At 45.3% G+C, this 286349-nt stretch overlaps 7 protein-coding genes across 7 annotated transcripts; 2 read left to right on the plus strand and 5 right to left on the minus strand.

The window, feature by feature from the left end:
- Positions 1-10562: 10562 nt before the first annotated feature.
- On the minus strand, positions 10563-36953 carry DYNC1LI2 (dynein cytoplasmic 1 light intermediate chain 2). The gene is made up of 13 exons (XM_058813827.1): positions 36819-36953; positions 36113-36186; positions 35603-35719; positions 29486-29716; positions 23215-23381; positions 22761-22854; positions 22021-22156; positions 21593-21704; positions 20857-20916; positions 20087-20128; positions 19555-19672; positions 18482-18598; positions 10563-13550 (listed from the first exon to the last, which is right to left on the minus strand). Exons 1-13 carry the CDS (start codon positions 36911-36913, stop codon positions 13444-13446), a joined length of 1470 nt encoding a protein of 489 aa, XP_058669810.1. The 5' UTR covers positions 36914-36953; the 3' UTR covers positions 10563-13443.
- A 2945-nt stretch (positions 36954-39898) lies between these two features.
- Positions 39899-56478, minus strand: TERB1 (telomere repeat binding bouquet formation protein 1). The gene is made up of 20 exons (XM_058813806.1): positions 56445-56478; positions 55396-55506; positions 55087-55215; positions 54518-54649; positions 54012-54072; positions 53801-53916; positions 53535-53657; positions 52860-53012; positions 51685-51816; positions 50158-50283; positions 49031-49188; positions 47956-48311; positions 46374-46435; positions 45289-45381; positions 43782-43952; positions 42645-42725; positions 41582-41698; positions 41082-41194; positions 40289-40554; positions 39899-39908 (listed from the first exon to the last, which is right to left on the minus strand). The coding sequence occupies exons 1-20, from the start codon at positions 56476-56478 to the stop codon at positions 39899-39901; spliced, it is 2544 nt and encodes an 847-aa protein (XP_058669789.1).
- A 582-nt stretch (positions 56479-57060) lies between these two features.
- LOC131563691 (hydrocephalus-inducing protein-like) lies at positions 57061-127544 on the minus strand. Its single transcript, XM_058813807.1, is given in 68 exon segments — positions 57061-57298; positions 61419-61770; positions 62353-62444; positions 62956-63116; positions 64292-64513; positions 64868-65010; positions 65355-65603; positions 66194-66302; positions 66857-67049; positions 67996-68147; positions 68734-68960; positions 69365-69569; positions 70181-70253; positions 70572-70810; positions 71021-71189; positions 71659-71758; positions 72298-72397; positions 73095-73293; positions 73450-73622; positions 73727-73886; positions 75115-75234; positions 75454-75636; positions 75802-75998; positions 76497-76577; positions 77067-77724; positions 78669-78759; positions 79080-79097; positions 79247-79451; positions 79751-79879; positions 80293-80417; positions 81508-81660; positions 81960-82127; positions 82170-82253; positions 82588-82699; positions 82932-83186; positions 84251-84403; positions 84772-84954; positions 85042-85163; positions 85803-85939; positions 86888-87021; positions 87738-87943; positions 88462-88639; positions 91276-91404; positions 92261-92470; positions 93161-93346; positions 93738-93903; positions 95413-95729; positions 96220-96360; positions 97618-97761; positions 98387-98639; positions 99793-100031; positions 101741-101893; positions 102776-102940; positions 103389-103524; positions 104763-104863; positions 105682-105914; positions 107735-107802; positions 109685-109908; positions 111068-111186; positions 112332-112431; positions 113425-113611; positions 116446-116650; positions 117956-118074; positions 121542-121741; positions 123161-123295; positions 125090-125209; positions 127209-127328; positions 127509-127544. Coding segments are annotated over 68 exon segments (11454 nt in total).
- A 6623-nt stretch (positions 127545-134167) lies between these two features.
- Positions 134168-147319, minus strand: NAE1 (NEDD8 activating enzyme E1 subunit 1). Its single transcript, XM_058813468.1, has 20 exons — positions 147263-147319; positions 145322-145425; positions 145170-145230; positions 144251-144281; positions 143562-143633; positions 143185-143264; positions 142557-142666; positions 142131-142240; positions 141481-141543; positions 141184-141247; positions 140048-140139; positions 138755-138814; positions 138534-138667; positions 138304-138379; positions 138021-138060; positions 136568-136654; positions 135608-135700; positions 135081-135195; positions 134956-135005; positions 134168-134407 (listed from the first exon to the last, which is right to left on the minus strand). The coding sequence occupies exons 1-20, from the start codon at positions 147316-147318 to the stop codon at positions 134298-134300; spliced, it is 1608 nt and encodes a 535-aa protein (XP_058669451.1). The 5' UTR covers position 147319; the 3' UTR covers positions 134168-134297.
- Positions 147320-153600: 6281 nt separating this feature from the next.
- CA7 (carbonic anhydrase 7) lies at positions 153601-163194 on the plus strand. The gene is made up of 7 exons (XM_058813525.1): positions 153601-153643; positions 155639-155836; positions 158571-158689; positions 159651-159746; positions 159987-160049; positions 161050-161205; positions 161479-163194. The coding sequence occupies exons 1-7, from the start codon at positions 153604-153606 to the stop codon at positions 161599-161601; spliced, it is 795 nt and encodes a 264-aa protein (XP_058669508.1). The 5' UTR covers positions 153601-153603; the 3' UTR covers positions 161602-163194.
- A 5805-nt stretch (positions 163195-168999) lies between these two features.
- PDP2 (pyruvate dehydrogenase phosphatase catalytic subunit 2) lies at positions 169000-173982 on the plus strand. Its single transcript, XM_058813499.1, has 2 exons — positions 169000-169090; positions 171887-173982. The coding sequence occupies exon 2, from the start codon at positions 171942-171944 to the stop codon at positions 173544-173546; it is 1605 nt and encodes a 534-aa protein (XP_058669482.1). The 5' UTR covers positions 169000-169090; positions 171887-171941; the 3' UTR covers positions 173547-173982.
- A 99940-nt stretch (positions 173983-273922) lies between these two features.
- Positions 273923-278195, minus strand: RRAD (RRAD, Ras related glycolysis inhibitor and calcium channel regulator). The gene is made up of 5 exons (XM_058813627.1): positions 278055-278195; positions 277338-277675; positions 277141-277214; positions 276419-276623; positions 273923-274859 (listed from the first exon to the last, which is right to left on the minus strand). The coding sequence occupies exons 2-5, from the start codon at positions 277669-277671 to the stop codon at positions 274582-274584; spliced, it is 891 nt and encodes a 296-aa protein (XP_058669610.1). The 5' UTR covers positions 277672-277675; positions 278055-278195; the 3' UTR covers positions 273923-274581.
- Between the last annotated feature and the right edge of the window lie 8154 nt (positions 278196-286349).

Genomic DNA, 286349 nt, shown 5'->3' on the forward strand with positions numbered 1-286349 from the left:
CGTGCAGGGTGCGCGGAGCGGAGCTGCCCTGTCCCGATGCGGAGCCGTGCCCCGGCCGGGGGCGCGCAGCTCTGAGCGCCGCAGCCCGCCCCGCCACTCGGGGGCGTGCTCCCGGCTCCGCTGTCCTGGTTCTGATCCTAATGCTGGTCCCGATCCCGGTTCTGGTCCTGGTACCGATCCGATCCCGGTCCTGATCCTGGTCCCGGTCCCGGCAGAGCAGCCCAGCTCCGAGCGGCGCTGCCGCAGCCGCTCCTCCCCCTGCGCGGAGCGGAAAGGGCGGGCAGGGCCCGCCCCGGAGGGCGCGCAGCCGGGCGGTGCCTGCGCCGCGCCCGCCCCGCGGGGAGGGCCGCGCACCTGCCCCGGGCACCGCGCCCGCCCCGCCCGGCCCGCGGCCGCTCGGCTTTGTGCGGCCGCTGCTGGCTCCGAGGTGCGCTCACGGCCCCAGCTCGGCCCCCGCGGGCCGGGCTCGGAGCAGGCTCCGGGCTCCGGGACCTGCCCCGGGCTCACGGCCGAGCCCCTGCTCTGACACTGCGCCCGAGCGGCTCCGGCAGCGGAAACCTCCGCGCCGTTCTTCCACCAGTGTTGTCTTTCGAAACAGTGACGTTTTCCAAGGTAGCCTTGACTGGCTCTGAATCAGGTTTTGAGGGTGCTTTTCCTTGTGCTATGTCACGACAAATAAGGACAAATTGCAACATAACCCGGCAAGTCCAGGTGAGGGAAATGCAGCTGAGTTATTTTTTTAAACACAGCCCTACTGCTGTGTACCACGGTGCGGTTCAGTTGTTCCGTGTCGCATCCTGTGATCTGCCTTGGATATCAGCCAGGCTCTGATAGAGCCGTGCTCCTTTTCTTGTCACTGATAGTTTACACTGTCACCTGTTCCACATTACAGGACTTTAACACATTACAATTCTAGCATCTTCCTCTGGCCTCCAAGAGTCTAACTGCTGCAGTTCTTCCGTTTTCCACGAATACTGTGAATTATCCACCTGGGGATTTCCTTTTCAGTTACCTGCGTGTCTACACACAGGTGGACACACAGGTAACTACTCATGTGTCCCTTTCAGTTCCCTTGAAACTCCTTTGTTCCCTCTTTTCATAGGTTCTACCGTGTACACGTGATTTTTAATTTCAAGATATTTTTCTTCTTTCGTTTGGCCTCTGGATAAACACCTCCAAAGAAGGAGGGGCAAGGAGAGAGAGCCAGGGGAAGAGTCAGGGGTTTGTTCACCACTAACAGTCACAGTTTGGTTAAGTGGAGCTGCAGCTGACTGTGCAAAGTCCTCCCACAGCTTCTCTGCTACACCCTGAGCAGCAGGGTAAGGCCGTATTCTCAAGCAAGGTGAAGAGTTGGGAGATGTGTAAAACAAAGTCATTGCCCTTTGGTGAAGGGTGAGCATCAGGGAAACAAAAAAATAAGAAAACATGAGTAAAGCATGGAGAAACCCGAGGATAACTCTTGCTTAGGTCACATGAACCTGGCCTAACAATAGGAAATCATGAAAGGGGAAAATCCCACTGTGGCACAGGGCTGGACTAATAGGTGTTTACAGTCTCTTATCTCAGTTCTTGTATAACTCTAGGGAGTTATAGAAATTACAACTCTCACAATATGTGGTTGTCATTTAGAGCATCTCTGGATTGCAACTGAAGGCTCCATGGGTGTTTCAGAACACAAGTTATGCATATTTACCTGAAGAAACATTTAACCTTTATTTTGAAGGACTGCTGTTGCAGTTCTGGAAAACTGTCCTGAGCAAAGGAAGGAAAACATTTCTGAAACATCCAGTGAGTATTATTTTGGTCAGTCTTTTGCAATTCTAATCAAAACACATCCGTGTGTTGAAAGAGAATCTAAAGGTGTGTTGAAGAAGGACAAAGGGGGAAGATGGTTGAGTGGTTTAGCAAAAGGTGAGGTGGTAGGAGATCTTTACTCTGGCTGTTTGCTTAGTTCCTCCAGCACACCCTTCTGCAAACTTGTTAATAACTTCCTTCTCCCCTGGCGTGGAGAACACAAAGTGTAAATGTATTTAAGTCATGAGAGCAGTTTGGGGGTGCTGGGAGGTGCAGACACACCAAACCTGTCTGGTTTTGGGCAGCCAGTTTCAGGGGCAGGGAGAGCACAGCGAGAGAGCTCTGCTCCAGCAAGGTGTTCTGGGGCAAGAGGAGGGCTGGTCCCGGAGTGTGAGTGTCCCAGGGCAGCTCCCGAGTGTCTGTCCCAGCTCCCGAGTGTCTGTCCCAGCCCCTGAGTGTCTGTCCCAGCTCCCAGGGCAGCTCCCGAGTGTCTGTCCCAGCCCCTGGGAGTCCCAGCTCCCAGGGCACAGCCCTGCCAGGAGAGCCCACACCCAGCCCAGGCTGTGCTCGGATCCCTGGCGTGCTCCTGGATGGGTGGGTGGGTGGGCTGGACTGACTTGGCAAGGCTGGCTGAGGCTGCTGCCAGCATTTAACAAAGGAATCCTTTACACACATTCTTGCCTGATACGGCACCTTTTCAGCTCTGCAGCACGGGAAGGAAAAAAAAAAGTCTGCGTTTAATATGTAAATAGAAGGAGTGATCCAGGAAAAAGGTCACTGCATTCATCCCCGCGGATCAGATCGCTCTCAGATAACTTTGGCTCTGTGACTTTCCAGCACAGCCTGCCATTCCATTGTGTGCCTGCTCAGGGGACCAGGAAAATGGGGAACTGGGTCACTCCTCAGCACTCAAGACATCACCATAGTATCGAGCTAATCACATCAGGGATTTAATCACTTCACATCCAGCTAAAATGGGACTGAAGAGTGAAAACAAGGAAGAAGCAGCACTGAGGGAAAAACCAAGTATACTCTTCATAGACAGTGTAATTAAATGATCTGATTGTTACAGAACAGTTGGGTCAGCTTTGACAGAATTAAAAACTCCCCATCAGAAAGAATCTCCATGACACTGGTCATAAATTAAAACCAGCTGGTGAGTTAGGTGCAAAAAGCAGTTGAAAGAGAATCTTAAATATTCTCAGTGAACAAACTGAACAAAGAGACCTTCATCTCTCAACCTTAATCTAAGCTGTTCCTACAACCTCACATAAACTTGTGAACCAATTTTGGGTTCTTTTCATTAAGCACATTTAAGTGCTATTTCCAAGATTAAAACTGTGATTCTATTCCAGTAGAATATAATTTTAAAACCAGATTTTAAAGTGCATGTATGTAGTTTAAACACACTTAAAAGTATTTTAATGCTCAAACATAAAATTTTGTAGATCTGAATGGTGCTTGTTAGGAATGGTGCTTTAACGCTGTCAAGAGTGTAAAAGGCATTAGAATCCTAACAGGAAAGTTACATCTGTGCAAGTACCTGAAAAGAGCTGAGAGGTTCTTTAAGAAAAGGCTCCGGTATTTCCACGTGATCTACCAAGGGGAAGGAGCACTGGTATGCTGCCAAATTCCAGGAGAGCTGAGCAGTGATTAGAGTTTAACTTTGGCATCAGACAGGAGGCTTTTTTCCCCCCTTGAAATTCTCAACGTAAAAAGTGCTGAAGCTTTTTCTCAGCTTTTCAGTTGGGGAAAAGAAAAAAGCCAAGGCCCACCCTCAAAAGCTAATAAAGGACTTGCTTTAGGAAAACATCTGGTAGCCTTGAGTGCCTCAGTGCAGGGAATTGTGCATTTTCCCAGTGTGGGAGTGTGGTGTGCACACTGGTTCTGAAGCCATGAGCTGCATGGGAGGTGGACAAATAATTTTGCTGAGTCAGAAGTAGGAATTAATAGAGGAAGAAGAAGCTGTGAGTTCTGACAGATTTTAAGCAGAAGAAAGACTGTCTGGGATGTTGGGGAGTCATGAGGTCAGTTCTCTGCAATGCTGCTGAGCAGTGTGGCAATCCCGTGTCACCACAGCTGGCACTGCAGCCCCCCAGCAGGACACCACGAGCAAAGGCACCTCAGGAACAGTGAGGAGACCTGGGTTCCACAGCTGGGAGTCAAAAACCTGTCCTAGAGCTGAGGAAAGGGTCAGAGCACAGCCCTGCCAGCTGAGGAAAGTTCAGAGAGAAGCAGAGAGGACAACAGAAAGAATCTGAGATGAAGGGCAGCCTCTAAAAGCTTCTTGCAAGTTCCACTGGCTGAAAACGCCGTGCCCATTTGGCCAGGCTCTCCTGGGCACACACCACAGCACAGGGAGGGACTCCTGGGCTTTCCATCTGGTCAAAAAACTGCAGCTTCAGTAGCCAAAATGTGGTGAGTCCTACTCCTCTCCTCAGCTACAACATCAGTCAGTGCAGACTTTCACCACCTCCACCTGGATTCCAGCCCTGAGGCCTTGGAAAACAAACAGAGCAGCCCTGGAGCCCCCAGGCTTCAGGTGACAGTCCCCAGCGCCAGGGATGGCACCAGCTCCCACAGCTGGGAGCAGAGGCAGCTGAAGTCCCCACAGGACCCTGCCAAGGAGCTGTACTGGATTAAGGGGACAGGTAAAAGTGTCACTGCTGAAACTTCACCATCACTATCAGGAAACAGGGTTTCCCTTTCAAAATCAAACAAACAAACAAACCTCCCCCCTCCCAGAAACAAAACCAAGAAATGCAATGCTGCCAAAGGGATCCGTGAGACCCTTACCTTGCAGACAGGAACACGACTTCATGTGCTTTTAACAATGAGCCATTCACAGAACCATTTTATTATTTTTTTTTACTCCAGGATTAGGGACTGACATCTCATTCTGTCTCATCTACTGGGCCAGTTTGGTAGTGAATGAGGAAATCACTGGCTCCTTTCACCTCCAAACACTTCTAAGGGCATCTGCAATCTGCAAGTGCCAGAGAGGGGTTACTGTGCAGCCACAGCTGGGCTAAAGGGCAGCAGACATTCTACAGAGCAGAAGGTGAAATGAATTTCTATAAAAAAGAGAAGCAAAATACCAGATTCTTAAGAAAAGTGCCAGCAGACCTTTAATGGTGCTGGGAACCAGCCAAGACTGTGAGTTACATTTCTTTTGAAAGAATCCTGTATAATGAAGCACACTGAAAAAATATGCAGAGAGACTGACAGCAGTGTTTATTTTATTCATGGCACTACATTTATCCAGGGAACCGAGGGGAAAAAAAGCCCTGAACTGAGAAAAAGGTGGTGGTCTGGTGGTCTTCCAATAACACCATAAAACCACACAGACCTAGAGCAGAAGTCCAGAAAACTCTTGTTTCCTCTGCATGGACATGGGGATGGCTTCCTCTGCAACATCAGTAGTTTCATAGCAAGTGATGGAGCAGGCAGGGTACAGCAGACCTTGGAGAGAAGGAGCTGGGGTTTATTTTTTGAGGAGGTGGGAAGCTGAAGGGGAGGATGAAAAAATGGTATAAACCATGTTTTATAAGAAAAGTTTTAAAGGTCCCTTAGCAGGCTTAAAAAAAAAGATGAAGTACACTCACTACATTCTTTCTTTCCACGGACGGAACGGGCCAGCGAAAACAACTGACCTCAACTGTCTGAATCCTGTGTGCGTTGTTATGCAACAACCCAGCCAGTCCCTGCACTTCTCCTGGGGAACTGCACATGGTGGAGAAGTTCATTCTTTAATTACCCTTCTGAATGTTTTACTTTCAGCTAACCTGCAGCTGACTGCTAACATCAGCAACCATAACAGCAGTTCAAAGAATACTCCCTTTTGCAACAGCACCTAATTTCTCCATAAACTCTGTATTCAGCTCATCTGGCTCATTCCCTCACTAAGTATTTCTTTGGTTACATGGGTCTTCTACATGGAAGGGAAAGTTTTGGCTTTTTGGCTTTTTTTTTCAACAGGAAAAATAATTTCAAGTCTTCCAGGGCAGGCATATGGCCCCAGCTCTCCACAGCTGTACACAGAGGAACGAATAAATCCTGATTCCTTGCAGGCTTGTCTGCTCTTCCCACCTTCCCCACCTCACCCCTCCCAGCGAGGCCACTGCCCCAGGGCCTCCCCAGGGTCCCCTTGCACAGGAGCTGCTTGGCTCCTATTTCTGCCCTCCAACTCCTGCTGGAGCAGAAGGAAGCCAGCGCTGCGCTGGTTCTGTGTGTGCAGACCACAGATCTTTGTTTGGCTGGGCTCGCCTAGGAACCAGCCAAACTTCCTTGGCAATCCCTGCCTGAAGCAGAGGAAATCTTTGGATTTATCGTCTCCACCAAGCCCTTAATTTTCATGCAACTGGGATTAAGTCAGCTGTCTGCGAGATCTTTCTTGTCACTGAGACTGGCCAAAAGATTTAAGTTATTTTTGAGGAGGGGATAGAACAGGACAGAGAACAAATGCAAAAGCAGTGGAAACCATGCTAAAAATATTTGAAATATGACAGCATTCTCTTAATAGTTGTGTTGTACTTCTGTTCAGCTGAAAGGTGATTTGGGAGAGATTTTGACAGGATTTTGCTGTTTGAAGTATTTCAGATCCTGCCAGTTTCTCAGCATTGCAAGATCCTGGTAAAAACATCCCAATTCAGCCAGCTAAGCACAGCTAATTAGTCACCTACTGACAATCCAGGGTTGTCCTGCGGCATATGTGCTCTTCCCAGGAAAACAAACCTGGAAGTAATAATTCAGGTTCACAGCATAAACAAATGCCAGTATTAATTTAGTAGTCCCCATCTCTTGCACAGATCAAGGGCAGATGTTCCATTGCTTGTTTCCAAACCAGCCCATCACCACAGGAGCTCCCAACTCTTACCAAAGCTTGAGCCCAGCTGTGATGGTCAGGCTCCATCACTGAGTGAGAAAGAGCCACTTGTGGGCTTGGTTGGAGTGCCCAGAGCTGTCCCTCCAGGACTTCTGCCTTCGTTTTGCCTTCAAGAGATTCTCTGTGCAGTCAGTGACTGGTCTTTAATGAAATGGAATTCTCTTCTACTTCTCCCTCTCTGCCTGTAGGCACAGTAACTGAACTCTTTCAGAACATCAGAAAATTTGGAACATCTTCACTTTCTAATAATCTGCAGAGTATAATCAGTATACCAAGTCCTTTGTGGGTAATCATTTTCCTCCTCTGCAAAGGAGAGGTTTTAATTTGGTGCCCTCAGGGCACAGCACTGTCCTGCAGTCCCTCTCACTGAGGCCATGGACAACACACAGAGTGGATCTGATCTCAGCAGCCCTCTCCATCCATCCATCCATCCATCCATCCATCCATCCATCCATCCATCCATCCATCCATCCATCCATCCATCCATCCATCCATCCATCCCCCAGGGGTCTCACTCCCTCTGTTCTGTCAATGAAGTCCATTCCACTCCCTCTCTAAAAGGCAAGTCCTTGGCTTTTGGAATGCTGTCAGACTGGTCAGGTGAGTGCCAGAGATCTACAATGGCATTTTCCTTTCCTCAACTTGAATATTTCACTACACATGCTTGCAGTAGTTGCAACTCCATTTCTGGCATGTTTTGATGGATTGTTTTGGGCAAGCCTATTGTAAATCAAAGGTGACTTTGACAAAGGGGAGAGAGAATGATGCATCTGACTCCATCATCAGAAGGCTGAAGAATTATTTATTATACTATATAATGTACATTTCATCTAAACTGAATCTGCCCTGCACTCACCCTAGCTCACAACTGCTCACCCTGCCCTCATCTCTGATTCTCTCCTGACTGTCCCATGACACTCCCACACACACACACCTGGCCCTGACACCCTCACTGTGGGTAACCCATCTCCATATTGCATTCTGCTTTAGCACAGCACAGGCACAGCAAGCCAGACAAGAATTGTGTTTTCCCTCTTCTCTGCTTGTCTCACTGTTCAGAAGGCATGGGAATACCACACAAGCCTAAGTTAAAGATCACATTTTTATGTCATAAAGCTACACTGCATGTTACATACAAAACATTTGTACTGAAAACTCAGACACTTTTCAAAGGCAGCTTGTGCAAGCTAATTCAGCTTTCTTGTGGACAGATAAAACTCTTGGCTTTCAGAGCAGGACTCTGCTATTTCAGCTTTTGTTCTGAAAGAAACAAATCTGTCAAACCAGTGTCAATTTAGTCAACTTGAAATTAAAAGGAGAACAGCGTAACCCATATTAAAATTCATAAAACTTAATGGAATCGCTTTTCTTTGGGAAAAAATCATCAGCTCACTCTTTGGAAGATACTTGGATATCAAAACAAAAATAATCTGCCTAACAGGAATTACTGAGGGAAGCTGACAAACAGTGCCTTTGCCTTTTGCCTTTGTAGACATATCCAGCATTGTCACCTTCAGGCATCAATCCCACGCCTGCCACCTCCCAGGCTTGGAATATTTCAGCTCCAGAAACATTCATCAAAACATAATTAAGTGTCAGGGAACGGGGAGTGAGGGATCTTTTCCTTCAGATAAAGTGTTACTACTCATAGTGTTGGTTCTGCTGCACAAAGTCTGCTACCAAAGGCAACAAAGAAAATGAATTGCTTCCCTTGGTTCTGACATAATCTCACAGACCTCCTGCATGTAATTACTAATGTGCTTCCCATAAAGCCCTGCAGGAACTCACAGCTGGGGGCTCTGACTCCTGGAACCAACCAGGGATTATACAGCCCTTTCAGAGAGTGACAGTGCTCCAGATCCACTGCCAGGTCACAGCGCTGGCATCAGGCACTGCTGGCCACAGTGACACTGCCTGTGCTCCTGGGCACTGCTGCTGCTGTGCTGCTGATGCTGCACCATGGCCGTGCTGCTGATGCTGCAAGCCTTTTTATTCTTTTAAGACAACCAAAGCAGAATTAGGTGCCCTACCCTTCAGGTTTTTGGAGACATGCCTGATTTGGAAGCATTGTAACAGTATATTTATATTACCGCTTGTCAAGAAATTCATTGGAAAAAATTCCTTGAGCTTTTTTCTAAACATTTGAATTTCACTGAGGTACCTGTGGAAGCAGACATCACTTCCTTTCACTCTTCCAGAGAGCAGAAATCCCACTCAATTCCAGCCTGTGCTCACCTGCAGCCTGCAGTGCCCATTCCATGGAGCTGCTGATAAACCACTTACAGGGAGTGCAGGAATCTCACAGGAGCCAGTGGTGTCCCAGAGCAGCAGCTCAGACTGTTGGCTTTTGTGATTATTTGTGCTTGTTGTCTCCACACAATCTGAGTGGGTCAGTGAAGAAGAAATTCATTATTACAAAGGCATTCCAGCATGTCAGGCTGGAATTTTAATGCCAATTCCTTGAAGGGAAACTGAATTCCAGCAAAAGAGTGCCTTTGGGAATTAAACTATATCTACCCTATGAATACATTATTTATTTTTAAATGAAAAAGACCATATAACAGACAAGTTTGGGTTTGGTACCAAACAGTCCATTCAGCTCTAAACACAGACCCAGACAAGCAGAGTCTCCTTCAGGTCATCTGTAACAACCTTTTAACCCCCAGCTTCTCCTATGGAGGTATTAGAACTGCAATGATTCAGAAATTCACTCTTCTGTTCAAGCAGAGGCTCTTACCCGAGCAGTTCATTCTCTAACAAAGCCCTGCCACACCTGAAAAGCCAGAGAGTTAATGCCACCATTTGGAACAGCACAGGCAGTGAATGACCCCTAAGAGCAGCTTAGAAAGCTTAAATCAGCCTTCAGAGCAGCCTTAAGAATGACTCTTCTGCACCAAAGCCTTATTATCCCAATTTTTTTCCCCTAACTTAAGGACATTTTGCTTTGAAAAAAAATGAATTATAGTTGAAGAGCAGCAAAGTAAATGTAGGAGTTATAAGTTCTTCCACTTCCATCCACTGTCACCATCTTTCCAAAGTCACTTTCAACTTCACCTCATCTGATGATGAAGTCTTCACTTGGTTTTCTCCCAGACTAATAGAATAGAATTCTCTTCATATACTCAAAACATATTTTCTAAAGCCCATCTTTAAGGGTTAAAATTGATTATTCACATTAATGACCTAATGAAAACATTATGGCAATTCTGAAATGATAATTGTTTCATGGCCTCATAAGGATTCCCTTCTGGAGAAATTATATTCCAGAAAGCCAAAGCTTAGCTGATTTATATTTCAGAGGCAGGGTGACTCAACAAACATTCCTACTTAGAGCTTCAATCTGTGCAGGGGAACAGAGGCATCCAGTTGATATGAAATGAAACAAACGATGAAAACAAGCAGCAGATTCCTAATTAAATGCCCACTTCTTCTGTGCTTACTGGGAAGTTCTTCTTACACCCAGCCAAGTGAGAACACTTGACTATTGGCAGAGAAGAGGGATTTTCAACACTCCAGCAATTCACTCCTTAAACTTCCCATAGCCTGGATTTGCATTCTGCTAATTCAGGATCAGTGCTGTGCTTGGGAACACTATTCCACAAAATACATCTGAAGCTGCTGAAGCACACAGTTGTCTCCCCAGCCCAATGAAAAACATTACTTTGGACTAAAGCAGTTGTGCCGTGAGCTGTCCCAAGCACAGCTCTGCTCCACTGGCACAGGACACAGCTCCCAGCTCCAGAGGACTGCACTGGCAGCTGTCACTAACCCAGGGACACAGCTCACAGCCAACCTGCTCCTCCTGCTCACAGAGCTCACCCACACCCTGCTCCCACACAAACAGTGCCAGGAGGGCATCTCCCAGACAAAAGCACAGCAGAAAGCAGTCTGGATTCATGTTTATTGAAGCCAGTAATTAAAGACGTCCTCATTTTGCCAGCACTAGAAAGCAAGGTTCCACATGACTGCATACTGCACCTGGTTAAAGCCATACAAGTGGACTAAGTTTTGTTTCATACATTTGCAGTCCTAATTGTAAGTTGGAAGAAAAACCAATAAACTTAGTATACAGGACAGTGAACTTTCATTTACAGCATGTATATTGTTAAGTTCACGATGTACAGAGCAGTCACTTTCAACGTAGTTAAATTAAATAAAATATGAAATTCTGTTCAGTTTAAACAGTTTGTTTTTTTTTTAATGCCAATAAAAAAAGTGCAAACTTAAAATCAAGCAGCATAACCACAGCATTTTTATGGAGGGCCAATCTTTAAAGTTTTCTATTTGCTTCAAGTTGAATGCTTTCATTTTTTGTTTTCTTAGTTTAAACATGAACAGTAGATGCAGTCACTATAATGCATATAAATATAGGCATATAATAGTTTAAACAGTCTACCATACAAGTGTATCTGCAAATAAAATGAAGTTTCACTTGAAAATGTAAAGGCTGTTTGCATTTGGCCTTTGGTTCCAATGCTTGAAGACACCAGAATAACAACTGTGCAGCTCACCAAAGCCAGCAGACTTTGGCACCCACAGGATGCTACATTACTTACACCTCTCTTCAGTAAACTAGGAGCATTCACTTGCAATTAGAAACTGGAAATCTGTCCCTGTTTTGTCTTTCTTCAAAGCTGGTAAGTTATGACACAGTAACAGTTTTGATCAGTTTTAGTATACTCAACATTTTTATACATATGGAAAATACTTCCCATTGTAAGTTTTAGCCATATTGCTAGAAAAGTGCTTATCAGGTTAGATGACAAAAAAAGGCAGCTTCAGACTGAGGTTTTCAAACCATGCCATTACAATCACACACTAGTTTTCCTGTCCAATTTTTGATGGTTTAGTCTCCAATCTCACTTCTCAGTGTCAGAAGGACAGTGTGTAATTACCTCTGGTGTGGTAACTTGCAACTGGCACCCATTACACCAGAAAGTGCATCCACGTCACCATCAGCCAGCCACAGTCTTAGTCTAACTGTTATCTAGACAACTGTATAACTTCAGGTCATACCATTTCTTAAAAAAGTAAAAAAAAAAAAAAAAAAACAAAAACCAAACAAAAAATAGAGTATTTTCAACAAAAAAACTGGCACAAGTAACATACTCATGATAATGTTTGTCAAAGAGGCAAGTAAATACTCTTAGCTTTCTAGATGTCTAGACAGACTCACACGAACAGCTTCTTGCTGTAACATAGGAGTTGAGGTTAACACCCAGCACTGTGTTAGTGGTCAGTCTAATTCTGTATCTTAAAGTAACAATATATATTAGGGAAGTTATATCCAGACATCAGATTTAGTACAACAAGTTCATATTAATAAAAAGTAAACTCTGTATAATTCAAATTGTGGTTTTTCCCTTCAGCGTTAAGAGCACAGAATATGCTTGGTATTTTTAATTTCTGGTAGTGTGTCCATGTAAAACAAGCATACTGTGTATAAAATCAAAGTGCCATTTCAGTAACCACTGCAGCTGTGTTTGTTGGTACAGAATGAGGGTTTATGTGACCATGGACAGGGCTCCCTTAGAGCAACGGGGACAACCACAACCAATCTTTTCAAATGAAATGCTACATGAAAGAAAACACAAAACAACTTCAGGATGTCCATCGTGTACACATTCATACTTTTTAGGTTACCTTCAGAATTGGAGTTGGCTGCACCTGCAGCAGATGTGGTTGGAACTAGGGCCTTGAAAGTTTTTTTTAAAAACCTCCATAGGTGTAAGGCAGGAATCCATTTTAGCTTGGTAGCTAATATTTAGTTACAAAAAAGTAAGAAAGAAAAATACTGAGAGTGTTCTGTAGCACATTTCATTATGGGAAAATGATCCGTCACCCACCATTCTTCATAGGCCAGCCTCTTGGCATAAAAAAGGCAGAAGCTATCAGAAAACAGGAGTTAAAATTAAATACAAATTGCCAAACTACTGTTTTTCAAATAAAACCAAACAGTGACTGTTTGTACTACAGTGCACAATAAGTTCAAGCACCTTCTAAAGACACATCACATACTGTGCCAGGCACTTGGAGCTAAACAAGTTTAGTTTCTCCCTTTGTCAGCTACACCAGAAAGGGCATCCACACTCTTAAGACTTCTTTAAAAACTAAAACAAGATTTATAACAAGAATAAATTCCCATGGTTCTTAGTGTTTGGCCTGGAATTCTCCAATGTAAAGTAGTCTTTTAAAAACAGTGACTATTTACCCCCTGTGAAACACAGGATTTGACAACATTGCTCCTCTCCAGTCAATCCAACATTCTGGTTTCTCGCTGTCCCAAATCCGTTTCCCCTTTCAGGGCTCCATTCCCCACCTTGGCTTCTTTCCCCCAGTTAATGCTGTTCCACCACCACCAAGAATATAAAATGCATTGCAAACATACAAGTAGCCAATTCCAGAAACTCTGAAAGAGGGTTTCAGTTCTCTTCCTTGCCTCGTGTGCAGTCAGTAGTACTTTTAAGAGAATTCTCCATTTTGCTTCTCTGTGTTCTTCACAACAGGAAATGCAGCTGCACCTGCTTTACCTCCAAACCAAAAGAATTGCCCTATATAAACTCTAAATGGTTATCTTATACAGAGGGATTTTATATGCAAACTTCCTGAATGTGCACTTTTTACTGGGACAAGGCAATGATGTAGTAAGCTCATTTCCCCTGCCCCGAGAAAACTGATAGCATCTGCCATAGCAGAAAATTCCTGGTCTTATCAGATCACTATACATAGTTATTTGGTCATTTACATCTGCATTGTTCTGCCCATCAAGCCTCGTTCTCTGTTGGAGGAGAGTTTGTTGTTACCATGGGGTCAGGCTTGCGAGTGATCCTGTCCAGCTCCTCCTGAGCATTTGCCAAAACTGTCTTTTGTCCTGGAGAGAAAAAGAACACAAAGTAATTGAGTTTCAATGAAATGTTTTAACCAAGAAGCACAAGTGTTCAATAAATCACCTTTAGATGACAATATATTATTTGTTTCTCATTATTTTGCCACTTTCCCAAGGCCACAGAGCCTGGCACAATGCAGGGTATTTTTTGTGTAAAGACTGATACTCAGGTTTGATTCACTTTAAAGAGATGAAAAGCTGAACTACACAGCAGGAAAAAGCACAACACTACCAGTGATATGTTTATAGCAACTAACATTTAAAAATAACTATATTATTTCTTCCATAAAAATCAACCATACACAATTCTACTATTGGCATTGATAGCAAGGACTTTATTTAAACCCAACTTTTAATCACAAGGTATGTAGGACACTTGCTAAAAAAAAAATCCCATTTATTTGGTTGCACTTGTACCTACTGCATTTGAATATGAAATAAGTAACAGGAAGAACTCTGATATCTGCAGACAACACTTCCCTTCAAAAGCGGACAAGAATTGCATACTCATGTAATATCTCCAAGCAGGCATTTCAAAGCACTTCTTCAATTGGAACCAGACACACTGAAGTATTTCATGGGAAGGCATATCTTACATTTCTATATTAGACTCAAAACTTTTTAACAATTCCCTAATTGAACCATCAGCTTACTTCAGTGTTCCTGAAAATTATAAACCCACAGACAAATTCATCACCAAAATTGGAACAATATATCCTAATGCATGGAGCATACAACCATTTAAGATTAAAAAGCTATATTTTTAGACAAAAAGTAGATTATATAACCATGTACAGCTCCCTTACATAGCCAAAGAATTTAACAAGCATCTGTTTTCCAGCTCAAATGTGTGTGAAATATTAGGTGGATTTTTTCCAGGGTACATGCTGAAAACATTAAGAAGGCAAGATTTGACTGGTAGAGATTCAAGTGTTTTTTTTCCAAAGTACAAAGACATAACCAAGTTAAAAGGTTACCTTTAATCACTAGAAAGGTTTCATAAGCCACAGTACTCTACACAGTATCTACTCAAAGTTGGAGTATTTGAGCAAAATTTAGGAGTTAGTACATTAATTAATGCACTGTAACAGAACTTAAAATACAAAACACTTCATGTGTAGACTAATGGCACCTGGGAGTTTAAAAAGCCTAAACCCTAAAACAATAAAGCCACACAAAATCCTCACTTAAACAAGAGCAGATCTAAACAAAAGCCAGGACTTTGTTTTTTATGCTGGATAAACTGGCTCCTTAGGGCTCCAAAATAACCCCAAGCTGTGTCCTGCAAATACCTCATGTGGACAGGAAAAACTCTCCCAGTGCAGAGGAACATACTCCCCTTTCCTACCACAGGGAGCACCTTCCAAAGGAGGAGAAATACAGGGAGCAGTTTTTAAGAAAATAAGAGTTTCCCCTCAACTATGAATGAGAGTGACACTTGCTTTCAGTTTCCCTATAAATTTCAAGGAGTGATGGCCTCATTCAGGGAGATGTGTTCTGGACAATTACATGCCCCCAGTTCTGTACAATTCTCCTTGCTAGAACAGAGTGAGAGCAGGGAACCTGAGTTCTTTATCCTCTGTACAGGAATAGAGAGGGAAGGCAGCCTTAGAATTTGCAAGAATCTTCTTGTGAATATAAATGAAATAACTGTGGGGCTATAGAAGTTCATATGTAGAAAAATAAACCACCACAGAAATAACCAATTGAAGTTTTTTGAAACATCACGGTCTAGGCATCAAAGAGTCCAGAAACAAAGGCAAACAAGAAGCATGGCACAGCAGGAAAAATGGACATGACACTGCCCAGAAGAGAGGTTTTTCTCGGGTAAGAACTGTCACAGTAGAAACCAATCCATCAATGAGGCTGACCAGTATTGCTGAGACCCACATTGTCACTTATGCTGGGACAGAATCTCAACATTTCAACCCCAGGCTATTCCTAGCTGTGAGAGAAACAGATGGTCTCTTTAAAGCTAAATATTTTTGTCATCAACCTTCTGAAAACGTCAGGCTCTTTAAACAGTTTAGACATTTGAAATGCTTACAAAGATAATTTTAGCACATTTACTCGCACAGAGGATGCTGCTGGAAATAATGCTTTCCCCGAGATGTTCTGATGTGCTGCTCACCTCTTCCACAAAGGAACAGGTCATCTCTTCTGCTCTCACCAGCACAGGTACCTCACAAACCCAACAAGAGGGAGCATGAGGAGCCCTTCCCTTCTCAGCACAGTTTAATCTTACACTGGTTCACACAAAGTGTGAGCACAGCAGGTGACAGGAACAGGCACCTTCTCCTGGGAGTGGAAGCCAACTGCTCTGTTCCCAAAGCCAGGAAAGGAATAGGAGGAAAGGAAAAACTCAATGTAGCCAAGAAAAGCCAACCTTGAGATCATTCATGAGAAGCACTTCCACCCAAGACAGAGAACTGCTGCAGCAGGCACTGCAGCAAGGGAGATCTGCAGAGCTCAGTACAATGTCCTGATACTGATATCCTGATACCCTGACCATTGTGTTCAGGACAAGAATAAGCCAATGATGGGAACTAATGAAGAAACTAGTGAGGAAAACAGAGCTCACCTCTAGCAGGAGACCAAAACTTGTCTAATTTAGTCTATCAAAATCAAAGTTAAGGAAGGGTGTATGATTGCTCTGTCTACATGTTTCAGGACAGAAATTATCTATTCCAATTAGAAGCTAATGCTGGCATAAGGAAAAAAAAAAAAAAAAAAAAAAAGGCTTGTTATCTTTGAAAGTCCTGGAAGGCATAGAGTGTTCTAGAAGACTCAGAGTACAGCCCATTACAGACTAGTTTAGCAGTTTTCCCAGAAAATGCAGTTGTGTTCTGGGTGCTCAGAACAGCCTACAAGCCCAACAACCAACAGGGTCTGTCCAGACAGGTTCTGCCAAGCCACTCACATTTCTGTGAAAGGATAACAGGTCCTGTGCAGAAGGGAGAAGTGGTTGATATCACATCTCACATCACCTTCACAGAAATAAACTTTTTTAAAAAAGCCTTGATATTTCAGAGAAAATTAATGGATTTTAATTCATAAAATTACACATTAATTATCCATAGCACTGGCCAGTACTTTTATTCAGCAATCTACTGTGTCTGGTGTTGAAGAGAGCAGGTATGTAGGAAAGTGTGCCTGAAGAGACAACAATCAATTTGGAAAGACAGGATTGGGGAAAAAGTTATTTACATAAATTACCAAAGCAATGCATGATGATAGAATGGAAAGCAATGATTAAGCAAACACACAAGCTTTTGAGACATTGAATTTGATACAGACTAGAAACCCTCCTTCCAGGAGGCACAGAATGTATTAAACTGGCTGAATTGTTCTAGCAGCCCACACACAAGTCACAGGCAAAGGGGAGCAGCTTTCAAACCCAAACACTGCTGCAAACACAAAGAGGCAACACTGAGCTCCACTGCCACCCTAACAAGACCAAAAGTGCTGGGATTCACAAAGACTGGGCAAAGGAAAAAAGTAACTGAGAAATTAGTACTGGAATAGGCTTCCTGGAAAGGTGACATTACAGCTTTTATTTCTGAGTTTGATTTTTATTCACTAGCCAGGTACTCCCCAACTGACTTGGCTTCAGGTAGAAAGCATGGATGAAATAACACCTAAAAATAATTCCAGTTCTATTTCTACCGAATTTATTTTGATTTTGTGAGTAAAACATGAGGCTGCATTTGATGAAGCAGTGGACATCTTTTGGTGTTTAACTGAAGAGGGCATTCTGGATTATGAAAGAATTAGTTCAGCGTTTTTATAACATGGAAACAATATTATTATGGAAATAATATATAATACAAATCCCTTTTGTTATCTTCATCATAATTAAATTTAATAAAGACAAAATTACAGGATTCATCATGCTGAAACAAAACCCATAAAAATCACACCTGACTTGCTCTCAGTCCAATCTTAGGCATTTTTGAACTTTTATAACACGAAATGTCATATATAAATCTTCCCAGTTAAAAAGAAGATTTAAAATACCCAAACTCCAACTGCCCTGGCTCTCTGACTGACAGAACCATCAGTGTGGCTGGGAGCAGATATGTCTCATTTCCAGTTCAGAAAGCCTTATCTTCCCCTCTCAGCTGTGGTTTGAGGAACTGTGGGTTTGGCATCACCATTAACACCCAAAGATTGCACAAGCTTGGGATCTATCCCAAGGAAGCAGTGTATCTATCAATAATTTAATAGTAAAAGAATTCTGGAAGGAAAGCTCCTGAACATTCAGTGTGATGGGAATGCCAGTATTGAACAGAAACAGTCAAAGAATCAAAGCAGTAAATTCCATCTGTCAGGTGGACAATGTATTTTGCACCACCAAGGTCTAGGTAGGTACCAACCACTCTGACAGGTTTCTTTCATTTTCACTGAACTGCTGCATTATTTATCAGCAAGGCTCTCCCACAGTGCAGTCACAGCACACACATTTGTCAGTGTTACCAGCTGTGCTGGATTGCAATAAAATTCTAAATAATTAATGAGTGAACAACTTCAAGCTGTCACAAACAGTGATTCATTCCACCTTGAACTCTGGGGAGATTTCAATTGTTTCACTGCTAACTCCAGCCCAAACCCAAAGAACTGCATCTCCTTTGCAACAGCAAAGCATCAAGAAAAGAAAGGAAGGAATTCTGAAGTTGAAAAATAAATCAGCACTCTCAGCATAGGATCAAGACTCAAATGTCACTGAAATCCAAGCAGTGCAACTTCACTAAAAATAAACAGAATTTAACAGAAGCCCTGGAGGTGTGATGCAGCAGTAGTTTAGTTCTTTTAAAGACATTTTGTACTGTCATCTGTCAAGGTCTGTCACTTTCCTGACCAGTGTCAGAGACACACCCAGGGGCCAAGGAGCCAAATAAACTATTAAAAACAATTACCTGATTTCTTGGCTGTGCTTTGCACTCCTCCAGCACCAGGACTTCCAGGAGAGCCAGTCTTTTTGCTCAAGAGACTGTTAAAGAAACTAGCCAAGACACCTTCACTTGCAGCATTATCTAAAGACAAAAAACAAATATCAATTACACAGCACACTGAGAGGTGGTAAATTATAACCTATTTTCACAGAGATACAAATCTCTTGTCAATCAGGCAAATAAACCTCAGCTCTGAGAAAATCTGTCCTTTGTTCAGTTTGAATACCCCAGTCCTTTGCATACCTTAGTACAGGCAGAGATGGCTGAATGCACATTCCTGCTTTTCTGGAATGATGGGAGGTGTAATGAAATTTTAATCTAAATATTTGTACATTTAAAAGCTTTTAATAAATGTAAAAGCCAAGAGCAAGATTATTAAGTACAGACATTAAATTCAAAGACTAATAAGCCCATTAACAACTTGCACATATGTTCTAATACAGCCTTTCATGCCACACTTGGCAATTCAGCAATGAGACAGGATCCATGAAGGGCATTTCACCCCCTGGAAGTGAAGCACGGCCCTACAGTGCACAAGAAAAAACAACACTGGCCCTGCAGACCTTCTGAATGCCCAGAGGGTAAAGAAGCCCCTCAATACCACAGAGCTGCATGTCAGGGAAAGATCTCATCTCCAAGTGACTCCGTCTGCTACAGCAGATGACATTGACAAATGACCCAGTGGAACAGGGTTTGCTGTGGATTCCAGAATAAGTGGTATGAAGTATAAAATTGTTCATAGTTTAGAGCAGTCTCCACCCTAATAATCCACCTGATTCGTAATAAATGTATCGAGGCAATTTAAGGAAATTAGGATGCATTCAACCTCTGTCTGACTGCTTGCCACTAACAGAACTCTAGTCCAAGTCACACAAATGACCAGAAAAGAAAAAAACAATCCAAAGTTATGTCATAAATGCATTTCTGTTATTAAACTACCTGTACAATTAGTGAATAAGTACCCAAATCTTTCTACAGAATAGGATTCATGTTAAGGGAAATAACACATGATAGAACAGTAAAATGCTCATTCATACTTTTAATATTTGGATCTGGTTTCTTAACTGATGTGATTGGTGAGGCACTGGGTACATTGGTGGGACCAGCTCTGCCTTGAGTCCTTGGGGATCCTGCAGGGCCTCTTGCAGGAGATTCCTTAAAAAGTCCAAATCACACACATCAGAAAAGAATTTCAAAGTATTAGTTACATTAAGCAAGCTTAACATCACAGACTTTTTCAGCCTTTCTACTGACACTGTAGTGATGCACACTGGAGAAAGAAAACAAACAAGCACCCAAGACATCAGTTATTTTGGGAAATGTGCCACTACTACAGGAAAGGCTGAATCATGGCAGGAAATGTTCAGTTCAATAATCCAATGTTTCCACAGTGAATTCATAAGCAACATTTTAAAATATTGCCTCATTATTTATTTCCTTTCTGCAGTTTGCAGAGATTATGTAGGTTACATTTAAATATAAAAAATGGATCTCTGCAGGTTAGAATCATTCCCTTTTTCCCTCCAAGGAAACAAAACACCTCCTACTCTTTTCCTTGGATCTACTTACTGATGCTCTTGTAGGCGTTGCTGGCTGTTTGGCAAGGAATGACTGCAAAAACAACACATTAGCACATTAAATAGATTTCAAAGAATACAGAGGAATAAAATACAGTGAAGCTGAGTAACCATAAGTTTACTTGATCTTTTTCCTGATATTTACAGGATTCCTCTTTGATATTTCCATACTTCTCCACTCTGCCTCTAGAGGACTGACTGCAAGGAGTAAATAAGCTTTGGGCCTTTGTTTCACACAGTCAGCCAGAACTCAAAGCCAAAATCACAGACACCCCAATCTGTAACCTCCAGGACATTTATAATCCTGGATAGGGACCTATTGCTATATGTTTTAAACTATAGAGTAATAAAGAAAATAGCAAGTTACAGCATAGCCAAATTTGACACATGAAAGTCTTTCAAACCTTTGGCTGTAAGGAAACTGCAAAGCTCAGATGTTAGGTTTTAAAAGTATTTCTATTTCCCAGATCAATACAACTGTGTGGTGAAACACAAAGTCTCTTCTTCCTCTTCTCCTTTGACATGTACATTCTTTCTGTTTTCAGCGTATCTTCCCTTCAACTTGCTAAGTTAAGTGACCACATTTCCTACTTGCATTTGTTAGAATAAAGTCTTACTTCACAATTACATCTGAATTTGCAAAGCTGAGAAACAGTTACCTGGTGATTTAAATGAGAAATGAAAAACTAAAGGCAACAACAGGGGAGAAATTAAAGTGAAATCTTACATAGTAAGGACTTATTTTCACTCTTCCATTCTTACCTGCTGCTTCATAAGAAATACTTGCTCATCTTCTGCTGCCAGCTCTTTATCATGGACTAGCTGTTGAACAAAACATTTTGTTGTTATAAGTAAAAACTGAAATTACTGTAACTGGCTTTTATGCTTTGGTGATCAAAAGGGGGGAGAGAGAGGCAAATCTTTAAGACTACTGTTCACTAGTTTTTTTAATTGTTCTTCCACATTTAAAATAATAGTACCATTAAAGAAGTTGCCATTAAAAAATACTGTAAAATAAAAAACATTGGAGTAGATGAACAGTGATGCCAGCACTGTCCTACAGAGATGAGCACTTGGTAAGTAGCCACATTCCTCTTTTTAAGTTTGGATATTGATCTCATCAGCATCTCTTCAGTGAGCTGACAGGATCTTGCTTTTGTCTTTGCATGGCAACATCAAAGGCACGTGAGTACAAATGGAAATGTCCTACAAGAGAATTCTGCATTTTCTGGGTGTGTTTTTGCCCCATGCATGCAAAAATGGTAAATGTAAAAATAGCTATTCCTGGACTGCCTTTCATTCAATAAGGTGAATGGTTTCTGGGTTGCTTGCAGTATTTTAAATAACTAATAAATGAAAGCCTGACATTTCACATATTTAGATTTTAAAAAAAAGTTACATTTATATTTGGAGTTCTTCAATATTAATAGTCCTTAGCAGCCATTCGAGCAAACTCTACTTATTTGTTGGGATACAGAAAGAAAGAACCCCTTTTTACCTTTCTTACAGGAGGTTTTACAATGAAGTCCTCATATGCATCTTCTGGTTTTACTGTTGTGAAGTTTTCATGTAAAATGGCAATTTTCTTCTCATTGTCCCAACCAGCAGGTCTGTAAAGAGAATAAGAATTTACCTTTTCTGCAGCTTCTACAGAGAACATTTATTTACTGCCCTCTACTTAAACAAGGCAATTTTCTTACAGATCAGCCCTATTACTCAGCTAAATTCCAAGGATACAAAAACAGGAATAGTATAGTCTGAGTCAATAATATGCACTAAGTTGCTGTTTAAATTTGGGATTCTACAAGACTTGCATAGTAAGTTTTTGAACAACATACCATTTAATTTACTTTCATATCCATATTACATGCAGTGCAGTGCTAAATAAAACCCCCTTGGCACAATGCTGCTTGTCCAGTGACTCACATAAAAACTGCATCCTTCTCTACCACTAAGGCAGGCGTGGTAAACTGGAAACCGTAGGTTTTATGTACAATGTACTTATACAACAGGTCAAGGTTCTTCTCCTCCTTAACTGATGTATAAATCAAGGCAGCCCCATCTGGGCTTCTGGTTAAGGAAAATTAGGTAATATACAGTTTCTAAATTACAAAAACAATTTCAAAACAGGAATTAATAGATTTATAGTTACTAACTAGGCAAAACTAGAGGCATTTAGTATACAGGGGTGAAGGGGATATAACAGGGCAAGGCTCGTGGCACTTTTCAGTGACATACACAGAAATTATCCATCCTCCCAGGCTTACATGGAAACTGTGTCCTACTTCACTTGGAACAAGTCAAAAGCTTAATACACACATGAGATCTCAGGCTTACATGGAAATTGCAATTTCTGAGGGGAAAACCAAGGAAAAACACTTCACAAAATGTAAGGCAAACCCTTTGTAAAAGAACAAAAGGTCCAAGTCCCATGCGCAACTTAAAAACTATAAAGTATTTTATACATGTGTCAACATTTTCAAAAAAACAAACTATATACATTACCTAAGGTTAGGTATGTGTAGCATATACCCTAACCAATAACTAAATACCAATAGCAATCTTGCAGAGCAATTTCTTGGATGAATGTTATGTGCAATTGAACATGAAAACATCTCTTGTTGCCTGCAGATTAGAGGCAATCTCCTCAGCACAGAACAGGATACACTGTAAGCAGAATCTGCGGATGTGTGACTGAATGAAGTCAAAGTGTTCTTCCCTGTAGTCGTGCTCCTTCTCCAGGACACTCACTGCATCACACTGGGAGAGGCAGGAAAACAAAGCAGAAAAACTCAGGCATTTAACCCCAGCACACCTTCCTTAATCTTACACACTCCCATCACATTTACTTTGAGTCTCTGGTTCTAAAATAGCACTGTTAAATCAAACACTAAAGTAATTAACATATAATTGATAAAGTTATTACTATTTCATCCAAATAAAAATTGATGTCAATGGCAGAAGCTCACTTGTAGAACAAATCCTCCACTGTTAATCCAGAATTCAAGCTCACTTGTAGAACAAATCCCTCCACTGTTAATCCAGAATTAATTCTGCCTGTCTGCAGAAGGCATGCCTTTCACAGAGAAGCAATGAAAGCCAAGAGAAGCAGAGCCTCACCTTAGTGCACACCACGAGCACGGGAATGCCCAGGTTGTGAGTCAGCACATTGTCTCCGAGGGGAAGGGACACGTGTTCGTCCTCCTGGCCAGAGGAGGGGCCTCTCCTCTGTGGTGATCCTTGGTAACCTTCTTCAGGTTCTACATACTCCTGAAACTCCTTGATAACTATTAAAAGAGAGAGATTCTTAGGCTGCAACAAAGGAGCTAGCTCTTTTTAAACCATAATTAATCTACAACTAACTAGAAATCTCAAGGGTTTTTTATTTTAAATTTTTATACTACATGAGAACTGAATGCAAGTTAAGCCTCGTTGCCCTTTCCAACAGCACAATACTCCTCCACCAAAACTTACAGGAAGCTAAATCGAGTAGGATCTGGAGTCATTATGAATAATCACAATTATTTGCAAAAACACGTGTTCCTGAATATTTCATTATAGGGCAGTTGACAAGAGGAAACAAATGTGGTTTTATAGCAACACAGCCTATACCCTGCAATTTATACCTATTGTGGAAGAAAGCATGGTGAAAACATAAATGTACACAGAAAACACCAACCTGAAACAGCCACTTTTCCTTACGAACAATTACTTTAGTTCCTGTTACTCTACATTTCTGTTGCAGGCATCCAGTGCTAGAAATATAAAACCTATCTGCATAAACACAGATAGTTTTTATATTTCAAGAGCATCTGCAGGCTACCTGAAGAGACTCAGCTGCATTCTGGAAAACTACAGTGGGGTCCAGAGGAAACTTGATGCTTTCTATGTATTAGTATTTTAATTGTATTGCAACAGTATTTACGGCAATAGTATTAAGGTCATTTTGGAAATGCTCTGTGAACTCGCACATGCCTTATCAAATATGGGCTGCAATCCACACTTTAATGTCTTTTATTGAAGACCAAAGCCACAGACCAGCTAAATCTGTGTCTTGGATGTGGCTGCTCCAGGCACTCACTGTCCCGAGGCCCTGGGCTCTCCTCCTCCTCACTCAGCCATAAGGAACCCTCAGGAAAGAGCCAAGCAAACTCCATGATCTGCTCCCACAAGGGCTCCTCCATTTCAGAAACAGTGGGAGCAGAGTGACTGGAGGGGCAGTCAGGAAAACTCCTTAGAAAAGCCACCAGTGTCCAGCCCAGCCACACAGGGAGGCTGCTCAGAACACCCCCTGTACCAGGGAAGGACCTGCAATGAGCCTCTTGAGCTTTAGGAAGTGGCAAAACCTCAGGGAAGCTTCTTAAACAAGCCTTGCAAAAAGAAGTCATGGTACCTTTCAAAACAGGAACCACTCCTGCAATGGCATGGGTGCATGGAAGGAAGAACAAATCAGAAAACTCTTCTGTTTAAAGCTGCACAATCTACAATGCTTAGCTGAAATATAAAATTGTGTGATTCTTGTGGAAGAGAAGTCCATTCCAGAGAAAAGCCTAAAAACCTCAAACTAAATACAGACCATAAAACTTCCAATCACCAATTCAATTTATGCCAGGGTGCAAGGAAATACAAATGAAATGAAATGCAGTTCCTTTTAACATGGGGAGACAGTGCCTTCTTGTGGAGGAGAAACAGCAGTGCTCCAAAGGATGCTGTCTTCAGGACTGTTTTAGTCAGCTACTGCAAATCAAAATTCCATCATACATTCTGCACATTCCACATGTTTATTATCTCACCAGAAGCATTTAACTAGCAAGGAAGTTTTCTGAAGTGCCACTTTCCTTTATTAGCTTTCCCATTACTATTTACTTTTGAGGTCAAGTGTATTACAGCAGTTCAGATGAGTCTCTCTGACTTAATCAAACAGAAAAGATTATTTGACAATACAGCTCTCAATTTACCACAGCATTATAATCAGACAGGATTCCTTTCCTGGGTTTTGTTCATATCAAAGCAAAATAATTTTTTCTTTACTGAGCATAAACCCCTTCATATTTGGGGAAAAAAGAACTCTCCCAAAAAGAGGAACAGTCAACAACATGAGAAAACACAAGATGCTCTAAGAATTTTAGAAATTTAAGTAATAGCAAATGCAACATGGATATTTCAGAAGTCTGATGGTTTCATCCTCATGAATTTCTGCTGAATGGGAATGAAGAGCATAATCCCAGAGAGCCACAGCTCCCATTCCCCCCTCTCCCCAGGAGTCAGCAGGACCCAGCAGCAGCACCAAGGCCATGCCTCACACAGGAGGGAGAACACCCTTCCACAGCCTTCCTGTGGAGCTGAGCTCTGTGTGGATTCCAGGGATGCACCTGGCCTGGCATTAACCCCTGCCAGACGTGGAGCAATGGGACACAACACTGGGGCCAACAACTGCTGGGTTAACAGAAGGCACCAGGCAGAGCAAGAAGCTCTGACTGCAGCAGCCTGAGCACACAGACACCCCCTGAACTCAGGAGCAAGTGGGAGCTCCTGACAGAATGAGGCTCCTCAGCCCTGCTCCAGGCTTCCACTCAACCCCTGTTCCCTTCTGAATTTAGTCCTAAGAAATCCAAGTGAACCTGAACCCCAGGCACTGTCGGATGCCCCGATGAACAAACTGCACTGTCACAAAGTAACAAAGCAGCTCACTGCATTAAAACTTTCTTTGACACACAGCAATTACATACTTTTTCTTACCTCCCACAGCTATGTCTCATTTGAGCTCTGTTATCAGGTTTTTAATGGATATAAAGTTGTGCATCCATACAGCTCATAACATCTTTTATTTTTCCTTTTTTTCCAATGAGCTATGAATATTAGCTCCTCCCCATAGTTCTAATTGAGGAATCATCTTCTATATGGTATGGAAAACAACTATTTTCTTTATTAAGAAATAGTGAAAATTACTTTAGTTTAAGGTTTTTCAACAGGAAACACCCTTAAGATGATGCACATAAAATAGGAAGCCAGAAAAACAACAGTTCCTCTGGAAATCTGTAAAATTCTGCCACCCATCACTAAGGTGGAGTACTCAGAATGGCCTATTATGTTAATAAAATTCTCACCAGGTGATGATGTGCCATTGAAATCCCACCTCCACTACAGAGTGCTCATTTATCTACCAAACTTGTGGCTCTTTAGAGTTTTGCATTGAACACAGGAAATGAAAGCAAGGTCCCAGCAAACTTTTGTTGCTGATTTTCACACAAGGCACTGCAAGGTAACTCCACCAAAAACTGCTGCATCACCCAGGACATGCAATGACTGGAAGCACCACTGAGACAGCAATCCACAATTATTAGGTTTGCTTGTTCCAGCAACAGTAATCTGCTCAGGCTTGGAGTGCTCTTAAACTGCAATGTGGAAATGCAGGCAAACACTCCAACCTAATGGATAAATCCCAAAGGCCCTGAACAGCAAAATGAGAAAAAGGAAGAATGTTTTTCTGAGAAAATCATTCCATATTTACAGTCTTCAAAGTTTCACAAACACTTTTAGGTTTTTTTTGTGCCCTATCTTTACTGATCATTAAAAATTTTAGTCTTGTGAAAAGAATTCCTAGGCAAAAGATACCTGGATAAACTATTTTTAAAAAAATCTTTTAGCTTAAGAAATCTTTCAGCTCTATGTCAATTTAGAAAAGCAAAAAGGTAGACAATCTAAAACTAATTCAGTTGAATGGGACAGTGCACAGTTTGCAACAACATGTTATTTTCTTTCAATTCTTTAGCTTCAAACACCCCAGAGGTCACTGGTGTAATTGTAATTTGACCAGTAAACCTCCTTTCTGCAGTTCTTGATTGCTGACAGCCACCTTATCTACTCTGCTATCTTAAAAAGGGAGGCAACATCCCCGAAATAATTACTCAAATATGTGTTATTCAAAGAATGAATTATCACAATTGAGCCTGAATTAAATGGACATAGCTGACATTATGTACCTGAGTCCACATTAGCCAAGCTATTAGCAAGGAATAGAAGGAGCTCAGTGATGGAGTGAGTGCAGGCAGGCAATGCCCTGGGTACATTCCCAAGAAGGCAGCCTTGGCCTCCACGTGGGTCCTGCTGCCCACTCTGGAAGCTCTTTAACTCCAAAGGGAAGTTTTTCACCCAGCCAGGCAAGCCAAGAGTCAGAATCCCAGCCAGCAAACACAGGAGCAAGGGCTGGTGCAGAAAGGCCTCCCAAACGCTGCCAGCAGAGACAAGCAGCCCAAAGCCCAACTGCACTGACAAGGGTGAGCTAACAAAGGCATCTCTGCAAACTCTGAGCACCTGAGCAATGCAGAAGGAACAACCTTGCAGCACTTCCAGCCAGTGGGGCAGGACTGGGCAGTGTTTCCCAGGGGTTCCTGGTGCTGAGTGTGACAGCCAGGGAAAGCACTGGGGCCATTCAGCTGGGGATGGAGGAGCAGGAGTAAGGGAATACTCTGCTAGAGAAGTCAGGTGGTCTTATGCTGCAGGGGGCTTAAATTTAGCACATCCCATCACTCTGCACTCCATTTCTATGTTTCAACTGCCCTCATGTGAACTTTATTATCCTGGTTTTCACATATTTGGGCTGTTGCAAGCCAGTGACTTCATTTTCTACGTGGCAGCCTATCCCAGGAGGCACAGGCAGCAGCATTTCAGCAAGGAGAGCTTTGCTGTGCAGCTTCAGGATGGGCAGCAGTGCCAAGGCAGTCACCAGGCACGTGTGCAGTACCCTGACACAGTTACCACGGGCCTTTCCTCAGGAGGGGGTGCTAAGAGAATTACAGGACATGGTGGCCAAAGTTCTGAGCACAGAGCTGGCCCCAGGGACAGTCTGCAAGAAGCCAGAGATGTGTCCAGGTGACACAAGGGTCCAGCACAAGGCCTGAGAACAGGAGGTGGAAATTTGAAGACATCAAGGCCCTGTGTGGCACAGCTGAGCCAGGGGATGGCACTGGAGCCAGGCATGGGGGAACTCAGCCCCTCTCCCATCTCCTCTTCCCTTGGCTCCAGGAGAGCTCAGGACAAACCAGGAGTTTCTATGATACTTTAGAATTCTCTGTCCAAGATACCACTATTAGAAAGCCTTTTAAGTCCCTCAGACAGGGTCCTCAAGCTTTGCCATGGCTCCTTCACAGAGTGCACTCTGAAGGGAAGGCTGAAAAGCTTCTCTTTCCAAAAGGAAAATTTAAGTGCACAAACTCGCCCTTTATTTGGATTGCCATAACATTTGCAGTGTCTCACAAATGTGCAAATTGGGTTAAGTGCTGGATTTTGATACTAGAACTACCTTTCCATTTCCCATTCCAAAAAATCTCTGACACACTTTTTTTTTCCCCTAAAAACTCTCATATTTTATTTTTTGTTTAAATGTAACCTGATGATCAAACTTGGGTGGTTTCAATCATTAAGTCTAAACTGCAGCTGGTATGCTGTAGGCACAAGGCTTCAGGGAACACAATATTTAACATTCAGAAAGGATTATCAGCTATACAAATACACCTGAGTGGTCACAGGTCAAACAGATCACACTGCTCCCTGTGGTAGCTCAGGAACCTGCCAGACCATATTTGCAAGGGTTCCACACTCCAGCAGAGAGAGCTACCAGGAGCAAAAGCAGCTAGCACAAAGGATCAGTCTGAATCCACTTCACCTAAAAGAACTGGAAATTGCTAAGGTCTTTTCCACTAAAGACATTTATTTTGGAGTAATTCAATATGAAAACAGAAAAAAAAAATCTCAAGAAACATTCAATGCTACTTTAGGAAAGCACTGCAGGATCCAATACTGCAACAATGACTGCCTGCCAGTGCTAGATTCCATCCTGCCATGGATATGCCAGGAAAGAAGGTTAATTTATACAACATTCCTAAAGTCACAGGGTAGGAATGGCTGAAGTGAGACACAATTAGCTGCACCAGGTTCACAGAAACCAGAACCAGTTCTGAGCCACCAGAAAATCAAGGGCAGAGAGACTTTCTGTAAGACAAGCACAGTATGGGAATGGGACCTGGCTGAGGTATCACAGCAAAGCAGACAGCTCACTTCATCACTGAATTTTGTCACCATCTTTTAAAAACTGAATCTGGAATTTTATTGAGTTATTTTTTTAAATTGCCCTTTTAAAAAATCAAATTATCAAAATTTCATTATTGCCCACGATCTAGACCAATAATTCACCTGATGTTTTGTCAGCACAGCAAAACTGCAAGAGCTGTTTTAAAGCCTAACACAGTATATTTGAATTAGTGTTGCAATCACAACTTAGGAGTAATTTTTATCCAACCCATTCTCAAAACACTGGCCCAAAGAAATCCATCAAATGTTGTGAGAGCTAATTAAAAAACCAACAGCAATGCATGGATGCACAAAGACTTACACTTCTGCTCCATGTGCCTCATCTCTTCTGGAGGAATTTTCATCTTATCAATGTGTTCTTGCAAGACACTGGCCCATTTCTGTAAAGACTCCATAACAGTCCAAGGTCTAGACATATCTGCAACAAAGACCACGATGGTGTCTTGCAGGGATTCAGCAGAAACAGCAAACTTCAGCAGCCCTTTGTGGTACAAGTCTCCATCCAGGATCCAGACGTTGCAGCGAGTGTGATCTGAAAGGAAAAGGCACAGTTGGAAGGCAGCAGATGCCAGGGCTGGCTTTGCCAGCCTGGGAATGACCAGGTGTGTGATCTGAAAGGAAAAGGCACAGTTGGAAGGCAGCAGATGCCAGGGCTGGCTTTGCCAGCCTGGGAATGACCAGGTGGGAGCATCAGTGTTCAGCAGAAGGAGCAGACCCAGCTACCAGCACACTTTGCCTGCTTATTTATGACAGGTTGCTGTGTAAATGCCTATATTAGTCAGAAATGCTTTCATTTCTGGATTCAGAACATTTTCCTTAAAAAAATAATTTCTGTGCTTGAGCTTTTACTCAGGACAGCTGTCAGGACAGTTTTTAATCGCTGCACGACATTCCTGCATTAGAAACAAGCCCAGTGAACCCAGAAGCCAGGGGATGTGTGTGTAAGGCCCAGAGGGGTGGCCCTGCCCTGCCCAGCCCAGCAGGGGATGAACGCTGCCCTCAGTGTCTCCCACACACATAAGCTGGTTTCACACACTCAAGAAACTTCCCAGCAGAAATAAGCTGCACACAAGATAGCAGCAATAAGCAGCTTAAGTTTCTAGCACAGGAGTGGGAGGAGCAAATAGAGGATGAACTCCCCACCTCCCCAACAAGGTTGTGCCACCTGCTCTTAACTCACACTGACTTAACACCAGCTCCTTCTGCAGGCTCCTGACCAAATGGGCACTGGGGAAATGACCTGGTATTGCAGCTTGTGTGTTTCTTGCACAAGTGTTTTTGATAGTGGCAGGATGCTTCTTTGGAATGCAAGGCAGAGTAGAGGGGGATCAGCTGGGTCAGACAGCTGGCATTTTACCCCAAAACTGAGCTCCTGGCAGGAGTATAAGAACTGAAAAAGAAGCTTCCTCCACAAATGATCTATCAGGTAGCATGAACAACCAATTCTTCCAAATTAAAAAAAAAATAGAAAAAAAAAAAAAAAAAGAGAGAAGGAGAGAGGGAACATTATCCTCAGAACTTCCTGCTGAAGAGGAACAACTTCATTGTTTCTATCTTCTAGATTCTTCTTAGTACCCCCCCCTAAGTATTCTCTATTTCACTACAGCTATCCAGAGGGATCAGTGAGTCTCTCTTGCACTGCATACACAATATGTCACTTCTGAAACACAGAGATCTGCAAACCAGCCACTGCAGAACCCAGATTTTCAAAGCAGCTACTGAGCTCCATAATTACCCTGCCTCACTGTACTTCTGTGTCCTGAATCTTTCAGCTTCACAAAATAAATCCAGTTACTATGGCTATCAGAACTTTATTCTGGGAAGGAATCCACCCCTCTTGACTGCAGAAAAAGACAAAAGCTTGGCTAAGAAATCTGGAGGAAGAAAAGATGACAGATATATACATCCTACCTGTTTAATCAGGCCTTGGACAAAATTACTGAGCAGCCCAGTTTCAGACACCTCATCGAGGTTCTGTATGTGGCTGTCTGTGTTTAGCATTTGTTGTAAGTTCTGTTGGGCTGTCCTAAGACATTCCACCATCAGCCATCACACAAACAGGCCAGCAGCCACATTGTGAACTTACAGCTCCTCTCACTGCCAGCTGCACCCCTCCATTCACTCCACAGTGATCAGTGAGGGTAAGCCCTGTGGAGCTCAGAAATGCACAAATGAAATATCTGTGTAGGACTCTCTGCATCCCAGAAACATCCTGTGTACATCCCTAAAGCAGCAGCCTCCCAGTAAATAACAACCCCGTGAGTTTTCTATGAGCTAAGGGTTATTAATAGACAGGGACTGTGTGTATGTACAACTGTCTCCTTGGAGCATGAAGGAAAGTTTTGAAAACCTAATGCAAATCTATCCATACTTTATGCAAGTTTACAGCTTTCTGCAGTGCTGATGGATTCTCCTGTGGGGAATACTCTGCAGAAAAGACTTTAACACCTTGGCAAGTTAGAAAAATTAATAATATCCAAATTCATTGCTTCTAATTCTTGTTTTAAAGCCAATATCTAAGGTTAAAATTGTTTTGTTTGCTAAGCTCCTTTGTTCCCCTTAAGGATTTAATTTTTGCTTAACATGTGGAATGCAGACTGGAACTAGAATACAGGTGGAACTACCACTCACAGTCAATCTGCTAGGAAGCCTTGCACTCACATCAAAATGTACTCTAGCAAAAAAAAATGTAACATTGTATGTAAAGGAAAGGTTTTGCTCCTTTCCAACAGGACAGAGGAATGTCTTGCGATTCACATTTGCTAAAACATTAAACATAAAAATACAGCACTGGGTGCTCATAATTTGGCAAGGACCTGGTGATAAATTCAGCTTTGTCAGCACCACATCAAGCTCGTACTTAGTCATGAATGTTAACTGTGCCCTTCTCACTGGCCATGACACAACATACAAAAACAGAGCAAACAATTCCCAGGTCCTGTTGGAAAAGCAGGAGCAACTTATCACAGGCTATTACAAAAGCTGCTAAAATCACATCTCTAAATCCTGTCAATATTCCATTGGCCCTTTAGTCCTGAAAAAGATTTTCCAGCTTTGATGAATTTTATTGCACATGGTTGATTCTGTGAACTGCAACTACATCTGCATCTACTCAAAAGATATCAGTGGCAATTACATATCCCTTGCTCAAGCTGTGAAGAGAAGCAAAAAAGGAGAAAACTTTCAAGAAAACTATTTCTAAAAAAGACTATTTTTCTCATTAGAAACTAGTGCAGCAGCAAGACTTGGCTCAATCTGGAACAACCAGTTCAGCTGGAATATGCATATGATACGGCTGAAGCCAGTCCAAACCTGAGGCAAAACCCAAGACTGCTTTGTTTTGTTACAAGCAAGAGTGCAAGCCCAGAATGGCTCCTCTTCCCTGCACAGTGGGCACGGGTGCATCTGCAGCCTGGCAGGTGAGAAATGTCCCTGTGGTGCTCGTGGTGCTCCAGCTGACACAGAGCACAGAGCAGGCCATGCAGTCTGGCTCCCTGTTCTGCTCTACATCCCCCCTGTAACTCTGCCCTGCAGGGGCCTCTGAAACTCTGGAAACAGATCCTTTAGGAAAATTGTGCACAGCTTCCCTTCTACCTCCTATGAATTCAGAGTCTCAGTCCTCAAAAGCAGACTAACCAGTAGAGACAAAAACCATCTGTTCATCATAAAGACAGGCAAAAAACTGAAATTTGCCACACTCCCTGAGAAATTCCACTAATGGAGGACTCTGGGGCTCAGCTCCAGGATCAGTTAATGTTCACAGCTAAGGTTGCAGGCAGTGCTATAAATGCTTTCATCAGATGAACCACAGTGCCATGTATGCAGGAGCAGCCATATGCTCTAAGGATAATGCAGCTGGGGATTTAGGAGAATCCTCTCTCCCCCAGGATTGCTTCTCAGGTCCCTCCAAACCTCTTCCTGAGCAAATGCCTTGGCCTAGGCAGCATTTGGGATAGTGATAAAATATAACTTTAAAATAAAAAGGTATCTTTTTAGATACCTCTTTATTTTAAAGGAAAGAGACTTTTCAGACAGAGATTCAGTAGCAGACTTGGAATCTCAGTATCCTGAGCCCTGTATCCTCAGTATTCTCAGTATCCTGGGAAGCAAAGCCCACATGTCACACTGAGCAGTGACACCTGGCACAGCTGGAGCAGCTGGACAGAGCACTGTGCACATGTGCCTCCAGCTGCCAAGAAACCAGCAGGGGACATGGAAATCCACCCAGTCCCTGGGCACCTCTGTGAGCCACAGGGGGCCTGCAAGGCAGAGATACTTCCTGCACTTTCCTACAAACCAAAAAGAACAATTTAATTGCTGAGCTGATCTTAAGGATGAAAGTAACACTAAACTAAGATTGCATCCAGCAATCCAGAAATATTCTACTTTAGATGTAGGAGCAGCCAGGTTCAAACATCCCTTCAAGAGGAATGGGGAGGGGAGACCACAGCATAGAAACAACACAGATTTTCCCTACGCTTTCCTTGGGGAAGTGGGAAGTAGATAATTAATGACTCAGCATTATGAGGAAAATATTTCTCCTGAAGACTAAGAGAGCAAATAAATCTTCTATCACCTGGGAAAGAAGCTGAGATCATCTCACTCCACTGCAGAGTTTCAGTTACCAGTGTTGACCTGGAACCCCTGGAAATCCTTGTGATCTCATCTTGGCTAGGTTGGAGTCTAACAAAAAGCAGAGACCCTCGGAACCACCCATCTGCTCCTGAGCTCCTGAATGCATACTCTGAGGTTCTTTATGGCTCCCAGAATTGTGGGTCAATTATAAAGCCTTTGTTCCCCAACCTGGACATGAGCATACACTCATCTGAAGCACACAGAGAGTTTAAAAACCAAATCCAAACCTGTCCTAGAGAAGAAAGAGCGTTATCTCTGCCTGCTGGGAGGTCCTGACCCACTTTGCTATTTATTTTGCTTGTGGATGACACTAATGAGACAGAAAGGAAAAAGGCATGTATTATTAGCTCCTAACACACCCATTAGAGGATGCATGCAGACCTGAATTGGCCAGCTGAGCCTGTAGTCAGTCAAAAAGATCTCTTTTTTCCCTGCTAGTGCTGCCTGAGTTCTTACGACAGGCCTCTCCTAATCACTTCAAATACTTATCACTTTCAGCCACTCAGGAATAGCCCCAAAATACTTCCAGTGTAGGAATACACTTGAGGTTTGATAGATAACACCAGGGAAAATAGCACAGCAAACATTTTTCTGCTTGTAACAGCATCTTCTTTGAAGCTGCAAGAGGCCTGATGACATAGGCTGTCTCAGCCCTCCTAATCATAGGGGCTTTTTCCACCCTGAAGTGTTTATGCAGAACTAAAGCAGATTTTGCATGGTGGAAAAGCACTTACAGCCAGAACCTGAAGAAGCACTTAAAATGACAGCCCAAAAGATTTTTAGGAACTGCAAGGAGGCCCCTGGAAGATATGGCAATGTACTCATCCTTTCATTGTGCCTAACAGTATCCAAAGGGAGCTTCCTGCCACGTGAGTGCAGGCCCCATCTCCATAACAACCAGTCACATATGGCACTTAATCACTCCTGCAACCCTTCAGTGCATCTCCAGTTTCAAAATACCATTACAGGATCTTCCTACTTGTTCCCAGGAACGGGGATGAACCACCACCACTGCTTCCCTCTCCTGAGCTCTGAAGGAAGTCATGAATTGTAAGACTTACATTCCCCATTTTTAAAGACAATCCAACCCAAGGAGGCCTAGCAGCTTGCCCAAAATGAGATCAGGAGAAGCACATTTAGGAGCAAAGATAAAGAACTCACTCCCCATCTCCTCCTGTCCCCAGCCTTCTCAAAAACATGAGTAATCTGATCATGAGGCCTGCTTTTAAATGGTCCCTTGGCATAATCTCCCTCCATACAGCAGAGAGACAAGAGATCAGCAGCAGCAACAAAAAGACAAGGGGCAAAGAGCAAAGAGATCAGCTCCAGCTTGAGAAAAGTAAACGCTTATTCTGACTTTAAGCTCTGTTCTTCACTCAGCCAACTAGAGCAAAACATCTGTTAGCTAACCAAAATCCCACACACAGCCCCTGTGAGAAACACCCTGCGCCCAGAAATCCACGCAGAGCATGAAGTTCTCAGGGATGTATCTCTGCCTTTCTCTAGTCACACAGTAGCCACAGCAACGCCACTGCAGCTGCTACAAAGTCACCACCAGGCAAGGGATCCCCCCTAGGCCAGCAGGGATCCCCGGAGCTGCCCTGCCCCAGGCAGGCACTGTAAAACCTTTCCCTCCACACAAACGGACACAGCTCCAGAACTCCCAGCACCACCAGCTGAACCAGCCACCGGGGCGTAGCCCAGAACACACTCATCAAAGCACAATTATTAAAACAGCATGGCAGCCACTTAATTAAAGAGATTGCACTTGAAACAAACTTACCATCTCTATCTTCGTCGTGAATGTTCAAATACAAGTATTCCAGTCCTCTTCCTTTCTTGCCATGCTCTGCTCCCTGTATTTTAGCCATGAGTGTGGTTTTGCCTGAACCATCATCACCTGCCAGTAAGTTTGTAGAGGAAAAAAAGACACCTTCAGACTTCACAGAAAAGATTTTTTCACAACTTGCTTAATTAATGAGAAGCATCCTTGTACACTTCTGAATCACAGTTATTTGCTGTTCTCCTTCAAGTGTTTCAGCTAAATCCAGTGGCTTATACCAGAACAATAAGAATGAAGAACTATCTTATCCTCTATTATTACTTAAAACAGGCTATAAAACTAACAGTGGAAATCAAAGAGAAAGCAGATCTATAAGCACAAGACAAGACCATAAATCAAATTACATAACCCAACTGTAACGACCCCATGTGCCAGTTTGCAACAATCGGCGTTTGAAAATACACTTTGTTCCTATAAATAAAAAAGCAACAAACCAACACCCAAACTTACCAAAAACAAGGATATTCTTTCCCGACGGCAATTTAGATCTGGAGCGTGTGGAGACTTCGCTGAGGATGGAGGACCTGGGGAAGCAGCAGCAGAGCGGCGGCGTTAGCGCGGCCCGGAGCGGTGACAGCACCATGAGCTCAGCACATCCGCACCCAGCGCCGGCACATGCGGGCTGGGCACGGCGGGGCTGTCACAGCCACAGCCACAGCCGCGCTCTGCAGCACCACAAGTGTGCCACCTTCCACACAGAGCCTTCATGATTGCTAAACCAGGGACGGGGACATTTAAAGTTCTCCTCCCTTGCAAGAGGCCGCAATACTGCAGAACATTACTTTGCAACTAACTCTCATCACAATCGATTGCTGTATTCGATATACGGCCTTCTGCCACGATAGGTATTTTTGAAAGCGTTCTTTAGAAATAAACACACGAGATCGCCTTTGCCGGAGCCGGCCCCGCGGCCGTCCCGCAGAGCCGCGGTCCCGGGCCCCGCTGCCCCCTCTGCGTCACCCCCGTACTCCCGTCCCTGGGCCCGCGGCGTTCCCGTCACGCACGCCCGGGCCCCCCCGGCGCTATCCCCGGGCCCCGCCGCCGCCCGCGGGACCCAAGCGCGGCCCCGACCGGCCGAGAGCCCGCGCTCCGCTTCAGCCTAGCGGAGCCCGGGCTCACCCAGCCGCGCAGGCTCCGGGCGGCCGCGGGCGCTCACCAGAGGTTCTGCCCCTCGTCCTCCTCGCCGGGCAGCTCGGCCCCGCCGGGCCCGTCCGGCCCCAGCAGCTTCTTCTCCGCCAGCACCGGCGCCATCTTGGAGCCGCCACAAAGAGTGACTTCACCGGGCCGCGAGGACCCCGCCCCGCCCCGCCCGCCCGCGCGCGCCGCCGGCCCCCGCGCCCCGCGGCCGCCCCGCCGGCCCCGCGCGCGCCGCGCCCGCCCCGCGATCAGGCGGTGCCCGGGCAGCCCCGGCCGCGGCCCGCCCTGCGCGCGCCGGCCTGGGACCGCCAGCGCCCCCTGCTGCCCGCGGAGCGGCACCGCTCGGGAACCGCTCCGGAACCGCCTCCCGCACCCGGCACCGCTCCGAAACCTCCTCCCGCACCCAGCACCGCTCCGGCACCGCTCGGGAACCGCCTCCCGCACCCGGCACCGCTCGGGAACCGCTCCGGAACCGCCTCCCGCACCCGGCACCGCTCGGGAACCGCTCCGGAACCGCCTCCCGCACCCGGCACCGCTCGGGAACCGCTCCGGAACCGCCTCCCGCACCCGGCACCGCTCTGAAACCTCCTCCCGCACCCAGCACCGCTCCGGCACCGCTCGGGAACCGCCTCCCGCACCCGGCACCGCTCGGGAACCATTCGGGAACCGCCTCCCGCACCCAGCACCGCTCCGGAACCGCCTCCCGCACCCGGCACCGCTCGGGAACCGCTCGGGAACCGCCTCCCGCACCCAGCACCGCTCCGGAACCTCCTCCCGCACCCAGCACCGCTCCGGAACCGCTCGGGAACCGCCTCCCGCACCCGGCACCGCTCGGGAACCATTCGGGAACCTCCTCCCGCACCTGGCACCGCTCCGCAACCTCCTCCCGCATCCGGCACCGCTCGGGAACCGCTCCGGAACCTCCTCCCGCACCCGGTACCTGCTCAGGTACCTCCTCCCGCACCCGGCACCGCTCCGGAACCTGCTCCCGCACTCGGCACCGCTCGGGAGCCATTCGGGAACCTCCTCCCGCAGCTGGCACCGCTCTGAAACCTCCTCCCGCACCCGGCACCGCTCAGGAACTGCTCAGGTACCTCCTCCCGCACCCCGGCACGGCTCGGGAACCGCTCGGGAACCGCCTCCCGCACCCGGCACCGCTCCGGAGCCTCCTCTTATATCCCGGGTACCTTACCTGGCGCTTGCTCAGGTACCTTCTCCTGATCCTCGTTCCTGCCCTGGTCCCTCTCCACAGCTACGGTCCCCACCCTGCCGCGCCCCCGCCAGTGCAGCCGCGGTGCCGGCAGTGCCGGGGCAGATCTGGATGAGCACACCGTGTAAATTGTTGCTGATTGATCAAGCTGTCATTACCACCCCATCCTCACACCCCTAACACCCTCTGTTTGACCAACAGAACCAGGAGAGCATGTCAGGGTTTTCACAAATGGACTTTCCTCGATGGTTTGTCAGTAATTCTAGCTTTTCAAAGTGCTGGAATACTGCCCTGGGTGGCCCAACCGGCCTAAAAGTGACATCAACTATTCTCATGCAATTTTGGTTTTGTGGTGCCTGTTACATGTGGATTTCCAAGCACTTGTGCAGGAAAATTAAACTGATCAAAACTGTGCAGTCAGTCCAAAGGAGAGCAAAAGACTGACTTGCACAAATTCACACCTCAGGTGTTGACTGTTCCTGGTCCATGACTTCCCTTTCAGATCCCACCAGAATGTTCCAGTGATGTGGCTCCAGCCCCTGCCTTCTGAGAGGAGGTAAAACACGAGCAGAGGTTGCCCAAAAAGGCAGCAGGAATTCCTTCCTTGAAAAGCCTCAGAACTTCACAAAGCACTGAACAACTTGAATAACTTTGACCTCAGTCCTGCTCCAAAGAGAGGAGACCAAAGGCTCCACAGGGCCTTTCCAACCTGAACTTTACCTAAGGTGAGGTAAATGGTCAGTATTGCAACATTCTCACCTTGTGGCAAGTAAAGATTCACACCTTACACATTTTAGCCACTTGAGACATATTTCAGATCTTGACAATGTGGATACTGATACACATTCAGTGAAAGGATGAAGTCACATATTGTCTGGACTAGGCTGGTGTCCCAGGGAAAACACCTGGAGTGTGTGAGGGACCTCAGTGTCCTCCTTGGGGACACTCCACCTCAGGAGCCCTTCTGGCTCCCACTCTGCCAACAGTTCCACTGATACTCAACCCTGCTACTGGCAACAGCTCCACTCAGAGACATCTTTTATAGGTGTTTCAATATTTTAATAATGAAACCCCCAAATTACAACAGCTGAAAAGACTGGAAGGCATATTTACTGCATCACTGGCATCATCTTTATTGCAAGTCTCTCAGGTTTTGGTTACCTTGCCTGTTTTCAAGCATTTAAGCCACATCATAGTGAAAACCTAGTGCTAATACAATAACTAAACCTTTTCCATAATAAAATAACTATTGATTCATCCTTCCTTTACCAGAACAAGTAAAAAATACAACTGAAATACTAAGGCTATCACTGAAAAAGCGAGTTACCAAGGCTTTCAGTAAAGCTTCCTATAAAAAATGTGTAATTAGCAGAAATCCTGGTTCTGCTCACTTATTTGAAAAATACACCAGAAAACAGTCCAATTATAAAGAGAAGCCAAATTCTACCAGTACCTGCTCAGTCCAACAGTGAGTACAGAATTTCTGCAGCAGTGAAAGATTTGTCTCCTCTGTGCAGCAGTGTTTAACCACAAATTCAGTGTTTTCTGTCAGAGACCTTTTTCTGCACATGCAGCATATTCAACACGTGACAAAATATTCCACCTGCTTTAAACATTTTACTAATTAAGAGGAAACAGATTCAGACACAACAACATTAACAGCACTTCCAGACATGAAGTATTCATTTTAGCAATATATCCTTTTCTTACAAATAGCATAGAGCAAGCGACAAAAAGTTAACTCAAAAATTGCACAATCAAATACTCAAGAAGCTTAAGTTCCAAATTAATGTAATTTTTACCAATAGAGATTTTGTTGTCTACGATAGCATTACTTAAATAAACTGTCAAGTTATAGTAAATTAAAACTACAATGCATAACAATTCTGTCAGTTGTCACTGAAAAACAGGAGTCCAAGCCAACCTAAATTCTCCAAGGGCCTGAGTTGTTCTGGTAATACCTCACTGTTACAAAGGCTGTTCTTGAACATTCTGCAACAAAGCACTTACAGATGATGTTACTGATGTCCTTTGTGGGCTTTTTTCATCTATAAAATGGAGATAAAAGAGAAAATATCAAGATAAATGTTGCCCCAAACCACTGCACAATTACAGACCAGCTATCCATAGACAAAGGCTTGTCATTTAATTGCTCCCATGGTCTCCAAAGCACAGGAGCAATGCTCCCTGTGTGAGGGATGCATGGATTTATCACTGGGAAACTGCTGCAGAGGCTCTCACAGACCAGCATCACAACAGAGGCTGGGCAGAGAGGAGACCAATTTCCTGATAATTGGAAGCATTTGCCATCAGTAGAAAATTCAGTGCTGAGTACCTGCACCTGTAACCTGTAGTATTTCTTGGAAAGGTCAACGCTTGTCCGGCCTTTCTGGAAAGGGTAAGACCACAAAATCAAATTCCAGTGGTTGCCCATCTTCTGGACGCCTTTCAAAAGGCAGTTGATTTCTTCAGTTGTGAAATCTTTTCGGACTCTTCTCTTGTTCAAAGGTCTCGTGCTCATGGCCAGGGAATACATTTCATTGCCCTGCAAATAATTATTTTGGTGTTATTAAGAATGATGTAAATGTACATGCTATTTTGCACGTTGAACTAACATATTACTGGCAATTCAACATTTAACAGTTGTACAGAAATGGTCCCACTGGCAAGGGAACAATGCTTCTCCAAGGTTTCTTCACTGTCACTACTTACTAAAATACAGTATTTTTCTGGGATCTTCATTTCTGTTGTGCCTACATAGTTTATTCTTTTAGCAGGTTTATTCCTTTAGGTTTCTGTTACTTCCATACTGTGCAAATCTTCATCAATACAGGAAAAATCAGACCTTCAGATCCACCGTTCTGAAAGTATGTCAGCTGAAAAATGCTGAACTCAATTCAAGGCTAAATCAGTGTGACTGGAGTAGAATCAACACAGGAATATTACTTTAACAAGGTTCATTTTGCTACTAGGCTACTGTTAAAGGTGACTAAAAAAGAAACTACGCAATTCCTACTTTTATTTGGCCATTTATAAACATGTCAGTGCATGATTAGGCTGTGCATAACTAACCTCATCTTTGTCAAGTGAATGTGTGCAATTTTCTTTTAAATGCTGACATTTCTGGCTGCACATCTCTTTGACTCTCTGTCTCTTCTGGTTAGCATCCTGGGATTTTTGTAAAGCTACAAAATTGTGAACAAGGAGGCCACTTAGTCACGTTAAGCTAACTAAAATCTACTGAAAAACTGGATATAAAACTGTAAAGGAGCATTTATTCTAATTAATCTGAATATGTAAATGTTGCTTTGTTAATACTACCTCATTCTCCTTAGATCTTTTTCTCATAATCCACATTAAGACATAGGGACTATTGATAAACCAGAAGCAAATAATAATATTATTGATGTTCAAGTTGATTTCTGTGAGAGAAAGTGTAACAGTTTATTTAAATTTACAGCCATTTATCTCCAATAGCAAGGACAGGTACTTCTCTCAATGCCCTGACCTAAACCCAAATACTGATCTTTCAGATGTGCATATCAGAGAATTCACTTTCTGATAATACTCACAGTTTTCATAAGCAGGTGTCAAGTTATAGTTGCTAGTCCACCTAGTAGTATTCCTACTATATTCATCTCTCTTTGAAGTATTAGATTTATCTTTTCTATTTGGAGTCAAAAGAATGCCTTAAAAAATAAACAATAAAACATTACACACCTTTATGAGAAAAAACCCAAATCATAAAACAGAGGTTATGTTTTAGGAATTAAAATTTAAGCGAGAGTTATTTTTTGAGCTATACCACTAATCTGGTCTTGGAAGAACGACTGGAAAATTCAGTTTACTTCAGCTTACAGGAAATGTGTACTTGCTAAAGATAATACATTGTTCTAATGGGCTTTCAAGATGAAATACAGTTGCTTTGGTTGTTTTTTTTTGTTTTAAAATTCCTTTGTGGTTTTCATAACACCAATTACTCAATTACTGAATCTGATGGGGAAAAATATAAACAAATTTTAAAATCAACCTACTAGCTTTTACTGGGCATAAATTAAATAAAATAACCATGTGAACAAGGCTTTTGACAATACGAGTACTAAAAATAAATTTTTGGTGGGAATTTCAAAATTCAAATTTCAATTCTCATTTCAAAGAATTCATTCTTAAGGATTCCCCTTGTAGCTGAGTATCACAAGCCCCAAGTCCTTAGCAGAGCTCCCAGCAGGAACTGGAATGAATCTAGTGGAATAACATGTTTGGAACTGCATAAGGAGTGGTGCTGAATCCAGGTTCAGGCAGCTAAGCTCTGCTCTGAGCCTGACTAAACCTCTCCATTTTAGAAAACAATGCCACAAAAAACTGAGGAATAGCAAATGCCATGGAAGTAACCCAGACAGGATTCAAAACAGGATCAATACAGCAAGTGCCTGATAACTTTGCAGGGAAATAATGTGCATTACACAATTTCATTATTATAGAGTATGCATCTTCTGGCCTAATAATATACAGATTGTTCTCAGAATCTAGAGGGGGAAAAAAAATTTCTATTCACAGTCTCCCATTATAAAGTTCTGCAAAAGAATTAATAGACAGTAAGGGCTTTTCAAACTAGTTTCTGAACCAAGCCCTTACTTTGGAAATGATCCTTCTTGCTCCTAAAAGTTGGTATTTCTTTATGCAGCCTGTCTTTCTCTACTGAGGCCAGCGGCATTTCTGGAAAATATAAGATGAACACCAGTACAAATGCCAATAAGTAATAACTGTTTAATTTTCAGAATTCATTCTTTAAACCAGAAAAAATAGAGGATGCGCTTCTATTTAATTCATTAAGATCTCTAAGTATCCTAGACTCATAAGTGCATCAGGAATGGTGTGGCCAGCAGGAGCAGGGAGATCATCCTTCCCCTGTGCTCAGCACTGCTGAGGCCTCACCTCAACTGCTGTGTCCAGTCTGGGCCCTCAGCTTGGGAAGGACCTTGGGACACTCGAGAGCATCCAGAGGAGGCAACGAGGCTGGAGAGGGGCTGGGAACACAAATCCTGTGAGGAACCCCTGAGGGAGCTGGGGGTGCTCAGCCTGGGGAAGAGGAGACTCAGGGGTGCCTGTATCACTCTCTACAGATCCCTGAAAGGATAGTTGTGGTCAGGTGGGGTTGGTCTCTGCTCCCAGGCAACAACTGACCGAACCAGAGGACACGGTCTCAAGCTGCACCAAGGGAAATTTAGGTTGGATATTAAGGAAGGTTTTTCACAGAATGAATGATAAAGTTCTGGAATGGTCTACCTGGGGAGGTGGTGAGTCACCATCCCTGGATGCATTTAAAACAAGGCTGGATGTGGCACTCAGTGCCATGGTTTAGTTGAGGTGTTGGGGCATGGGTTGGACTCGATGACCTTAAAGGTCTCTTCCAACCCAGTCATTCTGTGATGCTGTGAATACTGAATGAAATTACTTTGGTGTGATGTCATACATTTACTCACACATATTTCAACTTAACACATTCCTTTCTCTTAGGACTTGACTAATTCTGGCAAATGTGAGAGTCTTATGAAAGCCTATAATGAGCATCTGTCACCATGGCAAGAAACACACAAAGTCCTTCAAAACAGGAGTGGCCAGTTCTGATCTCACTTGGTACAAATCACTGTAAATCAAATTCAATGAGTGAGTTTCAAACAGCAAGACAATCAGAAATAAATAAACAAAAGTTCAGAGCTGTAAATGCCATTCTAAAGCAATGGTTCCAAGTACTGAACATAAACTCCATACTCTGGTGAGTTGCAGATCTGTTGCTGTTTCCAGCAGCCACCCTGCGGAGCTCCCCTCGGTATCTTTCTTCTGCCTCCAGGATAACTCTGTGGTGCTCACACCTATGCAGGCATCTGTGCAACATCGTGGTGAAGGTTTTGCTGTTCAGGGACAGTCCTCCTGCTGTACAACCTGGGAAAAACAGGATATTGCAGAAATAGCAATCACGGCTTCTAAAGGAGCCACCACAAAGTTCAGGGTTTTATTTTGCTCACTAGGATCAATTTGACTTCAGGTTTTCCATACTCATGGTGCTTTTATGTGCCTTCTTGAAATACTATGTACTTGTTCTCTTAGAAAAAAAATGGTTTCAACATTTTATGGGACTAAGTTATACTGCACTTCCACTCCAGAAGTACTGAGTGGGGCACAGATCCTCTACAGAACTACAAATATTGGTGGGATGGGAAGACACAGGCCTCAGTTCCATTTGCACATTTATCCAGGAGCCAAAATATATATATTATGTGCCATATATTTTTTTAAACTTTGTGTTGTAACAGGCATGAATGGTCTCACAGGAAGCCTTGCTGTTCATTTTTGAGGACATTCCCTAGGGTAATTTATGCTTTAAGATATCCTTGGATGCTCTCATGGATGCCCTCATACATCAGCTGAAGGAGAACTTGTGTGAGGAATCACAGGAAGGGCACAAGTCCATATTTGTAACATTCTGCCTTAAGATAAAGCAGTGCTAAAGCTCAGCTTGAATTTAGTTTGACAACTCGGATAAAAACAATGTTCAAACGTGGGTTATGGGCTGCTTTAGGGGTTCTTTTGTTTTCTGTGGGTTTTTGTTCTGTTGAGGGTTTTTAAATAAAGGAACATTGGCTTGATTACAAAATCCACTCACAAATCCAGAGTACCACCAGCATTCTCATGACCTACTGATGGAGCAGGCTGAGGAATCAGAGCTTGGGGTAACAGAGGGCTGGAGCTGTGGATTACCATGAAACAGCAGTGAGGGAGAGAGAGGGGCTGCAGAACACTGAGGAGGTTTAGCAGGCAAAGAAATGAGGGAAATGAGCAGGGCTACGTGTTCTTCCTTCCTGTCTGAAGGCAGAGAAAGGAGCAAAACACCTGCTCAAGTATTCTTCTAATTATTCTTCTAATTAATTCAAGTTACTGTATGTTCTGTTTGTCAGCAAACCCACATTATTACATGGACTGAAACTGCAATTTGTCAGTTTCATTTCAATATTTATCTTTTATATTGGAGGTAGAAAAAAAGAAGGGAAAGGGGAAAGGGGAAAGGAAAAAGGAAAAAGGAAAGGGAAAGGGAAAGGGGAAAGGGCAAAGGGGAAAGGGAAGGGGGAAAGGGAAAGGGGAAGGGAAAGGCTTTGTTATTACATATCAGGTAATAGAAAAGATGTGTTACAATTTCTGTCAAGACAATCCACTTACTGCACTGCTGACTCTTTAAGGCTTTTTATGTACACTGGAAAGAAAGATCTAAGATAATACTTACCCAAACACCTTAAATCTGCAATTTTATGGGATGAAGATACAGCTGAAGTACTTTTGACTCTCTCAGTTTTCTCTGAGCAGAATGAATGTTGACCTAAATGAGGGAGGAAAAAAGTCACTAAGGAATATAATCCATCTTTTGCCACGGTAATCATGCATCAGCGCAACTACATCCAACTGCATTTTCTATTTGTAGATTATTAAAGTATAACTAATAGAACAGCAGAAATCCAAATGAAATTGCTCAAGTTAAATGCCTCACATTGACATTTCTGTAATTCCAGAATAACCATATTCAATTAAATGTTTTTTCATTACTCTCCCAAAGGATATTACCTCAACTTGTAGACAGCAAATGAGCCCAGTAAACCCATATTCCTTAACCAAGTGCTATAAACTTTATTTTTGTTTGGAATCAAGTGCTGAAAAATGTAATGTATTGGAATAATACATATTCTCAGTTTAAACAGGTGTAACCTGGAGATCAGCTGGATGCCTGTAAAGCTCCCATTCTGGCAAACTCTAATCTAAGGAATACTTAACAATTTTATAAATTAACAGGAAAGTAAACAATGAATAAAGATTTGATTGAACTGATCCCAGTTCTGAAATAAATGTATCAGGCCAGGATTAATGCAAATCTGGAAAACTCTTCTCTTAAACACATGTTCATCATGTAGGAACAGCATCAGGCAAAAGTCACTCTCACAGGCAGGTTCTATCCCAGCCTTACAGGCACAGCACCAAACCTCCATTTTCTGTTAGTGGCTTTCACTGGTCATTACAGATTAAACACTAAACTTAATCTCTGATACATTCATTTGTACAATTAAAATCAGTTTAAAAAAACAAAGCTAAAATACGATTTAGAAGAAAAGTAGGATAAATATTCTCCTGATAAAATTGTGTACAATATAAAATTCCAACACTATGCAAACCCATTGAAGGATATTACACATAAGGCACCTCTGTGATCTAATGTTACATAACAAGTGATAAAAAGTAGTGATAAATGTACACAAAACTAATTAAAATTTCATTAAGAACAAAATCAGCTCAGAAAGGAATATGTGTAGCTATTTGTACCTGATGTGCATGTCTGTTTCATATTTTTAACAGTCTCTGCTGGTTGTTTAAATAACTGTTCACTGGGAAGATCAAAATGTAAACAAATTAAAACCAGTAGACCAATAAAAACAATGTACGTTTACCTGCAAATGAATACACACATTCCAAGGGCACAACAAAAAAACATATTAAATATATAAAAGAGAAAACTCTAAAAAAATTATTCTAATTATCCCAAGTTACTGGACTTATGGCACCCAGCATGTAAGCAGTGCATGTTAAAACCTGTTTCCCAGAGATCTGTGCCTGGCATTCTGTGCAGTCTGTCCAGCAGGGAGTGCAGAGCTGTCACTGGTTTCCTGCGTAATTTGCAATTCAGATTCACATAAAGATTACCAAGTGTACATAAAGCTCTCACAGAGTCTTCAGAATACTGTACCCTTCACCATTTGCAGCACTCTAAAAGGCAATTGGTTTTCTTCTTTTCTTAGATTAATTAACTTCTGTGCAACCAACACACTGCTATGATACCCTGATGGAGCATTTTTGTGTCCCTGACTCCCTCTGAAAGCCACAGGAGCAAGAAGCCTGATCCATGGTCACCTTCCAGTAACTCCTGTGTTCACACAAACACATATTCAAAACGAGATTTTTTAAAAATTAATATTTTAAGAATTTTGTGCATCAGAGCCCAGAACAACAACTAAAGCAGCTGTGAAATTACGCTAACCAGTAGCAAGGCAAAATTTACCTGAACGTACCATGGAAAATATCCAGGCTCTTGGTGATTTCTGTGCTAGTTGCAAAGTAACAATATCAGCAAACTGCACAGAGCAAGGTGCAGCCAGACACACAAAAAAAGCACAAGAAAAATGTGGAACTCAAAAAGTCCAAAACAAAACATACCACCCTCAAAATGTAGTTTTGCTTATACTTTTCCATTGACTGTCTTGAGGAATATTCCAGATATAAACTCAAGAGAATGGAATCTGTATTTATCATTGCAAGTTAGCTATCAATAATTTTGGGGTTATCAATAGGAAAGATAAACACAAGCAGCAAAAGAAAATTAGCATCTCTGTGAGAGCAATGAGCAAGAGAACAGTTCCAAATAGGGCTGTTCCACCACTGGAACATAAGGGGAGAACAGCAGAGGTGCAGAAACTTTTCCCCCTACTTTGCAGACACTCCAGTTTAGTATTTTTCCAAGCAGTTCTCTACCTGTTGTTTCCCTAGTAAATGCACACTATAGAAACCATTGTAGTTTTGTCCAAACCAACAGCTGACATCTTGATCTGTTACACCAGTGAGAATTTTAGGGCAAAAGCCATGGATGATTTTCAGCACTATGCTGAAGGCATTCAAATGTGCCCTAAAAGAGGCACTCTGTCCAACACCAGCACTCAGAGAGCAGCAGCTTTACAATGACTGTAATCTTTGATCTGTGACCTCAAAAACAATCTCTGATGGGCCACCAAAGGGCTACATCTTCCACTAGGAAAAACACCCATAGTTAGTTACAGGTAATTAAAACACCTGTCAATCTGGAATGACTAAAGAAAAGCAACTTAGTATTTCTGCTTAGGTGTAAAATTCTCACCCTGCCTGAAGATCAGACCGACTTTTTCCACAAGCAGTTTTCCCATTTAAATTGTGACTTTGAGGCACACTGTCTGTTTGCAGCTCAGTGACTGAACATGGAATGTTCCTCTGTTCAATTTGCCTGGTAGAAGCTGCATCCATAGTGTTCACTGTTTCATTTTTTTGTGGAGCAGAAGTTAGAGATGGAGCAAGAACCTGATTATTCAACTTTGAGGTCAACTGTGGACAACAGACGACTTTCTGTGTTCCTTCTGCGTACTTCTTTGGATCAACAGGTTTCACTTCGTGGGATTTTAATGCTTCAGAACTGGCTACTGAAGATTCATCTACAAATATTTCTCCTTGCACTCTTTCCTGTATTGAAAAGTACTGATTAGTGACTATGTGAGCTCCATAAAAATGTTAAATAAATCCAGTGCCAGGATTAACTACATAGTCTAACTCTGACAGTTCAGCAAATTCCAGAAAACCCTCTGACTGAGCTGAGAGCCAGCAAGACAGCAATGCCACTGAATATGTTGAGGGGGTACTTCCTAAATGCTAATTTCAGGCTGAAGCAAGGAATTGGCTACTAAGGTACTGCTAGAAAGTAAGAGGCATCTAAATAACTCATAAACTTGCTGTTCCAAACCCACAGATACATAGCAGCTTTAGAGCACATGGAGAAAATGAAACAACTTTATCTCAGCCTATGTTTGCATTCTCCTTTATCATCTATCCCACCACAGCCATACAACCCTGAGCATTTCATGCATGCAAATATTAAAATTATAGGTTTGAATGTCCAGCAATTAAAAATTATTTCAACTTCTTTTTCTATCTCATAGAAAATCTGGGGTTACAATAAACAAGAGCACTTCATACAATACAGATGCCTCCATTCTCTGCACACCTGTAACTCAGTCTGATCTACAATATTGATAAAAGCTGCAGGCTGTAGTTTCACACAAATCCAATGTTTTTTCCTGGGTTTTTTGCTCACATGGAAATTATCTTAAGGATTTACTTTCACTTTCTCCTTAAACTCTGGAAAGGTGTGATTAGTTTTATACTATTTTGGTAAACAGACCAACCTCATTGTGCTGTTTTTCAATTGAGTTTATTCTGTGTAAAATTTCTTTTGCTTTCTTCCAGTAGTCTTGCAGACATCTATTTCTGACTTGCACATCCAATTCTTCTGCATTGTTCACATTTAATGAGTTATCATATAATTTCAGAGACAACTGTTCAGCTTTATAAAATATAAAACAAGATTAATATTTCAAATTTTATCAAGTAACATTTTGAAAGTATTTATTATATTTAGTACGCTGAGGGACAGCCCCAATAATTTAATGCAAAATAACAATTTTTATAAAACTTAAATTTATACATAAATGTTAACACACTTGAAATATACACTGCAGTTACAAGAGGTGAACTTGCAATTATAGCTCCTATAAACAGTTTTCACAGTGATGCTGTGAAAAAAAAAAAAAAAAAGCTTTTTCATTGAATTAACTCTGGCTTCTTCACCAGTATGAATTTCTGCTTTTTTAAAAAACAACTCCATATTAATGGACACTACAAATCTCCACACCTCCTCAATCTTACACAAACCTCTCAGTTGTGCTTGCAGCACAGAAATGTAGATACCTGTTTGTTTTTTCCTAATTGGCAACTGCACACCTTCCACGCTCTAGAGATTACAGGACAAGGTCTCCCTGTTTCATGGGAGGGATTGTACAGATAAGTAATAAAAAAACTGAGAGGGGGGACCTAAAAATACATCCTATTTTAGAAAAAAAAAGATCAAGATTTCTTAATATTAGAAATTAATGTAGACACAGTGATTTTGGGCTTGATTATCTCATGGTTTATTCTCTCCCTCTAGTGGTACGTCCCCAGGAAGAGAGTATCCACTGGGTGTTAAATGACAGTGTTTGTATTTTCCACACAATTTATAGATGGGAAAACTTTAAGAACTGGCCCTACATGGAGAGGTTTCACAAATGCATTTTTGCAACACTGTTGGAATTTTTACTTCTCTTTTTTCTGCCTAAGTCAGTTCTTGATGACAAAAAAGCAACTTTCTGTGCAGAAAACAAACATCTTTTGGAGTACACAGAATTACAAAGCTGCTGCAGTTAAAATCACTTGGGGAATAACACAGAGATGGAAACAATCACTCTCATTTTTAAAGCAGTAACAGCAAGCTTACTCATTTGTTTGCAGTTCTGCAGCACAAAAGTAGCAGCTTTGATGAGTTCCTCGTCCTGAGATTCTGTCAATACCTGAATCATAAGTGGCAGACCATTGTTCTGAAGCAGCTCACACTGGTTCTCTTCTAGAACAGGACATGGTAAAGGAAAGCTTTGGTTTCAGCCCCACACACCTCAACCTTACAATAATTTTAGGGGCCAATACTGGCAGCTCTCTGCAAGTTTCTGTAGAAAGAGAGATTTGCATCCCAGACCCGAGCCTGCTGCAGGGACAGCAGGAGTTAACATCCCACAGGATGATTTGACCAGAACTCAGATTGCTGTAAGAAAACTGAAGGATAACTGAGACAAATTATACCATGGAGTTCCAAGCTCATTTAATTGTGGCCTAAAACATTTGAATAATGACTCCTGTACTTCTTCTCTTCCATTACCTGCTCTTGGAGTAGATATGTGACATTTCTGTGAGGCCTGAGATGAGGAAATATCAAAATCTCAATGTTTATAATGAGCAAAATCAAATTAGTAGTTTAATCCTGGTCTAGCCAATCTGTTCCTCCTCATTTATTATATAATTAGCTGAATTTTTATTGTGATCTCATTCGCATATGTATTCATGTAATTGATAACTTGCTAAACATAGTTCTTTCTTCTTTAAACTCAATTAAAAAAAGAAATAAAAAAAATTTAACATTTTTATTTTGACAGGGTTGACATTTTAAGAAAAACCTTTTTTCTGTTGAAACAATTGTTCAATAATTTTTAAATAATTTTTTGATTCAAAAGACATTTTCCATTAAGTCTTGTTTCACTAATTCTTAATGAAAAAATGTCTGTTAAAACAAATTTATGACCGATTGAGCTAATTATTGAACATGTCATTGGCACTCAGAGGATGAAAATCAACTAGGATTTTTGAACATAAGGCCTTCATCTTGTTTATCTAAACATACATGAGAAAAAAAAGAAGTACAAATGAATTTCCCTTTCTCTTTGCTTGCACTACCACAAAACACCAACTGAAGTGCTGTATTTGTACCAGATATGCTTGGACAAGCCCTGAGGAACATGACAAAAACATTTCAGGGCTACCTGCTGCTTCTGTGTCCTGAAACCAATGCACTTCCATGGCTTTTACAAATAGCACTGGCCTTGTAAGCAGTGGACAGAAGCTGTATGTGCCAAGGACCGTGAAAAAGAGAGCTCAAGAGAACTCATTTGCTGTGTCTGCATTGTAGTAGCTTCCAGCTCTGGATTAATTATTCCCTGTGACACCTAAGCCCAGCTCTGAATTCTTGCATATTTAGTCTACTTTTTTAAAGCTACTAAAGACACTTGCTGCTTACATGCTTTAAAATTTAACAATGGAATAATTTAGAAAACTTTTTGTCCAAATACTGACATAGTATTATTTAACAGAACTCTCTCTCATGCCCCAGCCTTGATGAAGTGACACCACTGGGGGAGTCAGGAGATGAGAATTTAGGAGAAGCTGACAGACAGTGAAAAAAAAAAGCAAATCTTACCACAAACTTCAGTGCAGTGTCCAATTGTTAGAATAATACTGATTTTTTCTCCTGTGCTCAGTGTCTCGTTGGACAGCAGCTTCAGCAGCTCTGACACAGTGTGATACTTTGCCAAGACAACACCCATGGCAGCTGTTTGTTAAAATAATTGGAAGGAAAATAAACGAGATCATGAGTGTACAGGAATTGAACTCTACAAACCCCTCAAAGCCTTGGGCTGCTCAGCCCTGCCCTGCTCCACGTGGAACAGCTCAGATTGCCCCATGCCTCCTGTGCTGCTCCCAAATGCAGCCCTGCCCGTCCTCCCAGCCTGTGCTCCATGGAGGTGAGGCAGAAGATCTGATGGATGAGGGCTTTGCACTGTGCAGCTTTTGCAGATCCCTGCTGAGTTTCTCCTTTATCAGCTCCAGCATGGAGCCAGAGAGAGTTGAATAAAACAACAGAGTATCTGCCATAAAAGAGCAGGGGGCAAGCCCTTCCTGGCACTGGCAACACCCCTGCTGGTCCATCCACGCTGAGGCCTGGTGCTGTCACACCCAACTGATCTGAAACTACCCTCACAACTAGTGCAGGATGATGCTTTTAAACTTTTGGGAACTTCCATTTGAAGCTCTTATGGCAGAAGTGGGAGATACACCAACCATGGCCACAGCACAGGTTGATCAGCATCACAGGTTTATGCAAACCTTCTGTGGAAAACACCAAACCTCATCAGCAGAGCAGTACCCAGCCAGCAAACCAGAGCAGAGTGTGCTGTGCAGAAACACCACATTGGTTCAGCTCCACCTCTGAATGATTAAAGCTTCCTTAAGCTACACTATTTATTATTCAGGCACAGGCCTAACTCCAGGATCCATGACTGGTCAAACCCAGGCCCAGAGCTCAGCTTTACTTACCCAGCACAGGCTGTAGCATCTTATTTTTAATTTTTAATTTTCAGTTGAGTTTAAATTTCACTGTATTTATTTTAGCAACAATGGGACAGTAATCCACCTCAGATGAACTGAATCACTCCCCACTTACACCTCTGAGTTTTAAAAAACACTGCAACATCCACTGGGATGTGTACAACTTAACTGCCTTTAAGCATTCATTTCTGCAACTTTACCACCAGCACAAGACTTTAAAAATTGCATTTTAAAATTACTATAGATAACAAATGTCTTTCCACTCACAGTTATTAGCAATACAGGCATCCAGAGTCTTTGTTACTACCACGGCAAGTTTCATGCTGGAGTGACTCAAACAAGAATCATGCATAAGCTCAAGGAGAACTTTGGCTAATGTATCCAATCCTCCAATAGAAGCAAAATACTTCTGCACATATGCTTGGTGGAAAAAACAAAAAATGTGATTTAAGCGACAGAGTTTGCAAATTATTTTAGCATTTCACTGAGTAAGTCCATTAGAGTTTTTCTGTGCATGTGTTAGTCATTACATTTCTTATACAACAGAAGCTGGATATACATTATTCTCATAAAGAAATGCAGTGACTGCATATAAAATAGTTACAGGAAAACATGACCCTAGTATGTGCACACAAATGGCAGACATCATGCCCGAGTTCTACCAATCAGTCATGTAATAAGGACTTTAATTTAGACACACTTTTAATCAGAACAGCTCCAAACAGTTTTACTGACCCTAGGAAATGTCACCAGACTGTGGCTATCTGTGGACATGAGCACAGCATAGTGTAAGTAAAGATGTGGAATACAGTGGTCAAAGTCGGAAGAACAGCAAATGACTTTGTTAGAGATAAATTGACAAGAAAGAAAAAATCATTTAGCTCTCTAATTAAACTTCCTTTTATCAAATGCAAAACTGTGTAAAGCTTGAGCTGCACTTACAGTTATTTGCAACAGTGAGACCAAGAAATGAACAAATGGGACGAACTATCTCAGGCTCTGTGCAACTCTCCAGCCACTCTTTGGCATGGGGAAAAACTGAACAGCAAATGTTTTGGTTATCTTCTGCAAAAGTAAAAACAAATTACCCCAAATCAAAACACAATCATTGAAATCAACTTCAGCTGAACAGGAAAAATGAAACCAAAGTGTTACCGATTTGGAGAATATCTCTGAACTTCCTCCACAATTTTCAGAGCAACACGTACCGTTCTGGGGGTTGTTGACACAGGCACAGAGAGTGCTGCACACTGAGCACCAGAGCTGATAGCAGGGATCAGAGTTTTCATCTGACACATTCTTCTCAGACGTGGAGAGAGTTGTTCTGTTCAAGACAATGCAAGCAAGTCCCAAATAGTCAAGGAAACACAGCTGCTAACCAGTCCATTATCTGTCTGTTTGAATTGCAACCCTGTTTACCTGAACAACTGCAGCAGCAGGCTGATGCAGCCTGTGTCTCTGACACAGGTTTGCCCATTTTCTAAAAGAGAACACACACAAGACTCCAGAGACAAATGCAATTGCAGACAAAATCTTAACAGCAAGTTTAATTTACATACATACATTCCCTTTCCCAAGCACATATCCTCCCCAGAAGGAAATACAAAATCATATCAACATGTTGGTAAATAACCTTTCTATTCCTTCTATTCTAGTCTCTCTTTCTAGACACTCTCAGAAACTATGGGTTTCCATTTGCAAACTGTATTTTTAGAACTAAACCACGTTCTGCTGTTTAAGAAAATCCCAGTAAACAATGACATACTTTGACAATTCAGGTTCAGTTACATGCAAACATTCATCTTTATAAATTAACTTCACCAAAACATTGCTTATTGGCTGTGCCAAATTTTGGACTGCAGATTGGCAAATAGAAAAGGAATGTTGTTGTAACACAGAGGAAAAAAACCCATTTTTTTACTTACTATTATTTGACACCAGAGCTAAGATGACATAAACAGACATTCTTTTCAAGTTCACACCAGAATCCTTTTTAATTAAAAATAAAATGAGGTCTTCAAACAGTGCAGAAGTACACAAAGTCTGTTGACAATACACTGGAAACAGAAAGTGAAAACCATTAAGTGCTAAAGTAAGCCACTCATCATCCTAAATTATTAAGTCTCAGTTGTGGCCAGTACTTGGAGAGCAGAGACAGGGCAGGACTATGCAGTGCCTGAGGGCTTCCCCCTGGCAGTGAGTTCTACACCAAGCTTTGGAACAATCCAGGAGCCATTGAACACTTGCTGCTGAGGGAGAGGGGAGTGCAGGTGTCTGCAAACTCAAAGACACTCTGTGTGCACAGGGGAGCAAGGCATTGACCAAACCCAGGCGTGGACAGGGCAACTGGGGCACCCTCACTGCCCCTGCTCCAGCTGACAAGCTTTTAGTTTCATTTTGTGAGACCAAAAGAAAATGGAGACAAAGCAGGAGCACAGGTAATGACAGGGGGCCATAGCACGCTCAGAAATACAAACAATATTATTTTTATTACCATTACTCTCTATAATAATCCCCAATGTAAATAAAGCTGCTTCCTTTACGATGCAATGAGCACTGGACTTGGCAAGGTCATTTATAAACATCAAACCACCAATTTCTCGCAAGTATTCGCTCGCTTCACCTACAAGAGGAAAAAAGAGCAGAAACTTTTGCTTTTGTTTCTCTGCAAAATGAAAGGCTTCTAAGATTCTCCGACACCTCAAGCCTTATGTCCTCTAGACATTTTTACAGTGCCCACCAGTTCTTGGCATATTTGGTGATCATAAATGACTGCATTGGTTTAAGGAAAAGCCTTTCTTACTGTTTTGCTGGCAAATGGAATAGATAGTGATCAAAGCCTCCTTCTGAGACAGAGGGCAGTCCATCTGATATTTAAGGCATTCAAGCAGTAAGTTCAAATCTGTTTTCATATCTAGGAGCAAACACAAAAAACTTCATTAAAATTGTTATATTTTCTAGATATTAATCTAATATAACCTGTCCAAAATGTAGTATGTACATGCATTTTAAAACGGGGGGAAAAGTGAGCCAAAATGGAACCACACCACTTCTATTCAGCCACAAACAACAAACCTAGAAATATTTCTGTCCATAGTTTGTTATCTGAGCATGATTTCCTTTGCAGAGTAACAGCCTCCTTGTAATATTTCTGGCCTTTAATTACTAGTAATTCTTAGTAAGTCTGATGTAAACTACTAAATATTAAATTCACAACTGCAAGGTGCGTTAAGTGTAAATAATACAGAGCCCTTAAAGTATTCAGAGTGCAAATAAAATTCAGAGTGCAGTTGAAAATCTCTGGAGTAGTAAGGAAAGAGCCCAAGAGCACAAGGCTGCTGTGTGGTACTGAGTTACAGGAGACAGAAACCATGCAGCACAGCAGCACAGCCCTCAGTCAGGTGCTTGGAGATGTAACAGAAAATATTCTCTGCCTCCTACATACAACCCTGGGTGGGTAAAACAGACTTGGAAAATCTGCTTCTTAGTCTTTGGGCTATCATTAAAAGACTGACTTGGTAATTATTTCTAACAGTGACAGAAGGTATTGTTTACTGTAAACCCTTACAAGGTTTGAAGGTTCTTAAAGAAGGTAAAATACAATAAAAATGTGGATAAATATTAGCAAATAAAAAAAAAAAGTGACTTTGTGGTGGTGTGTCTTACTCTGAGTGTAGGTTTGGCATTGGATGTACCCTTTGCATATCCAATACAGTATCCAAAATTTGGCAACTAGGAAAAAGCACATTTTCCCAACTGCTCACCACCCCCCAACACGCCTATCACTAAAGTCTGCTAAAACTTTGTAAAACTGATGCAGATTATAATGATAAATTATATTAGATATCTTACCACACTGACTTATCTGCACCTTTTGAGTGTTCATTTTTGTTTTATCTCTGTTCTTGTTCTACAACAGCAAGGAAAAAGTGTTTTCAGTTCTGTTCAGATTAGCAGCGTTTATAATATATGCAGTATAAATTACATCATTTTTCTAAAATGCACTTTTCCCAATTTTCTGCTTTTACTCTGTCATCTCTCACACACAGTTTAATGTATTCCTGTATGGCAAAGTTTTCCTTTGGAAATGATGTTGTAGTGCGTTTTTAAGTTTCTCTTGTGTTCCCCCATTTTATGTATCATTCTCCTGTTGTCCTTGTAAAATGGTTCTTCCCTCCCCAGTTTTCCCGCCACAGCTCTCCTGACAGTTATGTTACTGTGGTTACCCCTGCCCCCTTCAGTTGTCAATAGTTCAAGTTATGTAACTTCCCCTCCCTTATTTTACCATCTAAGTAAGCTTTTCCTCCTCCCTGGGCTCAGTCAATCAGCCCCCACTCCTCCCAGCTTTCGAGAACCTTCTTCTCTTTGGGGGATGCAATTGGCTGGGGTCCCGGGGCTCCTCTCTAACCTTGTGTTTATTGGATATGTTTGCATGTCAGTTATGTTGTGCATCTCCCTATATGTTTTCCTATTTGCTAGCGGGGTTTCCCTCCTTTCTCCGCCCCTTGCCTTTAAAACCTCGCCTCTCCCCTTGCTCGAGGCCATTTTGCTGGTCGTTGCCCTCCCTCTGTTGGTCCCTGCCATCCTTCAATAAACCGACGTCAGCCCCCAGCAAGTGGTCGCTCCCTTTCTTCGTCTCGTCCAGCGTGTATAATCCAGTCCGCGATCCGGCCCAGCCCGAGGCCGCGATGCCAGGGGGGGCTGGCCTCAGATGCAGCGGAGGCGTCGGCAGTTTCCCCTCTAGCTAGCCGGACTTTGAGCCGCATACGCGTTCGCGCAAAATACAGTATTTTATAATAGCTCTGCATTTGTAACTACCAGGTTATCTTTGGAGAGTGGACAAAGGCTCAAAGCAGAATCATTGTCATCTTAATGAAAACAGCCAGCCCTGCTTTCTCTTGGGAGTTACTAATTGCCGCCATTCCTTTGCTGCTTCCCTTAGAGAGTGAGAATTGAGAGACTTCAATTCCCTGCAGCCTTTCAGAAGTGATAACAGACGTGCATTTCATTTTCCTACAAATCCAACCCTGCCACAACAAGAAAAAGCTTGCCAGCCTTCCTCACCTCTTTTTGTCCTGCTGCCACCACTCTGCCAGCCTAAGAAAAAACAAAACCCGCCCAAACAAAAGGAAGGCTGCAAAAATGAGTTCACTCTGGAGCTAACTGCTTTTCAGAAAAGTTTAATTTAATACATGTTTATACAATTACACAATGTAGGAAGCACAAGGGGTTTAAAACTGTATGTATACAAGGGCACATCTTGACTTTTTCCTGGATCTTTTGCAACCTACAGAAGGTACACAAAATAGTGTTTATAAGCCGGTTTACATTAATTAGATGCAAACAGCTCACCTCAGTTGTTGCATCACAGAGCAAGGTGGAAAGACAAGCAACTAGATTTATCTCAACAAACAGCTGGCAAGTGTTGCATATGAAACTTCTCCATCAGTTATGGCAAACAACCCAGTAACATTGCTTCAAACCTCAGAAACCACTCCTGGGGAGAAGCGCAGATCTGTCAGTGCGTGTGCTCAGCAGCACTAGAGCACATGGCTGGCATGGCCAGCAGAGCAGCCAGCCTGGGCAGGACTTATCCTTCGAAACCAGGGACCAAACCCAGAGGGGACAAGTGCGCCTTGTTGGCCTCCTGTGGAAACCAAAGCCCAGAGCAGCAGCTAAAGGCCGTGAGGACGCTGCGCTGTGGAACAGGACTTGGGGCTGTCCTGGCCTATTTCAGCTCCCTCCTCCCTCAGATGAGCCCTGCGTGATTTACAGCTCATTATCACAGCTCCACTCTGAAGCCTTAGTAAGCACTCCAGATCAGCCCAAATATAAAAGCGAAAGAACATAAGAAAGAGGGGAGGGGGATGAAAGGCAACAGTCTACTGATGAAACAGCAGCTGCGTTCTTGAGTGGGAAGGTTAGGGAGTCTCGAGGGGGAAAATGGAGCACGGCTCGAGTACCTGTGGTCCAGTGGCGCGGGTGGCTCCGGGCAAGCCCCGAGGCGAGGCGGGTGCCCGCTGCCGAGCGCGGCCCGGCTGAGGATGGGATCTGCGGGCTTGAGGGGTGGGATCGCCGGACTGAGGGATGGGATGGGGTGGGATCGTCGGGCTGAAGGACAGCGGAGGCCCCGCCGGCCTGAGGGCTGCGATCTCGCGGAGCTGAGGGCAGAGCCCGGCCCGGCCCCTCAGGAGCCGCCGCAGCCGCAGCGCCGCCCGAGCCCCTCAGGCGCAGCCGCCCCTGGACTCGGGACAGCCCTGAGCCTTCCCCTCAGCCGGGCGGGAAGCGCTTGGAGTTGTAGAACCGGCAGGGGTGAAAGAGATCTTTAAGACCATCAGTTCAACGTCAGGCCAGCACTGACACTGCAAACGCTAAACCACTAAACCATTTCCCAGGGTCAGATCCAGAGGCCTCTTTAACAACTCCAGGGATGGCAACTCCACCCCCTCTCTGGCCAACCTATTCCCAGGCCTGAACTCCTGAACAGTGAAAATTTTTTTTCTAAAATCTAACCTGAATTTCCTCTCAATGTGAGGCTACTTCCTCTGGTTCTTAGTGCATAGCTAATAGCTGAGTTTATTAGAAATGCATTCTTTTATACACCATTCTGATAGAGGTGGACCTGATTGGTCTTTTAATCAACACCTTGTCACACCATCTGCTAATGAAGAAGACACCCTTTGGTAAACCTCTTATGAAAAAACAACTCTTCAAAGCACCAGCTGTAATTGCCTGCAATAATTTCTGAGATGGAAGTCATTAGTTTCAGCTCTACCTTCCCAGATTAGGTAACCCAAGTAATATTTCATTGGGAGAAATTCCTATGTCCTTTCTTGGAGCAGTTCTGATCCGTAATAATGCTGATCTGGTTTCAATCATTAATTTGGTAATACGGTTCTTAAGGATAGCATTCATTCTCTCCACACATCCAGAGCTTTGAGGGTGCCACGGGGTATGGAATTTCCAATTTATGTCTAATACAACACATAGAACGTAAAATTTTTGAAGTAAAGTGTGTTCCCTTACCTGAGTCCATTCTTTCAGGTTATTGCATATCTGGGAATGATTTGTTCTAATAGCATCTTAGCCACTTTGGAGGTAGTTGCAGTTGAGATAGGAAAGGCTCCCAGTGGGTGAGGTGATCAACTGTTCCAAGAAGATATTTCCATCTCTGTATTTTGGGGAACTCAGTCTAATGTATTTGCATATTTTGAAAGGGTCTAAGGGCTAGAGCTCTTCCCTCACTAGGGTGTTTTCTCATCACTTATTTCTCTTTGAACAACTTCAACATTGTCCAGTCACTATTTGGCTACTGCAGAGACTCCCTCACAGCAATAAGTTCTTCAGAATTGATCATACAGTGCTTGAGCTCTCCAGTGCATTCCTTGGTGTAGCTTAATTTCAATTACTGTAGCAATTGTTTTATTCATTATTTGCCTCCCTTTCCTGCCAGCTGTGACTGGAACTACAGCAAAGGGAAAGTGCCTGCAGCCAAAGGAAGGCTGTGGTTGGGTATCTGCTTCTGTTTTCTGTTTGTTGTTGCTGCCAGTGTTGTTGTTTGTTTGCCTTGCCGTACATACTGGCAAAGAACTTCTCCCATATCTTTGCCTGAAAGCCCCTTAATTTCAAAGTTATAATAATTTGGAGAGGAGGAGGTCACATTTTCCATTCCAGAGAGGTCCCGCAGACACCTGTCTTTCCAACCAAGACAAGCTGACGGTTAGCCATGTATTAACAATTGTTTATTAACAATTAATTGTTGAAAATGAATTATTATCAATCTAATAAACAGTTATGTAGGTGATTAAAGGTTGGCTAGAGGTCTTCACTGGAGCTCGGAAGGGTAGCTGCAGAGGTCTCTGGTGAAGGGGGGGAGACCAGCAGCAGCAGAAGGCACGATGTTGCTGCCTCCTGCAGGAGCTCCAGCTGACACAAATGCTGTCCCTCAGGTGCTGGTTTCCAGGGCGCCTGATCCTTGGCTCCCTGGCCTTTCTCCGTCTGCCCTACCAAGAATCTTCTGCTCCAAGGCTCTGCCTTTCACAGTCACCTGCCTCATCTTCTCAGTTGGATTCAGGTTAGAAATTCTAGGAAGAAGGGGACTGGTATTAGCCAGACAAACATTCCCAGCCAGTTGCTCTGCAACTCGCACAGCAAGTTGCACAGTGTTGCATCCTCTGTGCAAGCAGCATGCAGCAAATGAAACAAGCTGTGTGGAGGCTGCAGAGGTGCAAGGGCAGGACCATGACCTGTTAAGTGCCTGGGGACCAACTACAGCACACAGGGTTCAGGCAGAGAAGCAGGCCTTGCTTGTCTCAAAAGGAAGCAGAGCTAGGGACTTGCTGGTTCCTGGATCTCCCAGATTTTGCAACCTTCCAGCAGTGTGATGTTCCATACAGTGTCGTTTCCCAGTGTCTCCCTCCCAAGGCCAGATGATGATCTTTCTGTGCTCCTGTGGGTGTTTGTGCCACCTCTCTGGGGCTGCCTGACTCCATGCCCTCCTCCCCATCCCAGTCAGAGGGACTGAAAGCAGGGTGTTGGGGGATGAACCAGGCTCTGCTTGGTGGTGCCCAGCATTAGGACAAGAAGCAATGGGCAGAACCTGAACAGGGAATCCCATCTGAACCTGAGGAAGAACTTCTTTCCTGTGCAGGTGCCAGGTTGCCCAGAGAGGGTGTGGAGTGTCCCTCACTGGAATTATTGCAGAGCCCTCTGGACACAACCCTGTGCCATGTGGGACCAGATGACCTACTGGGGTCCTTTCCACCCTGTGATCACCCAGTGATAGCCATCAGAAACATGAGTTGGCAAGGGCTGGTTGTTTCTCACCTGCACAGCAGGGTGGTCTGGAACATCCCCGCGCACTTTGGGGAGAACTGCACTTGAAAGGCCTGCTTCTGGCCAGGAGTGATGATGCCGTGGTAGGGCTTGATGGAGAACAGTGGCAGGTCATAGATGGCATCTGGGAAGATTTCCAGGGCGGAACCAACGCGCTTTGAGTTGCGCAGCTTCTTGGGATGGTCCTGCTCCTCGAACTGCTGCCTCTTGGAATCCTGCAGGTGCTTGGCCAGCCGCTGCAGCAGCCGCAGCTCAAAAGCCTGAGTTTCCTGGTCCTGCTGCCACCCAAAACGATGCAGCAGGTTTCTGCAACGCCTTAAAGTTTCAGAGGAGAGGAAATTACCTGCAGAGAGGAGGAGGACACCTTTCAAAGACAAAATCCTGTGCTCCCAGCAGCTCTGCCTCCTGATGCAGGTAGGTGGAAAAGAGCTGGGATGCACTTGGAGCATCTCTGGCCAAGTACTTTTAGCAGGAAATGGGGCGTCTGGGACAGGGTCTCTGCCTGAAGCACACACTCCTGTGCCAAAGCAGGAGAGTTGCTTTTAGACAGTGACTTTGCATTTGCCCTGGAGTGAGGAACTGCACACAGACAGTGGCTACAGGTCAGCTCACTTGTGACACCATTGTGTTTCCCAGTCTCAGACTTCTCAAGGAGTCTGAGATGTCCCCGATGTCCCCCTTCCCAGTCCTGACCCAGCACGTGGCTCTCCCCAGAGGCTGGCTCAGCTCCTTTGCAGACCGGAAGTGGCAGAGCGAGAACAGAAGGGGATGAACGGCAGATAGCGGCAAAAACTCTCCAGCTGCAGCTGGGAAGATGCTGATGAAAGTGGATGTGTGGAGAAGGATGAAAAAGCAATTCATGTTTTGGAGTGAAGTGGCAGGGTCTTCTCCCCAGGCTCTCAGCTACCAAGTGAAATGCCCTTACGTGCCAGAGCAGTCCTCATCGCTGCTTCACTATCTCCAGCTTCCTCCCAGAAGTATTCCAGGGCTATCTTCCCTGTGTTGCATAGCCTGAAACTGAAAAGCAAGAAGGAGGAATAACAAAAAATTTCCAATAAATATAAAGCAAATAGTACAGTAAGATTGTCTGATGGCCTCCTGGTACCACTTTCTGCTGAAGAGAACCTTCTTCCCCAGGCAGCCCTGCCATGCTCAGACTGCTGTCCTGGGTGGCCCAAAACAGTATTTCCAAGTGTGGATGTTTAAGAGGAAAGGGCCAACATGGTGCCCAGGACATTGAAGCCAAGGGGCTTACTCTGGACTTTAGGTCTTGGTTTGATTGCAAACTTATTTTTGAGCAGATGAGGACAGGTGACATGCAGTGAGAGCAAACCCATGGCTGCTCTCAGCAGAAAGGTCTGGCAGCCCTGAGGCTCTCCTGACCACCATCTCCTGCTTGGCCTTGTGTGCACGCAAAGGGGCCTGTGCTGGTTGGGGCTGGGGCAGAGTTGTGGCAAGCAGGCACTGGGCCAGCCCTGGGCAAAGGCAGCTCCCGCTCACAGGGCCCTGCCTGGCCTCCAGCACTCACAAGGCTGTCCTTGTCTGGAAGGGCAAGGTATCCTTGAACTCAACCACGGTTGTGCTCAGTTTGAACTGGGCGTGGGCAACAACAGCACTGAGGTACACCTCAGCCTCCTGGCTGCTCTCCTCCACCACAGTGTGAGCTGGTTCCAGGACTGGCTCAACCACCTGCAAACAGAGGAGGGAGAAATCACTGAGCAGAGCCCAGAAGGTCAGGCTGAGAAGGGAATCTTCTGGCCTCCAAGATCAGCCTCACAGCGGGACTAGAAAGGACCATTGACTTTTACTTCCCTGGAAAGATGACAAAATTAGGACTGCTCTGTCTACGGTAGTTGTTTCTACCCACTGATCCAAGCAGTCACTACCACAGCTGTTAATATCCCCATGGATAGCTGTGTTCCAGTCCCTGTCCTTCAACCTTGTTGTAGAGGGACTGGCTTTTTTCCTGTCCCCTGTAAATCCAGCAGGTCGCAAAATTAGGGTTAAGTTCTCCTGCTGGAGCTTTGTGGATGGAGAACCTCAAGACTGAAGAGTTCTAGAAAGCACCTTTTCCTTCTTGTCTTAGGAGAAAGTGCTCTCCAGATGTCATGTCCGGAGCAACAGCCACACTGCTGGGAGCTGAGCATCGGCATTTTGGGATGTGAAAGATCTCATTGGAAAAGTCTCCAACTGCAGATGTTCTGATAGAAAAGAGGATGTTTTTTAGAGGCCTTAAAATGGTCCAGAAACTCAGAAAGAACCTTCGCCCAAGATGAGTGTGTTTGGCAATAATGACAATAAAAGCAAGAGTCTCTGGAGATGATCCTTCTCTGGACTCCTCCATAGAGTCATGCAGTGCCTGGGTTACTTCGTGATGAGATACCCCACACAATACAGAGACTATAACCAAATTCTCTGGTATCCATGCAGACAAAACTTGGAGCTCACCAGCATATGCAGGAGAAGTATATTTCTCTCCACTTTAAAAGAAGAGACAGAGTGCAGCAGACTTAACTCCTTGTTGGTGAAAAGGCACCAAATGAGATGAAGAGATTTCTAACACCATAAAATGGGATAAAATTATAAAACATTGTCTCCCATTCAACATGGGCTGCAACACTTGTGCTTGTGGCACAGACTGATAGTTTGTGTGTGGCTAAAGGTCTCTTGTCCAAAGGCTTCCCCCTCTTGTGTGAGTGCATCCAGTCACTGTGCATCCACCTCTCCCCTGGAATGCACTGTTGCTGAGCCTCGTGGCTGTGCAGTGTCAGAGGAAGCAGGAGCTGCACAGCCAGCAGTGATGCTGTTATGGTGGTTCTTTTAGTAAAAGCTGGGTTGCCTTTTTTTGCCCTTTTGCTTCTTACCTTCTCTTTTTTAGGCCACCTGGCTGCTGGGTCTTTCCACGTGGTATCCTTCAACGTCACAGTGCGCATTTGGTCGTCCCAGTCTAGAACCTTCCTTCGTGGCTGCTCAAAGTTGATCTTGGTCACCTTACATTTCACAAGGTGCCTTCTGAAGGTGACTGGGACATCTGATCTCAAGATCACTGTGATGCCCTTGGCACAGCCAGGATGGAGGTGTCCCACCTAGGGAGAATCAGGGAAACAGTCAAGACTTCCAAACTGGAAGCACTGCCAAGGGCAGGACTGACAGCAAAAGCAACTGATGTGGTGAACAGCTGTGCCAGAAATCTGCATCTCAGAGTGGATTTATGTGAAATTTGACAGACAAAAGTAAGAACAAAAGGTGCCACCTCCCAAAATATGAAGTCTTGTCTGCAAGGCTGGCAGCCTTGGCCCAGCCAAGCCAGGGACTGCATCTCCTACATGGCACTGGAACCGGGATATCAGTGGCATGTGAGGACTCCCTGCCCTGCCTGCTCTTGGGAGCACCAGGGCAGGGCCTGAGCAATGGGGAGAGGCAGAGCAGTGCATGCTCACCTTGGGGGAGAACTGGAATGGGGCGTCTGCATCCCACTCAAAGCGCATGGACTGCGTAAGGGTGCGGTTGGTGATGGTGAAGGTCCTGCGGCAGCGCTTCCCGACAGGACAGTGCCCAAACTCGATGTGGTTCACTCTGACAGCTGTTGTGGAGGAGAGCAAGGCATGTCAGCATGCAGGGAGCTCCACCTGCCCCCCTCAGGTGCACAGACACCTGCACGTTCAATGCTTCCTTGCTCCAAGCCTTCCTCCCTCTGGAGGGAGTTCCCCAGGCAGTTCCCCATCCCACCACTTCCAGGGAAACACCCTGACACATCCTTAAGCCACCAACGTGCAGCACAGCACACACTGCTCTGCATGCATGGCTGCCACGCCCACAAGCCACCAAGTCCCGCGGGTGACAGCCCAGGCCTGGCTAGAGGGAGGACACACGTGATCAGACATTGTCCTCCTCCTTGCTCCACCTTGGCAGCCTCTCCTCTCTTACCATCAATGATGTCTTTCCTCAGACTGCTCTTGGCATTCCTCTCCTGGGTGTCTTCCTTTAATCCATCGAGGGTGAATTCGTCATTGTGGCCTTCACCCACCAGCTCAACCAGGGTCATGCAGATGTCCCCCACTACCAGAGCAATCTTCCCTTCCACACGTTGAGCCAGGGTGGGTTTGAAAATGACCTTAAACTGTGCCGATTGCCCATGACGCAGAAGGATGAAAGTCTGCTTTGGGGGCTTGGTCTCTGCACAGCAATGAAATCAGAGTTAAGTGATACAGCTGTACAGAGGAAATATTTCCATAGGATAAATGAGGAATAAGAGTTTGAAACCAGCTGCCTTCTAAGCACAGGTTCTACCCACAGTGGTTCCAGACCCTCTTGCTATGTTCACAAGCCTGCCACCCCCAGACACAGCACCACTTAAGCAGCTTAACCTCAGGCTGATGCCCAGCCCTCATTCCACCTGCTTCCAGCCAGCTCCAGCCATATGCAAAGCTCAGCCAAAGAGTGCTTTTGGCTTCTGCCTGCTGGTTGTGTGCTCAAGGGCTGTGTCTGTTCAGGCTGGTACCTTTCCACATGCAGCAAATACCTCAGAGGGCCCACTGAGGTAGTGACAGTCTCCCACAACTCAACCCAGCCTGTCTAGAAGAACTGAACAACTTCCTACAACTTGCTAGGAGGAGACCCTGCGAAACGTCCCCAGGAAAAGCCTGGGGGACAGAGAGCCCAAAGAATGAAACTAACATCTGGCTGCTGCTCAGAGAAGCCAAGAGCAGGGCTCTTTTTCCGTTTTCCCTCTGTGCATGATCACACTGCATGGTTAAGGAATTTACCGTTTCTGACGGAGTCCTCTTCCATATCTCCAGTGAGGACTGTCTTGAATGTGAAGGCCCTGCCTTTCAAGGAGAACGCTCCGTGCTCATCCTCCATCTGTAACATAAACTGAGAAAAGAGAAGCCAGAGCACAGTGATGCTGGTGTGAGTACAGGATGGCACAGGGACTGACACCACAGTGCTGCTGGTCCCACATGGCAGCCTGGCACCTCTCCCACTACAAAACAGCACCGAGCACAAAAGTGAAGTCAAACCAGCTGAGAAGAAAGGGCGTTCAGAGGCATCTGGATAGAGCCGACACAGAACCAAACAGGACAGAAAGTAAGGGGCAGAATGTAATTAAACCCCAACTAAGTTTCCCTCAAATGTAGTAAACTGGGATCAAATACAATCTAATGGAACTGGGAAACCACACATGTCCATGAGAACAAAAGGTCACCTGAGAGATGGGGGAAAATACTCCACCACCTTTCTTGTGTTCAATTAAAGAAAAAAGACTGGATGGAAAATTTTCAAAAACTCTCTTTTTGGAGAACAGATGTCAGTCACTTGCTTAAAAAGAATTTCTGACACCTCTTCCCAGGTCTGCCATGTTTTTTGGGACCCTTCAGCTGTGCCACAAGCACTTGTTCCCAAACCTTCCTTGAGCAGGTCCTCCTCACCTTGACAGGTTTGGTGCCACTGTTACGGAGGACCAGGGGGAGCATCTCTGAATGCTCCAGCTGGAGCCTCTTGAAGCGCAGCACGGCCGTTCCCCTCTTGCTGCGAGCATTTGGGCGCACAACCGTCACCGGCAGCTCCTGCCCCTTCCCACTGATGGTGAAGGTCAGGATTTGGGGTTGAATTTCCACAGAGCTGCAGGAGAGGTGCAGAAACAATTTCAGCTGGCACTAACCCGTTTCTCACTGGGCAAGTGAAGCACCAAGGGCCACCCACAGTGTTTTCCCTGCCTGGTGGTCCTGGTGCTGCTGGGGGGCTTCCACAACACAGCCCCCCACCGGCCTCTTCCCAATCCACTCAGGGCCATTCACTAGAGGAATCTGCTCCAAAGAGCCAGAGCCTTCCACAATAGCAGTTAAAAACAATTTCACTTAATTCAATCATGCAGTGCAGCAGGTAAATAAGGAGGCACCAGATGAGATATGGCAAATCCCCTGTCTGCAGTGAGATGAGACTTAACGCAACAAGCAAAAGCACAGCACAAAAGCAATACAAAAGCAACAAGGCAAAAATAAATCATCGTCACCATCAGCAAAGATCATTTCCAAGAACAGTAAAAAAGCAATTCCTTATTAGCAGTTAGGCTTGTCTTGTTGTGATTCAGCCACTAAATTGCTGAGGAAGGACAGGTCAAAGCCCCAGTTCACAGGTCCCAGGGCAGAGGAACTGCGTTCCTCTTTCATACCAGCTCCAATCAATCACATAAAAAAGCTTAATGAATGCAAGTGAGTCACAGAGGATCACTTAATTTTACAGGAAAAAGAGGAAAATGTGACTACTGACTTACTGGCACAGAAACTGCTTCATCTAAAACTTTGTCCATGGAAACGCCCAGGTCAGCTGCAGCACATCTCAGTAACTTCAAATTGACTACCTAATATTTCCTTGTCTTGATAGTTCTTCATACAGAATAAACTATCAGCCTCATTTTTCTACTCTAAGAGTTACTCCCAGATCATCTCATGCCAAATACTCTGCCTAAGGCTACTGAAAGCATTAGAGCTAACAAGAGGCCTGTTCCTTCCCAGTGGAGAGGCAGCTGTCAGTGAGGCCTCCCCCAATATTTCACAGGGTCAGTTACCCTTTGGGGATGACAAGGGAAGCCTTGAAGGTGCAGTCGTAGCTCTGCTTGTCTGGCGGGGTGAAGGTCACCGTAGCAATGGCAGAGGATGAGCCACGAATGGACATCTTGACAGGATCCAGATTGAAAATATTGTTGATAGGGATTTGTTCCTTGGGGGAACCCAGAGAGCAGTGTTAGGAGAAAACACCTTTCAACATGACACAGTTTTAGTCATAAATGCATTACTGAGAACAGCCCCAGACATTGTGTCTTCCTTCCTCCTTCCCTGGGCAGGCTCTCTCCCTCCCAGGGAATGCTGACCTTGTGCTAAAGCATTGTGTGTTTGGAGCACTGGCAGCTGCCCCAGCCTATATGGGAGATGGGCACTGCATGAAAGCCCCTGTAAACAACTTAGAACTGGCCTTCAAAGAGAAGGAAAAGCCAGGGAGCCTGAGGAAATGCTCTGCTTTGAGCCCTGGCATGTCAGCTCATGACAGCCCCTCTCTGCGTATGCTTCCAGGAGAGGTTCAGAAGGATTCACTTCTCCCACTGAAGACCCAGAGGTGTGAGCCAAAACCTTGCCCAAGACACACAGAATTCCACACAACTGTTCCCTGGCTCTGCTGCTCTCCCCTGCAGTTTGACCTGCACTGAGCTACACTAGTCTGGGCCACAGGAAGCAATGCACCTGGAGAACAAAAGAGGCTCTCACCCAGCCCTTAGAGGGCAACCACCACCTTGGCCTCCTGCTCTTACCTCTCCAGGCAGGATGGAGAGGGCCACGTCACATGGCAGACGGCCTGCATTGCAAATTCTGAAATGGGCTTCTGCCTCCTGCCCAACCAGAATCTTGTTGAAAACGAATCTGTTCTCATCTCTGACAAACAGGCCCATGCCTTCCAGCGACTGCAGCTTGTACTCAAGGTCGGCGCTGCTGCAGATCGGGTAGTCCTTGAAGACTGACGTGACATCCTGAACGAGTGCTGTGGACAGACCAGAGGGATGAGCACAGAGAAGCCTCCCTGAGCAGAGGGATGAGCACGGAGGGGCCTCCCTTATGAATTTGTCTAGACCCTGCTGGCCTCTCAGAAGCCTTGATAAGCCCTTTCTGCCTGGGTGATTGCTAAACCCAGCCTTGGGTGCGGGAGCTGGCTGTGAGGATGGAACTCAGTCAACCTCAGTCTTAGAGAGCATTGCTTTCCTTTTATCCTCCCATGCATCCCTCTCAGCCTGGGAGGGATGAGTGAAGTGGTGGACTTGAAGAGGGCTGGAACCTCTGAGGATTTTAAGGTGGGACACCAGGGCTAGCATGCCTCTCTATCCAAGCAGCAAGTTTAGGTGCTGATCAGCAGCAGGTGTGACCAAGGGCACTGTGGGCAGTAGGTACCTGGGAGGCAGGACTCGACAATCAGGGTGAAGGGAATGCCCAGGGGGTTGTCCTTGGGGTCTCTGCCCATGATGTCGATGTAGAGCTGCTGCTCACATGTCCCCTCCTGCCCTGCGAGGCACTCCACTTTGATCACCTGCAGGCCACACGGACGGATGGAGCCACAGCAGGGGGACACCGTGAACGCGCCAAGATTGAGGTGACTCTGCAGAAAGAGTTCCAGAGGAGGCTGATGGCTAACAGCTGTGCCTTGAGCCCCCCAGCAAAGAGTATGTCCTGCCGTGGCCTCCAGCTGGGCCCAAACACCCAGTCACAGGGCAGGGAAGGATGACTTCATGGCCCAATGGCAGCCCCAGGCTGGGAGCAACAAGCCAAGAGGAGCTGCAAGCCTGTGCCAAGTGGCAGAGAGAAAGGAGTTTGAATCTAAAGAATGAAGGTGGTAGCTTTGAACCTCCAGAGGTAACACCAGAGGGCCGAAATAGCTCTGAGAAATGATAGGAGAGAGGTAGGGGACTGGGAAGAAGAAAAAGTGATGTTGTCTGAGCTCTGTGGACTGGGAGTTCAGTGGGGGATGTTTTTGCTTTTGAGGTGTTCACAGACATATGCTGGCTAGCAGCTACCAAACACAGGACCTGCTCCCCTCTGTTGACCCCACAACTCCAGGTCAGAGCCAGACTACAGGACTGTCAGTGGGACTGAGCAGATACTGGTCTTGCAGACCACGTCCCACCCTGTGGCGATGAGCCCCAGCCTGGGCACAGCAGCATCTTCTCACATCCCCTGCAGCAGCACTGCTGGGCAGCAGGAGTCACCCACCGGTGTTGAGAAGCTTGATTCCTTTTCTGTCGAGCGCTTTGTAGCTGATGGAGCAGATTTCCTTTGCTTTGAACTGAGGGGAGAAAGCAGAGGTATCTGTCATGCTGAGCTCCTGTGCCTCAAAGGCCAAAGCTGGCCTTCCTCCTCACAGAGGAAAGCCTTCCTGCTCCTTATGGCTCGCAGAGAGCAGCCAGCAGCTCCCATTGCTGGACTGAGCAGCTCTATCACCAGCTTTGTGCTACACATGGGGATACTGAGGTGTGTTTTTGCTCCCTGTCCCCAAGCCAGGGATGCAAATGGACGATAGCCCAGGTCTCCTGGCTGCCTGCCACATACCAGCTGTGGAGTGCTGCCTCTTCAGACAGGAAGGGTGGTGCAGGGCTTCTCATACCTTTTGCTTTCCAACGCACATGCAAGCTTGGGTGTTTGGCGGATGCAGAATGTGAAATTGGCCATGCCTATGTTCTTCAGCACAACACTCCGGGTCTTCCTGGTGCCCACGATCATGGCTCCGAAGTCGGTGGGCGAGGCAGGCACAATGCTGTACTTGCTGTACTCCGCTTCGGCCGACACCCTCACTGGGATGTTGGCAACAGCCGGGCGTCCTCGACCTGGGCTGGCATCTGCCACCTGTGTCCACAGGAAGGGCTTGGTAAACAATAAAGAGGCCAGCCAGATTCTCAGCTCCACTTAAGAAGCCTCGCAAATGGTGTGGAAAGACTTTGTTTGTGTATGTAGGAGAGAGGATTCTCCAGTTAAAGGCCTCCTTCCATTAGACATCTAGCTTGTTTACGCTCCCAAAACACCGTGTGATAACACAGCCTGGCCCAGGAGGCTCACCTGGCAGTACAGGATGGGATTGTTCTTGAGGACCATTTCACTGGTGGGGTGGAAGAGCATCTCAACCTTCTCACCAGGCCGGGATGCAATCAGCACGCCTGACTGAGGCTCAACAGTGAAGTGGGATGCCAAGTCTTGCATCTTGGGACCTGCACCCTTCAGCGTGAAACTGGGGAGAAAGGGAAGGAATGGAGATCTCTGCAGTTAAAAGTACAGGTGCCACCAGCACAGCCAGGACTTTGCATAGGACCAGAAAAAAAAGGGAGAGTCCAGTTCTGGGAATCCTGGATCTTGACAGAGAGTGCAGACAATCACAAGATTACTGCAAGAAACCTTGAGACTGAAATTTTTCATTCACTCCTTTACAGAGTCTCAGAAAGAGAAAGGAGGTGACCACCAAAACAAGGCAATGAATCTCAGCATTTCAGTGGCTGAAATTTCTGGGGCTCTCCTTTGGGCTCCAGCTGAGCTGTGAAGAACTGCTGGTTTGTGGCTGAATTCTCTGGTAAAACAATTGAGATCAGAGAGCCCAAGTTTTGTATTTACCATGAGGTAGCCAGCATGGAAACAGGCTCTAGCCATTGACAGAGGGAGAATGAAGGTCTGGGAAATGCTCACTACCAGGCAGCTGGACTCACCTGTACTCAATGTTGTATAGCCCTTTGTTCTGTAGACTCAGGACTTTCTTCACTTTATCCAGGACATTAATGGTTCCAAATTCCAAGCTTCCATCTGCACCTGCAGAAAACCCACAGAGTGAGGTCAAACATGGTATTTGTGAGCTGCTGCAGAATGCACCAAGTCACAAGAAACATGGAGGTCTCGGCACAAAACCCTTTTCAGCAAGATCCCATTCTTGAAAGTGTTTTCCAGCTACTTGTCTGCCCTTTCTCTTCTTACTCAAAATATCTGCAGGCTTAGTAGCTAAAGAGTTCGCCTTCCATTTCCTCGCTCCCAAGCACAAATCCAATTACTTTAAATGCTGTGCTGAGTCTGTGGGCATTGCCAACTGCCTGTTTACGTCACTGTTGTTTCAAAGCCCCCAAATCCAATCTGCACATGAAACTGCACACTTCAGTTCAGAGGGGAGAGACTTAAGGCTGTCAGAGTCCTGACAATGCTTTATTCCACGCAGCTTGCAGAGTATGTGCTTTAGGTATCCATGCCTTCCTTGCATGCTGTCCCATCCCATCCCATCCCATCAAGTGCTTTGGCTGCCCACCTCCCAAGGTAATGCAGTGCACCTGGACTGCTTTGTTTGGGAGGCATCCACTGACCTTCAGGCATGTCAATGCTCAGAGAAACTTCATAGACCTCTGCAGAGATTTTGATGTTTTCAGCCTGAAAATTCCCCAGGATGTTTTCTGTATCTGAAACCTGAGGCAGCAAGAAACAAACACTGTTCAGATTATTCTTTTGGTAGACAGCCTGAAAGTCCTTGTCTCTGCTGGCTGCTTCCCCTATGACCTTCCTGGCTTCACAAACGTTGGTGGACTCCCAAGCTTTGCTAACCTGTTCCTCTCAGGGGCTGCCCCAGTGGGATTCTGCTGCAGTAAAAACCCTATCAGCCCAACTCTGCACTCCTGCAGCAGGGAATGCTGCTGCTAAAGCATCCTTGAGAGGCACAGGGGTGTAAGAACAACCACAAAAAGTGTGAGGTGTCTCAGAGCAGGTGGCATTGACAACCCTCTCCAATCACCTTGCACCCTGTCTGAAATGCAGCCCCTAAACCATGGGGAACAAAATCCCAGGGGGAGAGTTTGTTGCACTATGCAAGGGCTTCAGACAAAGCCCAGGAGGAACGTAGAGATCACGCTACAGTCCGTACAACCAGACAACAGCCTTCAGCCATTCACAGGGACAGGGTGGTTGTGCTACAGGCTCAGGATGCAGTGTCTGCTTATCTGGGGGGATGTGGATGCACTACATGGTCTGGCAAATGCTGTGCAGAGGCAGAAGTTGGGGTCACAGCACCCTCATGTCTGGCAGGTGCAGTTCTTCGTGACTCTGTCCCTAGGAGCACATGGCTGCTCACTGTGCCCTGCTCTGCCAGGCAGAGCACAGTCCCTCTCACCTCTAGTCGCAGGATCTTCTCAATGCTGCCAATGTGCTCAGCCTTGAAATGCACTGTCACTTGAAACTCTGAGTGGGGATCAAGGATGCCATTATCTTGTGACAAGGAGAAGTCCTCAACAAGGCCACCCAGCCCACGGAGCTGCCAGGCCATGGGCAGTAGGGTGTTGTTTTTCAGGACCAAGGTCCTGCTGTCAGCCCTGCAGAGACGGGAAGGCACTTGGTATCAGCTGCTGGATGGTCACACCAGCCTCGCCACTGAACGCAACTTGGAGCAGCTCCATCCATGCCCCGGAAACCAGAGTCAAACGTTTTCTCTTTGTCACAAGTCTTGGAGTGCTTGTGGGATCACTGACCTGTGCAGAAGCAGCTTGTCAAAAGACAGCTGCAGGGGGCTGACCTCCAGCTTCATGTCCACCCCATGGCAGCACAGGCTGAAGACCACTGGCTCCGGGTTCTTCCTAATGCTGCAGATGAGCTTGTCTTCCAGGAAGCCAGGGGAGGTGGGGTATGCCCAAATGGTCAGCTCCTGGACATGGCCCCACAGAAGAAATCAAAGGAGCTCTGAGTGTGAGCAGGAGGAGCAGCCCCTGGGCACTTCAGCAGTGCCTGCTCTACCTGCCCTTCTCCTACCTTCGTCTCCTTTGGTTTCAGGGTCATGCGGCGAGGGTCCGCAACGAAGGTCCTTGTTTTCCAATCTTTCTCAAAGGAGAAGTGGACCTCTATGACCATGGGGGAGTTGTTGAGGATGGTTAGCTTCTCTGAGTTGCCGGGACAGTTCTGGGCCTCATACCTGTCCACAAAAGGGGAAAAGGCTGCAGAGGAGACTGTTGCCCTTGCCACACACCGAGGAGAGCACCGTGTGCACCCAAGGAAGCACTGCTGGGAGACCCTGCTCTAACAGACAAGTGAGGGAAATGGATCCCAGTCAGAGGCATGGCAAGGATCCTTGCCGTAGTTTATGCCTAACCCCTGGACTTGGTGCCTCCACCACAGAAGCCTGATGATGCTCAGGCCACTTTGAGAGTTTTTAATACAACATAAATTCAAGGGTGCCTAGAAAAATAACAGTACACCAGGCACATGGGTTCCTTCCCCTTCTTTCTTGGGGTGCCTTCCCTGCAGTGTATAAAGAAAGGCTTTTGGAAACAGAGTTTAGCTAATCTTTTTCATAAAAGTCATGCAACTGCTTTGGATTTCATGAATAGCTCAAAGTCTGAGAAAGAAATATGAAGCATCAATTCCCAAGAGGAATGTAAAGAGATAACAAATTACCCTTCTCTCGTGTGTGGAAATGACTTTGGAGTGAAAGGGTTAAAGAGTCAAACAGAAATCCCAAACCATCCATCAACCTGGCTAAAGATCGTCTGGTTTTTTAAACTATTTTAATTTCATTTCCTTGAGTTGTCAAAATAGACCTAACCCTCCAGAGTTCCTATGGGGACAAGAACTTAAACGCTATTAAAAAAACTAGTGACAGTAAAAGTAGAAATACACAATAGCTTCAATGACCATGTGCTTAGGCAGATTTTATCCAGCAGTGAGCATGCCATGTCATTACAGGAAAATGTGATTCCTGCTGTATGTTCCCCTCAACATCCATTTGCAGGTCAATAATAAAATTTTGTTATAATTGCAGATGAACAAAAGTTTTACAAAACCATCTACAGAATAATTGCTTGATCAGGCTACCTGCAGAGCTCAAAGCACTTCAAAAACCACCATAAAGTTCATTTCTTAAGGGGTGAAGCTGAGATGTAGGGGGGGACAGAAGTTACCGTCCAACACCTTTGGACTGGCGGCAGCACGCGGCTCTGGCCACCAAGGCAGCCACTGGGTAGGCAGAGCAGCTCCTCTCCAAGGCTCATTTGCCTCTTATCTGTTCAAGTTCCCATCTGTGGTCCTTCAAGCCCATGTCTCTCCCAGGACTCTGCCAGGGACTGCCCTGGATTGTGCAACCAGGAGAGCATGTCTCTCCAGGCATGTCCAGAAAAGTACAAGGCCCAGCAGGGAGCACATACCACTCTCTTGACTTCCCACACAGCAGCGGTCCAAAGTGGAATTGCTTTGTGCTCTCAACATATTCTTTGAAGATGACTTCATCCTCCTCCATGGTCTCCCTCCAGTGTGGAAACACCAGCCTGGGCAGAGAAAGTGGGGAAGGAGGAGCTATGAGATGCTCCAAGTAGGAAATGTCATCAGAAAGCCATAACCCTTCCTGGTGGCTGAGGTACCATCTGCCTTCCCAGCTCCCAGCACAGGAAGAGGGGCTGGGCAGCCTCAGGCAGAACAATCTCCCCGGCCCTGGCTGTGAGTTCAGGGCAGCTGTGCTGTGGGAGGCTGCTGGGGCCCAGCCTTACCGTGGGTTCTGGATGATGCTGGGGTACAGGCCGGTGACACTGCAGGGCAGCTCGTACTGGCGCTTTGACAGCACGATCTCAAACTTCATTGTCTGCTCAAACTTCCCTGGCTTTTTGGTGAAGAAGTTGACCTTCAGTTCCACCTGACCTTGGGCAGGCACTTTCCACCGGTACTGTTTCAGCCTGGCAATTAAAGAGGAGGCTTCAGACATTGCTGAGGAGCAAATGAAGCAAGGAGGGTGCACTCACCATCCCCCAGCACTGGGTTGCTGTGGAGCTGGGGACAATGGACTTTGTTTGGCAAGAGGACCAAGAAGCAGAAGCATCACCTCCTCCTTTGTGGCTCACCTGAGGAATGCTGCAGGGGTTGAGGCTCTTTCCAGCACTTTCGAAGGACTTTGGGATCTTGTTACAGAGGAATCCTGGGAGCTTTCTGTTCTCTGTGTGGAGATCTGGTTCTCCTTTGCAGACCTGACACTGCTGACCACTTTACCCCTCTTTGGCTGCCTCTCAGCAGAACTGCCCTTTGCATCTGGGGCCTTTGCCTAAGGGGAGAGAGAAAAGGGAGGCAGAGGTGAGGCCTGAGACATCCCCATCCTGGAGAGTAAAATGAGGGTTTGTTCACCAATGGAAGAGAGAATAAATACATAAGTCCACCTGCCCATGGGCTTGGTTTTCCTTATTGGTGCTTGTTTTGCCTAGGATGCCCCTTCTTAATGCAAGACCCTCTCCTCAAAGGAAGTTGATGGTTTTAAGTTATTTTTTTCCTTCTTGTCTTACAGAACTGCTCTGTTTCCAGCAGAGTCCCATCCCTGGCAGAAAGGAGACCTGCAGACATGGGGCCTCCCATCACATCTTCACAACCTCTCCACAATGATTCCTTTCCATCCAACCTGTCCCCCATGCCCCATCCAGCCTGGTCCCTACCCTGGCACCTTCAGTGCCAGCACCACTGGAGCACCGACCAGATTGTCTCCCACGGCTGCACCTCCTGGTGCCACGGTGGTGAAGGGCTCCACACACTCTGCAGAGCCCAGCCTCACCTCTGGGTACTCGACTGTGGAGAGCGCAGCACCAGGGGCAAGGGGAGGGCCGTCAGGATGCAGTCCCAGATGTTTCAGCAGCTAAACAGAAGAGAAAATTCTGTTGATACCTCTGTCACCTTCATCCTCACAACTCCTTCTCTAAAGGCACTGAGCTTTTGGCAATGGGGTTTTTGACTTATAGGAAGTACAAGTGCTTTGCTATGCCCAGTGGGGTGAGCAGGCTCCAGAACAGATGCAAGAGCTACAAGCCGGAGCGGGAGAGAAACCTCTCCTGAGTGACTCAGCTGAAGAAAACAATGGCCATGAGCTGCCCTGTCCTGGGGCCGTTTATAATGATTTCTGGGCTGGGAGACTGAACAGATGGGACACTTGTACACAGAGCACTCCCGCTTTCTGCCCATCTGAGGGATGGTGATAACTTCCCCATTCACATAGATGCTACAGAGGCATTGTGGAACATCATCAGGGGTCTGGACAAGGCTTGTGACATTACCAGCTGGGGAGGACACAATGCTCCAGGGCCCACAACCACAGCAAGCTCAAGATCTGAGCCTTGCAGGGTTTTACCTGGTCTTCTGTTGGCAGCTTCCCATCCCTCAGGATCTCCCCAATCATGGCCTTCGGATCTGTGACCTGGATGTCCAAGCACGGCACCCCGACATGCTTGTCTCTGACTGCCCCTTCTGCAACTTTGCTTTGTGTCCTCAGCTGAGATGACTGAAGACTCCTTTGGCCTTCATGTTTTGGTTTAGGCTGCTTCTTCACCTTCTCCTGAGGCTTACTGGTCTTCCAGCCTTTGTTTCCACCTGCAGGCTGGAACTTTTTTCCCTTCTGGATCACGGGTAACTGCACGGTACCCTGAACCCTGTCCCAGTAGGAGAAAACCTGTGCCATGTCCTGCTGTGATGACTCATAGATCTGAAACCTCAGGACCAAGATCTCAGCTGGGTCCTTGGGGACTTTGGTTTTCCCCTTCCCAGAGGCTTTAGTTCCCCTCTTCTGTGGGGCTTTGGTTCCCCTCTTCTGTGGGGCTTTGGGTGCCCCCTTCTCTGGGACTTTGGTTTCCTTTTTCTCTGGAGCTTTGATTTCATTCTCTGGTTTTGCAGGCTGCTTCCCGAAGGAGACTTTCTTTTCCTTCTTCGGCTTCTCTTCCTCCTTCTGCCTCTCTTCCTGCTCTAAGGCTTTTGCCTCCTCCTCAAGCTTTTGAGCTGGCTGCTTCAGCTCCCTTCAGCAAACAAAGAAGAAAACATCACTGAGAGTCCCCACCAGAAGCTTGGGCTCACCAGTCCTGGCTGGCCCTGCACTTCATTCCTTGACCCTGAGGCCATGGCAGAATTCATTTCTGTGGATTTTCCTCAACCCACAGAGGCTGGGAACATCCCAAGTGAGGGCATTGGTGGAAGGGCACCTCCAGGACCAGCCAAACCTAAGCCTTGCCATTGTAAGGCCTCAACTGTACCACTTCCCTCTTAAGGCACAGCCAGACACCTCCAGCCCCTGCCAAAGGCTGATCCACCAGCTCTTTGTGCTGATGCCTGAAAAAGCTCTTTGTCTCTTGACTTCCCAGTTTAAAGCAGAGCACAGATTGCTGACATCTGCTTATCTCTCCTACAATTCTCACTCAGCTCATTCAGACCCCTTCTCTGTGGGCACAGCCTGCTCCTTAATGAGAATAATCCTATCAGTCAGAAAGCAGAGTCTGCAGGAACTCTTCTCCTGCAAGACAGGCTCTTGTCAGCCAGGTTTCCTGCTGGAACCCAGCTGTGACCAAGCAAACTGTCTGACCAAGTGCTATCTGCCATAGAAACAATTTGAAGCAGCTTCATCTGTCTCCTCTCCATGGAACCAACTTCAGCCTGGGCTGAAAGGAGTCCTGAGCTTGCTTTAAGCAGCCTCCACTCCCAGCTCCACACTTTTCCTGTGAGTCCTGAGCTGGGCTGCCTTGCTGGAGCAGAGCTTCTCCTGTGCTTGCCTCCTGCTGCAGCTGAAGGGGAGCCTAAAGGACATGAGCTTTTCTGGGTGCTGTCCCACCATAAGGAGAACCAGGAGCTAAGAGACTGGCCACCCATCTGGCCTTTGATATCAAATACTTCTGAGCTCAAAGTCCTTGGAGCAGGGAAACCCTCCAGGGACAAAACCCTGAGCAGTAACCCATGAGGGCTTACTCACCCCTGCGTCTCTGTTCTCTTCCTTTCCTGTAATATTTTATCCACTTTTGCTTTCTTCTCCTCAGGGAGGGCATCATGCTCATCCTCATCCACTTGCAAGATGTGCAAGAGAAACAATGAGTGACTGCAAGCACAGCTGGGTGCTCTATGTCAGCTGCAAGGATTCACAGCTTTTCCCCACCCAGCCTATCATCCCAGGAGATATTGGGGAGCTCATATCCCTGCTCCAAAATTCAGACAATCCCCCAAACTATGGCTGAGCAGAGAGTTCCTGGGCTTTGCCTGGCTTAAGTGCACCAAGGCTGTGGACAGTCGTTTGTCACTGAGCTACAGCAGCTGGCTCTTGTGCCCAAGATTTAATGTTAGAGATTAACATTAAATCTAACATCTCTAACATCTGAGGTCTTTAAACCTCAGACCTCCTGCAACTCTGAGATGAGTGCTAGTTACACTGAGGCAGAAGGTAAAAAGATTAATAAAAACATTTCTCACAAGCTCTGCTGAAAATCCAGATACACAGGGATAAGGTTGAGGCTTGAGATAAGGTTGAGAAAGAAGATTTGAGAGAAGATATCTCACCTTCCTTCTCTCTTTGAGCTTCCTTCTTCTTTCTTTCAGCTTTGTTCTTGGCTTTCCAAGAAGCATAATCCTGCTGCAGGTTCACCACATAGATATGATGACAGTTCTTGACAGCTCTGAGTACACAGAGCAGAGAAGATTCCAGGCTGCTTGCAAAGAGGCTCTCCAAGCCATCAAAGATCACTCCCTTGTAGCAGTCTTTACGCTGCAAATAAAGGGAAGAGTAAGTCAGCCATTGCACGCAGGGGCCTCACAGCTGGACAGTGATCCCAGATGTCCCAGGGCACCAGCTATCCTTGTTCCAAGGGCAGTAGCTAAGAGCAGCTGGGACCTGTCCTTAGGCTCTGCCAACTAAGGGCAGCTGCAGCTTCCCCCAGGGTTCCCTGCACACGTCCAGGATCCTCGAGCAGCATGTACAGAGCTGCTCCTCCTCCTCCTCTCTGAGTCGTACCTCAGTGCCTTCTCTCCGGAGCAGGAATTCTCCTTTTCCCCCACCCCACACACCTGCAGCCTCTCACTGAGGATGTCCACCAGCAGCTCCTCGGGCAGCACACAGCTCAAGCAGTTCAGCTCTTCCCCACGACTGCTGATGATGCTCAGCTGCTGGGGCGCAGGAGCAGTGGAAACTGTGAACTGCAATGGGAACAGAAACCAACAGCCCTGAACAACTCCCACTGCTGGGCTTGGAGCTGGGGTTCCTCACTAGTGGAGACTAGAACAGACTAGCAGTGCAGGCTGGGGGCTCCAGGGGAAGGTCCTGGAGGGCCCATCCCTTGGCCAGCAGAGACCTGAGCTTGCAAGCCCCAGTGCAGCCTCCCAGCACTTTGCTCACTGCCTGCAGCCACGCTAGCCAGGACTGCACTTTGCCAGCAAACCACTGAGAGCCAGTGGAGCTGTCTGCCACAGCACATTCCCAGCCCAAGTATGGCACAATGGACCCACGTGCCAGGCCCTGGCTGGCACAGAGCCTCCACTGTAAGCACTCCCTGCTCTTCTCAAAGACAATGTAAAGATCCCAGGCATCAACCAGGGCAGACCATGTTTACCTTGGTGCCCTTCACGTTGGCTGGCTCCTTCTTTTGTGCTGGAAGGTTCTTGCCTTTGGCATACTTCTTGTAGATGTTTTCCTCAGCGGCTTCTTTATTCTTGCTCTGAGCAGTGAGCTTTTTACCTGCACAGGGGACAGACGGTTCAGGGGGGCTTTGTAAAGCAAGTAGGCACCTTTCACTGCAATGGGCACAACCTTGGGCCCTGGAAGGAACATGGCACTTGTTCCCCATTCTGCTGGGCACTGGCAGCACTGTTTCCCAGAAGCAGCTCCTTCCCTGCTTCTCTTACCAGCATGCCATACTTGATTTTAAAGCCAGCGCTATGTCCCTCCTAACAACTGTGCACGCAGGTGACGCTGCTCACACAGCAGTTCCCCTGCAGATCAAGCCAGAGATTTGTCCTCCAGGAGCATTGTTTCCATACACTGCACCCATCCTGCATTCTCATGTGGAGACCTGCAGCCTGCCCCACTTGCATCATTTGTCTCCACTGAAGCTAAATCTTCCTTGTGGGAAAACCCCAGCTTCTTCTTCTTCCTTCCACCAGCTCCCAATCCAGCCAGGTTCAAAACTGAACAATGCAAAACTTCCCCCTGCACCGAGCCAGGTCTGGCCTCACCCTGCAGAGCTCAGGGCACCAACTGCCCAGGAAGTTTCATAAATGTCTCCAGTCTCAGAACAGCCCAACGAGCTGTGTAACCTGACAGTGGCCATAGGTAACTCTCTGGAGAAAAGAGCTCATCTGGAGCATGTCTCTCATTGGAAATTCCTCTAGGAGGCTGTCCTTCCCTTCCTCTCGTTTGCGAGGTTACACGCATAGTCAGTTCTCTTGTGCTCAATGAGCCGCTTCAGAAGGCTTTTTCCTTGTTCAGGTGGGCAGCAGTTCTGCTTGCTGCCCATGAGGAGCAAGCTCAATTCAGCTTTGAGGAAATATAAAATATTTTGGAAAGAGACAGATGTGCTTCAACACCCCTAGAAAAATGAATATGTTCCAAGAATAGCAGAAAAAGGGGCTATAAAAGAACCCCTGACTGAGCCCTTAAAATTTTTTTTTTTTTTTAAAGAAGCCAGAGACGCACTTCAGCCACATTCCCTAAGAGACACAAGGACTGAAAAACTGCTGCTCTGAGTAAGCAGAAGTGGACAGTCGTGGTGGGTTTCTCAAGCACTGTCTCTAGCATTTTTCCTTACCAGCATCACCTTTGTGTTTACCTTTTTGCTCCAGGGCAGCCTGGGTGCAGAGCAGCCGGGCACGGAGCCCCGCTGAGCTCTGGTTGTTGGCCATGGCCTCTTTCACCACGGTGTCAATGGACATGTGAGCAGCACCATAATACTGACACAGGCCTGCTGCTATCTCTGTCTTTCCTGAGAGAGAGAGGAGGACTGCTTGGTGACACTGGCACAGGAGGCACTACAGGGACAGGCCCTGGAAAATTCTCCAACGAGATTTAAAGGTTTAAAGGACAGTGGGAAAGCAAGTGTCCCTCCAGGGGAGGCCATGAGGGAGGCAGCTGCAGCATGGATACAAACTCTGAATTCTAGAGCCAAGTGGATCATCTTCACCTCCCGTTCAGCTGAGGACTTGCCTTAAGCACCGTGGCCCACAAGGATGTGTTCCCCCTGCTCGTCCCTCTCCCTGCAGCCCTGGGCTGCAGCTCACGTACCTGCCCGGGGCGGCCCATGGACGATGACAACAATCCCTCGGTGGGGCTGCGCCTCGCGCCTCCACGAGGACGGGGCAGTGCCCGGGTGGTGCAGGACAGCCCGAGAGAAAGGAATCCCAGCCACCTTCGCCACGGACTCAGGATGGAATGTGATAGCTCTGTGACGTGCTGCAGTGCAAAACCAGGGGGAAAAGTCAGCTTCCTGCCTACCTTTGATCCTCACCATCCTCCCCATCTCCTCAGATCCCAGGAAAGGAGACTTGGTGAAAGCAACATGAGCTTGTTCTTTTGTTGCTAGGAAGGTGCAAATATAAAAGAGCCAGTGATATTAGACCTGTCTGAAGAACTCATCCAATCCTAGTCTTTGTGGCTAAGGGACACAAGGGAATATCCTGATTATTTCCCCAGTCTATGGCAGGTGCTTGCTTTGGCTAAACCCAGGATTGGAAGAGGATGCCACAGCCCTTCAGCCAAGAGCTCCTCCACCAAGCTGGGGAACAGGCAGCTGCTAAAAGCATGGGCTTTCCCTGGAGAGCAAGGCGACAGAGAGTTCAGGGTGTATGGGCTGGACTCTCTGCTGTGACCACAGGCAAAACAGACACCACCAAACCCTCACTGTTTTTCTGACCTGCCGCTGCCTTGCCCATGGCCTTGGCCTCAGCCTCAGCCCTGGCCTTGAGCTCTGCCTTCAGCCACTTCTGTGCTTCATGATCCTCAGACTCCTCTGCCATCCGCAGGATCTGTGCACGTAGGGAAGAGAAACCATCCACAAGATTCCTTTTCTTGCCTTTCATCACGCAGACTCAACAAACCTATTGTCTGTCTCCTCCCTTCCTCCCAACAACACAAACTATTTAGTTTAGGTCCTCCCACAGCATGTCAGCACACCTGGCTTTGCCCTGGGGATTGTCTCTATCTCCCTGGCACAAGCCTGGGAATGCTGGAGTGCTGTGGAGCTCGGGCAGCATGTACATGGACCTGCCTTCTCACCTTCTTCTCAAGGTACTGCTCATCAAAATCCAGGGCGTAAAACTCAATGGGGAAGTTGCATGGGTTCTTCACCACCACTGTGGCCTCCATCCCATCACTGTCCACCAGCATCCATCCCATCTCTAGTTCTGGGGGGCTGAACTCCAACCGTGGCTCCAGACCTTGTCCTGAGAGGTACAGCTTGAAGTGATTGCTGCTCCCAAAAATGTTAAGCTCCAGCTCATTACTGTAAGACCTCTGTAAAGAGAAAAGTGCAGGAAACCCATCAATGAAGTCTCAGATGACAGGACCCCAAATACAATGCTTGCCCCAAGGCTGGGGTGTTATCAGTGTCTCCAAGGTAAATGGAAACCAGATATTTACTTATGCTAGGGAGTACAGCATCTGTAGTAGTCTGGGTCTGAGTAACTGGGATGAATGCTGGTGTGCACTGTAACTGGGTATTTGGGAATCAGATGGATGTACAGTGGACTGTCAGACATTTTCACCTAGTCATGCAGGAGTGCAATACTTATGGGAAGGGCCCTCAGGGTTACAGTGTCCAGACACAGTCCTGGCACTGCTGCATCAGGCAAACACCAGCTCCAGGAGAGGCAAATGAGCTCTTGCTGGCCAGAAATAAGGGTCATCTTCTCTGCTTAGTGTTTGGCTCTGGTCCAAGCCAGACACAAGATGGTTACATTTCTTGAGCAATTAAAAGATCCCTGGGAGTGTGTGTGGGCACAGAAGCACTTGTGTCCATGCTGGTACACACTGCCACTTTCCAAGACCCAGCAGCCACAGGCAAACCACTTTTGGGAATGCTCCATCCTTTAAAAGTTGACTCCCCAGCTGCATGGGAATGTGCAGGCAGGCCAGAGCCCCAGGGACTGCTGGCAGCACCCCACTACAGGTGACCGTCCTGCCGTGCCCAGGAAGGTGGGTGGTGGCTGTTTGGTCTCTCAGTCCTGCAGCAGGATGAGCCATTCCAGGATTATCCTCTGTGAGTGGGCAGCTGCTCTGCACTGAGTGTCACAGCTGCAAATACAGCCAGGCAAGGGGCAGGCTGAGGGGAGTTGGGCACATCCCCCCCATGTGCCAAGAGGCAGCCTCAGAGCCCTGGTGCTCTCTGTGCAAGCTCCCTGTGGGCATTTCGAAGCACATCTCACAGGAGTGCTCTGTGGGGTGAACTGAGCCACGCTGAGTACGGGGTTTGCAGAAGGCTCCCTGTGAAGGCAGAGCTCCTACCACACTCTCTGCACCAGGCCCTCATTTCCAGATAGCCCTGACAGGCCTCCTGGGCTGACACCCGCCAATCTCACCTCCTCCTTGGGTGTAAATTTGATTTTCAGATTCTGGCACCTTCCTGGATCAAGGGTTCCTTTGGAGGGCTTCACTTCAAAGGGGCAGGGCTCATACTCCAGCGCCTGCTGCTTCTGACGAACGGCTGGTGTCATGTATTTGCAGTGATTGGTCTGGGCACAGAAACCAATTATGTGAGGTCTCCTCATGCTCTGAGACACTGACACGGTGCTGAGAGCACCCACAGCCAAACCAAGTGTGGACCCCATAGCCTACAGCAGGAGGGAAAACCTCACCCAGGGCAGGCAGAGAGGGAACTACTGTCCTCAGAGGAGGAGGAGGAATGGGTGAAGATTGCAGAAAAGCAAAGCATCTGCTAATGGAACAGGTCCAGGCAAACCAGCCTTGATCTAGACCCTCAGAAGCTTCCTCAAACACACTGTTGACCCAAGTGCTCAGGCAGCCACAGGAGCAGAAAGGGCAAGAGTCACAAAGAAAACCCAACCAAGAAGTTTCGTGTTCAATGTTGCCTGGGCTTTACCTTCTGAACAGGCTTGATGGACCATTTGCAGGGTACTCGGAACCAGTTGTAGAGGTGGACTGTCTCAACCTTGTACTGCCCAACAACGACAGCAGAGTAGTGCACAATGTTCTTGGAAAGTTCGATTGACAGCTCAGACACGGTGGCATGAAGATGGATGTTATATGTGGGGCCTTTTGTCACCTGGAGAAGGACAGAGAATTCAGCGGAGGGTGCAGGTGACATCTGCTGCTGTGCCCAGCCTGCTGCCTGCCCCAAGAGCTGTGGTACCTCTATGGGCAGCACCACATCCACGTCACCCCGTGGCCGCCGGGCACTTTCAAAGCGCACATCAAATGTCTTGATGTAGCTGTGGGGCAGGCCCTCCACCGTGTCCAGGTCCACGCTGAAACCTTGAAGAGATGAACACAAAGCAGCTGAGATACACCAGAAATACAAAATGTGTCATAAGCACATTTAGGCCTTACAGGTGTCCTGGCTGAGAGGTCTGGCAAAAGCACCATGCTCTGCTGTGACCTGGACAAAAACTTCAGAGTGCACCTGAACACCCTTCAGACACAGCGAGCCACTGTGTGATGGAAGGGCAGCCTTGCCTCAAGGTCTCTTTTGGAAACCTCTTTTGATCCACCAGAGGATCTCACAGGCTGCTTCCTCAATAAAGGCTGAATACAAGTCCTGCGATAGTGTGAACTTCAAACAAAGCACTTCAAAAACACAGCAGACCCCACTGGTTGGCAAAGTAAGCCCATAGAGTGCCCAAAGAAACTCGATGCCCATGGGAGCCAAGGGTGGAAGATGCTGAGAGGTGACCAGGGTGATGGTCACCATTGGCCCCTGCACTGAAGCGTTAGGGCAGTCACAGGCAGGCCAGGTCCCTGGGCATGGCTGGCCAGGAGAGTTCTGCCTCTAAAGCTCTCAGCAGAGGCACTGAGAAGAAAAAGCTCAGAAACCTCCCCAGGTTCAATGGCTTAAGCTAATCTGTCTGAGACACCTCCTCCAAGCCCATAGGAAGTGTCTCCAGCACTGCTTACCTGTGTTCTCCAGGACAGATACATGGATCTGGAAGGACACTGGGATCTGCCCATGGTTGGTGATCTCCAGAGTGCTTCTCTCAGTGAAACCCTTACGGACAGTGCCCATGTCCAGGACATACTCGGGCAGCTCAACTCTGCAAGGAAGATTAAGGACAGTCCTTAAACCACAGCCTGGCTACACAACCAAGTGGATGGAGGATACAAATACAGTGGCTATTTCTTTATTCACTGCTGTCAAAACTCAGCTCAAGCCCATGAAACCCATGGCCTGACCACCTGGCAATGACTTTGAGAAGTCAGGAGGAGTGCAGCTCCTAGGTTTTTTCAGCTACTAATGGTACCTGAAAATAAGTTTAAAATGGACACTGGCCACAGCTCCTCTGCCATGAAAACCCAGTGTAAGTGAGTATACTAGGTCTCCACCAATCTCAATGAAACTGCTTAGCCTGGTGTACAGCCTGAGCCTGAAATTGCTTTGGGGCCTAGTAACAAGATTTGCCTGCACAGGAAATCTTCATTGCTCTGCAACCAGACCACACGATCTGTTCTGCAGAGCATCTTCTTCCTGAATTGAAGCTCCCGTGCTTGTGCTGCATCATGATGGTGCAAAGGGATGGACCAAGTCACCTAGATAAGCCCTGCCACCCCACCAGGGTTCAAGCCATCTGATGTTGGGTTTTAAAGGGTTTGCTGACACGTGAAGCTCCCTTCTCCTTTTGTTTAGTGGCTCTGTTGGTTGGAAGCAAGACCTCAGCTGGGAGTTGTCTCTTTCAGAGCTAGGCAGCAGGGACAGAATCTATGCTGTCTGGAAGGGCTAGAAGGTCTGCACTGGGTCCCCCAGCTCTAGGGACAGAACCCCACACCTGTGGGGAGCTGAGCAGTGCAAAGCTCAGCGTGGTGCTGGGGAAGGGAGGACACTCCGCTGCTCACATGCAGCGTGTCACAGCCACCAGGACCAGACCCCTTCTGGAGTCCAGGCTGTTCCCAGCTCTGCAGACACAGGGAGCTCTCAGGAGAAGGGGACATGGCTGGGTGTTCCCACCCAGGGGCACCTGGAGATGGGGATGGGAGTCCCTACTCACTTGACAAGGCTCTGGCACAGCTCCTTGTCAGGGAAGCTGCTCGTCGGGGGTAGGGACATGAACTGTTCCTGCAGCTCCACAGCAGCCTTCGCTACCAGGTTCCTCACCATGTTTAACTGCAACTGAGTGTTTGTCTGAGGAAAGGGAAGACAGGGGCTATTTAGCAAAGGTCCTTCCCATGGTTTACACCTGAGAAAGGATCCCAGCCCACTCTTGTTGGGAGGGGGTGTGGGGTCCTCCTGTCGGGCTGCTCAGTGCCTGTGACACCTCCTGCTCTCTTAGCCAGGACCTCATCTCCAGGGAAGTAACTCCAGCATCTTTGCCTGCCCAGACACTGTTAGCAAAGATGATCTGGCCAGGCAGACAGACAAGCCAGGAACCTTCCAGAGCTCCAGATACTTGCCTGCCCCCAGCCTGTACCAAGGCAGCTTGGACAAAAACTGTCTTGAAAGGGGGACCAAGCTGGTGCCTATTGGAGATGAGCCCTGCCAGCACAGCCCCTGGGCACAATCAGGCAGCTGCTGTTAAGATCTGTAAATCTGGCAGGGCTTGGGCTGGGACCAACAAACTCCCCAGCAATGATCTGCATCTCCTTCAAAGCACCATCAACTCCATCCCTGGAGCATGGCCTTCAGGATCTCTCCCTGGGGTAGGCAGGAAGCTGGTGCAGCCCCAGAGGAGACCATGACCAGCGTGGCAGCCCTAGGGGCAATGCTGAGGTGACACATGGTTCTAAGTGGGCAGGGAGGTCCCGGGTGCCATCAGGGCAGCAGGAGCTGCTGTGGGCTGCAAAGGGCTCAGGTGACATGGGGAGGTGGCCTGTGCCAAACGGGGCTGCAGCTGTTCTTACTGCAGTGCCAGAGGCAATCACGCTGGGCTGCAGGTCCCGAGTCTTCGGAATCAGACTCTTTGGAGTCTGAGCTTCTGCGGTCTGAGACTTCAAGGTCTCAGTCTTCAGGCTCTGAGTCTTCTTCCGAGCACCTGATTTACTCTTCTGACTGTGTTGTTGCAGCGGTTTTACGGGCTGTGTCAGAGGCTTCTCATGTGTTTCATCTCCTGAAGGAAGAAAACATCCACAAAGAGAAGTGTGAGCAAAGTGCTAGTCCCACTGAAGCTGGGAAGTCCCTACTTCACAACACTGGTTTCTTCCAGAAAGAAATCCCTCAAGCCATCTAAGGAAAGTGGATGCTGCTGCTCCTCTCTGAATTCTCATGTTCGCTCCCACCCACCTCCCTTGCCACTGAGGAGCAGCTCATCCCCTGCAATGTCACACAAACCCAACCCTGCCACAAGCCCTGCCAGCCTCTCTTACAGCTTTCCCAAGCCTTTCATTCTAGCCATCATCCTTCAGGACCCTGCCAGATGAGCTGGCAGGCTCTGCAGGTTGGTTCCTGGGACAAAGCCCACATGGGATGCTCTGCTCAAGACTCATGAAGCAACCAGGGGGCTTGAGTTGGTCTGGGAGTCCTGCAACCCTCCAGGCTTGGTGGAGGTTGGGATGAGCTGCCCTATGGGCCTATGGTAGGGAACAAAACCAGAGGGGTCCTTCCTGGGGGCAGACAGACAGTGCCCACCTTTGATGTTCCAGGGCAGGTTCAAAGTGATCATGGGAAAGGATGCTTCTCCTTTCAGGCAGATCTTTTCTGGTTCCAGGTCACCCACTTTAAGATGGTAAGTCCTGCTGAAGGCTCCTGGTAATCCTGGCATGTAAGAGAATTCCAGCACTTGCTTCTCGCCAGGTGCAATGGAGCCCTGCATGGACAGGAGAGGAGGGAGGGAATGCATCAGAGTGTTTGATGGGGATGGCTCAGGGGACAGACAGGCTGAGCAGACAGGTTCTCATCTAGAAGAAACCATCAGATCACATCACCTTAGTGATAAACATATTACAGTATTGGCTTTCACAACTGTTAGAGTAAATACTATGTGTTTTATAATGTTGACTTTTGTAAAAGAAGTTTTGCTGAAGTTTAGAGTTCTTTTAATGCAAATGTTGTGTTGTGATACCAATGTTGGTGAAGAGTTGTTGTAGTATTAACACTTAACCAATGAAGGAATGGAAACCTGTTGAATGTGTAAAAAAGTTAACAAATGACCAGGACTAGGACAACTGCACATACTCCAAAAAGATGAGACGGAGGAGGAACTATGTTAAATTATCTCAATATGTATAAGCATTTGTAGATATGGCTGATGCAATACCCAGGGTATATCAGGGCTGTTGCTGTGCTGACTGGTCTGTGCCTCTGGCTAAGCACCCAAGCCAAGCACCTAGTGCTGTTACTTCTGCTTTGTTGACTTTGTCCCCTTTGTCTCTTACTAAATTTTCTTTAAATTTTAACTGAGGAGTGGCCTTCATTTTTCACACCTTCTACCTTCCTTGTGCCCAAAGAGTCGAGCCTCTGACCCCGGGGTGCAGTGTGTCCTCCCCAGGGCTCATAAGGCTGCAGCCCCAGCACAGCTCTGCTGCTGATGGGGTTTGCCCTCTGCCAGCAAGCGCCTGCCTCGTCAAAAAAAAGGCTCTTGTGTTGCCGCTGTGGAAGGGAAATGCCTGCACTGAGCAGGGCCAGCAGCTCCTCTCATCCCTTGCAGGAGGCAGCCATGAAGAAATGGGAAAGCCAATCGGCTTCCTCTTCCCACTGCAAGGAGGGACAAAGGCAGGAGTGCTGCTTCGGCTCAAAGACATCCATCCAGACAGGACTGAGAAGCTTGGACAGTGGTGGGATGCTGCAGATTTTTCTCCAGCTCTTCCAGCCCCGCTGCTCCCTGGCCCCCTCACTGCCCCACAAAGGCGCTGCACAGCAACAAAGCTGGAAGAGGCAGGGAGCAGCAAGGCTACTAAGGGATATGTGATCACACAGCCTGGGTAAGGTGACCCTCAGAAACGCTCCAGTGCCAGCACAGCCTGAGATCTCAGCCGTCGGGGTCCCCAGAGTGACTGTGAGCAACCAATTAAATTTTAAGTTATGCCACAACATATGTTATAAATCCACTTTCTGACATGGGGTGAAAAATTACTATAGAGGCTGTAGACGTGCTGGGAGCCTTAACACATCGCACGCGTAAAGGAGGTCGTTAGGAGAAAATGCAGACAGGCTCTGTGTCTGGGGGGCTGCAAGAGATTTCCCCCTTGGAGGCAAGCAGACCCCGAAGCCCGGGAAAATTTTGCCCGTCTGACCAACAGTCTTCCTAAAAGGGCTGAGTTACGGGAGGAATCTTAGCATATACAAGCAGTTAACACGGCCAGGTTTTCCCCGCCATTTTTGTTTTTTGTTGGGCTTAGATCACCCGGAGGGTCCGGCTCCCTGCAGAGCCACTTCTTCCCTGTCTGTCTACGCTGCTGTTGCCTCTTCCCCGCTCGCCACGGCAACCCAGTGCTCCTCTGCTTCCCCGAGGGAGCAGCCGCCGTGTCCCGAAGGGACAAACCGCGGCTGCTGAGCCCCGTCCGGCCCGGCCGCAGCCCGCGGGACAGCCAGCCCTGCTGCCGGCCATGGAGCCGGGCCCGGTGCCGGCCATGGAGCCGGGCCCTGCTGCCCGCCCATGGAGCCGGGCCCTGCTGCCGGCCATGGAGCCGGGCCCTGCTGCCGGCGAATCCAGCCCGGCCCCGCTGCCGCCCGATCCAGCCCGGCCCCGCTGCCGGCCCATGGAGCCGGGCCCCGCTGCCCGCCCATGGAGCCCGGCCCGGTGCCGCCCGATGGAGCCGGGCCCCGCTGCCGGCAGATCCAGCCCGGCCCCGCTGCCGGCGAATCCAGCCCGGCCCCGCTGCCGGCCCATGGAGCCGGGCCCCGCTGCCGGCAGATCCAGCCCGGCCCCGCTGCCGCCCGATCCAGCCCCTCACGCCGCGGCGGGCACGCACGCTGGTACGGTTGGCAGCACTTGCTCCATCTGCCGAGCAGGACCCGACACAGCGCCTCAGGGCTCTAGCAGTGACGCTCTGTCCCCGTCCTCTCTTTGCTCTGTCCGGTTCTTATTTTCTCTCTCACTCTTTTCTGTCCCCTTCTGGTCGGGACCATACCCTTTCTTTATCAAGAAACAGTTTTCAGATATAAGGCTGCGTTTGCGCCTTATTTTCATCCCAGAAATCCATCAAAAAGAATTCTCCTCTACTCCCCTTATAGCAGGACAGACAGCGACCAACACACCTGTGCCTCCCGCCGGTGTCGCCTCTGACAGCAGAGCCACCCACCAGCCAAGGCCATTGGGAAGTCTATCAGGTGAGCACTTGTTTGACCTTCTCTGCCCCCGGCAGAAATGGATTACAGCTCTGTCTCTCTCATGGCTGGGTTTGGGGTTTTCCCCTCCGACTTCCCCCGCCCCAGCTTTTTTCCTTTTAAAATTCTCCTGGGCTACCTGACACAGGGCTGGGCTCAGTCACTTGTGCTACTTACAGTGGTGGGGTTGACCAGAAACACACCAGGCAGACGCTGGTCTGCAGGGCTAGGGTTTAGCACCCAGTTGAATTTCATCTTGCCGGTGTTCTCCAGGGTGACATTGCTGTGATGAATTTCATTAAACAGCTGGAGAGAAGGCACAAGAGAGGGAAGTTACAGACCCAGGCCTGCTGCTGGGAATCCCCTTCCTCTCTCCTGGGTTTGAAAGCAGACACATCATGGGAGCAGGGACCAGGGAGGAGACAGGGGCACTTGGGAACCGGGGAACCCCCAGGCACAGGGCACCTGCACAGCACCAGGGAGCTCTGGCAGCACACAGAGCTGTGGTAACAACCACGTGAGGGCCAGGAATGAATGAACCAGGGGACACAGGCCCTCCTCTGCCCTCTGAGGGGTCACCAACAGCCAGGAGAAACAGAGACAGCACTGAGGCATTCCAGAAGAAAAGGCACCTGCATGCAAGTATTGGCAAGCGACATGGATGCAACAAGGGAGTCACCCAGGGCAACACAGACAGGGCCAGCAGTTGGAAATATCTGTGGGCTTTCAATTGAAAAAGAGTGAAGTGGGGATTATTCTGGGACATTCTCTCCAAATATAGTGACTGAAAGCCTAACTTTTTCCCTTGATTATTGTGTGGATTAAGCAAGAGCTTTAGACAAGAGCATCTCCTTGGAGGTCAGGCTTTAGGAGTGGACCAGCAGAGGGATGTCTCAGGGACACACCCCTCAGAGCATCCCCACTGGGCCCCTGCCTGCCCCAGGAGGCAGTGTTAGGTACCCTGAAAAAGAGGCATTCCCAGCATTGTGGAGAGGGTTGGAGATGGCCATTTTAAAGCAGCTTGGATGCCAGATGTGTCCCTCAAAGGTTGGACTTCCAAGCCCCAGAGCCAACAAAGGGGCTGGGAAGGGCAGGGAGCCCTGGAGCGAGGTGGGCAGGAAGCCACCAAGGCAAGGAGCTGTGGCAGGGATGTGTGTGGTACCTGAGAGCCACAGTAGGTCTCCCGGGGGCTCACGGAGTAGCTGATGCATGAGGCCTCCCCAGTCAGCATCACCTCGTAGGTGGGGCCTCCCTCCACGTGGCACAGCGCCGTGACATAGGAGATGGTGTTGAAATGGCTACAGAAGGTGAAGGAGACCTGCTGGCTCTCTCCTGGCTGCAGCACACCTGACAGTGGCAGGATACTGAAAACCTGAAGGACAGGAGAGATTGAGGTGTTGCGCATGGAAATGGATGCAAAGAGCATCTTGGAGCAAAGTGCAGCTGTACCTGGAGGGGCCTATTCCACAAACACTGCCAGAATCACCCTCATCTCATCCTGCATCCATGCCATTGACCAGTGCAGGGACCATGGGGAAAATCTTCTCCCATACTCACAGATCAATGCATTAATTAATACACTAAATTAAAGTAAATGTCTCCTGGCAGTAGAAATTCTCTCTGATGCACAACTTGTCTTTAAAAAGCATTTCTTACTGCTTTTAGCAAAGGTGGACACTCAGAGTGAGAGCTCTTGGAGCTCAGGGAGTCAGAGAAGAGCTCCAGCCCAGCTCATCTGACTCCTGAGGCCTTTCCCCTTTCTCTCTGATGTATATGGTGCGTTCTCAAGGTGCCTCAGCAAAAGCTCCTGCAAAAATTTCCTATGAGATGAGGTCTAGGGGGAGCAGTGCCCTCCATAGGTGCTGCACAGCATCCTTGGGCAGCCCTACAAGGTGTCCTGCACGGTCTCTCCAACTACCAGCTGCTCCAGCAGCACTTTGTGATGGGCCTGCAGGGATGGGAGGCCCCTCTGTGGCCAATGCTGAGGGCCCCCAGTGGCACTGGGAGCTGCAGCCCTGCTTGCCACACTGACAGTGTGCAAGTGAGACAGATTCCCTCTTACCTCCTCCGTGGCCACGGGAGTGTGCAGTACATCCCTGGGGGGCATGGTTCCCACCAACTCTAGTGGGCTGTAATACCGTGGCACCTGAAAGACAAGCCATTTTCTATGCTGGGAGGAAGAGACAGCTACTTTGCAAAGTCCCACTTTGTAAGACAGCTTCAGGGCCAGCAGTGCAATAGCAGCTCTCTAGTGAAAGCAGGGACCTGGAAACAGGGAGTCTGGCTGGGTTGGGAAGAGGCTCCATGGAGATCAGGATCATCCCAGCTTGTCTGGGAGGGAAGCTGGAGGTGTTACCATGATGATGCAGAGAAAAGCGTCATCTTACATTGGGAAGGAAACAAGGCAAAAAATCCCACACTCAACACAGATCTGTAGGATCTGAGCCAGCTTCTCCAAGGAAAACTCTCCTATTTCTCCCTCCCCCTCAGCCCATGTCCAGCCACTGGCCCTGCTGCCCAGCCCACTGTCAGGGCACAGCACAGCAGGGCAGCAAAAAGAGAGGTCAGCAGCACAAGCATGACCTGGTGCTGGCAGGCTGGGGAGGCAACACAAGCACTAGGTGTACAAGAAAATCTACCTCTGCTACTGAAGAGTGGGCAGAATCCTGCGATTCTTGCAGGGCTGTGGCTGTCTCCTGCACACTTCTAAACCTGAGGCGTCTCCTGAGAGATGACGCGGAAGGCAAACTGGTTCTCCTCTCCTTGGGTGGTCGGGGTCTGAATTTAGCTGAGCTAAGCTCGTATCTGGAATATAACATAACTATGAACAGGGAGCTGCAGTGGGAGGGAGGGAGGGACAGCTGCACGAGCAGTTCCTGGCCAGGATGCAGCCCCTGGGTGGGTGCTGGCTCGTTGGACTGAGAAATGGTTTGATCCAGCCCTTCCCAATCCAGGCTGGGGCAGGTCTGTTCTAAAGGCAGCCCAGGGATGGCACTGAGGTGCTGCAGCAGCTGCAACTGCTCGCATTGAGCAATTACAGAGGACAGGCATTTACACCTGGTGGGGATGCAAAAAGCACAGTGGGAGTGGAAAAGACAGAAAAGGTAGCAAAAAGGTGAGATTTGAGGCACCAAGGGGTAGAGCCGGCCACTGATGAGCCAGCACAGCCCCCACCCCCAGTGCCCAACACCAGAAACTGCAGCTCTACCTGGGGGACTTGGTTGACATTTTCCAACACTCCCAGGTGACTCAGGTCACATCCCCCACTTTTAATTGAATCAGGTGCTCAGGGTAACTCTGCTTGTTTCTAATGCCACGTGAGGGACACAGTCAAACCGTGCCTGCCTGTCACCCTGCTGAGCTGCAAGTGCTCCCCACAGTCAAACATGACCTGGGTGCTCCATTCCCAGACAAGGGCCTGTAATGACCTGCTCCCCAAAGAATCACTGCCTTCAGCTTTGTAGCTTGTTATCTAAGGCTAGGTTTAATTTCTGGATGAGGTGCTCTCTCATTATAACCCTCAAGAGATCCCTAATCATCTATTCCACTGTCTTTAGTTTTAATGAATGGTTTGAGGCAACTTCCCAGGACCATGGTGCCCAGAGAATGACATTTTTCACTCTAAAGTAGAAACTCTCTGGAAGGCAGGGATAGGAGATGATGTGACGAACGAGTCCTGCTGCCAAGCACTACAGAACCCATAAGGGAAATGTTGCAGTGAGGAGAAATCAAAATGAGTAACAAGTGTCACAAAAAAAAGGAGTGAAGAATCGAAGATGTCCACTGAAAGCTGACCCCTGGGAAAGAAATCATCCTGGCAGTAAAGGAGTTGTCTCAGAAAAGAAGGAAAGGGAAGGCTGTTCAGCTGGCTGTTCAGCATCAGCCCAGGCACTAAGTAGCTCTTTGGCTGGTGTTGGGACCTTCTGGGCATCCTCCAGCACAGTGCCAGGGAGGAAGGCAAGGAGCAGAGAGCAGCTCCTGCAGAGAGGACCCATCCCAAAGCAGAGGGGCCAGAAAGGCCTCCAGCAGCACTGTGGGAGCTGGGACTGGGAGCCTTTCATCAAGGTGGACATGGTCTCAGGCCACAGAGGTCTGAGAAAGCAGCTTTCACCCCAGCTTTCCTTCCCAGGGGAAACCACTCGGGGGGCTATGCAGCATCAAACTGGTGGAAAACCTATTCCCTGAGCACCCAGCCTGAGCACAGCTGGTCGGTGTTATTTGCACCAGAAAAAGTCAGAAGTACTTTGTTCTTTGCCAAGTACAAACAGGACACCAGCAAGAAGAGCTTCAAGGAGAGGGCAAAGGTGCACATACCTCAACCTGTAAACCTGGCTCTTGGAATGGAATGACCAGTGGTACTGGACGGGCAGTGGGCTGCAGTTGGTTATCTTCAGAGAACGCACTTCTTCAGTGCCAGCCACAATGCAGCCAAACTCCAGGGATCTGGACTGCATTTGGAGATTTGGGAAGTGCACTTCTCCCCGAAGGATGATACGCTCCACAAGAGGATGGCCCCTGACCATGTCTATCTTCAGAAGCTTCTCTGTTTTCCAGCTCTTAAAATCCAGTTTATAAGCTGGGTCGAATGCGATGTAGAGATGGCAGGTCTCCCCTACACCCACTCTCACAGGCTGCAAGGAGATGAGCAGTAATTAATCACCTGTGGGATGATGTCCCAAGGTCTGACAGCAGCAAACAGTAAATGCTCAAAGTGAGCCCAGCATGGGCTCCTCAGTTCATGGTTCATCTCTCTACAGCAGGGGTCTGACTGCAGGCACCACAGTCCAGTCCAGGATCCCTCAGGCTCCCGTTGCTGTGCTCAGCCCCAATCCAAGGGGGTGGCTGCTGGAGAGCTGGCATGCTTTCCAGGAGACACCTCTACTGCATGGCTTGCCCAGACCCAGCTGCCTGCTCCCTTCTCCCTGTGCCTTATTAAAGCCAGGATGGATCTTCTCAATTCAGATACTATTTTGATTCTTTCAGCAGCTCTGCTGATGCAGCTCAGGCCAGCCCACTGCTGATGCTACAGAATAAACTTCTTGACTCAAGGAGCTCCCAAGAGAAAGGCACCACAACATCCCTCCTCTCCAGACCCCACTGGAGGAGTCCAGGGCTGCTCACCTGGCCATCTGGGAGGGGCTGCTTCTCCTTATCACAGACCTGGAACGGCTGCTCCAAGCCCAGCATAAGGTCCAGTGGCAGCAGGCAGGTGTTTTTTATAGCCAAAGGCTGGTACTGCAGCCTCAGGACATCACTGGGTTTCTATGGAAACAGGAGAGAAGGAAAACCAGCCTCAACTAGCCATAGACGTCCTTCTCCTTCTGCTGCATCTCACATTCTTCAGCCCAGAAGTGCATACATCTCTATTTACCCTTTCTATTTGTTTCTACCCTTCCAGGAGGTTTTTCCTGACAGCAGATGCTTTTCATGTTTAGAAACCACAGCATCATCTGGGGAACAGGGAAACACACCCATGTACAGATGAGGGAATAGGCTCCTGAGAGGAGGTGGCTGCTTGAACAAGATCTAAAGCAGAAAGTGAATCCAGGCCATTCATCTCCAGTTTTGTCTTTCTGTTGGGCAAAACAGCACTAGAGGATCTTCACTCACAGACAGTCATTTCTCACAACCTTATTGGCTCTAGCAGCCTCACAAAAGCCCGGGCTCTTCCTTCCTGTCTGTGCATTGTGCTGGGCTTCCTGCGTGGTTCAGAGAAACCAGAGGCTTTGGGAAGCTGGTTCTGGAGGTACTGGTATCAAACAGGTGCTGTGCCATAGTATGCCATAAATCAGTTTGTGTGTGTGGCATTGAGCAGAACCCAGGCAGAATCAGGGAGAGTTGAAAAGCTCCTAAATTACATCTGAACTGCCTGTTCCAGGGGGGGATTCTGTACTTCAGTGGAAGCCTGGGAAACCAGAGGAGAGGCCTGAAACTACAGAAACCAAAGGATGAAAGATCTTCTCTTTTTTAGACAACTTGCAGGAGAGGGAAAGGTGATGCTGGAGTTGGGATCCAGAGACTAAAGGGCACCTGCTCTGCCTCAGTGTCATCACTGCAGTTGCAGGATGCCTGGGGGTCCTTTGAAGACTTAGGGAAATGCACAGAGCTGTACTATATAACTATACCATAAAGCATTCATGCCAATAGCAGAGAAGGCAAAGAGACATAGAAGGTGATGGGTTTTTCCTTGTCAGCCTGAGGAATTCACAGGAATCTCCATTTTTCCCAGCTTCCCTACAGTATCGGTGCACAGACATCACCATGCCTTGGAGCATCCTCCAAAACCTCTCTTTACAGTGAGCAGAGAAATTGGCATTTCTCTGGAAGTGGCCATGATCCCCCTTGGCAGTGCAGATGTAACTGCAGTTTTACTTTGGGGAAATTAAATACCAGTCTCATCCCTAAAAGCATCTTCACTCACTTTACAGAGTGCCTCAGGAAGGGTAAAGAGGGGCTTTAACCCAAGCACACACCCCCCTCAGCCATGCTGTTAAATGCCAGCATGCAATCCAGACTTACCTTGGTCACCTGGAAAGAGAAGTGTCTGGCTGACAATTCTATAGAAGGGTGAATAAATTTGCAGGTAATGACTGTCTCCATTATCTTCTCAGTCCTGCTGGTTGCCATACTGACAGCTTCACACATCACATAATCCTGCACCTCCTGCGTGCAAGAGTCACTTGTCACCAGTGGGTGGTGGCAGAGCATCCAGCAAATGCCCTCCACTGGCTCAGCACCCACCACCCACCACAGGCTCTATAATTGCCACAGAGTTATGGTCACTGCCCCCTTTTCTTCCAGTGATGCAGCTTATTTATTTTGTGCTCAATTGTCGGTAACACTGCACCCCAATACCCACAAAAGGCACTTGTGAGATAACTCCCTCCCTTCACAAGGCTTTTGTTTTACTCCATGCTTACCCCAGATAAATCACTTGGCACTTGTTTAATTCACTTTCTTTTTGGGCTTTTAGACTAAGTGTAACTTATTTCTCTGCCCTTCTTTTCTGACTCAGCATGCAGCACTGTTTGCCCAAAAAGAGCAATATTTCCTTCCACTGCTGCTTTGGGATCAGCACTGGGTTTTGGTAGCTGTGGAATCACAATAAAGCCTTAGCTGGTCTGATGGTGGCCAGCAAGGAAAGCAACTGGTGCTGCCACAGAAACATGTGGTCTTACATCAGCTTCTTAAAGGCCTCTGGTCAGTTCCCCAGGGAAATGTGAAGGGAACAAGCCCAGGGGAGGGGATCTGATGGTGGCCCAGGCTCAGCCCACGGTGGGGACCTCACCTGTGCGATGCTGGAGAAGCCTCGCAGCACCATGTCCTCAGACCGGCCTGGCTGCAGGTCCATCGACAGTGGCTCCAGCCCAAACAAAGGCTCGGCACGTTTGGGGCTCTGGGAATCATCCTTGGGGCTGCTGAGGGCTGAGACACTCTGGCCCTCCTGCTCAGATGGGCTGTAGCATTCCACACTCCAGAAGAGCCGATGGAAATGGTGGCCCCTGTTTGTTACTTTGAACTGACGAATACAGGGCACCAGGCTGGAATAGAAGGCAGGATGGAAAATAGTATGGGAGTTGCTTTTTCCCTGGTCATCAGATTGCTCCCAGTGAGCAACCTGAGGTGTTAATTGCTTGGAGACTGTCTACATTTCCAGTTCCTAATGTGGACCGGAAATAGTGTCTGATAAGGTGCCCTTTTGACATCGTTATTTCAAAGGGAAATATGTTTATAATGGTAATGTAACATTTGCCAGGTGAGGCTAACAGGAGGTGGTGTTTTCCTCCAAGATGTTTGTTCTGGGTTGATTCATACTGTTACTGTCTTTTGTAATAATCTGTGCCTGAAACTGTTACTGAATCTTTGAGATCCTGCACTGGGGGACATTGTGTGGGGGGGTATGATTGCAGACATTTCTAAAAGCCAGCTTGGAGGCAGTTTCTGGATGATCCCAGCAAGCTGGTAAAAAGTGTCTGCCTGCTCCAGGAGAGGACACCAGGGGTGCAGAGCCTCTCTCATTCGTAGTAGCTTTGGTTTTGCACTGCTAGCCAAACTTGTAGAAACTTCATTTTGCATTAGAAACTGTTTGGAAGTGAACTTTGCAAACTCTGCTGGCAGTGAAAAATCGAGTGAGGTGCTGGGCAGAGCAGGGCAGCAGCAGAGCCCACGAACAGCACGAGGAAGCGGCGGCAGCAGCCGTGCGGACCCCACACAAACCAGAGTTTCCATCTGCCTCTGGAACTGCTCTGTGCGCTCCTGCCTTGCCCGTGGGGGTTGTCACCCTCCTGTCTCTTTGTTCCCAGGGCCCCTGCTTGCCATTTTGGAAGGGAAGGGTGTGATGCCATCTTCCCTTGGTCCCTCAGCCACATGGAGGGACTGCCTCATCTGGACACCATTTCAGGAACCTTTTGTTCTGGGGGAGCCTGTGAGATCATTACTTGGTCAAGTGAGGACATCAATGTATCAGAGCTAAAGACAATTCAATGGCAATTTAGCAACTGGTTTCCCTGTCAGTGGCTTTTGAGGGTGTCTAACAACTCTCAACTGGCCATCACATGCTTCTAAAAGAATCTCTGCCTTCAGGGAAGGAGTCAGGGCTTTCAACACTGAAGAAGACCTTGCCTGAAGGACTACAGCAAAACTGCTCCTTGTTGAGACAGGAGGAGGAGAGGTGCGAGTGGAGAGATCTCCTACCTGAATTGGTATCCCAGGTTGAGCTCTGGGCTGAATGGCTTGTCTATGACAATTGTGGTGCCAGTGCCCAAAGCCACCAGCCCGAAGGCGGTGCTAAGGCTGCTCCCAATGAACACCCGGACAGGGACAGAGAAAAGCCCCCTGTCATCCAGGGTTGCTGTGACAGTCACAGGCACCTCACCCCCAGCAGGGATCACTCCTTCGCTGGGTTCAACGGTACAGCAGTGGCGTTTGCGAACCTGTAAGACAAGCACAATATGCATTTAGGAAACCATCCTGGTCTCTTGTGGGCCACAAGAGAAGAAAGACTAAAGAGAGGATGATAAAAATTATAAAGGTTTAAAATCCCTAAAATACAGTATTGGACAACAGCAGAGTTCATACAACCTGTATTTTCCCTTCCTTTTAGGGACTCACCCAATTAACCCCGTTTTCCCCAACCCAAGGGACCATTATCCTCAGGAGAGTGTTCCTTCCCCAGTCTTTCTCTGCAGTGCGGGCCAAGGAAAGCTGCTTTCTCTCTCCTGGCCTCTCACAAAGGCTCAAGGCCAGAGGAAGTCAGGACTGCTCAAATCCCACTGCAGAAACCACATGGCTGGAGGACACTGCTGAGAGCCTGAAGAGTATCTCTGCAAAACCAGTTGTGCAAAACCCCAACACCAAACTATTCTTCCCCAAGGAGCCATCAGTGCTTCTCAACATCCCCTAAAGGACTGAAGCCCTCACTTCCCACTGATCATCAGCTGTAGAGAGGTGCCCCAGTGCCCTCTGCTTTGGAAAAGTCACCTCTAAATGCTTCTAGCAGAGCAGGAAAGTAGGAAGCAGAAAGAAAACTGGATGCATGTGCTCTGTGGGCATGGCCCACTCTTCCCAAGAACTCTTGTCATCTTGTTTCTCATGGACTTCACGGACTGAGCAAGAGAGCTGGAAGCTGCCCAAAGGAGGGGGAAAGGCCTTGCACCAGCACAGCTGTACAGACACAGCTCTGCAGGTCCAGCCCTGGTATGAGCACGTGAAACCCAACCTTTACACACCATGAGCACCCAGCCAAGGTGCACTGCTCCCTGCAGAGGCTGAAAGCAGAACTCCATCGTGGAAACAGCTGGAAAAGCATCCAGAGGAAAATTCACACCCCTCCTCCTTGGCCCAGGAGGCTGTGGCTGGACTCTCCCACATGGCCTGATGCTTTACCCACAGACCAAACAAGTCCATAGCATCAGGTTTTATCCAGCTCCACAAGTTCAACACACCCAGCATGAAGAAGAACAAACCTCAAGCCCCTCACAGATCTCCCCCTCCAGCAGACATCCCAGCCAGCCCCAGGCCCAGCCTACAAGCCCTTCCTGGCTGCACCAGCCCTGCTCCCCCTGCCAGGGGAGCAGCCCCAGCTCCTTCTGCCCTCTGCAGCCCCCACACATTAAACAGCCTTTCTCTGCAGCTGCTCCCCAAAGATGCTCTTCAATAGCACAGAGATCACAGGCTGGGGGGGTTCACAACCTCCCCACACTTGTCTTTGTGTGGACAGCCCAGATGGCTTGACCCACAGGAGCCTCCACATGAGCAGTTTGGCACAAAGCAACTGTAGGTGGACAAGGAAACCATTGGGAAATCCATGCTGTGGGGAGCAAAGGCCCACAGGTTTCTCTTGAGCACAGAGCTCCAAAAATGTGATCACGCAAAGCTAAAGACCTTCCATAAAATTAAGGGAGAACTTGTCAACACAATCCAGATTAATTTCTGCTCCAACATCTCTGCACCTGATTTCACTGAGGGGTGCCCCAGCTAAAAACACTCCAGAGCCAGGTTCTTCTTGCCTTGCTCAGATGGAATATTGGAGTATCTTGCCTCCTCTCACACAGGGCAATATGGAAATCTTGCATATAAAAACCAAGTCATGGCTGCTACTGGCCAGTCCATTTCCCTGGAAAACAGCCCCACAGATACTTACAACCTCCATCCTGAAGTCTGTAGGGACATGACCTTTGTTGAAGAGGGTAAGACTTCGTGAAGTAGGCTGTAGTGCTGGGATCTTGCCAAACTCTATCAGCCTGGGACTTGGGTAGATTTGTGCCAGCTGTCCAGTGCTCCGTAATTCTGGTCTCTGTTCCAGGAAGCAGGCAAGAAAGATTAAAAAAAAAAACAAAACAAACCATAATAGGAAAACCTAAAAAAGCTTAAACAGCTCAACTGCACTTGAGTTGTTTCTTTAGGGAATGCTTCCACTTTCCAGCTGAAATGCTGGGCTTTTAGGAAAAAAAAAAGAAAATATTCACCTCCAAATTAAAAAGGATTAAGGTATGAGAAACTTTCCAACCACAAATTATTGGCCCAAAGGTAAAAGCTTTGCAAGGAATTTCTAGTTAAGACCAGGCTGAGAGTTAAACAATTAGTTATTGTGGTGGGGAGAAACCCTCCTCTTTAAGGGAAGCAGCCTGATAGTAGAAAGCAGCTGTTTTGTCAGACTTCAGCTTGCACTGCCTGTCCTGGCACAGCTTGCACTGCCTGTCCCTCCTGTTCACTGATTTACATGCAGTGCCACAATGGCCCAGGTTCAGATGTTTGGTGCCACCCAGGGAATTTGGCATCATCATTTCAATCTGTTTTAGTATAAATTTACATCCCTCTCCAACCACTCTTCAAATGCCAGCTTTCCTTTCTTTAAGAGAAGGCTCAAGGTTCCCAGAAGTCTTCTGACATCCTCTTTTGTGCTCAGAGAGATGACAAGACATTTTAAAACAGATGTTTCCAAAATTAATAGCATTAAAGATTAATTAACTAAAATAATCTTTGATTCCAGCTTAGATGAACTACCTTCTGTGTCAGACACTGAGGCCACCACCTGTGAGGCACGGGCCGTTTGTGCCCCCATCCCTCCTGTCCTTCTCCCCAGCAGCCTGTGCCTGTTTTCCCCAGCAGAGTCCCTGTCCCTGTGCACCCTGCCAGGAGCAGCTGCACACAGGCTCACACCTCCCCTTGCCCTCACCAGGGGGTTTCTCTCATCCCCGAACACGCCGATGAGAATGTCGGTGCGATGCTTGTCCAGTGTTTGGACTTCGATTATAACTGGGACCTCGGCAAAGCTGTGAGGCTGGACAATCCCACAGGGCTTGGGGCTGCTGTAGAGCACAGGAGAGTCCTCCTTGCATTCCTGGAAGGGACAGAATGAAATGCAGCTTCAGAGGGACCTCTGAAGAAACCTTAAACTCCTGAACATCCACTGCAACAGCAACGTACACACATGTTTAAAAATCCCCAGAACAAAGGTCAAAGACAGAAACAAGATGCAAGAATTGCAGGCTTAGCATTCTCAGGGGGTCCTGCAAGGAGGGTGCCAGCACAGGCGTTGGTGTCTGTGGATGCAGCAGCTTTCAACAACTCTCTAAGATCTCTCACAAGAAAACACCCTGAAGACTAGACCAGAACATCAACTGTTTCCTCAGGAGGTTGAACAGGATCCTAAAGTTTACATTCAGGATCCTGTTCTCAGCAGATCTTTAAGACTGAATAGAAACCAGAAAGGCTTTATCCAAACCCTTTTTTCCCCTAATAATCTCCTCAATAATATTTGAGAGGAGGAAGTGGATGTGATGCCAAACCTGGGGAATAAGCCCGTAGCAGCCAGGAAAGTCGGTGTCATTTGCAATGAGGAACTTCCTCTCGTATGGCACATTCAGGTGGCACTCATCGTACAGCAGGATTTCAGGGTACACTCTCAGCTCAGGAACGAGACACCTGGGCAAACAGATGACCCCAGGGGAATCAGAGATACTGAGAGAAGGTAGAACGTTTACCCCCAAAGATTGTGAAATGGAGCATAACACTTGTCACTATCAAATAGATATTTAACAGCCCTACAGTGATAAATTGCCTTCTATCTCTTCCCACTCCCACATGTCTTGTCAAGGAGGGGCAAACCCTGAGAGGCAGCACCCAGAGGCTGCCAAGTGCCCCAGGCAGAGCACTTTGCCCCACAGCTGCCTCAGCCCCTCCTTTACCCAAGAAGGCTTGCAAGGACTCCTGCAACAGTGCCAGTGACCCACGAGCTCTGGGGGAGCCTTCCCAACAAGGATCAGTGCTCCCTAAGGCTCAAGGAACACACAGCTCCAGGGTCTCAGTAAAACTGACTCCCTTCTCTGCCATGGTGCTGTTGCCCTGCCTGAGAACTCAGCTCTTTGCCCCAGCCCTGGAGGGCACGAGACAGCAGCTGCCCCACAGAGGGGCTGATCAGCCCCTGCCAGGCCCTGCAGCTCCCTGGCTCCTTCACTGCACAGCTCCAGGCACTGCCTGGCCCCAGCTCCACCTGCTGTACACAGTGGCAGCCCAGGCACTGCCTGGATGGCTCTGCCTGGCACAGGGAACAGCACCAGGGAGCTGCATCCCTCTGGGCATCACACTGACACCCACAGCAGCACAGCAGCATGGAATTCTGCTGCAGCAACAACGACTTTTGGTTTAAGTCTGAGAACGTTAAAGCTCAAAATAGGAAGCACAGGGAAGGAGAAAAACTGGAACTGACCTGCCCCATCAAGGGCTGCTTTCCCCTCATAAGATCTTGCACTCACCACTGTTTCTGTGAGCCACTTTCCCTTGTCATGTGCTGTCATTAACAGAACCAGACCCTGACTCTCAGCAGCTGCTTGGTGTGGCCCAAACCAGTGCAAGGTGCTCACAACCAGCACAACTCCACCTCTTGCAGGAAGGAGAGAAGGCCCTTGGGAAATTTATTCTACCCCAAGGAACAAACCCCAGGCCAATAAAAATATCATTCCTGATCCCTTTAGAAAAAGGCTCAGGACCGTGCTGGGCTATGAGCAGGGGTGCTTTTCACCACAGGCTGCTGACCAAGCACTGCTGTTCTCATGTCCAGCTGGCACAACATGAGGGCATTCAGCAGCACTTCTCCTAGGGAGCTGCAGCCAGCACAGCCTGGGCAAGGCAGTGCCTGGGGGAGGCCAGGCAAGGGCTGGTACCTGGCTGTGATGACCAGTGCTGTCACTCCCTTGCCAAAACCCTCCAGGTCCACCAGCATTCTCCGGTAGAAATCCATCACGCTGTTGGAACACAGGGTCACCTGGTGCAAGAGAAAAGTAGTCAATTCTTCCTTACAAAAGCTCATTACCCACGTGTAATATCCTCCAGTTCTTGTTTCATGGTAAAGAAAGGGCAGATTTTGCCTTAATTCTTCTGCTGGTCCATGTTAAAGCAGAGTCTCAGAGTAACAAAAGCCTTCTGGCAAGATCAGATCTGGTAAACACACCTTGCTATCAGGGCATAAGTCTACATTAACCTACATTAAAACATTAGACTAAAGCTTTATGCACCACTGTATTCAAATTAAGGGGCCAATTTTTCATCTGACTAGGATGACATAAACAGAGGAAATCTGCTGACTTGAACAGAATGAGTTCAGCTTTACAGTAGGAAGCTGAGGGTAAAGTGTGGCCCAGCAGGTGCTGGGCAGTTCATGGCTGCAGTTTTTTTGTCTCCACTGGAGATTCCTGCAGTGAACACAAATCATCTGCTCCCCAGGAGGGGGGAAATGAGACCAAGAAAAAAAGCTCACTGCTTGATACAATGACATCTCTCTAACAGCCACCTTCTGCCCTTATCCTTGCTCTGGCCACTTGTAATCAAATAAATTGCTCTCAAAAACACAAGAATGGCTTCAAGCCTTGACCATAAGGTCTGTGAGCTCAGCATATGATTCTGGAAAGCAAACAGTGCTCCCTGAGGAACATCCCGACTAAGCCTGCCAGCAGAGGCCTCCCAGCAGTGCAGATCTCTCCGTGCCAGGATGCTCCAAGCTGGCACCAGAGCTAAAGCCCTCCCACCCTGCAGTGCAGCTCCAGCCCTGGTGCTGCAGCGGCTGTGGCTGGGCTCTTGCCGTACCTCGATGTCCCGGTGTCCCTGGGGGAGGATGGTGCCTTGGCTGGGATTGATGGTGAACTCCTTGGGCTCCAGATAGAAATGAATTCCGTTCCTCCAGGATGGGTCACCTTCTCTGCGTATCTGATCCACGCTGTCCACAGCCGGCTGCGTGCCATCGTCCGACATGCGGAGCTGGAACGTCACGGGCACCGGGGAGCTGTTGGTGAGGCGGCAGCGCTGCGTGTAGGGAAAGCCTGGGCAAGGACACAAATATCCATTCAGGCACCCAGCAGGCCATGATCCTGGGGGAATATCATGGCAGGATCAAAGTGGGATTGGAGTTGAGCTCTTTATGATCTGAACTACAGCTCACCCAGAAGCCGCGTGAGGAATTAATCGTCACTTAGCTCCCTTTGACACAGATTCCAGACTGCAGCCTTGAAAATGCCCACTCCTAGCCCTGCTGAACACTGCAAGCTTGTCTCTTTGTGATGGGAAGGAGCTCCCTCACCTGCCCCAAACCAGCACCAGTTCTCTCTCAGTGATGAGTGTGCACCCAGACCCAGCATTTACTCTGAGAATTCAAGCTGTAAAATTCCCTGTCAAGTCTGCCAACACTCTCAGTTTTCAAGATATATAAACAGTGAGTTGTCCTTGAGAAGAAGCTACAGCAAAAAAAGTGAGGATAGAATCAGGAACTAGAACATGATGCATTTAATGCAGCTTGTCTCTGCAGGACCCTTAAGGCATCTCTTGGTTTGGGCCAAACAGACTGAGCATGTGACAGCTCAGAGCCCGCTCAGCTGGGGGCACAGCCGAGCCTTGCTTTGAGATTAGCAATTAAGAACCAGGTCCCACCTCAGCCCACAAACAGGGACATCACAGCCATGATGCTCACTGAGAGTGCTGCCTGCAAGGGTTTACCCCACTTTGGCTCTGAGATTTGCTTTCCATCCTGCAAAGCCAGAGATACAGCCACTCATGGTGGGGATGTCCTGCAGAGCGCGCAGAGCAGCCACAGCCTGCTCTGCACTGCACATCTGGCTGGGCTGGCCAGCTCTGTGGGGAGGAGACTTCTCCCCAGGCCTGCTCACCAAGAGCATCTGGGACACAGATGGGGAGAAAAAACAACTGCAGGTGCAGCCGAGAGCTTCTCTGTGCCCATCCAAGTGACCACTGCCAGCTCCAGCAGGGACTCGGCAGGGAGGCAAGGGAGGCGCAAAAAGGACAAACACAGATGTCAAAACCTCAAATGAGACTGAGGCCAGCACATGCAGACAACAGTCAACAGTTGAAAAGAAGCAAAGACAAAACAGCTGCCTTCAGCTGAAGAGACTTCAGGAATGAAATCAGATTAAGTAGGGTGAATCTCCTGTTTCAGAACCATATTTCCATCTGTTGCCTTTCTTCTTCCATTTATTCAAAAGGCATCCTAACAAGTGCCTCAGTGGTGATGCAGGGTGGGGAAGAAGCAGCTCAGGAAAGGCAATGAGTTTTCTTTAAAAGTTCACGAACTTCATTAATATGGGTTTAGGCTTCATAGTGAATATTCCCCTTGGTCTGGGAAGAGGGACAGGAGTTTTGGGGTGGGCTTTTCTGAGATCCCCGCAGCTCCTCCTGCCTTTGAACACAACTATGCCAAAGGGGAAAAACACTACTTGGTGGGTTGGAAACTTCTGTTATTGTGTTCTTGTTTGTGCTGTCTTGATATATTCTAGTAAAGAACTGTTATTCCTTTTCCCATGTTTTTTTTGCCTGGAAGCTCTGTAGTTTCAAAAATATAATAATTTGAAAGGGAGGGGGTTCTCTTTCCATTCTAGGAAGATTCCCCTTCCTTGGCAGACATCTGTCTTTTAAAGCAGGACAGAGACACCAGAAAATACTGACTTTCCATTCCTTGCTTCTACTGGATCTCACAATGGCAAAAGGCTACCTGAGGCACCAGCAGCCCTGGAGGTCACAGCCTGAAGAGGCTGCTGTGGCAGAACATGAGTGACAGATGCTTTTATGTCCAAGGGCTCCATTTTGGAAGGCACAGATCCCTGACGCTGTGTCCGGCCCAGGGAACACTCACCAAAGGAGATCTCACCGAAGTTGATCTCATCGACATCGAACTCTAAGCTTGGCACGGTGACGCTGCCCCTGGAGGACAGAGCAGGCAATGGCTCGGTTAAAGGCATTGCAAAGGTGCGGCTGTCGTGGCTCAGGGGCACAAAACCTGGGCTCAGGGCACCCTGGGTTTCCAACCAACACAGCCCCGTGTGCTCAGCACAGGGCCCTGGGCACAGGAGGCAGCTCAAGCCAAGGGGCAGCAGCCAACAGCCCCTGATGGGCAGGCAGGAGAGGCCCCAGGATGCTGGTGATCCCATGAAGGACCCTGAACACACACCCCAACTTGGCTCTGTGCCTCAGTTTCCCCATCTGAAATGGCATGGACATCAAGGTGTCCCCACAAACTTCTGTAAGCAGCCCTTCCAGCCACAGCTTCCCTGCTTTGCTCCTTCTGAGCTGCAACTGCTGTTCCCATGGAGGAGCTTTCTCAGGAGAGTTTGACCCACACAATCATTACAGACAGTTTTGAGACATGAAGCCAGGGGAGCCCCAAACATCCTCTGAAAAGAGCAGCAACAGTTCTACACAATGGACAGATCAATCCTAGAGGCAAGGACCAGCTTGTCAGCAGTGCACCAGCTGGCACAGCCAAGAGCAAGAGCTTCAACAACCAAACAAGGCTGTCCTGAATCTAGCACAGCACCTCACCTGTCCTTGAACTCAGCAGACACACTCCAAAAGCCACCAACATCCACTGAAATCAGCACTTGAAGCTGCACAACACTCATGAGTTTATTTCATGTATCGATGCCAATCAATGCCCACTCTGCCTTTTGGTTCAAAATCAAGGAGCAGTGAACTGTGCCTTGTGTTGTACTCACAGGACTGCCCCTGGCTCTGCTCTGCACATCTCAGCAAGAGACACCTGCCCCTGCTCAAGGAGAAAGCTGCTTATGCACAAACACCCCATGACCACTTTGGGGAAAGGACAGAGAAGAATCAATTATTTGATGGTGAAAGGTTCCCTCTTGATTTCCAAACTAAAAAAGCAGCACCTTTCCTCCAAAAGCAAAGCCAGCATCATTGTTTCTCCACTATGGGCAGACCTACTCACCACTTTTCTCTTGCTAAGTAATAACTTTCTTGTTCTTTTTAATCCATTTCCCTTATCTCATTGGTATAATCCAGTTTTCATTTCTTTACTGCCTTGAGCCAGTGCCTCCCAAGAGCAGCAGCCCAGCTCCAAAGCTGCAGAGCAGCCAGCATCAGCTCTCCTGCTTCCACTCCATTATCCTGCAGCACATGGCTCAGGCTGGCAGGGACAAGGCCTCACGCTGCTGTGGTGCTGAGCACTGAGCTCTGCCTCCCCTATGATCCGCCCTTCTCCCTGTGGCTGGGCCAGGATTGTCTCTTGCCATGGCACCAGCCCACGGGATGGTGCCCAAGTCCTTGGCACAGTTCCTGACTCCCACATCAGCGCTTTGCTGGCTGTGCAAAGGAGGCACCAGAGCCCTCTGGGCACAGGAGCCGGGGGCACAGCTTGTGCCCCACAGCATGGCCATGAGAGGTGAGCTGAGGCTGCTGCTGCCCATCTGGCAGGGATTATTCACAGGAGTTTTTACAAACACTGCTGCTGCTGCAGAATCAGCCAGGCTGGCCCATCTGCAAAGCCCTGGGGGCCTTGCTGGGTGTTCAGGTGGGACATCCCAGAGCAGCTGCTGCCCAAAGCTGATCCATCCCACTGCCTGCCATGGCCCAAGGCACAGGGAGATCCCTGCAGGGACGAGTCATTCCAGCTCCCAGCTACCACACAGGGCAGCAGGCAGCCTCACACTAAGGTAATGCTAGCATCAAAGCAGAGATTCAGACCTCAGGATACACCTTTTTTCTCTGCTCCACCCCAGAATGAGGTAGGTGGGGGATGTCCCAGAGACAGCCACAGATGTGCCCACCCAGCTCCCAGGGTCCTTACTTGATGGTCAGGATGGCAGGCATAGGAGATCCAGCCACACTGAACTGGAACTCCTCCTCAAAGCTCCCCAGCACGGTGGCACTGAAGGCGATCTGAATAGTCTGGTTCCCACCTGCTGCAATGATCCCCTCCTCAGGCTCAAACTTGAAGCAGGAGCCCACGTTGGTGGTTGAAGGGATATAGATGAAGGGAGCATCAAGAGCTCCTGTGTTAATCAGTTCCACCTGCAGAAGCAAGAAAGCAAAATGGAAATCCATGTGGAACCTTCCTTTCTTGTGAGTTATTGTCTAATGATGCAATGAACACCCAGAAAAGGCAGAAGATGCTTTGTGCTGCTGAATGGCACAAGTCCAAAGATACAACAGGACAACTTCTGCCTTTGGGTTTTCATGCAGAGCAGTGGCAACTCCACAGAACTGCAGTCACCCTGGGCTTATCCCATGGACACAGAGCAGTGCCCCTCTGCTCAGCAGCACCAAGCGCATTGAGAGCTGGCGCTGAGAGCAACGTGGGCTGATTGCAGCTGCCTAGGGAATCACCCCAGAGCTGCTGCTGCCCCAGTGAGCACAGCTCCAACAGCACCATCTGCTCATTCACCTTTTCGCAGACCATGAAAACAATACCTTGAGAATGAGGCATCAGCATCAAAACATAGAGACAGCACCATCTTTTGGTAAGAAAACTCAGGGTGTCTTTCCCTTCCACAGCCACACTTTTGAAAGTGTCTGGCATGATGTAGAGCCTCATTTTCTACATCTTTCAGTTGCTCTCCTTGATTTATTTTTTTTTTTCTGGAGGGAGAGGTAAATAGGTAGAAAACTCCTTTGCTTTATTCCCAGGAGCACTTTTCTCTTTCTCGGGTCAGAGATGCACCGAGGCCAAAGTGTGGTGAGGGACTGGTCAGCAAGGAAAAGAACTCCCAAGCCTTTAGCAAGGGCCAGCACTGAGCCAGGAGGCTGGATGGCTTTCCTGTGACTTCCAGGAATAGGCAGGGACACTTGACTGGAAGCTGTTTGCAGTGGGCTGAAGCCCAAGGCAGCCAGTTTGTTGCAGCTGCTTCTGCAGAGCCCAGTGCAAAGGGGCCTTGTGTCTGGCACTGCCACAAAAGCCTCTGAACATGCAGCTTTTTGAGGCAGTGTTGGTTCATGTGCCAAGGGGTTGTTTTGCAGGAAGCCTCCCAGCTGATCCCTAAGGAAGGCTGCCCAAAAGCAGGGACTGGGGCTTCAGGAACAACAGACACACCTTTGTGACCCCTCAGATTTGAGCAGTACAACAAATATTTCCCTGCTCACAAGTGCCCAGGTTGCCAGGAATTCCACAGCTGCACCAGGCTTGCTGCTGCCTCAGGAGCCATCAGGATCCATCCCAAGCCCTGCTGCTCACCTCATGGATGTGGGAAGAGTTGACAAAAACATTCCCAATGTTCAGTGTATGAGAGCTGAATTCGACCAAGGGTCCTTGGCCTTCCCCTCTGAGGCGCAGGGGCAGCCTGCTCTCACGGCCTGGGGAGAGATGTCCATTGCAGTACAATCATTCCCTCTGCTCCACTGCATTTTCCAGGCTGGATGCAACCAGCTCCTGATGCTGCAGGAGAAGATATGCACCCTTCTCTTCCCTCAGGAGACATCCCTTGGGGCTGACTTTTAATTTCTAACCCATTCCTCAGGCTGCTTTCCAATTTAAACCAGCAGTCTGCTGAGTTTAAAACATCTCTGATGTCCTGTAGTGACAGGCCAAGGAGTAATGGGTAGAAATTGAAAGAAATTTAGGTTAGATATTAGGGAAGAAATTTTTTACTATGGGGTGGTGAGGCACTGGGGCAGATTCCCCAAGGGTGAGGCTCCAACCCTGAAAGTGTTCAAAGCCACGCTGGATGGGGCTTGGAGCTACCTGATCTAGTGGGAAGGGACTAGATGATCTTTAAGGTCCATTCCATCCTGAACATGCTAGAATTCTGTGGTTTCTTTCCCATGCACTTAGAGGAACTCTGAAATCCATTCAGGGAAGGCACAAAGCTTATTAAGAGCAAATTGCCAGGCAGCAATTGCCAAACTACCTGGCCCAGTAGCACACAACTTCATTGCCAAAGTCCTCAATTTCTGACACTCAGCACTGTGTTCTATTTCCACAGACTGTGAGCTGCAAGGTGACAATTCCCACACAGGGACAGAAGCAGGTGCTGGCCAAGGGTGCTCCTTCTACAACCACCCTGGGCTCAGTGGGGCTCAGCCATGTCTGGGCACTGGGAGGTGATCCAGGCTCAGGGAGCACATTTATAATTCAGCTCCTGCTGCCTGATGATGAATCCATGTCAAATGGAGCCATCCTGGAGGTGTCTAGAGGGGCTTAGTGCTTGTTCACTGAAGCTGTTCTGCTCTGTAGCTCTTTGGCCTTTGAGGAAATGCTGGCAAAGCCATGGCATGAAAACTTCTCCCTGCACTGCCTGGGTTGCTCTGGGATTGGTAACCCAGACACGGCTGTTCTGAGCCCTGGCCCAGCACGGGAGACTCCCTGGGAGCTGCAGGGCCAGTGGGGATGTGCCAGCACTGCCCTGCTGACCAGGGACTCTTCCCAGCACTTCCATGGGAGCCCAGGCTGGCACCATGGCTTCACTGTGGGTGAGAGAAGCAGAGGGAAGGAGCTGTACCTGAGATGCTGAGGTAAGCCATACTTTGGTACCCCAGTACGTCCAGGGGTTTAAAGGTCACTCTGATTCCGGCCGAACAATGCGGCCCGATTTCTCCCTCCTACAACAGAAAGACAGCAAAACATTTCTCTTCAAACTTTGTGTTTCTTGTTCTCAACCACAGTCCTGTAAGCCTTGATTTAGAGCATCAATGATGAGTGAACAACACAAGGAGCCCAAGGAAACACTCCAAACCCAGCTTAACATAGTGCTGGAAGCTCTCAGTGCTCAGCTGATCAGCTCCCACTCCCCACAATATTCCTGCTGCTCTGACACAAGCTCTTGGTCCCATCATGCTGCTGTCAGCTACAGTGGGATGCAACTGCCACTGTGCACTTGGCCTCAGATGGGCCATAGGAGTAACCAAGAAGAGATGATGATCCCCTTCCTTGGAAATAAAAATATTAGTTTAATCTGTTTTGAAAGAAAGCAGAGGTTGGCATTATTCTAGGGTTTACTCCAAGATAAGAAGAGATTTTGCACTGTGCAGACAGCAGGCATTCATCATCTCTCCCAATGCCAGTACTCAGAATCAGGGCTCTGGTTGATGGGAGCATGTGGCAGTTTGCTTGCATCACCAGAAAAGGAAAAGGTTTTCTGTCCCTGTGTGCAGGACAACTCCAAAGGCCCATTTCAACCTTCCACCCTGGTGTCCAGGCTCACAGATGACGCTGGAAGGGACACTCAGAAATAGTGCAAGGCATGGTTACAGGAGGGGATTGGCATTTCTGTCATTAACATTGGGCTGAATTTGGCCTCCTTTTGCCAGGGAACCATTGCAAGCTTCAGGTCAGTGTGTGAGCTGGCAGTGCTCCAACAGCCTCTGCTGAGCCCCACGTGTGGGGGGAGCCCCTGCCTACAAGAACTGCTCCCTGGGACACTGACAGGACACGTAGGCAGGGCCTTGAGCTCCAGCCTGGCAGCAGAGCTGGGCTTTGTCAGGCTCCCAGCCCTGCCCGGAGTCTGCAGGGCACAAATGCTTTGAGCAGGGAGCTCTGCAGCCGCTCCAGAAAGGAGGAGGAGGAGGAAAATGGGGTTCTCACCTATCACTTACCATTGGCTCAATGAAAAAAATGTCATCGGAGAACATCATGGAGTCTTCTTGCACCTCTGCCATCTTCTCCTGGGCCATGCTGGTCAGGAGAGCAGCACCGTCTTCATCTTTCTCCTCCTCTGATTTTTTCTCCTCTGTGAATTTTTCCAGCCTCACCTGGCTCGGTGAGTGCAGCAAACTGCGCCGCCTGCAGCCCCAGGGAGAGACAAGGCCAGCAGATGGTTTCATGAGCCACAGATTTGCCGAGAGAAGTGTGAGTGCAGGAGAGAAAGCACTTGGGGAGGAGCAGCAGCAGCTCCCCAGCAAGGGCTGACCCCAAGCCATGGGAGTCCCAGATGGATCAGAGGACAACTTGTTCACTGGCACAAGGTAGTTTTACTCCACACTTGCAAGCTCGGGAGAGCTTTCCAAAGCCAGAAGCCCTCAAGAGAACCTCCTGGCTCAAAGCCTCTGCCAAAACTGAGGGAGAATCCACCGACCACCTCAGCTGGCTTTTCCTACCACTGAGCTACTTGGGGAAAGCAGATAAAAGATCAGGGAGCAGGACTTCCCTGGGAAGGGGAGATGAAGCTGGCTTGCAGCTACATGTTACCAGCATCACTCTTTGTTTCTTTCATTTTGGACCTGCCCCGTTCCCTACTCTGCCTTTCACAAGAGCATCCCAGAGCACTTCCACAGGAAATTGATGAATTCAGGCACCACATCCCTTCAGTGACATTCAAGGCTTACATTCAAGGCTTTATATGCATGAAAACAGAGGCTCTGAGAGGGGAAGGGACTTTGTTGTGCAGGAGGGCGACAGCAAACTCCTGGAGTTTCATGATCCAGAGCTTCTTGGGTCCCATCCCAGTGCATGGTAGTAGAATGTCCTGAAAGGGAAAGGATCCTGCACTATCTCCTCTCATAAAAAGTCCTCTTTGCTCTGAGATCTCAAAAGCTTCTCTGGCAGCAGGACAGTGGCCTTGGAGCTAAAACTATTCCTGTGACTGGAAGTAAGGAAGAACAACATGTCCTGGTGACAGTCTAGGAAACAAAGTGGCATAAAACCAGATGCAATTGGAAGAAACCCCACAAAAGCAAAACCAAGTTGAAGTTTACTTTGGGGAAACGTAGTTGCTTCTGAGGGGAAAGTGGATCACCTGGGGTCCAGGCTGAGGCAGGCAAGTGGGAAAAAATGGAAATAAACAGCCCAGGGAAGTAGCCAGAGAAGGTCATGGGATTTTCTTTTACCACACAGAGCTTGTATGGAAGTCAAACACAGTGTAAGGAGATAGAGAACAGTGGCAAGCCAAGAAGCCCAGGGCACTGAAGGACCCTCTCACCAGCCATTCAAGCGGGCAAGGGTCGATCTCCTGGTCCTTTGCAGGCAATTTAAAATGGCTCTGGGGAGTGTGAGTGACCTGGCCCGCAGCACACAGGGGCTTGCCACGGCACTTTTGGCCCAGCAGTTTTGGCCCAGCAGTTTTTCAGTTTTTGCTTGGCTGAGCAGAAAGGGTGCAGTGACTCACTCTCCTTGTGTAGTGGGTTGTGTCTATTTGCTGGTTGTGAGATGCAAGCCTTTTTTTTTTTCTTTCTTTCTTGTTTCTGCTTTTTTATTTCCCTAGCAATGGTTTACAAATGATGAAAAGCCCTTGCTGCTGCTGCTGCCAGCAGGAGTGCACTAACTCAAACAGAACCCTTAGAAAGGACAAAGCTGCCCAGGCCCCTGGCTGCAGGGAGGGTCTGGCCTGGTGCTAAGATCAGAGGTTAGTGCAAAAGACACCTGTGTGTGGAGTCAGCAGGTGAATGATCTGCTCTGTCCTGTAGCAGAGCTTAAGGAAGAAGTGGAAAGGCTGAGGAGCATTAGGGAGAGTGAAAAATAAATAAACTGGTGGAGTTACACCCGTCCAACCCTGAGAGAAGCTCAGCAGGAACCAGAGGAGCCCTGCCCATCTTGTGAGCAGGCAGAAGGAGGAGACCTAAGAGACAGTGGGGAATGGAAATGGGTCTCTGCAGGAGAGGTAATAAAATTCTGTCCTGACCCCCATCACCCACCCAGGTGCCCTGACAGAACAGGTATGAGGCCCTGCCTCCAGAGGGTCAGGCAGATGACACTAAGGAACAAATTCTGTCTGGAGAGTCTCCCAGTTGCACTTGGTCTGTCAGACAGATCACAGCCTCAAGTATTAACAAGAAGGGGGGTGGTAGTAGGTGACTCCCTTCTAAGGGGAACTGAGGGCCCTGTACATTGACCAGATCCATTCCACAGGGAAGCTACCTCCCTGGAGGTAGGTGCTACCTCCCTGGAGTCCAGGTACTGGATATCACCAGGAGATCCCCTAATGATAAATTAGGGAATTTAGTTCCCTAAATGAACTTGATCTGTTCACCACTGTCTGGGGTACAGTGACCGTGAAATAATTGAGTTCTCAATATTTGGTGAAATGAGGAGGGGCATCAACAAAACTTCCACTGTGGACTCCTGGAGGGCAGACTTTGGCCTGTTCAAGAGACTGATTTGGAGAATGCCTTGGCAAACAGCCCTTAAATACAAAGGGGTCCAGGAAGAATGGAGATACTTCAAGAAAGAAGTCTTCAAGACACAGGAACAAACTGTCTCTGTGTGCTGAAAGACAAGCTGATGGAGAAAACAACCAGCCTGGATGGGCAAGGAGCTCTTGAAGGAACTAAGGGAAAAAAAAGAGGGTGTGTCACCTTTGGAAAGAGGGGCTAGCAACTCAGGAACTGTTTAAGGATGTTGGTCATGTAGGAAAAAGATTAGAGAGGCAAAAGCCCAATTAGAACTTGAGGAAATCCAGTCATTGCAGCCAACCTTTCCTTCCAAAAATGCCATCCTTGGTTGGAGTATAAATGGAACTGGAATGCTGAGTGCTGAGCTCCTGAAGCACAGGGTGACACACCCCACTGCCAGGCATGGTTTACTTGGCCTAAACCATTCAAAAGCACCAACACCCCCTGAGGCCACACATCAGTTTCAGTCCTGGGCCATATATCTCACTGAAATGTATCTTTCAAACCAACCTCCTCTTCACTTCATTCTCACGTTCCTCAGTAGGAAAGGCCTTCCACTGGAAGTGGGCTGTGATGTTACTCCTGTTTTCAATGAACAGGGTTCTGTGGGTAGATGTGGTGATGTAGGTGGTGTCAACGTGCACGATATTTGTGCTCAGCCCAACGTTGACATCTACAGCTTCTCCACAGAGCTTTGTGTGGATTCTTTCTTCACCTGGAACAAAGCAAAGGAGAGTCTTTGCTCAGCTCACTGGCTGATGGAAGCACAAGGAACAGAGCAAACCACAGGGCACAGAAGAAGGTGTCCCAGCTTTTAGTTGCATTAGCAGTTCTGTGCATCAGTCCGTTTATCACATCCTGACAGCTCTGTGTGTGTAGAGCGTGGGGATGTCCTGGGCAGCTCCTTAAACACCTTATTTCTGAGAGTGTTTGTGGAGATTTGGCCCCAAGGTGACAGGATGGACAGGGAGATTGGTCCATGTGCTCTGGTGACCCACTCAGATCACCAGGATTTCTGATTTCTGCATCCAAGTCCTTCAGGTGACAGGGCTGAGGAGCCCTGCTCAGTCCTGCCTTGCCCAGGCTCTCCCCGGGCATCCCAGGAGACTCCTGTCTCTCCTGATCCCTTGGATCCCTTCTTGCTGACCAGCAAATATGCCTGGGGGCAGGTGGGCAGCAAAAGGAGGCCCAGAGGAACAAATGAAGTGACAGCCCACAGCAGGAGGGGACACAGGTGAGGAAACACAGCCAGCCTGGCTCTGCAATATGACAAACCACTACAAACTGAACACCATGAAAATGATCATCATTTCCTGTCCAAACCCACAGCCACATCAGTCTTGAAATATTTTATATTGCTGTGATTTCAAAAACCAAGCTGGAGCATTTCAAATTAAATAAAAAAGGGACAAAGGAATGATTAATAAGTACAGAGCAGCTTCTTTATGAAGACTGAATGGGATTCCTCAGTCTAGAAATCAAATGGGAGATAGATGTGAGAGGTCTGCAACTGCATGAACGACCTGGGAAATGGGGATGAGGAAGACTTTGTCTTGACTTGTCACCAACCAGGAACTCGAGGGCCTGAAAATGTTATTAGGCAGAAACTACATTTATGTGTAGAGGGCAACATAGAAAAAGGGTCTGTGACAAGCCAATGGAGAAGCAGCATATGGGACAGAGGTGTGCAAGAATTCCATTGCTTTGGAGAGTCTGATGGAGACCTCACACCTCTCATACAGCACTGCCCAGGAATAAAATAAAACTTCACCCAGGCACAGCCCCATGGTAGTGGAGAATTAGGGTTCCTCCTCCCTCCACTCAGCAACTCCCAGCAAAATAGGAGTCCAAAAATCCCCTGTTAGAGGGGGTTTTATCAAGTCCCCAAACACCAAGGAGTTCTCAGTTTTTTTGGGGGTAAATCTGGAACAGGGAGGAACCTCTAGAGGGAATGCAGGGGATGGACAGCAGGGAGCCATGGTGGACAACTGTCCTGTGCCCTGCAGGGTCCAGCACTCACCTGTGCTGCAACTCAGGAGGCTGCAATGGACACCCGTGGTCAGCGGGTGAAATGTCACTGTCACCTGCAGGGTTTCACCAGCGCCCAGAGTTCCTGAGGTCGGCACCACGGAGAAAGGACTGCAACACAGAGACAGGGGTCAGGCCTGGGGACACCTGGCCATGAGATTCCTGCTGCACTGCAGCTCCCTGCAGCTCCCTTGGCCAAGCAGGGAGCAAACCAAGCACAGGCAGCAGAAGGCAGAACAGACAGGGTCAGAAACAGCCACTGAGCCACTGCTGAGAAGATCCAGCCCTCACAAGACCCTGGGGGTAAAATGGCCTCAGCTCCCCCATACTCTGCATCCAGCTCTCTGCAATGAGCCTCAAGGCTCCCACTGCCAGCAATCCCATCAGAGAATGGTTTGTGAAGAGCACAGAGAGGGTTCAGAGCTATCTGCATGCACAACTTGACACTTACTGCCTAAGGAATTCCTCTTTTCCTGCTGCCTATAAACCACATCTCAAGAGATGCAAATGTTAGGGCACTACCTATCCTGTGATATTACAGCCTAGGAATCAGACAGGGAGAAGGAACTTTTCCTTGAAGATTGAGGAATAATTACTGTTGAATTTGTAGTGTAGTTCTTTGGTTTATTTTACCTTGAAAACATGCTGATTTAGCCTAAAACGGGCACATTTTATCAGCATTTCAATGAAAGCTGCTCTAAGAAAAGGAGCAGTCAAAACTCTAAAAGAGTACAAATAGAGTGCAGATTGTGGGAGGACGGATTGTAAGAGAATAGAGATAGTGCAGGAGGCAATCTCACCCCTGAGGATTTGCAGCTGTACTAATTACCAAAGAGTAGGAACAGCCTTGCCCTCAATAGGTCACCACTGTGTCCAGTAAGGATGGTGCAATAAGGATGGGTGTTATAAAAGAGTGGATTAGCTGGTGCAGAGGAGAGTTGGAGTTTTTCAGCTGTGCTATGAAGAGTAAGGGTCAGGTGGTTGTGCTAGGGACAGCAAGGGTTAGTATGTGCTGTGAGGGACAGGAAGGAGGAGGAAAGAGGAAAGGAGTCAGTGTTGCGAGGAGCTGCCTGTGAGAACTCCCAGAGAGAAGGTAGGAAAGTTTTGCAGTGGGATGATAAACTGACAGTGAGAGTCAGCTCCCATCCACCATCCACTGGTGCCAAGCACCAACACCACCAGCAGATTAGAGCAATACAGTGGCATGGAAACAAGACCCAAAAGGAGGATGCCATTTACAGTCTGAAGGGTCCAATCCCAGCTAAATGAAGCACCAATAGCAGGAGCACATCAAGGAGGTTTCTTTGTATTTACCAGCAATGCAGTCTGGAGCTGTGGCTTGTCATGCAGGCTGGTAATGTTTGCTTGGCCCAGCAGAGAAACTCTGTTCAACATGTTGGAAATGTTAATGCAAATGTGTTGGTGCACTTTGGATTTAACAGGAGCAATCAGGATTGGTCACCAGATAAAGAGCTTTTGCCTGACAAGCACAAGACTCCGTGCTTTGATGCTCAGGGACAGCTCAGGGGAAATGTGCTTCTGCCCAGCAGCTGCTGGGCTTTGTGCACTTCTACAGCCATGGCCTTGGTGCTTTGCTGCTGGTCAATCTGTCACTTAAAAGTGTGTTCTGGGGACTTTGGTGATGAATGCATCACACCCAAAAACAAAGAGAACATCTGGCAAGCTGAACTTTATTCATGTCAGTAGTGACAGCTGATGAACTTGCTTCAGGTTCTGCTCATTCAGGACCTCTTGCTGTAATTATGGGCTGACCTGTTCCCATTGCCACTGGTGAGAACATCACTGCTGGCTGATGGAGAAGCCTTGGGCCAGCAATGTTCATGTGCTGGACGTGAGACTTTGGAGGGAGGGGAGGAAAGACAAGGCCCCAGCAGCCCCAGAGCCAGATCAGTGCTCGTGCTCCTGCATCTGCCCCGGGGCTGATGCCAGCACTGCTGCAGCTCTGCTGGGGCTGGGGGATCAGGGCCTGCTGGGGGCAAGGCACAGCATTCTGTTCTTAGTCTTTGGCCAGAAATTTCATCAGAACAGAGAAGCTGCCAGTTAGGGAATCCCTGGCCAGGCTTCAGCACTACCTTCCATTCCATTCCCTTCCCACTCCTGCCCCATCTTACATGCTCCTGCCTTCAGGTGGCAGGATGGGAATAACATTCCAGGGATGACTTCAGGGCTTGCCTGAGAAAGAAGGTGTCTTCTTCTTTTCAAATTATCAGGAGAAGAGGATCCAGCCAAGTTCAGGACTCAGCTGTCAGGACTGAAAAACTGACTCCAATTCAGCCCCTGCATCTCCTCCGTCCCTGGGCTGTACCCACCAGACTCCTCTGTTCCTGCTGTAGCAGTCATCTCTCACACACACCTGGCTCCCCAAGACCCAAGGACACAAGCTCTACTCCTCTGAATTTCAGCCAGCATCACTAAGCTGTTCCCTGAGCCCACAGATAGAAGAGCTGTGAAGGAGACATCCCTGACACTGTAATAACCAAATGAAAACCACTGCTGAGAGATAGGGCTGGCAAGCTAAATTTTGGCCTTTTATCTGTTAATTGTGAGCTGTTCCTTAAGACACTTCTCATCCTCTTAGATCCATCCTCTCATTGAATCACTACTGCACCTGACAGGCAGAAAAGATAAGGTATGGAGGGGGTTTTAATAGGTTGTTTTCACCCGCTTTTTAACTAGGTCCATTGGTATGTTTGTTTACTTGTGTGGCATCTAAAGACAGGTCCAGATCTCCCAACGGCACCTTGCAACCCCCAGACACTGCTCTTGCTTTGAGCAGTGTGTCTGCTCAGATGATTTCCAGAGGTCCCCTCCAGCAAAAGTTATTCTATACTTTTACCTTCTAAATGAGCCCAATTGCTTTTCACATATTCACTAAATGTCTCCTATTTCCTATAGACCTGTGCATGTCCCTATAGGCATGTGGTATATGGAGAGGCATCACAAGAGCTCAACCTTCATCAAAGTTCCCAATGAAGAATGCATGATCTTTTGGCAAACATTTAACACAAAACAAAAAGAAAAAACAGCAGAAACACAGGAACTTCGGAGTATTTAAAAAGAAATCTCAATGGAAGGGGCACAACCTTATTGAGAGATTTAAATAATCTTTTGAAATTTTAAACTGTCTTTCAAAGGTTCATCATGGAACAGAAGAGGTGACTGATGCCCTCAGCTGATAAGGGTAATCAGATCAGCTTTAAGTAACAGGAACTGCACTGGCTGCCTGCAGCACAGCTCATGTTGGGCATCTCATGAGAGGACCACTGGAAAGCCACGTGCTTGTGTCCTCCCAGAGAATGGGTCTATTTGGCTGACAGTAGTGAGCAGGCATTTCAGAAGCTGCTTGTGCTCAGGAGGGTGCAAGCCAGCTACTAACATGTTCCAGCACCCTCCAGGAAATTTGGGACAGAGAAAGCCCAAAGGCCACTGAAAGTAAGAGCAGATGCCATCCATGCTGCTCCCTTTCCAGCCAGGCTGCAGGGCAGCAGCTGCAATGCTCTTTCCCAACTCTGCTCCCACCCAAAGGTGTTTGCACAGGGACAGATGAGCTGCCTCACCTCTGGGTGCTCAGCTGGTACCGAGCTTTCAGGTTACCGACATTGCGCACCAGCAGAGTCTGCTGGGTGCCGACCTTGACTGGACACTTGGAGAAGTCCAGATGGGCAGGGAAGTCCAGCACAGCTCGGGCAGCAATGGCCTCAATTGGCACAACGATCCTTTCCCTTGCAGTGACGCAGACGAACTCGTGGGAATAATCCTGCAGGAAAAGAAACTGGCTCAGCACAGGACATTTAGTGCCATCCCCATGGCAGAAGAAAAACCATTTCTATAACCCTTCAAGGGCATCAATTTACCTATCCCACTATAAAATGAACACTAAGTTCTACTAATATGTCACATTTTAAAGACACAAGTGCACTTTGTCTCTGTGGCATTAAGCTCTTGTGTCACTTGGGTCATACGGAGAACTACCCTAGGTCACCATAATTTTTACTCTAAATTTTAATAATGTTAAATAGTTCCTAAGTCCCTTCTAAGGAACATGGAGCTGGGGAACACAGGACATTGCTCTTTAGGTTTCTATATTCCCACTGTCTGAGAATAGGACAAAGTGTTCAAGCAGCAAAAGGAAGATGAGAAAACAGCTGCACCCAAAGACATCCTGCACCTCTGGCCTGGTGCAGAAATATCAGTTGGCTCAAAACTCCCCTCTAACTTTGCCTGTCCAACCAAGTCAGGAGAAGAACAGTGCTAAGAGGTAGCAGGATGCTGTTGGAAAGGGCCTCTCTTTGTTTCCCTGCAAGGCTTCCTCCCTTCCATGCCATGCCCTCAACCCTTCTGTATGAACAAGCCTCCAGATCAGAACATGAACCCTCCAGATCCCTGCACTGAGATCAGACTTGCCAGGGCCTCAGCACTGCTGTGCAAACCTCCCCACAAAAGCACCTTTGGCACGGAATGGGTGCCAGCTGACAGAGCAAGCACAGGGACAGGCATGAAGACAGAGCCCCAGCAGTGTCACTGCCACGGGCTCTGGGCTCACAGCTCTGCCTGCAGCTTGTACCTGCCCTACACCAGCTCCTTCAGGCAGGTGTCCAAGTGCCCTGCAGCTCAGCAACCTCCTGCTGACCAAGGGCACCCAGGGCCCAGTGTGCCTGTGCCAGGCCGGGCTCACGGGCACAGCACATCCTCTGCCCTGGCCCTGCAGCTGTGCCATGCTCACTTGTGCTCTGGGACAGCACAGCTGACAGGCTGCACAACAGAGGGGGTGAAAAAGCACCGGCTGTGCTCCAGCCCAGGGGCAGGCAGGGAAGCTGTTGGCAGTCCAGGAAGGAGGAAAGCTCTCTGACCTCTTTGTTCCTCTGGTGTTTTCCATCAGAATGAAACCCCTTCCACTGGACCTAGAGATGGCCCAACATCTATCAACAGCCCTCTGTCATTTTCATCCTGTTTCCCGTGCATCTTCCCTTGGCAATGCTCAGCAGTGTGCAGGGAGGGCAAGCAGAGCCTGTCAGGCCTGGCTGCAGTGCCTGCCAGCAGTGCCAAGGTGTGACTGGCTGCAGGCTGCCTGCCCACGCCTGGAGCCCAGCTCACAGCATGCAATGGGCTGGAGCCAGAGTGCAGGGAAAACAATGGCTGTGGAGATCATTGTGTGCTTTGGCTCCTCCAGCCTCACCTTGCTCTCGTCAGGGGTAAAGCGGACGCGCACAGGGACAGAGGCGCCCGGCAGCACGACACGGTATGCGTTGTTGGAGCTCACCAGCTGGAAGTAAGGTGAGCTCTCCATGGAGACCTTCACCACCTGAGGAAACTGCAGCAAAGACAGGAAATGATGACTTGGCCACTTGTGGAAACAGGACGAGAGGAAACCTGTCCGTGCCCTGGTGACATCCCTCCTTGGCGCCTTTCCCAAAGCACTTCCAGCTGAGCAGGCACAGGCACATCATTCACAAGGCTGAACTTGAATCCCTTCTCTCTGGCTCCAGCATTTTGGCCAGGGGCAGTAGGGCAGTGCCTGCTGGGAAGGAAGGGCTGAGCAGGGCAGCACCAGCAGGATGGAGACACAGCACCTGAACCAAGTCACCTGCATGTTCAACAAGGCCAAAAAACCTGCTGGCTTCTGCCTGCACACAGCCATGAAGTGGTCATGTTCCAGAGGGGGAATGTGCTACCTAAAAGCAAACCAGCACATTGCTGTGGGGGAAGGGAGAAATTCCCTTCCAGCAGATCAGGTTTGGGTAGGGACCTTCTGGGGACAGAGTCAGGCAGGCAGACCAGCAAGACAGGAGACCAAACACTGTGGCCTTACTGGGAATAAAAGCAAACCTGAAAAGCAAAAGAAGGAATGAACACAGCAAGATAATCCCCAAAACAAGGAGATGACAAAGAGAATTTAAATGGGCAGTAAAGCAGCAAGGAGGAATCATAAAACCATGACAGCAATCAGCTTGCCAACAGTGACAGAAACACAGACAGGCTGTGCCTATTGACTCTGGGCTTCAAAGGCATTTTCTGCCTGGAGAAACAGGACCAGCACTGACTGACAGTGTGGTTCCAGTATGAAAAGCCAATCTTGGCTCTCCAGGGCTTCCTGCTGCCTGTGCAGGCAAGCTGGGCTGCTGGGCATTCCTGCCTGCAGCCAGCAGGCCAGGTTCTGCCCTGTGGGGTTCATAGACACAGCACACATGCATTTTCTAGCTCACTGATATCGTCAACCCCTGAGCACCAAAATGCTCTCCAAAAGTCTAAACCAGATGATTTGGACTCCCTCTTGTCTCCTCCCACCACCCCACTCTTGGCACGAGCCTCACTTGAGAAAATGTTTCTCTGACTGAAATTCAGAATGTAAAGAGTTGTCCTCTTTACAATGGAACACAACTGCTGACCTTTTACAACTTTTTCCCTCTCAGCTCTCTTGAGAAACCGCAAAACAATCACTATTACTTCACATGAAGGTGCAAACCTCCAGGAGCACATGGCTTTGGATGTGCTGTGCTTCTGCAAAGGGAAAGCAGAGCACCGTGTTGCTTTTGGAAAAGCTGAGCAGAGCTGGATGAAGCTGAGCAGGAGCCTCAAGTGGCACCTAAAGGCCTCCCACTGCTTCTGCTCCATCACTCTGATTGCAGGGCTCTTGCAGAACACGGTTCCTGCAGGGCCAATGCCATTAATGAGAAGTGATTCCAGCATAAAGTGCAGAAGGCTCAGCCCCTGAGCTTTGCCTGTGAGCTGCACAGAGGGAGCCAAACTGGCTGAGAGAGGCAGAGATTCCTACCAGGAGCCAAGATTAACCAAGAAGATACAGGATGTGGTATAGACTCGAGGCAAAGCATGAGAGCAGGTAAGAACTGTACAGCCCTCAACATTCCTATCAATGCAGAGCTTTCCAGAGAAGGAAACTCCTTTGGCATAGATACCATCAACACACGGCCAAAATCTGGGGACAATTCCCAGCACAGGAAGATTTCCACCATCTTGCTGAACAAAGGTGCTGAGACATTTTCGTCTGCATGTGCTGCAGCAGATAACTTGCTTTGCTGTACACTGGGGGAATGACAGCACTCTCCTCTTCCAGCACAGTGTTAAAGCCTCACGTCCCAGCACTTACCTTGTCCTTATTCATGAGAGACAGCGCCATCTCATAAACCTCATGAGCGACAATGTTCTCAAATACCATCTCTGGTGGGGAAACCTCAAATGAACTCGGTTTCAGGGCACCTATTGACGACTGGAGAGGCGAGAGAGAGGAGGGAGAGCTTCAGCTGCTGGGAGGAAGGTTCATCAAGGATCCCTGCCACTGATCCCCAGTGAAGTACAGACTCTGAGGGAGCACGTCGGCCCAGCCCACACTGGGCAAACAGTGGCTCCCCCACCTCTGCTCTGAGCTCATCCACAGCTGCTGGGCCACACAGAGCAGGCTCAAGCCAAGCTGCTCTTTTGGCATGGATTTCTCCAGGTTTCTTTCTCCAGAATGCCAGGCAGCACTTTCCTAAAACACAGCCCTGTGCCCATGTGGTCACAGAGCTCTGGGGCACTGACTGAGCACTAATGGAGTAAGTAAAACCCATGAATATACAGGAGACTCTATGGGAAACAATTTTGGGATGTCCTTTACTCTGAGAGAGGAAAACCCAGGCCCACACAACTGCAAATACCTTTTTTGCTCTAGAACTTAGACATCAGTAAGAAGAGAACAGTACCAGAGGAGGTGTGAGAGATGAGGTGATATTTTGCTGAAGACAAAAGGTTATTAAGCAAAAGAATGGAATTTGCTGGTTCTGTGTTGTTTGTGGTTTGGATTTGTTCAGGTTGGTTTGTTGGGTGTCGCAGTGAGAGGGACGGGGATTAAGACCCGACTGAAAGGAAGTAGGATGAGAGGGGAGGGCACAGAAAAGTTGGTGCTCAGAAGAGAATGGAAGCTCCTGAGTGCCCATCCAATGGCAAAGGGCACAGGGACCGCCCCAGCCGGGTACAGAGGGGATACAAATATTGCCATTTTCTCAGAGGGGATGTGTGTGTGCTTGGCTAACGGGGAGGATGACGTGCCTGGCTCAGCTGAATCGTTACTAATAAACCATTTTCTTTTGCATCAATGATTTTGTCCCCTTTGATTGTACTTAAAAATTAGTGTGTTTCAAACAGGCAAAAATAAAAAGACAAATGAGGTGAATGCTGTATGAGGATAAGGTTCAGTTGTTTTCTCAGTGACTTGGGTAAAAGTAGAGTTGTTATCTCCTTTTTCCATGTGTTTTAAATGGGTGCTTTCTTATATTTATTGCTATCTTATTTAATACCATTGTAGAGGCACATCTGGAATGATGAGGCAACAACAGCAAATGCTTCTGGAGCAGAGACATTGCTTGGAGAAAACTCTGCCCTGCTTTGTCTGCCTTCTCCAGCCACACTGCTGTCACCGCAGAGACACAAGCAGGTCTCCTGTGTGACTTCACAGCAGACACATTCCGCTCAAGGGAGTGGCTGCAGCACACTGTCCCTTAGCTGTGCCCTTCCCTGAGGTGTTCCCAAGGCTCCTCTCCAGGACAATCCTTAACCTGGATTGTGTTCTGTGTCTCTTGCTGCCAATTTCCTGCTCAACAGCCCACCTCAGTCACCTACCCGTTTGGACTCTGCTTTATACCGAGCTAGTCCTGCCAGAAAAGCAGCTTTAAACACACCTCTGAGTAGGCACTGATCCAGACAAAGCACATCCACTCCCCTCTGCCCAGGGCCAGTCCCCTGTACATCTGGCAGCCTGCAAAATCTAACACCCCGTCAGGCTCCAACACATTGTTCCAGCCCAAAGCAGTAATGCAATTTGTTGTGTTCCATCTGAAGGAATTCCTGCAGGTCCTCAGCCTTCAAAGGCCAACGCTGCCACTCTCCAGGGAATCCTGTGACCCCGAGCATTTGATGGTGACCACACCAAAGCAAGAGGTGGCTCCTTCAGCAGGAGAATGGCAAAGGGCAATGTTGTGCCTTTGTGTCCCCAGCCTTCCTCCCATTGTTTTAGCAATGGCAGCTGCACTCCAGCACACCCCAGCAGCTTCAGCAGAGGGTATTTGTGTTGGCTTAGTGCAGATCAGGACTCCCAGCCCACACTCCCAGCACCTTGCAATGACAGCAGGACCTGGACACTGAGGTATTTTGCTGGAGGCAAGCCTGTCACAAGCACACACCCTCTTCAAACTTCATGTGAAACAGAAAGGAAAAGAGCAGGAAAAGGCTACCTTTCGACGAGTCTCACTCCTGTCTAGAAATGGGCCAATTCTGGGCAGAATACTCTTCCCAGGACTGGCCTCCTTCTTTGTGCTGAGAAACTTCTCCCTCAGGAACTTAGAGGGAAGCAGCTGAAAGGCAAAAGTAAACCAGCTAGAGCCTCAGAGATGTGCTTGTTCAGAAAGGCTTTTCTTGAACAAGTGGCACTGGTGAATAACTTGTGATCACAGCCACTAGGACAGTCCTGGAAGCCCTGGAAGTCTCCTGCTGAAATACTTAGCATCAGTCAATAAGACATGCAATACACATACTCCAGCCATCAGCTTCTCCGTGACTGGATGGGACATGGTTGGGGGTTTCTGCTCTTTGGGCATTTGTTTCCTCTTACGTTTCATTGGATTGAGGCAGTGACCTTTCCAGAGAATGGGAAGGAGCTCTCAGAACTGCCTGAACTCCATCCCTTCACAACGCTCAGAACTCACAGCAAGGAGATATCGCTGCTGGATGAGTCCGAGATGCAAGAAAACAAAGCTGTACCAAGAGTGAGGTGCACAGGAATGTGTCCAGGTTTTAGTTGTCCCTGTTGTTTTCTCTGTCTGGGCCCACAGAGCCCTCCACAGAAGAAAACAGAGTCATCTCCTTGGCAGAGCCTCAGCAGTGGGGCATCTTCAGCCAAGTGAGCTGCAGACAGCAAGGGACCTTTGTGGCCCTGGCTCCATCCAGTGCTGCCTGCAGGGCTGCATCTGTGCCCACCCAGGAGCTGGGAGAGAACAGCTGCCGTGGGAGCTCTTCCAGCTGGGACCAGCCGTGGCTCTCAAGGCTTTGGGCAGAGTTTGAGCTTTCCCCCTCACGTGCCCGGGTGCCCAAGGGCAGGATGGTCAGAGCAGCACAGGTGAGTGCCCAGCCTGACAGAAGGAATGGCTGTGGCAAAGGGGAAGGAAAGAAGCCCATGCTCAGGGCTTCAGCTGTACATTGGTTTCCCTTGGCTCTGCTGGCACAGCCAGGCAAGGCCCTGGGCTGGCCCTGACACATCCCACAGTGTTCCCTACTGCACCAGGACAGCCCCAGCAACAGCAGCACGGCACAAAGGGCTGGGGAGGGGCTCTGCAGCTTCAGAGCACTGCTGGACAGCAGGGGCAGGGAGAGCAGGGACACCAGGAGAGTTTCCAGTGGATACTTACACTAAAAGATTTCAGCATTTCCCTGGACAAAAGACGAGGTGTTGATGTCTTCTTCGGCAATTCAGCCGCCATTTTGAATGGATGATGTCACAGATGAGACAACGCCTCATCAAAACTGGAAGGAGCAAGAATGGAACTCTGAAAATCCAGAACCCAATTCATGGCAGATTCAAGGCATATACTGGTGCTAAAAATGCTATATTATTTGAAAGTAGTTGAGTGCTTGTTTGGCATAAGTAGCTAGTATTGTTAGGTCTCTAGTTGGACTTTATTTGAACTATATGGCTACCTTGTGCAATTCAAAGTTAGATCATACTGAAACCTGGAGCTAAAAATCTGAACATTAATAATAGTTTGAACAGAGAAAGCTATAGCTTAAATATTACTTAAAAATAGCTAGAGTGGGCCTCCTCTTCTATAGGCTAAACCACCTATGCTCTCTCAGCTGTTCCTCACAGGACTTGTGAGAGACTGGAATGTTATGGCTAATGGCTTAAATATTGTTAGGAAGGACTTTTTGCCCATTCTGACAAAACTGAATAAAGAAGCTGTGACCAATGAAGCCAACCCTTCCCTGAAAATGCCTCCTGACTGAACTTGGGACCGTGAGGTAAGCCACCTAAGGGAACTTGAGGCAAGATCAAGGTGACACTATTGTCCTGTTATCTCAGGTCTGGGGAGAAGTAAACAAGGCTACAGGAGAAAAATGTATCCACAACAAAGCCAAACCCAGCAGCTGTTCTGAAAATCAGCTGTGTCTGCCTTCAGGCTGGGGAAGTCATACCACAGACTCGTCTGCTGAGGCCAGGTTGGCACACAAACCTCCCATCCACAGAGGGGGAGGAGGAAATTCTGGGTGTGTAGCACAACCTCTGGTAAGGGGCAGAGGACACCCATCCTCCCTCAGACAAACTGGCTCAGCTCTAAAACCCCCCAGCCCCAGAAGGCCACATCCAGGGGACATTCCCATGAGGGGCAGCTGAGGGGGTGTCATAACCCAGCAGAGACCTCCAGAGTGCCCCCAGAGCCATTCCTGAGGCCTTGCACCAGATGACTGCATGGCATGCAGAGAAACACAGCAGATCTGAAAATCCACAACCCAATTCATGACAGACTCAAAAGGATATACTGGTGCTAAAAAATTTATATTATTTGAAAGTAGCAAGAGATAGAGTCCAACTTGCCCCAGCCCAGGAAGGTACCTGGGCAGTCCCAACTTGCCCAAATCTGCATGAATCCATTGGAGTCCTATGTTTTGCCAGACCTCACCACAGAGAAGACCAGAAGAGGATTTAATTGTATGCCAGTGAGATCCATGCGATGGTGATACTTTCTACTTTCTACCTAATCTGTCACTCTCTATTTCTCTCCCCCTCCCCAACGCCCTTCTCTATTTCTCTCTCTCTCTTCCTCACATTTACTGTTACATAAAATCCAGACTACTAACTTTGGCATATGGTCTCGTTTTCACCTTAATTCAGGGGCATCTCCCTAATAATTTTAATGACTAGATCATTACAACCCACTGAAACTTGAACAGAACTCATTCACCTTTAAGCAGTTTAAGTAATCACTATAGGAAAAAAAGGTATAAACTAGTATATATAGGAAATTCTGCACTTCTTCACTGGAAAAAAAAAGCACAATCAGTCGACCATATAGTGCATCCATTTAGCTGTACACGCCACTGAACTGCTGCGCCAGAGGACTGGCATTATCACATCCTGTATTTCCCTTTGGCATTCTCTTTCAGAGCACAGAGACAAAACCAAAAGGAACAACTTCAGTCGATCTTTACCTTCAAACGACATTCAGTACACGCTGCAGAGACCAACGCTCTGCGGGGTCAGGACTCCTTGCTCGCAGAGACCAACGCTCTGCGGGGTCAGGACTCGCTCTCAGAGACAATCTCTGTGAACAAGCCCCTTGGCGAATCGCTAATGAAGCCGTTTCACGAGCCCCAGGCTGCGAACGAGCAGCCCAGAGCGCGCTCCGCGGCAACTGAGGCGGCAGCGCCGTCACAGCCGCGGTGGCCGCGGCGCGGTTCCCCGGCAACGGCGGCCCCCATTGTGGGGCCGGGCCGCGCCGGTGACGCCGGCCGGGCCTCAGCCCCCGCGTTCCAGGCCTGGAATCCGCGCCGGGGCCCGGAACGTGGCGGGGCGCGGGGGCAGCGCTCCATGTCGCCAGACCCCTGCCCCCAGCGCCGGGCTGCTCCTCCGCAACGGGAAAAAGCCAGGGGCTCAACAGCTGGTGTTCAGCGCATAGTACAAGCGGGAATCGGCGAGCTGCAGGTCCTGGGCAGTAAGATGTAGCTTCTGGTTCTTAGGGACACACAAGGAGCAGAATTAATTCCCTGGTGTCATGGTTTATCAGCAGCCAGGAATTAGTGCTCCGGAAGATTGACATGATCACATCCTGTATTGGCATTCTCTTTCATGTGAAATACAAAGCTGTGTTTCGTGTCAGGTACAAACAGGCGATGTGTGTAGTTGTGAATGCGAAATGTGTGGACCCCGACAATGGGAGAGCTGTGAATTCTAATAATTACTGAGGAGACTAAAGCATGGAAAAAAGCCTTTGAACCTATCTTTTGTTTGCAAATTAACCCTAGATGATTTAGGAGCATTGGAATTAAAGTGTTAAAGATGTTGCTTTTTGCCTGCATTTAATCCATAAAAAGCTCTACAATAAGAACCTTTTGAAGTATAATTTTAGAATATTACTTGTATCCTTGAAACTATAGCTTTGGAATATATATAAAGGAAATATGCTTATCTCATGCCTTATTGAAGCAGAGAAAAACAGCTTGAGAAAAGAAGATGAACATCACCTCAAGGGTTTATGGTTTCGACCAAAGGGAAGCTGGACATCACTGTAATGAGATTTAGAGTCTCTGCAATTAAAAGGTGGACACACATCTGGGGAGCTGGACCCCACCAGATGGGATTCGTCTTTCTTCTTTCGGAAACTGGACCATCACCATCTGGGGATCCTCCTTTGAGATACATCCCGAGAAATTAAAATCACAATAGTGTATAGAATTGTGATGTAATAATTTGGAATAAAAATTGCTGATGAGTAAAAATTGGAAATTGTTGAAAAAAAAAGCCGATGAGTACCCCTATAAATACCTGTAACCATCAATTATCAGTGTGCAGTTGAAGGGAAAACTTCCCCCACTGTACCCAGAGCTGTATTGCTCATACCTTACCATATTAAATAATAAATTGATTGCTGCTTGAATATTGGCCTAGTCAAGCTTCTTATTCATAACATTCAGAACACAGATGTGCTAAAAGGAAAAACAATAACCTACAATATTTATCAACCTCTATCTTCAAATTAAATGCAAGACTGATTTTCAGTTATATCCCCAGCATTGTAATAAAAAAACACTAGAACCATAACCGTTGCAAGTTTCCTTGCAGTAAATTCGAGATTTAGTACGCTGAGGGACAGCCCCAATATTTAATGCAAAATAATATTTTCTATAAAACTTAAATTTATACATAAATATTAACACACTTGAAATATGCGCTGCAGTTACAAGAGGTGAACTTGCAATTATAGCTCCTATAAACAGTTTTCACAATGATGCTGTGAAAAAAAAAAAAAAAAAGCTTTTTCATTGAATTAACTCTGGCTTCTTCACCAGTATGAGTCTCTGCTTTTTTAAAAAACAATTCCATATTAATGGACACTACAAAGCCCCATAACCCTGACAGAGAACCCAAGACTAACACCATGAATGCCTTCGAGCATCAGCACTTTATTTTTCCCCAGTACAGCCTTTTATGCCCTTTTGCCTTATGCTAACACCTGTGTGCCCTTTTACCCCTCGGCATTGGTCAGTGCACTTCAGCATTCCTGCTCCTTTTTCCCTTAAGGATGGTCACTTGTTTTACACAGCTGCACTTTATCAGGGGTGAGATTGCCTGCAGCACTACCTCTATTCTCTTACAATCCATTCTCCCACACACCCTCAATCTTACACAAACCTCTCAGTTGTGCTTGCAGCACAGAAATGTAGATACCTGTTTGTTTTTTCCTAATTAGCAACTGCACACCTTCCACGCTCTAGAGATTAGAGGACAAGGTCTCTGTTTCATGGGAGGGATCTCGCGGAGCTGAGCAGTGGGATTGTCCGGCTGAAGGACAGCGGAGGCCCCGCCGGTTTAAATTTCACTGTATTTATTTTATTTATCCTGAGGGCTGGGATCTCGCGGAGCTGAGCGGTGGGATTGTCCGGCTGAAAGACAGCGGAGGCCCCGCCGGTTTAAATTTCACTGTATTTATTTTATTTATCCTGAGGGCTGCGATCTCGCGGAGCTGAGGGCAGAGCCCGGCCCGGCCCCTCAGGAGCCGCCGCAGCCGCAGCGCCGCCCGAGCCCCTCAGGCGCGGCCGCCCCTGGACTCGGGACAGCCCTGAGCCTTCCCCTCAGCCGGGCGGGAAGCGCTTGGAGTTGTAGAACCGGCAGGGGTGAAAGAGATCTTTAAGACCATCAGTTCAACGTCAGGCCAGCACTGACACTGCAAACGCTAAACCACTAAACCATTTCCCAGGGTCAGATCCAGAGGCCTCTTTAACAGCTCCAGGGATGGCAACTCCACCCCCTCTCTGGCCAACCTATTCCCAGACCTGAACACCTGAACAGTGAAAAGTTTTTTCTAAAATCTAACCTGAATTTCCTCTCAATGTGAGGCCACTTCCTCTGGTTCTCAGTGCAGGCCCAGCAGCAGAGAGCAGCCCCCCCTCAGTGCACGCTCCTGTCAGGGAGCTGGAGACAGCAGTGAGGTCCCTCCTGAGCCTCTTCTCCAGCCTGAACCAACCCAGCTCCCTCAGCTACTCCTCATGGGGCACCTTTTCTAGAGCCTTCGTGAGCCTTGCTGCCCTTCCCTGGACACACTCAGCCCCTCAATGTCCTTTTTCCCGAGGGGCCCAGAGCTGGGCACAGCACCGAGGTGTGGCCTCAGCAGTGCCCAGCACAGAGGGGCAGGCGCTGCCCTGCTCCTGCTGATCCAGCCCAGGTGCCATGGGCCTCTTGCCCCCTTGGGCACACTTTGGCTCACACCGAGGCGGCTGCTGAGCTGCAGGATGTGGCACCACACCTTGTGGAACCTCACATCCTTGTCCTTGGCCCATTGATCGAGTCTGTCCAAGTCTCACTGCAGAGCCTTCCCATCCTCCAGCAGATCCACGGTCCCACCCAACTGGGCATCTGCAAATTTATTGAGGGTGCTCTCAATCCAGATCATCAAAAAAGATGTTAACCAGGACCAGCCCCTAAACTGAGCCCTGGAGAACACATTTCAATGCAGCTCACTTTGCATACTCTGCAGTTGGAGGCCACAACAGAAAGAGCTGCCATCCCTTGGCACTGGCCACGCACACAGGTGCAGGAAAAAAAACCTTTTACTAGGTGAATACAGCTGACAGAACTGAGCTTTCAGGCACACACTCCCTTTCCCTAATGACCCTGAATTCAATAAAAGGTATTTCATCTTCCAGCTCTTTGCACTACTGGTATCATGGACCATCAGAGCTCCACCAGCCTCTCTCATCCTTTTGTGTCCTCTCCCCACTCAAGCTGATGAGCAGCTTTGATGAGAAAAAATGCAGTTCTGCTGCCAACAAGGTGAGCCAATTTGCAAAATGCAACTTACCCTGCCAAAAACAGCTACTGCCTTTTTCTCTCAGAGGTGAGTCAAAAAATTCTAGATTTTAAAGAATTGTCAAGATATAGTATGATTTTATTTGTCCTCAGGAAACAACAACAACAAAAAGAAGATAATTACAAATAAAGAAACTTTAATTGGCAGGTCACACAGAACAGTCCAGTCAGTGGTAGAACATCACAGTATTTACAGTTATGTAAATACAGCAGCAGCATCTGGAGGCATTGAAGTCAAGAGCTTATCCTACAGCTGGAAAGTTGCTGAAGTCTGTGACATTCCACTGTAAATAAAGGTGTTATTAAAAATTACAAACTGCCCTGTAATGACTTTGATAACTTCCTGTGCAGCAGCTCCTGCAAAAGAGAAGACAAAACAGAAGGCAGTTAGCAGGTCATATTTAAACAAGAGTAAAATAATGTTACTTATCTAGAAGTCTCTACACTGGAATTATTTTAGAAGTGCCTGATAAATGTCCCAGGAGGCAAAAATGCCCTTCAGTACTTCCCACTATAAAAGAAGATCAGAAAGCTACTACTTCAGAAGTTAGCTTTGCATACACTTTCCCTCCATGTACAGACACACAGAATAAAAATGGGTGAGCAGACAGACCCATGCAAGTTGCAACCTCTCTCATCAGAGAAGCTGAATTAAAAAAAAAAATCATGTAAAATTTAACTGCAAAATAAACTGAAGGGTCACTTCAGTGTGTTCCCTCTGAGTTTTCCTGTAGTAAGAAACATTCTGTACCTTCTTCAGAAATTACCTTTATGTATACCGAATTTTGCTTTATCAGAAAAAAATTCCTACATATGCAGAATATAATACAAAATCTTCAGCATGGTATCTGCAGCAGAGTTGTGGCTGAGCAGGCTGTTTGTGTGGCCCTGGATGTCACCCTTACCTCCCATGAAGGCAGCAACAGCGTGAGGCTCGGCAGCTCCGTAGCGACAACTGCACAGGAAAGGAACAGTCACAAACAGCCCAGCAGCTCTACCAACAAAGCCACACCTCAAAAACAACACTTACAACTCCTGCACATAGTCATCTTTCACCACTACAGACAGCCCATGTTCTTGGAGGAAACCAGTAAGGCATGATTTTAGCTTTCCAATATCATCTTCCACCTGGTAGTTGTAGACACCTGGAAAATAAATCAACTCATCAACTGTTTCATCACACAACTCTACCATCACAGTCAAAGCTAATGGTTTTAAATGGCAGCCTGAATATTTTGTTTTCCTAAAGTTTCTAAGCCAATTACTGTGTTATTAGTACTAGACAAATAATAATTGAATATTCTGTTGATGCTTCTTATGATAGACAAATTACTGCATAGCTGAACTGATTCATAGTCCAAACAACCCATTAATGATACCAATTCAGATAAATTTTTTAAGTTCCTGAAGAGAAAAAACTCTAATTTTCATATTCCTAAAGCTGTATTACTGTGGAAACAAAACCACAACTAATGTTTTGCAGTTTATAACTTGAACTACAGTAACTATTGGACTTTATATTTTTTTTGATGATGTGAAGAACTGGTATTAACATACCTGGGTATCTGCCATGCTGCTTGTAAAACCTATTGACAGCCCTCAGCATCAAGTACAGCACTACTTCACTGTCAGGGTTATCCATATGGGAAACTGAAAACAGCAAGAGAACTGGTTAGCTGCTGCAGACAGAATGGAAAAAGCAATGTTTTGAATTGCCTGAAAATAGTAAATCTGCAGTAGAAAGAAACCTTAATGAATGCAACCTATGACAGAACCTTAATCAAACAGCTGTCAGATACACAATTTTGCCTCCAAAGTTTCTGACAAAACCATATTTTATGTATTTAATATAAACTATTCAGTGAAGAAACTCACATTTCAATTCTGGCAGGTGCTTTAAATGGGTATTCCTTAGTTATAATTTTAGGATTTGAAATACACGCTTTAAGTATTATCTGTAATAACTGTAATTATAAAACAGGTCTTAAATCCCTTACCACACAGCTCTGTAGTCTTTGTAAATACTAGCTGCTACTTATATCTGGCACAAAAAAAAAGGCAATATAAAAAGCAAAAAGCAGTATCAAGTAACTAGTTTGTTAGTTCACATCCTAAAGAGATAAGCTGAAAGGGGTCAGGATATTTATTTTATTTGGTCAAGTTAAAGCACCTTTTCAGCTCTGTCAGAAATAACTGACATACAGAAAAGAGAAGTTTGAAAAAAACCCATTGTTTTATTTACAGAGTACTACAAGTAAAATCCACAAGAAAACAAAAGCTGAAATACACATCAATCTCTAAGGTCACTTTTGAAATTTCAAAATCAAATTGAATTCAACATTCTAGACCTAAATCTCCACAACTGTAGTTGAGAGACATATTCCTTACATTAAGTATTTTAATTCACTGAAGACTTTGTGACATTGCAAATGATAAAACTCCATAATGCAACAGAACATGTAGCTTACATTGTGTTTTCCTCACCAAAGCATTGCAAGTCTGAAATGCAGCACTTACTGATGGCATCCCTGCTGCAGGAGTTGGGGCTGTGCTCCTGGGCCAGCGAGCGGCAGCGCACCACGCGCAGGAAGGCGGCGTTGCTGCCTGCACGGGGACAAGGACACAGCGCCCGTCAGTGCCACCCTCACCACAGCTCTGTCCCACTGCCACGGGGCACGGCAGAGGTACAACCCAACAGAGTTTCAACACTTCCCTGTTTCTTCTCAGCTTGCAGTAATAAAAGCCTGTTTAACTACCTTTAGGTCTAGGGTCAGGAGAGTTTTAGGGAAATCCTCCCTGCTCATGTGGAATGTCTATGTATCCTCTCTGTGGTTAATGTAACAGCTACACACAGCAATTCATCAGTCACAGCCACCATGTTTCCCTCTTCCAGGCTGCAAATCAACATGATAGTGGAGCCTTGGAAAAAGTTAAAGATAGAATCTAAAATGTTAGGCTTTGTGCTTTCCCAGATCAACTGCACCTGCGTAAGCAGTATGATAAATTATATAATTGTTAGATGTGATGATAGTTTAGTAATTAAATATAATTGTTATATAACCATAAGAAGAATAATGAGAAACTGTGTTGGAAATTCAGAGGGGGGCTAAATCTATGTATACAATAGAACAATATAAGTTTAATAATTAACATGAAAGTTATATATTGATAGGGTATAAAAACATGATCATCTCAGATGTATGGTCGGAGTCAGATTTGGGTTGAATATACCCCTGACACCCAGAGCTCTTAAGAAAAAGCACTGCATATAATCCCCCGTGATTTTGAATCCCCGTTTTTGAATGCTAACAAACATGGTTCTTTCCATCTTCCACTACATCTAACACTGCCTCACATGTTCTCAATTAGTATTTTAACAGCACAGCTATGAGCTGGAAAAGGTCCTTTTCCAATATCATTGCTATGGATCGACCCAAGGTGCAATTACAACCCAGCACTGAAAAAGGAGCAACTGGGAGGCTCCCAAATGCTTTTACAACGCAGAGCAGCATGCTCTTGGCTCTGTGCTTACAGGGGAGCTTTGCAGCTCTGAGGAGCCTCAGCCAGGCTGCTGCTGGAGACGTGTACACATCCAGGACAGACGCAGCCTGAAGGGCCATCAGCTGAGTTACAGCTTTTCAGACTACCTCAAGTCTGCAGAGCCCACACTGAAACCAGTACCCCAGCATGAGCAAGAGTGCTCAGGTACTCATCACAAAAAGCAGAGGGCAGCTGCTCCCTGTTGTTTGGAGTGAAAAGATACATAATTTTAAAGCCAACCTTCACAGACTCACTCCTGAGAGATGCTGAACATCTGCTACTTCTCCTGAAAATGAGGGATGCAAACCACTTAGTACTTTCTTAAAAAATTCAAATACTGACTTACTTCTTAATAACTACATGATTATTCAAAAGTTTTTGATTATTTGATCATTTGCATAAACCCAGAACAGAATCCAAGCATACTCACAGAACAATTTCAATTCTCTCTCTGAAATAGACTCAGGTGCCTAAAAGAGAGAATATACTCATTCCAGTACACACAATGGCTAGAGAATTCCTGCTTTCACATATATATTAATATATTTATAGTGAAATAACTAGTTACCAAAAAAACCACCCTGTCTTAAATTGTAAAGAGTATATCCCTGTATGCATTTTACTTTTATACGATCAAAGCAAATTAATAAATAAAGCAGACACTTCACAGATACTTAATTGCATTAAAAGAATGCCCACAGGTTTGCACTCACCTTGCCCAGGGACTGTAACAATTTAGCAGCATGGCTCCCCACAGCAGCAGTATCCTTCTTTGCTTTTTCACGGTATCTGGTAATAATGAAGAAGTAAATAATTACAACAGAAAGCCATCAACTCCACATTGAAGGCAATCTTTTTTTTTTTTTTGCTTGTTTCACATTATAAAGACAAAATACAAGCCACATGAATGGTAGTGAGCTCCCTCAAGGAGTTGTCTACTTACACATTTTGCAATTTGATGAATTTACTGGAGTCTGCCATCATATCAGGAATGGTGCCCCGGACAGGCAAGCTTCCTTGCCCTTCATTTGCCACAAATTCCTTTAAAGCTCGAACCAAAATCCAGAAGGAAGATGACTACAAAAGCACAAGAGACAGCCATGTACACAGATGTTATATACAATGCTTTTTCTCCATTTAAGTCTTACCCTTAACTACTCATACCTGCTCCGTTAGTTTTAGGCAGCAGTCATCATTAAAAAGCTCTTCAATTCCTCTTGGAATCTATGAAAATAAATAAATTGGGTTGGTAATTCTTTGACTTTTAATTTCTTGAATTATCTCATCACTCAGTACATAGGTGAGCCAACTCCAAGTGACCTCAGAGTTTCACAGCAAATCTCTGAATCCTACACAGTCAAACAGCAGCCCTGCCCAAGAGCAAGGCAATGCTTCTGAGCAAGATCAATGTCACAAACAAAATCTCATCTGACTTCCATCTTTGACAGAGAAGATGTAAAGAACTGCAGCAGTAACTGCCCAGCCTGCCTGGTGGGGCAGAGCAGCCAAAAGGCCAGGGAAGGGGAATGGGGCTACAAAAGTCAGTGTGTTAGTCAGAATCCTTAACTGCTGCAGGTCAGTCTGGCACAAACTCAAATAAATATTAATATCCTGGGCTGTGTCTTGTAGTGGCTTGGATGACAGAACTAAGTTTTACCTGCTGCTTTTTGGGAGACTTAACATGACCATCCAAGCAAGGATCAGCACAGTTCAAAACAAAAGAACACAATCTAAGAAGAATTACAGAATGTGCTTTTGCCCCATGTAGCCTTTGCAATTTACCCCAGATGAGAAACGAAAGAAATCAGAGCTTAATTTTAAACCACATGTTATGAGGTCAGGATTATTTAAGAAACAATGAAAGCATCACTTCTAATGCTTTTAAGCTTGACCAGTTTATGAAGGGAATTTTGTAGTAAGTTTCTTCAAGAGCAAAGAAGTGAATTTATTGTATCAGGAGTCCCATGAAGCCCTTCAGTTCTACAGAGAGTAACTAGTACAGCCCCTGGCTTCAATACAGCACGATTTCAGTAAGTGCTCTCAGTTTCCCTCACACCAGAGTATTTAAATTGGCATCAGCCACACCTCTCACTGCTAAATCCTTGCAGTTGTACCCAGGACTTCAGAGTTTCTTACAGACTGAACTGTAGAAGTCAGACAAGAACTCACTGATGCACTCTGGCTGCTGACTCATTCTAGGCTTGAATTCAAGTCTGCAGGAGGGAAATGCAGATTTCTTGCAAGAGCAAAGAAGTAAGAGAATTTCCATAAGCTACATTTCCAGCTAGTCTAGGTCTATTTAACTACACAACTGCAGTTCTAACATTGTACTAATCCTGTTTTTAGCTAAATACAAATGTTACAAATGGAATTTCCATCCTAAAACTGAATAATATATTCTGAGAAAATGAGGCAGTTGAAATTGCTTCAGTTTTATCACAGAAATGTTTATTTTACCTCTGTACGATTTAATGCTGTATTCACATTTTTTATAGCTTCCTCAAAGTTTTCCTCATCTTCTGGGGTGCCATTTTCATTCTTTAAGATACCTGATTGAAAAAAAAAAACAACTAAAACACACAACTGTTTGAATTACATCTCATCATTTATGTCTTACCAACAGAGCAGACTGGCTGTGGATGTATTTGTAATGCATTTGTGGCCTATCAGCTACCAGCAAAAAATGAAAAATAAATCACAAGAAAAAAGATCAGATGTAATTATTAAGCTAACTTCATCTAAATTCTGCATATGATTCATTTTCCTGTAATGCTAAGTAGAAATTCCTCAGCACAAAAGCACTGGGTGTAAGAAGGATATAATGAAGCTTCATAGGCACTAAATTAATAATTCAACTCTCCTTCCCATGCCAGTCATGTTTTGCTGGGGTTTTTGGATCAAATTTGGCAAATACTTATGCATCCACAGATCAAGCCAGCCCAAGAAAGGGCCTCCACTAAAAATCTGACATAACCAAAGGAAATTACTACGGATCAGATCTGCCCCTTATCACACCATGGGCATGAGGACCTCTTCAAACTTGCCCACAGGCCATCTTCAAGTAAGGAAATACCAAAAATTCAGTCAATGGTGTTTTTCTACAATAATTTAAGACAATGCATATAGATCTTAAAAATGCCACATGAGCTTTAGCACCCTGCAAAATGAAGCCATTCACACACTGGTCACAGTGCAGTCAGTGCTACAGAACCTGGCCATGCAGAGGTGGATGATTACCAATGTCTGATGGGTCAGTGGACACACCAAATACTTGCAGAATAACAATTCTAGTGTCAAAAGCCATTTGTTTTCCTCTTTATAACATTTTTAACAGAATTTTATCATAAGGCCTTTGCTCCCACCCAAATCACACTCTGGATCTTAGACAGGATAAAACATTAACAACAGACATTTATAAGCAAGTCTGGCATCTTAAGATCCACCCGTACAAAGCACTAATTTAGCAGAAGAATCAGTATATACCAGCATATCGTTCATAAATTAAACTTGGGAGAACTAAGGATTACTTTTCAGGTGCCACATTGTATCTATTTCTGCCAGCAGGAATGAGGGAGCCCTGGGACACGGATTACCTTGCCGAATCAGTTCTTTGAAGGCTTCTTTCTCTTTGTAATTCTTAGGCAACTGTTCACTTTTCTAAATTAAAAAAACATAAAGAGATTTTTGTCTTTAAAATGCCTACTACTAAGCTTACTGTGTTCAGACTGCTGAACTCCAGGAGTCTGTCACTGCTCACAGATTCACTTGTATTTCAGTTAGTAATTTTTTTGATGACTCCACCTTTTTTTTAATGTCACACACAGCAAAAAGAATTAACTGCTTCAGAAAAGACAGACCAATAACAGTAATAATACAGTTTTGCAACATACCTCATTGAACCATTTTGTGAGATACTTGGCTACAATCACAATCCATGGAGTGTGGCTGTGGTCCTGTAATTGAACAGTGGAAAAATCTTTGTCAGATTGAGAAAAGATAAAAAATAGGAAACAAATTAAAAACCTATACTTAATGTAATCTCCAAATATCCTTTCCACTACTCCAAAGACACACGACATGTTCCAGATTTTGATTCAGCCAAAATGTTCTTTAAGTACTATAAAAGAAATTATCAAATTATTATTACTTTATTTTAAAAAAGGGTGAGCCAAGTTCTCCGATATTTTTCTGGAGTGAAACTTATGCCATGCACAACCACCCACGGTGCTAAGCTCTGCAACAGTAGGTTAACTAAAAAAATTAAAAAACAAATTCAAAAGAGGGTGTGAGGGGATAATCTAGCAAAAGATCAAGTTGTCCAAGAATACTCATTGATTCCTAAGACCCCCACCTGCTTAAGATTTAAATAGACTGGAACATTTGGAGCAGAGGCAAAAATAGCTCCTCGTGACTGATTCTAGAGTTGGTTCTGTTCAGATGAGACTTGGCACCAGAGTCATCTGCCAAGAGCCATTTTCACAGGATCCCTGCACTGTATATCTGCATCTGTCCTGGAGAGCACAGTGCAAACCACACAAACCTTTTTGTCCATATGCTCCAAGTCATAATCCTGAACGTGTTCTGTCAGCTCTGGAAATGGTCTGTCCAGTCTCAAATCTTCTAACATATTGTCAGGGTGAGATTCAACAACTGTGAATAAACATCACAACTCATTTCTCAGCATTATGTCTGGCCTTCAAACAGAGCTACACAAACACAGGATCACCTGTGTTTGATTCTCAAAGTAAGTGTTCTGTGTAACCCATAACGTCAGGATAATCCCAATTTTACTATTTGTTGCAGTCCATAATCCCCATGTATTCTGAAAAGAATGCAAACTACCTAAGACTTAACAAATACTAAATGTGTGACAAGATGAAAAAAGACAAACAAAAAACCCCAAAGTGACATAAGTTATTGAAGCTTTAAACCTTCCAGGAAGTCTTTACCTCAGCAAACCTCTAACCTGTATGTTCTTTAATCACGACTCTCATGTAACCAACCAGTCCATAGGTCCTGCAGACCAGCAGAGGAACGTTGGAATTCCAGAGAACTTCAGCCAGGCGCAACAATGTACTGGAAGGAAAACCAGGCTTTTTTCAGATCTACAGAATACAACATTTAACTATAAAGTTAACTCCTGCACCAGTTACTCTGTGAAAGAGTCCTCTCAGAAAACTTTTCTAATTTCATCATGATCCTAAACACATAAGGTGATCAATTTTGTACAGGAATTTACAGTGAGTTGGAAAAATATTCATCCATTATCTTACTTATGTCTCATCTCACCCTCCCAAATGCTCCAAGTATCAAATAAAAAGCTTCAATGAGTTGTTAGTTAGAAATAAAGGATTAGATCCATGTGTTGCAGAGTCCTAACTTCAAGCAGAGGCAATTCCCATCAGAGGAGCAAAAACGTCTCTAGAAAATGCCATCACTGGCTGAAATTTTCCTTCACAATGACAGAGTTCTGTTCTGTTTAAGTTTTTCTGCAAGGAAGTGCCTGTGCATAAATGCACATACACACACACACATATATAAACTTGCTTTTAAACTGAATGAAAACAGGTAATTCAATCTTAGGTGATTCTTACCTTTCTGGCAGTTGTGTTGCAACCACTAAGTTAAACCGATTAAAAAAGGAAGGGTCGTTGTCTAAAAGCTTTTCTGGACTCTAAATAGGGGGGAAATATATGTCAGGGAACACTGACAATTTCTGAGTACAGAGCAAGTCTGCTGAATATGATGTGTTAAGTGAAAGTTATAAAATTAAGATGAAGCTACAAAATAGTGTTTGAAATACATGAAGTGACTTTTTGTTTGAAATACATACAAATGATTTATCTTTCTCAAATGCTGTTTTATCCTGAATCTATTTAAACTGCAACATCACAAAGCAGCACAGAGCTGTTATTTCACATTTTTATCACACTCTATAATACACACATAGTACTAATTTAGGAAGACAAACCTCTTCAACAAAGTTTCCAGAAACATCACTATTCAATTCCTGCAAGAGCTCCATGGCACTCTGGGCACGACTCTGTTTCAGAGCAATCAGAATGAAATGTAGTTTACACAGTGTTTGAGTACTACATAATGCCACACCAAGCAATACCAACAAAACAACCCCAGAAAACACCCCACAACAAAGCTCATTTATAAGCTAAGGCTCCTTACTTCAAGCCTTGCTCATCTGAAGCAAAAATGCATCCCATAATAGCAGACGATTTGTTTGAGAACATTTTCTGTAATATCATTTTAAAAAGACAAATTGTGAGACAGCTATTTCCTAATGTCCAGTTTCATTACAGAATATCCAGGAGTTATCTATGCCTCTTGTACTCTCTGTTTTTGTGATATTTTTTCCCCATTTCCCTCTCTATTCTTAACTTTACTCCTTCAACCACAATGGTCTTATACCTCATCCTTCCATAGATTTTAATCATAAGCTCTTCATTTTTTTCTATTCAATCTCACCACAATTGAGTTTATCTCTCGCTCATGAGCAACTAAAATAAACATGGGAATTCTGTTAAAGAATAAACAGACTTTAACCTATACACATATAGCTTTTAGCATTATTCATAATACCACGTTTAAATACTCAACACTTCCATGCTTTCAATACACATAAACTGACATTTATTAACTCCTTACCTGACCAATATGGCTTTTTTGTAAAAAGAAACTGAAAAAGAGGCAAGAGAAAATGACATGTGAATTTTTATTCTGAAGAAAAAAACAACACTGAAGTTACAGTTTGTTCTGCAGAATATGCTGCTCTCATGCACAACAAACCACTTTCCCCTTTAAATCTGCTTTTTCTCACTACTGTTGTATTCTCCTCAAAAACAGTTTCTTAAGAAAGCTTTTCAATTCCCAAGCCATAAATGTGAAATACAGAACATGCCAAACTTCTCTAGAAGACAGGCTCATGCTGCAGGGTCTTTCTCACCAGGCTAATCAAAGACTCACTAGCACTGATTTCCTCATATAATGGAATTTCCTTCCCCTCACATAACCCCTGCAGGTATCTATGCACACCACAACAGAACTTGACCAAGAATCAGTATTCAAATCAATTTTACAGGATTCGCAAACATTTTCTTACCCTTTCCCCTGCTGCACAGAGCCTTTCAAAGCTATGAAAGCTAATAAATGCCTAGCAGTCACAGTTGCACAATGATTAATGAAAATCAAATCATCTGCATCACCAGAATTAGGGAAAATATACTGAACCACACTGAAACACTAGCACTGTCATAGCTCAAGACTACATCAAACAAGTTAATTTTCAATATTTTTATATTGAGTAGAGCATTGTCTCTATAAACTTGACGTGTGAAGCAAACAGACCTGTAAGGTCCAAACCCAGCAAGTAAAATAATTCAGCAACTAATGTCAAAATGACTGTGCATGCTGTTTGTCACCAACCCCCAAACCCACAGAAGACCTGGAGAAACACAGAGTGGCTTTCAAAACCATCTTACAGGGCTTCTTAGCAAATATAGAGATGGAACTACCTATGAAACTCTGTCACTTGTCAATTTGTAACTGAAATCAATAAAAAACCTACTTATTTCCAACATCTTCTCCAGAGACTCGATTCCCATCGACAATTGTAAACGAACCAATACCTTTGGGGGGAAAAAACTTCCCATGAATAACTTGGCATCATTAAGCTGTCAGATAGATCACAAAGAAGAGACAGAAGAAATATCTACTGACCTGGCAGCACCAAGTTTTTGAGTATTTCAGTTCCTGTTGCTGTTGCATTTATCACACAAACATGGGCAGATTCCAATGCTTCCTGGCCATGGTCACCCCACAGTCTGCATTGGGAGGGAAACCAAAAGGCAATGAAGCTATTGAACTTCAGATTGCACAGCCAATAAAAACAAATAACAACAACAACTAAAAAAAGACAAATGGAGGGCTGGCATGCAACTGTCCATTCACTGCTGAGGACCTAAACAGCACTAACCAAAATAAAGATCCTTAAAGAAACTTACTGTGAAAACTGAGACTTTCCAAAGAGAGTTTCCCTGACATCTCATTTTCTCCAACTTTACACCAGATGCATGCACACATCTCTTTCTCTTGGAACATACTTTAACTGGTTAAAAACCAGCAAGGGTTAAAGCAGTCCTTGCCCAAATTTTGTCCTGTTCAGCTTTTCCTAACTTTTCTAATAAATAATAGATTTTTATATGTATTTTTTAAAATTTCTCGTACAAGACACTGAAACACACAGGAGACAGAAATCAGTCTTGCTGAGTCTGGTACTTCAGACCCCTAGAGAACAGCACTGAGGCTGAGATCTGGCTGGGACAGCCCTGGGTCACACATCCTGCTGATTTCACTGGGGTAGTAACTCACAGAATTTTTAGGCTTGGAAGGGAGCTCTGGAGGTCACCCAGTCCAAGCCCTGCCCAGGCAGGGTCACCTAGAGCAGGTGACACAGGAACATGTCCAGGTAGGTTTGGAATGTCCCAGAGAAGGAGATTCCACAGCCTCCCTGGGCATCAGCTCCAGGGCTCTGCCCCCTCCAGGAAAACAAATTCTTCCTCATGTTGGGGTGAATTTTTTTGTGGTTTAGCTTATGGCCATTGCTCTTTGTCCTGCTGCTGGGCATCACTCGAAAGTCTTGCCCCACCCTCTTACACCCACTTCTGAGATATTACTATGCATTGATGAGATTCCCCTCTCAATTTTCTCCCTTCCAAGCTGGACCAACCAGGTCCAGCTCCCAGCAGACTCTCCTCACCAGAGGTGCTCCAGACCCCAAATCCTCTCTGTGCCCTCCACAGGACGGCTCCTTGTGGAAACTTAACAGCAGCACTGCAGACAGCCACTCCGGTGCTAACTCCGGTGCCGCTACCCCTCCCTGGTAACTCGGATCTTTTCTGCCCTTTCACAGAACCCAAGAATGGCTCAGCCTGGAGGGGCCCACAGGGGCTGCTGTGGTGGCACCTCCCTGCTCCAGCAGGGCCATCCCAGAGCCCAGGGCACAGCAGTGTGTCCGTGTGGCTCTGCAGTGTCCCCAGGCAGGAGCCTGCACAGCCTCTGTGCCCCATCTGCTCAGGGCTGGGCACTGCCCAGGGCAGGAGCTCTGGGCATGGGCAGGGGCAGCTCCTGGGCTCAGGCCCTGCCCGTGGCTCTGGGGCCATGGCTGGGCCCGCAGCAGAGCCTGGCTCCGTCTTTTCAGCACACCCCTTTATACATTCATATATATACACAGAGATATACATAATATCAGTATTTAGAATATATATTTATATATTATGTACTTATACAACAAACATTGTACAAATAAATTATATATCTTATATAAAAACGTACACGAGTACCTACGTAGATATATACTTTTATGTATCTCCATCCCCCTTTGTGTATACACTTAAGATTATGTATGCATATATATATATATATATTCCCCAGATATATCCTGTTAATTTACTGCATATCTACTGTCCGTGTGCCGGTAGAGCCCTCACGGCCCCGGAGGTCGGACACAGCTCCTGTTCCCCGCGGCCCCGGGGGCCTGTCCCCGGCGTGGCGCCGAGCGGGCCCGTGCCCTCCGCGGGCCGCCGGAGGCGCGGCCCCGCTCCCCGCTCGGTCGGAGCCGGTCCGTGCCGGGCGGTGCCGGTCCGTGCCCGCCCGCGGTACCTGAGCTGGCGGTCGTAGCGCTGCTCCTTGAGGCCGGCCCGGCCCGGCCGCGCCATGGCCGCTGCTCCCGCTGCGCACGCGCGGGGCGGGTCCTGCCCTGCCCTGCCCTGCCCTGAGGAGCGGCCGCGGCTGCGGTGCCGAGTCCGGGCCGTGCGCTGGCTGCGGCCGCGTCTCTACCTCCGGCCGCGTCTCTACCTCCCTCAGCCCTGCTGGCAGCAGCACCGGCGGTGCTGGAGGCTCGAAGCCGACAATGTCGGTAGCACCTGGATCTTCCCCTCTCACCCGCACCCACCCCGTGTGCACCAACGCCGCCCCCGCCCTCCGCTGTGCCGCTCCTGGGGACCCCTCCGCACCGTTTGCCGGCACATGAGGCCTCAGAGAGAACTGTATTAAACACGGCTTTCTCCACATCAAATCATTTCGCCCTAATAATAGTCACAATAGGAGTAAACCTGCCCCCAGCAGCTTTCCTCCTCATCTCAACCCACCCATTCTTTAAAGCAATGCTACTCCTCTGCTCAGAGTCCGTTATCCACAGCCTGAACAGTAAACAGGAAAAATAGGAGGCCAACAAAAAACACTTCCAACAACCACCCCTTGCCTAACCACTGGCAATCCAGCCCTCATGGGAGCCCCACTGCTGGCAGGATTCCACTCAAAAGATCTCATGGAGAGTTTAATCACATCCCACCTATGCCTTAGCACTACTCCTCATAAAATGTAGAGTATGTAAAATTTTGTTAAGAAAATGTTCTTTGCTGTCTGATCTTTGTAACTTGCAAACCTGATCAACAAGGAGGGAGATTTAATCAGTGAAACAGAGCAGCCAACAAGCTCTAAGTGATGTGCAGCTCTTAGAAGCACAAATTCCTGGTCAGCAGCATTGCCTTGTTAAGGTTTGGGGCTGGACATGTTCCGATGATCTCAGCCCCGCGGGAGGTTAATAGAGATCAGGAGAAGGATTTCCACTGATACACGAGAAATACAGAATTCAGCAGCCACAAGGACAAGGAACAAAGGAAGGCCACTCAGTAACTGTGTGGAATCAGCTCTGAGCGGGTAAGGGGAAATTTCGGCTAAGTCTGGTTGCAAGGAAAAAGCCATGGTGGAAGCCATATTGTGGCAGTTTTCTGTTCCCCTTGGGATGCCCTTTGCAGCTGCAGTGTGCCTGGAGCTCTGGGCTTTGTGGTTTCAAAAGCCTAACCCTAGGCAGCAAAGAGTGCTTTAGGCTAAGACTGGTTCCGTGGAAAAAGCTGTGGTGGAAGCCGTGTTGTGGCAATTTTGCAGGGGCAGGTCAGGAGCTCCAGCTCCTGGAGCGGCCCACAGGAAAGCAGCGAGCCAAAGGCCGAGAAAGGGAGAGCGTGGCAGGGATTAACAGGAGATGCGAAACACTCGTTAACCAATAGAAGAGAGAATACTAATAAATAAGAGAACTATGTAACCTGTAGCCAATGGACACTCATGTCTTTGTTTGCTAAAATATATAAATACGGGAAAGTACAGATAGTTGGGTCAAGTTGGGCTGCTTGATTTGTGGGACACCACCGAACACGCGGCTTGGCAACTCTGAAATAGACAATCAATGTCTCTCTCAAGTGTGTATTTGCTGGCTGTCGCACAGTAATGGATCCAATTTATCTGGACAACAGTGTCATTACCAGAATTTATGATTAAAATGGGCATTTCTCTGCATCTCTTGATGCACTTTCTGTATGGACTTTTGAGGCATTTTCAGGCAGACTGAGGCAGAAGCCCTGAAGATTCTGCAGTCAGGAAAATCCGGTAGGATATATTTTGCAGAGATGTTGCACATTACTGCAGCTATTCCTGCTTAGTATGGAGACAAGAACATATGAAATCTGTTGTGCCTATGTGCTTCTGTTATGAAGATCTTCCCATATAGGATCAACATTGGTTGGACTTTGACAGTGTATAAAAAAAGAGAATATTTCAACACCTTAAAAGATTTCAACCAACATTTCTGGCACTAAGTTTCAACAACAAAAGAGAGGTCCTGAAATACCTGCATTGTTCACACTGATTTGTTAGTCCATATAAAAAGTCCATTATCCTTTTAATCTGCTTCTCTTCAATAACTTTAGTTTTCTGTATATCTGCTGGAATGATGCACACAGAAGTGCATTATTAGATGGAGTGGTTTACATCTTGCTGGGGATGTACTACAAAACAGAGCTTCCTCTTTTGTTTTCCATACACAACATCTCCAGCAAAGTTCATTTTTCAGGCTTTGTCTTTGCTGTGCCACAGTAAGTACTTTCTTTTGCTGTCATTTCAGTGACCATTGCTGGATTTCAGGAAAATTCTCTTCCCCAAAATCAGAAGAAGTCTCCTGTTCTTGCTCTCTACTGCACTGCTTAATCTGGACAAACCATAAGTTGCAAGAATTAATATTTCAGGCTTAGTTCCAGAATGCAGTTCCCATACCTAGTACAGGGCAACCAAGTGTGTATAGCTTTAAAAGTCAAAACTAAGTAATAAAAAAATGGTGTATGAAGGCTGGGAAAGCCCTAGAGAACCAGGTGCCTCATTCTTCTTTTTCTACCCCACTTTCCCAAGTGTTCCTACTAAATTCCTTCTATCCCCTTGACCATCTTGGCCCGTGTTTGATACAAGCTTTTTCTCTTGCACAGTTGTCTGTTAACTATGCATGTCCTTTTTGTCCTTTTCTTCTTAATCCCTTCACTTTGGCACATTTTTTTTGTTTTCCCCCAATGCCAGGAGGAGATTCCCAGTTGAGTTTTTGCCTTAGAAATCCCATGACTCTCAGAAATCTCTGTTGCTGTGGGGGAAGGATGACCAATTTCAGCTCCTGAAGTTCCACTGGCTGCATGAAAATCTCAATATATCAATGTACATATTTATGTATATGACCTCAATGTATCAATACATGTATATATGTATATAATCTCAATATGTCTATATATATACAAAAGCCATCACATTTTTCTGTTTGCAGGGAAGAACTTGAGAATTTAAAAATTGAAATTTCTGTGGTCAACCAAGAACTGTAGGCAGTCTGTTTTAAAATAAAATACTAAAAATTACAAAAAGTATGTGGGATTATTGTGCTTTTTAGTGTTCAGTGTTGGCAGTGCACTGTTCTGCTTATATTTACTGTGTGGAGTATTTTTGTGCAGCTCCTGGGTTCGTTTGAAATGCCTTTAGCACACATGTAAAGAACAGATGCCAGCTCAGAGTAACCCCCTGTGGGAGCTGCCAGCATCTGTGGTGGCAATGTGAGAGGAGAGAGGAGCTGCCTGGATAAACAGATACTCTGTCAAGAGGCACAGACAGGCTCTGGAGGGATGAATGTTTTATTTAACATTTCATCTGCTCCTTCCCATGGTACGTGAGCGGCTCGGAGTGTGCAGCCTGCACCCAGACTGGTGGGATTTCTAACCTGGTTTTGTTGGCATGCAGTGACATGGGGTGCATTAAAGAAGGCACATAACACCTTGCTCAAATGTGTCACCATTATTAATGATGTCAGCAGATGTAATTGCCAAGTTACTTAATACACTTAGAGTGCCATTGAGCCATTCACCTTGGAACCAAATAACTCTTACTTCATCTTACATACCTTAAAATGCAGCTCTGCCCCTCCACAGTGATGCAGTAATATTTATCAGAAGCATTATCCTCAAGTGGCACCTCCATGTGCAACAACCTCCCAACAACTCCAGACCTGTAGTATTATAGAGGCATTTCACCTTAGAGATTAAAATCCCCAATTTCCTCAAAACTGCAAAACTTAAATATGTCCAACTTCAATTCAGCATTCCAATCTTACTTGAAGTTTTCTAACCATAATATACAGTCCTTATATATATAGCAATTTTAATAAAGGGAGCTCCAATTAAATAACAAAGAAAATTAATTCTATATGTAAAGGTGGGGAACCTGCAGCATTCGTTGTTAGTTCTGTATCACAACCTGGTGACAGGTTCAGAAGACCCCCTGTATTTGTCCTGGGCTGCTGCTCTGTTCTCATCACTGCTGGCAAAGGGGAATAAAGCACTAAGTGAGAAGGCTGGGGAAGACAGATTTCTGTTTTAAGGCAGCTTGGAACACCCCACTGTAGTGAATGGAATTATGTCTTCCCATCACTCACTGTGAAGCAGACACTTCTGACATGGCGTGAAGAGCCCAGGAGAAATTTGTGGAAATCATGTCACTTTTAGCTCAGCTTTGGAGAAATCCACACCTTGAGCACCTACCACTCTGTTGTTCTCACTTCCATAAGTTCACGAGTGTGATGTAATTGTCCTGGATTCAAACTAGTAAAACAGAACAGAATTACATGATGACTGCAGCTTTTGAAGTGATAAATGATAATTTGAGGACAGAATCAGTAAAACCCATTACTAAAGTCAGCCAATATCCAGAGGTATCAGGGTTACAGAATAACGTGTTGCTTTGTATAAGCAACACTTACTTTATATTAAAGGAAAATTTAATATTTTCCTCATAAAGAAAGAAGGCTGGCTGGGTTGGAAGCACATAAAGTTGTCACTTACACACTGGTTATCATTAATAATGATACATTTTACAAGCTAAAGTTTTATTCAGGCTCTCTTTCCTTTCCCCTCAGGTATTATCATTCCCCCTTTCCACTTTTCTAAATCCATCCATCTGAACCTCCATTTTGTGGAGTCTGTTTCCTGCCATGTCTTCAGGATATTTTCACTTGTGTCAGAGCTCTTCCTGTGCCCTGTGTTTGTAGTGCAGATCTGCAGAGACCTGTGTGGGTTTGAGTGAGAAGATAAAAGCTGAAGGGTCGATGGTGCCCAGTGCAGGTTGGCACTGCAGTGCCCTGTGGGCTCGCCTGAGCCCAGTTGTGATGTTTCTCTTGAAAACAGCTGCTCAGCATTCTCTGCCTTGCATGTGGGCTTCCCCAGATTATGCTCTGCTCTTTTAACACACAAAATCCCTCTTCCATTCCTTTTCACTGCTGTGTTGGTATTTTTTGTACTTTTCCCTAGACCCGCTTTCCTGACTCTGCATCTGAGAATTTTAAGGTTCTAATTTCAGTGTTGGGTGCCCACAAGGGGCTGTGTGCCCAGACTGTTGGGACACAGCTGTGCCCATGGTCTGTGCCAGGGACCTGAGCGGGTCACAGAAGCTTGACAGGAGCAAACTGAGGAGCTGGCCTGAGTAAGTCGTTGTAGAGCTCTCCTGTGGAGACCTTTGCAGCAGTTTACATCCCTCTGTGAGTGATTTAGCTGGCATCAGCAACTCTTAAAGGTTTTATAGCTGACTATCATGGAAACCTCCTGAAAAAAAAAAATTAATACTTACAAGGCAGTATCACAACATAAAAGTTGCATAAAATGCTCTTATTGATTTATTCCTTCCATATTCTTGATTGCATAATAAAAGAATTCCTATTTTTGTGTGCTACTGTCTTTGTGAAAATCAATGTGTTAGTAAAATGTATCCTTGACACAGAGCATTTCCTCAGAGCTAACAAAATTACAATGAAGGAGCCTTTTTCCTTGCCCCAGAGATGTCTTAAGACATTTTACAGCTGCAGATTGGGTGTCTCATTGTAGTCTCTGCATGGGTTTAGCAGGGTGCAGGCAACTGCTGGATCATTCCAGGTAACTGAGGCTTCACAGATCAACTCCGTTCTCTGGAGTCTGCTATGTTCTGTCCCTAATGTAACCACACTTTTAATTTTGTCCATTTAAAATGTTTCTTTAAAGTTGCAAAATTAAAATCAGATTGTCAATTCATCCATCCTTACTTTGTTTGATTTGTACCTTGTTTAAAAGCAGCGCAAGAAGTTTTTTTCCAAGATGAAAAAAACTTATCCATCTCATCTAAGCACCAATTGTGATTAATTACAGATCTGGTGAAAACACCATTCCTTTTTTGCAGCTGGCAGCAGGGTTTCAGAAGAGAGGCAGTGATGTTTCCCCCTGAAGAACACAGATGTGAGAAGGGCCAGTCCCACCTGCACACGACCGTCCTGATGCTCAGAGCACCTTATGGCTTTTTCTTCCTTGAGGCAGAGAATGAGAAAACACTGATGTTTCTTCTAAATTTGATCCACAGTTTGGCTTTCTCTCTAATTCAGTTATCTGAATTTTACATTTTCCTTCGCCTGTGCTGCCTTAGCAAATAGGGGGAGCAGGAGCAGAGCAGGAGCAGCAGGGCTGGAGCAGGAGAACACGGGTGCTTTCCCTGTCCTGCAGGAATTGCTTTGGCTGCTCTGTATCTTTAAGGGGCTGACCCTATCCCACGGGAGCCGCTATAAAGGCAGGTAGGCAGCAGTGCCCTGCTCAGGGAGCTGGAGCCAAGCAGGGGCAGCTCCCAAAATGACTGGCCACCACAGTTGGGGATATGGGCAGGCTGACGGTAGGTTATGGCATTTCCGTGCTGCATCTCTCTGTCTCCCCCCACTCGTTTTCTTTCTAGAGCTGTTGCCTGAGCCCTGCAGAGCTGCCTGCATTTTGATGTCTGCAAGAATCAAGTATATACAGCAGGTAATTAATTACTTTATTGATAATCAATAGCACCCAGAAAGTGGCACCAAAAGATGTGCAAGTTTACATCTGCTGCCTTTCAGAGTTGCAATCAACATTCCTAAACTGAGGGAAGCAGTTTGAATGATTTGGGGTTTTTTCAGACTGCAGATATTACAGATGGGTCCCTTTCCAAAATGCTGTTATAAAAAAGATTACCTGTGTCTCTCTCCAAAGGCAATTCTGTTAGGCAAAGAAGATTTAGTAGAGCAGTAATAGATCTCCTGGTTCTGTGCAGTTGCTGAAATGTGATATCTGGGCTTTCATAAAAGTGAATAAAATAAGCTATATGTTATGTATGTCTAGTACATCAATAAATCGTACAGACCAGTATCAGATCTCCTACAGAACAAGTTATGCTTTCTGATTTGACAGTTTTTAATTTAGTCCTCCTCCTTTGCTTCCCACCTCCACGGCTGCGTGTCACAGCGCAGGGGGGACGTGGAGCTCCTGAAGGATTGCCACGGGAGTGTCGTGTAGTGCCTGGATCCTTTACAGACAGGGTGGATCAGAGCCTGATGCTGGCCAATGACACAATTGCATAACTTGCTGGAGTCTCTCTCCTTGCAGCAATTATTTTAGCTGCTGAGTGTCCAACAAGAGTCTTTTGTATAACCTTGAGGGGCCAGTCTCTTTCTTAGTAGCAATTCCTTTAGTTTCTGTGAGTGTGAGAGCACAGCTGAATACCAAGTGAAGCTGGTTAGTGCTAGTAAGTAACATTATGTATTTGTGCTTGTAGCTAGGAGTAATAGAGCCGTGGGTACTCTGATGAAGCTTGTGAGAGCCAAATGATATTGCCTTAGCTTGTGTAAGAGCATTTAATTCCTAGATCTGCTTTCTATGCAGGATGAGAAAAAATAATTTTATAAGCTTAGCAGAAAGTGTTAAAGCCAAGTAACAGTGCAATAGATCACTGTTGTGTTATGTAAACGCAAGGACGCTAAATACCTGTGCTTGATTTAAAAAAAAGCTTCCCCTTGTGAAAGTAAGTGAGAATGCTGCAATGAAAAATGTGCTTCTTGAGAATCCTGAAGCACAATTGTTACTGTTATGCTTCATGCATAGAAGCGGCAGAGGAATTTAATTGCTGCTTTCACTACCATAGCAAAGTAGAAAATGAGCCATAAGAAACAGGAATTCATAGATATGGATAAGCTTTTGTTATCTTAAATGGCTTAAGAATCTTCCAGCTCTGGCAGCAGAGTTCTGCTATTAAATTGGGCCTTTTCCCCTCTCTATTGAGGTCAGGAAGTCCCAAAATGTTAATTATCATCCTGTATCCTTCACTCAGGTTCGAGAGATACCATAAGGGGCATGAGTGAAGAATGGAGCTGTCTCAAAGATTTACTGCAGTCATAAAATTATTTTAAAAATAACTGCATAGTCAGTAGCTAAGAGATTGAGTCATCTGCATCTAATTTGAATTGCTGGAGCTTTTACACTCTCTTTCCCAGGGAGAATTAAATGCTTTTTCTTTGGGGAGTGTGTTTGTGCATGCAGATGTTTACACCTGTACCTACCTTGGAACACCTTATCAAGGTAACTGCAGCCTCTGCAGAGAGAGTGGCACAAGTGACTGGGGGTACAGCAGTCTCTGCCATGATCTCCTCAGCGTGTTCTGGACAAGATATTTGAATCCCCATCTTGTTGCAGCCTGCTTGTGCTAATAAAACCACACCAGCCTAGAATTTAAATTAATTTCTCACATTCCAAACATTGGAGTCACTCTTGCTGAGCAAGCTATTTCAAGCCTCCTGCAAACCCATAATGACCATTCTGTGTGTGGTGGGAAGGAAATAATGCTGCTTTCCTTGGCTTGCTGTTGAAGGCCCTTCCGAGTGGCACAAGGCTTACCCCATCGCCCAGGGGAACCGGCAGTCCCCCATCGACATCGACTCCGCGCGCGCCGTGTACGACCCCAGCCTGCAGCCCCTCGTCATCTCCTACGAGTCCTGCACCTCCCTCAGCATCTCCAACACCGGCCACTCCGTCATGGTGGAGTTTGAGGATGCTGACGACAGGACAGGTGAGACTGGCACAGCCAGCTAACTCAGAACGCAGCTTGGGACTCAGTGGGGGCATTAATTAAGCACATTCTGTACGGAGTAACTGCTATGATGTATAATTTCAGCTTAGAACAAGGCATGTGACTGGAGCTGTTTATATTTTGTCTTCACTTGGAGCCTCTCTAGCAATGCAATATCACAGATCAATAAGTGTTTCTTCATTAGGAAAAGCTCTTGCCTCATGAAAATGAGAAGTTTGATTGCAGTCCTTTTCTTTTAGATGAGCATTGAAGTTTGCTGGGCATCTCTCCAGCACTGCCAGACCACATCCAGCACCCAGAGCAGGGATGTTAGCTCCTCAGTGCCCTGGCTTGTGATCACCCCAATCAAAGATGCCAACTCATGTGCCAGCTCTGGCTCAGTGCCCGGCTCCCACCCACAGGGAAGGGAAGAGGATGATAAGCAGAGCTGGTTCATGCAGCACAGTCATCATAGTCATAATCACTGCGCCAATTTGTACCTGGACAAGTTGCTGTTACCTTGCATTTTCTTTTCTCCTCCCTGACTTGTAGCACTTTGGTTTCTTCAGAAATTAGAAAATCTTCAGCTCATTCTGGGTTCTGAGTTGGTAGCAGCCAACTTTGGATGTTGGGCTGTCTGCAGTTGTACATTATTCTTGTCTCAGCCCTTGGCAGAGAATGTAAATTCTTTAAGTGATTGATTTCTTCTGTTAGGTCTGTTTCCATGGTAGACTGTGCTTTTACATCTGGGGGTAGGGGAGAGCATTCAAATGGAGATAATAAAGCAGCTGATAAATGGGAAGAGTGCATTAAAAAAACAAAACAAAAAGAACTGGAACAATTTGTAAGCTTATCAGCTGATTTCATATTCCTTTTGAGTGTGCTGATTGATGCAAGTTAAACAGGATACCTTGATTTTGAAAACAAATTATTTTTTCTGTGAAGTGGTTTGTCTGCCCTTCTAAATAAGGGCTAAAGGTTAATATTCCAGACATCTTATTTTAAAATCTCTCTTCTGGAATGAATTTAAGAACCTACCCAATGGGGTGGTCAAGTTTTTAAGCATCTTATCTTTACTGAATTTGCAAACTGGGTGAGCATTTTCCACTTTTACTGCACAGATCTGTTCAGAATAACACCTTATAAATAGAATTTGTAAAACCTTTCTGGAAGTATTATCTTAGCTTGGTAACCACTTTAATGCAATTTTCAGATGAACTGTATCTGTGTAACAGTGAACTTTATTCAGCCTTAGAAGTTAAGAGCATGTATTACTCTGCACTTAGTGACACAGACTCAGAGCACCTGCCAGGAATGAGACCCTTCTACACTAAGCATGTCTTGTTTCAATAACACTTTTCCAAGGAAGATAACTGCTAGGAGTGGGAAACATGGCTTAAACTGCTTTTAGTTGTGTTGAAATAGATCTAGTGACTCAAAGCTCTGCATAAATGACACAACAGAATTTTGACAGTAATCCATAATAGCTAAATTTCTTAAAATATTAGGGACAGGTGATGCATTTTTTTTGCTAACTTTAGAAAAATGTACTAGGAGTATTTATATCTTTAATATTAAAACCTTTGCTTTGGCAAGGCTGGTTTCCTGCTTAAAGGCCAGCTGGAAGCATGCACATGTGGTAGCACCATGCAAGTCCCATTTTTCACTCTTTAAATAAAATGTTATGAACTGCACTGAGGATGCAAGCTTTACAGATATTAAATGTAATTTTAATTTTCTTAATGTGAGACTCTGATCAGGTCTTGAGGTCTGTTGGGCAAAGTGAGATTTGGTGGCATATAAAATTACAGGGATTACTAAAGCTGTGATAAAATATCTTCTATAGGTGGCATCTTAAACATTTGTTTGTGCTTAGGTGTTATTTCTAAATGATGTATGAAGTGTCTCTGTGGCATTTCCTTACCTTTAGAAGGTGATTTGAGGTTGAGTGGTGTCATGTGAAGTACCAGCTATTATATTTCCTCTTTTATGGGATCAGGTATTTAAAGGAAATGGAATATAGATAACCTCCACTAAAAGTAAAGATACTGTGAGAAGGAAATACTTATCTGAATTGTCTAGCTGATGTTCAGGGTGTAAGGTTTCCTTGGAGCCTTCTCCTGTGCAGGTGAGCAATGCCAGCTGTGCCAGCCTTTCCTCCCAGCAGAGCTGCTCCATCCCTCTGCTCATCCTGGTGCCTCCTCTGGGCTCTCTGCAGCAGCTCCAGCTCCTGGCTGTGCTGGTCCAGGGCTGGGGCAGCTCTGCAGGTGGGGTCTCACCTGGGGGGCAGAATCCCCTCCCTGCTGCCCACGCTGGGCTCAGCCCAGGGCAGGGGGTTCAGGGCTGGGGCAGGGCCAGCTCGCACCCCCGGGTCCCTCTCCAGTTCCACTTGCATTTATTGTGTTTACCAGGAAACATGTAACCATAAGGGTGGTCACAACATCTTCATGTGTCAAATATGCTCTTTCAAAAAAGCTACAAATTCTGCACAGGTAGCCACACAGTGGTTTTAATTTACATTTTTTTCAAACGAGTTTTGATGCTCTCCATTAATAAATCCATCCCTCTTAAATGCCTGGATAAAGCATCTTTTGCATGCTGGCAGCTTGGAGAGGCTACTGCCTTTTTTCCACTATTGTGCCAACGGTGGTTAGTTTTACTAGTAGGAAGCTAAAAAGCCAGAATGCTTAAGCTTTCTTCTCCTGTTTATTTCTTTTCTTGTTCTTCTGCCCAGCAATCAGTGGAGGGCCCTTTCAGAGTCCCTTCCGGCTAAAGCAGTTCCACTTCCACTGGGGCACCACTCACAGCCAGGGATCAGAGCACACCATTGATGGAAAACCTTTTCCCTCTGAGGTAAGGATGTGTCTTCACAGATGGGATTATTTCATGCAAATCATGTTGTCACATGGCTTTGTCTGCAGTGGGGGCAGGATTAGGATTCTGACTCCTTGCTCACCATAGGTAGGTCAGCCATCCCTGCCCTCCTCAGCTGGATGGGGAGAGGAGAGATAAGGAGATAAGGAAAGGCTTGTGAGTCAGGATAAGGGCAGGGAGAGCTCCCTCACCAGTTACTGACACAGCAAAACAAAAAATCTGTTAACAACCAAATCAGAGTAGGATAATGGCAAATAAAAACTAAATCTTAAACCAGCTTCTCCTCAGCCCTCCTTTCTCCCTGGGTTTAACTTTACTCCCAGCTTTCTCCACTCTGCCCTGAGTGGTGCAGGGGGATGGGGAATGGGGGCTGTGCTCAGCTCATCCCAGGCTGTCTCTGCTGCTCCTCCCTCCTCGGGGAAGGGCTCCTCACATCTTCCTGTGCTGCAGTGTGGGGTCCCTCCCACAGGGGACAGTGAGCTCCTTGAGCTTCTGCAGCCTGAGAGCTTCCATGGGCTGCATCCTTCAGGAGCTGCTCCAGCCTGGTCCTTCAGGAGCTGCTCCAGCCTGGTCCCTTCCCATGGGTGCAGTCAGTCCTTCAGGAGCTGCTCCAGCCTGGTCCTTCAGCTGCTGCTCCAGCCTGGTCCCTTCCTTGTGATCACGAGCTGGGGAAGCTTCTGGCAGTTTCTCACAGGAGCCACCCCTGTATCCTCCCACTCCCAAAGCCTGGCCATGCCACCCCCGTGTGGGCTGTCACAGAAAACTGGCTGGGTTCCTGCCCACACTCATGGACCTGTCCAAAGGATTGAACTTTATGTTTCCAGCAATGCCTTTGGCACAAAGCTGTTCTGTTATGAACAACTGTTAGTGCTATCAATGAGAAACCACGTTGATAACTTTGATCACTAATTTAATTCTTATTTGTTATTTTTCTTTAAAGCTCCACTTAGTACATTGGAATGCCAGAAAATATGCAACATTTGGAGAGGCAGCAGCAGCTCCAGATGGCTTGGCAGTAGTTGGTGTTTTCTTGGAGGTAAGAATTGCAAAAATAGCATGTTTACATGATAAAAAGCATTATGCTGTAAAGTGTTTGAGGACTATGCCACATATTTAAGAAGTGCTTAAGGAAAACAGATGACTTACTGGAAGCATTAATGCATTGAAAATTGCTGAAAACTTTGGTAGGAATGTTAAGATTTGAGTAAGAAAGCAACCCCTGATTAAAGCATGGTTGCAGTCCTTCTTATTTATCCTGTCTACTCCATTCTTTTAGATTGGAAAAGAACATGCCAGCATGAACAGACTCACTGATGCTTTGTACATGGTAAAATTTAAAGTAAGTTCTAAGCTCTTTAAATTTGCTTCTGGGATATCCTTTAAAAGTCATGCTCATGTACATCTTTGAGACAAAAATGAAAAATCACCCGCCCACAGATCCTCCCATAACTAGAACATAACTGTAGTTGTAGCTTCTTTTTCCTCTCCAAAGTTCATATTATTTTCCAAATTTCAGGTGCACCACAAGGCCATGCTGACCCCACTGGTCATCCAGAGGTTCTGCCTTTCCCAAAAAGTCTAAAATCCACAGCTCCCTGACCCTTGAGACTCAGCTCTTAGACCCAGCAAAATAATCCTTCTCCACTGAGCCTCAGCTGGCACAAGTGCAAGCTGCCTGTTTGTCTTTGCTGCAGAGCTCTGTCGGGGATGATCTCACTGAGGTCCAGAGTTTGTTCCTGAGGTGTTTCCTGAGTGACTGAGACCCTTTTGGATGCTCCTTCAGCCTGAAGAATGTTGCTTTAGACTGTGGTACTTAAGGCAATCACTGCTTTAGGCAGCATCCCCTTCTATTTCTACCAATCTTTTGGTTGATGTATCTTCCTCTATCAATCCACCTTCCTCTAATTTTAGACATGAAGGTTTGATTTATTGTTTTTGAGCCATATTTACCATAGTAGACAATAACTATAGGATTTAAATTTTCCTACTAAAATAGATGAGAAAGAAATGAAACAAGGAACTCTGCTGTGATATTATCTATACTCACACTGAACACTAAATGCAAAACACATTTCCTGCATTGTTTTTGGGCCTGTTGTGACAAGAGGTGAATTTTGGTAGAGACAATGGTGCAAGATCTCAAAGTCCAGTAAGCCAGCATTAGCCATCACACTTGCCATCTACTTTTGGCTAACAGTTATAAGGCAGCCAAACCTTTACGGAATTCTCCTTTCCCCTTTTCTTAATGTTAGTTTAACGTTTTCTTCTCTTTCAAAAAAGTTATTTTACCTGCTCTTAAAAGTAAAAGGATACATTTCATGTCTATTTTCTCTTCCCAGGGAACAAAAGCTCAGTTTAGAGGCTTCAACCCTAAATGTCTCCTGCCCACGAGTCTAGATTATTGGACATACCTCGGTTCTCTGACAACCCCACCCCTTAATGAGAGTGTGACATGGATAGTGCTGAAAGAACCCATAAGAATCTCTGTCAAACAGGTAAATTTCTGATACTTTGTTATTGTAGCATTCAGTGCTGTATAAGCAGGCAAAGACTGTTTTGATTTGAAATTAGGCTAAGTTAAAAGTCTCTGAATATTTAATTTGGCCTGTTCAATCCTCAGGGCTTCTGTTGATTTCTGTTAATACTCTCTAGTGTTATTGAACCTGTTCCATTAACTGATTGAAATATATTTCCTTTTAGTCCTTTATAAAAAACTATTACTGTCGATTGCCCCCTTGAGCAGTGAATTGTTTCCCCTGAACTTCCAGCTGGAGAAATTCCGCATGCTGCTCTTCACTGGTGAGGAAGACCAGAGGATCCAAATGGCCAACAACTTCCGCCCCCCTCAGCCTCTGAAGGGGAGAATTGTTCGAGCTTCCTTCAAGGCCTGAAGAAAACTGATCATGGCCCTGAGATATCCAAGAGCTTCCACATGTGAGATACTCTAAACAGAAACTCTGGTCTGCAGACCACTCATGGAACATGCAAGGCAGACATTTCCATGAACCCTCTGCTTGGACAGGGACAATCTTCTGGCTTTCTCTTTAAATTGAAGTGCTCATTGTTTGGAGAAATGGCATCTTTTTAACCAGCACTATTTAATATAAAGGATAGCTGAGTGAACTAAGTTTGTTGTCCAAGACTTGAAACTCTCTAAAATTAAAATGACATCAAAATCCAACTTGATATCAAGTGGAAAATTGTGTAGTGATCTACTAGTGCTGATGGCCACAACTTCTACTTGTCTCATTTAATACATGAGGAAACAGTAATCAAGAATTTTGGACAAACTGGACTTAAATTTTCCTTACTGATCTGTTACCATTTGCTGAGCTCTGATTTAAAGATTGCTTTCACTGTATTCTTGCTTCCTGATGACACAGCATGTGAGTAGCACTAGAAAAAAGTTCTTTACTTGCCTCAAGTAGGCCCTGGTATGTAACTTATATATATATTTTAAATCTACTGTTCTTAGATGCTATCTTACAATTTAATGCTGTGCTAAAAAGCAGAGCAGTTTACTGCAATGTTATTTAGGTGTTTGTCCTTTCAGCCCATGCAGGACACAGGACCACAGTGCCCTGGTCAGGGTCAGTTTGCTTGAAGAGTTCCTCAGTAGTGATCCAGGTGTGTTTTGTGTTCCTCAGTTGCTCAGATTCTACCTCAGCTCAGTGCTATGCTCTGCAATATGACCTCCTTCAGTGTCTGCCTGACAGAAACCAGGTATTTTGTTTCCTTTAGGGAGCTCACGTGGGTTGATCTTGTCTGCCCTGGGTGAGCATTGCTGCACAGACCCTCCCTGCTCCAGGACTGCCTGGCAGGGATGCTCCCTGCACACACAAGGCTTCAGGACTCCTGAGTCCTTTTACCTCTGCAAAAGTTGCTTTAGAACAGCCATGAGTTGGTTCTGCAACTTAGGGACAAAATTCTGACTCTGGTACTCAATACTGTGATGTTCTCTGTGACTAGCCACAGTCAGTTCCCAGCTCCTTGAGTTCTGGGCCTCACGTGGCCTGTTCTGCCTGTGTAGTTCAGGTGAAATTGCTGATGTGGATCACTTTGCACCAGCTGAGATGGAGAAATCAGGATGTACAAGGCCAAGGGAGGTGGGGAACAGCAGCTGCTGTGGCTGCTCCCCTTCCTCCAGGGAAGGATGACAACATGAGGTGTGGAGCACAGTACAAGGAGTGAAGGACTGAATTCTGCTCCTCAAATCTCCATGGTTTTTCTGCTACACTGACCTAAAACTTTCTCAGTTTCCTCTTATGTAGAAAGAGGGTAACACTGACCTCTACCTCACAGAGCTGTTGTGAGGGCTAATTCAGCATTGTTTTAGATGTGAAATTCTTATCCAGGAGATGCTGAAGGCAATGGAAAATACTTACAAAATGCAATGGTTTTAGCTATAATGAATGTTTTATGAACTTTGCTAGTAATGCAAACTGGTATTGTACAAAATCTATTTAATGTATCTTAATTTCTTTAACAAATTAAATAAATGAGACTTTAAAATCACATGTGCATATCTTCATCCTTCTTTTTGGGAAGACCCACCTCTCCCTACGTACAGCATTATTTTTCTTTGATTTTCATTAACAGAAATTATGTTTGAGGTTTTCAACAGTTGCATCTCTTTTGGATCAAGGAATGCTCTGACTGTTTATGTTCAGTTCTACAGAAACCTTCCCTAAGCTACTGTGGAATTATCTAAGTACAGCTAGGAGTTATTCCTCTCAAGTTTGTGGACAAGTTTTTAAATTCTAGAAATTATTTCTGACATTTCTTTTTAGTTTATATCACAGTTCTTACCATCTTCTAGGATTAACACTTTCTGTTTCAACTTAATCTTTTCACTTAAGTTCTAAAATCCTGTGTACCTTGAATGACTTCTTGCCCAGAGTTAAATTATCATTAATCTTAATGTAAATTTTAGAAGTGACATAAGAGATGCATTCTAAAATGTAAGAAGTCTTTCAACTCACATTTTGATAGCCAAAAACCATTTACTAGGGGCAAATTTAAAATACAACCAATATTATTTACCAAATGTACCATAATCAAGCTATCCCAGCACTGCTGCATTAATATTAGTACAGGTGTTCACAGAGCAGCACTTTCAGTGTTTTCCTCTCATTTTAGGCACAGGCAGAGGTTTCTGCTCCCCGTCTCTCACAGGAGGTAGAGGGCTTGTGTACTGAAACTTTGTCCAGTTTTCCCCAGTTCCAACCCCTCAATCTAAAAAGAAGTTTATTTACACCCAGGCTGTGTCTGCTGTGACCTTGCACACAGTACTTAAGCTTCTTTCAGGGTGGTTTATCCATGAGCAGCAGAAGGATAATGTTTAGCTTACACAGTTATTGGAAAAGCTCAGCCATTGCAAAGAGCTTTAAGTGCTGCATTGCCCCAAGGTATTCAGTTCCAGGGAGAAGCTGAACTGTACCTTCTTGCAGAAATAAATTTGATTTTACTTACAGGATATGTTGGGCTGGGTTTTTTTTTTTCAGTTGTTGGATGCAAGAACATGATCTGTTTTTTTACTGCAAGGAAGTAAAATATAAAAGAAATACTTTTATATTCTTTGTTGTTTCTTGAGACCCTGATCATCCAATAAAAGCCACAAGTATTGCATTGGATAAACACCTCTTCAATGCACTTCATTTATTTTGAGACTAAACAATTCTAAAACAAGAGCTATCCTTACCTTTTACCAAGTTGTTGTGTTGAAGGAAAAATGGGAGTTGACTGCAATTATTGCAGCAAGATTTCACTTACCTTCTCCTGGGCTTGCAACCATCCTGAGAGAACAGAGGCCTCACGTTTGGGACAGCAACTGAACTTGCACAGTGGTAAAAGCTGCATTAAAAATGCCCTCTAGTGGCTCTCCTTCCCTTCCTTGCCACAATGCTTAAAGCAATTGTTAAGGCCCATTCAATCAAAATACAACACAGGAGAGAATTTAACTCTGGCAATTTGTAGATATGAGTGATTGCCATTGAAAACCCCTTGCTGGTTCTGTGTATGCAGTCATTGAAACTCCTTCCTCAGATAAAAATCAGTCTGACAAAAGAAACTCCATAAACCAGTTACAATTTTTTGTTCCTCATTTCACTGCTGAGCAGAGAGATCCTCTGCTTGGTGAGCTGCACACTCTCTTAACTTTAGCTTTTAAACTTTAATAGCTGTAGTTACAGTTCAACTTTGGGATTTTTCCCCAATCTCTTGCAAGCAGAAAGATTTTTAGGCAGTTTCCATCATACAGTTGCTATAATGTAGCAGATTTATAATGATATGTTTCATGATGAGGGTAAATTAATCCAAATAGAAGAACTGGGGAAAAGGTTTTGCAAGGTACCTCAACATCAAGATGGTGCTTTTGGCAGAGTTCAAAGGTCAGAAAGATAAAAAAGCGAGCTTTTCAGGAAAAAAAAACAGAGATAAGCCTGAAGAAAATGAGGTGTTATCTTATATCTCAGTGTAGCTGCTTTCCTCTCTGAATTCCTCTGCATGCAGAAGTGACCATTTAGTAACAGCACCGAGCATCAAAGGTCTGTCCCTGCTCTGCCTGGGAGAGTGGGGGTCTTGCACTTTTTCTTACTTACCCTGAGGAAAGCACAGCAGAGGACAGAACCTGAGTGACTTGCACAGAACTATTTCCAACTTGCTCAGCTGTAAGGCAGGGAACTCTCACTCCTCTGATGTTCCATTTATGCTGCTACCTGCAGCGCATTTGACATTTAGTAAAACTTCAGCATCTTACTCCAGGTTGTGAACAGCAACATAGTAACACAAATCATTTAATTTCATATTGACACAGTGGAATATTAAATTGAATTTAGGAGCCAGCTCACCCTGTTTGTCTGTTGGAGGAGCAAAAGGTGGAAGGAGGAGAGAGAGGAAAGGAACATAATCACTTTTTTACACACGAGCACTTCTTCCCAAGACACAAGATTTTCCTGGACTTGAAAACTCACCCCAAGAAATGTAAATTTACAGTGGCACAGAACCTAAATGAACATCTGTTTGTTTAACTAAAACCATTTTAAGCAACACCCAATAAAAATGATCCGTGTGGCGTTCAGGTCCCATTACAGCAACTGGGAAGACCTTTGCACCAGTGCAATTACATGGACTTAAACTAGGTCTTCAGATTAACCCCTGCAACTCCAGACCTGCTGAGCCTCTGCTGCAGGGAGAGGCTAAATGAAGCTGGAGGGCTGGAATGGCACCTTTCCTACCATTGTTCATGGTGTTTACCTCTGTTCATCGATGTTTCTTGCAGCGTGCCTTCTTTCCTAGCACTTGAGTGTTTGGTTTAGATTGTTTAGGAAGACCAGACAGGAAACAGCTGCAGCCAAACAACAAAGTGCAGTTGCTCTAACAGACCTAGAGCCTCCTTCATTTCTCCATTTGTTTGTGGGGTTTGTGTGTTCATAATAAGAGATTTCTGCATCTGCGGTGCCAATTTGCCTTTTGTGAAAATCCAAAATGTCTTATACAGCAGATGAAATGTCATTATTCACAGGACAAGATCCAGCCAGCAAATGGGACATTTTAAGGGTGCTCAGCAGGAAGGTGTTCTGTGGGCTGATGCTGCTTCCTTTCCAAAAGCTGGTTATTAGACTGTGGGGCTTTTTGTGCAAAAAGCACAAAACTCAGTCTCTGTTCACTGAGATGGGCCAGAGTTTGTTCAAAGGAGCCACTTTCCTTTGCATGCTCACAAGTTTACAAAAGGTTTGGATCTACTGCTGTTTTCTAATCTGTATCACTAGGCTGACTCTCTTTATTGCAGAAAAACTTCTGAAAACTAAGAAACTACTTTTAGTAGTAATTTACTTTTTTTTTTTTTTGATTCAAACTTTTTGCTGCTGGTCAGCTTTTTGACAAAAGGATTAGCTATTTATTAGAAATATTAGCCCAATTTTTAACTTGCTTTCTTAGGTATATCTGGCTTATTTGGTGTTTCTGATCTTTGTGTGCCCCATAACAGGAAATGTTTACAAAGCATCAGGAGTCCCAGACTTTCCATGAATATCAATGAGGTCACAGAAGGTAATCCATGCTAGCACCTGCTGTGAAGGCAGCGTGGATGAGGAGCAGCTGTTTGCAGCCTCTGGAAGCAGAAGATGTTTCAATTGCACCAAAGCAGCCACAGCTGGTTTTCCAAAGGAACAAGCAGGGAGAAAAATAACATTCTATGGGAAAGAAGGAAACCCCAAATAGTGCAGTCTGGCCAGAACAAGAACACAGAAATGAGTTCAAAAATGTATTTATACAGAAAACCAGAGCTGCTTACTGTTAAGCAAATAAGATTGTTCCTTGAAAAAAGTCTAAAAATAGGATCTGCTATATTTTAACATATAGCTGCACCTTAATACCATACCTGGAATTAGATTCATTTTCTTATAAATACGGCTTAGGATGTTCTTCTGCCACAGCACTAAACTTTGCACACATATAATCAGCAAAGTCAAAACCAAATCTGAGCTTTTTTTAAAGAAACTAGAGTTCTAATGTTTTCAATGCAAATGAAGAGCACAGAGCACTATGGCAACCAAGCATCATTGCTACAGAAATTTGCCATTTTTATTTGATATTCCCAAAGGCAAAAACACTGCAAGCCTTTTCAGGGAGTACAATTTCTTTCCTCAGATTATATGAGAGAGTAGCATTTCTAATATTTTTTCCTTTAATTATATATCTTTAGTTCATCAGCATAATCAAACACTCCAAAGCAGAATCTAAATCTCAATTCAAGTTGGTATTCAGCCCAGTCAAGTACCTTCAATATGATATTCCTTCTTGTGTTTAGAAAGTGTGGAGTGAAAGGGACATCTCCTGCAGGACTGTTAATTGTTTCACCTTCATTTACATGGTTCCTAAGTCACTTCAGCTTTATGCAATGAATTTATGAAATTACTGCATGAACATGTGAGCAGTAAGTTACAGTATGCAGCTGAAGAGGAGTATTTAACCATGGTGGGAGCCCAGGAAACTCAGAGCAGTCAGGCTTGTTTTCAGGCTGCTGTGTGAGGCTTTACCAGTTTTGTAAATGGTACAAAAGCTGAAAATTGGTAGGGCAGAAGAAAGAATCATTAAATCATGGAGTATCCTGAGTTGGAAGGGACCCACAAGGGTGATTGAGTCCAGCTCCTGTCCCTGCACATGTGCCTTCTCTTTAGAGCAGCTCATGTCCCTGTGCATCCCGGGCACGATGCCCAAGGGCTCCAGGGTTTGGCAGCCGTGCCCATTCCCTGGGGAGATCCCGAAGCTGCTTTTGGTGCATCTGAGCACTGCACAGCGCAGAGAGATGCGGGTAAGGGCTGCTGTGGGTGTCCCCTTTCAGCTCAGATTTGTCAGGCAGATAAAATAATTACGTCAAACTTAAGGTGGTTAGTTGTTTGGTTTTTCTTTGCCATGTGCTAAAATACTGCTTTGAAATTTTTGTTAAGATGACCTACTTTTTTGCATGTTCTTCCATGCAACATAAAATTATCGTTTCATTGTTTTAATAAAAACAAGAAACAAGTGAAAGCTCAGACTCATTGAGGACGATCGGCATCTTTCCACATGAGATAACCTGGGAGCACGCTCATCTCATCCAGGATACTTGCACCACAGTATTCAACTAAAATTCCTTGAACACAAGAAATAAAAGTACACTGATATTATCAAAGCCTCTTGTGACTTGCGAGCCCTGTTTTTGCGAAAATGACTGTTAGAGGTTTTAAAGCAGGGACTACTTAGTAACCACGGCGTTAACATCAGTAACTACTGATTAACCTCCGTGCACTTTGGGCCCATTCCTTCCCCTCGTTACCGGGCTTAGAACCGCTCAGTGGAAATGTTAACCGAGACAAGCAGTCATATGAAACCAAAAAAACCGGGAGTCAGCAAAATGAGCCCTTTTGTTCTCCATAATTTATATGGCGAGTCAATTACGAAAGAGCTTTGCGATTTTGAGCCCCTTCAGCCGGTGTCCTCAGCGCTGAAGGGTGTAGAATCGTAGTGGAAAAAAACCCAGAAAAGCAGGGAGGAAACAGCACGGTTGTGAGCGACATAAATGAGGAAGAAAGCCCTGCTGGTGCTTTTTGTTCCTAACACGTGTCACTCGCTCCCTTCTTGCTCTCGTTATTGGGCAGCCCAGGGCCGCTCCCACAGCGCCTCAGGGGCGGCGGGCGCGGGGCGGCGCCGGCAGCGAGCGGGGCCGGGGCCCCGCCGCGCACAACATGGCGGAGGGGCGGGGCCGCGCCCGCCCCGCTGTGTCCTGACGGGAACCCGCGGCAGGGCGGGTTGGGCGGCAGGGCTGTCGGTCAGCGCCGTCCCTCAGCCCCGCCGGGGGCAGCGCGGGGCCAGCGGGCTCGACTGGCGGCTGCTCGGCCGGTGGGTGCGCCGGGGGCGGGGGACGGGGCGGGCAGAGAGCGGCGGCCGCCGGGGCAGCCGTGCCGGGGCGCAGGGAGTGGAGCCGGGCCTGGCGCGACGACTGTGCGGAAGCGGGAGGTGGGGGTTGTGCGGGGCACGGGCTGCCGCGGCGGCGGCGGTGTGCGGTGTGCGGGGCACAGGGCGTGTTCTGTGCGGGGCAGGGTGGGTATGTGTGCGGGGACGGGCTGTGTGAGGGTGCGGTGCGGGTGTGCGGGAGCACAGGGGTGAGTGCGGGGCAGGGCTGTGGGGGTTCGGGGTGTTGGGGAGCACAGGGGTGAGTGCGGGACAGGGGTGTGGGGGTGCGGGATGTTGGGGAGCACAGGGGTGAGTGCGGGACAGGGGTGTGGGGGTTCGGGGTGTTGGGGAGCACAGGGGTGAGTGCGGGACAGGGGTGTGGGGGTTCGGGGTGTTGGGGAGCAGAGGGGCTCTGTGTGTCGGTGTGTGGGGCTGGGGCGGTGCGGAGGTGGCGCGGCAGGGCTCGGTGTGTGCCGGATGTGTGTGGGATGAGGGTGGGTGTGGGCAGCGTCAGGAGGGTGAGTGAGGGGAATGTGGGGATCTCAGAGAGGGTGTAAATCCGAATGTAACGGGTATCTGTTATTTCGCTGGGAAAAGCGGGCGCTGCTGCGCTCTGCGGTCCGGCAGCTGCTGGGGCCGTGCCTGGGCTGTGCCGGGGCTGGCCGGGCTCAGCCCGGGCCCCGCTGGGACACCGCGTCCCGGGGGAGGCAGTGCCGGCGCTGGAGCGGGAGCGAGTTTATGTAATAATTGGCTCTTACATAATGGTCTTTAGCACACCGCTTTAATTAGCACCGCTACCGGGGGCGTCCTGGGCAGCGGCGTCTGCACACTGCGGCTGGGGAGGACCCTGAGGATGGGAGCGCAGAGAGCAGGGCTGGCACGCAGGAACTGACCCTAGGCGGGCGCAGGGCTAACCGGTGTCACTGACTCTGCTGCTGGGCGGAAAACCACACCGCCTCGCACTGTCAGCCCGCCGGGAGGAACGGGGACTGTTCTTTAAACACTGTTTCAATCGGGTTTTTGATCAAGTATGTGAAAGTCGTCCTTTCAATCTCATGGCTGGGAGGGACAGGAAAAGAGTAGAGGAAAAACAACGGTGAATGGATTGAAAAAGGCTGGCAAACCTTGTGTCGTGCTGTAGGTGCTTTTTGGGTTTAGCTGTTGCTGGAGTTGGTAGTGTCAACTGTCTTCTTATTATTTTGGTTGCATTCTTTTGGTAGGACAACAAAAGGCATTGTGTGTGTTGGGAGATGCAGTGTCCCAGGAGACTGCAGGCGAGCCTTGGACAGGGAACTGGCACTGCCTTTTCCACCTCCTCTCCTGACATCAGCAGTGAAATTATGCTGTGTCTTTGCCTGTTCTCACCTGGTCACCAGATTCGTAGTGGTGGGGTCTGTTGGAATGCTTGTCTGCTCTTTTCTGCATTAAGCACACTTCAGAAATGTTTTGTGACACATTGCTTTGGGTTCCAAACAGGATTTTAGCAGTTCTTGGGTTGTATCAGTAGGCCTTCTGTTTAGAATAGCTCAAGGTGACTTTTACTTCCTGCTGATTTCTTGGAAACATTTCCACTCATCTGATCTGGCTGATTTCTTGTTATTTCTTGTGAAGCGTGCTGCTAAAAAACTGCTGTTGTGGCAGCATGTAGTGTCTGTAGCCTGAGCAAGTGGTGTCACAGGCCACCTCTGTGTGTTTGAAAGCTCACAGAGAACTCTCTTTTCTCAGTGGCTGCTAATGGGATCTTTTGGGAGTAATTGTACCTGCGGTGCTGCCATACACTGAGTTTTTTAAATCCATGGGGCAAAATTCTGTTTGTGAGTCAACATCTGGTTGTACTTAGCACTATCCCACAGCTGGAATACCTTACTGAAAGCTGGAGACAACGTGAGGACCTCCCCCACGGCAATTGAAGAGCTTCAGCTGCTGAAGTGCCTGAGGTTTCAGTGCTGTTGGCAACAGAGATCTTCCCTGCAGCTTGTTCTAATTGCCCTCCAAATGAACAAATTGTGAACCTGTAAAAGTTGTCAATGTCTTATAGCTTTCACTGCACCAGAGTGCACAATGCTGGAAAAAAAGCATTAATTAACCAGCAGAAGAATTTGCCTTCAGCTGTGTAAAAGATCCTGCCTGCCTGAGGGTTGGTTAAGACGTTGAAGGTAAAAAAAAGAACAGCTGAGCTTATAAGCTGTAACAGAATTGGAAAGGTAGGCTGGCTTGTTCTAGCTGTGAGGATCATGGTAATTCACATAAATCATTAACTGGCCACATCTCTCCACAGTCTTTCCACAGGGTTTAAGTACTTATCTTCTCCTGGGTTTGAAGTTTTGAGTCTATTAATAGAGTTGTACTCTAGCAGGCTTTTTTGAGAGTTGTGCAACTATTGTCAGTTTAAGTCCCAAGTTTCTTCTGTGTCATGTTAGACGAGGCTTTCTGTTGTGCAGTTTCCAATAATGTTTCTTGTAATGTTGCCATTTCTTCTTATTCTTGCCACAATGAGGGAAAAAATCCTGTCTGGAAAGTAAAAATTATCTTTTCTGATGAGTTAAAAGCAGCAGTCATATCCTTGGTTATAATTAAGTGACAGAAATGGTATCACTTTTAAGATGCCTTTATCCATAGCAATCTCTTTTGGAGAGAAGTTCTGACTGTTTCTGAGAGCTCTAGATATGCTTCTAAATTTCTATATGGAAAGCTTCTTATGAACTTTCTAATTATTTTCCCTTTCCTCCATTTATATTCCAGGCTGCAAGGACATTCTGTGTTACTGAGGGAAGGTGCTCCATTTTTGCAGTGACTTATGATGTCAGGAACTGTATCATCCTGGATTTTAAGCTCAGCCAGAAGCAGCATTATTTTACAAGGGAAAGGACGTTGGTACTCCATCTGTATCCCAAATAGGAACAAGATCAAATGGAAGCTCATTTTCTCCAAAACATGTCCCTCCCCTGCTGGGAGCTGCAGCTTGGACAGGACTTTCTCCTTTCCCAAAGCATTCCGGCACACTTCCACCGAAGAAGAACATTTTTCCTTCCAGCTGTCTCCGGCGCAAATCAACGACATCCTCAGAGCAGGCGAACTATCCCACAGAACACTGGATTTGACTGGCAAGAGTGCCAATTCCGTGCTGAGGTTTGAAAGCAACCAGCTGGCCTCCAACAGCCCCATGGAGGACCGGCGCAGCGCGGCCACGTGCCTGCAGACGGCGGGGATGATGTTCGGCGTGTTCGACGGCCACGCGGGCGCCGCCTGCGCCCAGGCCGTGAGCGAGAGGCTGCTGCACTACATCGCCGTGTCCCTCCTGCCCCGCCAGAGCCTGGAGGAGATCGAGCTGGCCGTGGAGGCCATGAAACCCGTGCGGCCCATCCTGCAGTGGCACAGGCATCCCAACGACGTGGAGTACCGGGAAATCGCCTCGCAGTACTTTGAGAACCTCCGCGTTTACTGGCAGCACTTGCTGGACCTGGACGCGGAGCTGGGGTTTAGTTTGGAAGAAGCCATGATTTGTGCATTCAAAAGGTTAGACTCAGACATATCACTGGAAGTTCAGGCTCCTCATGAAAATGAGTTGATGAGAAATATTGCCCTGCAAGTAGCGTTTTCCGGTGCGACAGCCTGTGTAGCTCACATCGATGGCGTTCACCTACACGTGGCAAACACTGGCGATTGCAGAGCTGTTTTAGGGGTCCATGAAGAAGATGGAACGTGGTCTACTCTCCCTCTAACCCGAGACCACAATGCCTATGATGAATTTGAGATTAGAAGATTGAAGCGAGAGCATCCTAGATCTGAGGAGAAAACCCTATTTGTGAATGACAGATTACTGGGGATTCTCATGCCCTCCAGAGCTTTTGGAGATGTGCAATTAAAATGGAGTAAAGAATTGCAGCACAGCATTCTCGAGAACAGCTGCGATGTTGAGGCTCTAAACATTTATCAGTACGTTCCTCCAAACTACCACACCCCCCCTTATTTAACTGCAGAGCCTGAAGTCACATACCACAAGTTAAGAAGCAAGGACAAGTTTCTCGTTATTGCTTCAGATGGGCTGTGGGAGATGCTGAGTAACGAGAAGGTTGTAAAACTTGTTGCTGGACACCTTACCGAGCTCAACATGCAGAGACCACCACTGACTTTTAAGAAACCAGTTAATTTGGGTTACATGCACAACTTGTTGCTGCAGAGGAAGAGCAAAGGGCTGGCCTCCCTGGACCAGAACACGGCCACGCACCTGATCCGGCACGCCATCGGCAGCAACGAGTACGGCGAGGTGGACCCCGAGAAGCTGGCTGCCATGCTGGCCCTGCCCGAGGACCTGGCCAGGATGTACAGGGACGACATCACCGTCACCGTGGTGCACTTCAACTCACAAACCATTGAGGATTACTACAGGAGCCACCAGTAGAGCCTGGCACTGCTGCACTCCGACACCACCAGGGAACTTCCTGAGCCGTTCCTCTCGCTCTCTGGTGCTCCAGCTGCTACCAGTGCCTGCAAGATCCTAAATCTTCTTGTTACTTACTGGCTTTGAAAATAACTTTCTAAAAGGTGAAATTTCCCTGGGTTTCCAGGTTTGTATGCACTGAAGAAAAAGGTTTTCATAAAACCTCACTGAAATGTGATAGAACTAATGATTGTGGACCAGTTCTGATTCCAGGAGAACCTCTGGTAAAACTTTCCGATGAACAAACAAGGCAAATTTCACTGAGACTGGTACAGTTTAATAGAGATGGATAATAGGTGTAGCTGCATGGAGTGTCAGGCTCTGCTCTTGTGGGGAGTGAGTAGCATCCTGTTGAAGCACTGTAACTGAATTAAATAAATTAACTACCAAACCTTTTCTGGATGTGTCAGATATTTTAACAAACTGCCCCATATTTATAAAATAACATGAAAGAAGGCTGTTCAAACAACCCTGGGATTTTCAGATGCCTTTCCTGATTCTCTCCCTTAAGCAAGGGAAAAATTGTATCTTCTTGTGCAGTTCTTTTCAAATGGGAATTCATATTCTGTGTGTGGAATTGTGTGACAGCTTAGAGGTCAAACACATGAGGGCCTTCACAGTTCCCTGTTCAGGATTTAACAGTACTAGACTTAAGCATTTGAGTCTTTTGCTTAAACAATGTACTCTTTATTAAAGTATTGATAATTTAAATTGTTTGTCAGATCTAGAAGTTCAAAAATTCACCTAAAAGTAAATACAGCAAAAGAGAGCACTTTTCTCTCCAGATTTAACTTAGAAGAGATAACAGTGCTGATACTTCTCCAAAATGGGTTTAATTTTTCATTCTTGCTTCTCCTTATAGGTACAGAGTTATTTTCCCTAATGAATGTAAGTTTTAGTCTCTGAACATACACAAAAGTGTATTTTACAATGATTTTGCTTTGTACTGAGCTTTCCAGAGTCCATCCAAGCTTGCAAATAAGCTTTTACATATGGTGTTCTCTGGTGCCTCTTCCTTGTTTACACTCCACAGGAACTGTTTCCCACAAGGATTTACACACTGGAAATATAAACCTGTTTACTGTTCTTGCTGCTGAGTAATAACTCGTGTGTGTGCTGAAGAGCAAATAAAAATATTACTTTTTCTCTTAAAGTCACTTAAAAACATTATCCTCCTACAGTTTAGTAAATTAAAAATTTTAATTTAGTAAAATAAAATTTAATTTAGTAAAATAAAAAAAATTTCTCAAGATCTTAAGTAGACAAGGTCTTGGAGCTTAAACTGATAGCATTTCTGGATTTGGGGCTCTTTGTGTACTTTTCCTTATATATAAAATTTCTTAGTGCTTTTTTCAGGCATTTAATAATCTGTTTTGAAGATGGGATTAGAAGGAGAAGGAAGGTAAAACTGTTAAAAAATATTCATGATTTTGACTATTCAGGATTGACTCTAATTAAGTGCTACAATTGCAATCACTAAATGTGTCCCTAAAAACCCCAAAGTTCTGTTCCTTTCACCATCCAGTGGTGAGTCATCTCTTGAAAGAGTCACTGTGGCACTTTTTCATCAAGTGTAGGTCCTGGAGACATTGTTATGTGTAGGTTTTAACTGCACCTGCAAATGTGTGGTGATTGTTTTGGGTAATGTTTCTAAAAATCAGAAAGTTACTCCCCATTTCACAGTAGGTTTGCTCATGCAGCACTATAATTTTGACATGCAGCACTATAATTATCTGTGGTGAAAAAGGATGATGTTAAACTAGTTAAAAGTTTGATTTGGTTTGGTTGGTTGGTTTTTTAAATACAAATCATGGATTCAGCTGCATGTTCCCTGGAATTTGTTGCTGTCAGTGAAGGCAATCCATCCATACTTAGAATCATTTGGGTTGAAAAAGATCTCTAAGATTGAATCAGCTGTTAACCCATCACTGCCAAGGCCACCACTGAGCCGTGTCCCCAAGCACCACATGGCCTTAAATGTCTCCAGGGTGGTGACTCCACCACTGCCCTGGGCAAGCACTCAGGGAAAGACAGGAATTTACCAGAAACTCCTTCTCCTCTACAAAATGAGTGTGAACTAGGACTAATTAGGATGAGAAAACACCAGGGTGACAAGTCCACCCACGTAGAAGTGTGTGAGAGCCCTGGAAACCCAAAGCTGATTCTCTGAGATGCCAAGCACGTGGAGAAGACAACCTTCAGGTAAGCAAGGTGTTGTTGTGCATTCTTATCACTTTGTACTCTCAGCTGATACCCCAGGACTGTGAGATGACAGAGCTGTGGATTCTTACACAGAGCCCCTGGACAGCCACTCTGGCCCTGTGGCTGTCACATACAGGTGACAGGAGCAGCCGCTGGAGGTGCCACACCCCAGGCAGGGCTGTGCCATTCACCCCACCAAACAGTGAGCAGCTGGAGCCACACAAGCACTGAGATCATTTCTACTTCCATGCTCACATAGGAACAAGGTGACAGTGCTGTCACCCCTCCGTTGGTGATCTCGGACAGCTGGCACCAGGTGATCCAAAAGAACTGTACCTGATCAAAATGAGGGGGATTCTCTCAACAAGCCTGTGGGATCTTCGGCTCTGAGGAGCTGCTCAAACAGAATAAAGTATACACTGTGCTGAAATATTGCATTTTCTTGCAATTCCAGTCTTAATTCTCTGCAGTATTAGGTGTGCATATTTACTCAGGAAATGATCACCTTTTAAAGTCACTGCAGAAATTAAAGGTTGTGCTGAGTTGTGACAATGTGCACGCAGTGAAATGATTTGTGATGAATTCACCCAGTACAGCCATGGTCCAACAACTCACTGCACCCTGCAATTGCCTGAATTGACAGCAATTCAATTGTGTCTCTATCCAATGGATTTTAACAAAGTTCCAGATTCAGTCACTCTCAATTCTCAGAAATGTGTACACCATACACTTGTGGTGAGGAAAATTGTACCCATTTGAACTGGATCATAGGTATTTTCATCTCTAAATTGCTTCATTAATTAGTGCAATCAGAACTAACTGGCACTAATAAAAATAGTATTTTGTGACTTGGACAGTCAAAATTTTTGTGTGAGCAAACTACCTGCCTTAACCTGCTCCTGCAAGCTTGATGATGTGAAGATTTATGACAACATTTAGATGCAACTCCTGCAAAATTGACAATCTGTTGGAATGATAATCTTTGCAGGCATTCTGGTTTAGGTTAGATAGTTCTGCTTGCCTTTTGTGTTCTTCATTTCCACAGCAGTAAGAGACATAATAATAGTCAATAGTAGTCACACAAATTCTGTGCCTTAAAATTATGGGCATTATGACTTGTAAATAAAACATCTGAGGTTGAGCATGGATGTAAATACTAGGAAAAATATAATTTTCTTCCCTAAAACTTACACCTTGTGCTCAAATACACCTTTTCTATACTTTTTCTTCAGTACTCCAAAATTATTATGCTTATTTATATTTAAGTATTGAGACCTCCATAATGTAGTTGGAGTTGGGAGAGGGTCTTTTTTTTTTTTTGTAACTTTTTTTGTAGTTGGTGAGGGGGAATCACTGTTTTTGTAAGTAAAAATACTCCTTTTACACTTAAAGCCAGTCTTTATTAAATGGATGCAAGGCGAGGTTTTGGTTGCTGCACTGGAATGCAGCTCCTAGGGAAACATGCCAGGTTCCAGGTCAGAAAGCGCAAAGGTTCAACCTGGGGTACAAGTAAACAGCTGGAGTTGGCTGAAGTGTTTGTAGCTCTGGGGGTTTTCCACAACAAAAACAACTCTTAATAAATGAAAGTAAAGACATCTTGACACCATTGAGGCTCCATTAAATTAACCAGGTAGCATTGGGGACATGAGGTCACCAGCTAAAACATCCAAACTGGGCTTTAGTTAATTTGACACTTGCAGAAAGTTATTTTAACTTTGATATGTATGTGTTCATCAGCAGTTAAAACATCTCTGTAACATTCAAAATGTTGTTGTAATTGTCTTAAATAATGCAAAAATCCCCTACAACACCTGCAAAACCAATAAATCTTTGAATTGCAATAGACCAGTAGCAAGGCAAGTGTTCATGTAATCAGTCTTTGAGGCTTAACTTTATTCCCATTAATTCTGAGGAACTTATCTGTTCTTGGAGAGGTAAAAGAAAAGAAAATTGTTTGGGACTGATTTCTTCCAGAAGAAGATACTTGTCTAAAATTGAGGAAGAGTTTTTTGGTGCTAAGTTGAGCAGAGGCTCTCTGTTCAGAGGTGTAGTTACAATGAGAACCAGAGGCAGAGCTGTGCACTCCTGGGGCTTTGTCAGGTGTCAGTTTGTCCCACTGCTGGCGTGTGCTCTGTACTGCCACAGCCTGAGGGCTTCCACGGAAAACAGAAAGGGAAGAATCCCAGGTGTGAGCTTCTCTTGGGGTTACAAAGTGTGGTGTGGCATGAAAAAATGTTTTCCCTTCTTGTATCTATGGTGGGGACGTTGACCTTCAAACTGTCACTGTCCAGTGGAACACTTGCCATTTTAGCAGATCCTTGTGTTCATCCCCAAGGACTGGCTCCCAGTGCTCCTGCTGGGTCTCTGCACTTGCCAGCTGGGCGGGATCATTTCTGTGCTGGTGGCTCAGGGACATCACAGCCTGGCCTGTGCCAGCAGCACGGGGCACACAGGGCACCTCAGCCACTGGGGATGCTCTAAGAGAAGCTCTTTAACATCCTCAAGGAAAAAGGTGGCCGAGAGCCAGCAGTTGGGGCAGAGAAGAATAATGATGGTTTTTATTTGGGTTTTTATTTGGGTTGAGGGAACTTATCTGGCACTTTTCTTAAAAAGAAAAAACCTGCATGGCTTGATGAGTTGTTTTTTTTTTTTTAATCAAGCAGTGCAGAAGGGGAAACTGTGGTCAGCAGGCAATGTTTAAAATTATATGGGTTGTAAAGCACACTTCCCGTGCCTCCCTGCTGAAATTTTGGAGCCAATCCTTTAGATACTTGCTCTGGGTGGGTAGTGAGCTCAGACTCTGGCTTTGTACTTCTCCCAAACCAGCCCAGAGGTTCTCCCTGTGGAAATTCTTCCCACCTGCAGGTGACTGCAGCACTTTAGGAGCCAGTGTCCTGCTGCCAGTGCAGGGGGTTCTGCATGCCCAGGGTGGAGCCTTGGGCATGGCCCTTTCTGTTTGTGTTCATTTGCTTTTGTTTGTCCCCTCTGAAATGCACTTGGTCGCTTTGAGGTGGCTCTCACAGCCCAACTTCACACTGCACATTTCTGTGTTGATTTTCTTGACAAGCAGAATTCCCATTTCAGTGCCTTTCTGGATAATCCTTGCTCTGGGACCTGCAGAGCCGGGCTTGGCCAGACGATGTCAGCTGAGTTTTGCAAAAGCATTGCTGTGCTGTGACCAGTCTCTCCTTGCTCTTAATTTTCATAACATAAATTTCAGATGCTCTTGAAAATAGAGGAAAAAACCAACAACCACCTATACACATCTTAAAAATTCTGTGTGATTTATCAGTACTTCAAACTTATGAACAGGGTAATCTAAGCAAGAGTTTGATTTGCTTTAATTCTTTTTCAAGATCAAGTCTGAATGGCCCGAGTGCCCTAAGGGCTGAGCTTTGTCTCCTTGTCCTGGCACTGTGAGGTACAAGAACACGCAGGTGAGGCCAGGACACACCTGCCTGAGCCTCCTGGAGAGGCTGCAGTTGCACAAGAGGCAGAGATGCTTCCAGAGCTGGGGGAATGTTTGCTCAGCCACAGCCCCCGAGTCTCCTCCTGCTGCTCCAGCTGCTGCCCCAGGGCCGCGCTGTGGCTTGGGGTAAAACATTTTCATTTGGACAAATTTCTAGTCTGGGAATTGCATTGGAATGCTCCTGGAGGAATGGGGATGCATTGTTAGTTTGGGTGTTCACAGAGATGTCTGCTCCAGCCTCTGTGTCACCTGGCACTCCTGGGTAAAATGAGCGTTTCCCCACCCTTTACCCTTTTATCTCCAGTTCTATTTCTCTGGACATAGCTGCCTGCACTGGGTGCAACTTATCAAAACTTGCATTTTCTGTGTATTCTTGCTGTCACATTTCCCTCATCCCTCTCCCTTCCTATTCCTGTTACTGCATGCTATTACGTTTTCTGGTGATTGTTCCGGGCAACTACATCAGGAAAAAAGGACAACATTGTGATTTTAGAGCAGTATGAAAAGGGAGACATGACTTTCTTCCACAGAGGAGGGTGAGGGAATTCCAGCGTGCCACCAGGTGTAGTTTCTGACAGGTGCACATTTGAGAAATCCAGAATTCCATAGCAAAGCTTCTCCCATTTGCTGCTCTCACAGCAATGCAGAATTAACACAGAAATAACCCCATCTGAAGTGCTGGGGACAGAGGAATAACTTTGTCCTCATTGTTATTTGATAAAAGTAATGCATCTTTCTCTTAGACCAATTTTACCTTTTGTGTAATCCCAAACTTCAGCCTGGGATTTGTTTGAGTCTGTTTCTAACCACTTATCAAGAAAATAAAATAACCAGACAGTAAGTGGAACTCAGCTGAAGGATTAAGATGCTGGGCAGTGGTGGAGCAGGGCAAAGTTGTGGGTTCTGATCTGAAACCCATTTGGAGTCTTTATTAACCAGATTTTTCTGTGCTCTCCCTCTATTAGAAGTGAAATCCAGTCATTTGGGCAGATTTTCAGAGGAAACAATAGGTCATGATTAAAATTTTCCAGGGTTGGGGCTCATGATGCTTCATCCTATTAAAAAAAAAATTGGAATAGTTATTTCTGACTGTTTGGAAGCATATGTAAAACAAATAAAATCAGTGCAGCCAGCCCTAACTGTGATGTGCCATGCATTCAGGAACGTGCTCTTTGCCAGGGCTTTTCTCTGCTGTGAAATTCCCTGTGAATTCCCAAAGTAGGCACGCTTGCAGAGTTCAGTCTATGAATCAGAGATAATTGCTGTATTATTGAAACTACGGCAATAGTAGTAAAACCCTAACAGTGCTGAAAAAGGGATTTATTTATTTTTGTTATGACTTTTTGGTGAGCCCTGTGTCTCTGAAATCTTTGGCCAACAGTCTGAGTTTCTGTGGTGAAAACCCCAAAACCTGTGAATCCCACAGAAACAATGGGACATTGCTGCCCTTCTATGACCGTGTGACATAAAGGAAAAGGGGTTTCAAAATTTCATTTTGGCTTCAATTTTTTTTACTTCACTTTGTGTGTGGTTTTTACTCACCTGGCGTGCTCGCTTATCTGGTTACCTTCATTCCCTTTTCTGGAGTGAGAGTTAATTTTTTAATGGCTTTTTCATTTATTTTTTTCCCCCAGTCAGGCTTTTAGAGGCATTCTAGTGTCATTCTCAGTGCATGCTAGTAATAAATATTTCTACTTGATTCACCTGCCAACTCATCTTTTATTCATCCTGCTGATGAAAACAATCTCCCACGAAACTTCTGTTGCTGAGAGGGTTCAAAAACTTTCCAGTTATGGATGTAATTGATCTCCTTTCCAGCTCAGTGCGAGAACCTTCTATTGCTTTTTTACACATTTTTGAGGAGGTCAGGAATTGTAAAGTTCTGATGTTAGTTAGAGCAAGAGGAAGGTTGTAACCCAGGAAATGCAGCAAGAGGTGAACCTGCTCTTATTTTATGTCCTTATTGCAAAATCCCCACGTGGTACCCAGCAAACAGCAGCTGAAATCAAACGGCTCTCCTCGAGTTGTATTTTGCAATTATGTTTTGTGAAAACTGCAAATTGTGGCAGGAGCCTACACATGTAGTTAAAATATAACAAAATTACCAAATAAATTTGAACAGGTTGTACTGTTCCCCACACCACCTGAAGGCCGCAGCTATATATATATATATATATATATATATATATATATATATATATAAATTATTTTTGTGTAAGTGTGGCTAAACACATCCCTTGATCTACAGGGGGAGAACGAGACCTGGAGGCAGGCTGGGGTCCTGGCAGCCATGAGCACCAGGATCTTCCTGCTTTAAATACATTTTTGTGATGAAAATATGATTTTTATGCTGTGTGAAGAAAAAGGAGGTTTTATGGCTGGGCAAATGGCTGATCTCTATTCTGGCTATCAGCTGATGGAGTATATTTTTATTTATTGCTGACCACTTTTTGAACTTTGGTCTCTTTTTTTTTTTCTTTTTTTTTGTAGCAGAAATAGATTGGATCAATAACCTATTAATAACCTATTCAAGCCCAAAGTTCTATTCATCTGCACTTTCCAAACAAGAGATATTTCCATTGTTCATTATCGCGTGCCACATCCATTTCAACCCTGAACTCATAAATCATAAATGAGCTTGAAGTATTAATTTCCCTCTTTCAGCACTACCTTTATCTGGTATTTGCTGACATGCCTCATTATAAGTTATTTTTGAGCACAGTCCGACCTTGTTTTCTGAACAGATGAATTCATTGTTGGAAAAGACTCTATAAATAGAATTTAGGGGCCCCCAAAATGAGAAATTCTAGCTCATTAGGATCACAGCTGGAACAATGTGATCAGATATACAGAAATTTTGAGCTGGTGAAATGAAAGCAAAGCCTTGGCTAATTGGTTCTGAACCTTTAAACAACACAAGGGTGATAGAAACCATCTGCAAAAAGAGGTTCAAGGCAGAACACATTGGAAGGAGAGAAGGAAGGAAAAATGAGGGCAGTTAATGCTAAGGAAAATAAATTGTGTATACAGTGGGATAAACAAATTATTTCTGGTATCTTCTGCTATTCTGAGCTATCTCCACCTGAGGCTTGCATGAAATAAAGTCTTATTAACCACTGCAAGTCTTCCTCATATGTAAAGGCAGATATGTCTCCTGTATCAACACTTAGTGCTGAAGTGGAGAGGTAAATTTATGGATGAGTGACTCCACTTCACTGTCTCAAGCAGGATTGCTATTGGAAAATGCATAAATCCTCTAAACTATCTACCCTCAAGGAAGAGTAAAGACTTCAGGCCACAACTAATTCCTGTGCTAACTCTGGGCACACAGATCTGGAGCTCTGGAGCTGGGCATGCATGGAGACTTTGCTCTAATTCCTCCTTATTGGCACATTTCAAGCATGGCTGGATGTCAAACCAGTCAGTTTTATCATCATGAAACAAAACCCTGAGTAATGTCTTGATTTCTTCTTTCCTCACTGAGGAACAAAGCTCATTGTGCAGGGTGAGCCCCCTGAGACCCATCAGGCAACGAGGGGAGCTGGAGGACACTTTCCTAGGATATGACATTTGATATTTAAGAATTACTTTATCATAAAATCCCAGAAGGGTTTGGGCTGGAAGGGACTTTAAATCCCACCCAGTGCCACCCCTGCCATGGCAGGGACACCTCCCACTGCCCCAGGCTGCTCCAGCCCCAGTGTCCAGCCTGGCCTCGGGCACTGCCAGGGATCCAGGGGCAGCCCCAGCTGCTCTGGGCACCCTGTGCCAGGGCCTGCCCGCCCTGCCAGGGAACAATTCCTCATTCCCAAGATCCCATCCAGCCCTGCCCTCTGGCACTGGCAGCCATTCCCTGGCTCCTGTCCCTCCAGCCCTTGGCAATTGTCTCTCTCCATCTTTCCTGCAGCTCCTCCAGGCCCTGCAGGGCCACCCTGAGCTCACCCAAAGCTTCTCCTCTCCAGGCTGAACAATCCCAATTTTCTCGCCTCTCTTCATGCAAAACATACAAGAAAATACATTTATTGTAAGTGCCTGAGAAAGGAATAAAGGGCAGAAAGGGCAGCCAGTGGAGTGAGGAAGTTTCCTGAGGTCAGCCCATGCTAGAAACAGATAAAACCTGTGAGCCCTGGCAGTGCCCAGCTCTGGCTCAGCCACAGGGCAAGAGCAGCTCTTGGGAAAGTCCTGCTTCCTCCTCCTCACAGTGGAAGAGTGAAATGTCTCTGACATGAGCTGCTTTTCTTGTTCACACCCAGCATTGCAAAATTCATCTGGTTCTGCTGAGAATTCGATCTTTTGAGAGGGCTGTTTCAAGAGGTACTTTCAACTTTGAGAAATTGTGTCAGCTACAAATCTTTTTTTTTTTTTTTTTTTTAATAAACCGTCTAATATTTGTGTCTGGAAGATAAAGAAGACTTTTCTGTGTTCACAGAACTGCATTAAGAAAAGAAGCAGTGATAATGGCAAGACAGGTGGTTGATTTCCCCAACTGTTTCTCACCTGGGGGATCAGGAAGGCTGCTGGATTTAGACAAAACTGCAAATGCTTTTTTAGACTCACTTGTACCACCCTAATGGGAAGGACACAGGCAGTACCTAAAATTACATTTTTTGGTGGTGTTTCTTGTGCTTGTCATTTCCACTGTTAACGTGCATAACTTGCATAACTTCAAGGTGATGTCTGCCTTTCCTCCTGTGTTTCTTGACACTTATTTTAGAAATCATTCTTTAACTTCCCTAAAAGTAGAAATTTCTGATGTACCTATGTAGTTGAATTTTGTGGCAAAATTAGACTATCTAAACTAGAGTATTCTGAAGTCAGAAAAAGGAAACCTGAAGCTCAAAATCACTGTATGCTTTGAATTGTGCCTTATTACAATTTTGGTCCCTTCTTCAAAAACTAAAAATACCCCCAAACCCTCAACCTCTGTGGAAACAAACACCATTCCCTCAAAACCAAGCAAGTGTGAATGGGAGTCTGTCCAAGCAGATTTTTCATATTTATGAAGTTCAGAAGACTTGGAGACTGTAGCAAAAATCCTGTGCACACAGCTCAAAACTACCACCTCACATTCAGCTGGCTTGCTGTGTGTGTAGGATCCGAGCTGAAAGCACAAACTGACTTTTAAAAATCTATTTTAATTTTAGATTAAACTAATGATCTTAATTACACTATGGGTAGTGTAAGCCAGGACTGATTAAGGAAAAGAAAGTGATAGAAAATCATGCACTGACCTGAAAAATAAATTTGTGGTGCTCATTTCAAAATTACTTAAGTACTTCTTGCATGCTGGTCTTTTTCCTTTGGTCTCTGGGGATTTGCAAACTTTTTTTCCCTCTGGCAAAGGATGTTATGATTTACATCATACACAATGCTTATAAAATAAAGAGGTTAAAAATAATACACAGTCTAAATCCTTTAGGCACACACACACAAAATTGATAAAGACAAGTCTCAGCAAAAGGAGTGAGGAAAGAATGTAAAATACTCAGAGAGTACAAAACATTGGCAAGCAGAAGTAAATTTGGCATATTCTATATGAAAGTGTCCATGGTGTATATTGCCTTCTCATGTTAATGGTTTGAATGCAGTAATGCTAGGGCAGACAAGCCCAGACAAGCTCAGGAGCCAATTTTAAGAAGCTGTTACATTTCCCCATCTTAAATCTTTTAAAGATGATGATTCACAATCTTTATTCATTAATGGACAGCTGATTCATCGCTGGTTATAGGGGAAATAGATTTTTATATTGCAGCATAATTGCTCAGATTGCTTTATAAAGACCGTGCAATCACTTCCATGATTGATGTCTGCTTGGAAGGTTTGCAAGTTGTCTGCAAAGCCTATAACCTGCCAAGTCACAGCATTAGGGCAATCACTAAAGTGATATAAAGTGATTAGTTTTAATTTATGAAAAGGTTTTTCTTTAAAAAAAGGAAGTTTTAAAGTGCTCACATCTTTTTCAATGGCCTATAGAGCTCTAATTTTAATTTAAAAGCGAGACGTACAATAATTTTCTGTTGGTTTAAATAAACTGGATTGTTCAGTCACACATTTCACAATCTTACATGCTGATTTTCACAGGATAAAAACTGGAATGTTTGGAGGTAATCAACAAAATATTATAGGAAAATAAACCCTGCAATAAATTTCTCCCCACTCAGGGTAGGGATGAAAAATCTTAATTTTGTATGAAAAGGCAATTCAGAATTTCCATCAGCACTTTGTAAAGTTAAATGGCTTATTCAGGACCAGCTTATATAAAACTAGGTATTAATTTTAAAAGTTTCTCTGTCTAAGGGTTGAGCAGGCTGGTTCAGGTGGAACCATGACATGACAGTGCCACTGGCCCTCAAGGCCACATTTATTTCATCTTCCCTTGGGGAGAAACTCCTGCCATGGCTGGGTTGGGAACGTGCTGCTTCCTGCACAGTGCAGGCAGGATAATTCCTGAGGGAGAGCTTTGCAAACCCCTCTGGGAGCGGCCACTGGCCACAGGCTGACATCTGTGAGTGGCTGAGTGATGTTTTGGGGTTTGGTTTTTGGTGTTACAGCACATTTCCCTAATCTGCCTGGCAATTCCAAGGAGTTACCATACTGCTGGGAGAGCTGAGCTGACCAGTGGCACCAGGTTGCTCCTGTTTTTTAGTGTCTCAAGATTAAAGAAACTGCCTCATTTGGGGATACTTTGATTCATCATTCGTTCACCAACAACATAATTATAATATAAAAATGTAAAACATTGTTATCATTATCATTATCACTATTATTCCTCCAATAATTTGGCCCCAAATACTTTGTTGGGCTTTCAGCAAGTCTTTGGCAAGCAGTAACTCCAAGTTGTCTCTCACTGTGGGTGTCTTGCAGAGGCTGAGGCTGCAGAGCCAGGATGTTCACAGCTTTGGGTGTTGGGAGCTGAGGGAGTTTATGCCACAGACGCTGTGAAATAAATATCTGAGAGCAGATTTGTCCTGGTAACAAGGACAGAAAGCTGTCCCTGTTGTTAGGAGGTGAGAGCTGGGAATCGCTGCTCCTTCTGAGTTCCAGCATGCGTGGGGAGAGGGTGAGAACACAAAACCTGGAATTCTATGGGAAAAAGGAAATCCATGAGAAGCTTTCAGACAGCCTGTCTTCAGAATCTGTTTGTGCCAAAACGCCAGACAGTCCAGCTTTAAAAATGCTAACTAAAAACTTGTAGAAAATGCAGAAATCTTGAAGCCAACTGATTCTTTGTGAGATTCTGATCCCCCTTTTCGAATACAAAATCTCTGTGTAACACTGAGCGTAACTGAAGTATAACAGCTCTCTCTAGAACACTGAAAACCCCAAGTAGCTGAGTGAAATGCACTTGTGTCAGGCAAGGATTGATGGTCTGCAGCTGATGCTTGGTGTGGAAGCTTTATCTCTGCCCCCTTTGATAGGTTCTCCTTAAAGTCTCCGTCTCTGGCATTTAACCCTCATGTCGATTTTCATAATGTATTTTTTACAATTTTGATGACAACTCTATTTCTGTTTCATGTGTTGCTTTTTACTCTCCAGGGCTTCTTACCTCTCTCCCATTATTACCATTCAAATTTTGTGAGAAAAGACTTCACCCAGTGTGAAGGCAATTTTCGGTTGTAAAAGCACAAAATGGGGAGCCATGAGTTACACTGAGGAGATGTGACCGACTAAAGCTGTTTTTATGTGAGCAGAAAGCAGCTGAACCTCTGAACATCCAAAATCCTACAGAGGCTCTTCACAGTATTCTCTTCCTTTTAGTGGAGCCCTGATGGAAATTTCCACTTTCCAGCTTTGCAGAATTCCCATTACTTTAATAATAAGTGTGGAAATGTAGTTTGTGTGGTTCTAACTTTTACCACAATCCTATATGCATTTCTTATTTCATATTGATACAACTAATTGATATAAAATGTCTTACTTTTGTTGCTGTCTTCTGAACTAATAATTAATGTCAAAATGAAAGTGTAAGGAGGGTGGGGAGGAAATATCATATCTACATAAGAGAGAGATTAAAGTGTATTTATGTAGATAAATATATTTTATAAATGCAACGGTAAGGGAACTTAAAGTATATCTATTTTTTGTTGTTGCTGTATTTCTTTGAATTGGGAAAAAATGCTGTCTTTTGTCACAATTTTTTCTGAGGCTCTGAGGACTGTGAATTGTTTAGAGGCAAAGTTAGGGGGTAACTGCAGCTGTGAATGAAACCTGTCTGTTTTCTACCACACTTCAGACTGGTCAAAAAGAACTGGATTTACATGTGAGTCTAGGTGGTAGATACAGAATATGAAGATCCCTGATTCAAATTTGAGCTTTTTCAGAAACTTTGGCAGCATCCACAGCTTTGCTCTGATGCTCTGGTGTCAGATACCTCTTTTCAACCCCCTTATTTCTGTGTTCTTCTGTCTGGTGTTTCACCTTCTGGGAGGGAGCACAACAGGATTAATGAGATAATCTTATCTGCTACATATAGGCATTGGAAATGGCACAGAATGGCATGTATTAATACAGCCTTTAGCCTAATGTACAAAGGAGCTTAAACATGAATTCTGTGATAGGGTTTGCCTTGTTGCATTTAACTCACAATGCAGATTGAAGCCTGCAGTGCCAATGACTGCAGTGCCAACAATTGCAGTGCCAGTGGCTGCAGTGCCTGCTCTGCTGGGCACTCGCACTCTGCTTTGGGTTTGCAGGAGACCAGGGAGGAAATCTCAGCCAAAGACACAAATTTATGCATTCAACTCGCTTGCTGCTGTGTGGCATCCAAGATTACCTCTGTTTTAGGGAGAGCTGAGGACTGTTGTCCCTGGATGGTTTCTGGCATGTCTCTCTGTCACTTGGGATTTGTGTACTGCAGTGTGTCTGAGCATTGGTGTTCTGGAAGTGTGTGGGGCCTCTGCATGGGAAAGTGCCAGGTAAAGTTCTGTCCACTGGAACAACAGCTGAAAGGTGTTGCTCCATTTGTCATACAGTTTTTCTTGCATATGTCTTCAAAGTTTCAGCTGAAGTGCCTGAGATCTATAGAGCCCAGGCTGACTGAGCAGAATGGGTGCCTGCATTTCAGTGGGAATTTCCTGCTATCCCTATTTGCACTGCCCTCACCATTAGAAGAGAAGAGCCAAAAGCTCTGCTGTCATGGACATATTTTAGGAAAAATCCTTTCCTTAGGATTTTTTTCTCCTGAGAAGCTGGAGGCCTCAGGAACAAAATGTAAACAATGGTTATCTGCTGCTGTGGAATGCAACAGGTGCATCTGGGATTGGTCTCATGTGGTTGTTTGTAATTAATGGCCAATCACAGTCAGCTGGCTCAGACTCTCGGTCAGTCACAAGATTTTATCATCATTCCATTCCTTTCTATTCCTTGCTGGCCTTCTGATGAAATCTTTTCCTTTGTTATTTTAGTATAGTTTTAATATAATTATATATAATAAAATAATAAATCAGCGTTCTGAAACATGGAGTCAAGATTCTCATCTCTTCCCTCATCCTGGGACCCCTGTGAACACCACCACACTCTGCTACCATAAATGTCTGAAATCCTACTAAAGTCTCCAAGCCATCCTACAGAGGGACACCCAGCCCTCTTAAAAGCAAGAGAGACTTGAACAGAATCTGTGGCTGCCATAGGGTATTTTTAAAACTAATTGCAGAATAAAAGTTTCCACGTTTTTGAAAAACAGCAATGCTCTCTTAAAAACTGAAGCTTTTTCCTTGCTTCTTCTTTTAAATTTCATCTATGGATATTTTAAAATTATCACCTCCTGAGTATAAAAGTGGTAGCGCTCCACTTCTCTGCTGAAAATATTAACCAAACTTCCCAAAGACTTCTTAAAGTCATATCCCCAGTTTGAAGCAGCACTTGTCACACCAAATTTTAATTTGAAGGTAAACAATAAAACAATATCTGTCTGGGATATCTCCACACAGCATTCTGGTTCCAGAGGTTATGCACAGCAAGATTTGCCATCTCTAAAGCAGCAAAGCAGTGTTTGACATTGCAGCACCATATTGCTGGGGTTCTTCAAGGCATATTTATGAATAACCACAGCCAGAACTTCCCTGCTGAAGAGCCAGCATTCCAGTTACTTGTACCATGGAAATGGGGGATTCTTGAGTCTGATCCACCACACAGAGCAGTGTTGGAGCTGGAGGCAGGAAAACACACAAGCACTTTGTTCAGGTGGTGAGAAATGAGTTACAGCAGCATCATTCAGCTGTGTCCCCATGGCCAATGAAAGAACAGAGCCAAGCTGTGGCCAAAACACAGGGTAGGAAAGAGTAGAAGCAGCAGCTGTTCAACTTTAATCAGCTTTCAGTATTTGTCTAGAATGCTCAAATAACAGACTCAACCGAACTAGAATAATTCTGTTTTAGAGGTGTGATTGCATATGAAAGTAAAGTAGGGAGTTCATTTCACTACAGTCTAAATGAAATGCAATTTCATTATTTATCTATTTTGGCTGAATTTTTCTGTCTGTTCCGCAATTAATAGGCTGACAGCCTACCTTTCAATCAACTCCTCTTAGGAGCAAGAGTGTATCCTTTTTTACTGTTCCACTTAGGCAAAAATGGCTCCTTTTCTGGCACCTTACAATTAATTTTTTTCCAGGTATGTGGTGGAAATGAAAGAGCTGAACTAGGTACAAGAAGGAACCATGTCACCTGGGGGCAGAATGTCTAAATCTGTGTCAATCACATGAACAAAAGCATCTTTCCAGCTTTTTGCTCCAGGAAACCAACAGCAGCTGGGGGTTTGCTGCTGCCTCCCAGCTGGGAGCAGGTGAGCTGGCTGGAAACACGATGCTGAGAGCTGCCTGCCTCCACTGAAAACATCCCAGCCCTTCCAGAAAAGGGGCAGGAAATCTGCTGCTGCAATCTGGAGGTAAGGGGAGCAGAGGTGTTGTGTGCAGAGGTGCTTGGTTTTGAGAAAAGACAAGATAGATCAGGCTTTGCACCCTTTGCAATGAGTGAATAAGGCTTGGCCTGCAGGGCTTCTCTTGGTTTCCAGCAAGGGGACTGAGAGCTCCTACCAAAAATGGGTTTCCAGTGCATTCTTTTTTTAGTACAGATTCTTTAGCAGTTCTAATTATGGGCATTCTTCAGAATTTATATTTCTAGTTATGGAAATATGTGATGGTGTTCGCAGGGGTCCCAGGACGAGGGAAGAGAGGAGAATGTTGACTCCAGGTTTCAGAAGGCTTGATTTATTATTTTATGATATATATATATTACATTAAAACTATACTGAAAGAATAGAAGAAAGGATTTCATCAGAAGGCTAGCAAGCAAGAAGAAGAATGATAACAAAAGCTCCTGACTCTCAGAGAGTCTGAGCCAGCTGACTGTGATTGGCCATTAATTAGAAACAATCACATGAGACCAATCCCAGATGCACCTGTTGCATTCCACAGCAGCAGATAACCATTGTTTACATTTTGTTCCTGAGGCCTCCAGCTTCTCAGGAGGAAAAATCCTAAGGAAAGGATTTTTCATAAAACATGTCTGTGACAGAAATACTTTGGACTATGTAATTTACCGTGATTCCAGTCTTTCACCCGCGAGTTTAGAAATCTGCTAACCCACGCTGCACTGACACCTGCTGCAAAGCCCATTTTGGCTGAATTCTGGGAAGGGGATTCTCCCTCTGTGAGCTCAGGGAAGGTGAACAGCCCTGGCCACAAAACTGTTCAGTTCTCACCACTGGGAGCCCTCCCTGCCCGTGCCCAATGCCAGGGACACCAGCGTCTGTCTGTCCGTCTGTCTGTCCGTCTGTCACGGGGATGAGCTGGCCTGTGGAGCCCCTGAGTCAGTGTTGGATGTGTTTTATCACCCATCTGGGCTCTGTCCCCAGCCCTCCTGTCCCCAGCCCCTCACACTGGGGGTGACAAAGGCTCCCTAAATATTACGTGCTTGGCAGTTTGCACTGCACCCAAACCATGGTGCTCACAGCTGGCACCAAGGCTTCTAAAAGTCTTGCAAACAGACTGATAACAGATACTAAAACAGCAGCCAAATATTTTTGATCTTTAATTGATAGTTTTTTTTCTTTTCCCCTTTAAAATCTACATTACAAGGGTATTTCAGACATTAATATGAGTTGCCTCTAGCTTACATAATGGTATTCACCTTTTTTGGCATTATTTCATGCTGAAGTGAAGAGAATTCAGAATTATTTCCCTCTACTTGCCAACCTGCTGTCAGGGTCTGTTCAAGAATGCTCATTGCTTACTTCTCTGAGTAATGTAAAATCATAAAACTTATGTATTTCAGTGCATAAATAATACTTCCAGGTAAAAACAGGCAGCCAAGACAGTAGAAAAAGGAAATAATCAAGGTTTTGACTATTGTTTTGTCATCGGTCTGGAGAAATCCTTGCTGCATTGGGGTCTCACAAGTGTAATGCAGTGGGAGACCTGGCTGGGTCCACCCTGACTTGCAGGAGCTGCTGTGGGGAGCCTGGAGTCCCTCCTCAGCAGACACCCCACACTAGAAACGTTCAGCTAAAGAGTTTCTTGCACTTTCATTTTCTGTCAGCTTTTATAACACTAATAAATTGAGAGAAAGATGGTTTGTGGCAATGCAGCTCCTCTCTGATTATGGCTGCATCTCTATTAAGTTTTCATATTTAGCAGTATTTTAGTGCATTTTCTGACAAATGGCAGAATTAAAAATCACTGCTGAATTTCGAAGGGAAGGGAAGGGAAGGGAAGGGAAGGGAAGGGAAGGGAAGGGAAGGGAAGGGAAGGGAAGGGAAGGGAAGGGAAGGGAAGGGAAGGGAAGGGAAGGGAAGGGAAGGGAAGGGAAGTTTCTCCCACCCAAATCAACTCATTGTGTTACTATATATTTTTCTGATGCCTGTGCTCTGGTTGACAGTGTAAGTTATGAATGACTCTCTATTAATTTTAGTTTGGCCTATTTACTGTTGTTTTCCCAAATAGAGCCATTTTGGCAGATACAGCACAACAAGATATATAATCTTCAGTGGGCTTTCCCTGGAGCCAGACCAGACTGTGGAGACCTGGAAAAGGTAAGAAGAAATCTGCTAGAGCATAGGGAGACCCATACACAGATGTATGGATATACTTTGTAGGTCAGCTTTTAAAATAAAAAGCAATTTTCCCCCTCCCCTCCTTATCTTAACCATGAGTGTAGTAACCTTTCAATCCTTTTGTTTTCATTTATTCTTTTCATTTTAGTGTTTCCATTGAAGGTCATAGTCCCTCTTCCAACATTTTAAATGGTCAGATGCTAAAGGAGAGGGAGATTATGTGCAGAGGAACAATTTCCTAGCTGGATTAATGTCCATGAATAAATTCATTAGCGTGCCTTAGGGGAGAAAGGCCAAAGGACTGAGTTTTCCTTGATGACCAGGGGATTTCACCATCAGGGACAGCTGAGATGCATAGGTATATGAAGATAGTCAGCTGCAGCAATTGCTGCCCAGGCTTTGGATCTAATCTGGTCAGGTTTTTAATCCTTCCAAAGTAATTGGGAAATGAATTGCATTCTGAAGTCTTAAAGCATACCTTGGGTATCCTTTGTTAAAATAGGACAAGTTGGAATCACCCTACTTCCAGCCTTAAGCAGCCTTAATGCACTGGTATGTGGGACCAGATTTATTTCCAGAAGAAATAAGGCCTTATTCATAGACTTCTTGTGAAATTAACTTTTAAAATTATTTCAAATATTGGCAAAGTGTTCATAGCACTGATTTTTTTTTTTTTAACTTGTGCATTTATTGCCTAGATTTGCTATAAAGTCATGTTGAAAGGTAACATGAGCAAGGTGCTTCAAGGAGAAGCTTTAAAGTACAGCTGGGGACCTGTTCCAGCTTTTCTGGTGCTGAGCCATGGATTTGGTTTTGCTGCATGTCTTTACCTGCAGAGGCTGCTCTCTGTTCTGTCAGCGATGCCAGGTGCAGCAGCAGAGACTTCCTGAGCTGGAGCCATTGGACAGCAGCAAAGCCCACACCGGACACAGAATTCCAGATGTGGCAGCTTACAAGGCCTCTTCTCTCTTCTAAGTGTGTCCCTCCAAAGTGTCTGCTTGTTCCTGTATCTCCTGGTGTTATGTTTTCCTAGGTAAAAATTGATTTATTAATTTGAACTAGTATTTAATCAGCTGCAGGTGACGTGGTTGTCATGGAAATTGCAATCTTACTTTGAAAAATCTTACCAGTGATGTTAAGATTTGTATGTACTGTGGTAAACTAGGTCTGATCTGGCCAGCATTCCTCAAGCTACAGAACATTTACCATCTATACACCTTTCCCTGAGATGTGGCTCCCACTACAACGGTAAATATCAGAAATACAGTTCCACTGAATGATAGTAGTAATGACTAAAGCAGGTGGTGCTGCCAAAATGTTCCTGTTCTGTTACCCTGCTGTTCTGAACTGATGTGAGGTAACACAGCAAGGGCTCTGCCCACACAGGAGATTCTAGAGCTGGTTAAGGCTGGTAGATAGATTTGTACCACAGGTACATTCTATTTTAAAAAATGTGTTTGGATAAGAACATCTGCACTATCAATAAATAGTGAACTTCTCTCTGCCAGAAGGGTGAATTGGACATCTGCCATTATGACCCATCCCATTCTCTTACTAAAATATAAATATATATGTAAGTGTATATATGTGTGTATATATCTATATCCTCTCCTGGTCATTAAATGAGGAAATACATCAAAGTCATCCCATGGTGGTTACATTTCACTTCCAGTTAGTTCAATTCAAAATTATTCTCTTCAGTTAGGTTGAGTATCAAGCCATCAGACATCTTAGGACTTCTTGAAGTGACAAGTCCTTTAGACCCCAGCAACAATTTGGAAAACCTCATGTGATAGCACAGTCCCCATTTTCTAGGTTAGTTATCCCTCTGTGAGTACAAATGTCCAGTGGGATAAAAATATTCCCTATCTTCAAGAAGAGCCACGACAGCACCTGTGTGCAGAAGTAATCATGCAAGCTAAAGATCATGAATGCTTCCCCAAGCCTGCGTGCCCAAAATAGCCCAGGTTTGGTATCTGCAGTCCAAGGGCTGCTATAAAAAGCTGCCTGGGTGCCTGTGCAGCATCGCTGCCATCCGTCAGGGGTTATTTCTGGCCTGAGCGCTGACACCGCCACTTGGAGCCAGGGCGGCACCGAGCCCTGGGCTCCCGTGAGCAGCGCCAGGGCAGGGCTGACCCTGCGCTGGGATTATATAACTGTGCCACTCCTGGGGGAGCCTCCCCAGCCTGCGCTTCCCAGGGCAGCTCCAGCCCCGGGGCTGCTGCCCCTTCCCCTTCCCATGGGCCAGGAGGCTGCGCTGCCATCGCAGGGCTTGGGCAAGAGTCACCGGACATGTTCATTGCCCACAGCACAGCTGGCAGGCTCTCTCTTGTCACAGCCCTTTTCCACCCTTTTCTGCTGCAGTTGAGGGGGGGTTTTTCTGGGTTTTTGGGTTTTTTTAATGGTTGAAGTAGAAAGATGTTTCCAAAAAAGTTCGTCCAAACTTTTCTCATCCTCAATACCATTGTATTCGGGGCTGTGCAATCTCATCCTCAAGAACCCCTGTAAATGTTTTCCAGGCAGCAAACTGAGGCCCAGACAAGCCAATCACTTGTTCAAGGTCACAGAGGCAGGTGTGAGAGTTCCCAAAGTGCGGCTGTTCTCTGCAGGACTGCCGGCCTCTGACAAAGGGTGTCTGTCCTGTGCTGGAAGACTTCGCTGCGACACACAGGCTGGGAGGATTTACTTTGCTGGGCTTCTGGAGTGAGGTTTTACTCATCCCATCTTCTGGCCAGGATGCTCTGCAGATCCAGCATGGTGGGGATGAAGGTGTAAGAGTGAGAGCAGAGCTCTGCTGCCTGCTGGACCTGCTCTCCGTGCCTGGGAAAGGACTGGGGCTGATCCCTGGGCTCAGATTGCACAGGGCTTGTACAAGCCAGTGTCTGGGCCTTCTCCTATGAACTGAAACTAATGAACTATCCATGTCCACATTCCAATTTCTGGCTGAGGCTGAGGAAGTTGAGGAGGAGTCTCAATGCATAACAAATGGGCAAACCCGAGCTGATGGTGCCACAGCAAATATTTTATATTGTGTATGGGATGTGGATATTCTGCTTTCAGGATGCAGAGTTAAAGGCAGTATTTTTAAAGATCCATAATAGATTTTTATACACATTCTTGCATTCCCAGAGTGGCGATTTATTGAGGCTCATATATATTCAGCTTTTGCTGGTGATGATAACTCTAATCCTGCTCTTCTTTTTTGTCCTCTTAATAAGTTTTTCTAAAAAGTCTCTTCCCCAGGCTTTCCTCAGTAGCCAGCATATCACATCTTTTCCACTGGATGCACTGTGATGAGCTCTTTACTCCACATTGTGAGGCCACGGTTTGTTCTGGCTGGGAGCAGGGTTTGAGGAGCCCCTGTGCTTGCACAGATGGTCTGGGAGCTCTGGGGGACCATCGATGGTCACTTGTGCTCAATTTACACCTCTCTGTTCCTGGCAACGTGCCCAGGACACACAGACACTTCCCACTGGAGATGTGGGGAAAATGACAAAAAACAAAGTCTGGGGGAGTCTCTCTTTCCCACAGGTTGTTAGGCAGACAGACACAGTGTTCTGACCCAGTCCTGTCTTTCTGCAGGGCTCTGTTTTCATTTGAGCCACACTTCTATCGCTTCTGTGCCTCTGGTTTACATAAGATCCTCTTTGAACATGGAAAATTGCATCCAGTCCTTGCACGTATCACTCTGTGTTTGCCGCCAGCCCCATTATTATCATCTTTAAAACGATGTAAAAAGCTCAGTTTTCTCCCTTATGAAGTGACTAAATAGACTAAAAGAAATCTTAGTAGTGTAAATGCAGCATGCTTCTAGTACAAACACGAAGCAGCTCTACCAAAATTGGTCAATTAAATGGATTCAAAATCAATTTAATGAGAGCAAAATTAGACTTTTGAAGCTGCTGACAACAAATTTTCTGTTATAGGTTGGTCATGCACAAACACTGAGAAATTTAAGTAAGTCTCAAACAAATGCCATTAATTTGCGCCTGAATTCTTGTAAAACGAAACCCCTGCCAAGTTTCCAGGGAATGTGTTTGATAAGGAGGAGGCATCCTTGTGACCTTACTAAATACTCTCCTAGTGTGGGAATAGATCTTGCACGCTGTGCCCAGTGAGAATAGCAACGCTGCTAACTTTGTCCCAGATAGCTAAAAATGGGCTCGCTCACACGCTGGGGAGTCACTGCAGAGCCCCAGGGCTCGGGGCCAGCGTGGGAGATGGGAGGCTGGACTCAAAAATGAAGGGGTCAGGGGAGAAAGGCTCAACCAACCACTCCTGGGTAATTAAAACTGCCTAATCTGGCTCCTTGCTGCCTCTGAAGTTATTCCTGAAGGGTTTTTGTACAGCCCAGCCCATTGGGGATGGATAACTGGGGACACGACTGAGGAGCTCACCTGGCTCTCTACACAGTTTGCTGACAGAAAAATGGGATTTCTCAGGTTAAAACTTGAGTGACACTAAAGGCGCAGGTGACATTGCTAAACAAAAATACCACAGAAATCCCTTCCACATTATGCTGGGGTCTAGAAACCACCCCCTTTCTTCTCTCCCCTCTTCCCAATTATTTTACATTTTTAATGGACTGAACTCCAGAACTTGACATGTAGGCACAGAGATCTGAGTGCTGCATTAATTAACAGGTTGATAGGAAACTGTTAACTCCCAGTTTCTAAATCAAGCACAGATGTTGGGGTTTTTAGTTCTAGTTGCATAAACTCTGCTTTGTGGCACATTTAAGACACTTAATGAAATGTCACAGTAAGCCCAGGTGTATTACTAAGTGAGCCTGTTATTGAAGATGACTGTGCAGACTCTGTAGTTGCATTTAATGTTAGACTACAAAGTTTACTTCATACTGAAGGGTACAATTTGTTCTTGGATAGATTAGCTAACCAGCAAACCAGTGAACAGAGTTTCACTGCTTCACTGTCTAAAATAGATTGAGACATCCCATCAATAATCCACTTCTGAAATTAATGAGTGCACTGGCATGAAAATGATCACTCTTGGTTGTATTTCTGAACAGACTTAACCAAACTTGTGTCTGTATTTGATGTTTCAGTGAAAGCCTGTCACGGCTTATCATCAGTGATAATAAACTTTGTAATAGAATTATGAATCTATTTTGCTTTTGACAAAAATTTTCACAATGGGTCTTCTTGAGCCTGACTTTCAGCTATTCCTGCTTCAGGAGTGACAAGCCATTTAAAAATTAAGAATAAACTCTGCCAACTGACTGATTTCAAAGCATAAGAGTACTTCAGATTTACAAGGTGCAAGAGTTGGGGGAAAAGAAATAGATGCAGGTGTTTGCAGTGTGTTTCCATTGAAAACATGGAATATGTATTTTACAATAAAATATGTATTTTACTTTTATATCCATGTGGTTCTGCTAATAAGTGGCTTTTCTTGTGGATTATTAGGTTTACAAATATCGCTGAAATATTTTAAGTCTCAGGTTTATTATTTGGTATTTTCAGCATGGAAGTGTAAGAAATTTGTAACATTTGCAAGGCAAAACAAGATTTCACTGAAATTTCCTATCCCAGAGCTGAATAGATAGCAAGGTATTGAATTTTGTCAGAAACTTGAAAGCACATTGACGTTAAAATATTGAAATTCAGGTATTCTTGTCCAAATTATTCACATTCCTTCACACTTTCTAAAATATACTGTCTCAAACAACTGAAAGATCTCACTTTTCAATCAAATGAGCCATTTGTGCTGGGCTTTCATGCTTTTTTAAATGCAACTAACATTTTGGGATTTTTTAAAAAATACATAAATTATCAAAATAACCTGACAAACAAAACAAAATTAACCTCTTTATTGTGTGGAGTCTATATAAATTTACCTCAGCTTTTCTGTAGCTTTAACTGCAAGAAGCTCATTCTGCTAACAATGGGCTTTAAAAAATATTGCTTGATATACTCCAGGCTGTGCAGACAGAATTTCCAAGTGGAGTCTGCAGTGTTCTGGGAATCCTTGCATAATCTGGCAGCGGCTATAAATGGCTCAAGCCCTGGATGTGAGGGAAGTGTGACTCCTTAAAGCCACCGAGTGCTCGCCCCAGCCCAGCTCCCCGCAATGCTGCCGCTGCCAGAGCCCCCTCACTGAGGCACCAGGGCAGGAAGGAGGGTCCCAGTCTCTGGTCCCAGCCCCTTTCCTGGGCTCTTGGTGCCTCCAGTGTGGGATATCCACAGTGGGACCCAGCAGGGCCGCAGGGCTGCCCTCAGCTGCGGCCTCTGCTGAGCCCCTGCCACGGAGCAGCTTTGCCACTCAAAGGGCAAGGAGGACATCATTGATGAGCAATTGTACCTTCACCCCGTTTCTGGGTGCTGTTCACAGCCCCTGATGGCGGGAGAGGAGTCAGGGCCAGGCAGGAGCCATGTGGAGACCACCCCAGGCACCAGGCCCAAGGGAAGGCACAGCTCCCAGAAGGAGAATTCCATTCCTATCCAGGTTTCTCATCCCAGTCTTGCCAGACCTGGTGGCAGGAACAGGGAGAGGAGACAACAGCAATGCAAGAATCAGCAGCTGAGTCCAGATTTCTCTCTGGTTGATGGCTTGCTTGATTCCTTTGTATTTGTTAGGTGCCAGTGTTTGAAGGGCATTTTGGAGGAAGAAGGTGGCTCTTTTTGACCTTCTGAAATCTGATCTCAAGGTGTTTTCTGTCTTAGATTTGTTCTTGTGGATCTTCCTGAATCTGTACAAATGACTTGCTTCTGCAGTTGCTATGGAAATCTCTGAAATACAGCTCCATTTTGTGTCATTTCACTCACTTTGTCTGTGAAAGACAATTGCTTTTTCTCATTCCCTTCTGTGAGTCATCACATTCTCTACTGCCAGGCCATCAAATAATTGCAAAAGTCTACACTCCCAATAGCTGAAATGAAAAAATCAGCCTTTTTTACCTATTGTCTCCAAAACTCCAGAGTATCAAAAGACCTAATCCTAAAGGCTGCTGAAGTATAAATCAAATTGGAGGATGACAGGGCAAGTGGAAACTCGTTCCCATGTCCTGGCTTTCTGAAGGTTTCACTGAAACAACTAGATTGTAGAAGTATGAAAAGAACAGGAGAAGGTCATTTTGGGTTTCTGTCATCCTCCCTGAATGAGGGGAAATGATATTTTGCAGCTGAACCTTTACTAGGAGGCAGCCCCTCTTGGGGTTTACAGTGAGATCCCCACAGGAGGGGAATCCTGGGCCTGACATTCCTGTCCCAGCTCCAGTGCACCCCTTTCCTTCCCTGCCAGGAAAGTTTTGTGTGGCTGCACCACTTGTCTTAACTATTTCTATTTCTATTTCTATTTTAATGGGCCTCTTGAGCTTGCTGGCATTGGTTTTACTGAGGGCAGAGCTTTGTCCCTCTGCTCCTCACGTTGGTGCACCTGGGCACAAATCCAACTGGAGCGGGAATGGGAGACCTTTCCTGCAAAACTGCAGCACTCAGTGGTGTGACAAGACACATGGAAACGCCAAAAATAAGTTTGAAAGCAGCTTCCAGGAACAATGTTACAGCTGGGAGAAATTTTGGTATTTTTCACAGCTCAGCGTTGTTTTGATAACGTGCAAAGAGAATCAGCCACCGATTTCAAATGACTCCTGTAAAAGTCTCACCTCTAGAAACAAGAACTTGCACACAAAACACAGTTCTAGGCTTCTAGGAAAGTCACTAAAGGGATCTACAAGTTTACCTCTTAAGTGGGTATGATTCACAATTTTAAAAAAGGAAATCAAATAAACACTCTATTATTTTCAAGGCTTGGGAGCCCCAGGAAACATTTGTAGAGCCATTATTAGCACTGGTCCTTAAGTCTGAACTGTCAGCCCTCTTCTTTAGTTCCAGTCCATTCCAAATCAGAAAAGGAGCATTTTTGATGAATTCAGTAAAAACAGCAGACAACAGGTACCCACTTATCTGAGACCCGCTAGAGTGTCAGGCACTATTCAGGTTTTGTGTCCAGATAAATATTTTCTGGGGACTATTAAGCTGTTTTCACCAATACACAGGAAAGGTAAAAATGTAAAAGCAGAATAGGGACTGGATCCAGAAAATCTGGACCTTATTCCAGTACACACTGGACCTTTTCCCTTCTGTCTTTTGTCAGTGCCTCTGGAAAACCTGCAGAATAGCAGAAGCATCTCCCACTCTGGAGGTCACCGTCCCTGGAATTTCTTAGACAAGATGGTAAAAATGCTCTCTTTGAGGACAGTGACTTCAATCACTGGATATTCTCAGCCAAAGAAAGAAACAAGTCTAATGATTCTTTCCCAGATTTGCCCTGAGATAAGGAAATCAGCTGAAGTCCTGGAAGAGCTCCACTGAAGTCGTGGAAGTTAAAATCACTGACAGTCATTTACTGTGTAGCTTAGCTTCTTAGGAAAATGAGATTTATATTATCATACCCTCAGCAATAACATCATTCTCTTTCCCTGGAGACGCTTTATACCCATGGGACAATTTTAGCCAAAGCTGACAAAAAACGTGGAAGTCTGATTCATAATTAAGTTCCAACAAAAATGAAGGCTGTGCAGAAGAGAAAATCTGTGCAGGGTGAGGGGAGGAGAGGGACACCCTGAGTGCCACACTCCCCTCAGCAGGGCCAGCAGCCAGGCCACAGGCAGGGACACCTGAGAACACGGAGAGAAATGAGTGAATGCCATGGTCTGGGTGAGCATCTGTGGAGGTGAAGAACACAGACTGATAGAAAGCAGCCATCCCATCTTTTCCAGTCCTCACAGAGGAACAGCGGAGTTTTTAGAAGGTTGGAGACCTGCAGAGGTGCTGGAATTCTTCTCCAGAATTACACTTTGACTCTTGGCAACACTCCAGAATTACACTTTGACCAGTTTGGTCAAGCAGTAAAATGAAAAGCTGCTTTTGAAAATTTGACACAGAAGTTATCCTCAGTAATTTAGGTTTTCTTTCAGCTAGACACATGCATATATCCTGAAATATATACTAGCAGTGAACACTTATTAAAGTACCTTGCTGAATTATATGCAAATACCATAAAAAGGTGCATGTAATATTCTTCACTACAGAATAGTGACTCCCTTGTATTAACATAATCTTGATTCGAGCAGCTTTACAGAAATAGTTTTTTTTAAGATCTGGGTAGAAAATCTGAAGTCTTTTAAACTCTCATCAAGCTGTATCCTTGGCAGAAGTCGATGTCTTGATGTGCAGCATTGGAAGTGTGATTCCCAAAATAGCCCATGGCTGCCAGCAGGCTGGTATCTAACTGGAACAGAGTCTTTTCCATTTTATCAGGCATATGATTTTTCAAAGAAGCTCAGCTGGTCGCTGTAACCACATGAAAGGTTCCCTACATGAGGCAGGAATGGGCACCAAAAATTCATTAGTGCTAAAAGAGACCAGGGTTAACCAGGGTTATTGAAACTAAGTCTCTCTTTTTGATATAATTATATCCAGCCTGGGGAATCTGCACCACATTTATAGTACATTGAGTCTTTTTGTGTTTTGCTGTGTCTTTAGCAATGGTGACATCAGAGATTGTCACTGTCCTTTATCAGTTCTGGCTGTGCTCAGATTGTAGCTCAGCCAGGTTCTATTTGTATCAGGGCCCAGCCAGAGTGGATTTCTTATTTCACTCAATGAGCCGTGATGCTAAGAAGCTCCTGTTCTCTTCAGAAATAGTGTTTGGCTAGTACTTAGAAAGGAAGGCCAGATCCTGGATAAGAAGCCCAGTTAGTTCCTCCAGTTGCCTGTGTTCAGACCCAGACTAAACCATAAATAAGAATTTCATTTGCTTTTTCAGAAAAAAAAAATAGTGTGACAGTTAAAAGAAACCTCTAATTGACACAAGAAGACAAACCCAAAATCCTATGTACTTTAACAGCCTTGATTTGTATCTCATCACCTTTATTGGAGTTTTCTGTGTTCTGCTGTCACAGTTTTGGGGGGTTTGTATGGAAGGTGTTGAGTCACTGCCAGTGCTGTTTGTAACGTGCAGCAGGGCAGGAGCTGCAGCAAACTGGGAGTGGCTGGGTGCCAGCTCCTCACTCCTGCTTGTGCTTTCCAGCCAAAGTGGGAGTCACAGGGCTGGGGGCACATGGGAAAGGGGGTTTGGATTGAGCTGTTTATCATTTTGGGGTTGGCTGGTGCTTGGAAACAATAATATTTCAATCTCACCCAGAGAACGAAACTCTCCAGGAGCTCGGTTACTCTGAGTAGCTTTAAAACAGAATTAAATGTAAAGAACCTTCAATAAATTCTTCTGAAATGAACAACATGCATTTCAGCGAGGTGAAGTGGGACTCACTTCCTGAATTTTCCTGAATTTTTCCTTATTTCAGCAGCTTCCTGGAAAGTACTTCTGTTTTTAGGAGCCAATCTACTTGTGGATTGTGGAGTCCTTGGGAAGGGAATCTCAGTGGGCACCACTGTGAGCACAGGCACCAAGTGCAGCCCCAGGCACCTGCTCTCAACCCAACTGGGATCATGCCCCAGGGATTTAGTGGGAAAATCCGGGTGAATAGGCTGTTTGTGAGACTATCAGCTGCGGGAGAGATAAACTCACTACAAGCACACAAACAGGCCATCTTATAATCAATAGGTTCCTGTTTTTTCCGAAAGGATCCTTTTAAAATGTAAAAATGTGAAGAGTTTACTTTGTTAAATCTGTGCTTCTGGATGTGTAGAATAACTTTATAGGGTAAATGAGAAAATTATTAAGCTATTACATGTTTCAGTACATTGACGTGGCACTGTGTTTATTGAAGATTCCTAACTCCTAGGAAGGAACAAAAGAAATAATTTTAGGTCAAATTCAAGATTTCTAACACAGAAAGATGTTTTTTGAATGTGCAGCAGTAACCTTTTCAACTTTGGTGTTTTGAGGTTCTTTCTGGTGTCATTTAATAATAAAGTTTTCAAAGAAAATGTTGTGCAGCTGCAATTCTGCTTTTACCTGTTCTGCGTGATGTAAGGAGAAATTTTCCCTTTTGACTTTATGGAAAAGCTCTGGCACTTGAGGCTTGATCCATGTATGAGATTATTAATTCTAGGAGTATCTGCTTCAAGCAAAGTCATTCCCAAAATAAACAAAGATGTTTAATATTTTTCTTTTCACCTGAATAACGAATGTTTACTGCTTTAACAGAAATATAGGGCTTCCTTTTTGTGCCTGTTCAAACTCCACAACATATTTATGTCCAAGTATCTTCACACATGGCTCCATTGAGTTTATATCCACTTTGTTGCATTTATGCAGGGAATTTATGTTTTGTAAAAGCAATGTACTGGATAATTCTTATCCATATCCTAAAATTAGCTAAATAAAGATTGTTATTGAAAGATAATATGTTTAAATAATGCCATTAGGGATTGGGGGTGGTGTGGACAGAACCTCCTCCAGCAAACAGGCAGGGGGATGTTCAGGGGTATCTCAGAGACAAAAAATGTCCATACAAATGGGCTTATCATTATTCCAGAGTGGAAGATTTATCAGCAGCTGGAGACCAAGGCATGCTAGAAAGTCAAAAGGAGTTGTTCTAGGAAGCCTCAGCTCATCCCCAGCTTCATCCCTCAGCCCCATGGCAAGAAAACTGCCCTGTGCCTCTCCTCAGCAGCGTCCTCAGAGACCTTCAGTGCTGGGGACTGAAATATTCCAGGGTCAACTGTTCTGAAAATTCACTATTATCCTTGGAAACCTTTTCTGATGTCCAACCTGAACATCGATGGGGGTTCTATTTTCCTGTGATTAAATCTCTTTTTTTTCTTTTCCTGTCCATCTGGGAGGTATTTATTTGTTCTCCCAGTTTTCAATGCTTTAAGAAAGACAATCCCATTTTGTTCATTCTTGCACAGAATTTAAAAGGTCCTTCACTGTAGCTCTCCTCTGAATTTTCTTAAACTCAGCAACAGCTTTCCTGAAGAATGGCCCAAAACCAGGGCCCAGAGGTGGCACCATTGCAAAGCAGAGTAGAAGATTCCTTCACTTTTAAACCTCTCAGGCTGCCACATCCCTTTTTGTGACTGCATTGGCAGTGCTGGGTCCCTGACTCACATCCAGTGTGAGTCACTGAGGCTCCCAAGTTCAGCATTAATGTTCCCTCATCATTTATTCCTTTCCTTGTGTTTTTGACTATTTCTGTTTGGACCAGTACAGCACTTCTTCCTATTGACCTGCATCTCCTCTCAGACATTTATTTATTTATATTTTTTATTTTTTCCTGGGCACTTGCAGGCTCAGCTTACTGGCATTTGCAAATTTAATAGGGACACTCTCTGTTCCATCTTCCAAGTCAGCACTGAGAGCACAAACAGGACTTCTGGGACAGCATCAGGCACAAGTCCTTCAGTTTTCTCTGAATCACTGAACGTTGCAGTCTCAATGCCCTTTTCCTACACAGGTCCTGCAGGAACTTCATCCAGAGGATATTTCTTTGTGTGGATGTGGCAGGAGACAGCAGCCAAGGTTTTTCTGGATACCAGACATTTGCCTCCCACTGCTTTTTCTCCATTCCCAGGGCTGGTTGTCTTTGAGAGAAGGGAATTAGACTGTCTTGACAGAATTTGTTCTCATAAATCCATGATGCCTGTGAGTCTATGGGTTTCCCACATGCTTTGATAAAATGTTGGAAAATATGTCAGTATTTTTCCAGGAATTTTAATTAATGAGTATCATTTATAATTCCCTAGCTGCTAATTGCTTCACGTTCTTAGAATAAGAACTGTGTTTCTTTTTCTTTTTCCCCTTGGTACCCTTGTGAAATATTTTTGAAAGAGAGCTATTATGAGCTGCAGCACCGCTTCAGTTACTTCATTAAATAACCAGGATGACAAAATTCTCCAAGCCAGTATGAAATCTCCCTAATCCAAATTTTTCCTTTTCTAGTTAAGATCCCACCCCTCCCTCACTGGTACTAATTATGTTAGGCTCCTGCTATTGCAACCAATCTTTTTTAAAAGGGTGATGACAAAAGCTAATAAACAGCCCAGTCTTTCCCAGAGCTGCCATTTGTTGATCTCTTCCAAGTCAAGTACAGAGATTTTCCTTAGACTATTTTTGCAAGCAGTTTGTGGGTCACACTGGCTCCCACTCCAGGAGATTCCGTTCTGGAAGATGTTTTTACTGCTATTGTTCAAATTTCTTACAAAGTGTTTCCTTTTTGTCCTCCAGTGCCTGAAGCAGTAAGAGTTTGAAAATCTCTTTGGCCAATCCTAGCAAAAATCTTTGTCTTAAACAGAGACCATAATCAACAGAGAACATAATCAATTTATATAATTTCTAAAATGTGGCTTTACTTTAGGCTAGGTACATTTAATTGCACCATTTTGAGGTTTCAAACAAACAAAATTCTTCAGAGAGAATAAGCAAGCAGAAATTAGGAGATTATCTTCAGAGGGATCATGAATTTAATCACAGGATTGCTCACAAGAACACATGCTTAAGGAAGAGTCACGTGGAGGATGGAAATGTACTCATCACCAGCTAATGGCATCTTTAATTGCTTTCCTTACTTACAAACAGAATTGAATCAGTGAAGAGAATTACAATTTAGCTCTGTTTATACCTTGAACAAGTGTAGATCATATTTTATTTATTTATCTTGGGCAAGATAAGCTCCTAGGAGCAAATCTCCTGTATTGCCTTATACCCTGGGACGTATATTAAATTCTCCAATACATTGCAAAATATAAAATGTAATTATATATGTGTGCTGGTTTGCAGGGAAGTGCTGGGGACCAGCTGGATCTCACACACTGAATTGCCAGAGATTTTATTCTCCACACTCAGGGAGAATCTTCTCTCCATTCAGATTCCAGAGCTCTGATTCCCCTTCCCATTGATGCCCCTGCTGCTGCTCACCCACAGAACAGAGCAGGGCTTCCTTTTTTGTCCTGAGAGGTTCCTTGAGAGGAAAGGTGGTGGTGGTGTCTCCTTTCCTGGTAAAGGCAGCTGCTCAGGAAGGAGCTATGGAAATGGGTGTTATTCATTCTTTTTGCTTTAAATATGTCAGAGTGAAAGAGCTCAAGACTGATTTCCATATTCCCTGTGCTACAGAGATGTTCTATCTTTGTGCCTCTCTCAGAAAAACAGGGAAAACTAAAAATACCAGGCATCTCCAGATGGTTGAAAAGAATTCAGAATCACTGTTTTGGTGCCGATTTTCAATTAAACCCAAGGTTTTTTTGAGTACCAAAGGCCTGGATCCTCCAAGGTTTATCTTCCTAAACCCCATTTGACTTTCATGACAATTTAATGAGAGTTAAGTGCCAAGTTACTCTCATAATTCTGGGCAAGTGAAGTCTTTGATTTACTCTGGCCCTCAGTTTTGAGCAAAAGACCCTCGGCATTTTGCAAGATCCCTCCTGGAGTAGCACGGTAGGGACAGAAAAATGTGAGTTTTCCTTCCTGTTTGATTGCCTCTAACAATTTTTCTTCGGCTATAGGAGTCCATGTTCTTCAGCTCCATGAGCACCTCCTGCCTCTGGAATTTGACTGCTCAATTTACCCTGGACTAGCTTAGGTTACTGCTTCCCTTCTGAGTTGTTTATGTGCTGTTCCCTTGTCTTTGCTGTTGGGCAAATGCTAAAAATAAGAATTTGCTTATCTAATTTGTATGGATCTTTACAGTGTATGTGATTTCACTGTCTCCCTTCCCCTCGAGCACTGGACAGATTTTCCAGGCCTTCTGACTGTGGACTCTGCATTCATTGCTGTCATAAGTCCCAGGATTTTTTTCCTTTCAATGCTGACATTAAAATAAGACACTCCAATTTTTCCATAGAGAATACTTAAGAGTTTACAGTTTCTTCTTGCTCTGATCGAGCTCTGTACCTAATACTCTATTCTGATTATATTTGTTTCACATCCTGGAAATCTAATTAACACCTTGCAAAATTGTTTACAGTAAGCATGCCTAAAAATGTGCTTACACCTATGAAGTGGTTTTTCATATTTCTTTGGAGTAGATGGGTAAATGTTGCTTGGTGTCAGCTGAATAACTCATATGACAGAAGAAGAATCAGGGTAAGCTCCCCTGTGCTGACAGCCCCTATGCTAAAAGCTTTGCCTGAGATGCCATCTCAGAGAAAGATCAGGTTATTCTGCCTCCAAGCCTGTCCTGTCCCTGCCCATTCCACCAAAACTGCTCAGTATAAGTTCCTGTTTGTCAGCTGCAACATTGCTTTTTGGAAAAGCAACTGCAGTACAGAGGTCACTGAATTGGCTTTTTCTGGCCCGGTTTGGATTAATCAGAATAGGCACGAATTTCAATTATCTCTCTCATGAATCAGTGGGGATTTAAAAGGTCACCTCAGGATGGCCCTTTGGGATACAGAGATGGTTGTTTAAACTTACATGGACACAGTTCTGTCTGCACCCTTGCAGATAGCCCAGATATACAGCCAGTTTCATTCAATACCTGATGCAAAATCTGATGTTTGCAATGCTGAGTGGGTGTCTTAGGAGACCCTTATCTGTACATCCCTTATGAACTCTGATCATGAGCAAAGTCACACACCCTAGAAACTTACAGATGGTAGGAAGCATTAAAAATTCTTTCTGTATGCATAATTCTTTTGGGGAGCTGAACTGAGGAAATGATATTTACAGAGCAGTAAGCTCTGTGTTGGCAGTTTGGGAGTCCTTGGTTTGAGGTCTCCAGCTGTGGAATGTTTTACCACCCAGCAAACACAGCAGAGCAAGGACAGGGATCAGGTGGCAGTGCTGCCTTGCAAGGGCACAGGGCTGTGATGGTCAGAGTAGGCTGGAATTCGTGTGAATGCAATAAAATCAGCTGTGAGACCCGTCAAAATAGATACATTTTTAAAGGGTTACACAAGAGAAATAAACAAACTGTGATATGGAAGGAAAGCAGGGCTGAGGGAGGAGCCTGGAGCACCCCAGCCTCAGCCCCAGGAGTGTGTGAAGGGCAGGGACACTGCAGATGTTCTGGGGGTTTTGGAGCTGTACAGATAAGTGACTTGGCATGTGTGGACCTATTTACTCCCATGGTTATGTCCTCTCATGGTTGGGATTTTGCCTGTGGAGGCAGACCTGGCACTGAGTTTGTTGCTCAGCAAGTGCATCAACACCAACACCTACACCTGTCTGGAGCCTTCCCGGGCCAAAAGCATTTTAAGAGCATAGGAGAGACTCACTTTAGCACCCAGCTTAGTAACCAGCTGGCAAAACTGTTCTTTTGGGAGCAGCTCTTTAGCCAGATTCTGCCCCCAGCCACACCATTATGGATACACATTCACTTCCAAGACTCTGGACCTGTCCTGTGAGTCCATTCGCCCTGAAAACAGAGTTTGGTCCTTCTTGCGCAATCTTAGTTTTATTCTAGGATAGGTCAGATTCCCTGAGGGAATAATGAAACCTCTCAGAGCCTGGCACATCTCCTCTCTGACAATGATACAGGGGTAAAACAGGTCAGAGTTGTTTAGGGCTGATTTTGAGTCTATGAGATAGATGACACTGGAGTTTTTCTGATGCAGGAGACTGAATCCTAGGGACAGAGAGATCATTTATTGCAGGGAAGATGCAGAGAGAAAACAAAGCTCTAAAAAAAAAAAAAATAAATTCAGGAGATTCTAAGGCTGCTAAACCAGACAAGATTAAATAAGTTCATTACTTTAAAGTAACTCAGTACAGTGGTGACTGCCCTTTACAAATGCTTGAAAGGTGGTACAATTCTGATAAAACAGTACAGTATATAGTGTGTATGCCAGGGACTATACAACACATACCTTACACATACCTTCTGGACACATCAGTGTACTAAATACAAGAATAACCAAAGAGAAGTTTAAAAAGGTAAACCTAAAGAACCAGGTCCTGGCAATAACATCTGGAGTCGTCTGCAAGCACAGATAGCTTGCAGTTTTTAAAAGGTAGATAAATCACTATTCCAAACAACACAAGCTTTTTCTCATTAAATAGAGAATTAAATCCTGATTTCAAGAAATCTAATACCAGCTTTTGAAGCCTTCTGAAACTATCCATAGCTTGCAAGGTAATTTCTGAAGGAAGCATTTCACCTATTCCCATGACAGACCCAGATCTTTTAAAAAATCTGTTTAATGAAAAAGTACAAGAAAAATAACCAGTAGCTGGAATTAGGTCAAGGCCTACAACAGAATATTTAATTTGGCTCAATGAAGGGCCATGGATTTATCATTTGTTGTTAAACTAGGCACTCTGCTTGTTCTCGTTTATCTTCCCTTCAAAGCTACTGAGAAGAGCTACAGAAATGCATTCAGCACATTGTGGCAGCAGCCTATGCTCACATCTAGTAATGAGGAAATAATGTAATTAATTGCTGTTATGTAATGGCACTTGGCAAATTAACGTGGACTGCTGCACAGTAAATAAAACCATGTGCTATTTCTGTAACTCTGCTTAGAAATAGCTGGACCAAAGACCTGGAGCATCCAGACATTTAGCTGCTGGGTATTTACCCAGAAAACGTTGACCTCAGTGGCTGCTGGGTGTGAGGAGGACTCTGGAGATGAAGAGCCTGTGCTCAGCTGGCCTGCAGCTCCTGAGCCCGGCTGGCAGGGCCATTCCAACATCCCACAGCTCCTGGGATGCACGGCTGTGTCTGACATGGGCCCCAGAGCACAGGGAGCCAACAAAATGTCCCTTTCTGGGAGTTCCCTGCAGAGCCTGGTGCTCCTGGCCGTGGGATCTGGAGCTGTTCTTTGGAGCTCATAGCCTGGCACTTTTTCTTTTCCTCCACATGAGGGAATTCCCCTCAGCTGCAGCCCATGAGGGGCAGTCTGTGAGTCTGGGGTGTCCCTGTGAGCTCACAGCCACCCACAGGGGCACCCAGAGCAGGCTGGGCTGGGCTGGGGGCAGTGGTCCTTTCCAGGACATGGTGTACCTGGAGGGCAGTGCTCCCTGCCAGGACCTGGGGTACCCGGGGTGGCTGCCAGGCTGCCCTGGCTCAGCCAGGAGCCCCCGGCCCGGGGAGCACTGGGGACAGCCTGGGGAGCACTGGGGACAGCCTGGGGAGCAATGAGCCCTCAGCATGGAGAGCACTGGGGACAGCCTGGGGAGCGCTGGGGACAGACTGGGGAGCATTGGGGACAGCCTGGGGAGCGCTGAGGACAGACTGGGGAGCACTGGGGACAGCTTGGGGAACACTGGGGACAGACTGGGGAGCACTGGGGCCTGGCCTGGGCAGCACTGGGGACAGACTGGGCAGCACTGGGGACAGCCTGGGGAGCGCTGGGGACAGACTGGGGAGCATTGGGGACAGCCTGGGGAGCGCTGAGGCCCAGCCCGGGGAGCATTAGAGCACAGCCCGGGGAGCACTGGGGACAGCCTGGGCAGCACTGGGGACAGACTGGGGAGCACTGGGGACAGCTTGGGGAACACTGGGGACAGCCTGGGGAGCACTGGGGACAGCTTGGGGAACACTGGGGACAGACTGGGGAGCACTGGGGCCTGGCCTGGGCAGCACTGGGGACAGCCTGGGCAGCACTGGGGACAGACTGGGCAGCACTGGGGACAGACTGGGGAGCACTGGGGACAGCCTGGGGTGCCCTCCTGGCTCCTGCCCCAGGCCCTGGCCAGGCTCCACCAGCTAAGCCTGTGACGGTGCCCAGCCTGTGCTTGTTGTCATCCCCATTTTTATCCTAAAATCTAAACCAAAATTCATCTTTTTGGTCGTGGAAATGGGTCAACAAACTGTAATGAGTAAGAGATTCAGGTAGCCCTTTGTCTTGGTTTGAGAAATTTTATAGTAGATTAAATTATTTTTTGCTATTACTACACACATGTATCACAACCTAAATAGATTAAAATATTTTGAGGGGATAGCTTTTTGTTTTTTTTTTTTTTTAACTGAGGCTCTTACAACATTTCCAATATACTATTTTAAAATTTTTAATCTCCCATTTACACTGATTTTTAAATTCCTTCTTCCTGTCCCATTCATATTACAAATCCCAAATAACAAATTTAAACTGCTATATATAAAACATAATGGATGAACTGGGGCTTTAGCTGATTATGAACTGAAATTTACTCAGTTTTGAACCTCAATGTTTAACCAGTAATTGTTTCTTTGCTGTTAATCCTATTGTGAATAGAAAACCAGCTGCACTGGGAAGAAAAGCAACTGAGGAAATCTGATTTTACACTGGGGATCCACTAACTTGTGGTGTCTGATTATTTGACTGCTTGCCTTTTTGTGTTGATAACTCCTTCCATTTGGCACTCTTGGGCTGAAGCTGCTCACCAGAAATGTCCTGGAATGGTGATAAAGCCATAAAACTGAGTATTGCCTGGCATGCCAGCCCAGGGTTGGGTGGGGATGGAGCTGGTGGTGGATTCAGGTGGTGCCACTGCCCAGGCACGGCCCTCAGCTGGCCTGGCTGTCCCCAGGGCTCCAGGTGCCCAGGCAGGGCTGGCTTCAGCTCCTGGACACCAAATGTTCAAATCCTGCCCGGCCCAGGGGGCTCCTGCCCTGGCCCTGCTGCCCCTCCCAGGGAGCTGCTGGTGGGCACTGAGCTTTCCTTGTCCCTGGGACCTTTGTTTTCTTGTGCCTTGGGATCTTTCCTTGTCCATTTGATGTTTCCTTGTCCCTGGGATCTTTCCCTGTCCCTGGGATGTTTCCCTGTCCATGGAAGGGTTTCAGCAGGAGGCAGGTGGAAGCAGCCCTGGGCACACAGCCTGCCTCTGTTTCCCCACAGTTCTGGAGCATTTCTGGGGCTGGCAGGAGCCCTGGCAGCTGGAAGGGAACCTTGCAGTTACCTCTCCAATGCCCTCCAAATCAGCTTTCTCCTGAAATGAGTGCGTGGCCAAGGGGCAGGAGGGAGAGAAGGATCAAGGGCTCCTACTCAGGGCTTGATCTTCACTAAGACTGATCTTTGTTCCACAAAAAGGCCAGTCCATTGCCCAGTTTGAGAAACACACCTCACCTGGTAACTTTAAACACAGATGCAGAATTTTCTTTAATCTTTGAAACTGAGGTTTTTTTCCTAAATTTGAATGCAAAAGTAAATCCAGCTCTTGGTTCCTGCAGCAGTGGTGCTATGACTTGATTGTAAACATTTGAAAGCACAAAATGTAGAAAATTTGGAGGGTATTTTGCATTTAAATTTTCATTTTTCATTTAAGTATCACGCAAATTATAGCAAACATACCAATATCAAGTATATAAATATGTAAATATGTCAATGACCTATCTTGAGAACTGCTTGCACAGGCAGTTCTTGTGGCCACAGGAAGACTTTGCTTCAATAACCAAAGCAATTCTGCCCCTCTGGTGCCTTGCACACAATATTAATATAAATCTTGTTACTCTGAGGCTTTTTTGCAGTATTCCCCACAGATGTGTCTCTTTCTCATGGCTTCCTCAGGTAAACTCCAAACTAAAAAGCTCTGGCTTGAACAGAGAATTCTACCAGTGAAGTTCATAGTTGTTATGTGGTGTGGAATCAATATTTTGTTTGAGGGTGTGCTTCAAAGGGATTTTGTTTTGTCTTTTTTTTTTTCCAAAAATATTACTTTGATATGTTGAGGATGTGCTGGTTTTGGGAATGTGTGGTGAGGGCTCAGTCTTTCTTGCTGTGCTATTTCTATTCATACTGTACCTGCTGGGACTCCAGCTATAATTATAATATAAACACACTGCCAGCCTCAAAGTGCAAGGTATTTTAGTGACTTTGCTGCTTAACATTACTGGATTCTCATTCATTCCTATTTTTGTACATTCTTACTCTTTCTTCTTCTGCTTTGCTAACTAAATATGGGCTTTTAACTAATCTTTTTATCCAAGAATTCCTGAGCTCTAATTCTATGTGTGATACTCACTCTATGCAGGCAGAACTACTGACTCATCACACTCCCTCCAGGGCACTGTTTCATCTTTCAGGACCTGTGCATTGTCACCACATTACGTGGACAGCAGTGAAGGGCTCCCTTGGAATAGGCTGTGACCACCTGAAACACCTGAGCATTTGTTTTTACCATCATTTGAAGATGATTTTGTGCACTGCACATTTGGCACATCGGCTGTGCAGTGGCAGTGGAAGGAGTGATGTGGATGCAGCTAAGAACAGGAACTGTTTAAACTGGCAGCTTTTGCAAGGAAACAGAGTGAGGAACCCAAGCAGGGTGTGTGGGCCCTCTCTGGATGCTTGAAACACTTTGCCTAGTAAGGCAAGTGGGTGATGGGAGCAGCCCAAGGTGGGCTCTGGCTGCCAGGGAGGCTGCAGGAAAAAGGCAAAGCTCCAGTTTGTGTGGAAAAGATCCTTTTCCCAAAGCAGACTAACAAATGCTCTTGTTGTTGGTCTCATTCAGCGCTTGTCTGTGAATGCTGGCTCTGCCCAAGAAAAGGGAGATGTCTTGAAATTTTTTCTTTCAGTGACAATGTGATTTTACTGAAGTCTGAAATGGCTGTGAATCTACAGCTTTAGGATGCAATTTTTCAATTGCTCTTTGTCTTCAAATTACACCTGTGTAAAATGTTCTCCTTTCCAGGCAGGATGGCAATAAATGTACCTTGTACTGGAAAGACAATACCAGGGTAAGAAGGAATGCAGATTACCAAAACAGATCTTCAATGGCAATAAATGTACCTTGTGCTGGAAAGACAATACCAGGGTAAGAAGTGATGCAGATCACCAACAAAGATCTTCAAGAGAAACAAATATTGTCACTCTCACTAGGAGACATTGATGTAACTTGGTTGTCTAACTATTCATTTCCCGTAGTTGGTGGATTTTAAGTGAGTTTTAAAAGGCTGAAACTTGATATGAATCTGTATTACTTGGGGGGGAAATGCCACAGGAAGAGCTGAGTGTGCCCTTGGAAAAGCTGCACTGGGAGGGTGTTCTTGCTAGACACCAGAAAATCCTCATGGGACACAGATCTAGGCAGGGGATGATCTGGTGCTGAAAAAGGTGAGTTCTGGCTGCAAGCTCTCCCTCCTGTGCTTGTGGAATGGAGCTCATCTCCTGTCCTTTCCCTTCCTCCCTGCTCTCTGTTCACCTGGAACCTGCAGGGCAGGTGCTGAGCCACAGCTGGTGAGGCCAAAAACGGCAACAATTTATAAACACAAATCCTTCTCATCTCATATCTCATCTCATCGTGCCATCTCCAGCCCTCCCACACCTCCCACATCCCCCACATCCCCCACAACCTTCCCTGTATTTCCCCAGCTCCTTCCTGTGTTTCCTGGGGTTTTCTGCTGCCCTTCACCAGCTTTTCACTGCATTCCACTCAGGGTGTCCCAGCTGCCTGTCCTGGGCTGAGTGACACTCAGAGTGTTCTGCAGCTCATCTGGAGCTCTTCACACAGACTGGACACTCTGCTGACCAGGGGGTGCTTGGGGTTTTGGTTCTGTTGGGCAAGGGCCTCATAAATTTAACCTATTGACAGTATTAGATTTTGCAATTTATGGGAAATTGTTCACCAGATTCAAAATATGTTTTGAGGGTGAGATGCACAAGTGATTATACATAAATAGGGAACTGCACAGGGGCCTAAACTTCAGCTCTGTAAGAAAGCAGCCTACAAGTAACTCAAAAGAAGCTCTTTCATTTTACCTCAGAGCAATACCTGATGTGATGTGGAGGTTCTACAGGCAAGTTAAATACTAGTACTAGTATTAGAAGAAGTAGAAGTATTGTTAATTTCCCATGCAAATGCCTCAATAGGGAATGTAAACCTTGTTGGGATCCCAGCTGCACAGGCAAAACAAAGAATTCTTGATCTAAATAGGTGATTATCCAAAAGGTCAGGGTGAATTACACTTGAATTACCTGACTTTATGTGAAAAGTCAGGTGCCAAGGTTGCCACTGGAGGTGAGTGTGCATTTTCTCATTTCAGATTTCTATAAGGCCAACTAGTTCTATCTTTGTGAAATGGGACCTTGAATATATATATTTTTTAGGCACATACAAAATGAAAATATGTATCCATGTTTAGATCTGGGAGTATATTCTAACTTCCCAAACAGGGAAGGGGATCATTGCTGATTTACTGAGCAGATTGCTAACAGAAAAATGTCAATACAAATGCATTTGTGCATCAGTTGAAAAGATCAATATGGTGCTTACAAAATTCTTCCTCAGTTCCAGAGCAAACATTTGCATTATTTAAGGTGTTGCACCATTCTGGGGATGGAAAAAGGTTTAAAAATATGCTTCATGTTTACATTCCTTGTGTATAGTGGCTCTCATTTTTGGTTTGTTTATTTAATCACTCATTGCTCATTTTTCAAGCTACTTTTAGACTGGAAACTTGTCTCATTTGGCCCCTTTTGAGCTGGTGTTATTTCTGGGTCTGGGTGAATATTGCACATTTCCACCATGAAAGCAGAAATTCTGCACGGGAGGCTGCGATGCGTTGTCAGAACCATCAGCACATCCCTGTGAACGTCTGACACTTGACACAGCCAGGATCGGGTTCTAACAAATGCAATTTCAGCTCCCCTGATGCTCACTGCCTGAATACTGAGGTAATTCTGGCAGAATATGCTTTCTGGACTGCTAAAAATAGGAAGTTCACCTGAATGGCTTCAGTGGAATGCTGATGTCCCGGAGTCGCTTTGGTGAAGCAGTTGGAGAAGCTTTTGTTACATTTGAGAAAAGAGCACCTGGCTGCCCAAAGCAAATGCCACAGGGCTGATCAGTGTGCTTTAATTAATGAGGTAATGCCATCAGAATTATCAGCTGAGGCCCTGGAGTTCAGTTGGTTACATTTTGTGCAGCAAGGATCTTGTTTTGGAAATGACAACTGACTTGCTTCCTTCCTGCCATGAACCTCTAATCTATCAGGCTCCTTTGATCTTTCATGCAAAACTGGAGTTGTTGCTCATTTCCTGTTTGCTTAATCCAAGCTGGGCATTTTAATAAGAGAGTCTATTTTTTAATGTGAATTCCACAACTATTTACACTAATGCCCTTGAGGATACTTCCAAAACGGCATCAGACTTGCTCAGATTCTCTCTAAAGAAAACAGTATTCTCCAAAAGGCTCCCTCTAAAATGTGTGCCAAGTATTCCTAAGAGACTTGGTTCATCTGTAAGTATTACCATTGTAAGGGAATAAATATTCATAAGAAAAAGGGAACCCCTGAATATCTCTTAGGGGAAGTTTTATCCAACTGCCTCAAAACTGTTGGTCAAGTACATTAGTGATGATTTTGCTGGGGAATACATAATTTTCCTGCAACAAAATGCAAACCAAACTGTACCCCCCCTGAATTATCCTCCTTAATCATCTGACACAGCATGTTCAGAATCCTGTGCCATGGAAAGATATTAGTATTTTCTCCTTTCTCCTGAACACTTGACTCAGACTTGGCAGAAATATACACTAGAAAAAGGTTAAAACTGTCTTTAAGTCATGAGGTTGCTTTTTCAGAGTGAGGATCCCTGGATATGGAAGAGGAGTGTCCCTCTTGCTCTGAATGCTCTGCATTCAAATTAAACTTGGTCCTTTTCTCAGTAAGCAAGATTAAAATTTCCTCAAATTTTCCCTTCAAACTTCTGTCTGCTTTGTGGAACCTTTTTATTCAAGGTGCTAGTTCCTCCTGTCCCCAGAAAACTCTGGATTGGATTACTTTGGATTAACTTAAAGGAGTTCCTACCTAGTAGTTTATTTTTAGTATTTTTTTATCTGGAAACCTCTTGGGACAGAGCAGCCTCTCAAGCTTTCACAGGTTTATAAAATTAGCTTGTACAGTATTTCTACCTGATTTTAGTGATCTTTTGTTTGTTTGTTTGTTTGTTTGTTTTTCTAGATTGAAATTTTTGGTTCCAAAAGTGACTGAAAACTCTTCATTTCCCTTTATTTTTGGTTTTTTGGTTTTCAGTTTGATTTCTGTGCAGGGTTCAGTACCAAGCCTAAACAGAAAGTGCTGGTGCACTTCCACTGTCTCCCTGCCCTATCAGCTGCTGCATATTAGTTGTATTTCCAGTTAAGATTTACTAAAAAATAGGTTCAGACCTAGAGATAGTGGATTTATTTATTTTACAAGTTCAAAACTCTGAAATCAGCCTCAATTTTAAGAAAGCTTTCTCCCCTTTATTACAAAACAAGGGAAAATCCCTCATACAAAATTCCTTTCATTGGTACAAAGGTACAAAACCACTCTTCTAAACCATTCAGAATGGGTATTTATTTCCTATTAATTATAAATGAGAAGCCTTCATTCTCAAAGGCAATCTCAGCTGGCTGCCTGTATTTCAGTTTCCAAGGGGCATCCTTCAAATGTGAACCCAGCACAAAGGAGCTGAACTTTCCCTCTACTGCCCCAAAGTGCCTCTGTAGGCACAAGCTGCATTCATTGAAAACCATTCCCTTCAGGCAGTAAAACTAACTTTTCTGATTAAAATTTAGAGAGATTTCCACAGAAACATGCTGATCGTGGTCAACTTTAGGATTAGAGAAAGAGAAGTTGCTTAACTGCTACCAGGGACAAAATGGGTGTTTGAATTCCTGCTGCTTGACTCCAGAGAGTTCTCTCTGTTCAAGTCTCTCTTTCATTGGGAATATGTGGTTGCAGCTTTCTAGCACAGCAACCTTCACTCTGAGTTGTTATTCGATGTATTTTTCGATGTATTTCCTACCTTGGGCTAGTCAGGCAGAATGTTCTTCTTTGATTAAAAAGCTGTAGGTGCCAATACACCTTTTTTTTTTTTTTTTTTTTTTTTTTTTGTGGATACAAGAGGAAGGGATTGACAGGTGCAGAATAGAAGGAAACAAAACAATTCACAGACCCACAGAGGCAGCTGAGGTGTGGGGACCCACCAGGAGCCCTGAGTGCAGCTCCTGGCCCTGCACAGGACACCCCAGAGTCACTCCCTGTGCTCTTTAGGGTGGAAGGGAGCAGGGAGGCTGGCACAGAAACCAGTTCAGCTCTTCTCTTCACAACAGCTAGAGTGTGAGGCTCTCTGGTTGTTATCCTCAAGAAACAGGGGCAGCTCCTGCTGGCTCAGGAACCTCTCCCCTTTGAAAAGGTGCATGTAGCTGAAAAATCAACCTCCCATACACTGGACCTTGTTAAGAGATGTATTGTATTTGCTGGGAATGCCTTGAGGAAGGCAGGAGTGATGCATCTGACTCCATGTTCTCAGAAGGCTAATTTATCATCTTATGATACTATATTGTATTAAAGAATACTATACTATACTAAAGAATACAGAGAGGATACTTACTCAATGCTAAAAAGACAAAAGACAATAATAAAAACTCGTGACTCTCTCCAGAGTCCTGACACAGCTTGGCCCTGATTGGCCAAAGAGTGAAAACAACTCACAGCAGAATGCAATGGAACAATCACCTGTGGGTAAACAATCTCCAAACACATTCCACATGAGCACAACACAGGAGAAGCAAATGAGGTAAGAATTGTTTTCCTTTTCTCTGAGGCTTCTCAGCTTCCCAGGAGAAAAATCCTGGGTGAAGGGATTTTCCAGAGAATGTGAATGCTACAGCGATGCATGCTAGAGCTGTTCAGAAAGGGGTACACTTACTTTTCCTGCCAAAACACAAGTTTTCCTCCCATCCAGAGATCCCAGGGGTCTTTAGCAGCTGCCATGTGAACACCACCAAGGTCCCATTTTATTAAAAGCACTTCAGTGGGTTTGGAGGAGAAATCCTCCTGTCTCCTCCCTCAGGTGTGCAGGCACAAAGAGCTGTGAAGTGACTGATGTGGTTTGGCCTGAGGAGTCACCACCCCTCAGCTGAGCTGCACCAAGGCTGCCCCAAAGCTCCCCTGCAAAGGGGACAGTTTAGGTTTGACCTGGTTGGCTTTTCCCTGCAGTCAGGACACACATAAAATGTGTTTGGGTTGTTCCAGGTGGCAGGAGGAGTCTTTGGAGACAAAGCAGCAACAAACCTGCCTGGCATCAGTTGCAGAAGAGTTTCCTTGGCCACTTGGACCTTTGGATCAGTATGTGAGCCAAGTAAATTCACATTTTTAAGCTTTTAGTGGTTTCTACTTGATGCTTGAGAGCTGTGGAGAACAATGTAGAACAACAGTGCTTCTTACTGAATTTCATTACTGAGGGATGGGATATGAAATGAGTGCTGATGCTGCTGCTTTAATTTTTGAGCATGCTTATCCATTGCCTGGCATCCCATGGGTACAGTTTAGGAGAAACCAGGGAGATATTTAGGGAAGAGTTTAGCTTACAGATCACTTTGTTTATCAGATTAAACAAATGGGTCATTTCACTGCAATATTGAGTAAACCTTATTGGATTTATACAGCTTATAAACCAATACATCTCATAAACACTAATCACCAGTTCTGTTGATTTCCTTTGTGGTCCACAAATTTACAAAGTTGCTAAAGAGCTTCCCAGAAAAATCTCTCTCAGTGTAGCTCTTTAGTAAAGCAAATATCCTCATTTCCCACTGGTCCTGGACTACGGAGATAAAGAAGAATATTTTCTTAGCTGATAGTTGATAGGAGCAAGAAGCAAGGGGTAGGAAAGAGTCATTCCTGTTTGAAGAGACAGGGGTGAAAACTTTTTTAGCTGCAATGGTTGTTTAGGAAGCCAGCCTGTTGTACTGTGACCAAGTACAGTGAATTACCATGGCCAGTGTGATCAGGATGTTCTATTGTGGCACCACACACAGCAATGCTGCTTTTCTCCTCAGGGGCACAAGGCTATTTTCTAATAATAGGTACCTTGTGTGGGAAAAGGGGAACAAATTCTGCCTAATTAGGCTGCCATGGAGACCACACTAACTTCTCCTTTGATCCTGTCTTGAGCAAATACACTAAATAGGAAGAGCACAAGATCAAATTGGCTCTTTGCATGCAGCTCTGGGACCCCAAAAAAAGGATGTGGAGCTGCTGGAGCAGATCCAGAGAAGGGCACAGGGATGGTCCAGGGCTGGAGCCCCTCTGCTCTGGAGCCAGGCTGGGAGAGCTGGGGGTGCTCACCTGGAGAGGAGAAGCTCCAGGGAGAGCTCAGAGCCCTTCCAGGGCCTAAAGGGGCTCCATAGAGCTGCAGAGGGACTGGGGACAAGGGGGAATGGCTTTTAACTAAAAGAGGGTGGATTTGTAACAGGTTTAAAGATGAAATTGTTCCGTGGCAGGTGGGCAGGCCCTGGCACAGGGTGCCCAGAGCAGCTGGGGCTGCCCCTGGATCCCTGGCAGTGCCCAAGGCCAGGCTGGACACTGGGGCTGGAGCAGCCTGGGACAGGGGAAGGTGTCCCTGCCATGGCACTGGATGGGATGAGCTTTAAGGTTTCTTCCAACCCAAACCATTCTGTGATTCCCTCTGGAAGCACATTCTTGTTTGAAAACCTGGAGACTAAACTCCAGTTCTGTAATAAGACTGAGGTACAGCTGTAGCTCTTAACAGAGGGAGGTCCCATCTGATAAAGTCTTAATACTAATAATTATTAATATTCACCCAAACTTTCTAGCTCTTTTTGGTCATTATTAACATGCAGCAAGGTAGTTATTTATATCTCCTTTGCCAATTTTGGAACAGGGTGGAAGAAAATATGTGCAAGTGTTTCTGAATATTCACAGAAATCCCCAGCTGGCAGCTAAATTCACCCCTGATTTATTTTTTTTTTTTAATTTTGTTTTTGGCAGATGAGCTGCATAGCCAAGCACAAGTGAAGATTTGAGCACAGGGGTCTGGTTTGGTGTGGACTCAGCAGTGAAACTCAATATTAAAGGTCTGCCCAACCTAAAAGATTGTATTTGTCTCCACAGGGGCAGATGGATCAAAGTCTAAAGGACAGCTAAAGGCAGGGCCAAGCTGCACCCCAGTGCAAGGAGGAAGAGGAGGAAGGGAGGAGAAGGAGGAAGCAGCTGCCATGTGAGTGAGTGTCACACCAGGTGCTGTGGTGCCTCCCCTTCTTCTGAGGAGAGCAGAGTCTTCTCAGGGCTCTAACAGACCTTTATTCACAAGTTAGGAGTTTATCTTCATCTCAGCTTTCATGGATTATTTTTGCTGGTGTTTCTTCACCCAGCCGCGTTCCCAGCCAAGTGTGTGGTTGGGCACAGAGGACGTCAGCTGTGGAAACCCCTGAACATTTCACTGCCCTCACCTACTGCCCCAGGGAGAGTGGCAAAAATATTCCATGTATTTTTAGCTGTGACCAGCAATGTGACAGGCAGAGATACAGCAAAGGAATTGCTGGTAAAGTTGCTTTAAAATAGTAAAGAACGTCTTCAGCATAACAGTTTTCCATCCCCACTTAGCACAGTCAGCTGTATAAACCAACATTTTTGAAGCAAGATCTTGGATTAGGCTCAAGTTTATATTTAGCGGCCAAGTTTCAGTTCTGAGAATGAAGGTTTAACCCTAATATGGGATACTACTAGACAATGTTAAAAGTGGGTGAGTGACTTGAAACAATTAAATGGTGAATTTTAGTTCATGTATTGCCTGCAAATGTCTGCACCTATAAAACTTATTGTCAGTCAAAAACGTTTGGCAAATGTTTCGCAGCAGGAAAAAATAGCTCTGTTACACTCCTCAAAACCTACAGGGAAATGATAAATAGATCTGTTAGCTTCAATTTGAAGGACAAAAATAGTCTTTCAGAATTCAATCAGAGACCAAATTATGCCAGAAGTTGAACACTTATAGATTTTACAAATGCACTGATCAGTCTGTATGTGGGAGCTTGATCCAAAATGTTTTTAACAAGGAATCCCTTTGTCTGTGTAGCACAGTGGATCCTAACCTTGAAATTTAAGGACTAAGATTCAAAAAGGATCTAGCTCTGGAAATGGGCAATGTGTAAATTTACACTGGTTGACACTAAGACAAGTTTAATTGTGTTCATCTCATGGCCCAAGGCTGGAAGAAGTCTCCCAGAGGGAATGGCATCGAGGTGGAGCTCTGGTTGTCACTCAGGGTGGCTGTGTGGGGTCCTTGTGCCACTGCCCACAAGCTCCATGAGCTCTGGTGCCTCTCAGCTGTGCTGGAGGCAGTACAGCTCTGATTTGGTAAAATATGCATATTCATATCCATAGTTTTATTGCTCTCAGAATTGGGATCAGTATCTTGCCTGCAGTACTGGGAGGCTGTGTTTGGAACTGCCTGGTTTCTGCAGCAAAGCCCATGCAAGGAGATTTTGTGCTGCCTTTCACAGCCCCTTTTTGCTAACACAAGAACTGATTATCAGATTTGTACAGTGAACTCACAAGCAGTTGTGGAGGGAGAATTGTGTATAAAATTGAGGGAACTCTGTGAACTAACATTGCTGCCAGGAGATGTGAACTGCACCTTCAGGAAGTCCTGGATGCAGTTCTGGCTAAAGCAGCCTCACTGTAAAATAGGTGCCTGAGAATAGAAGAGTCTTTTTTTTGGTATTTCTTTATTTCAGCATGGTTTCAGCACACTTTCAGCATGGCAAGTGTCATAGAATTGTGCCTCTGAATTGTTTATCACCACTTGTTTTAACAAGTCAATTATTGCTACGTTTTATTACTTTCAGTGCTGTCTTTTTAAAACAAGAGCTGTAGGATAGTGATCTGATTTTACGTGACTGAGACACAGCAGAATAGCAGAGCATAAATATTAAATGTTTCCATTTATCTTTTCAGAGTGTTCACACTTAGATTGTTCCACTTAACAACCCTTAAAATAGCTACTCCAAACGATTCTCCTCCAAACAAAGAAGAAATACATGCAGATGAATCACTGTGGCAATTTTTATAACAAACATTAAAACATTAAAGGGAGCATAAAATGCAAACATATATTGAATCATGGGCCCTTAAGAATAAGTGCCTACTGACCTTGTAAGAGATAATTGGGCTTTGAAACATCTTAGAGACTCAGGCAAAAGCCGTTGAAGTGCATTAGCTATTAAAAATCCCAAGCTCATTAAATTGGCAAATTGTTTATCAGACCATTGTGAGGCTTCATCTGTTTCCAGATCATGTGGAACCTGGGATCAAGACCCTACTGCAAAAGAAATCTCATGGAATAATGGAATTTCACAACAGATGTGGACCCTACAGCTAATGTGTCCTCACTGGGGATCAGACACTGAGTAATTACTGTGGGGTCTGTCCATGTTTTGGTGTCTTTATCCATTGATATCCACCACCAGGACTGCCAGGTCACTCCAGAGCAGTGCCAGACAAGGCCTGTCAGGACCCAGAGCATCCCTCTGGCTGTCCTGAGCAGCCCAGACCCTGCCAGGGGGCTCAGAGACCCTGGCACAGAGCCCAAGATGCCCCTGTGGGTTTGATTATGACCCGTGGAGCAAATTACCAACCTTGGAGGGAGATCTGCAAGCCATGACAAATTAGGTAGAATGACAGTGAATTTATCATGGTGTGAAAAAGTAGATTTGGGGGTTTTTAGAATGGGGGTTCAGGAGGCAAGATGGAGGGAACTGGGCGTGTCCAGCCTTTCTCCTTCTTCTTCTTCTTGGCCTCCATCTCCTGCTGTGATGTTGGCACTCACAGATTGGTTTAGAGTAGAAGCTCACTGTCTAACACAGGTGATAGGGATTGGGAAGTAATTGTAACCATTGCACACGTAGTTTTTAGTATAAAGCCATAACAGTGCCCTGGGGGCAGGCAGAGTGCCTGGAACTGTCCTGCTGGATGGACCTGGGCAGGGCAGGAGAAAATTTTATAGATGAGGAACAATGAACAACCTTGAGACTGAGAAATGAAGAGCCCTGACTGCTTCTTCAAGCGCTGGGTTGGGAAAAGAGACTTTCCAACATTTCTCGGGGTCACTCTGATAAGCCAGAGATCCCAACCATGGCCCAGGACAGAACTTTCTCGTGCCCAGGTTTGTCACAAGCAGCTGGCACGGGGTGCAGTGGCCCAGCTGACCAAAGGAGCCCTGAAGGCTCTTCCCACAGGCAGGCTCCTGCTGTGGCTGGGAGCAGCAAGCCAAAGATGGGAGATTCAATTGTCCCTCAAGTTCCAGCAAGCTGTGCTGCCCTAGGGCTGGATGACTCCTTGGCCATGCTGGTTTCCTTCCTGTGGTCCTTGCTGGCTGGGATTGCTGATTTTTCAGGGAGGCATTGAGAACTCAGACAGGCAGGGTTTACATCCTGCACAGTTCATGTGGGGTGAGCACAGGCACAGGAGCTGAAGGGGGCTTTGTTCTGGCATTTCTCACACTCACAGAGTGAAGGTGTCCAGTCTGAGGTGGGAGGGAGCTCAGCATGGCCTAGAAGAGATCAGCTCTGGTTCTCTGCAGTTACAAGCAGGACCAGAACACCTTATCTGAGAAGAAAATACAGCCTCATTCCAAGAGGAACTCCTTGTCTCCTGAGCAGGCAGATGGTGTCAGTCCCAGAGGTGTCACAGGAGGACTTCCTTTGGATCTGAGCCCTTGGAGATGCTGAGGGTCATCAGGGAGAGGGGACTCCATGGCTGGTACATTCCAAACTGTCCCACGAGTGGGGAACCCAGACACCAACCCTCAATACCCTGGAAATAGGGAAGGGAGAACACAGAAATAATATAGAAAACAACATTTCAGATGGATAACACTCAATCTGCTCTGAATGGTTGCTGTGGCTTGGTAGTACTCTATGCTCCGGCTTCAAACTCAAATGAACTCATCCAGCAGCCCTTCCTAATTTTGCACTTTAATCCTGCCTTTCATGGAAACAGATATGAGGTCTTAATCAAGGACAATCAAGGAAGCTTTGCACAGATAGCAGTTGGCTATATAAGAGCAAAACAGGTCACTGCCCTCTTCTCTGGGTGGAAATAATTTTCTTCATCTGTGCTGCAGCGGTAACAGTCCTTGGCCTTTCCACTCTGGTAAGTAAGGGCCTGGAGAAACTAGTGAGCAATATTTATAAATGGATCTTGTAGGTCACTGACAGCAGCAGGGGAAAAAAACATGTTGGCAATCTGTTCTTAATTCTATTTTAAGGTGCCATGACTTCTTTAATAGCAGGTACAACAACTTGGCCCTTCAAAGGCAAAGGTCAGCATGCAGGATAAATTAAAGGCTGTTTCCCTCAGACTCGTGTGATACAGATGCTGAAAAGTACTGTGGTGCAGGTTCAGATGAGGGCCCATAGCAGACTCCTGCCATTACTCCTTTTTCATATTTTACTGTTACTTTCTCAGTATTGTCCTGATACTTGATATTCCACAAGGCTGTAAGGCAACAGATGTCCTTTCCTGAATGTGGATTATGTTATTTCCTGCCTTGGTCAGCCTCCTGTGTCCTCTGCACTTGCCCTTAAATCAATTTCATTAAGTCTGTCAAACAAGATTTGCTATTTATGTGGACTTGTTTTTAACAGCTTGTATATCTTAGTTTGGTGATTTCATCCCTTATTTATGTCTCCATCTACCAAGCAAAAGGAGACAAACTTCTCCTTCCCTCCTGCTTGCTAAGTAACTCATTTGTCTTCTGCAGTCCCTCTCTGCAGGTGGATACCACCACTGGAAACCCCTGACATTATGTCCCCAGTTTCTCCTAAATACACTTGAGCTGTTTTTCCACCCAGTTATCAGTGCATGTACTTGAGTCTATAGTACAGGAAAAAAGCTTGCTAATGGAATTATTAATTAGATAAATTCCATAAAGAGTTTTCATTATTAAAAAGTGTTTTTCAATTAAAATAAAGTATATGAACAGATAATTAGAATGGTGTAGTGTAGGGACATTGAACACACTTAATCCAGATTGAGATGCAAGAGAAAAGAAGTTCTTGGACAAGATTTATTCCCTTCAGTTATTTCCTGAATTACAGGTGGCAAGACAGGGACAAGGACAAGAAAATAACTTATTGTCTAGATGCTGCTGAAGTTGCAGGTGACTTACCAAACACAAAGGCAGCTCAGCAGCAACATGGAGACATTGGGGATTTTGTTTAGGGACAAGGTGACAGAGAGCTTCCATGGCACAATGTCAGATTAACAAAGCTGCTTCTCCTAAAACTGTGCTGTGGCATGGAGAACAGCTCTAAGCAAGGTAGCAAAGACAGCATCAGTGGGAATGCATGGAGCAGCCTTAACAGAAAGCTGCCAAGAAGGAAGGGCTGTAAATGCAATTCTCTGAATAATATGTCTGAGGGAGGTTTTTTTGTTTGCTTCTCTGGGTTTTAAAATAAACATATAGGCATATGTCTAAATAGTCCTCAGCTTTTAGGGAATGAAGTGGGAAACCAGTTTCTTTTGATTTGGAGTCTGGACATTGGGAAGCTCAGGAGGAGCAGGCAAATCATACAGACCAGTGAAATGTTCACTGTGAAGAACACTCTTATTTCATAGATGTAGAGATTTTAAAGTCAAAATGCACCATTCTGATCATGAGTTTGGTGGTGCCCTATGTCCCTGCAGGTGCAGATTAATCAGGGAAGTTAAGAGAATATAATTTGCCAAATTACAAAGGGTTCTGTGAATATCCCAGCCCACCCCTGGACATGCTTTATAGATAGCAGAGACAAATATTTAACTTCCCCACTTGTCTCTGGAAGGTGTACAGAGAGCAAAGCTGCTCAGTGTAGGGTTTTTGTGGGACTTCCACCTGTAACTGCAGCTGTGGTGAGATCCCAACATGACCAGTCACTAGGGACGGGAGCACATCAGCTTTTTCCACCCTTGCCATCCACTGTGGCCAGGAGAATGCCAGGAACTCTACTGGTCTTGCATCCCACCAGTGCATTTCCTGCTCTTGCACATCAGTGCATTTCTAGAGACTCTTTCAGTGTGGGCTTTCCAGAGCAAGATGTTCAACTGTTCCTTAAATACTTAAAACTGCAGGAAAAATACTGCAATAGTCTTTTAGAGAATACCAAGCCCACAAGAATAAATTCTTACTTGCACACACACGATCTGCGGTTTTTAAAGTCTGATATTTTGTAGGCATAGATTTAGAAGCAACAGCTGAAAATGCAGAGTCTGCTATGTCATTCCAACTTTGCTAAAAAGAACTCTTAAAATGTCTATATGACTCATGTCTCAGGTGATGTCATGTGATGTCTGGAAACACATTTTGAAGCTGGAGCAAAATAATTACTTTTGGTGTTGCATTGATCCAACTTCATTTAAAGAAATATGCATAATTCTAGCCTCCCACACCCCCCACCTTTATTAAATCAGAAAGTAGAAATAAGGGCAGAGAAAGGACGATCAGAGGACTACAAGAAAAGTCTCAGCCATGTGAGTCCATGGATTCCATATGATTCAAGCAGTGTCTGTAATTCGTGTTAGTATTTCTCAAATTACAAATATAACTTACATGTCCAACAAATCTCTTCAAAGCTAATGGACATAAAAGGGATCCAAACCAAGTCATGAATTATTCTTATTTGCCAACATGAAGAGATGATAGAAGGAGTAGTGTACTGCTTCCCTTTGAATCTCAGACTGGGATTGATCTTTCAAAGAAAGAAAGTTTTGGATTAGCAAAAGGAACAACCCAAAATCTGTTAGGCCAATGTGCCTAATCCTGCTCCCAGCACCCTTGGAGATTTCCTGGGAATGCAGAACTCAGCTCCTTCCGGTCCTGATTTTGGAACTGCTCAGGACTGGGCTTTTGGAGTGCTTGACACTATTTATACTCAGGAATGAATCATCCCATCTGATTCTCACTGCAATTGTCTCTAAAGAAATGTGGTCACAGTCCTCTTGTTGACCTTACCCTCCTCAGTCCATCCTGGCAGTGATTTAGCAGCTGGGGCTGGCTGGGGGTGATTTGGGTGCCAGCCTCCCTCCACCTGGGGCAGCCTGGTGTGGCACAGACAGTTTTAACTCACAGCACTGCTTCCACAGATGGCTCTTCCATTCACAACGGCATGAGCAGATTCCCCATCTGCTGTCGCAGCTATTTGTGATTCAGAGGCTGGAAAAAAGCATTCCTGTCCAACTTCCTTGGAGGGGCTTTAAGGTAAACTGGTTGGTGATGTCACTGTGTGTGAATCACTGGGGAGAAGCAGCTCCCAGAGCAGGGCAGGGCTGGAGCTCGGTGCTGGAGGGGCAGCCTGGTCCTCACACACAGCCTGGCACCTGTCACAGCTCCTCCCAAGCTGGCACCTGTCACAGCTCCTCCCAAGCTGGCATTGTCACAGCTCCTCCCAAGCTGGCACCTGTCACAGCTCCTCCCAGGCTGGCATTGTCACAGCTCCTCCCAAGCTGGCACCTGTCACAGCTCCTCCCAGGCTGGCATTGTCACAGCTCCTCCCAGGCTGGCACTGTCACAGCTCCTCCCAGGCTCACCTGGCTGCAGAGCAGCACCTGGGGAGGAGAAGTCCCTGCAGTTCTGATGTTTGTGACACTCAGTGTAATCTGGATGGGGTGGCTGCCACAGCCTTGACTCACAGAACAGGGACATTCCCAAGGTGCAGCTGTCCCAGGCAGGCAGGCAGGAATGCACTTGGGAATCAGGGGCAATTGCTGCTAAGGCCTCAAACCCAGCAGGAGCTATTCAGCTTCTCCTTGGCTGCATTCCTACTGGTTCTCATGATATAATGCATTAAGAGACTCTTTCTCAATTTGGTTATGAAACAGCAAACTCAATTTTAAAACAAAGGAAAGGGCTACCAAAGAATACTTGTTTTGTGTGAAAGAAAATTCTTTCTGTCACATGGCTACAGTAGGTTACAGACCATTTTCTCTGTTGTAATCAGGAATAGATTTTTGCAGGGATAAACAACCACACCAAAGGTTTCTAATAATTTTTGCAGTACCCACGGTGCCACAGAATGCTCTCCACTGATCTAAATGTGTGCAGGTAGCCTGCCTTTCCAGGGATAAATAACCCACAAAGGAAAAATTTTATGGAAAAAGGACTTTAAATTAGGCAAGAATGATCTATCAATTTTGATAATTTCATCTAGGGACAGAAATTGGAGGTCAGAAACCTCTATCTTCATGTTGCCCTCAAAAATAAGAGAATCATAGGAGTTTCCCATGTGCATTCTCTCATAATGTTCTTGGCCATTATTCTTTAGTTTGATTTTTTAAAATGTCCTAGTTCCTGAAATAATTTTGCAATCTGTATATTGGGGTGTTGGAAGCTGGACAATTGTGTGTAATACATCCTTTGAAACAATCTTGTAATTTGAATGTCTGCATATGAAATGGCTTTTACAATTATTGACATTTTTTGCACTGGAGAATGACTGTAAAGGGCTACAACAGCTCCATCACAGCAGAGAGCTGTGCTAGGTTGGAGGGATGCCCACCTCTTTTACTTGCAATTGAAGTGTCCAGAATATTTGAAATGGTGGAAAATGCAAATCACTGTCTTAGATGGGAGGAAGTTGAATTAAGGAACTTGAAAAGGAAGAATCTGTACTAAGCAGTTCAGGAAAAGAAGCATCAATGCTAACAAACTTTAAGTCTGAGATAGGGTACAGATGTGCTAAGTTACATTAAAAGGTGTACTGCTGGATTGGCAGAAAAGAAAAATCTAGATTTCTTTAAGTTCCTTTGTGTGGTATTCTTTTGTATTCAGTTCCTATTAACCAGTGATTTATGTACTCTGCAAAGAACCTATGCTCTTGTGTTAATGCTGTTTGGGCACACATTACCAAGGCAAACAGAAAGGAATGTGAGTTCTAGATTGTGCTTTGGAAGAAAGCAAGCATTAGCTCATTAGTGCCTGTGTGCTTGCTGGCAGGGTGCCAAAGCATCTACCTCAGAAACTGCCTCAGTTCCAACCAGAACTCCAGATTTGTGCTTTTACCACATGGGAAACCTTTTCACTCTTACCCTGGGTGCTCTTTCAGCCCTTGCTGTGTCCACTTGAGGTTCTGTATAAAAAAAGAAATACAGAAAAGGAAATGTGCTATGCTATAGAAAAGCCTGTGGCCTTTAAGGGTGACCATGTGTGTGATAAATGTTTCCAGAGCATCAACATCTTTTTCAGCCTCTTTTCTCACCTGGCAGCATCCAGGTGCTACTGGAAACAGCTCAGACTCTTGGGTGGGTCTGACAACCTCCCCAGCATCATTAAGGAAACAAAGTCCACACGTCCTTTTGAGCAAAATTGTTTCTCCAATAGCTTGCCTTATTGATTTTGGCTATTTTAATCATTGGACAGCAAGGTGTGCAAATAAGGGTGTAAGGAAGAGTAAATAACACATCAATGATCCCAGCTGCAGCTATGAATAAACCCTCACATTACAGCTCTTGCCAGAACAGCCATTACTGCCAAATTCAAAACATTCTTCATCATTTATTTCTCTGCCTCTTGATACAAAGCTGAAAGTTTCCAACAGTTTATGGAATAGATACTTAGCTTTGACTAGAAATACTGATGAACACGGAGCAATGCTGTTGCTGTAATTGATGAACCTGTCCATAGCCCAGTTGTTATGCATGGAACAAAAGTGACTTCTACTTCAGATGTCCCATGCACTTCACAGGGTTTAAGGAGCACGTGTTACATTTTTAGCATCACTGCCCAAGACATTCATGTGTCTCAGCTCCAGGTTTCACTGCAGGTGGGGATCTCCTTCCCCTGCCTCTGGCCAGGGCACAGCTCCCAGAGCATCCAGTGAAGCTGTGCCCTGCCCTCCCTGCTCACTGTGCTGTGAGCAGTGAATGCAGCCTGGGCAGGGCTTGGCATCTGGCCTCTCTGGTAATTGAGACAGTGACAAAATCATTAGCAGGAAAAGGCATTTTCATCCCAGTAGCACCAAGAATTCAAAAGACTTATATTTAATGATGTTTCTCTCATTCCAGAGGAAAGAACCTGAAATTCACCAGGTGAGTGTAGTACATAGGGCTGTCCCCAATCCCCAAAGGGGAAAAATGAGCAGGATACAATTCCAGAGAAGAGTCAAGGTTGTGGTCCTGTTTTCTCCTTGGGCCCTTCTTCTACAATTCTGGATGCTGGTAAAGCTTTTAAGAATTCAATGTCTTTAGTATTTTTTTCAGGTAGCACAATTAAGCATTAAAACCTTCGAATTAAGTTAAAACCTTAATTATCTCTCCCTAGCCTGTGTCCTCCTCAGATAAACATTATTCTGAAGGAGAACAAAAACCAGTAAAGCAATTGGATGAGTATCTCCTAATTTAAAAAGCTAGCTACAAATGAAAAATCCAGATCAGAAGCACAATAAGGACAATTTCTCTGAATACTACAATAATTTGATGGACACTCAAATTCCCAGCTGTCTTGGATCTGATGATTTACCTTCAGATGTGCCTGGCTTGGCATCAAGGCAGTGCACAAACCTTGGGAAAATATTAGAGACAGAGCAGAATCATTCTGGCTTACCAAACACTGACACGAAGTCAGCATTTGCCTCAGAGATGGTAAATGAGGTTATACTAGTAGAATCCCTCTCACTCTTTGAGGGTGCTCTGTAAACACAGCCCATACAAACTCAGGTGTGCTCTGTACAAACTCATGTGGGCTCTGGAGCATCACCCTGTGCTGCCCTTGGCTCTGCTGAGGGACTGTATTTGGTGTTACCATCTCTGGCTTTGTGTGATTTATGGAAAAGTAGAAAACAATTACTGCTTACCACAGTTAGTTCAGCCACAGTTTTAATGGCAGTTACATAGAAACACAGAATAACAGAATGGTTTGGCTTGGAAGGGACCTTAAAGGTTGTTTAATTCCAACCCCTTTAGCTCGGGCTGGGAACCTCCTCCCTAGTTTTAATAGCAATTACCTGAACCCTGGTGTTCCTGTGTGCCCCTGTGAAATAACCTCTGCAGGTAAGGCCACAGAGAGTTCAGGAGGACAGGCTTGTGTTTGGGGATCTGTCCCAGGCACTGAGACCTCAGCTCATCCTTTGCTGCTTGCAGCTCCCCAGCTCTCATCAGAAACAGGAATTCCTCTCTAGAGCTCTCAGTGGCAGGAGGGTCAGAATGCGTTTTCCCTTTGGAAATTTTTCTACAGAATGTGGCTGATATCTTGATCAGAGAGAGAAAACTGTCTCTTTCTTAGGAAGTTACAAATTTACCCTTCAAATTCTGCACTTCAGAAATCTGAGCTAAGCTGATTGAAATTAGAGTAATTAGGCACTCTGGAGAGTAACATAAATTTAATTTCATTTAATTTAGGAGACTGCAATGGATTTCTTCCTCAGACTTTGGGATTTAACTATCTAAACTCCATTCAGGAATTTGCCTGATTCAAACCCAGGATTTTGTGGATCACTGCTATGTTATTTATAAGTGTGCTGGTGTGGGATTTTTAAAGCATTTGAGTCTTTTTGCTTTGTTTCCAAGCTTTCAGGCTCTGGCCACACATTTCCCACGGGGAATATGTTAAGCCCATTTGGATTGTTTGTTTGCAGGCTTGCAGTGCATGAAAACGCAATCTGATGGAGAGCTGCAGCAGGGCTTTCCCCACATCCTGGTGTGAGTGGAACTGAGAGCTGGTGCTTTGCTGCCCCCAGATTGTGCCCATCCTGTGAGAGAGAGACCCAAGGGAGGAAGGCAGCCAGGAGTGGCATCTGAACAGGGAGATTAAGGTGTGGAATAACCCATGGGACACAGGTAACGCTCATTTCTCAGGCATTTGAAAAGTACTGGCTCCTGAGGCAGTAGAACCACCAGTTGAAAATGGATTTTCATAATTAAAACCATGTCCCTTGGATATAATGTTGCCATTTTCTTGTTTTGCTGCAGAGTATTTCCTGGAATCTGCTGGGATTCAATAGGTTGTGTTACATGTTAAGGACAAAATGTCTTTTTAGTCAGCAGCACCAAACTCCGTGCTTTTGTGATCTGCAAATTGGATAAAACACTATTTTAACTTTTCAGATTTAAACAAACGATTTGAAAGCTCAGTTCTGAATTAACACCTTGTGTCTTGAACAGTTTGTACTAAAATTGATACTTGATGGCTGCCAGCCTGTGCTTATTAAGTCATTGACTGAGAGCGTGCTGGGTACCTGGGTCTGAATATTCTCTTTTACCTTTTGCCACTATTGTCAGAAGCTAAAATTTCCTTGAAGGTGACATGCAGGGACTAAAGACAGCCTGTTCCAGCTGACCTCACCGACAGGATGTTATCACTTACCTGGCTGGCTGCTCAGGAGCATTAGCACTTTCAGTGATGACACCAAAAATCCCAGGTTTTACCCTTTCACTGACGTCAGCAGCAAGGCAAGGCTGCTTTACACAAAATAAACCAATAAGGATGTACTGCATTGCACAATTACTGACTGATAATCTCTTTTTTTCACTGCCTTTATTAGTGACTCATGTGGTCCCAGGAGAGAAGAGACACTGTGGTTTAATGAATTCTGTCACTGCCACTTAAACCCAAAGGAAAATGAATCTCCAGGGCTCAGTTCCTCACCCTCAGCTAGCAGGATTCCACCACTGGGGCAGAGCTTACACCAGGAGTGTCAGAACAGGCATTCACAGCCCCACCTACTCCTGGGGATGGCTGTAGAATTAATTCAGGTTATTTTAACAAGATAAATGGCCCATTGGTTTACTTATTCTGCAGCATCTCTTGCTACTTCAATTACAGCCAAATTACCTGATTAAAGTAGAAGAAGAACTAAACACTAATTTCCAGGGGCTTAAGGCTATATTTTAGGAAGGAGAAAATTTAATTTTAATTTTTAAAAAATAAATATTTGTATCTCACTTTTTCCTTTTGTAGCTTTATATCACATTGTGCTCTTTTCCAGGCAGGAAAAGAGGAAACAGTCTGGATTTCATAGAAAAGTGGAGTAACCTGGAAACTAGATTACAGCAAACTGAAAGATTTTTGTTTTGTTCTTTTTATTTTAATACAGTTTCAGCTCCTTGGAGAGGGATAATGGCTGGCTGTGATTCCAGCAGATTCTCAGTGATACATAGGCATTTTGTTAGGACATTTTATTGTCGGTAAATCAGAGTTCCAGCCTGGAGCTTCATCCAGTCCTTATCTCTACACTGTAGGATCTCTTCATTTCTGGTGTTTGACTCACCTGATCAAGCAGAAATACCAGTGTGGGATCTCAGCACCTCAGGACGGATGTGCAGAGTGGCCGAGACCACCCTTGGGGGGCTCAGGAGTCCTGGAATGTTGTCAGAAGTGTCTGGTGGCTGGACTTTGATCCGACACAGGAGACGACACCTGTATGAGGATGGGAGGAATTCACTGGGTGAATGGTGAAGGGATAAGTTAATTAGAATATAAGACACAGGGTTTAGGATTTCTGTACAGGGGGGTCTAAAGAAGTAAGATGGAGGAATTGGGGCGTGTCCTGTCCTTCTTCTTCTTCTTCTTGGCCTCCATCTTCTGTGGTGGTGGTGGCACTTTGGGATTGGTTATTACTAAAAGTGCACTGGTTAATAAGGGTAGAAGGTATTGGAGAAAAATGATAAATATTGTACACGTAACTTCGGGTATAAAGATAAGTGACCGCCCCGGGGGCTCGCAGTGTGCCCATGGCTGACTTGCTGTGCAGACCTCTGTCGGGCTGAAAGAAAATCTTTTAGATAAACAATTAATAAACACCGAGACCGAGACAAGATCAGAAGTCTCTCCTCGTCCTTTGAAGCGCCGGGCTCTTCAAGGCCATCCCTGGGCCTTTCCAGGCCACCTAAACAGCCTAAACAGCCCAGAAAACTTACAAGTGGCGTCTCTGAGCTATCTCCGATCATAAATCAGCAAAGAGAAACATGAAAATCTACATACCAGTGCAGTAAATTGTTTGGAAGGGGGGCTTTTGTCCTGCTCTGTCCTTGCAGAGTGTCAGTGTCAAATGTCCTGACTGAGGAGCAGATTCCCATCACAAATACTTAGTGAAAGTGCTACTGTGGCAGTAGGAGCAGGGAGATATTTCAGTACATAATTAATTGCAGCAGAAAGGATTGGGAAATTTTAGCAGAGCTCTGCCTGCTCTTTTTTTGGCAGCAGGCCACTCTCCATCTTCTCCATCTGCTTTGGGTTTGTGTAGGTCCTCACTTCAGGTGGAAAACCATGGGGAAAAAAACATAGTGATAAAGCTGATTTAGGATTTGTTTCTGAGATATTCCTCCTGAGACACCAGGGATGAGAAAGATCCCTTTTAAAACACAGGACAGGTAAAAAAATCTCTAGAGCTTTGATTTCACACCCCCACATTTATGGCCTTTGTTGTAAATAATTATATGTGAGCTAAATAGGAGGTAGAAAATATTAAAGGTTAGTTCTAGGAGAGGTGACCTGAATGCACACCCTGGGTGAGGCCATAGTGGTGACAATGGTTAATAGATTTTACAGTAAAATAAAGTGCCTTTTTCGAGATTTTTTTGGGGGGGGGGGTGGATTTTTTGTTAGTTTGTTTGGAGTTTTGGGGTTTGTTTGTTTGTTTGCATTTGGGTTTGGTTTGGTTTGGTTTGGTTTGGTTTGGTTTGGTTTGGTTTGGTTTGGTTTTGAGGGGGGACATTTTTTATTGTTGGGTTTAGGTTTTTTCCTTCTCAGAAGGTCTTGTGTTCTTTGCCCTACACATGGGGAAAAAACAGAAAAAAACCCATTTATAGCACTGAAAGCAAGGCCCAAAAGGGTCATTCAGTAATTTTCACAAACCCTGGTTGTTAGAATCTGAAATGCAAGAAACTCTCAGAATTTTAAACCTGGAAACCAAAAGTTAGAATTAAACACAGAATTTAATCTAAGACCTTGAAAAAAACTCCCAAACTTAGGTAATACAAGCAAGAATGTGGAATAATAGTTTAAAAGAAAGACACAATAACTTTAGAAGAAAAATCTTTCGCATTTTAAAATTTAAGATGTAGGAAAAATAAAAGTAGTTAAGAAGTTACAAAGGTAAACAAGAAGTTTAAAATACAGTACTATAAATTTGCATGAATAACATGATTAACTAAAAAAGCTTACACTGTAGCATAAATCCATAAGACAAAATATTCAAGGATTAAGTAAAAAATATAAGTAACCTTATTAGCAATGTTTTATTAATCCATAAATCCTTAAAAAAATCTTATGATTAGGGGTCTTGTGAGCTTCTAAACCATATAATAAAGATGTGAGCACAACTCACCCTTCCTACCTATGTAGAAAATAAGAAAATAAACCACAGCATGAAAAACAATTCAAAACTTCTCTAACTCATTCAAAACTCCTTCCAAAATCCCCATACCTGGTTACCTTAAATCTTCAGAAGAGAAGATGTTCAGGTTTACAGTCCAGACTGAACTGCTTCTAAATAACCCTTGTTAGATCTTATGCCACAAAAAGGCCGGAGTGCTCTACAGGATCAGTGCACAGGCTGGTAAATATCTGGGAATAATAACTTAGTTTGTCATATTCAATCAGTTTGGTACTAATGACATCTCCCTTGTCATATGGTACCACAGTAAGAGCAAACTATGGGCAGAGCTGATTGAATAAAAATGTAATTAAAAGAAAATTATCATGCAGGTATTTCTACTGGGGTTTTTATGCATCCACTGTTAGAAATAGCATTTCTAGTTCTACAGCTTGTATTAGGAGCTGCCACTATTCTGTTAGCTTAGCTTCATATTTATTAGCTGAGTTAGTCTAATATATGAGCTGAAAACACAGTTTAATTCTGTTCTCAATTCCAAGAGAAACTCAGACTTACTCTACAAAACACACTAATGGCATTTTGTATTATTTTTATCTTGGAATTTACTATCTAGCCAGAGGTTTAAATGGAGAAATTAGTTTACACTAATCTCTTCTGCTTGACACTTGGACCTGTGAATTATCCCATCTAAAACTACCAACTTTGCAATTCAAGTGTAACTTGCAAGTTTTTGTGTATCACAACACATGTTCCCTAAGTCTTTTTCAGGACCAATATGCAAACAGCTACTGGCTGAATTCAGGCTGTGGTTTTAGTCATGATTCTTTAGTGTGAAGAAATTTTAACCCTGGTCAGGTAAAATTTGATCACACTAAAGGTTCACGAGCTTCAAATTATTTTGTCCCTGGCTAAAACCCTGTGGTGCCTTTGCAGACCAGGTCCCACAGGGCCTGTCTGGGGTCAGTGACACTTTTGAAGGCTCCACCATCAGCAGAGTGAATGAACTTGGCTGTCAGCTTTCCTGCTGTGCTCGTGGCTGCTGTCAGCCCTGCTCCTGCGTCCTCCCAGGAATGAGTCACTGTCTCACTCTGGGCAAGGTTTGTGCCAGTGCAATCTGATTTCCAGCTCTGATCTCAGCTCTGGGACACAGCATCAGACTGCTGTGGAAGAGGTTTTACAGCCCCTTCTGTGAGCCAGGGAGAAGTTTGATGAGAGGATCCATGTTTACCCCTGAAAGAATTTCCTACCAAGGTCATTGACATAGAAACCAAGAAAGAAAGAAGGAGAAGAAAGAGAAACCTGCAACTATGTATTCCAATGAGCACTTTGTTGGGGATTCCAGTTGAAGGTTTCTCTGGGTCTGGATTGAAGGTACTTGAGGTAGTTCATGTTCACACTCAGGTGTTCATTATTTATCAGTAAAACAGTCTCACTGCTGTGAGTTCAGCAGTTTTTCATTAGCAGGCACAAAATGGCCAACAATCTCTTGTCCCAAGGTCTTTTCAGACTAAACTATCCAATTAAGAGCTGACACCTGGATTATTTTCCCTTTTAACCCAATAACTGATCCCAAAGAGCTGCAATGGGGACTTTTCTGCCCAATTACAAAATGCCACCCAAACCCATGGAGAAGAATGAAGAAGAAGCATGAAGAAACCCAGGATGACACCCTGTGCCCTCCATCTTGCTGCCATCCACAACATACTAAAAATCCCAAAACCTCAATTTCTCACCAAGCAATACACCTACACTGCTCTCTATAATCTATTTCACACTTTTGTGGATTCCAGTCTATCTTGAGGCCTAGGAAACTTTTTCCATGAGTGAGGGTCAAAGTCAGCGCTGCCCTGGGGGTCAGGGCACCCCAGAACAGAGAAATATTCCCTGTGCCCTGGGTTTCCACACTTTGTTTGTCTTTCCTGACCAATGAGTAAAGTGTAAACTGATGAGTTTTTTAAGAATGTATAAAAAGCATGCATGCTATAATAAAAACAGGCTTGAAGCCTTCTGAAAATGGAGTGTTGCTTTGTATTGTGACTGTCTCAACTACAACAACTACAGCTGTGGGAAAGGGGTTTGTAGAGATTTCTCCAAGCCTGACAGAAAGCTCACGCAGTGTGCATCTCTATGTAAACCTTGAGATAAGAAATGCTGACTTAGAAATGCCATGGAATAGGACAGACATTGCTGAGAGAGAAATGGAACTAGACACAAGTTTCAAAGGATGGCCCTGCAAATAAGACTGGATACTTTGGACAAACAGAACTCTGAAAGAGATGCATTGTAGTGGGATCCATGAGGGGTAATTTTAGATTATTGGCTTTAAGGCATTTACAGCATGGTGTGGCTAAAGCTGATAGGCCAAGAAACACTTATAGTGTATTGTAATTGTCATAATAATGTATTGTTCTGATTGTGATAGAGTATTATAACATCTGTATTGTCTCAGCCTTCACATGAGACTAAAAATCAAACAAAATTTTTTAAAACACCTCTCAGTAAGCCCATTTCTAAATCAGAAAAAGCCATAATCCAACATACAACCAGCCTGATTCTTCTCCCAGTGAAATTAAAGATTTTATCACTGACTTTAGTGGGAACAAAGTCAGGTCTGCCCTTCCCCTGTGTCACAGCTGTCTGTGTGGAGAAGTGCCTAAGCTGGCAAGTGGGTGAGCCCTGTGGGCCAGTGCAGGGGCAGCCCTCGGGGGTGTCAGCACTCCTGCCACAGCTGCCTGTCACAGCAAACTTTCCAGGCTGGGGTGTTAATCTGGCCCCTCTGAGATCAAACACTGCACCTTCTATAATAAGCCTGACAACATCTTAACGGGTCAGATACTTATCAGGGCTGCTTGGAGCCACGGCTCTGCTTTGAGCTGGGTTTATCTTGGCCTTGAGCCCTCACAGGCTCTTCTAAAAACAACTGAGAAATACTGAGACTGTGAGAAAGAGCTGTCAATCTTACTGAAGCTGCTCTTAGTTTTCAGAGCATTTTTCTAACCTGAGGAGAAACCAATGCAAAGGAGACCTTGTCAGACCTGGACGTGCAGGATAAAACTGTGACCTGCAGTAAAAGCCACAAGACAAACTTGGTATTTCGTCAAGTACATAGAGGTGTGTAGATATCCAAGTTAGTATGCCCACTGCTGATGCTGTTAAAATCTTCTGAAAACTGATACATTAATAAAGTTTTGACTCCCACGGGCAGCATAGAAATGTGAATTGATCAAAATGCATTGCTTTTAAAAACAAATAGCAATTTTTTCCCCTTCTCCCCTTCACAGTTTGTGTGTAAATGTGTCTCAGTGTGGATGTTGGACTTGGAATAATGTCATGATCTGGGATGCTTTTAACATCCAGAGATGATTATCCATAGTGTAACTCACCCAGTCACTACTGGGTGCACAATCTGTACAAGCAGATTCTTGACTGTACCTCAAACACAGGCCCATGCAGAGCAGGTAAATCTGCCTGCACAGATGGTTCACACACACCTCCCACAGCAGTAAAGATATGGACTCCTTGTCCAGAATGTACTCAAATACATATGTAAAGATGCAAAAGCAGACCTGTGAATGTATTTCCAGTCCCTCCAGGCCCAGGCTGTGCCTCTGTACAATCACAGGCAGGACAACTACCCCTTCATTGGCCAACAGGTCTGTGCCCATTAACTCATTAAAATATGGGCTTGTTGTCCATGGCTGATAAGTATATTATAAATTTGAGCCCCCTTTACTTTCCCAGTTTATTGGACTGTTCAACAATGTGTCTGGGCTTGCTTCATGTACAGACCAGACAGGAGACCATGGCTGCACTGATAATCTCTGTGGGAGATGCTTGTGGGAAGCCTTTGCAGCAGAGAACATCTCTGGTCACTAACACAGTGCTGTGACAGCACTCAGCATGCTCTGCAGGGCAGGAATTCACTGACAGCACAAGAGAGCAGCCCTTGGAGAGAATGTGGGAGAGTTTGCCTCCACCTCATTAAGGAAAATATTACAAGAGCTGCTAAGAACTGGCAAAGAAATACAAGTGAACTTCTTGACCCAAAGGAAATGTTTTTTGCATAAGCAGAGGTTCTTTAACTGTCCTGTCTACCACAGGGTCTGTGATGTAAGCTTGACAAGAAAGAATTTGCTCTTCTGATTCAAGATCTGTTCTAGACCTAATTTCAAGTCAGGATAACAAAGTTTGAGTGATCTGTTGGGTCAGTGCAGCGTTAATTGCAGAATTGTCTGTACCTGTAGAATTGTCTGTGTGTGGATACTCTGTGTAAAAGGGGTTTGTGTGCAGGGCTGGTCACTCCAGAGAGGGCCACAGGTACTCAGCAGGCTCCTGCAGAGGTGCCCATGTCACTGCAGCAGGGCTCTGTCCCTGCAGGGAGCCACAGCCTGCCCAGAGCAGGGATCTGGAGTGGGAATTGCTTCCCCCACGCACTGCAGGGCTGCTGCTGAGCAGGGAGGGGACACAGCCTGGCACCCACTCCGCCCTCCTGCAAGGTTATCTCTCCAATTTCCCTGCTTATCATTCAGATGTCTCTGCCAGTATTAAATGAAAAGCCATTTGATACCTGAGGCTTCTGGCTCAGTATCCCGTAAGCAATTAGCCTATTAGTCTTTGAGTCATTAATATTCTCTGCTTTCACTGTGATGATCTCACTTCCTGCAAGCAGGAACGCTGAGAGTGAATTAAAAAAAAACCCAAACAAAAATACAGCTGGTGGAAAGGTTGTTTTAATGATGTATATTCTTTGATCACTACTCAGCAAAAAGAAGTTGTTTAGAGTGGTTTGAGAGCTTTTGTAACATATATTTTATAAAGAATGTGATAATGAGTTTCCTTGTGGAAATATAAATTAAACAAGATGTTACAAGAAACAGAAATGAGAAATGAATGGTGAATATTCAGGTATTGTACATTCATCTCATATTAACAAGGTCTTTCATAATTTTTAGTGTTTTCCCCATTGCTGATCTCTGAGATTTTCCTCAAGGGTTTTTTGTTACTTCATGGGTGATTATGCCTCTTGTAGATCAAAATCAATGAAACTTCAAGTGCTCTTCCAAGTCCTGTGCAAAAAGAACCCTGAGATTCTCTGGTTTCTCTCATTTAGCCACTTCCAAGGGAAGATTCTCACTGAAGCAAAGCCTGTGCACCTGAGCCCTAATTATTGCTCTTTCTCAGAGTTCTGGGGGTCCATGCTGATTTCACAGCCTCAGTTACTGCTCAAGAAGCATTCTCACGTTTGGCTGTGCTCCTTGAGTGCTGCCTGATAAGAGTCCTGGGTGGATGCTGGCAGGTTCTCATTCCCATCCACCCCCGTTATCAGCGCCTCGAGGGGGTCACTGTGCAGCAGCCTGTCCCTGCTCCCAGCAAGAACCCCAAACTCAGGCTGCTACCGCTCAAATTGATGAAAAAAAATTAATTTATATGCTTAAAATAATCTAATTTTTAAATTTTTTTCACTTTGCTAGAATTTGCTATGAATAATTCCATTTGTATAAAACTCTGCTGTGATCTGCAGTGCAGATACATACAATATCCATCTGACTATTAATACTAAAAAAATGTGGAAAAATTGTAAGGATGTGAAAGGCATTAAAATTGTTAAAGTTCCTTGTAGAGCTGCACAGGCAGCTTGTGCTTTATATATATATATAATATATATTTATAAATATATAGACGTGAATTAAAATTATATTATATATTATATAATACATTATAATATTGTATATTATAATATATATTGCATAACATATTTTATATATTTATATTTTAATATATATTATATATATTTATATCTCTATATACATATACATATACATATACATATACATATACATATACATATACATACATATATACATATATATATACATATATATTTTATATTTATACACATATAAATATTTTATACATTTTTTATATATATATACATATAAATATTTTATACATATATATAAAAAACTCTTGTGTAACTTTTCAATAAGTGTTTTTTAATTGATTGCTCAAAGCCTGGTGCTACATTAGCAGAAATAATGGAAAAAAGAAGAGGAGAGGAGAATACAATAGGGGACAGACAGTGTGTTTAAAAAAGAAAAATTTCAAAATTTCCTCCTTTTTTGCCTCTGTCAATTGTGTCTTCAGTTAGAGGGAGGCACAAAAATTCATTCTCCAGCTACCTCATGCAGCATGTGGCTGTGCTGGCTCTAAACTTGCGAGCCTCTCTGCTCTGGAAGTGATGAACAAGCTGAGTAGTCAGTCTTGTCCAGAAGATCAGAGTTTCTTCCATGAGCTGGACTACAAAGATAGAGCTAAAATTGCTTTGTATTTATAAATTTCTCTGACAAGCATTGATCCCACGTCAAATGACACTGTGAGAGTTTGTCTATAGAGACCTTCAAACAGGCCTTTGTTACAGGCACTGTTCTCAGTCTCACAGATTCCAGAGGAAAACCTGAAGCCCTCTGGATGGCCCCATCCCTCAGGGTGTCCCTGCACCCTCAGCCTGGTGTCACCTTTGGGAATAAATCACATGGACTCCATTTTCTTCATGGTGGAAAAAGCCCCTTTATTCACATAACTCCTTTTTATACAGTTTTACAGGCCTCATGTGCGACTCTGGTCAGTAGTTTTCTTGCCAATTACTTTATTTGTTAGTAACAAGTTATTATCCCGTATTGATTGGTCACTCAAAGCCCCAGGGTAGACATGCAGGAAAAGTGAGAGATAGCTCTCATTTTTCTATCTAACAGTGTAAAAAGAGGTGCTGGTAGTTTTTCACCCAGGACTAGATTGTTATGTTAACCAACTGCTCACACCAGGATTGCTTCCACGTGGGAACTTGCAAAGGGCAACTTGACAAGGCCAAACTGAAACAGCAGAGCAGGCCTGATTTTATGGGGCCTTTTTCTTATAACCTCTCTACCTTGCTGCAGCCTCACCTGCAGATCAGCTGGGGTGCCCTGTGTGTGTCAGATCAGACATTCAGTCACACTGGCCCAGCCCCCTGGGGACACCACTGGCCATGCTGTCCACACCACTAAAAACAGCTCCAGAGCCCCAGATGGCAGCTTGCAGGCTTTCCTCCTGCATGGAAGTCCCAGGGCTCTTTCCTATAAATATCCAGGACCATATGTTCCTGCAGCTCTGAAACATCACCAACTCCTTGCCCTCACATCCCTTTGGGGAGCTGAGACAGGAGCATCATGGTAGGGACATCAGAAAATCTGACACAAAATGGTTTGGACAGTAATGTCTGTACTGTGTGCCTGCCCAGCTCAACATTTGGCTCGGTATTCTTGCTTAATAACACTTCTTATGGGCTGATTTGTTCTGGGATCAAGTTTAGGGGGACATGAAACAGTATTTATTCCAGATTTGGTGCTGCTGCCAGACCTGTGTTGCTGCAGGAGTGCCCAAACTGCTTTCTGTGCTCTCCTGGCCCTCAGAGGGGCCTGGGCAGCACCATAAATCCAGGACACATTTCTGTCCTCACTGGGCCAGGGGCTGGGGCTTTCATTCTATTCTCAGGTAAGCTACAGTGTTATATCCCTGGTATTTTGGGGGAATTGTGACTAATTACATAGTGAAATGTCACGAGATATAATCCCATGAAAATAATTACAAAAGAAGTATAAAGAAATGCAATAGTGTTGTAAAAACCTACCCAGAGTTAATGCTCCAAATCAAATAAAAATCAAAAATCTGAGTTATATGTGAGAAGCCAACTGGTTTATAGTCAAAGGGCAAATCTGTCTCTTAATCCAGTCTGCCTGCACTGGAAAGCAGATCTGTTTTCTGCCACTGCTGTCAGAGCTCGTTCCTCCAGGGAGGAGCTGAGTGGGTAAGCACTGAACAGGGAATAATCCCCAGGTGAGTCACTGCCTGCCTGCAGGAATTCGGGTGAGTGACTCTGCCTGTGTCCTTTCCTTTGTAGGATGAGATAATTGCATTTCCCCACTGCTCAGAAATGCTGAAGGGCTCTCCATTAAGGTGAGCATAGGGTGGCAGGGACAGAAATCCGAGTGCTGTGAGACAAGGAGGTATTAGCAAGCAAAAGAGTGTTTTCCTGGCCTTATCTTTCAGAACCCTACTGTTTCACAAATGTGAAGTTTCCTCAAGCCATATTAACGAAATCCTCTCTGTACTCAGATGTTCTGAGCAGTACTTGAAGAAGTCATACTACAGCTCCAGACTGTTCCTTGTATTTTTCCTTACCTCTGCCTGACTTTTCTGTCACTAACTCTCTCTGGTGCTACATAAATATTTTCAGCAGGATCAATTGGAAAATAAAAAAAAAAATTTAAAAAGCCCTGAGGGAGCTCCCCTTCAAACTGTAATGGACCTCTGCTTTGCCATTGAACCTGGATTCATGGGTAAAGCACTAATGTAAATGGAAATATTCCAAATTTAAAAAAAAATAATAAAAATATTGGAATCTTTAAGCCTCAAGGACAAAGAGTCCCTCAGATACAACATTAAAATTTTGCTGGCAGCTGCAGGGAGTTGCTGTTCAGAATAAGCAGGCATAGAAATGAAACTGCCCTGCAGAAATCTACTCAGAGCACTGCCCTGTCCTGAGTATGAGCCATCCTGGTCTCTGGTGTTAGCAGCCCTGGGTTTGTTCTAGCAGAAATGAATTAATCCATTTTTTCAGTTGCTGTTTTTAGAGAGGCAGCAGGCCTCACAAGGAGCTGGGGACAGCAGAGCTCTGGCATCTCCCTGCAGTGCAGGGGCTGCTCCCAGAGCAGCTGGGATGGAGGCTGTGCCAAGGGCTTGTGCCAGCAGAGGCTTCTGAAGCAGTTTATTTCATCCAAAATGTTGAGCTGTGGTTTGCTGGCCGCAGAAGGCATCTGGGAGTCAGAAGTGCTGGGCTTGGCTGGTTCTGGGCATCAGTAAGCAGGATAGTTATGACTGAAGTTCACTGGTTTCTATTGGCTTTTACTGGATTTATGAATGAATATCTAAAGATCCTGCACCAGTTAGTGAAAAATATAACAGTTTCTGCTTGTCTTCTGCAATATTGCAGGACTTTTATATGCAATTTTTTAAATCTGCTTTGAGATACTTTTGAATGTGTAATGATGTCATTATTCAGACCTCTGAAGAGATAGTGCAAGCCTCCACAATTCCCCAAAGAACAGCATTTTGTATCAAATTCAAATGAGTAATAATGACATTGAAATTAAATAATGAAATAATGGAATTCTATAACTTTGGGACACATTTCCATGTTGTTACATGGTGTAATCTTTCCATCATCACAAGCCAAAGCAAGGCCAAATCAGTGAAAGCTTTGCCTAACAGCCTTTGGCAGACTGAAAGGTAACTCATTTTCAGATTGATTTGAATATGAAATTGAATTAGTGGAGCTAAAAATATTTCTGCAGCACTGCACTGGTGAAAAGCAATAAACCCTTTTATGCCAGATACTCTATGGAAGGATGGACAGCAACCTCTGAGAAAATAATAACCCATTTTTTGCTGTTTCCATGGCAATGTAGCTACAAACACTTGTGTTTGCACTGTACAATCCTCATGAAATACAGCTTGTCAGTTCTTTTTATAAGCCACAAACCGTTTCCACTCCGTGGATGCAGAGCAGCTCCTAAGAAGGAGAGGAGAAAGGAACTGTTACACATGGGAGGTGTGCAGGTCCTCATCAGTCCTCAAAACACCAGGGCAAGGCCCTGAGGAGGCCTCATTCTAACTTAAACACCTATTGTTCATGCATCAATGTGTTTCTTGGGTGATCTTTTTTAGATTTCATGCCTTTTAACCCCTCTGACTGCATTCCCAAAGTATGTGGGAGCTCATTCCCCTCACTGCATTACTTGCTGCACTATGAGGGAAGGCAGGACAGCCTCTAATCCATGCTTAAAATAAGATTGTTATTTTAAGCAACCTTTCCGTACCCCTTTTGAATCTTTGCATGCTTGAGGGATTCCCTTTGGAGTCCCAGTAAATAAACCAGCAGGCTTCACTCAGCTTTGGGCATCCCTGTGCTTCTGTCACTGCTGAACAGGCAGTGAGGGCTGGAGCGAGACCCTGGGAAAATGCAGCACTGAATATTGTAATTCCCAAGAATGAAGGGGTCAGAATGCAAAAGAGTGGAGTTCAGCATTTCTCCTTTTGCCAGGGAGAACAACCAGACTGTCAGTCCAAAGCACAGGCATGTGGATGGTTTTAAACCCTTGCTGTAAGTGCCCCATGCCTGTCAGCTGTCCCTGGTCGTGCCCCTGGAGCTGTTTCTGATCCCCTCACTAAGATGGGCCACGTTCCCCTGCTGCCACATTCCCCTTTTGCTTTCCAGTGTGCAGCACACAGCAAATAACAAACCTTTCATAGCAAACCTGTGCACGTGGCAGCATTTCTGCAAATGTACAAAAAAGGGCTGAATTTAATGGGGTTATTCATAAACCTAAATTAATCCCAAGTTTACAGCATCAAAGCCAATGTTCCTAATCCAAAGGGTTTACCCCGAGTAAATTTAAGATTGCATGGAGTGGATTTATGATTGTGGGACAATCTCATCTGAGCTTAATGATCTTGAAAATCAGGGTCTCCTGAATTACCTTGGAAATTATCTGGAGATAACTCATCTTCAGAAGTACTGGAGGGAAAATGGCACCTGGGTGTTCTCCATAATTGCAATTTCCAGTGTTGCTAAGGCACAATTTCCTGGAGACTGATTCCCCAAATCTTTGACTCACACAATTAGATGACAATTGCTGACCCGGGATGTGTCTAGCATAGAGCTGTCTACAAATAAGGGAAACTTATCCAAGACATTTATAATTCTTTTGCTAATGTATGACACCTGGTCCAGGAACATGGAATTAAGCTGCCTTTCTTATTAATTGCTGCTTAATGATTACAGCAGCTTCTTGCCATGAGGATGTTTCTGTATTCTTATATTTGTGTATTTTTCTGTATTTCTGTTCTCACATTTGACCCCATTTTTGTTACTGCCAGTGGCAGCAAGGTCCTGAGGAAGCAAGGAACAATTTAGGGGGTTCCTGGGACAGAGCTGTAGCACATTTTCCATGACACCTCAGAGTCATTATTAGCCTTCCAGGGGTGTGTAATGATTGTACTGATCAGCCACCGGTGACAGCCCAGTTCTGGGCTCAGTGCTCACTTTCAGGTGCCTGGCAGGGGAGTGAAGGCCTGTCAGGAAAAGCTCATCAGGAGAGAGAAACACAGCTCCTGGCTGTGAGGGAAAGCACAGCTCCAGGCTGTGAGGGGGGAAGCACAGCTCCTGGCTGTGAGGGAAAGCACAGCTCCTGGCTCTGAGGGAAAGCACAGCTCCAGGCTGTGAGGGGGGAAGCACAGCTCCTGGCTCTGAGGGGGGAAGCACAGCTCCAGGCTCTGAGGGAAAGCACAGCTCCTGGCTCTGAGGGGGGAAGCACAGCTCCTGGCTCTGAGGGAAAGCACAGCTCCAGGCTGTGAGGGGAAGCACAGCTCCAGGCTGTGAGGGCTGTGAGGGGAAGCACAGCTCCAGGCTCTAAGGGGAAAGAACAGCTCCAGGCTCCGAAGGGAAAGCACAGCTCCAGGCTGTGAGGGGGGAAGCACAGCTCCAGGCTGTGAGGGAAAGCACAGCTCCAGCCTGTGGGGGGGGAAGCACAGCTCCAGGCTGTGAGGGAAAGCACAGCTCCAGGCTCTGAGGGGGGAAGCACAGCTCCAGGCTGTGAGGGCTGTGAGGGGAAGCACAGCTCCAGGGTCTGAGGGAAAGCACAGCTCCAGGCTGTGGGGGGAAAGTACAGCTCTAGGGTCTGAGGGAAAGCACAGCTCCAGGCTGTGGGGGGAAAGTACAGCTCTAGGCTGTGAGGGGAAGCACAGCTCCAGGCTCCGAGGGGAAGCACAGCTCCAGGCTCTGAGGGCAAAGCTGCTCTGCTGAGGGGCAGAGGGAGGAAGGAGCTGTAGGCAGGTGAGGAACAGTCACCTCGATATCAGACTGCTCTGGGTCTGGGCCCGGGCCTGGCCTGCGCTCCTGTTCCTCACTTGGGGCTTGGGGACAATGTGGCTGCACCCCACAAATGAGGGGCACTCCTGGCTGCTGCAGGCACTCAGGGGGGAGAGCTTTCACAATCTGGGTTTAGGGAAGCCCTCCTTCCCATTTCCAGCGGGGGGATCCATTTGGACAGGCTGACAGCAGCTGCTCAGCCCTGCAGTGCCAGGGAGCGAGGCTGCAGGGATGATGTCAGCCTGACTCAGGGTGACCAGAGCTTCCCCACCGAGGGCAGCCTCAGAACTGAGCTCCAGCAATTTGTCACAGGTGCCTCCTACCTCCCCTCCTGCCCTTCCCTTCCCTTCCTTTCCCAGGTGCTCTGCAGTTCTCCTGCAGCTGAGGACTTTGCTAGGATACCTCTGTACCAGTGATCCCTGACTGCAGTCAGGAATGTCAGGTGTGGGAGGGGATGGAGGGCTTGAAAGAGCCTGGAGGGGGGGACAGTGATTTATCTTTGAATGTTCTTCCCTCCTACATTTCTGTCGAGCTGGTGATGCAGCTCTCTAATGACTCTGTAGTGACTAATACCTGAAAGCCACAGAAATTTCTCTGAACCCTTGAATGAGGGAAGATGGGCACTGCTGTTATCAGGGGGAGGCAGAGGATGATTTGCTTTTGTATCAGAGGTGAGATTTGTATCAGGTTGCTGTGTCAGTACAAAAGTTATAACAGCCAGGAGGGAGAAGTTTTGAGAGCCTGGTGTTTTTCCATCTGTTTACCCAGAATTATCTGGATGTTGTGTTTCACTGTTAAACTGCTCCTGGAACAAAGGAAATCAACTGAAGGACAGCTGTATTTTACATATCAGAGGAGCAATATTAGATTAGAAAACTGGAAAGATATTTCATTAGAAGCTTTCTTTTTTGTATTAGCTGCTTAATTTGACACACATGTTCAGTGATAGTTTGGTTACAGCCTTCCCATAACCTAAGAAAGCAGCTGTCAGATTGGTTACTGTCCCCGAGTGCTACTCTGGCCTCAGCCTTTATCTAAAACATAAACAAGGATCCCAAGTGATGGTCATCAGCTGGCTTTCCATCAGAAAAAACTCTTCCAGTTCCATAAAAACACTTAAATGACTGTCTCAGCACTGGGATTTTCTGAAGTGTTCTTCTCATTGTGATAGTGAGCCTTGCATAGCATAGGGAAATGTAAAAATAAGTGAAAAATACATTGAGGAGCACTTCACCAACAAGCACTTTTAATTTAGAATTAATGAATAGAAGTTGTCCATGCTCTTGCATAAAGAATATGGAGAGATGACCAGTGTGTTTTTGTAACAAAATGCAGTGCTGTGCATTTAAACAGGGCACTGTGACCTGGGCTAGCTCCTTAAATGCTGGGATTACTCTGCCTTCCCAGTTCTTCCCATTTTTGTTTTTGCATTGTCCTGTTCTACTGTTATATCTTCAATTTACTTTTCTCTCTATAAAATGTCATTTGCAGAATGCCCAAGGAAGGTGAATCTACTACAGCTCCTTGCAGCCCTAGCCAAAGCATTAATTCTTTAGGCAATATAGCATGTAATTAAAAATTTCTCAGGCTGGATATCCTGTTTTGGGGAGCAGACATTTCACCTTCTTAGTTCTCTCTTGCAATGTTTGACATTTATTATTTTGTAGGAGTTTTTTGTAAGGAAATTAATTTTTCTCTAAGCATTTTTGCTCCCTTCCCCTTCCTCTTTTCTTTCCCTCTCATGTAAAATAATATGCAGTTTGTTGACACAGTTCCAAATTACAGGTATTTTTAAAAACCCAGATAGATTTATTTAATCCCCATGTATATTTTAACTGCACTTTCCAAATTTTTTTTATGGCTGTGATGTTAGTATGGATGTAGTCTTTTGAGAATGTCATGCAGCACAAAACAACTGCAGGCACACAAAATGAACTTCAAAAAGACCTTTCAGTGCACTACAGAGCAACCCAGTCATCGGTGCTGGGGCACTGTGTGGGTGTACACAGAGCATCAGGCAGTGGTTTTCAAGGACAACAATCTGTGCATTCTCAGCTGTGCCCATGGTCTGCAGATTCAGAAAAATAATCTGCTATAAAGCAAAACTTCCTGGATTTTACCCACAAAAGAAGTGAGGGTAGGACTCATCAGGGCAGCATCACCTGGTGGGAGGTGCACTGGGATGCAGGCTGGGGTACAGCTCCCTCCTGCAATCACGAAAATCTCCCTCAGAATTACTGAGATCTGCTGGAGCTGCAGCCAGTGAGTAATGCCAAGGCATTGTGTTCCTGCTCCTTTGGAACCTGATGGAGAATCTTCCATCACAGATGACTAAAGGGCCTTGTTTTCATACAAACCCAAGGAGTTGTGTGATGTGGCAGCTGCTCTGTTGGGTGCTCTTGTTTCCCTGCTGTGTGAATTTGGTTATTCAGGGTTTCATCACCATTACAGTGCAGGGAGCTCAGGAGTTTTTCTTTATGTGGAAGCAGCATCCAAACAGCTCTCCAAACCCAGAGCCTTACTCTAAAAGAGACAGTACATCCTTGAGCCTCTAAAAACATTCCTTTGTTTGGCTCACATGCTTGTCTGTGCTCGACAGGGTCTCAAAATAGAAAACTGACTTCTGTTTCCTAAGACTTAAGATCTATAATTGTTCCAACACTTCAATACAAACCAAGAGAGAATTACCCAGCTGTATCTTACCTTCTGCAGATAAAGAAATTGCTTGTGTCCTTGAGTGTCTCTGAACATATGCTCTGAAGGGTGACTTGGAGCCTGTGGGAGGGTTTTTACCATAACTCAGTGTTTGCTGAGAAGTGTCATGGTTTAAGCCCAGCTGGCACCCACAGCTGCCTGCTCACTGCTCCCCTCACCCTCAGCGGGATGGGGAATGGAGCCAGGGAAAAAATGGGCTGAGATAGAGACAGATTAGTAGGCCAGGAAGGGAAGGGAAAATAATAATAATGATGATAAAACAATACACAAAATGAGCAATGCACAATACAACTGCTCACCACCAATGAATGTCCAGTGAATCCCCAGGCACTGATTCCTGCCCCATGGCCAGCTCCCCCGGTTTCTGTGCTGAGTAGGATGTTCTGAGGTCTGGAATATCCCTGTGCTCAGTTCAGGTCTGCTGTGCTGGCTCTGCTCCCTCCCAGCTCCTTGTGCTCCTGCTCACTGGCAGAGCACGGGAAACTGGAAAGTCCTTAACTTGGAGTCACCTCTTGGCAGCAGCTGAAACATCAGCCTGTTACCAACATTATCTCCTGCAGAACCCAAAACACAGCACTGGGCTGGCTACTAGGAGGAAAATGAACTCTCCCAGCCCAAACCAGGACAAAGGGATCTGAGTCAGTGGCACAGCCAGGCCAAAGGTGCTCCAGGCTGGAGGCTGCAGCTGGCTCTGGTGGCACAGGAATTTACCTAAAACCCAGCAGGGTCCAACATGACAAACCCTTTGCATAGACACACTTGTTTTCCCAGTGAGCATCTGCCTGCTCTGAAACCATTAAATGCATTGTATTCATAGGCATTTTGTGTGGCACTTTGATGGTTTTTTCAGGTGGAAAGGACAGAGCAGTGTGTTCCTTTGCATCATCACTGTGTTCAAGCTGATCCTGCATTCTCTGCCTGTTTAATGGTTTCTTCTTTTAAACCTACGTCCTTTCAGTTCTTAAATCTTGGGGCTGCCTTGGTTACCTCCTATAAATGAGAGACTCCAGCAAGAGAATATTGACAGCACCTTTTCTCTGAGGCATCCAAGGGCCTTCTGTGTTCCTTACCAGCCCCATCTTGGAGGCTCAAAGTTTCCAGCTCTTACAGTATTTGCTGTCTTCCCCACCAACTCTTGCAGTATTTGTTGTCTTTCTCACTAACCCATCTGCTGACAGTTTTGATCAGGCTGTGATGGAACAGCAAGTTTTCCTGATTGCGCAGAAAACCTTTAAAGTGTAGCCCGAGGCTCTGGGCACAGGAGGTTCTTTGCAGTTATTGCTCTTTAAAACCTTTAGCTCAGCTGGAGATGTTTCTCACAGGCTGTGCCTTGGAAATGTGTGGGGAAGGTACAGACAGCTCCTTGCTGGCTTTATTCTTGAACCGTCAGACAGGAAACTTAACCTGAGGATTTGGAGTCAAAGAACTTGCTGTTGTTTCTGTTCTGTTTGTATGTGTGATGTGTGGAAGGAGCCCAGCAATAAATAGGAGAAACCTTCAGGCACCTCTGTGTGTCTGCTTGTGCCAGCAGGATCTCCTGGTGGCTCACCAAAGGTACAAAATTGAAACAAAGTACAGTGTTTTGTACAGATGATGGAGATGCAGGGCACAGATATTGGTGAGCCTCATCATATCTGCACCCCCTCAGCTGGGATGGAATATTGCCTGCTGGATCCATGGGTTTCCTTTTGTCCCCACTGAGATCAGTTATGGCACAAGAAGCCCAGAAACAGCTCAGATATCAGTTCAGGTCAAGGACTCTCACTCAGGGATGGCAATATTTCAAAAACTTTCATCTTCTGCTCTGAGTGAAACCCAATTCTCCCATTTCTCCAGTGAAAGTGGAAGTAGCCACCAAACAGATGCTCTGCTTGGTGTGTTGATTTAACTCTGTGAGTTGGTTTAACTCTGTGAGTTTCCCTGATGAGAACAATGTCCGTTCTTGCCTTTATGTATTTTAACACTGTGCTCCTTACTCTTTCAAAATGAAATGTACCTTGAAGTAAACAGTCCCATTTTTACTTTGTGTGTGCATTAAACAGCTGCTGAATGGCTTTTGTGCTCCACACTAGAGGCAGCTGTTTCTGTGGCCAAAACCCAGCCACACTCTGCCCTTGGCAATGGAAGTGGGATTTTCTGGATGTTGTGAAGAATTTCCAACTGTTTGTGACTTATGAAATCAGGTAGAATTTGCTAAATGCCAATTCAGTGGTGTTGTTGGAATTGTGGGGTTTGACATTGGTGGGGAATCCTAAAGGACCTGCCAGGACAAAAATGGTCCCTGTTCTTCTGAGGGACAGTGCAGGCCCAGGGCAGTTGTGCAGCATGGCTTTGAGAATTCTGCATGAAAAAATCACCCAGCACAGTGTATTTGCACTGGTGTGGAAGTGGGGACAGCCCATGTGAGGGTCAGGGCTGGGAACAGCTGCAGTATTTAGCAAATGGCCCTAAGCAAGCCCTGTTGTATGGAATGTCAGCAATGTAGCACTGTGGGTTGGAGCCCTCCATTTCTCTGCCCATTTTCCCTTTGTTCTCAAGACTTTTGTTCCAGATTGGAGCAAATGACAAATACCCATTAAAACTGACTTAGCCTTCCCACTATGAATCCCTCTGCTGCTGTGATGGGAAGTGACTTTTTCCTGTCTTGAAAACATATGGAACTGCACAGCAGACCCTTTATAAGGTCTACAATTTAACAAATATTGCTGTCAAAAGCCACCTTCTGTGGCAAAATAATACAAAACAGCATGACCAGTGCAAGCCAAAAGAATTTATTGAGGAAACCTTCACACTGAAGACAACTAAGTATTTCAGACAGAAAGAAATTTCTTGTGATTAATCAAGAATATTATTCTCTGGCTTACAGCTCATTTCCATCAGTATAATAAACCAGAGCTCAGTGGAGTTACTCCTGATTTATAACAAAGCAAGCACTAGAGTAAGTACCAAATAGGTCACATTCTCTGCTGATTGCTGCCTCACATCATGACTGCCTGACATCTCTGCTGGCTTTAAAATACTTTCTGTTTCATGTAGGAGCTTTTTATACCATTTGTACTTGCTGTGTAGGGGAGAGGAAAATTAATTGCAGTCTAAATTAAATCCCTTTGGCATGCATTTAGATGTGACTAAGAGGACTTCTAAAAATATGTTAACTAACATGCTTTATTGGGGAAAAAAAATTAGAACATTTTAATATATGCTTGCAGGTAAAGGTGATCTACAGATTGAGTGTGCCTTTTTGGGATCATATCAAGAAATTAGAGTATTATCTAGTCTGTCACCTCTCCAGTCTTTGACAATGCCCATCATGTGCTACCTAAGGCGGTGTAAAACCAGCTCTTGTCCTTTGTGGTCCAAACACATTTTCTGTGTTGCAAACATTGACAGGTAAAACATGGTTGTCCTGGTTTGAGAGGAAGTGAGATTTTTGGGATGCTGTGGTCAAACCATGACAGTGGTGCACCTGATTGTGCTACTCTCTGCCATTAGCAGACCACAAGCAGATACAGAGTTAATTCAGTGGAGCTTTTTCTGACAAATCCCTCCAGTTTAACCCTCTGGAGTGTTTCCAGCAGATGAGTGGCATGCTCTCTGCTTGCTGTTTGGAGCCCCTGCGCTGGGACAGTGAACACAAAGGGCCCCTCAGGTACCATGGGTCCCAGGGATGAGGATCCCAGAGCAAGGGACCAGCTCAGGAAATGTGGGCTCAGGAATGAAGTGCAGGGTCCTGCACCTGGCTCCAGGGCTAGAACAAGGGGGAGGATGAAAGTATGGAGAGCAGCCCTGGGGAGAAGGGCTGCTTCACAGGGACTCTGCCCCTGTGCCCTGTGCTCAGGTGAGACCCCACCTGCCGAGCTGCCAGCCCTGGGGCCAGCACAGCAGGCACCTCTGGGCTGGCACCAGAGGAAGGTTACAAAATGATTCAGGGGCTGGAGCACCTCTCCTGTGCAGAAAGGCTGACAAGGTTTGCTCAGCTTGGAGAAGAAAAAGCTCTGGGGAGACCTTTTTGTGGCATTTCAGTACCTAAAGGAGGCTTGCAGAAAGGTGGGGACAGACCCCTTAGTAGGGCCTGTGGTGACAAAGCAAAGGGTTTCCAAATTGGTTTCCAACTAAAAGACGAGGGAATTTTTCTCAGTGAAGGTGGTGAAACAGCAGAACAGGCTGCCCAGAGAGGGGGGGATGCCCTTTCCCTGAAACATTGAAGGTCAGGTAGGACAGGGCTCTGAGAAGTCTGATCTCACTGAAAATGTCCCTGACCACTGCAGGACTCAATGCATTTTAAAGGGCCCTTCCAGCTCAAATCATTCCATGATTCCATGAATTCCTTTCATTGCAGAACTGAGACTTACCAAGAATTTGGCCCTTATTTACCATTCCATATCATCTGAATGCTTACATGAAGATAGATCATCTCCTTTCTACTTCTGATTTATGTCCTGAAAATTTAGACTCCTATTTTCCCCATTTTTCTGACAAGAATCATTTTAACACAAAGGTTTAAGAACAGTAGCAGCTTAAACCACCAGCCTGACAAGTTTAAAGAATCTCCCCTAAATGAAGGTCCTGAAATCATCCCCAATTCCATATTAAAACACTCTCTCCTTTTGACTTTACATTTGGCTAAGGAAAAACATTTGCTCTTCAAAAATATGTTGGGAAGTTTATCTATAGAACTAATGATAGAACAGACCATGTTTCTAAAATAGTCTCCTTTTAGCCTGCTTATCTCTTTGCTGACATTTCTTACTGAGCATCAGTGAGCAGCAGCTTTGTACTGACATCTGAAAGCAAGGCTCCAGCAGCAGCGTGCAAAGGCTGTGGAACAAGCAGTCACATGGTTTCTATATTTTCTCTCTTTGTTTACTGCCTTCATAATGCCAAATGGCAAATTAAAAGAATGCCCTAATCCCAAAGAATAAAGCATGGTATTTCTCCTTCCCACATGGATAGTTGTGGTTATCTTTGGGGAGGGAAGGCATTTTATATTTGGGTTTTTTCCTAATGTTCTGTTCTTGTCTTCTCTCTGGTAATGCAAATATTTTCTGCACTTATTAATATAAAAACAATGTAACTTATATAAAGTGAATTATTATAATGAAATGTTTGATTAAATTTACAAAGATTAATGTGTGTGGTCTGCAAAAACTTTGAATGTAGGAGAAGACACAGGAATGTCCCTTTTTAGAAAGGAGCTGGGAGGCTGGTGTTACTTTGCAAAGTTTCAAGAGCTGAAGAGAAGAAAGGCATCTTTGGTCCTATTGCCTTTTTTCATCTTTTACTTCTGTGGTTATGGTCATGGAATTCATAAATTCTGGGTGCTCACCTTCATCTTTTCCAAATGCCAATTTTTAAGATGTGTTTTATAATACACATAGTGGTACTAGAGCAGTGGGAAAATTTCTGTCAGCTACTGAGAATAAAGGGCATGTGATGTTTAAAATTCAATAAAAAACATATTTAAAAAACAGGGAAATGAAACAGAACAAGGTGTGGAGAGAGGCTTTGTCCTGTCTGAATCTGTCCCTCATCTCCCCTCAGGAAAAGGTGATGGGAGCACAGAACCAGGCTCCAGCTGAGACCTGCAGGTGCTGCCATTGCTGGCAGCCAAGCCCCTGCCCAGAGCTCTGGAACTGCCTGGGGCTGCTGGGTTTGTCCACCCAGGGAGCTCCAGGTGCAGGGCTTCAGCTCTGACAGGACATGACCAACACAAGAGAAAAGGGACATGGATAAAAACACATTTTTGATAGATATGGGTTGGTTGTAATAAGAATTTCTGGGTTTTTTTAAGCAATATGGCCTTAAGGATTTTGTCTATAGTCAATAGCTATAAAGTTTACAGAAATAGATGTATCTGTGAGTAATTTTAAGGAGAGGGCAAACTGGTATTAATTTGTTATTTAAAGACGTTCCATTAATATTTTCTGAGTAGTCTTTCAAGAAAGATCCAAAATATCTCCAGAAATACTTTTCCACATGCATTTAATTTCTATTTCAGTGCACCAAACTCAACTCTGCACTCACACTTGGACAATTACACAATCCAAACTAGCTTATAAAAACATTTTAAAATCCCCTTTAAAAATATGTCCTTTAGTTTCAGTCTATGAAAAATAGCACAGTTGTATTTCAATGATATTTTTTCTCAGAATTCAGAAGAGGAGAGGTGGGGGTAATAATTTAAGACTGGGAATAAAGTCCCAGCAAAGGTTACACAAACCTGGAAAGAGTTTTCAAGGCTATTGACATTCTCAGCATTGACTTTATGGGTCTGAGGAGCTGCTGCAAAGCACAGCAGCAATAAAATGGCAGTGTTGTGTGCAAAGTCAATTTAAGTGCAGATTAATGAGTCACTGAAGCACCTATGAAATGGCAGATGGTGCTTGTGGCTGGCAAGGAGAATTTCCATTTGTTATTCTAGCAGAGGGCAGTTACTGAAGTCAAACTGGTTGTTAGGAATTAAAAGGCAAACAGAATCAATGGCATTTGTTTCGTTTTGGTTGCAGGCTTCATGATAAGATTGAGCAGGAAGAAAAAATTTAAGGGGACTTTGTTTTTTTGAATAATAGTGATGCCTTCTCCAAAATCTCCCTGTGCCTTGTAAGACCCCAAGTACCCACTATACATTGTTTTCAAAATGTATTTTAGGTGAGTGACTCCAGTCAACAGCACTTGTCCTTACAAATGTAGAATATTGTGTTTGTTTTCCACCATTCATTGTGCAAAGATTATGAAGTAAAGAAATTGTAGAACTCAAGATAGGCTGGATATGTAAAAATCTTCATTGAAAATGTGGCTACTGACTAAAAATTGAAAATTTACAGCTTCAAGTAGTGAAGAGTGTATTTGGGGACCCTCAAAGCCTTCTAAAAGTATTTTCTTACAGCTCTCCTCTCCTCTGTGGATCTACCTCCCTGATATCCTTCTTTTTTTAGTGCACAAGGGACAGGAACTTTTCTGATGTGGAAGGAGCAGAAACACTTTGGTGCTTTATGGGTGCCTGTTGCCTGTGAGGGACCCAGCTGGTGCAGTAGATTTACTGTGAACTGTGATTTCTTGGAGCTACCACAGCAAAAAATTCAGGCCCAAGTTCTCAGGAGGTTTTTTTAATTATTCTATGATTTTTTAAACATTTGTATGTTTCTGTTGATATTTTTCTTGGAGGAAAAACGTTTTCCAAATATTCCTTTTAAGCACTGAGATAATTCTTTCAAGTAAATAAGGGCCAGACTAAAGCTTTTATAGACCCTTATTTAAACTGAACTGATATTCTCAGTCTGTTTCAAAAATGTTATCAGTATAAAAGATCCTTTGGATGTAAAGCACACAAGCGGCTGCTCAAGACAGAGATATTAAAATCAATATATTTTTATTTGATACTAGTGGCTTTTTCATGCATTTCCTGGATACCAGCTACAGGGACCTGGAGCAGCAGAAGGGAAAGCTCACAGCAAGCTGAGATTGGAAGTTTCTCTTTATGGGTTTGAAAGGTCAGCAGCAGCAGACTGTGACTGCAGGTGAGCCAGCTCAGCCTGTTTGGCTCATTCCTGGTTCACAGTGGAGTCATCTCATGGACTTTGGGGGTGCTCCCAAACTGGAAATGAGGGGAGAACAATAATTGTGTAGTCCTGGGTGGGGTTTATGGCAGCCTAAGGGTCACAGTGAGATTTATCCACCATATCTCTCAGCTTCCTCCACATATTCTAATGAGATATATTGTCAGTCACAGCATAAAAACCTAAAAGATAAATTATCTTCTAAATTCAGACAAAATCAATTGCAAATAACCAGAACTGTGTCTTCCCTCTCAGCAATGAATCCAATAGCAAACTCATTCAGTGCCTTAACTCCCTGAAAATTAGTTCTGTTCTTCTGAAGTTGATTGATAGGCATTAGAGCAGACCTCAGTCCTCCTTTCTCCTCTTTCTAATCAGAATAATTGCTTTTTCATTTGTACAGTGCCCCTAAGCCCAGAACAGAAATGCTCCTACACCACAGAAATGTTTGCACAGGTTAAAAACTCAAACACAACATTGTGTGTTTAATCTTCCCTTTAAATGTGACCCAATGGCAGAAATCTGGCTGTGCTTCAGGAGATGTCCAGACTGTTTCTGGCAGTGGAAGGATGAGCTCTGACTGTCATAGAGGATTTCATCTTGAGTAGTGGTGGACATTGGCAATGCCCAGTGACTCACCTGCCATCCAGAATGTCTTTGTGTCAGTTATCTGAACTCATCTGCTAATCTGGAGCAGCTTTTAATGCTCAGGAATGAGCTCTGGACCAAGCTGTGATTGTGCATTTGGGTTTGGGCTGAGCTCCTCAGCTGCCCTTTGTGCCTGGTGCAGGACCCACCAAGTTCTTGTGCTCCAATAAACTCCTCCTGGCAGGTTACTGTGGTTAGAGCTGGTCAGAATAAAAACTGAGCAATAGATACCCCTGCACTTCTGAAAACTTCTCCCTCAGGGTAGGCTTTTGGTTGATGATCATCTAAATAATCACCAGGGACCTTGAATCTGGTCTGAATAAAGTCTTAGGGCAATTAAACAAGCAGGCAGATTACACAGGTGGCTGCTCAGGTGACAGCACTCAGCACTTGGAAAGGTCATGTGGAAGAAATTCATCACAGTGCCATCACTGCAGAAACATTTGTTTGTAAAAGCCCTGACCATCAGATGATGTGAGGAGGCAGAGAACACTTGAACTGCGAGACTGATAGGTGTTGCATTTCCATGGTTTGGTTTTGAGGTTTTCCACAGGTTACATCCTAGGCAAAAAGCATAAAGGAAAACTCTGAGTGCAATCCCAAACATTTCATCCCATTAAATAAAGTAATGCCATTGGCACTCCTTGACACAAATGCCATTACTTACACACTGCTATGCCATTACTATATCATTAAAATGACCCACAGGAAAGATAGGAATTGTAAGTAAATTACCTCCTTTTATTTACTCCCTGCCTGGGTTAACAATTCTGTGCACAGTAAGCAGTGAGAGGAAAGCTTAGACTCCTCCAGATGAAAAAACCAGGGGTTTAACCAAATCCTGGATAAAAGATTTTTACTACTCTACATTGTACATTTACATTGTACTCTACATTGTACATTTCTATGATGCCTGTCTGATGAAAAATGGGTCAAAACAGCAGAGAGTTTCCCTGCCCAGAAGGAAAAATTTGGAAAATAACTTGTGTCTATTTGCTGTACTGTGAACCACCAAGGAGAGGGAAAAAGGAATATGAATAATTATGGGCTGCTTCTGTAACTCTTTGTAAGGATGAAGAGACCTCACAGGAGTGCTGTAAATCTTTCTGTAATATGCAGAAGGTGTGAAGAGCAAGGAAATGGAGGCTCTGCTCCTCTGGTGCTGATGTCACACACAGGCAGACGTCAGCATTGCAGGAAATGCCAGTGACGTTCCCTGGGATGAATCCTCCCCTCTTGGGAAGCGTGGTGAGATCCAAATGAGACAAACTCACTCCTGCAAAGCCAGAGAGTGGCTGTGCTTCAATATTCTGTCAGCTGTGAGATTTTGTCTCAGTCTTTGTAAGCCTTTGTTATGATCTCCCACAGTGTTATCATCACCTTATTTTCATAATTTTCTGCTTTACTGGGACATTGCCTTTGTCATCCTGCACCCTTTTATATCTAATTATGGAGCAGAGGCAATAATAAGCTGGCTGTGGATAGATGTGTTGTAGGGCTGTAACAATGAGGTTTCTGTTCATGTTTCAGACTCCCAGAGCAGGTTCACTGTGTACTTCAGGGACAAAACCAGCTCACACCTTTTATGATCATGAGGAGTATCTGTGGGACAAAGGACTCTTTTGGTCTCCTGTTCCTCTCTGGTCACAGTGTTATGATCCAAATATCCCATTATTATTACTGTGAAGCTGTGTCTTGTCTGGCCACCCTAAATTCCTGAATATTTGTATTTAGTTAGGCCTTGCTGAGACCTCAGTGTGTTGAGAGAGCCCAGAACTGAAGCTGTGCCTGCCCTTTCCCTGCTGGCACTGCTGAGGATCACTCAGCATCACTGCCCTGCTGGGAGTTACAGCCTTGCCACCTGTCTGGCTGGCAGGGGGTGAGGAGAGAGGGGAAACCTGCACAAAAGGGATTTCCCACAGAGATTGCCCCCAGGTGAGGAGGAGCACCTTTCCTCTGCCCCTCCTTTATCCACAGGCAGCTGGCCCCTCACCCCAGTCCCCTGCTCTCCTTGCTGGGTGAGTCTCCCTTTGCAGGAAAATACAAAAGGGAAGTACAGAAGGGGTCCCTCAATGTTCTATTCTGATCTCACAGCAGTGTGAGTTCAATTTAGTAGAACAACTCTTGATTCAGGCCATGATTCACCCATTTCTTGAGCAGATATCCAGTTTTAGGCACATGAATAAGGCAGCTACTCATAGGAGGATGACAGCCCTGTAGTGGATTTTTCTATTGGAAGAGACTTTCCATCTTTAGAGTGGAGCATAGCTGGGATCATAAAACTACTTAACACTAAAAGCTCATTTCCTTATTTTAATGCTGATGAAATAAGTTGAAAAAATGAATGCAGTTTTATTTCTTGTCAGTGGCAAGACCACAGCTATTATAATATTCTACTGCTTCTCTTAACAGGGACTTCTGTTGAAATTCCTCCCTGTGAGGGTGGGCAGGCCCTGGCACAGGGTGCCCAGAGCAGCTGGGGCTGCCCCTGGATCCCTGGCAGTGCCCAAGGCCAGGCTGGACACTGGGGCTGGAGCACCTGGGGCAGTGGGAGGTGTCCCTGCCATGGCAGGGGTGGCACTGGATGAGCTTTAATGTCCCTCCCAACCCAAACCTTTCTGGGATTTTGTAATTGTTTGATTTTATGCTGCACTTGGAGTCCTACAGTATCTACTCTATAGAATCCTAAGGCATGTGTCACAGCAAAGTTATTATTATAAACAAACTGCTTCTATTTTCAGGTATGGAAAGGAAATAATCAATAAATGGGCAGTAAATTTTATTTTAGACATTCTGAAATGAAACAAAAGAACATAACTAGAATTTTTTACTCTATTTTAATCTTATGGTTTGCTTAGAAATAACTTTAAAAAAATCAAAATACATTAATGGAGTAAGATGCAAATAATATGTTAAAATTTTATTAAAATACATATAGTTGCCCCCATGAAATAATAAAAGAACTAGGAATATACAGCACCTAAAGAAGAAATAGGGAGGATTCCTGCTTGCTCCCCTGGCAATAAGTATCCTACTGTGCACACATCTAGTGGTAACCATGCTCATTAAATTTATGGGACCTTCAGTCAAAAGAAAGAGTAAAGGAAAGAAACACTGACTTCTTTCTAGAAGGCCTAACTCTAACCTACCATGGTTCTGGATTATTTTTTCACTTACAGCTTCAAGGAAAATGTTTCTTTTTAGGGCTGGGAGTTTTAACTAAGAAAAGCAATCCCCCTTGAGCAGCCTTGAACAGAGGTGTCTGCCAGGGGAGGGTTTATCAGGGCTTATCAGGGATCTCAGCTGGAACCTGCTCCCTCCAGAGGGGGCTGAGCTGCCCAGGGCTGTGCTGGGACCTCACTGGAACATTTCCCCATAAATGAGACTCACACCTGGAGCCTGACACTTAAACAGCCCCATGAAAGGGATTTCAGGGTGAAATAAAATCTCATTTGTACCAGGAAATTGGGAGTAGCAATTTGATCAGAATGGAACATTAAAGAAAAATATTTATTGTAAATACTATTTATTAAAATATAATGGATAATTTTTAGAGTTGTGTGGAAGTGCTTATGTTTACTGAAAATGAATGGTGAAACAACAATATGTGGAAAAAATATTTTTAAAGCCAGCTGTGCCTACTCTCTGGCTCAGTGTCAGAAAACTGGCTTAATTGCATCCCCAGTATAAACAAAATTTAAAGTATTGAATAAATTTAATTGACCATTCCCATGATATAAAACCACTAAATCCAACAGTGGATGAATGCTTTTGATTTCTTCTGTTTTCATATAAATACTGGGCGCTATTTTAATTTGTTGGTATTATCCTGATGTCTTTTAAATAAATTAATCTGAGATAAAAATATTGATTTGCACAAGAAGAAGAGCAATAGTGCAGTGGATGTCCTGCTCAGTCACTGGAGCTCTGCAAACACATATGAACAAATTACTTTGAATTTTATTCAAGTAGCATCAAGCATAAGGCCAGCAAATGTGGGAGGGAGCAATAATGGAACTGCCTTTAGTAAAGCTGCCCATCAGTTCCAGTTCTGGCCCATCCTTCACCACACCCCAGCCTGTGCAGGAGAGCCCCAGCAGGGATGGGTGGGATGGTGGGAGAGCTCTGGGACGCTGCTGTGGAATCCTGGTCACAGTTAAGGGTGGCACCTCCCAGCTGAGGAGCATCCAGGCCGTGTTCCAGCCCCACCTTTGGTGCTGTGCCTCGGGCTGGCTCAGGCAGGGCTGTGGGGAGCAGGAAATGCTCCTCTGTGTGATGGTGTTCACAGGGGTCCCAGGATGAGGGCAGAGATGAGGATCTGCCTCCATGTTTCAGAAGGCTGATTTATTATTTTATCATATATATTACATTAAAACTATACTAAAAGAATACAAGAAAGGATTTCCTCAGAAGGCTGGCTAAGAATTGACAAAGAAAGAATGATAAAGGCTCTGTCTCAGACTCTCTGTCCAAGCCAGCTGACTGTGACTGGCCATTAATTAGAAACAACCACATGAGACCAATCCCAGATGCACCTGTTGCATTCCACAACAGCAGATAACCATTGTTTACATTTTGTTCCTGAGGCCTCTCAGCTTCTCAGGAGGAAAAATCCTAAGGAAAGGATTTTCCATAAAAGATGTCTGCGACATTGCTGGCAAAGCAGTGGGGGAGAGAGAGCTGGGGCAGGTCAGCTCCTCCAAACCCCAGCAGATGTTTGATTTCTTAAATTAAAACTGCTCCTCTGGGCTCAGCAAAGCCCTTCTGCAGCAGACAGTGTGGTGTAAGCATTTGTCTTTGCTCTATTTTTAATCAAATAGAATGAAAGACCTGTCCACAGTTTTGTTGTTGTTAATTGCCTCCCAGACATAGAAACATACTTTTGCTTTTAGTCATCCAAATATTTGAGATCTTGGAAACAAAAATAATCAGGAAACCTTTATTGGGTTCATTTTCTTAATTTCTCTGTCTGAATGCATCCATCTGTCAAAACATTCCTGTACAAAACACATAACATGAGGTACAGGTTTCAAATTCTTTCTCTGCATAGTTTGCCATTTTGTCCAAAATACCCTTGAAAATAGAAGTATTTTTCCATTTGTGCTTTTTCAAGGTACTGAATCTTTGCTGAGAGGAAATGCAGCTACAGTCAGGTCTGAGGGAAAGCTCAGTGTCCTCACTGGGGTGGTGTTTAACACATTGTATTTGCCAGGCTCAGCAGGAAACCATTGTCCTCCCACTCAGTTCGTGGGGACATTCAGCTTTTTCCTTATTCCCAGCCTCAGGACAGTCCCCAAAATATTCTCTGTTTGCATTAGAGGACTAGAGGAATCTCATCAGGCAACAATTCTGGATCAGCAGCTGGATCCAGAACCATCCATTCTCCAAGATGCCCTTGGAATGGGTCTGAATTGTGAAAGAAAAGGGAAAAAACCACCTTTAAGGCTCAGACTGTTCCTCACCAGTGGAGGAATTGTTTGGCTTTGGTTCTGATCAGTTTGGAGAACCCTGTTGCTCATGTCTTTGCCCCAGTGTGGTTGTGTCTCCCAGAAATTGCCCTGCAGTTATTTTGTTTATTAAAGGCAAATGCACCTCTCAGTTTCACGAGGTGATGAAGATCCTCTCCCAATACCAAGTTCTATTTTTGTTTTTCCCATGGTGTAGCAGTAACACAATTCTAACCTGACAGCCTCTGAAATATTCCTTCAGCTTTACACATGTAATGCACTCTGCTGACAGGACACAAGTGCTGGTGATTCCAAAAGCAGGGATTGAATCTGCTGACTCCCCAGAAAGGAGCAGGGTCTGTCCTGGGATCCTAATAACATTATTTGCATAAACAGGACTGAGTTGAATAAGGAATTGCAGAGCTGTGGGTTCATCTAACAACAGAGGTGCTTCTCTGCCTCCCAGGTAGGGACAGGAGAATTGGGATTTCAGCTCGGGATTTTCTTACTGTTCATCCTTGTGGAAATGACAAAAAACCATTGAAATGCAGTCAATGTTTTCTGTCCATTATTCACCAAGGGACCTTAATAAGCATTTCCAATACGTCATGTAAAACATTTCAGAGATTTGAATGGTTTGGGCAGTTTTTTTCACAGAAATACAACACAAGAGTGCAGAGAACTAACTAAACTGCATCTCTTTGGTTAACCAACCTCATCAAGGATTTATTTCCTGAAATGGATGGATTTTGCTGGATTATGTTAGTACCAGGTGGAGTTTTAATTAAACCTCTATCCTGCTGTTTGGAAACAAAGCTTTACAATCAGTGAATTAAAAATAGCTTTCTTGGGGAAAGCAGGGCGGGGAGAGTAGGAAGGATGGAGGTGGTGCTTTGAGATGCAGGAAGTTTCCCACCATGGCATGGAAGAGCAGGCTCCTCCTTGAGCACTTTGGAGACTTTTCACTTGGTCTTCTTCAGGCACACCTCCTTGTTGAAGTCAGCAGTCTGTGGTGGTGATCACAGGGGTCCCAGGACGAGGGAAGAGATGGGAATCTTGACTCCATGTTTCAGAAGGCTGATTTATTATTTTATGATATGTATTATATTAAAAGAAAATGATATACTAAGACTATACTAAATAATAGAAGAAAGGATTTCATCAGAAGGCTAGCTAGGAATGGAATGGAATGGAATGGAATGGAATGGAATGGAATGGAATGGAATGGAATGGAATGGAATGGAATGGAATGGAATGATAACAAAATCTTGTGACTGACCAGAGTCCGAGCCAGCTGACTGTGATTGGCCATTAATTAGAAACATCCACATGAGACCAATCACAGATGCACCTGTTGCATTCCACAGCAGCAGATAATCAATGTTTACATTTCATTTCTGAGGCCTCTCAGCTTCTCAGGAGAAAAAATCCTGAGGAAAGGATTTTTCAGAAAATATATTCATGACAAGCAATCCTTGCGCTGTTCTTGGGGCAGCTCAGAGACCAGGAATGAGTGTAAGTGATGCTTTTGTTGCTCCTCTGGTTGTCCTCCCTTTTCCTGCCCCAGCCAAGAAGCCCTGGACCTGGCTGTGCACCTTGGGCAGGGAGCAGATGGCAGCAGGGTGACCTGCAGGATTCCTGTCTGTGCTCTCCATCCTCCAGCTCCAGCATCACAAACCCTCCAGCTCTGCCCGAGGATGGAAAATCACCTGCACCCAGAGCATGTCAGTGCTTCCCTTCCTGCTCTGCCCCCTGTGTGTCTGCAGTGGGTGCCAGCACAGGGTCAGCCTGACTGTGACACCCCATTGTGTTTGGGTTCCCCCCAGACAAAGGAAGGAATGATAAATCTGACTCCATGTTCTCAGAAGGCTAATTTATTACTTTATGATACTGTGTTATATTAAAGAATACGAAACTAAACTATATTAAATTATGTGGAAAAGATACTTACAGAAGGCTAAAAAGACAATAATGAAAATTTGTGACTCTTTCCAGAGTCTGACACAGCTTGGCCCTGATTGGCCAAGAAGTGAAAACAACTCACAGCAGAATGCAATGGAACAATCACCTGTGGGTAAACAATCTCCAAACACATTCCACATGAGCACAACACGGAAGAAGCAAATGAGGTAAGAATTGTTTTCCTTTTCTCTGAGGCTTCTCAGCTTCCCAGGAGAAAAATCCTGGGTGAAGGGATTTTCCAGAGAATGTGAATGCTACAACACCTAAATTAAAGATTGCAGAAAACTCAATGTAAAATAAATGTCATTTTATAGAAATACTTCATTTTGGAAACTTGCCACCAAACTTACCCCTCTCAGCACAACACTGAACATTTACAGTACTTGAATGCTTACATGCTCCTAAATGAAAACGAAGCTACAAAATACTGACATGATTTTTGTAATGACTATATATTTATTAATGAGAGCACTAAAAGTCTTTGTCCAGCCAAGGATGACCTGAAGTTACCACCCAAAATACTAATTTGCCTTTACAATATTCACAGCATCCAAACTGCTGTCAAAATTTGCCTGTGGTTTGTTCTTTTGGACTTGACATCTGCTCTCCATCAGACTCCTCAGATGAATACTGTATCAGCAGCAGTCATTCAAAAAGAAATGAAAAAGCAGAAAAGCAGGAAAAACACTCGACTGCAGGGCTCACTTCAGTGTCTGGAGATGTCCTCACTTACACTGCAGGTGAGAGCAGCAAAAAAAGAGAAAGTCAACCAATTAACTATTTCTGTAGTTCAAATGCAATTCCCCCTAATCCATCTTACCCTTGAGGGGCAGAACGTTACTCTGGGACTGAAATAATAAAGATTTGTTCTTGAATTATTTACTCAGTAATTAAAAATGAACCAATTACTAGCCAAGCCAAGATCTGTAAAACTTAAATAATGATTTCATTTACTACTGATTTTCTGGAGGCTCAGTATAAAACTGTTTGTTAAAAAGCTGCCAGCACCTTTTTTAGATGTATAATTTAACTGTATTTTTAAATATAATGTACTGTTTTCTAGAACCCCCAAAACATTTCTAAACAGAGCTGGACACTCTGTTAATGAAATCCCTGGGAAGGTAGGAGGTACAGTGGTGTTTATTTGCAGCCTAAATCTTTGTGTATTTATCATCCATATGAGTATGATAAAGTGTATGATTTCACAAGTGAAAGCTCATTATTGGTAATGACAAAAAGGTAGATTGGAACAGCCTGGTTTTTTAGTTTCCATTTTCTCTACTTCTGTACAGTTTACTACAGACTTAGATCTGCTGCAGAGTATCAAGAAAAACACAGAAAACATTTATTACTGATGAAGAACTAATAGTTCTGTGTTTTCTATAACATAGATTTTTTTTTTCTTTAATGGGCTACCAAAATGCCCATTCTGAGTTGTAAACTCAGAGGTTGTAAACTCTGAGTTGAAACCCTGCACAGAAACGTTGATTTGTTGAATAAAATGCTTTTATTAGTGCCATTCAAACTCATGCAACCTTTGCAGTTGCTCATGTCTTTCACCTTCCTTGTTTTCCCTGTGATTTCATGTGTTAGATTTCTAAAAAGATTTTCTATATGGGACTGGGCAAGAAGGATAGAGATCCAAGAATTCATGAGAGGGCAGAAGAGCATACACAACAATATTCAATAGCCAAAACTATTTCCATTGAAAAAATTGGCTGGAAAGTAAAATTGAGAGGTGACTATTGGATTCTGTAGTTTTTCTTTCTTTTCTCCATACACAGATTAGCTGGAAATCTTGCATTCCCTTTGCCTTGCAAATGCAACCACAGCCCTGACATTCAGGAAGAGAGAAATTTAATTTGCTATGCTGGCTTAATCAGGGACTTAAGTGCAGCAAAATGTGACCTTTTTTGCCCAGACAATATTATGTAAAGCAGTGAGCTGGGCCCAGGTTGGTGTTAGAGCTGCTGACTCCCAGAAAGGGAGGGCAGTGCCAGCGTGACAGTGTGCCACCATGGAGGCTGCAGGGACAAAGCTGCAGCTGACATGAGAAGCATGGGACAAAGGTGTCCCACAGCTGAGACACCTAAAGCTGAAAAATCTGTGAGAAAGTTGTTCAGCACCTGGCTGGTACCCACAGCTCCATTCTTGCTCTCATTGAGGGACAGTGGTGGGCTCTCCACTCTGAATTCCAGGGTCTGGAAGGAAATCATGGATTTAAAGCTCCCTGTGTGTGAGAGTCCAGTCAGGCACCCCTGGCCTGCAGGAGGGACGAACAGGGCAGGAACTCCTGCATGTCCCAGGCAGTGCCAGATGCCCTCAGCTGGGGTGGCCCCAGCACCTGCAATGAGTCCCTGACGCCAGAATGCAGAGCTGGCTCTGCTGGAGCACTCAAATTCCAAATTGGAGTGGAGAGTTTGCTCTCCACTCCAATTTTTTATCGCCATCCAGGATCTATGTATAAATCACAAACAGGACAGGACTGCTGTGGAACGTGCCTTGAGCTGCTTTATTTTCCAGCATCACTCTCATTCCATGGTTATGACAATGGGAAGATGCCACCAGCTCACATCCCAGGCAGCAGACAAAGAACTCAATGTTACAACTCACTTTATAAGTTTTTTGACCAATCACACAGAGCAAAAGCACATTGACAGTAGTTCCATCCAACCACTATAAGCACACGTACCTTTGGTTAAACAATGCTTGCTTATTTTGAATACAATATCTGCTTGTAAGTCTTAAAACACAACGCACAGAGCTCCATTATTAAGCTTTAACCTTCCTAATATCTTGCTAGATAAACTTTCTGTAGCTTAGAGAGTTATTCTAGACAAGTGTCAATACACAGACCATTGTTCTATTTGTCTTTGCTTTTCTCCTTTTTAAATAATTTTTCTGCTGACCTGTCTCGTGGCTGCTGCTCAGCTCCAATCACAGTTCTGCTGTCTCTGAGGCCTGACTTCTGCAGCTTTCCCAAAACCTTCTAATTTTGTGGATTCCCACAAATTTGGAACCGCATAGACCACTTATGCTTCTTTCTCATAAAGAGATGTTAGTAAAACAATTACATAGCCTTGTCAAGACTAAATTGCAGGTGAAAACCCAGCACATCTCTACCTAAGCATGGCCAACCACTCACAACTTAACTTCCAAGATGCTTCCTTGCCTGTCATAGAAGAACTGATAGGATTCCGCTCCAAATTCACCCATGGCATGTCCAACAAGGTTTGCAGCCAGCCAAGAGACAGGCAATGATGTGAGGCACCTTTGCCATTGGTGCAGTGGCATTCCCACCTTTCTGGGGAAAGTGAGGGAGCCCAGCCCCACACAGGAGTCCTCTGCTCCTTTTGCCAGCTCCTCTTGCAGGGCTGCATTTCCCACCTGCAGCTCCTTGTTAGGCACAAAATATTACGATAATCCAATTTAGACATGAGGAAAATTACTGTCCCTCTGCCAAGGCATCTCCTGAACTGAAAACTGTCATTCCCAAAGAAAGGGTCTCAGCCTTTAGTGGGGCAGCAAGCTTAACAGCACCATCATCATTTATGCTAATAAAGTGAGGCTGATGGAAGTGGGACTTACTGCCAGCAACAAGCCGAGGAGATTCTCCTGGGTCTTACTGTTCTGTTCTGAGCAGGAGCACTTGTGGTCCAAACCCTTTCCTTTCTCCAACCCGGTGTAAGAACTCAGTGAGGCTTTTTTAGGAGAGTGGCAAAATTAATATTTTCAAACATACTCTATTTATTTCTGTCTCTGAGCACTAAATTGTAATTCAAATTAATATTTTCTTAATTTCCTGTGATAAATATGGGAGTTATTAGAAATAAAAAAAAAAAAAAGATCTGTAGGCTCCTAACTGATTTCCAATGATTCATTCAGCAGCACGTTTATAAATAGGAAAAAAGGGGAGGGGGAGAAGTCAGCAAGAGAGAGGAAAGTCTTCAAGACAAACAACTGCCATGTTAACCAGTGGCCAGAACATTTCTGTGATATGTAACTGATAGTATTTTGTTGGTGAAATAATTTTTTAACCTGATTCCTACCCTCTAGTGCGGGAATCCTTAGTACATTTTTATGTTAAACAATATTGTTCCCTCTTGAATTCTGAACAGCGGCTACAGAAACGTTATTTGCAGACATTCAGTTGGGATTTGTTCCCTCTTTTACTTCTCTGTTCAACATCTGTGGCACAGAGCACAAGGACAGCAGATGTAATTCACTATTTCAATTTTTAGAGATTGGTATCTTCAGTAGTGTTGGTGTTCAGTGTTCCCTTGTGCAAAGAGGGAGTCAAGGTGTCCCTTACAATGCCAGGGGTCTTGTGGTAAATAATGAGTTAAAGGAACCTCCTGGGATGCACAGACACCACCTTTGATTGCAACTGCAGATTCATTCAGGTCTCTGTGATGTACTTGAAATTAAATCTGTATTGTCTTTCAATAAAATTAAGAGCCTCGAAGTAAATTTCGGCATGATATGAGTAAGTATTAACTCCCTTTTTTTAGACTACATCTCACCAGTTTTCTGTCATGCACTGCATTCTTAATCACTGTCAACTCACTCTATTTTCCTTCTCAGTGAGGAATGCTGATGTTATGCAATGTTACTATGTAGATCATGCTCTGGTTTTTCTACTCCTATTTTGAGAAAATGCTTCTGAGTAAAACTTCATTTTTGGCCAAGTCTTCCCCAGCAGATAACATTTTGTCTATATTTGTGCGACATGATTTTCTGCTTCGTGGTTCTGGCAGGTGGAGGAATGCTATTTTCCACATCTTTCATATGGTGGAGACTGTGCAGAGTCTAGTTTAGCACAGCAGGCACAGAGGGTTTGATTTGTTTTCCTAACACGTGTGTCACATATAAAAGGCAATGTCCTTGCACTGGGGTTGTTAATAACTGGCTGCTCCAGATGGATTTGTGCCAGCACAGAATCCACCACCACAATTAGCAGTAGTAGGAACTTCAGCTGGCAGCAGCAGGGAAAGCAGTAAAGATTAAATGACTGTGTGAAATGTGTCTCCAAATTAAAACTGATGTGCATTGGCAAAAAATAAAGAAACTCACACATTACCCCTTATATTCTGTTCTGTTTGGGTAATAATTGGAGAAAATGTTGCTGTCTGGGTCTCACTCTTTTTCACATAATAGATTCAGCCTTTAATGATAAGAATCTGAGAAACCATACCAGTAAAACATCTCAAATTACACAAACTTATAGATGACTTTCAAATGTTTGAGGATACAGATAACCTTTTGAAGAAATTTGATTTTTAGAGACATTTGTCAGCCTTTTACTGGTTTTTATCTAGTGCTGAATATTGTACTTCCAAAAAGTCTGCTTGGAAATTCCACTAAATTGTATCCAAATTTTTTTCTGGGCAAAATATCTTCCAGGAGCTTCAAAATTTCTGCAAAATACTACTCATGATAATACTTCTACAGCATAGAATATGATCTGGAGCAGATTATTGTCAGAGCTGCAATAACAACAAACCTTCCCCTTCTCAAGAGCCATGGCCGAATTATGCCAATACCTGTACAAAAAAATGAAAAATATGAATGAATAAAAAAAACTAGAACAATGAAGATTTGAATAAGTATTTCATTGTACAATACTAACTGATAGAAAATTTTCTAGACTAGCACGTGTTTCTTTAGAGTGGCTCACAGTTTATTGTCTCACAGTGCCCTATAGGACATAGGTCCAAAATACAAATTCTCTTCTACAGTTTAAATGAGCCACTAGGAATGTGCCAGAGCTCCTCAGAAATACCTCAGGCTTAAGAATTGGCCTAAACTGACCTTTGAGTTCATGAACAGTAAAAACCATGGGATTTATAGGTCAGTGTGCAGAAATCACAGCTGGTAACCACAGCCTTGAAGAGGTTTTGCAGCTGCAGTGATGCAACACAGCATTGTCACTTTGTGAAATGCCCAATCTTACACTCCTGGTGTGCATCCCGTTCCTGGATTTATTATGGACAGAATTTCATCCCACAGATCCATCAGGCAGCTCAGTCCTTTCCTGCTCACTGTGAAAGCAAAGGGCAACCAGAAGACTGAGGCTTTGCCAACACAGTTTTGTCCTTGGCCTCAGCAGGGATGTGCAGATGTGGGCACTCTGGCTGCAGAGTTGTCAGGATCAGAGCATTGCTTTGGTGCTGACATTAAAAGCTGCCATGTACAGAGATGCCTGGTGCCATACTCTGACAGTGGTCAGATGTCCCAAAAATGGATAATAATAGATATATAATAGATAAAGATAGATATGTAACAGAAAATAGCTTGCCAGGAAGCAAGGCTAGTGGAAAAATAAAGCCAAATCCAATTAAAGTGTCTTCTCAGGCAAATGTTAGCTTTGACTGCAGGACAGAATCCTTCACTTTAGACCAGAGCACAAAGGCAGCACCTGACAAGAAATGTGACCTGTCAGCAGCAGCACAAGCTAAGCTGGGCATGAGACCAGCCAGGCTCACCAGCAGCACAGCAGGAGCTGTGCCAATTTGCTAATTCTTGCATTCCCCCTGTGAATTCCTGCCCTGCTCCCTGAGGAGTGCCTGGGCTTGGGATAACTCCATGGAGAGATGTTTGCCCCAGCTCTGGAAGGCCAAGGAAAGCTGTGAGGCCTGAGGAAGCCTCCCAGAGCTTTGGAGAAGCTAAGCCTCCCTAAAGCCATGGACAAGCTGGGCTCCAGGCAGCTGGAACAATCTCCAATGGACAGAACTCAGGCAGGGACTGGGCAAAGAGGCTGAGGAACGTGTGCCTCATGGGTTTTGAGAACAGCGTTTATGGATTATTTTTAAGAAATTGTATCCTATGAAGCAGAATTCGTAAATTAAATACCATAAATCCCAGTTCTTGCACTGCATCATGTTTGGTTTTAACTTCATTAATAGCAAATAGGGAGAAATAATGGAAAAACAGGGATTATAACACACTAAATTGCCACAAAAGCAGCACTGAAGGCCATTGTACACAACTGAATCCCACAGCTCCTTCAAACACCCTTGCCAGCCTGCTTTGGACTTCTTGAAGCTACTTGGAACCACATCTACAGGAGTGGGAGTAGATTGGACAATTATACTGCTGCCAAAAAGGAAAAAAAAACCTCCTGTATTTGCTTATTGGCTGTAACACAAGACCTTCAAGGCAGGAGAGGACTTCAAACATTCCATGGCTCAATTTATCAATATAAACACAGCACATCAATCTCACTAAAGGCAGCATATAAAGCCCTGCTCCTGCTAGAGCTGATGAGAACCAGGTTGAGGATGAACAATAATATGAAGGGTCAGGGCTCCCTTCCCAAGAAGAGCTGTTGAAGTAGAGTGTTCACAAAAGCAGGGTTTACTTCTTAAATAAACCCTTTAATAAAGAAAAGGACAGAGGATTTTCCCAATTAATCTTGTTCCAGAACTCTATCACATGTAAATCTTCAGTCTGTGTATAACATTTGGTACAGTGGAAAAAGGTCAATATAAAAATGCTGTTCTCTCATTCTTTAGCCACACTATGAGAAAAACACGGTTTATTATAACAGGAAATAATATTTTATTATAAAATCTGCATGTAAACAAGTAACCAATTAATTGAATAACAGTTAATGGAAGTGCAAATTAACTTAATAAAATGATATCTGTTCTGTATTTAAATATATATATAATTTGTTTTCTCCCATTCTACTGTGGTTCTACTCCACCCTCCCCACATTTAAGTTTAAAAAGATTTATCATTGCTTGCTTTGTACTAAAAAGAGTGTACGAGCCTGCGTACAAGTTGAAGTTTTGCTCTGCAAACGAGACAAGTCTATGGTGATATTATCCTTTCTTATCTTTGCATCTCTGGTATCCACAAGACAAGAAGATATAGAACATATGTACACAGTGGGCATGTCAAGCCTCGTATTTCAAGTTAGTTCATTTACTTGCACACACTGAAACTTAACCCATTTATCAATGAAGCACTGTGGTGTAACTTCCAGCCTTGCTTGAGCACCTTAAGGCATTAACGAGAGTCTCTGGAGCAGCCACAGCCGCTGTGCCCAGGGGATCCTCAGGGGATCAGGGGCTCGTCCATCCCTCCCTGAGGGCTCCTATAGCACGGACAAGTCGTGGCAAGACTTGGATTTTGCTTTGAAAGCCATCTTCTTGTTGTTCTTGGCCACAATCCTGCCGAGGAAGCGCTTGGCCTTCTTGCTGATGCTCTCCCTCCTCTTGGCGTTGGCCATCCTGCGCGCGTTGTCCTCCTTGCTGTCCTTGCGCAGCCGGATCTGCCGCACGATGCCCTCAAACAGGTCCTTCACGTTGTGGTGCAGAGCAGCCGACGTCTCGATGAACTTGCAGTCAAACACCACGGCACAGGCCCGGCCCTCTGCACAGACAGACAGGGAGGTCAGTGGAGAGGTTTTCATACACACTGTCAGCAGGACAGAACAGGAATTGGGTCTAAGTAAGCAAAGTGCCTTCAATGCCATGAAAGAGCTTTACTGCAAAATAAGAAAACCCAAATTTGCTCTTCATGGTTTTGCCACCTCACTGTCCTTGGTTTTGTTGTGCTGTGGTCAAAAATCTCATCTGATCAATGGATCTGAAAACATGGCAGCAATAGTCCTCCAGGCAGACTGTGCCTGTGTAAGAGCTAAAGCTGATTTAGGAGAGGCCCTGGGAAGTGTGCTTGTGGTTTGATGTGGAGCAGTGTGAGTCTCCTGCTTTTGTATTAAACTGACTTTGGGCAAAGACCCCCTACAGTACAGAAAGAAATGGGGCTTATTCTGGAAGCTCTTGAGCAATTCTGCACCTCTGCCTTGCTGCAACAAGTGAGTTCTCCACACCAACAGAAGTGGAGATGATACAGGCCACAAGGTCAAGTCATTGAACACATCAGTGGAGGTCACAAAGTTGTGCCCCACTGAATCTGACCAGGGCTGAATTTGAAATAAAAGATATTCAGTGTTCTGGACATAAGCACTTAACCCTGGAGCATTGCTTCAGCACAAATTTCCACAGTCAGCTGTGGTAAATAATGGCAGAGTTGTAAACTGAGGGAAGTACAGATGTCAGAACTAGGACAGGTCAACCATGCCCTGCCCCAGCCTGAAAAAGTAATCTCCTGATGAACTCCAGTCAATTCCCTGGGCAGGAATTTAAACACTGGGAGCTGGGCAAACCAGATAGGGAGAGATGGCTCATCATCAAGGCACCAATATTTCAGAGTATTCTTTCCAGTGGAAAACAAGAAAACTCACCCCAAAACAAAACTAAACCCAGCCAAAGGAAAAGCCTCAGAAAATGTTTAAATAAGCAGAATCAAGGCTGTGGTGTTGGCATTGGTTCCTGTGCCCCAGGTACCCAAATGCCAGCTGGAGCTGCCTGAGAGGATTCTATTCTCACTGACCACAGCTGAAGAACACAAAAAGATTTTTGGCTTGTGTGAGCCTGGTCCCAGCAGCCCAGCTCAGATGTGCTGGAGTCCCCTGCAGCAGAAAGGGCTGCACAGGCTGCAAGGGATTCCTGTCCTGAGGCTGCCTGGCTCTGTGACATGGCACTGTGTCCCCCGAAGAGCACAGCTCACAGGCTGTCACAGCTCAGGCTGTCACAGCTCACAGGCTGTCACAGCCCGAGCCTGGCAATGCTGCTGCACACACACCATACAGTTAAAGCCTGCCTTCAGTAGTCCTGTGCTGAAGCTGCAGCTCTGATGCATTTTCCTCTCCCACTGCAGCTCTGCACAGCCACACATCTCCCCCCACACCCATCCCCAGTGTTTTCTGTGGTACCAAGCCCTGCAGCACAGCCAGCTGGCTCCACTTCCCCAGTGATGCTCAAATCACACCTTTTCCTACATCAAACCCAGGCATTCCTACTGGCCACGATCCTGCACAGCCTTTGCTACTGCTTTAGACAGCACTTGGAAAATTCAGTGTCTCTTACCATCAACTGAGACCTCCCGGGACCTGACCAGGTCACTTTTATTTCCCACAAGGATTATAGGAATATCTTCTGTCTGCCTTGCTCTTCTCAGCTGGATTCTTAGCTCAGAAGCCTTCTCAAAACTAACTTTGTCTGTCACTGAGTAGACAATAATATAGGCATCTCCCATTTTCATGCAGTGGTTCTGGAGCCATTGGCTGTCATCCTGAAACAACAGACAAGAAATGGATTTATTCTGCTGAAAAATCTACTCAACACTGAGTGATCATTTATTACTGTAAGCACCTTAAAGATTCTTTTCTTAGCCTTATTATTAAAAGTCAGTAAAAGAAAGCCAATATCCCCAAAATTTCAAACATTTTGTTATTTACAATACAAAACAAAATAAATTTCTCTTGCTTCCAGAAAAAATATCGGGTCTGCATTTATCAGATTGACAATCTCTAATTTTACAGTAATTCCCTGGGCTGCTCATGCAAGATACCGATTATTCAAAGCATTAAGAGAGTCTCACTCGGCTCTGTTCAGGGTTTTAAACTGCCTGCCTAGCTACAAGAAATTAATTGCAGAGAGAACAAAAGGCAGTATGAATTCTAATTTTTTAATGTCACTTATCTGATTGAACAAATAGGCATAGTTGTTCCATTTCTATTTTTTTTTTTCCTTAAGAGAACTACAGACCAAGCCATGAAGCAAAAGCACGAGGAAAGAGCTGTAAGTACCTGCTCCCATATATCGAACACCACGAGAGACGCTTCTTCTCCATCAACTATAATTGACCTGTCGTATGTATTTCCTATGGAAAATCAAATAAAAAGAGTTCAGCAGAAGAAGTTCTCCTCCTCCGTGCCTGCCGGTGTCCTTAGGGGAGGCTCCGAGCCGGGGTTCCCCGGCAGCCCCGAGCCCGCCGTGCCCTCACCGGCCTCCTCGGCGTCCGCGCAGTCCTCCACGCCGCCGAAGATGCGCGCCAGGCTGGTCTTGCCCACGCCGTGCTCGCCCAGCAGGATCACCTTGTAGAGGCTGCCGTCGGAGTCGCTGCCCGAGGAGATGACGGAGTCGGAGGAGTCGGAGGCCCAGCTCTGGCGGTGCTGCCCGCCGGGGCTGTACGAGGTGCAGCGCGCCAAGCCCGACAGCTCCTCGGGCGGCAGCGGCCGCAGGTCGCGCTCGTCCACGGGCATGCTGCGGCGGTGCAGGTGCTGCTGCGCCGCGAACGGCGTGCTGCCGCGCCGCTTGTCGCCGCGGTTCAGGGTCATGGGGCTGCGGGCAGGGCACGGCTGTCAGCGCCCGCTGCCCCGCACAGCCCGGTGCCGCACAGCCCAGAACCCCGCACAGCCCCAGATCCGCACAGCTCCGGACCCTGTCCCACACAGCCCCAGCTCTGCACAGCCACGGCTCCGCAGAGCCCAGAACCCCGCAGAGCCCCGGCTCCGCACAGCCCCAGATCCGGACAACCCTTGTCGCGCACAACCCCTGTCCCGCACAGCCCAGAACCCCACAGAGCTCCGGACAGCTCCGGACCCTGTCCTGCACAGCCCGTGTCCTGGACAGCCCCGGCTCCGCACAGCCTCAGCTCCGGACAGCCCTTGTCGCGCACAACCCCAGCTCCGGACAGCCCCGGCCCCGCAGCCGCGCTTACCTCGGGGCGCTGCGCGGAGCGAGGGCGCGGTGAGAGTGCGGTGAGGGATCGGAGAGGGATTCCCCGGTGGCTGCCGCGGGAGCTCCCCGAGCTCTGCTGCCGCCACCGCTCCCCGCTCCGCTCTTTATGTGCCGGCGGAGGCGCGGGGCCCTCCCCGCCGTGACGCTCGCCGGGCGCTCCGCCAGCGCATCCTCGGCAGCGCCGCCGCCCCCGCGGGCTCCGCCGCGCTGTGCGGGGGCGGCGGCGGCGCGGGGAGCCCACGAGGAGGCGGGAGCCCCCCGGGGGTGGGGGGAGGCACGATCGGCTCCGCCGCGCTGTCAGCGCGGGGGTCCCGCCCGTCGGCGCGGCTCGGCCGGCAGCGAGCGGGGGGGAGGCGAGAGCCGGGCCCGGAGCGCGGCTGGGCAAAGCCTGGGGCTGCCGGGCTCGGCCCTGCCCTGCCCTATCCTGCCGGCCGGTGCTCCCCTCCCGCTGCCCCGGGGGCGTGCCCGCAGCATTTGCTCTGTGTGTGCCTTGTTTCCGCTGCCCCGGTGCAATGCCCGCAGCATTTGCTGTGTGTGTCCCTTGTTTCCTCTGCCCCGGCACAATGCCCGCAGCATTTGCTGTGTGTGTCCCTTGTTTCCTCTGCCCCGGCACAATGCCCGCAGCATTTGCTGTGCGTGTCCCTTGTTTCCTCTGCCCCGGCACAATGCCCGCAGCATTTGCTGTGCGTGTCCCTTGTTTTCGCTGCCCCGGTGCAATGCCCGCAGCATTTGCTGTGTGTGTCCCTCGTTTCCCCTCCCAGCGGGTGTGAGAGCGCACGGAGCGCACGGGGAGCCTCCCTCGGCTGTGTCACGGCTGGGAGCGGGGGATGCTCCGGCAGTGTTAATGGAAATACCCATTGCACCCTTGGCATCCCTGCGCCGGCTCTCCCCGGCGCTCGGAGCGCTGCCCGTGCGGGGCTCACACGCACACACGTGCGGGGTGAGCGGTCCGAGAGGCCATAAAGGTCAAATTCTCCTCTCGCTTTCACCTGAGCAGCAAAGCGGGACAGAGAAAGTCTTATCTCATGAGCGGCACAGTCATGCGCATGTGACCGGGCGAAGAAAGGACTCAGCAGATAACTGTGCCCGTCCCTGCGCGGCTCACCCGGCGCCGTGTATACAGCCTGATGTTTACCTAGCAACCGAGACGTGTCAGACATTGTGCGGCCAAAATAGCCCCGGCCTCTGCTCCCGAAAGATTACAGCAGAGCGGGAAAATCCCGGTGCCTGCGGACGGCCACGGCTGCCATCAAACCCGTGTCAGCTTCAGGGCTCCAAACCAGCGGCAGAAACAAGGTTAAAGAAGGCAAGAGGCAGGGAGGTGATGGAAACCAAGTCAGGGATGTAGGGAATAAAGTAAGGGAAAGAAAACTCTGTGGGTTTGGGCTAAGTGGGTGAATATCCCGTTATTTTCAGGAGCCAGTTATAATTCTCCAGTCCACACTTTTGGGGTGGTTTTGGCCGCTTCACGCTGATGAACTGCAGTCGGGAGTGTTAACGGGGTAGTTAAAGATCATCAAGGGCTTGCAGCAAGTTGTCCCTGCCTGTCTCACAAAACAGCAACCAAAACAGCCTTGTCAGCTCAAACAGACAGAGTGTGGTGGCAAAACGTGCGTGCCTCAGCTGACTGAGCTGGGTTAGAAACCCCTGGCTGGCATTTGGAACCATATGTTAAATAAATTATGGGTAGTACTGGAACTACACTGTGGATACTTCAGTGGGACAAACTGGAATCTGCCAAGCCACCTTGATCATTAATCAGACAATTAATTATGTAAATGCACTTCTAGATATGGCTGGTCTTCAGATGGCTTCCTTAAAATTTGGGGGTTTTCTGTCTAACATTATCACCTGAAACTATTCTCAGGGACTTTTCATGTCTTTTGCACCAGACTTTGTTGGATACCTTTGCTGTGTGTCAGCACTTTAGAAGTTGGCATATGAGGTGGGGGTGTTTTTAATTGTTTTCTGTGTGAAGAGAAATCTGAGAAGCAACAGAACCAAAGAGACAGTGCCACTTCTGTGCCACACAGAGCACTATTGGCCTGGAAACACACAAAAAAATGGGGATTTCATTGGCACAACTCAAAGAAGCTGTATTTTGCTTTATAGGCTGAAAAGGTAATCTCCTGTAATCCTGTAAAAGTAATCAAGCTTTCTGCTGATGAGAATTATGAGTATTTTGATGATGTAAATGTGAGATAGACCATTTGCAGGAAAACTGTCAGGAAAGGCATATGCCAAAGTGATGAATAAAACCTTGAGAGGACTGTGTTTCAGCAGGAAAAGGGACTGAAAATAAAGTTAGACCCAGTAGAAATCCTACAGAAAATTCAGGATTCCATGGCAAACACTGGGGTATTTTGCCAGCACCCAGGTACAAGTAATGAATTAAAGGTTATAGAACAGCGCCATGGTCACAGGATCCTGCCCAGGACCTGGCACTGGGTTCTTGCAGTGTCCTTTACTGGAAAGTGAGATGGGCTGGGGCTGTGCTTGTTCCTGGAGGGATGAGCAGCACGGTGCCAAGGCTGCTCCTGCTCCCTCTGGGGCATCACAGGGGCACCAGCTGGGGCACCTCCTCTGATCTCTGTGGGTCCAGCTATTCTGTGAAGCTGGAAGGAATTACCTGATAATTCAGGCTAATCACTTGAGAAACAGAACATATCTCTTCACATAGCATGTAGTTACTGGTAATTATTACTGTATTTTCCCTATTTGCTGGTAATTATTATAATTATTGTATTTCCATGTACACCTTACTGTGGCACCCCCCCTAATTTCAGTGGGGTGCATATGAGCCCACAGGCTTCAAATGGTGATTTTCCAGTTTCTTTGAAGGACTTTTGGATCATCTCCTTCTCACCTGCCCTCCATTTCCACTTCTGCCTGACCATGATTCTAACAGATACATGAACTGGAATTTATTTCTATTTAAAAGAGATTTTCATGCCTTGCTTTTTCTACCTTTATTTCCTATTCTTCTATTTTGTACTTTTCTCTAAAAAATGGATTACTTTTTTTTTTCAGTTTCATTTCATCTGCATTATTTTAATTTTCCTCATTTCGTAGACTTTCCACTTAAGGTGCCTTGTTTTGCATCTCACTGTTGTAGTACACCCAGTTTCTTTTTTTCTGTTATCTCTTTCCTGTTGTATTATTTATCTGTTTCTTTTCCCTCTCACTACTCCTCAAGCTTTTGAGAAGTGCCAGTGTTCATTTCTAGTGCAAAAGTACGTTTCATCATCTGGAAAATGTAAAACATGCAGTTTGATCCTTTTTTTCCAGGCATGTCTTCCTGGGGTAACAAAGCCAAAGTTCCTTTATTTTGTATTAGGTGCAGGGGGAATTTCATGGTCTAAATGACAAGCACAGACTTTGCAGGGGGTGCAGTGATAAACTAAGTTAAACTAAATTAAACTTAACTAAACCAAGCATGTAAAAACCTAACACATAACGCTGTCCCCTTTGAATTTTCAGGTTAAAAGAGAAAAATTTGGGGGTTGCATGAACTTTGTGTGATTCTTCCTCATCAGTGTTTGTTCAAGGTCAAATGCCATATTATAAACAGCATTTCTATTTTTACATCAAATTAATATTATTACTTTTGGGGTTGCTGCTGCCTTACATCAAAAGTCTTTCACAACTGATTGGGAGCAACAGGAATATTTTGAGCAGTCCAAAGGCTGGATCAGCAGCAGTGAGGTTTGGGGCTCAGCATTGCTCTCAGTGTGGCTCTACACTGAAGTTGGGGGTTTCTCTCCTCCTTACCTTTCAACTCATCTGCCCTGCTCAAGTCTAATTAATCAGCCATCGTGTGGGTGAAGTTATTTCTATACAAATGGTAGAGATACCCACAAGGGTCTGTTCTTGCCAATTTACATGAAGCATTACTCCTGCAGAAGTGTGAGCCTGGCTGCCTCCCAAATACCTGGACTGAAAAAGAAATAGCACATTTATTATTATTTTTATTACAGAACTGACAAACTCAGGCCACTGGGAGGAGAGACAGAGGCAGCAGCATGAAATATATTGGGGTTTTAGCCTAAGCAAGAGAGATAGGGATACAGGGAAATGAAAAACCACCTTTTTTTCCTTATCCTACAAAAAGCAGGATATAGTGCAAACAGGGTATCAAGTTTTCCTCACCACCACCCTTAAAATCAGAGATTAGTGTGAGCTGAACAGCCCTGGGCTAACTGGCTGGGTTTGTATTAGACCTTTTCACATGAGGCCTATTTATATTCCATCCATTGTCTGGCAGTTAATGTATGGGGTAAAAGCAGAGGCTCTGAACTGTGCCATCACCAGCAGAGGTGGAGCTCTCAGCCCTGCACAAGCTGCTCCGTGGGGAGGTGACAAATGTCCCATCCACGCTGTCCCTGCCTTGGGATGTGCTGAGGGAAGGCAGCACAGCCCTTCAGCCAGGGCCAAGCTTTCCCTCAGAATTACCCTTGGATTTAATGGCAGGTAATATTTTGGATTGAGTAGTGGTAGCCATGAATTGGGGCTGAAACAATAATGTGAGAAATATGAGCTTTGGAGTCAAGAGAAATCGATACAGCTTAGAAAGACCACACAGAGTGCCAAGGGGGAAATGCAGGCAGAAACCCAACTAAATCCATTGTTATAGCTACACAAATAATAAGCCTTTGGTGGCTGCTGTGTTTCCTCTCAGCCCCAGACCAGAAATTCCAAAGATCACTGCAAAAGAATGGAGAAGTTTTTTGCATTTTCAGGTAGAGAATGACAAAACAGGCACGCTTTAAGTCCATGGCTCATGATGTAAGGCAATGACCTGTCCTTCTTAAAATCTTGCAAAGGGGTGCAAAAAATAACTTGGGTCAAGAGTAACTGGAAATGTGGTTCATCTTTCAGGTGCTCGGAATTTCTCACGGCTCTGAGTAAGCCACAGAGCTTCCAGCCCTGGTGAGCTGGTGCCCAGGTGAATCACGGCTGCGGAAAAAGCGCTCGCGCAAGGGGCAGCTCCAGTTTCACTGTGCCCACGGAGTTCCTCCTCTCCCTTCCCACAGGCTGTCAGTAAACCCTGATACACCTTGGGGTATGCTTGGGAAAGCGTTCTGTGTCAGTTTAACGCAAAGCCCCACTTTATTTCAGTTTTTCAGCCCTGGGTTTCCCTCTCAGCTCCAGCTGGGGGAGGCAGAGCTGGGATCCCCCGGGCTCACAGCACCCACTGGGTGAGCTCAGCTCCTGCCCCTATTGCATTTCAATGCAGAGTAAAAGCAGAGCATGACCTAAGACATTTCCATAACTGCTTTCTTTAATCACCCCCAATTCCTCTTCTTCACGCTGACCCTGTCATAGCCAATGTGTGTGGCATGCATCATCCCCTGTGACTGTAAATATCCTCTTACAATTCCTGCAACATGTATTCTCCTTGGGGGGGGGGGGGGGATGTCAGAGCCCCTTCACGAGAAATATCTGGAATTCAGAGACCATGAAAAGGTTTCTGAATTTACAGACAGTTGGTTTAGGGAGGGGGCAAAGTAAATGTCTGTCTGTCTGTCTGTCTGTCTTACAGGAATTGCGTAGTGCTAAGGGAGCAAACTGAGAAGGGAAGATTTACTGTGTGCCAGCAATAGCTCCTGGCAAGAGGAATGGGTCTATTTACAATAACAAATTACAGGAGCCATCCTGGGTCAGACTCAGCTTACAGCCACTTTCCAGCAGCTGTCTGTGGCAGATATCTAAAGAAGAATGGACAATAAGGACATGGTAAACACAATTAAAGCTCCACACACACAACCACCAGAGGCTCTTGATGGAGGAGTTTTCTGCATTTTTTCCTAATTATTTTTTAACACATGGATTTTCAATACCCTGTAGCACTCTAATTTAGTGTATGGTGAAGCAGAAAATAAGATTTCCTTCATGCCTCCTTCACACCTACAGTGGTTTTACACCTTTCTGCAGTAGTTTTCTCTTGTGGCTTAGGAACCTGGGGTTCCTCACTCCATGTCTAAACATGAATCCCTACCTGTCCTTCCCTATCTTAACTAAGACATCTCTTTGGACAGAAAATACAGATTAGAAACGTGGATTATTCAAACTACATGTTCCCATGGACTCTCATTGTAGATAATGAGAATTTCTGCTTTCTTTGTTAATCCCAAGAATTCCTCAGCTGAGCACCGAGTAACATTTTTACAGACCTACTTCTATTTTATTGAGGAGCTAAGCATTTAATTGGTAGGAAATTGGGTAAAATCAGCCTAAAGTCACCCTTGCTAACCCAATAACTCATTTCTCCATACACCTGCAGGACAGACTCTTCAAAAGTTGCCTGTTAGCCGCTCTGAAAATCTGGACAGAGTTGTCATAATGCAGGAATTCCCATGAAAGTGACAGGTGGAGGAGGAAAAGTCTCCCTGGGCTGCAAACCCTTGGTGATGTTCAGAGGGAGCACCCAAGAGATTTCCAGCACTCAGAGCCACGAGGATGCTGAGAAAGGACACAGGGCAGGAGCACAGCTGAGAGTGTTTGTGGCGATCCAGAGTGAAACTTCAGCTGTGCTGCCCTCTTCTGTGTACCAGATAACAAAAGGGGACAAGGAATGTTCAATGTATCTTTTTTTACACAAATGCCTTCAGTCCTGTGTCCAAATGCGCATTGCAAAGGCTGAGAACCCCTGCAGGTGGTGTGAGCTCCTGCTGGGGACCTGGGGGGACAGAAGCAAACAGAGCTGCCCCTGCTTTGGGCGACAAAGCTTGGTCTTGTCCCCCTTGAGGGGAAACCCCAAAATAAAGCTTGAAACACGGACAAAACCTCACAGTCACAGGGGAGACTTAGGCATTTGGATTGGAAAAGCTTTGTGCTTCTTTATAAGCCAGAGCAGAATTTGTGGTGTCTTTTCCTGTGGTGGGTGGAATCACCCGTGCAAAGTGTGTGGGAATTTGGATGTGAGAGATATTATCATTTCTTCCAGGAAAAACTCCTGGAATTCGTCCAGTTGGAATGTGCTGAGTTTGGCAAATTCCACATTTGCATCATAGCAGTAAAAGGAATCTCTGCTTCTTTTGGATGTCACATTTCCTGCTTTGCCTCTGCTGCTGCACAAGACATTTTGGTAAAAACCTCCACAGTTCTAATTGTAGAGTTGTACTAGAATGAAAAGAATTCTCTCTCTCTTTTTTTTTTTTTTAATTGTCAAATTTATTTCTGATTATATTCTCGAGAAATCATGTAATTATTATAATCACAATATGCTTCATTATCCACCACTGTCTCAAAAAAATGTAAAATGGTCAGTGTTTAGGCTCTTGATTAAATACAATGAGAGCAAGCATGAGCTAGACTGGGGTAAGAGAATGGTATGAAGTGTGTTTCTTACATAAAGGGCAGTATATATATATATTTATATATATTTTTATATATTTGTATATGTATATAAATATATAGGGAGTAGACTTGAAAAATGTTACAGTGTGAAAGCAACTGCAGATCTTAATTTGAAAGCCAGCCCTAACTAGATAAATCTGAATCCAAATCCAGTGCTAGAAATCTGTCAGTCCTAGAGACAAAACTGCAAAATCCTGATGGGCATCAATGACATCCTGCACCCAAACCAGCTCCAGTGAAGCAGGTAGGAAATATTTATTTCTATTTATTTCCCTGTCCATATTCCCAGAGGCAAATCCCCACAATTAGGGAATGGCAGCACACTGGAGTCTGCCAATGCCCTGGGAAAGTGCAGGGAGGGATTGCTCAGCTCCCAGCCTCGGGTTTCCAGTCAGGGTTTTTTTGACAGGCACATGACAGTGTAAACCTTTGGGCTTTAGGCCCACCTCATTTCCCAAGTCATCCAAGCTTCTCATATTCAGGGAAAGACTCAGTGATCGTCCCATTCTGTGGTTCCAATGGAATTCAGCACACTGCTTGCTTTTCATGGCATTTTTCCCTGTCACAGTTTTGGAGATGAGATCAGGATCAGGCCCCAACATTCTTCTCCCTCCTCTACCCTTACTCACAGCAGTAATTACCATGAATCAGGCAAATGTTGCCTTGGCATCAGACTCTCACGTTAAAAACACCGAGTGCGTGTCAGTCAGGCTCTGCCTGCTCGTGCACCCCCAGCCGTGGCATGAAATGCTCTTTATTCAACAATTCCTGTCATAAAAAAAAAATATGACATGCACAGAAAATTGCTCTGCTGCAAAGCCTTTCTTTCACACTCAGCCCTTTCCTTCATATCTTTACAAGGGTTATAAATTTGCATCACTCACTCCTGTGTTCAAGCACACCAGCTCCACCAGGA

The sequence above is a fragment of the Ammospiza caudacuta genome, chromosome 13 (assembly GCF_027887145.1).
Source record: "Ammospiza caudacuta isolate bAmmCau1 chromosome 13, bAmmCau1.pri, whole genome shotgun sequence".
NCBI classification, from domain to species: domain Eukaryota; kingdom Metazoa; phylum Chordata; class Aves; order Passeriformes; family Passerellidae; genus Ammospiza; species Ammospiza caudacuta.

What these genes read in the sequence shown, in the direction of transcription:
- DYNC1LI2 (XM_058813827.1), bottom strand. Translation starts at nt 36,913, where the DNA reads ATGGCGCCGGTGCTGGCGGAGAAGAAGCTGCTGGGGCCGGACGGGCCC. An exon ending in TAAAACCTCCTGTAAGAAAG is followed by an intron (nt 20,917 to 21,592) that starts GTAAAAAGGGGT and finishes TTTGTTCAACAG; the next exon opens with CTAGTCCATGATAAAGAGCT. An exon ending in ACCAGATCCAAATATTAAAA is followed by an intron (nt 18,599 to 19,554) that starts GTATGAATGAGC and finishes TTTTGTCTTTAG; the next exon opens with ATAATGCTGCAAGTGAAGGT.
- CA7 (XM_058813525.1), top strand. Translation starts at nt 153,604, where the DNA reads ATGACTGGCCACCACAGTTGGGGATATGGGCAGGCTGACG. An exon ending in TAGTTGGTGTTTTCTTGGAG is followed by an intron (nt 159,747 to 159,986) that starts GTAAGAATTGCA and finishes CCATTCTTTTAG; the next exon opens with ATTGGAAAAGAACATGCCAG. An exon ending in TGTACATGGTAAAATTTAAA is followed by an intron (nt 160,050 to 161,049) that starts GTAAGTTCTAAG and finishes TTCTCTTCCCAG; the next exon opens with GGAACAAAAGCTCAGTTTAG.
- RRAD (XM_058813627.1), bottom strand. Translation starts at nt 277,671, where the DNA reads ATGACCCTGAACCGCGGCGACAAGCGGCGCGGCAGCACGCCGTTCGCG. An exon ending in TGTTCGATATATGGGAGCAG is followed by an intron (nt 276,624 to 277,140) that starts GTACTTACAGCT and finishes CTGTTGTTTCAG; the next exon opens with GATGACAGCCAATGGCTCCA. An exon ending in CCGGGAGGTCTCAGTTGATG is followed by an intron (nt 274,860 to 276,418) that starts GTAAGAGACACT and finishes CTGTCTGTGCAG; the next exon opens with AGGGCCGGGCCTGTGCCGTG.
- PDP2 (XM_058813499.1), top strand. Translation starts at nt 171,942, where the DNA reads ATGATGTCAGGAACTGTATCATCCTGGATTTTAAGCTCAGCCAGAAGC.
- TERB1 (XM_058813806.1), bottom strand. Translation starts at nt 56,478, where the DNA reads ATGAACACTCAAAAGGTGCAGATAAGTCAGTGTG. An exon ending in CTGCTGCTGCAGTTGTTCAG is followed by an intron (nt 53,917 to 54,011) that starts GTAAACAGGGTT and finishes TGTCTTGAACAG; the next exon opens with AACAACTCTCTCCACGTCTG. An exon ending in CAAGAAGGATCATTTCCAAA is followed by an intron (nt 41,699 to 42,644) that starts GTAAGGGCTTGG and finishes TTATTTTTTAAG; the next exon opens with GCATTCTTTTGACTCCAAAT.
- NAE1 (XM_058813468.1), bottom strand. Translation starts at nt 147,318, where the DNA reads ATGGCGCGGCCGGGCCGGGCCGGCCTCAAGGAGCAGCGCTACGACCGC. An exon ending in TGGAGCATATGGACAAAAAG is followed by an intron (nt 141,544 to 142,130) that starts GTTTGTGTGGTT and finishes GTTCAATTACAG; the next exon opens with GACCACAGCCACACTCCATG. An exon ending in GCCTAAAACTAACGGAGCAG is followed by an intron (nt 138,668 to 138,754) that starts GTATGAGTAGTT and finishes GTGCTTTTGTAG; the next exon opens with TCATCTTCCTTCTGGATTTT.